Genomic DNA, 288,358 nt, shown 5'->3' on the forward strand with positions numbered 1-288,358 from the left:
CAAAACGGCGGATCTGTGTGGATGAAACGCCAATAGGATAACAAATTTATGCGTATACAGTGATACGCGTCTCTGTGTGGACAGCCCCTCAGTCTCTTGTATGTTCAAAACAGCAGGACTATTTATGTGTGTGCGTGTGTGTGTGTGAATTCCAAGGGAGGCCCTCTGCTTCTCTCTGCTTCTCTTCCCTCTAACCTGCTCTAGTTTACTCGAGGAACAAAGTAGGGGGGAATAAAAAAAAATCAACGAATTATTTATAAGTAACTTAATCAATTTATATTTCCTTTTTCTTCAATTTTTTTTTTTTTTTCAAGTTGGTCTCAGATCAGTCTCCTCCTTAAACACTGAACAGCTTCATTGTCAAAATTGAAATGCACGCGATTCTAGCTCCTTTTTATTGATACCCTTCCTCTAAGGGTTCAATCCCCAGCGTATTTAAACGTTTTAGGGTTTCTTTGTATCTTATATACTGCACTGCACTAACTCGGAGCACAGACCCGCCACTTTAAACCGCAATAAATCACCGCTTGTCACACTATCTTCGTTTCCTTCTGAAACGATTCTTCGGTGTGTTGGAAATATTTTAGAGATTACCCTGCCATAGTTTTTACAGTCTCGCTATATTCCAACCACCTCCCAGGCATGACAGCTGATTGCTAAATCGCCTTACAGCTATCCCAATATATTGACTAAATGGTCTTCTTTTTAAAAAAGATCCACTTTTTTAAAAGTCTTTTCAAACATAGAAAAGACTACCCCAGCTTCATTCAATATTTTTTTTAGAGGTTTACTGATCAGAGCAACTCAAATAAGCCACATCAAATTTATATTATTTAAATTATTTTCCTATTACTGACATATATATATATATGTCACAAGGTGACGATCTTTTTGGGCGGAACCAAAAGTCGGGAAACTTTGGTTCCGCCCGGATGTTTCCGTCCAGACCGGGAAGAGGAAACACCGGACATCCGGTAGCATCGCGAGGGCTGTAATCAGCGAAATCAAGCGCAGCTGTGCTTGTTTAAGAGGAACGCCGGTTGATTGGAGGATGACAGCACACAGAGGAGTATATAAGAGCAGTGTAAATCACAGTTTGTGTGCTTAGTGTGTGAGTTGAGGTGCGGAGCTGTGCTCGTCCGTTACACCTCAGAAGCTGGTTGTACTTTCTCTCTCTCTCTCGTGTAGTTCGCAGTGGATGTCGGAGTAAGAGGAAACCCTGTGGGTAGAAGGAAACATCGGTATATGTGACACATTCAGAGAAACCAAGGAAGAAGGAAACGAAACAGTTTTTCAAAACAGTCACCAAGCGGACCGCTGTGAGTATTAGCCCTGGATTTAAACGAAGTGTAACCACTAACCTGTGTATTATTGAACACCTCCAGGAAGAGGAGGGCGGCCCTACCCCTGATCTAGCGTGGTAGGTGAGCCGCAGTAATAGTTGCACTCAGCAGCCATAGCAGCAGAGCTAAATACTCCGGCCGTATTGTCATCGCCCCCATCCAACCTCAGCGAAGTGGAAGACGTCGGGCGTCTCGTGTGTACACCTGTAGTATGGTGGGTGAGTCCATGTAAATTGAAAACCTTTTCACGTTGAAGTGGTGCTGTGTATTTGCTGTGGGTTGCTGTGCAAGTGCTGTGTGTCTTGTCAGACGTACCCCGCATCATCCCTTCTACTGAGGAAGAGACGGAGAGGCTGACGGTTGTGAGTAACATTAACTATTGTACGCTGTGTGTGATTCAAGTGAAAAGTGACGGTGTGGGCCTTGGAAGTTGCCCCGTCTGTGTGTCGACAGTTTCAGAGTGTGGCAGTGAAGACTTGGAAGCTGGCAGCGCGTGTGTGTGAGTACAACCACGAGCCTGTATATTGCTACCTTACCTGTGTGTTCTATCTTGTGGCAGAGTGAGAGGCGAAGGAGTTCCGCTGCCCCGTGGTCTCTACAAAGGGGCGCCCCTGTCCGGTATTCGATCGCCCTACGGGCATTGAGGATAGGGCAGCGCTCGGCCCGGTGAGACGGTGTGACGGTTCGCCCCCCTGCTGATCAGCGCATTCGCCGAGAGGGTTTTTGCCCCCGGCGCCTCCTGGAGAAACCATCGCCGTTGCCTTTCTGTGCCGGCCAGCTGTCGTAAGCCGCTCCCGTGTATCGTCGACCAAAACACTGTACAGCGAGCAGAGGAAAAGCTGCACTTACTCAGTTGTAAACAGCAGAGAGGTGAGAAGTATCCAAGTTACACTAACCGTGTTGTTGTGTTCAAGCTACCTGTGAAGAAAGAGAGAACGAGGGTGAACGTCAGGAGAACGAACTGCGGACTGTCATACATACCCAGAGCTGTAAACAGCAGAGAGGTGAGAAGTATCCAAGTTGCACTAACCGTGTTGTTGTGTCTAAGCTGCCTGTGAAGAAAGAGAGAACGAGAGTGAATGTCAGGAGAGTGAACTGCGGACGGTCATACATGCCCAGAGCTGTAGACAGCAGAGAGGTGAGAAGTATCCAAGTTGCACTAACCGTGTTGATGTGTCCAAGCTACCTGTGAAGAAAGAGAGAACGAGAGTGAACGTCAGGAGAACGAACTGCGGACAATCATACATACCCAGAGCTGTAATCAGCAGGGTGAGGACGATCTAGGTCCAGAATAAACGTGTCTTTGTGTTCCCAGTTGCTGCCTGTAGGAAGAGGAAGAAAGGAGAGTGAGCAGTGAGACACCCGACTAGCGTGACACAGGTACCACGGGTGAAGAGAGAGTTAAACCCCAAGTCACACTATTTTGTCTTTTGCCTCCAGGAGAGACGAGGAGGGCGCCCCGGATCGCGGAGTTGGCAGGAGCCTGTGCCTCCCGTCCCCTCCCCCTTATATCTTTGGTCACCAGCCCCTGGAACCCCCGTTGCCCTCTTTCCCTTCTTGCCACCTTCCTGTGCCGTGGTCTGCCTGGAAGGCAGAGAGGAAGTTTAGTTTTAATTGCCCTTCCCCATTCCCCAAGTTATTTTTAAATATTTAAATAAAGTTTGTTTTAATACTTACCTGCTCTCGTGTTGTGTGGTCATTGGGTTGGCTTTGGGGACCTCCTCGAGGTGGACGTTGAGAAGGGGCGTGGCTTTAGGTTTAGCAGCCAGCCCCTAGCCGTGACAGATTTTGGCGTAGTCGGCAGGATTCCACCTCGAGTTGAGTAACCAGGGTCGCCCAATGACCGACAACGCGGGGCCTGCAGCCCCACCCCGTGCCACGTCCATCATCATGGGTAGCCCATGGATGCAGAAGTATGGAGGAGCGGAGTCGGAGGTCCGACTGACAGAATGGAAGGCCCAATTAGAGTACTTGGCCGACCTACAGGGCCTTAGCGCCGCCCAGCGGCTCCAGTTTGTACTAAACTCCCTAGAAGGAGAAGCCCGGCGAGAGGTGCAAGCCGCCCCCAAGGCAGTTAGAGCCACCGCCCAAACCGTATTCCAGTTTCTCACCGAACAATATGGTGACCATACCCCCGTAGCTGTCCTCCGCTCCCAGTTTTTTAACTTTAAGCAAGGCCCCCGACAAACCATTAGAGCATTTGCCCTGAGGCTGCGGGAGCAGTTCACCCGATTACAGGCCCGGCGCGACCATGGGCTGGGAGACGGGGAGAACCTGTTACGTGACCAGTTCCTCCTGGGGATGAAGGAGGGCCCCGTGAGACAGAGCCTGAGGGTCCAGTTCCGGAGGGACCCCGGGCTCACCTTCGAAGACCTTAGGAAAGAGGCATTGGCCCTGGAAGGTGATGAGGTCGAAGTCAGCGAGGCTCCAGTATGCGCAGCGGTAAGCGAATTGGCACCCACACCACCTGAGCGGGCGGACTGGAAGCAGGCCCTGAAGGCAGAATTGCTGAAAGACGTCCAGGAACAGATATCGGAGTTGTCTAAGGCTCTCCTGGGAGAGTTGCGCCAAGGAAGGGCGCGGGAGGAACCGAGGCCGGCCCCCCGAGAACGAACCTACTCGGAGCGAGGCCGAGAGCCACCCGGACGTCCAGACCGCTTTAACCGGCCCCGCTTTGAATGGGATGACCAAGGGCGGCCTATTTGCAATCGCTGTGGTAAACCAGGACATATCAGTCGCCAGTGTGGGCCTCGTAGGGCATCGGAAGGGGGTTTTTAGATCGGCCGGCCACAGTGGGTCGTGTGGCCGGGAACCCTCGGGAAGACCCCAGGAGAAATAATCCCAGGCACCAGATGATTGGGCATAGCCCAATAGCGGAGGTAAAAGTGTGTGGCAAGACAGTACAATGCCTGGTAGATACGGGCTCTCAGGTAACGTTGTTTGCAGAAAGCCTTTCACAAGAAATATTTGGGAAGAAAGGAACACAAGGGGCAGAGGCCCCCTGGCTGACGTTGCGGGGCGCAAATGGCCTGGAGATCCCTTACGTCGGTTACCGACTAACGGACTTGGAAGTCCATGGGGTGTTAGTCCCCCAAAAAGGTGTGATCATTGTTGAAGACAGGTGTTTGGGTGCCCATCGAGCCCTACTGGGCATGAATGTCCTCTCTGAATGTTGGGAAGAGTTATTTCAGGCTAGGCCTGGCCCCAGGATCTCACCTGCTGAGAGGCCCAAATGGGAGCGTGTAGTCGCCGACTGTCGTCGAGTCCAGATGGCCCAGGTCCGTAGAGACCGAGAAGAGGTAGGAAGAGTGATGTGTCGTTTTGCCTTGTCTATTCCCCCTAGAAGTGAGGCCATTGTGTGGGCAAGAGTGCCCCCTCGAGAAGTCGACCCTGAGGAGTGGGTATTGGTCGAGCCTCATGCAGACTGCCCTCAAGTAGAGGTGGCACGGGGCCTAGTGGCGGTCCGCCGGGGGAGGGTCCCCGTGAACGTACGAAATGAACACCCCTACGCAGTCCACTTACATCGACACCAACGACTGGCCCGACTCACGGCGGTCGCACCCCACCAGGTGAGAGAAGAGAGGGATGTCAGTTTCCGTCAGGTGTGCCCCTCTGTGATCGAGGTGGCCCTGACACAGATGGATGCCCCTACAAACGACAGGAAGCGTGAGGTGCCGAAACATCTGGCGGGCGAGTCACTACAAGGAGAAAATCTGGAACAGGGGCAGACACAGAAACTCCAGGCGCTCCTTCGGAAATGGCAACATGTGTTTGCAAGTCATGAGGAAGATTATGGGTGCACCAGAGTGGTGGAACATCACATCCCGACTGGGGACGCAGGACCGAGCAGAGAGAGATATCGGCCAATTCCACCTACCCTATACACAGAGGTACGCACACTCTTGCAAGGCCTACTGGAGCGGGGCATCGTCCGGGAGAGCAGTAGCCCGTGGGCGGCCCCCATCGTGCTTGTACAGAAGAAATCAGGGGCCTGGAGGTTCTGTGTGGATTATCGTAAGCTCAATCTGGTAACTAAGAAAGATGCTTTTCCCCTACCGCGGATTGAAGACTCCCTTGCCAGTCTCACGCGGTCCGCATGGTACTCCACTCTAGATTTGGCCAGTGGGTATTGGCAGGTGCCGGTGGCACAGGCAGATCGCGAGAAGACCGCCTTTACGACCCCGTTTGGATTATTTGAGTGGGAACGGATGCCCTTCGGGCTTTGTAACGCTCCGGCCACGTTCCAGCGTCTGATGCAGCGCTGCCTTGGAGGTCATTTGATGGAGTCAGTCTTAGTATATTTGGATGATGTGATTGTGTATTCCCCAGATTTTGATTCCCACCTTCGGCACCTTGAAGAGGTTTTCCAGGCCATGGAGAAATATGGGCTGAAGCTGCAACCTGATAAATGCCATCTGTTGAGGCGAGAAGTCCATTTCCTGGGTCATGTGGTCAGCGCCGCGGGGGTGTCCGTAGATCCCGGAAAAGTCGCCGCAGTAAGAGACTGGAATGCACCCAAAACCGTGAGGCAAGTACGATCATTTCTGGGATTCGTGGGCTATTATAGACGATTCATAAAAGACTTTTCGAAGATTGCTAAACCTCTCAACCAGTTGCTGGTTGGTACAGGGCGAAACCGGGGACGTGGGTCACCCTCCATCAACTGGGACGACCCTTGTGAGGCTGCGTTTCGGAAGCTAAAACAGGAACTGTTACAGGCACCCATTTTGGCATACGCAGACTTCACTAAACCATTTGTTTTGTACACAGACGCAAGCAACCTGGGGCTGGGGGCCGTATTGGCCCAGCGACAAGAAGGAACGGAGCGGGTGATCGCTTATGCAAGCCGAAGCCTCCACCCAACAGAGAGGAACGATGCGAATTACAGCTCGTTTAAACTGGAGTTGCTGGCCCTGAAGTGGGCCCTAAGCGAGAAGTTTAAAGACTACCTCTGGGGCGCAAAGGTAACAGTAATCACGGATAACAATCCTCTGGTACATTTGCAGACGGCGAAGTTGGGGGCCGTGGAACAGCGGTGGGTAGCCCAGCTGGCCAACTTTGATTATCACTTGCAGTATCGACCTGGGCGAGAGCACACAAACGCCGATGTCCTTTCAAGACTGCCGGAGGTGGACGACCCCGGGTGCCGGGGGGGCCAAGAAGAGGATAGCCCAAGCGAGGGCTATATGATAGGGGCCGTGGACGCCCCAGGAGGTCAACAGGAGGCCGCGCCTGGGAACTGGGGGTGGGACCCCCGCCGGTGGATAGAGAGGCAGGCCCAGGATCAGGATGTGCGTCAGGTAAAGACGTGGGCGGAGCAGGGCCGACGGCCAACGTCGCCAGAACGACTAGCCCAGACAGAGACGGGGAGAAGGCTACTGGGGCAGTGGGACAAGCTGGAGCTGCAAGAAGGAGTGCTTTGTAGAAAGGTTAGTGACCCGAAGCTGGGCGAGGAGGTGCGCCAGATCGTGGTGCCCGCTGATCAGACGACAGTGTTAGTCTCAGCCTATCATGATCAGCTGGGGCACCAGGGACAAGAAAGGACCATATCGCTGCTACGCAGATTTTTCTACTGGCCAGGGCTGGAAGCCACAGTACGCAGTTTGATCCAGGCTTGTCCCAGGTGTATGTTGTTTAAATCCCGGCGAGAGGCTCGAGCGCCGATGGTGCCCATCCATGCCAAAGCCCCCCTCCACATTATGGCAATGGACTTCCTGACACTGGGCCGGCCACAAGACCGCTACCAAAACATCTTGGTGATTACTGACCTATTCACCAAATACGCATGGGCAGTCCCCACCCTCGATCAGACAGCTAACACCACCGCGACTGTTCTATGGAGGAACGTCTTCCAGACATTCGGATGCCCGGAGTTCTTGCACTCAGATCAAGGGGCCAACTTTGAATCGAAGGTGATCCGAGAGTTGTGCCAGCTGTACGGGTGTACCAAGACCCACACAACGTCGTACCATCCCCAAGGAAATGGCAGCTGCGAGAGGTTCAATCAGACCCTGTTGGGGCTACTGGGGACCTTGGATCAACGGCAGCAGAGCGACTGGGTGAGTGCTTTACCGAACCTACTACAAGCATATAATAACAGTGTACATAGTACGACGGGGTATGCCCCTACTTACCTGATGTTCGGCAGACACGTGCGGATGCCCACGGACCTGGTCGTAGGAGTGGCAGCCGGCCAGGAGGAAGTGAGTGTGACCGAGTGGGTGGGACGCCATCACCAGCGGCTACACTTCGCCTACGAGCAGGTATCGAGGAAGATACAGACAACAGGGGAGAGGAACAAGCGGTTGTATGACCGGACGGCCCGGGACGCCCCCCTGTTACCAGGAGAGAGGGTCTTGGCGAGGGACAATAGGCGGCAAGGCAAAGGAAAGCTAAGTGACCGCTGGGAGACCATCCCGTATGTGATTTGTAGGCAGCAGAGACCGGGACAGCCGGTGTACACCATCCGGCCGGAAGGAAAGCCCGGCCCTGAGCGTGTGGTACACCGGAACATGATTCGCCCCTGCCCCAACTATCCTGAGGCAGCAGAGGAAAGGGTTGTGGAGCCGGTGCCGGCGGCCCCCTGGATGGGAGGATGGGCTGTGGTACCAGGCCGACCCGTGTTGGGGTTGCCCCCGGCTGCCCCGAGAGAGCAAGAGTTGGCACCCGAGCCAGCTGAACCCCCGGCCGCCCAAAGGCAGCGAGAGTTGGCACCCGAGCCAGCTGAACCCCCGAGACAACCAGAGCTAGCACACGAGCCAGCTGAACCTGATTCACCCGTGAGACGCTCCCAACGGGAGAACCGAGGCCGCCCCCCTGCCCGTTACGGTGAGTGGACGACTCCGAGGCATTCCAGGGACTAGAATGCATTGGCGGGGGAGGATGTCACAAGGTGACGATCTTTTTGGGCGGAACCAAAAGTCGGGAAACTTTGGTTCCGCCCGGATGTTTCCGTCCAGACCGGGAAGAGGAAACACCGGACATCCGGTAGCATCGCGAGGGCTGTAATCAGCGAAATCAAGCGCAGCTGTGCTTGTTTAAGAGGAACGCCGGTTGATTGGAGGATGACAGCACACAGAGGAGTATATAAGAGCAGTGTAAATCACAGTTTGTGTGCTTAGTGTGTGAGTTGAGGTGCGGAGCTGTGCTCGTTCGTTACACATCAGAAGCTGGTTGTACTTTCTCTCTCTCTCTCGTGTAGTTCGCAGTGGATGTCGGAGTAAGAGGAAACCCTGTGGGTAGAAGGAAACATCGGTATATGTGACACATTCAGAGAAACCAAGGAAGAAGGAAACGAAACAGTTTTGCAAAACATTCACCAAGCGGACCGCTGTGAGTATTAGCCCTGGATTTAAATGAAGTGTAACCACTAACCTGTGTATTATTAAACACCTCCAGGAAGAGGAGGGCGGCCCTACCCCTGATCTAGCGTGGTAGGTGAGCCGCAGTAATAGTTGCACTCAGCAGCCATAGCAGCAGAGCTAAATACTCCGGCCGTATTGTCATCGCCCCCATCCAACCTCAGCGAAGTGGAAGACGTCGGGCGTCTCGTGTGTACACCTGTAGTATGGTGGGTGAGTCCATGTAAATTGAAAACCTTTTCACGTTGAAGTGGTGCTGTGTATTTGCTGTGGGTTGCTGTGCAAGTGCTGTGTGTCTTGTCAGACGTACCCCGCATCATCCCTTCTACTGAGGAAGAGACGGAGAGGCTGACGGTTGTGAGTAACATTAACTATTGTACGCTGTGTGTGATTCAAGTGAAAAGTGACGGTGTGGGCCTTGGAAGTCGCCCCCGTCTGTGTGTCGACGGTTTCAGAGTGTGGCGGTGAAGACTTGGAAGCTGGCAGCGCGTGTGTGTGAGTACAACCACGAGCCTGTATATTGCTACCTTACCTGTGTGTTCTATCTTGTGGCAGAGTGAGAGGCGAAGGAGTTCCGCTGCCCCGTGGTCTCTACAAAGGGGCGCCCCTGTCCGGTATTCGATCGCCCTACGGGCATTGAGGATAGGGCAGCGCTCGGCCCGGTGAGACGGTGTGACGGTTCGCCCCCCTGCTGATCAGCGCATTCGCCGAGAGGGTTTTTGCCCCCGGCGCCTCCTGGAGAAACCATCGCCGTTGCCTTTCTGTGCCGGCCAGCTGTCGTAAGCCGCTCCCGTGTATCGTCGACCAAAACACTGTACAGCGAGCAGAGGAAAAGCTGCACTTACTCAGAGTTGTAAACAGCAGAGAGGTGAGAAGTATCCAAGTTACACTAACCGTGTTGTTGTGTTCAAGCTACCTGTGAAGAAAGAGAGAACGAGAGTGAACGTCAGGAGAACGAACTGCGGACAGTCATACATACCCAGAGCTGTAAACAGCAGAGAGGTGAGAAGTATCCAAGTTGCACTAACCGTGTTGTTTTGTCCAAGCTACCTGTGAAGAAAGAGAGAACGAGAGTGAACGTCAGGAGAACGAACTGCGGACAGTCATACATACCCAGAGCTGTAAACAGCAGAGAGGTGAGAAGTATCCAAGTTGCACTAACCGTGTTGATGTGTCCAAGCTACCTGTGAAGAAAGAGAGAACGAGAGTGAACGTCAGGAGAACGAACTGCGGACAATCATACATACCCAGAGCTGTAATCAGCAGGGTGAGGACGATCTAGGTCCAGAATAAACGTGTCTTTGTGTTCCCAGTTGCTGCCTGTAGGAAGAGGAAGAAAGGAGAGTGAGCAGTGAGACATCCGACTAGCGTGACACAGGTACCACGGGTGAAGAGAGAGTTAAACCCCAAGTCACACTATTTTGTCTTTTGCCTCCAGGAGAGAAGAGGAGGGCGCCACGGATAGCGGAGTTGGCAGGAGCCTGTGCCTCCCGTCCCCTCCCCCTTATATCTTTGGTCACCAGCCCCTGGAACCCCCGTTGCCCTTTTTCCCTTCTTGCCACCTTCCTGTGCCGTGGTCTGCCTGGAAGGCAGAGAGGAAGTTTAGTTTTAATTGCCCCTTCCCCATTCCCCAAGTTATTTTTAAATATTTAAATAAAGTTTGTTTTAATACTTATCTGCTCTCGTGTTGTGTGGTCATTGGGTTGGCTTTGGGGACCTCCTCGAGGTGGACGTTGAGAAGGGGCGTGGCTTTAGGTTTAGCAGCCAGCTCCTAGCAGTGACATATATATATTCATTGGCAACACAACTGATGTTTAAATGACACAGTTCTTTTAAGCAGTTTCAGTCAAAGTCCAATCATCAGGCAGACTTATAATTATTTTGAAATAAAATAAAGTCTTACCTGAAATGATTGAGACAAATGCCTGAAGATGCAATCCTTGTTCGTGACGCCAAATTGTAGACTTGGAATTAAACCTTTCCTCGTTATTATTTGATTCACGGGTCCGGACAACAATTGTCTTGCCAAGAAAAATCTTTATTATATATATGTCAGGAGAGAAACCAGTGAAGATGTTCTATTTATGACAGCCTATGCATTTCTTTTCCTTTCACCCCGTCATCCCTCAGTTTCTCTGGGGTGGTACAGTAAGGTTTCAGCTATTATACATCACAGAAAGATTTCCTTGTAAGGTAGAAAAACATGTTGCTTAAGCATCTCAAATATAGAACATATATGTCATGCTAACACATGGCACAGTCCACTCCTATATTAAGAAACTACCCTTAGTGTATACTTCTGTGGTACTTTGCAAACTGTACACATCTGACATGTCATTATCAATGGAGCGTGTTACCCTCTTTCAATCCCCTGACATGTGATCCATGCTATCTATATTCTCGTGCATTCAAACACATGCATTTAACACTCCATAAGATAAAACAAATGATTATGAATATAAAGAATAATAATACAGATACATAATATATAATAATGAAATCATATTAAAAGAATACATTTTAATAAAAGAATAAATTTTAAGTCTTCAATGATAAAGCATAATGCTATTGTGAATTCACAAACGCTAATTCAATTAAATTAATATGCAGTGTCGCTTTCAGTTAGAATTACAACTTTTTTCTGTTATTAAGCAGCTCTCCAATGTGGAGCTATAGCTAATGATAAAATCGTTTTAGTGTATATTTAACATAAAAGTAGTTAGTAACTATAAATATGAAAAGCCAGTCTTTTTGAAACAAAGCATTACCCAATTCTCTCAACTTAAGCACTTTATTAATATTATACTGTTTATCTGTAAAGATTTACTTGACCAGTGGTGGCTGGTGCTAAAAAAATTTGGGGGGGGGGGGTGCAAACACACTCAAAATCAAACTTTTACTGTAGTAATGCAGTACTCTTAATAGCCATTTATCAGGTGATGAGTATCATTAGCATTTAATGCTGAAAATGTTACAGTTGAAATCAAACGCACGAAATAAATGTACTATGAATCTGTAATTAACTAATATCAAAGTAATCATTCACACGCACGCACACACACACGTACACACACAGAGAGGTTGCGATAGACATTTTCTCTGTTATTTTTTGATAAACAGCGTTGTAAAGAGTCCTTCACAGTCATTTATTATCCGTCATTTCATGTTTTAATTATTTTCATTTTCATTCACATGTCCATTTCTAATCATAAACTTACAAGACGAGCATACAAGTCAAATGTGTTTATTCATTTGTTTAGAGAACAGATAAACGGAGACCGTGCATCACTTTACCATCACACGAAGCAGATGAATTAATGTTTTTTTTTCTCACAGTGACAGCGGAGGCAATAAAACACGGAGCTTTATGCTGAACAGGCAAGCACGTCCTGATTTTGCCAAGTGGCTGATGTCCTCAGACCAACTTTTTTAATGTTGTTCCTGGAACAACAACTGCCGCTGCCAATCAACGCTTAAGGTGTCATCAAATTGAGCCGCGCTCAAAAACTGGGGAGGTGCTTAACGCGAAATTATTCAACAGGCAAATATGAACAAATCAAATAACAAAATACTACTGCGATTAAAATATCAATAAACATCTGAATTGAACTAAACTCATCTGAAACCATCTTATGTAATAAACATATGAAGGCAAATTAATGCAGACTCTTGTCATTAGATTTTGTATCTTTACCTTAGACATGCGTCTTGTTGCAGCGCTCCTGTAGTGTTTAACTTCAGCAGCCATGCGCAGACCAATCAGTGTATGACATCAAAATATCGCGAGAATGTTTAGAAACCAGGGCGTCATTTGAGCAGCACACTGCCTACAACTGGACATACATAGGAATTACATTCTCAAGTTGAGTTGTATGGGCAATATGCCAAAATGGCGCTCATATTTTTCTTTATCCTGCTTAAATTTTCTCTGTCAAAGACTTTTCGTTTAACGCGACCGAATACACACAAAAAGAGACACTAAAGTTGCCTAATCACAGGCTCGTACGTTTCTTTTTGCTTTTATAGCAATAGCACAAGCACATTTTCCCCTCACAACAGACTAAGTAACTGTTACATACAGTCCATCAGCTCACGGTTTGTGAAGTTTCCTTAAAAACAGTGGTTTTCTCGTGAGTGCTCTACAACAACAAAACTAAATATAGCTGCAAGCAGCAATTGCGGGGTCAAGCACCTTCAGCGCAATGAAGACCCAAAGCACAGCAAAAACCACACGACGCAGCAAATGCGCAAAGCGCAGAAAGCGCGCAATACAGAGCCCGAACCCGAAGCAAAGCAAATGCAGAGCAGAACCACTGCAGTGCGGAGCAACTACAGAAAAGATGGCAAAAATATAAGACATGTGGAAAACCAGACAGGTCGAGAAGAACGTGTTAAAGGGAACACAAAAGGAAATCTCAATAAGTGAAAGTAAGAGCTGGGATTCAAACCCATGACCTCAGGTTCCCAAAGCATCGCACTAACTGCATGCGCCACTGAGTAAACGATTAAACCACTGAGTTGGTGTGTCCAAGCTATAGAATACAGCTTTACAGCTATAAACATTGATATCCAGCAATTACCAAAAGTGTAGAAATGACAACAGAGAGCACAAATAACTGAAATACAATGTATAGTATGAGAATCACAAAACAAAATACCACTGCACATGGGATTCGAACCCATGACCTCAGAATCTCATGGCATGTGATTAACCAGATGCGCAACTCAGTTAACACAGCTCAAGGCGCAGCAAAAAAACAGCTTAGGTGCTTCAAGGATTGACATATGCCAATCAACACAGATGCAGAACTGACAGTGCAGAGCAGAACTATCAGAAATACAATGTATATGAGAATCAAAAAGCTCAAATGAGATTGAAGACAAGAACATCATTCTGTATAGTAATGCTATACAATGTAATATACAGTCACATTAATTTACTATGACAAATAGACAATGTCACAGGCACGGTCAACTTTGGAGTGGTATTTCTAAGAAATTGAACAGAATATCAAAAATCTGTTCGGTCATTTCTGTGCGGATTGCTCCAAACATTATACGAGCAGTACCTGGCGTAAAATAAACATTTGTAAAAGGAGTAGCGAAAAAATCATCTACCATATGCTTTACAATAACACATGAACAGAATGTTGGAAAATGACAAACAAGGCATCGTTGCAATCGGCATAAACCAGTGAATACAATTTCACAAAGAAATTAATATCAGACAAAGTATTCAGAAGTTATAAGCAGTTCCATAAGAACTGTTATAGTTTATAACCCCTAGGTGGCGCTGTACTCTGACTTCCCACGTACCTTCAGGACATCATATCGAAGCTCCTTACTAATTTTTGCGTGGATATGTCCAATAGTTCAAAAAATATAACAAATTATGTGAAATTTCAAAATGGCGGACAGGCGGTTTGGTCAAACCCGGCATAATACACATCGACAGATGCGGCATGAGGTAAGCAATCCATAGACGTCAAGATCACAATTTTCTGACAAACAGTTCAGAAGTTATGGGCAAAAATAGCCTATTTTCATATCTCATGATCTCATGGTGGTGCTGTCACCAAATTTGGCATGAACCCCAAGTTCATGGTCCACATGAATTGTACAAAATTTCATTTCAATTGATCAAAGAATGACTGAGCTACAGCTTCAGAACCATTTTTGCATCAACCTTGTTAAGTTTGCGCATTTACTTTTTTTGAACGAAGATAAATATCAAAATTCTGTTCGGTCATTTCTGTGCGGCTAACTCCAAAGATCATCTGTGCCAAAATTCATAACAATTGAACCAAGTTTGAAGAAGGAGTAGCGAATAAACGGAATACTGTACATTTCGAAATGGCCGCTACTGTAATGGGTGGAGTTTTACTGTAAGGCATTAAAAACAACAAGCATGAGGAGAGCAATCACGTGTACTAAGTAGAATTTTTATAGATCAAGCGGATCAGCAGTCATAACCATTTGAACATTGAATTTTTGCACTGCTGGTGGCGCTATAGAGTTAGTGCTAGAGACCCCATTTTTGGTCACTTGACGTTTCAGGACCACCTCTACAACTGTGCCAAATTTGATCATTTTCCTATGTACAGTTCATAGGGCTGCCATAGACTCCCATTGGGGAAATATAATAATAATAGTAATACTGACAAAAACAATAGGTGTCTCAGCACCTTCGGTGCTTGACCCCTAACAACAAAGTTGACCAAGCCACGTAATATACCGAATTATATGAGCTCTCGCTCTCATTATGTCCACGCAACACAAGCTCAAACGTGCCACAAAAGTTCATGTTGTGCACGTCTATCACGCATTCAGACTTTAAAACAGCAAACAGCTAGGAAAAAATAAAACTCAAGAAGACTTCAAGATATCCAGCTAGCCAACTCCGTTTGCCATGAGAAGTGGTGGAGAACACAGACTGCCATCATTTGACTCCATTGGTCGATCTGGTCCAAGCTTCTTAATCCTTTATTTATTCATCAATTAAATACCTTGTATAGGGTGATTTTGTAAGGATAAAAGCATATTTTCCTTCATCTCAAGATATTTCACTTGCTTTCACTGATCTGTACTGTAGCTATCAGTTAACACGGCAATCTCCAACGTGGTTATGAGACTCTTCGAACGATCCAATCACAGGAGGTAAAAACCATTAAAAGCAATATTGATTCGCTTTCAACATAACTGGGAGTGTTTGGGGCGCACAGTCCTGCGCCCCAGGGCGGATCCGAAACCAGCCACTTAGAGCTCAGCCTCAGGTCGCATGTTTTTACCATTTTTCCTGACCTACATAGACACTCATTAGGGGTGCGCCCCAGACACACAAACATGACACACACACACACACACACACAACGAACTCAGTTGCGATTTTTAATTGTTTTAAATAAATTATAACATGACTAACAGTGAAATAGTACAACTAAATGAATTTATTTTGTATTAATTTGCACTATATATTTAACTTTTTGATAACATGTTAAAGTAGCTTTCCTCTCTGGCCAGCTTTAAGGGGGCGGCACCCCCTAGTGACCAGCCGCCACTGTACTTGACATGATATCTTGTAGTGAATCGAAGTCATCGGACAAGAGGACCAAATCCTCAGAAGGATGCCGAAATTCACATACAAAAGGGCAAGGACAAAGACAACATAACAAAAAATTTTATTAATCCCATCAAAGGTAAGTTTTTCTTTGTGTGTGTGTTGCCCATAAATCTCTCTTACTTCGTTGACTTCTATTATACTAGATACACAATGGTCCACCAGAAATACTGTCTGTGACTTGTACAGCAGAGATGGGCACTCGAGTTAGTGACTCGGACTTGAGTCGCATTTTTATGGACTTGACTCGAACTGAAATGACTTCAGACTTGACTCGACTCTGCATAAAAGACTCGTGAATATTTTACAGTTAGGTCCATAAATATTGGGACAGGGTTGTACCATGTGAGGGAGTTTCCCCCTCCCCTCCCATAGAGTTGGTTTGGTCCATAGCACGTCCAAGAAAACCTTTCTCCGGTAGGCTGGGCCGGCCCTACCGTAACAATACGCGTCTGAGAGGAGGAGGGCGTAAAAAACAGGTTGAAGAAAAAATCCATTGGAGGAAGATGCTGCCAAATGTGCCAAACTTACAGATTTATTTTCAAGAGGACAACAACAGGTAACTTAAAGAGAAATAAGCCTAGTAATGATTAGCATTAGCAACGTAATTATTCGGCTAATACCGTTGTCAAACTATTTACAAGCCAAAAAATATTAGCCTTTTGTGTATACATGGCGATTCATAGACTTTGCAAATATTATGCAAGCAGCTTCTGAGCAGCAGATAAGCCAGTTTGCCGCTGAAAATGAGGAGGCCATGAGAAAACAATATGAATTAAAGTTATTTAACCCTCAGGTTGTGTTCAGAACCATTTAACACCTTTTGTGTTCCCAGTCAAAAATGACCAGCCGAAAAAAAAAGCTTATAAATCACTATATATTTACCCAATATTGGATTCAATATTTGTGTCAAATTGTTTTTTGTTTTTTTTAATTAGGACTGGGTTTTATATTTCTATTTGCATCTGATTAATCATCCCTCATAGCATTAGCAATGCTAATAATTTATCAACCTTTTCTTGTGGAATAGACTCCAAAAAGGGCTGGATTATTTTTGACCCATAATGGGTAAATATTGGACAGAACACGCTGCTGGGTTAAAATTGACCCAATGCTGGGTTGTTTTAACCCAACTGTTGGGTTATTATTAATCCACGGTTGCATAACAACAATCCAACATTGGGTTATTTTTAACCCAGCATGTGTTCTGTCCAATATTTACCCATTATGGGTAAAAAATAACCCAGCCTTTTTTAGAGTGTAGAGGAATATTTTTGTTAACTTCTCATCTTAAGTGAAATATTATTTAACTTTTACCCTATTTGTTTAACCATGATATTAATAGAAACTATAGTAAGAGCTGGACTGTTGCTTTATTTATCCAATTTGAAAAAAGTGCTAATTTGGAATAACACTATGGAAAAAGTGGGCCGGTCTTGGGCCTGAAACTCCCGGGCTGAAAAGTGGCCCCACTCCGGCCCTGCCTGATCGGATTTAAATCGCTCATGGTATGCGCATGTTGTTTGTAGACGCCCGCTTCATCGTCATCCAACATGTATCCCAGACATTAGGTTTGTACAGCGCTGCAAAACCGACAGGCAGGTGACATCAAAGTACCACGAGAGTGATTATAGAAATCGTAAGGAAGTATTTTTGCAGAATCGCTCTTGCGCTACTTTGATGTCATCTGCGTTTTCTGTGTTTTTCATAATACACGTGCTTGTTGAGGATGCGCAGATTGACTACATTCGGTACGTGAAGTCATCAGTCGAGACACAAAATGTTGTAAAACATTATAACTGTAGAATTCTGTTTGTGTCATTGTGTTAATCAAACTACAGAAGAAAATCACTTTATTAGCTTTAAAAAGATTAATTATATTTTGTTTATAGATTGAAATAATTGTTATTATTCATTTGATTCTATTTCAGTACCTAAATGCTACTGTTAGACCTTACTTTATTTATAATTTGGTTCTTTTCTATTTAATATGCTTGTAATTTCTTGATTTTTTTCTTATTTTTTTCCAAAATTTTTAATTCCTTCTTTTTGTCCTTGGCCAATCAAATGCTTGCTTTACATAGTTTAAATTGTTTAACACTTTCTCTTGATTTTTATTTGATTTAGGTCGGGGTGTGTTTGCAAAAACACTTATCTTGAAGGGTTCCTTTATTCTCCAATATAAAGGAACTTTATTGGAAAAGCGGAAATTTGAAAAAAAAATAAATGATTATACATACTTTTTTTAAGCACAGAGGACGTGACTACTGGTGAGTAGCCTGTATTTTACTTGAGGCAGATTACATTAATTACTAATGATGTATTGATATAATGATGTACTTTAGTAAACTTTTGTTAAATTTTTTTCCATATACCATTGATGCCTCCTTTAATGACGGCTCACTTGGAAGGCTCGTAAATGACAGTGAACAGCCAAATGGCAAAATGAAAAAAATTGAACTAGAAGGAAAGCCTCATCTTTGTTTATTTTCTATAAAAGACATAAATCCAGGTGAAGAGATAACTTATGATTATGGAGGACATGACTTGCCGTGGCGTTCTTGCTGTCGGCAGGAACTGTGCAAGGTAGAATATTTCCAGATGTTATTGAAGTAATTATAATAATAGCATCCAGTTGTATCTATAACATTTTTTTTTCTTTTTCCAGCTTTTCCATGAGACTGTAGCTGCAGGAAGTAAAGTCTCATCTCCTAAAGAGGTTTGTTAATTATTTTGTAAAAATTTTTCACACGTGTTATAATTTGATCTGAAGTGAAATTTTCTTATTGCTACTAAATGTGATTCAGCAGTTAACTTGTTAAAACTAGGGCTGTCAAAATGAATGCGTTAATAAGCGTAAACGCAAATTCATTTTAACACCACAAATTTTATTAACGCGCGATTTTCGCAACACGTAATTTAGGGATGGGCGATATGGCCTAAAATCCATATTGCGTTATACATTGCAGCCTCTTGCGGTAGCGATATGTATTGGGATATAACAATTTCAATAGACTCATTTCAGAACAGGTTATATAGACCCTTAGAAAAGCCAAACTGCTAAAAAAGTAAGTAAAAGTAAACCGTTATGGCCAGATTAGTCTTGTTACCTCTCTAAGCTGGAACTTTGGCTGACACACTCTACAGCAGGGGTGTCCAGCCTTTTTTATGTGGTGATCTACTTTTAAAATGATAAAGCTGACAAGATCTATCTGCTAAAAAACACAGTTAATTATTTTTATAACACTAAACACTTTAAAGGCTTGTGAGGACTATACTGCATATATATATATATATATATATATATATATATATATATTTGCATGTTTCACAATTACTAGACCATAATGCCAATTTCGCGCGTGGAGTAGCAGTTAACTTATGTGCGATCTACCAGCATTGCCGTATTGGACACCCCTTTCTTTACAGCAGGGGTTCTCAAAGTTTACATTCAAAGGTCCAAATCTGAATTCTCATCATTTACATAGGTCCAAAAAAACTTTATCTAAATAATTTGTTTATATAACAAATCAACACAAATAGTTTGGGAAAAACATAAGTGTATTTTGCATTTAAACTAAAAATTATTTTTTAAACATAAACAAGAAATATGTCAAAAGTAACCATGTGCAAAATACAGAGCAACCTAATTAGAGAAATGGCACAGTTTGTTCTCTATCAGATGCATAAACCATGGCAAAAAAGTATGGTTGGTAGGCAGAGACACAGACCTAAATTAGGGGTGCACCTATAAATTGGCTGATAATGCTTACTATGCTTCTCAATGAATTACGGTGAAATGCCGCTACATCCAAAAGCCAGGGGGCGCTCTCCGGCATAAACTTAATATGCGCTGCAGACGAAGAACCAAACACACGCAGCTCCAGGAAATGTCTTAAGGACATATTTTTATTGCTGTTCTTCAAACCATTTCAGGTATTTTCATGATAATAAAGAATATGTATAGTGATTATGTTTGACGAGTGTTGCTTTTTAAAATGCATGTTTTAAACGACTCAAACCAACAGTGATTTCAGATTGATATGGACCTACTGATAAGCCGTAGTACATGAAGTAGCTGTGCATAACATCTGGGTGTGATGGCTACAGCGTCACACAGGACATTTTTAAATAACTCGTTTTATGTTCGGACCAGGAATACTCTTAAATCTAAAAAGAAAAAAAGAAACGAATGGTTTACAAGTTTAATATGCATTTGTAAAGAAGCAAATGCACACATTTAGCAATCACATAGAAATTAATGCACTTGTAATATGAAGTGGACGCGGGTCCGGACCCGGACCGGAGTGCGGACTTTGAGAACCCCTGCTCTAAAGAGTATATTTTCCTGCTGCTTGTTTGACGCTTAAATCCGAATAATAGATGTTGCATCAGTCTTTTTCACAAGCTCCTCTGTTTCGCTGACGCTTTCCATGTTTATTCAGCTGCAGCTAGTGGCTCTAAAGTTCGCGGGTAGATTGCGTTATCAACTATCGTATGCCAATTTTGTATCGTTTATATTGCATATCGTTTATATTGCCCATCCCTAACGTAATTTCTGTTTGACCCACAGCTGGATTAATTGAGACGCGGCAAGTGACCCGCGTTGTCTAGATGAGTCGGAGGTTTTCATAAAAATAAGAACATTAAGCTCTCGTCTAATCCAATGCTTTAAATGGTCATTAAATATCTTAAATTATCTTTTTTTATGTTTTCTGAGAGGTGTACCGTCCCAAATCCATAATCTAAAGCAAAGATGCGCCGTCTTTCACTTTTTGTTTTTGTTTTTAAAGCATTCAGAAATTATAGAAAATGGACTGCAAGACTTGCTTGATGTTAAAATAATTATTAAGAGAGATAAAGTTCGGGACCTAACTGATGTTAAAAGAGTTATTAAGAGTGACAAGACTCAAATGTCTGACGCAGACGTCTGAAGCGTATGCACACAAACACGCGAGTGCGTGACCCCGATATATAGACATCTAACACAAAATTACAGTTTTAAAAATATCTGTTTTGACAAGAATTCACGCAGGTAGCACCTATAATCTGTTATATCTGAAGTGAATGTTTGGATTACTGCTGAGGAAAAGTATCTGTTGTGTAACATTATATTAAACTCTTGCATTGGCCTACAGTATCTTAAAGCGGTCTGTCTCAATGTGAAAATTAAACAGTAAAAGAAAAACATATATTTAACATAATTTGATATTTATTTTGCTCTGCGTAAACAGGTATAGTTCTGTCATGCTTTGTCAGATTCCAACAAATCATGCATTGTTTTGAAGTTTTTTTTATAGAGAATGTTAAAATATAAATAACAAATTTTTGAAAATTTGCTCATCCCAACACAATTTGCCAGCACAGGTCACAAATGATGCAGCAGCAAACAGAAATGGAGAAAGAACATGGTCTTCTAAAGGGAAAATCATATATAAAACTATGGCTGATGGTTCTGTTGAAAATGTAAACAGGCGGTTGTAAACATACATTTGCATATAACATATATATTTGACCAAAACATGCTGATTAGAGCATTAAAAACTCGAACATTTACATTTAGGTAAATTTAGAACAGATAAAAATGTGTGATTCATTTGCGATTAATCGCAAGTTAACTCATGAAATCATGCGATTAATCTAGATGAAATATTTTAATCTATTGACAGCCCTAGTTAAAGTGCCCATATTATGACTGCTTTTCCACAAGTTAAATGGGTGTATGAGTTTCATAAAACATGTTTCAAAAGTTGTTTGCTCGAAATAACTTGTAGGAAAAGATTGTTACCCATCTCTAGTAGCCTTTCAGATTGTGCCGTTTTGAGGTGGTCATTACATATTTATGAGCTGCTGCTCCTTTGGCCAAGCCCCACTACTAACGTCATGTGCGCGTGCTCAGTGATATCGTGAGCAGTACATACCATACTTTTCTATTATTTTCATATATTATTATTAACGGTTTATGTTGCCAACAGACAAATCAAGCAAAAAGTATCACTAATAAGTACATTCCAGGAGAAGAAACTCATGACACATAATGATTCCAGAGTAAATTGTGATGTAACGTTAGCAGTTTCAACAATACACTCATTTTCCCTGGACCAATATTCCCGTTATAAAACATTTTCAAACGCATTATTTTCGCAAATTACAGAAATTAAGACCCGGCGGGGGATGTATACTACTTGTGGGCCGTGTGCTAATTGCTAGAAGCTAGCGGGAGGTCCGGACCGTAAAGTTATAAGAGACTCGGGGGTACGTTAGCCTCGTCAGAAAAGCTGTGTCGGTAAGGCCCGGTCTCAGTTAGTTTGGCAAAACACTTTTACTTTGGCAAAGCACTATTACTTAGTTCATGTAGAATTGTAAAAAAAAAAGTTAATTTTTTTTTACTTTCGCAACCACACTGCAAACTATCTAGCCTGCAAAAAATATCTATATAGCCTAAGTTACTGTCTACAAACAATAATATTAACATATACATTTAAATGGTATAATTTACAGGATTAGCATCAGTGTATGATCTCTGTTTTGAGATACAGATGCTCTAGCATCATAAATGGAGTATTTTGTGACAGAAGATGACAACATGCAAAATATAACGTGACTTCTTACCTTTTGTGTTGATATAATGATCGCGAATGGAATCCAGTCTGTTTCAGATGTGTAAATGATCCATAAAGTAAGTCCAATAAAATATATCCTATGACTTTTTTTGTCCAAAAATGTGTATAATCCGTGAAATATAGTCTGTTGTTTACATCAGATTTCGCATGAATGTCTTATCGCCTACAATCTGAGGACTATTTGCGTCGTAACACACTGTATATGAGATCACATTTTAGGTTTAAATAAACACGCGTAAAAACGTTGTTTTTAAAAGTAGGCGGGAGTATAATCCATAATATCCAAATAACGCTGTTATTTCTGTGAGACATGATAACAGTACAGAGGATATCAGCGAAGGTACTGCTCTGTGCTCTCTAGCTACCTGGTGGGTGAAGACCTGCGAGTGGGGTGGTGGGCGGAAAAATTCAAACGGAATGTGACGAAACGGCTAGTTACGTCATTTCGGAGCTGAGTTTAAACTCGTGCAATCTGAGACTCAAGGCAGAGGACATTCAGAAACCTGTATCTCACTCAAAACAGCATGGATGGATTTTTTTTCCAAGTTTGTATGCGTGTGGAAGCATCAGAGACACAAAATAACACCCCAAAACCCAGAAAAAGCGAGTTTTTCATAATATGGGCACTTTAAAACACTTGTGTGTTAACAGTATACTGAAAGGCTTGTGTCCTCATAAACCATGAGTAAACACACAAAAGCGTTGTAAAGTTAAAGTCTACTGCTGAGTCACGTACAATAGTCACATGAGTCCTCATAAACCATGAGTAAACACACACAAGTGTTGTAAAGTTAAAGTCTACTGCTGAGTCACGTACAATAGTCACACGAGTCCTCATAAACCACGAGTAAACTCACACAAGTGTTGTAAAGTTATAGTCTACTGCTGAGTCACGTACAATAGTCACATGGGTCCTCATAAACCATGAGTAAACACACACAAGTGTTGTAAAGTTAAAGTCATTATAGCTCATTTCTCTTTTTTTCTTTTTCCAGCTTGTCCATGAGCCTGTAGCTGCAGGAAGTGACGACACATCTTCTAAAGAGGTTTGTTAATTATTTTGTCAAATTTTTTCACACATGTTAAAATTTGATCTGAAGTGAAATTTTCTTATTGCTACTAAATGTGATTCAGCAGTTAACTTGTTAAAACACTGGTGTGTTAACAGTATACTGAAAGGCTTGTGTCCTCATAAACCATGAGTAAACCTGCACAAATGTTGTAAAGTTACAGTCTACTGCTGAGTCAAGTACAATAGTCACATGAGTCCTCATAAACCATGAGTAAACTCACACAAGTGTTGTAAAGTTACAGTCTACTGCTGAGTCACGTACAATAGTCACATGAGTCCTCATAAACCATGAGTAAACTCACACAAGTGTTGTAAAGTTACAGTCTACTGCTGAGTCACGTACAATAGTCACATGTGTCCTCATATACCATGAGTAAACACACACAAGTGTTGTAAAGTTAAAGTCTACTGCTGAGTCGCGTACAATAGTCACATGTGTCCTCATAAACCATGAGTAAACTCACACAAGTGTTGTAAAGTTATAGTCTACTGCTGAGTCACGTACAATAGTCACATGTGTCCTCATAAACCATGAGTAAACTCACACAAGTGTTGTAAAGTTATAGTCTACTGCTGAGTCACGTACAATAGTCACATGTGTCCTCATAAACCATGAGTAAACTCACACAAGTGTTGTAAAGTTAAAGTCTACTGCTGAGTCACGTACAATAGTCGGGTAATTCTCACGAAAACTTGGTTTTAAAAATGTCATGCATGAAAATTTAAAAATTGCTTACATTTACTTTTTTTCCCACCAGACATTGAAAAACAAAGTCTGGAGTAAATGGGAACATTCATTTAAAAACTTTTACTTATCATTTAACACTTTTTGTAACATAATTTTAAAAATTAGTCCTAAAAAAATCTCATTTCCGCAACAGTCAGAAAACATCAACACTGACATATTTTCAAAATGACATGACAAACCTGAAAGAACATAATTTGGGGATTCTGCACATGCATTTAAAATCAAAGTATTATGCTTCTATTAATTAAATTAACATTTAATAAGCATCTGTTGCGGTAATGATAATCAAAATGTCGTGTAAGCATTCTGACAAGACAATATTTCAAATTAACTGTAAAAAAATGATCTAACCTGGTAGCCATCTTGAAGTAACTGGTCCATGTGCTTGGTCACTCAAAATCAAACTTTATTAAAATTCTGTATGTGTGCTTAACTCATTCACCGCCATTGACAAGTTATTTCGTCATTTATGAGTTCATATTTAAAGCTCACGTAACACACGCTGTTTCTGCATTTCTGATATTAATCTGGAGTACCTATGGAGTAGTATGACATCCTTTATATCTCTGAAGAGTCTTTAGTTTAATCAGATTTATAAAAGAAAGATTAGCTTTACCGAATCTTTCCGATAACGTCCGAAAAAATGCAGAAGGAGGAGTTATAACACGGGAGGAGCGAGTACGAGTCATACAACACTATACAACACTGTTTTAACTTATGATTCACTACATGTTCGTGTCATTTATATAATATACACGCGCCTATTTCCAACATAAGACAGAAGTCTTACTTACCACGTGTAACTCGTCATGACCCGGTTCTGAAAATCCACCGCATCAAACACACACGCAAAACTCCGCTGCTAATCCGGATAATAAACTATATCCATTGTTTCCATAAGGCTGGATGTCTTCTCCTTACATCCAAAAACACACTTCTTGTTGTGCCATTGTTGACTTTTGAAATTAAACAAGGCTGAGTGGCGTGATAAGCTGTTAGCAAGCTCTAGCGTCTCCCGCTGACTGACGGCTGGGCGGGGTTTTCGGGGGAAGTTTTCCGGCGGAAGCCCATATAAAGAAGTGATACGTATCGAAAACCCCTGAAACGTCAATTAGAACCGTAATCGAAAAAAATTAGCCGAAACTTGTACAAACCCTGGCGAAGTGCATTCGGCACAGAAATACTCTGAAACACGCCCAACTGCATTTTTGACACTTTGCCTACGTTTAGCATGAGGAAACAACTCTATAACTGTGTTAATAAGTCAGAATGCTTGAAATACCATTAACACTAGAACTACCAAGGCAGTCATTTTGACCGTTTTAAAGATTTGCAAAGTAATAACTTTGTTGAAATAAAACCCATATAATTACAGTTCCATGACTTTTCTTAAATTAATGTAAATTTTATTTTAACATTGTTATTTTATTAAAATTACAAAACACAAACGAGTTCTGAGTATTTCTACCTCTAATGGCCATAGCGGTCAATTTGACCGCACATATTACAGGCGTTTTATCTCCTCAGCGCTTTTTCCCGCCGTTAAAGATGTGCGTAGCTGTTGCCTAGCAACCTTTCTCTGGCAGTTTTGTATGCTTTTGCTAAGCTAAAACTTAGCTTTACCGTCAAAATGGCAACAAGAAAGAAAATGACTGTCACTGAGGTTTTATCCTTGCTTGAGAACATTGATGATGCAGAGTCTGATGGAGGAGCAGAGAGCGATGTCTCTTGGTCTCTTGACAGTTCGGTCAAAATGTTTATTATCTGTCCTAATATAACAGAACTATTTATTCATTCTAGATTTCATTAGAGGCTGCATAAAATTGTTTCCGATTCGTGTGTCAATTATTTCCGATAATGCTAAAGCATTGTAAACTCCAAAAGTCAAAATGTATTGAATAAAGACAGATGTAATCATTTCCAAAATTCACAATATGTTTTTATCTAACGAAATATTCTGCTTTATTTTATATTTGTTGACATTTAGACTTTCAAAAACAACATTTTAACTGCGGTGAAAAACTTTGATCTCCAGCTTGCCGGATGCAAATTGCGGAAAGCAAATTGTGGCATGCACTTTTGTGGGAGGTCTAGTTGCTCTTACACAATAATATCACGAATATATTATATTATGTATGCTTAAATTACCCCACATTTTTCATAAAACATGACCATAGAAGCTTTGAAGTAAATATAACATGACAAAAATGACATGCACTGCTGTCTGGTATGAACAGTCAAAATGACCGCTATTGGCAGTTCTAGTAGTTATAGAATTCCGGTAGTGCTAGTGTTAAACCCCCCCTTTAACTAATAAATGTGCCTTTCTGGACGAATTTCAAAGTGAAAGTGTAATACCGCTTTTATCCACTAGGTGGCGCCAAAACGAATTTATCAAAAACAGAAGTTAAAAAGAGTTAATGATTTTTTTTAACTGCGTTTATGTTTGATAGTCATTCTGAGTCTGATCTCTAACATAAATTTCTTTACAAAAACGCAATTTTTTAAGCTTTTTGCTCAAAATATTGTATTTTTGAAGAGAAATATCCATATTTCAGTGGTAAATTAAGTAGAAAAAGTAAATATATAATGAAACGTTTTTTCCCCATTTTGTGTGTTTGTTTGTTTGTTTATTGTTTGTTTGAAAGCAGAGGGTCTGTTTTTTAATTTGATATAATTTGTATGTTTATATATTTATAGAAAATAATTTTTCCTGCAAGGAATTTTGTGAATATTTTGTTAAAATCACAAAAATGCAGGTGGGCAACTTTTCTCAAAAAGGCTGGCGGTGAATGAGTTAAACTGTTCTCAAAAAGTGTTGCGGAGGATGAGAACATCAGGCATGGACACATCATTTTCCTAATTTTTCTTCTTTATTATTATACATGAATATTCAGTAAATATTTTTTCTGTCATCTTAAGTAGTCTAGCAAAACATCCATTTATTTTTTTTCTTAATATTTTTGTGTTAATTTGATTAAATTACAACATAAAGCATGTTCAAACACAGCCGGACACATTGCGGTAATGAGAATTTCAGCAGAAAATGAGATAAAATTTACAATTATAAATTCTTATGTTGAAATCACACATTGTGCAAGGTAGAACACAGTATTGTGTTAATTCTGATGCTTTTTAATGTTACTATATTACACATTTTAAAGCTAAAATCATTAGTGCTGTGGTGTTTCAATGGTTTCGTGAGAATCACCCAGTCACATGTGTCCTCATATACCATGAGTGAACACACACAAGTGTTGTAAAGTTGCAGTCTACTGCTGAGTCACGTATATGGAAGAAATATTATGACAAAAGTTTTAGAATTAAAATAGCCTGTTGAATTGTACTACCTGAAAAAAATGCATTGTATTTTTAGGTTTTGCATTTTTAAGGGCTGAAATTCAACATGCGTGTATATTTTCTGTATTAAAAATTCAATAGTCCACATTCAGCTTTAAGATTTCACTTTAAAATATTCGGTCTGTTTAAAAATACAACGTAAAATATTCAGCAGGCAATTTTCAGTCCATTTAAATTCGCGTCCAAAAATTCAAGTCCAAAAATTCATTCGTACAGATTTCAACATTTAACATCGGGGAACTGCAGGAAAAGCAGTAGAGTACCGAGTATAATCTCATCTGCTGTTAATCGATCTGACCAGCAGGTGGTGCACATGTTCGCCAAGACTTTGTACATGTAAGATGATTTATACACTGCAGCAGTGATGAATGTTGGCTTTTATGTTCAGTTTTAGTAAAACAACTGTAATGCACTCATACAGAGAGTGTATTGTTTGGTTATGTTATTGAAAGGATACTAAACGGTTTTTAAATGCCATATAAATTAAATAGGGCCTTCCCAGCTAACAGGGAACGTTCCCAGAACATTCACTAACGTTCTTCAAAAGTTGTGTAAATGTTAGTTCAAAACGTTTTTATAAGAATGTTTTTGGAACGTCCTTTGAATGTTGTTAACGTTCTTGTAACTTTGATAAAAAACGTTCTTAGACGAACGTTCTTAGAACGTCTTTAGGACGTTATTTGTAATTGATGAATGTTTATATAATGTTGATAGAAAACGTTCTTAGAACCACGTTCTTTGAACGTCTTTAGGACGTTAATTGTAATTGATGAACGTTTATATAATGTTGATAGAAAACGTCCTTAGAACAACTTTCTTGGAACATCTTTAGGACGTTATTTGTACATTATAAATGTTCTTATAATGTTAATATAAAACGTTCTTAGCACAACGTTCATGGAACGTCTTTAGGACGTTATTTGAAATTGATGAATGTTAATATAATGTTGATAGAAAACGTTCTTAGAACCACGTTCTTGGAACGTCTTTAGGACGTTAACTGTAATTGATGAACGTTTATATAATGTTGATAGAAAACGTTCTTAGAACCATGTTCATGGAACGTCTTTAGGACGTTATTTGTACTTGATAAATGTTCTTATAACGTTAATAAAAAACGTTCTTAGCACAACATTCATGGAACGTCTTTAGGACGTTATTTGTAATTGATGAATGTTTATATAATGTTGCTAGAAAATATTCTTAGAAAAAAATTCCTTAAAAGGTCCTTATATAATGTTATTATTTCTGAATGTTTTCATAATGTTAGCATAAAACATTTATGGAACAACCTTGTGTTTTACTTAAATGATGAACATTCTCATACTGTATATTCATAACATTTACATAGCAAAAATCTTGCTTGGGACCTGACAAAAAAGTATAAGAGAAAATATTGAGATGGTGTGCATAAAAAAAATCTTCACCCTTATGCTGCCTTCACGTGCTATGGGAAAGATGATATTTTCCATTTGTGAACTGGTATTTACTAGCGTGTTGTGTTCAAGTGCATTTTCCATTTGTGAACTAGAATTTACCAGTTTGCTGCGTTCAAGTGCTTTTTCCATTTGTAAACTGGTATTTACCATTGCTTTTGTTGTCAATCAACCATTCACGACGTTGCTGCTGCTCTCCGCCATTTTAAAAAGGTCAAAGGTAATCTCATCTCGGCAACTCGGGCATCAAAATATTTTACGAGTTGCCCAGTGGAAAATACCACATGAGGGTGTTCATGTGCATTTTCCAAGTGGAATTTTGGTATTTACCATAATTACGATAGCACGTGAAGGCAGCATTATGGTTTTATGTCCTGTTCTTTTGCATCAGAGAAGGGTGTTCCTAACATTAGGAAAGAGTGGATAAAATGTATTTTTAATTAAGTTCTAGACCACATCAGGAACTTGGTTCTTTGTTAAATTAATTTTTCAGTTGATTAATTTACAAACTAGGCATAATTTCACACTACTGATTCTTGAAACTTTGGCAAAAACATGTCCCACTAAGAAAAGTGCTAATTCTGTTGGAAATTAATAACATTTTGTAACGGGTGCTTTAAAGAAAGCGGAGAAAAGGAGAATCCATGTGCAAAAGGTGTTTATTGTGTAAAATCCCAATAAGGGCCAGCAAACATATCCAAAGGTAAATCCACAATCGTAATCCAGAGACAGGCCAAATATATCAGGGCAGGCGGCAAACAGGCATTAAATCCAAAATACAGGCAGAAGTCAAAAACACAGGCAGATCCAGGTAATAGATAAACAGATAACAGATTCAGGTACAGAAACAGGCAGATGAACAGACTAGGTATTGGCGATGTAATAATCAGCCGGGAACAGGTGTACAGGAAGTGACTTAAATACAAAACAGACAGAAAGTGTGAACTGTGACATGGCATGATGTATTTCAAAATAAAAGTCAGAACAGAGCAGGATAACAAAAGACAAGTACAAATAACAAAAATACACAGAATACAAGCAAACACAGAACAAAACCTTACATAACCCCCCCTCTAAAGGGCGACTCCCAGAGCCCAACATACAAATTACAAAGTCCAATAGAGGACCTGGGTCATGGGGCGGGCTTGGACCTGGGTCATGGGGCGGGCTTGGACCTGGGTCATGGGGCGGGCTTGGACCTGGGTCATGGGGCGGGCTTGGACCTGGGTCATGGGGCGGGCTTGGACCTGGGTCATGGGGCGGGCTTGGACCTGGGTCATGGGGCGGGCTTGGACCTGGGTCATGGGGCGGGCTTGGACCTGGGTCATGGGGCGGGCTTGGAGCAGGATCATGGGGCAGACATGGAGCAGGATCAAGGGGCAGACATGGAGCTTGATCATTGGGCAGGAATAGACCTGGAACACAAGGAGAGGAAGGGTCAGAGTACACTTCGGCCTCCGCCTCGGGCGGATCAGATGAGTCGGGCGGATCAGATGAGTCGGGCGGATCAGATGAGTCGGGCGGATCAGGTGAATCAGATGAGTCGGGCGAATCAGATGAGTCGAGCGAATCAGATGAGTCGAGCGAATCAGATGAGTCGGGCGAATCAGATGAGTCGGACGGATCAGATGGTTCCGATGGTTCAGATGCAGGGCCTTGAGGAACCTCGGGAACAACAGAGCAGAAGGCAGACCAAACGCACCACAGGGCTATGGCAAATTCAGGCAGTAGCAAGTCAGTGGGACATACCTCTGTGGTCGTTGGTTCAGGCATGGCGGCCATCTTGACGTCAGGTGCTGGGTGAACAATAGACCTCATGAGTGCAGGTGTGCTTGTGATGGCTATCTGAAGTACAGGTGCAGGAATGGTGGTGGTTTTCTCAAAAACAGGTACAGGTGCAGAGACAGGCAGGATGGCGGCCATTTTGGGAACAGTCAGGATGGCGGCCATTTTGTGAACAGGCATGGTGGTGGCCATTTTGTGAACAGGCATAGACAGAGCAGGCATAACTGGTACAGGTGTGGGCATAACAGGCAGGACATGGCGTGGCGTGTTGGGAATAGCCTCTGGTTTGCTATCCGCAACACCCACCGTGAAGGGAGAGCCACACAACAACAGAGCAAAGTCAATATAACTCTCCAGGGACCAGTCAGACATATCATGGGGCATACACAAGCGCAACCATTCATCCAAGGCGTTGTAAAAAATGGGTTTTAAAGTGTCCTCGTCAAAATGTACCTGATTACTCAAGTCCAAAAAATCACTCACATATTCCTCAATGGGCCGGTGGTTCTGACGGAGTGCAAGCAGGGAAAAAACAGGCTTCATGGTGCTGGTGGGAGAATACTGACCTTTGCTGGATTCCGGGTATAGGCTGATTATTCTGTAACGGGTGCTTTAAAGAAAGCGGAGAAAAGGAGAATCCATGTGCAAAAGGTGTTTATTGTGTAAAATCCCAATAAGGGCCAGCAAACAAATCCAAAGGTAAATCCACAATCGTAATCCAAAGACAGGCAAAATATATCAGGGCAGGCGGCAAACAGGCATTAAATCCAAAATACAGCCAGAAGTCAAAAACACAGGCAGATCCAGGTAACAGATAAACAGATAACAGATTCAGGTACAGAAACAGGCAGATGAACAGACTAGGTATTGGCGATGTAATAATCAGCCGGGAACAGGTGTACAGGAAGTGACTTAAATACAAAACAGACAGAAAGTGTGAACTGTGACATGGCATGATGTATTTCAAAATAAAAGTCAGAACAGAGCAGGATAACAAAATACAAGTTCAAATAACAAAAATACACAGAATACAGGCAGAGAATCAATGTTATAATCAGGGGGTCTTTTGCACATATGTAGGTTCTTTTATAGGTTTATTTTGATTTTTTATTAATTTAATGATTATATGCAGGACAATTGCCTACAAAATCAGCTGTCCTTGGTAAAGAGATAATCATTTCAACTTGATTAAAAAAGCCAAAAGTAATAATTGAATTGAATAATATATTTACACATGAAAGAGTACATTGTAATATGTATTAAAAACTACAAACAGTGAGTTTTGAACAATATTTACTATTATACATATTCGTCACTACCGTCAGATATTTATAAAAAGAAATAAAATCAGACAACTACAGGGTCAACTGCATTCCTGAGGACCCCATTTTCAAACTTTCAGCTCTACTACATGCTTCAAGATCACTCAAGCTCCTGTATGTTTGCTATTTTCTCTTAAATTTGTTATTTTTTGGACACTGCTACTGCACCAGTGTTGGGGAAAGTTACTTTATAAAGTAATGCATTACAATATTAAGTTACTCCCCAAAAAAAGTAACTAATTGTGTTAGTTACTTTTCATGGAAAGTAAAGCTTACTTTCCTTTTGCGTTACTTTTTCTTACTTGGCTGAAGCTTGATCTCTTTCAGGCCTTGCAGGTGTTTTTATGATCGCACAAATGTCAAGCTCTGGCCTGCCATCTCCGTTTCTGACTTGAACTGTTCCACCTCAGGCACACAGAGAGCATAATTCTACGTTAATACCCAGACAGCACACGTACGTCTGGCCGATGTCGGCCAAAAAACGGAACGTCGGACGGCTTTCATATACATCTAAAAACTGTCGGCCAGGCATAGGCGAAAGAACTCCAGTCCAGTGAAATACGTCATCAAACCCTTACGTCGGCTTTGGGTCGGCGGCGCACTGCCAGAGGCCGATGCCGCGCTTATCTTTCTGCACGCGGATGCCAGAGGAGATTTGCTGTTTTCAGGTAACTTTTGCATGAGGTAAATTTTGATAAAGTTATTTTTGTTAATTCTGTGACACTTTAAATTTACTAGTAACGGAAGGCACTCGGTGTACTACAGCACGGGTGAAGTCTGTGGCTCATTAGCAACTAACTTTATTAGCGAACGGTCGTGTTTACTTTTTATAAGATGACTGTTAACGCATGAATGTGCTTATGAACACGAATTGAGTTGCAATTTGTTTTGACGGTATTTAAACTGATTTTAACCAAAGTTAGATGTTTTCAGTGTGTAATGTTACTGTAAATATGTGGAGTAATTGACAGAAAAGCAACAATGTTCTATTAATAATAGTATTATCCTGTCATAGTTACTATTTGCTATTAGGCGGCTGGCTGTGGCGTTGTCGTTTATTTTAACGTATATAGTAGTTATTTTTTTCTACATATAACTGTTATTGTCCAGCGGGAAATATGTGCAATGTGTAGTGCTAGTGCTCCCCGTGGTTTGGATTAAACGGAAATCTTTTCCAGGACGAAGTAGGTCAGGGGTGGCGAAACTAACGTTACATCCGGCCCACCGGTCACTTTTATCCGGGCCGCGAAAGAGTTTATAAGTTCATTAAATATTTCGTTTAATGTTAATTTGGTCCCGACTAATTACATTTTATGCAATTAAAGTCCAATAGATGTCGCTAGTCTTCAGAGTTTACGACACGAATGACTGAAAAATGAGCGCACCAGTGCAGCAACAGAATGTTATGTGTATAACACAGAATAGACAGCAAAATACTTAATAACCAGCATCACACAAAAAAGCAGTAAGTTATGTGTGATTTACCAAAAAGTATTGATGTTTTTAAAGACCACAACTTGCTCTCCTTTGTTTTTAACTTCCTTTTTGTTGGTGATTTAATGTTGTGTAATAATTTTCTAGCAATTCATGTAAAATGATTTGCCATTAAGAAAATGAAGCATGATTAAACAATTTATAAGCATAGCTTTCTTAAAAGCAGGGTAATAATTAATTTCCTATAATACAATACTAGTAAATCTGTCCATTTGGTGTAAACAAAGCTAAATTTATACAGAAAAAGTATAATGAAAATAAAGGCTTTCAAGTTCTAGGAAATTTGTCATTAACATAATATGTGGCCCTCACCTGTGTTTTGAAACGTTATGAGTTAAAAGGTTTGCTCACCACTGAACTAGGTGTATATCGATCTATAATACCAATAATTCCCTTGAATTGTAAAATAGAAGCTGTCACATGAATGACATGCAGATAAATAAGCTTGTTTGGTGTGGCTTTTCAGAATACCTTTGTGGTCCTCTTGGATTTGTTATGAGCCCCTTTGAACCTTTTAATACCACAAACACAGCTTTAAAGTAGACTATTTGTTAATTCAGGTTACTTCTGTTTTAATGTGCTGAATGTGTGTTTGTCTCTCTGTTTTGAACAGGCTCTCGACACTTCATTTCAGTAAAAATCTTGAACTCACATTAAGGTATGTCACACATGATTAACAGTTGTTCATAAACCGTGGTATAGCCAAAAAGAATCAGTTTTGGGTGTGACTAAGATTCAGTGTGCTGGTGACTTCTTTTTTTGAAGCGCACGATGCGAAGTTCATCACAACATGTATGTAGCTTGTCATGTGTGTGGTTCGTCGTTTCAAAATATGTGTTCTGCGCTTTGAGAGATCGTGTGTGCTTCAAGTGTCATGCCAAAATAAGTGCCTGCTGCCTTGAACTTGAAAAGAGACGCCCGCGTTTGCCAGATACTCGCATAAACTCATGCGTAATCAGAGTTTACTGTTAAAGGAATAGTCCATTTTCTTAAAAGAAAAATCCTGATAAATTACTCACCACCATGTCATCCAAAATGTTGATGTCTTTCTTTGTTCAGTCGAGAAGAAATTTTTTGAGGAAAACATTGCAGGATTTTTCTCATTTTAATGGACTTTTATAGAGCTCAACACTTAATACTTAACTCAACACTTAACAGTTTTTTTCAACAGAGTTTCAAAGGACTATAAACGATCCCAAATGAGGCATAAGGGTCTTATCTAGCAAAACATCATTTTTGACAAGAAAAATAAAAAATATACACTTTTAAACCGCAACTTCTCGTCTATAGCCGGTCCTGTGATACGCCAGCGTGACCTCACACAATATGTAATGACATCAAGAGGTCACAGAGGACGAACGCGAAACTACGCCTCAGTGTTTACAAGTGTGGAGAAGGAGGACCGTTCCGAAGTTGTTGTATGTTGAATGATACTAATTAATGTCATTGTGTCAGTTTATTGTTTACAATGGTCTGCAAAGGTGCGTTTTATGTAACACGTGACCTCTCTACGTCACTACGCATTAACGTTAGGTCGCGCTGGCGTATCACAGGACCGGATATAGACGAGAAGTTGTGGTTTAAAAGTGCATATTTTCTTGTCAAAAATGACAATCGTTTTGCTAGATAAGACCCTTATGCCTCGTATGGGATCGTTTAGAGCAGTGGTTCTCAAACTTTTTCAGTGTGTGGCCCCCTCTGTGTACGGCACATTCCTTTATGGCCCCCAAAGAAAATTTATGACAAGAAACTGTTCTAAAACTCAACTTTTAATTAAACAAAACATATTAAATGATACGTAGTGCTGTTGGTTACTAGTCTTCTTATTAATTTTTTTTTTACATTTAATTGCACAGAATTCATGATAAATTAATTTATTTTATAAAATGTCATAAGACTGGGGCTCCCCTGGCACCATCTCACGGCCCCCCTGGGTGCCCCGGCCCCCAGTTTGAGAACCACTGGTTTATAGTCCTTTGAAACTGCGTTGAAAAAACTGTTAAGTGTTGAGTTAAGTATTAAGTGTTGGGCTCTATTAAAGTCCATTAAAATGAGAAAAATCCTGCAATGTTTTCCTCAAAAAACATAATTTCCTCTCGACTGAACAAAGAAAGACATCAACATTTTGGATCACATGGAGGTGAGTAAATTATCTGGATTTTTCTTTTAAGAAAATTGACTATTCTTTTAAGGGAGTGTCCTGCGTGTATTTAGGGAATGTGAGCGTCTCTTTAATCATAAACAGTTTTGACACGTGTGCAGCAGGCATTTATTTTGACAAAACACGTGATGCACCCAGAATCTCTCCACACGCAGGACACATATTTTGAAAAAGGGAACCACACACATGACAATCCGAACAGTTATTTTGAATAAGTGCATCCTCGTAAGAGTAGTCACGAGCTGCCACTGCTAAGATTTTAGGTGATTGCAACAAAGCAAAAAGCAGGTGTGGTTCTAGGATTTCATTCTTAGGAAGCTGTAGCCCTCAGTGAGGATGTGATGAAAGCATTGTGATGGCTTTTTGTAAATCAGGACCAGTATTATTATATTTAGGGATGCACCGATACCACTTTTTCCATCTCCGATCCGATTCCGATACCCGAATTCTGAGTATCGGCCGATTCCGATACCTGCCGATCCGATACTGCTGTATTTTTCTTGAACAATTTAAATCACACACACACACACACACACACACACACACACACACACACACACACACACACACACACACACACACACTATATAAATGTGTATAGTGCTTTCTGCTAAATCTAGCATAATATAATTATATTATATATAATTATAATTTTAAAGTAAAAACCAATCATTTAAAATGATTTACAAGTTACAAGAACTTTAGTCATTATTAACCATGGCAGTGTTTAGGAGAAAATAAAATAGGCACGTTTGATCAAATAAGTATGCTAAATATATTTTCCTTAATTGCGCAAAAAGTCACAGTAAAAAAGCTTTAGTGTGCAGATGGTTATTTTGGGAATTATGCACTTAACCGGACCTTTTATGCACATTTAAGGTGCAGAATTGATGCGCTTAACTCATATTGAGTGCGCAATACTGTGCTTCCTGGGTGCAGCATTGGTGCTCTAGATTAGAAGCATCCTCACATGGGAATCCTCGCTCCGCAATGGAAAGTTACGTTCATAACTATTAAAACACAAAGAGATTAGATGCATCGTGTGCTCAGCACATACTGAATTGCATCCATCCAACAGCTTACTGAGACTTTATAAAATAAGATCTTTAAAATAGCCTAAAGTTATTGACTGTACGTGTGTTGAATGACGCGTTTCATCCGTCCGCTTCACCTGTGAATTAACTCAGCACATAGTGAATTGCATCCATCCAACAGCTTACTGAGACTTTATAAAATCAGATATTTAATAAAGCCTAACGTAACAGTTATCTTGTGTGTGTGCATGTGTTGAATGATGCGTTTTCATCCGTCCGCTTCTCACCAGTGGATTAACTAAGTTTGCAAGTAAGTTAACTTACAGTGTTTCTGTGAACATTAATATCTTTAAATGTGCGTTTGTTCCTTCACATGAAGCTATTGAGTGTAAGATGACTTTGATTATAGTGCATAAAAACGTTTATGGTGCCTTTATAATACTTTGTCCTTTTAATCGCTTGTCAGAAACACCACAGGTAACACACAGTATCGGAGTTGGATCAGTCCTGTTATTCTAATATCCGATCCAGCAAAAAAGGCCGGATCGGCCCGAATACCAATCCAGAATATCGGATCGGTGCATCCCTAATTATATTAATAGAATTTATATACATATGAGTTGGGCGATAAACTGGTACTTATGATAAACTGCCTCGTATTGTTTTCAGCAAACCAAAACATTTTAATATCACCAAGGTATTTGTTTCAGAGATCTGTTTAGCCAGACCGATCAATAAATACAGATGATGATCCCGTCTATATATTACTCTCCTATAGACCTTTTGCGACTAGCCATCACAGTTATGTCACTGCAAGCTGTGCACGCAATGTGATGGCAGAAAAACAGTGGAAACTAATTATACACAAGTGAAACAAGCAGGATTACTTACTAGAAAATGTCTTCTTGTGCTGTTGAGTGTCAGAGTAGGAATGCCTTAAAAAAGATGGCCTTAATTTTTATAAAATACCTTCGTCGAAGACACCATTTGAAAGATAATCATAGCCGTTTATGGTTGCAAGCCCTCAAACGGACAGACTGGAATGATGAAATCATCTGTGGCCGGTTGCATAAATGTACGTGAAGTTAAGTCTTAAAGTTTCTTAAGAACAAGTTTTTTGTTTTTTTTTTGTTTTGTTTTTAGTTTGTTTTAGTGTGTCTCTGTAAGCATGGCGAATGCACCCTCCTACTGGACCTTGAAGCGAAAATCCAGAAAAAGAGTTAACCAACAATTGGATTCAATTCAGTCTGGTGTTGGATATAGGGAGGACAATTTACCAGTTGAAAATGAAGAACATCATAATGACCATGTGGAATGCGAGTTATCGTTCTCTGATGAGTTAGATTCTTCAGAGTCTGATAATAGTAGTTCTGCTGAAGAAGAGGAGGTTCATCTGAAAAGTAGATTGGCAACCTGGGCATTGGAGGAAAACATAACACACAGTGCATTGAACAGTTTATTGAACATTCTAAGGTATCATCATTCATCATTGCCAGCTGATGCAAGAACACTGCTTGGGACTTCACGGTCAGAGTCAGTTGTTGTCCAGGAAAAGGCTGGTGGGAAATACTATTACTTTGGAATCCTGAAGTCAATGAAGACCACCTTGGAGGCAAATAAGTGCTGCTTGGCAAATGGCATTTGCATAGAACTTCAAGCAAATGTAGATGGGTTGCCAGTTTTTAAAAGTTCGCAGACCCAGTTCTGGCCCATTCTTGGAGTTATCAAGAACCTCCCTCAGCATCAGCCATTTGTGATCGGGCTTTTCTGTGGTACCAGCAAGCCATCACTCAATGAGTACCTGGAAGATTTTGTGGCTGAAGTTGTTGCACTGGAGAAAGGAATTACATTTCAAGGACTTTCCATGAGGGTGAAACTGTGCTCAATGGTCTGTGATGCTCCAGCCAGAGCTTTTTTGAAGAATGTTAAAGGACACACAGGCTACTCGGGGTGTGAAAAATGTGTGCAGGAGGGGGAATATGTGAACAATCGGGTGATATTTCCTCAAACTAATGCCTGCCTTCGCACTGACAAAGACTTTAGAGAAATGGCAGATGAAGGGCATCATCTCGGATCTTCACCTCTAGTTGCCACATCTTTGAACATGGTCAGTGGGTTTCCTTTAGACTACATGCATCTTGTCTGCCTGGGTGTCATGAGGCGACTCTTGTACCTGTGGCTCAAGGGTCCACTGGCTAGCAGGCTCTCAGGTGTACAGGTGAAAATCTTATCTGAAAAGCTGTTGAAGATCAGAAAATGTGTACCAGTAGAGTTTGCACGAAGGCCAAGATCTTTGAAAGAGGTAGACAGATGGAAAGCCTCTGAATTCCGCCAGTTCCTGCTCTACACTGGTCCTGTTCTCCTTAAAGACTTCCTGCATACTTCAGTGTACCAGCACTTCTTACTTTTGTTTGTTGGGGTGTTTATACTGTCAAACAAGGCACTGCTTGAGGAATACACAGAGTATGCAAATAACGTGCTTGTGTTGTTCGTTCAGCACTTTGGAAAGCTGTATGGTGACATGTACCTTTCCTACAATGTGCACAATCTTGTACACCTTGCCCAAGATGTCAAAGTACATGGTAATCTGGATTCTTTCAGTGCTTTCAAATTTGAAAATTTCATGCAACAACTGAAAAGGCTTGTCAGAAAACCAGAATCTCCTTGCTGCCAGGTTGTTAAGAGGCTTGGGGAGAGAGAGTCTGTACAAATGCAGAGAGTTGAACGTTTAGGTGTCAGGAGAGAACACGCATCTGGACCTGTACCACCACTGTTTCACTGTGCACAACAGTACACCCAGTATAACACAGAGCTCTACACCCTTAAACTTGACCAAGCCAACAGCCATGTCTGCATTCAGGGTAAGGTAGCAAAGATCCGGAATATAATTGTGGAGAAAGAAGAGGTATACCTTGTCTACTCTACATTTGGCCATCAAGAGTGCTTTTTTGAGTACCCCACATCTTCCTCTACATTTGGCATATATTTAGTTGATGGCCTCTTGGATATGACACAGCACTGCAGTATTGGACTGGTGGAAGGGAAGGTTTTCCTTATACCTCATGGAAGACGATTTGTTGCTGTACCTCTAATACATATCAACTGACAATTTAAACTCCATCCAACCAGAACTGTTTCATCTCCTGATCTCTCAGACTGTTGTTTGATCTTTCGACCATTGTATAAAGTTGTGTATGTTGTATGTATTATGTCTGTCTTTCTGTCTCTGTGTTTGTCAGTTACCCTGTCTTTCCATCCATATGTTTTTGTGTCTGTCTATTTATATAGCTGTCTCCCCTTTTGTCCACCCCCTGTGTTGCAGCCTCTCCTGTCACCAAAGCTTTTTACTCTAATCTGCCTGCGTCTCCTTCCCTGCACAGTAAATAAAAAAATAAAAAAATTCACTATTGTGTCATGCAGGGTTTAAAGTTAACATTTTATCTCACTAACAACTTTCACATTTTCAGTAAGTTAGGCCTGCAGTCAAACTATAGCCAAGTTAAAATAACTGTGTAAGCATAAATAACAGTTAAGACTCAAATGGTAATTAACTAACTCCCTTTGCATTAAAACGCAAAACTGAAAACGATTTTTTTATGCCATTGGAGGCTACAATGCTATACAGTACGTAACCATATTCACACTTGTATACACAGTTTTCTTGTGGTAAAGATGGTGGGCAGACCATTGGTGTAATGTGTGGACTAGGGCAGGTAAAGGTAGCAGATCCATGTGCAGTTTGGTTTAATAAAACAAAAGAAGCAGAATTACGGTGGGCAAAAGCATACAAACATCCATGAGCATTCAACATTACATACATTCAACAACTGACAAAATATAACTGAAACATGGGCTACATAGCTACATATACAAATATGTGGACAAACAAGCTAACAAGACCCTTGCTTGTATTCTTACTTGAGTGATATTAGGTTATTAACCTCTATTTTTTCTGCATTTGATGGATGGGCAGCTGCCAACTTTAAACTCTGGTGTTGTGATATGAATTGATTGTGAGAGATTTTCTGATAAAATACATTATGCATCATACAACCAGGTAGTATGTATTATTTTACCCAACTAAACAGTAATTCAAGTACACTTTGTTTTGTTAATTTTCTGATATTAGGTAAATATGTACCTAATAGTACATTTTGAGGAGGACAACAAAACTGGCCCGGTGGCAAAGGAGTGGTTTTCTGATGGCCTTGCCTGGTGGCCCCCATTCAGGGACAAGTTCCACATTCTACGTAGTGTACAAAAAAGGGTTGTTCCTTGCCCGTTAAAGGGCTGGAAACAATTTGCTGCACGTGTGCTCTACGAATCAGGTAGTTTTAAAAGTAGAAAAATGCAGTTGAGTACTACACCATCTGGTGTTGCTTTGTTATTTACATGTTTTGATATTGTTACCTGCTATCTCTACTTATATGTGGTTTATGTTATACTTGAATAGTTAAAATGCTAAATGTTATTTACAGATTCAATTGACAAAATACAAGAAAAATGGGAAAGGTCGTGTGTGACATCAGACCTAAACACAGACAAAGAACAAGAACCTACAATTGCACGCCAACGAAGAAAGTAAGTACTTTTTATATATAACAAATCCTCATTGTATTATTGAGTTTTGACTGTGTAACAAAATCTATGGAACTATGTTGTGCCTTTATGTTTAAGGGAAATATTGTCATATATACACATTTGCTTGTATTGCATAACATTCTTTAAAAAACTAAAAATCTGTTGTTTAATTTAGACCAAAACGTCTCAGATCACCATCTCCCTCATCAACATCACCACTTCCATCAGAGGAAGATGACCATCTGACAACACAATCTTGTCCACCCAAAACACCAAAAAGGGTTCATCGTTTCCCTCCAAAGAATCTACCAGCCCCTCCTCTTATACCTGTGGTCAAAGGACCAATGAGCACAGATACCGTCAGAGCTGGTAAGCTTATTAATGTGTCAACATAAGTCACATCTAAGACTCAACATTGCTAGACATTTAAAGGAACAGTATGTAGGATTGTGGCTAAAACTGGTATTGCAATAACAAAACTTGTGACTAAAACTGGTACTGCAATCACACAACTGCTGGCCAATACACAAAATCACAACATAAACATCAGTTGAGGGCTGCAACTCCACTTTTTAAATGACAATATCCTGGCCAGACCACTGTTGTCAGTGATATAAGTATATGAAATGAAAATTATTTCTAAATGTCTAGTGACATATCAGGGCCATTTTATGATTAATTTATATAAATTTCTTACATACTGTTCCTTTAAATTGATACAATATATAAATGTTCTGTTATCTTACAAATATCTTAACAAATGTACTGATCTACACAGATATACACAGAAAATGTTTTATTAAACATTTTTATAAGCTATTATTACCCTACTATTATGGAACAGCAGCATTGTTAGTTAATTAAATATATATTTGCTTGCTGTTCATAAAATTTTGTTTAAACACTAGCACGCTTCGATGTCTGGAAACAAAACATCAGCATTTCTGTAAGAAAATAACATTAGCCTACAGCTTTTTAAAATACCCTACTTTTAAGTAGTCTAATGGCGTTTTTACACCTTATCTTTTTTAACACCTTTCTCTTAAATCGAATCGTGGATAGCTATCTGATCAATCTGTCATTTACACTTTAAGATTCTAGTGACCAGATGTAAAAAGGACATTAAAGGTTCTTACCAAATATATGCAAGCTCCATTTAAACATTCACTCAAACTAATACAAATTGGCCAACAATTCTTGCTTTGCTACTGGAATTTTTCAGCTGCTCTGTTCCACACATTAAAAGAATACACACAAAGTTGGATTTTATAGTAAACTCCCTTTCAATTGGTCCTGCGAACTGTGATGCAGGTCAGCCAGTAATTTCAGAGTAATGTGTGCATGCGTGTCTCTGTCTCTTGCTTGAGGTTTGGTGTTAAGGCTGCTCGATAATGGGAAAAATCATAATCCTGATTAAGTAGTATGATTACAATTCAATGCATTTGTTTAGTGTTGTTGCAGGCTGCATATGTCAAGCAGTGGTGCCTTCTGAAGTGCTTTTTTAACACATCGTTCTAGCTAAACGCGATTCATAGTTTAAACACGGGGAATGGTTTTGGTACAACTCACTTGAAATGCATATAACTTTACAAACATAAACAGGATTACTACCTGGTGATCTGACTTTGGATAGATGCGACTCGAGCACAGCTCTCTGCATGTGCGAGAGACATAGAGGCGCCAAGATGCACCTTTATATTTTACATTAAAATATTTTATATTTAAACAAATCAAATCAAACACACCTGAGCAAACATGGTCTTCATGATTACTAGAAAATCACAGGTGGGTAATTTGATTAGGGTTGGAGCTAAACTCTGTAGTGCTCCAGCCCTCCAGGGTAAGACTGGAGGAACCCTGCTCTAAGTCTTGTAAGTAAGGCCTGCAAGATGAATAAAAATGACCATTGCCTCACGCTTCCACATGAGTCACAGGACAGGTCGCAGCAAAAAAACATTTATGGGCTGTTTAAAGCCTCCTTAATGTCTTTTTACTCGCATTCAGGTGTTTTCATTGCACAAATCGTGATATGGTGTTGTGCTCTTCAGTTTCTGCTGTCTCTTGCTAAGTATAACATTCTAACACCGCTTTGTTTCACCGCAATTCTGGGTTTACCCTGCAAAAGCTTTTGAACAGGGTTTCATAATCCTGGGTTAATTACAATTACAGCCTCTAAATTAAAAGTGTGAAATACTCCTTAATTCCTTAAAGATAAGTTTAGAACAAACACATACCCCGGGGTACGGACAAACTGCAAAGCTAATTAGAGGGTTTTGCATCTGACCTCTTCATTTCATCTGAAAAATTCTCAAAATACCTATAGGGTCAGATATGCTTGCTTTGTCTTTGTGTAATCTTTTCATTTCATAACAGCGATTTCACAGGCTCGGCCAGTGTCCTCCAACAGTGACCATGACCCACTTCCATTCTGGCAACCCAGTAACATGGGCTCTTCTCAATGTAAGTGAGATAAATCAGTGAAGATTTGGTGTATCTGAAAAAATTACAGAAGGTGTCAGATGACAGACATAATAGTCTAAATTTTTGGTTATCTTTTCATTTCATAACAGTGATTTCACAGGCTCGACCAGTGTCCTCCAACAGTGACCATGACCCACTTCCATTCTGGCAACCCAGTAACATGGACTCTTCTCAATGTAAGTGAGATGAATCATTGAAGTTTTGGTGTATCTGAAAAATTACAGAAGGCGTCAGATGATAGACATAATAGTCTAAATTTTTGGTTATCTTTTCATTTCATAACAGGGATTTCACAGGCTCGACCAGTGTCCTCTAACAGTGACCATGGCCCACATCCAATCTGGCAACCCAGTAATATGGACTCTTCTCAATGTAAGTGATATGACAAAGTGAAGATTTGGTGTATCTGAAAAATGTACATAAGGCTTCCGGTGACAAACATGATAGTCTACATTTTTGGTAATCTTTTCATTCCATAACAGTGATTTCACAGGCTCGAACTGTATCCTCCAACACCAACCATGGGCCTGTTTCAGTCTGGCAACCCAATAACATGGACTCTTCTCAACGTAAGAGAGATGACCTAGTAAAGATATGTTGTATTTAAAAAAGGTACAGAGGGCTTCTGGTTGCAAACACATGATAGTCTAATGTTTTGGTTATTTTAATTTCATAACAGCGATATCACAGGCCCGACCAGTATCCTCTAACAGTATCCATAGCCCTGTTACAGCCTGGCAACCTAGCTGTATAGACTCTTCTCAATGTAAGAGAACAGATATTGAATATAAATGTGTAAAAAACACAGAATTAGGTATTTCTGATTATATTTGTTGTATGTGTGACTATCATTAATAAATTATTTCTTATTTAAAGGCATGACATCAAATTTGAGTCTAGAATTGTCCAGCTCAGAGACAGAATGTCATCAAAGACCAACTTACACTGAATGTAAGCATCTATCAGAAATTTCTTGTGCAGAGTTCATAGATTATGTTGGGTTCATTTAAAAATAATAACATAAAGTAATGATTTTTAAAATTCCAAGTAACAACAGTTAGAAGGAGGCCAGGCGAGGTGGAGGCACGGCATCCAACTCCATTGTCCGATGCAGGGCTGGACTTTTCTGAGCGTAAGCAAGATTAATTATCCTATTATATTGTTTTATTTTTAACCAATGCTGTATGATAAAGTTTTTGATGGTGGCCAAAATAGTCCAAACTGTTCTGGGGGGGAAATAAACGCCTTTTGATTCTACTGATGTGATTTTGTAAGAGAAATATCCATATTTAACACTTTACAAACTAAAATAATTAGCTTTCGTTAGAGGCCAATATGCATTATGCATACCATATGTTGCGTAAGATCTATTGACAATATACTCTTGTGATAACCGTGCATTATGAGTTGTTTTAGTTACAGATAGAGATAACTCAGTATCTTCTTGTCTTATATTGTCTTTAAAATCCTTGTTTTAGTTGTGACTGGTATTGTTGTTTTACTTCCTGCTCTGTGGCCCTCCGCATTCATCACTATAAATGGTGTGTAAGCTACTAGAGGTTGACAGATATGTGTTTTTCAGGGCCGATGTCGATATCGAGTATTGCAGGTCGAGTAGACCGATAACCAATATTTCAAACCAATATGTCTGGTGTAAAATGAAAATTAATGTCAAAGACACAGGCTCTGACAAAAACTGTCAGTGCTTTGAATTTTTTTATTTTGACTTAAGAAATGTTAATTATAACACTCATATTAATAATAACAAAAAAGCAGGAAACACCTATAAACTATAAGGAATAATTGACGACAGGGCATTGAATTATAAGAAAATAATGCACGCCCAAGGTGGTAAAGTGTTCCTGCAGGTTTGCATTATTTTTGAATAATTCATAGGACTGGAGTGAATTATTGCTCTTATACCACGTTTATAACAAACATTGAGCTTGTGTCTATTTTTAAGACATTTGACAAGTTAGGTGTGTGGTTTACAGAAGAAATAATCAATACCCATGGAACATTTCTTAACCAATCAGAATAAAGTGTTCAACAGCCCTGTGGTATATAATCATTTATTATAATACATAAATATTTAATTGCTTTATAGCTTTGTTGTGTATGTTGTTGAAAAGACCACAAATGTTTTCATGAAGCTATAACATTAATACCATATAGGGGCATGTAGTTGGTTCACTATAGCCTATTCTTTAAGTATATATGTCAATGTAGTAGAATAAAAAGCCTTATATAGTCAATTTCACAGCAACTACAACAGTGATGAATTTCTGAGGTAATTTTATGTTATAGACCTCAGCAATGACCTTCTCCACAGAGTCATCTGTTATTTCAAATCTGCATTCACTTGAAGTTCAAATAGATTTGATTGGCTGTCAATGGTTTATCTTTCATCAGTTGGAAAAAATGCTCAAAGTGATCTCAAAGATATTGTTCATTGTATCTTCATTGTTATAGTTGTTGTGTGAACTCCGCCATTCTCTTTAAAATAAAACGATCTTTAAATCTATATTTTTTATAGTTATCATTATAATGTGAACACCCTTTAGCGTAAAAGTTTCACAACATCTAGATCTACTGCATGCAAAAGACTTAACTACACAGCTTGTAATGATTTGCCAATGGTAAGCGTATCTTAATAGACCCCTTCAAGGTTTGTAAATATTGAATGACTATCGGGTGCACGCGCAGCATGGGGTCAAACTGTTCATACCATTTAGGCTTTCTCGTTTAATCTAACAGGGCTGAAAAATGATGACTTACCTGAAATGAAGTGAGCACTACAACACACAAGCCTCTTTGATCTTTGCATTGTCCCAGTCTGCACGTTTAATTGCCTGCAGCCACAGATGTTGTATTTTTTGTTTTTGAGATTCTGCAGGAATCTCGAAAAACCTAACGGCAGACCTGGTGCGATTTTCAAAGCCCACAACGCAAGTAGGCATTTTTGACGATACCGAATAATACGCAACTCAATCTGCTGTAATGACTTTTCTGACCCCGACATGCGTAGTGGGAACCGCCTGTGACGAACCGTGAAGGGGTCTATATATTAATAAGAAAATTAGCTACCTTTACATACTGCACTGAATGTTAACTACATGTGACACATTTGAAACATCCTTCTTATCCTAGAATCAAGACACCGCCTTCCTAATACCCACCAACTCATCCCAACTAATTGCACTGGTATGTTTGGTCACATCTTCTCCTTGATGTTGATAACCTCCTCTTTTAAAGATAAGTGTAAAAAATAAATTTTACTGTATTTCTAACAGCGGTTGAAAGGCTTGTCCTGGAGCAACTTGGGGAACTTCACCTCAAGGTGGACCATTTAACTGCAACTGTACAGTCACTCTGTCAAAACAGGGCTCAAAATCAACAACCCCAAAGCAGTGACTATGACCACTTACTTCCCATTTCCACTTTGGAAGAGCTGAACCGCTTTGATGAGAAACTTCGGCAAGATATTGATTTTAAGAAACATGTGGTATGTCTTCTAATACATCAAACATGAAAATCTAAAACATCAAAATGGGGAGTTGATTAGTTGAGTCAATTGTTTGTGTAGGCCTGCACAAATCTAAGCAGGAGGGTTGAACTTAGGTGTTCCAAACGAAATAGACATGTGACAGAAAATAGCATTTTGATTGTCTGTAGTAACATTTGCTTTAATTCTGTTTTTCATTACAGATTGCAAAGCTGTCCATAACTGGGGGGAACTCTGTTAAAAAAACAGTGTGGCGAGTGTGCAGGAAAGTATTTTCTCCAGAACTTGCCACCCAGTTAAATTGGTGCGGGAGAGGACAGAAGACTGGCATCAAGTCGCGACCAGTGCATGAAATTCTACAGTGTAAGTTTAACTAGCTCAGCAGTAAGTAAGGATGTACTTGTTTGTCATTTTTTCATTTTAATTATTGCATTGGTCTGAAAAACAAAAAACCTTTATGAAACATAAATGTTTTATACAACGTGCATCTATCTGCACAAAATGCAAGACTCAAACTACCGGTAAGTTATGCACTGGACAGAAAGTTTAACTCCTGTGGTGGATGCACACTATAACCATAACAGCGCACCTAAAACACATCCAGTCAAAGTACAAAGATTCATTACATTAGTAAGCAGCTTTAAGTCTTTTGCTATCATTTTAGCGATTAGCTGTGTCTTCTCTCACTTGTGTTCAGTCAAGATGTTATGTTCGTATGGCTCTCTGGAATCTCTTGACATTTGATGTTTAAATATGAGATGATAACCCATTTAACTTGTGATGGCACTACATTTTGCACCTGACTGACTGTATTTCACATTACCTTATTTTCTACATTAATGAGCAAAACCTCATCAAGACTCTTTTTTTACTGTCAGTCTAGGCTTAGGGTTACAAGTTTAAGGGAGAGTGATGTGTGATATTTTTGAATGGAAGGTAAACGGTTAGAATGTATTGTGTATATTATATCAGGTGTAATGTTAGTATTTAGTGACTTGCACCACCACATATTATTATTTTAGCTGATATGTGGATTAGTGTTGGTACAATTGGTACTTCCCTGTACTGATAGTGTTTGTTTTTTCCTTCATAATTTCTCTTGTAGTGTCGGTTTCTAAGAATGGTGCCCTGCCACACATCACAGAGGCAGAGATTGAAACGGCAATCCAAAACTGGCTCAGGCTTAGCCAAGATAGACTTGGAGGGCGGAGGAGGCAAAGACCGGAGCGTTAAAGGTGAGCCAATCAATGAAACTACATCTCAACAGCTGTAGCAAAAGATACAAATGTTTTTTTTTTCACAAAGTCTGATGCTTCAGTGTTTTTATCTTTTTGTCAGATGCTGCTTTGTTATATATAAGGGATAATCAATGGCTTGTCATTCATTTAAGGATTTTAAATGCAAGATGTGAGTTGCGAAGTGCATTTAAAATTGTTTAATGCATGGCAGACTGTTGAATATCCTTCTTATTCCATGGCCATTTGACAACTTATAGACAATTTAAAACTAGTGTTGTTCATTGCAGATCAATATTTTAAGAATGAGTAAAAATGACAGTAATTTTTGATCAGTTACGTCACAATAAATTTGCCTACTTTAAATCCGAGACAGGCAGACATAAGGTAGGGTGATAATATTACATTTATTTAAATGAAATATTTATTTAAAATATTTAGAAAGAGAAAGGATCTCTAATAGCTGAAGTTTGCTTCAAGTGTACTTAAAAATAGACATGAAGAAGTGCTTTAAAATTATATTTATTGAAATGCATTTAAGGCAATTAAAATCAAACTGAAAATCTTCAGCAGTTTAAACTTGACTTTTTAGTCAGGAGGAAGAAGTCCTAGGAGGGAAAACACCTTAAGAGAGCCAAACATAGCTGATTCTATGGGATATACTTTATAATAGACACAATTTTATAAAAACATTTTAAATAATATATACTTCACTTCCGATTTGGACTCACAGACTGATTCATGAGCTAGGGAACTTATTGAGACACACAGAAAGTGTTTAAAAACAACTTTTGAGCCTATGGATGTGTGACCATCCGCTCTGGTGGCAGCTTTCTCCAGTCACAGTTATGTGATGTGAACGTATGGCTCAAGTGTTTAAAGGCGGAGTCCACGATGTTTGAAAAACGCTTTGGAAAAGGAGACGGGCCGACTACCAAAACACACTTATAGCCAATCAGCAGTAAGGAGTGTGTCTACTAACCGACATCTTTGCCGGGTTGCGTATGTGTGGGGCGGGTCTATCAACAGAAGGTCCAGATTCTACTGGGGTAGGGGCGTGTTTGTTTAGGTGATTTCAAATATCAACATTGGCTTTCAAACATCATGGACTCCGCCCTTAAAGAAGCCTCCTTTGCTTATTCTAAAATGACCAATAGGTGATTGAATGATGCAAACGGTGAAGTGGTTAATGTGATGATAGTAGTAGAATATTCCATGACTGGGAAAGGCTCTTAGCCAATCAGATTTGAGAACTGGTGTATAACAATATGCATATCTATTTATCTACGTTTTCTTTAGATGCACCCTGATGTTTACGTTTCATTGTTAAATATGGCCTACTGTACAAACATAAAAATGCTATAAAATGAATAAAGTGCATTTTAATGAACAAGGGAATTTTTTGTATTTAGACTTAAATTTCCCTTTTATTTAACTAGATCATTCAGGGCCCAGTAGATGTCTGAAAACGTTTTTGCTTAATATTGGATTTGTGCCTCCACAAGAACAATAGGAAGAAAGGAGCTATATATTTTTACAAACATGTGGCATTTTTAGGTGAAATCATTACTGCTTTCATCGTCTTTTGTTTCAGAGGTGACATGATATCAGCGGTTACTCTTGAATTTGCCTAGATAAGCCAGTAGCCTCGCTAGTCAATAGTCTGGACACACCTACTCATTTATGGGTCTTTCTTTTCCTGACTATTTCTACGTTGAAATTCAAAACAGCACATCCATGTAGTAAACAAAACTGTAAACAAAGCTAAATTTAGCCAGTTAATAGGGTGATGACTGAAATTCAGTCTTAATTTTAAGAACCACCTTAACATAGACACTTAGAATGATTTGCCAACAGAGTTCCTATACATGTTGACAATTTGGCTACTTTTTGTTTAATAATGTTAATTGATAAGCATTCCAGCTGACTATTTCATGTATACTATATAAGTTAAAATAACTTAAGATTAACGATAGTATATTGAAATTACTTGTAAATCTGAGTTGATTAAACAAAGGGGCAAAGGATTTTTATACAGCGTAGGTTCTTCAATGTTTATTGGTTTAATATAAAATCAACCACTGGCATGATTTTAAATGTGTGATGTTCACATGTCTCTCACTGGCTTTCATATATTCTATTAAATTTAGAAGGCAATACTTAAAAAGACTAAATATTTGCGACATTTGAGACATTGCATTATTAAGCTCTTAATTCGAGTTTAATAATGACCAAAGGTTGTGTCTAATATAATGTGTACATAGTAAGCAATGAATTGCACTGATCTAAAGTAAGTGTACAATAAAATGTAGTTTATAAACTTAAATTTTGTATATAGAAACGAATAAGATATTAATATAAACAAATACTACTAATATTATAAACTGCAAAAATCATTGCACAATTTCTAAGTAAATGGGAAAGATAATGATATACTTGGGTACAGAGACCGTCTAAGTGACTAAAATGTCATGTATAGAGGATCCTGTAGATGATAATGTTGAATTAATTTGTAGAAAGTTATATTTATGTTATGAGAAGATTTTGAGACACCGAGTGGTTTTTTGCCACAAAATAAAACGTAAAATTATACAAAATAAAAATAAAACGAGAACCATTTTTTATGGCAGAAGAGCACTAGTTTGCAGCACCTACACCTCTGGTGCAGTAACATCATCACATGTTACTGCGCCAGAGGTCAAATGCTGCAAACTAAGTGTTCTTCCGCCATACAATATGTTCTAATTTTTAGCCACTTAAAAAGTTGCAACATTTTATTTTGTGCCACCATACTTACTCATGTAACTACTCATGTAACAGTCTTTAAATAGGGAAAATATGGAAGTGTTTGGTAGCTTCTAAATTCATCCCTGTTTGGAGCCATAGGAATGAATGGGGCTAGGCTAAATGCTAATACATTCACATTATGCTGTATAGACCTTTTGCGTGTTTGCAATTAAACAGAGATGACGTTTTTTGTGGGCGGAGCCCAACTGGTGGCAGAAAACTAATGCTTCTCAATAGCTGTGTGAAGTGTTTTAGCGTTAAACTGTGATTTTTAAGGATCCGGTGTTCAGTAGAAGTCTGTTTCCCCTATATTTCTCTTAAGTGTAATGTTTCTTATAACGTTTTCCCCAAGTTAACGTTTATTTTTTAAATAAATTAAAAGTTTAAATGGCTTGGCTACTAATTGTGTGCATGTATGTAATGTATATGTATTGGTCTTTATTGGTAAATCAATTATTTTTACAGTATGAATCGCGGAAGTACTTGTAAGACCAATACTATCATGTATTCTGTATAATATCCTTTATTAAATATTTCATCATTTCCTGTTTTCAATTTCTTCCTTATATTTTTAGCCTACGTGTTTGATCTAAAACTATTATGTTTACATACAAATTAATTTGTATAGGCCTGTTTATATATTATTAACACTTTACATCGTGTGTGTGTGTGTGTGTGTGTGTGTGTGTGTGTGTGTGTGTGTGTGTGTGTGTGCTATGTTTATATATTTATTAGTAAACATCATAATTTAGAACAAACAGGAAGAAGACATAGGCTAAGATATAAGGTAAATAGAAAAGAAAAAAATACGAAAACTTATAAATGGTAATATTATTGATATTATGAACTAATTCAAATCTTTAATCTTTCTAAATAAATTATAAACGTAAAGTGATGAAAACGCTATAAGAAACACATAGACGGATCAGACTTCGACAGAACACCGAATATCTTCTCTAATTATTTTCTATTCAAATTATTAAAACATTTCCAAATGATTTCATCACTCCAGTCTGTCCGGTTGAGGGCTTTTATTGCAACCATAAACACCTACGTTTATCTTCAAATGGTGTCTTCGACGCCGATATACTATAAAAATGAAGGTCATCTATTTTGGCACTCTTATTCTGACACTCAACAGCACAACAAAACATTTTCTAGTGAGTTATATTGTTCATTTCACTCGTGTCTCATTCATTTCCACTGTTTTTCTGCCACCACATGCGCGCGTGACGTAACTGTGACGTCGACTCGCAAAAGGTCTATAAAGATGAAGTGCATGCATTTAAAAAAAGACAGTGATGTATTATTTCACCTAAGTTAAGGTAATAACATAGTAAAATATAGAAAAACTGTTTAGTTTTCCTTTAAGCTGTAGCTTATAGCGCTAATCCGTACCCCACAGTTTGGCAAGGGCCGGGTCAGCTTACTTTTGGGAGCTTTTCCACTGAGTTCAGTTCATACCCAATACGTTTTTAGTACCACCTCGGTCCACCTTGCAATGGTGGATCGGTTACTTTTCTTCACCTATCCTAATGTTTTAATGTACTGTAAATGTCACCAAATCAGTGCTGCCCTGACGGCCTGGTAGAGTAATAATTATTTGAATAAGAAATCATTTGTATTGCGTATAGTGTCGAACGCGGCCATCCGCGTGTAGCCGCGGGGAGTATACTCGAAAAGCTGCACGCGGAAAAAAGGTATACCCCGGCCTTTATCCCTTTTGACTTAACTAGGTGCCATCACTGTAATAAAAGCTTGTGTACATGGCAGTCTAAATATCTAAATATCTGTTAAAAAAAAAAAAAAAAACATTGCAATACACACAGTGTTCAATTAGACAAATCTTTTTTTTATTTAAAGAATAAAACATTCACATAATTATAAATTTTTCAAAGGTACATCAGCCGCAAACTATTAGACAGGCTTAAGTGTAAGGGTTTGGTGTTGTCGTATTTATGTCTTTTATTTTAAAGTTCTTTTTCATGTTCAGGTCTTTTATTTTGATATATTCATTGCCATGTTTCTCTCTAGTTTCACTATTCACTGATGTGTCATGTTCTGATTGGTTCCTTTTCTGTATATATTCCCATTGTCTTTATTAAACTTTGTTAAACTGTCTATGTGTTTGGTAGGTTTTTGTTGTTCATGCCATGCAATTATGATTTTGAAATAATCGGGTATATTAGAACAAGTGTAATAAAACTTATGACAAGACATAGACAAAAGTACTACAACAAAATGAATGTGTTTTCTTTACTTTCCTTTTTCAAAAACTTATGTGGAATAGACCTGTGTAGGTGGGTTCTGCACTAAAAAAGGTTTGAGCACCCCTTATTACACTATGGCAAATATATTATCTTTATTTACTCCACGACCCAGGTGGATACCTACTCTGTAAAGGCACAACACGTGAAACATATTTTACAACAGCTACTATGCAGAGATAAAGAAATAAAGAGAAGCCGCCAGATGAATTTCAGGGCTGCTCCATTGAAATTGACTCTGCAAAGGCTGCTAAATTTGCCCCAGTGGCACGTGATTTTTACTTGATTTATTTATTTGTAACTAAAATACTAGTCGTTAGACTAAATGTTTCACGGATGAAATGCACATACACTAAATAGTGAGACTATTCGCTGTATAACAGCTAACAAAGAAAAGTTCTAAGAATGTTCCCAAGAATGTTCTGCCAAGTAAAAAGTGTCCAGTTTTCTTGACATTCTAAGAACGTCTGGGTTGTCTGAACGTAGAGGAATATCACATTTTACCATTTTCAAACGTAATGACAATGTCATGTTTTAATGTTTAAAACAACTGTTTTTTTATATTGACTTGTTTGTTTGTTATGTAAATGATAGAGAAACATTGCATTTTATTATTTTAAAACTGTTATAAAACATTATTTCTGAATGTTCGATAAAAATACTGCTGTAAAAAACAAAATTCACTTATTAGGTTTAGATGTTAATGATTTGTTTTATTTAAAGTCAACATTATTGTGATTAGTGTTTGTTTTAGTTCTCAAGGGACTCTTGACCCTTGACTTTTTGTTTGTTAGTTTTTTCATGGTTGTATTACTTTGTGTTTATAAAGCACATTTTTCACAGTAATGTAAAGTTGGTGAATTTCTGTAGTGGTTGGTACATAGTAGTAAAGATCATATTCTAATTAATTGATTTACCAATCAAGTTTCTGTTCTGTCAACAATGTATATGAGATCCAGCACTTTCAGTTTGTCATTGAGGAGTTTTAGAAGCTTTGGACAAAAATAGTGAGAGTGCTGGATCTCATATACATTATTGACAGAAAAATAATCTGGGCCCGGTTCCCCAATAACGTTCACTCTTAGCGTGCTAAGAAGACTCAAAAAGATATATCTTATCAAAGTTGTTTATGTTCCGAAGTGTGTTCCCCAAAGTGTCTCTTAGGAAGCTTCTTAACACGCTGCCTCTAAGTTCAACGTAACAGTGGCGCTGTCCCAAGTGAAGGTGCTGAATTATTTGCGATCGATCGCTCAGGGATCGATTTTCCACTTCACGCGAAAGTGCATTAAGGCGTTAAGAAAGACAACACGCTCTATACAAATGGAACATTACTCAAATTATTCCAGTAACATTTATTTTAAGTTATCCGTAAAATATAGACTATTAATTAAATTATCAAATTGTCAGTAATACGGGTAGATGAACCTCGCTAATCATCCACCCTCCTTATCCCGTTGTGCCACTTGTGCCGCTTCTTGACATTGGTTTAACGACTTAAAAAATTATATAATACACTTTTACACTAATGGTAAGGTACTTAACAATCAGAATTACTTGGCAAGCAGCTGTAGTACTTCTGTTTAATGCGGTATTGCTTGCCATTAATGTTTTCAATAAAAAACAACCTATCTACAATAAACAGAGAGAGTTAGATAGAGAATATGGTCTGAGAAGATCTAGCAGCTCCATAATGAGTTGTCTTGGGAGGCGATTTTTTTTATTTAGCCACGTCAGGCAAATTGTCAAAAGGTTTTAAGTGTTACCGAATAAAAAAAAATTGGCATGGACTAAACGGTTACGGGGTTACCGGTGTTGTGTGGAAGTCTGTTCCCCCTATGTTTCCCTTTAGTGTTTTTAGCGTTTTATCACATTATACATTTATTCTTTAATATACATTGAACGTTTTAATGGCTACTGAGATGTGTGTGTGTGTGTGCATTTATATAATGTATCTTGATTGTTCTTGATTGTAAATTATTTTTACAGTATTACAGTATGAATCATATTATATGTACAATTTATTATGTATGGAAACATAACATTTTTAAAACAAACAGTAGAGAAAAAAATTGAAAAAAGACAGGTTAAAAGATATAAAACTGTCAAATAAGAAATATTGAATAAATTGTATAATAGAATACATGACATTATTGCTTTTAGTATAACAAATTCAAATCTTTAATATTTCTAAATAAATTATAAATGTAAACGCTATAAACATAGAGGAAACAGACTTCGATGGGGAACAAACTTCAACACCGGCGCCATCTTTGATTCATTCTGATACCAAATAAAGTCCATTGCAAACATATTTTATTATAAGTCTTAAAATGTCCATAACATAAAATCATTGTCAGCATAACATAGTTTGACTTGTACTGCGCTGCGCTGATTTCTAAAGACTGTGGCGATAGCGTTTTGCGCTCAAACAACGCTAAGAGAGAGCTTACGAATGGTACAGACCAACCTTACGAAAGTGTGACTTACAGAAGATATACTTAGCGTACGAACGTTTTGGGAATCGTGCCATAGAGTTAAGAGAGAGGTTAAGGAATAGGTTAAGAACTACTTAGCGATAAGAACGTTTTGGGGAACCGGCCCTGGTAAGTAACTACTATAACAAATGTGCTTTATACACAAAAAGTAATGCAACAAGGGAAAAACTAACACACAAAAAGTCAAGAGTCTAATCACTAATCACAATAATATTGCTTTCAAATGAATCAAAACATCAACATCTAAACCTTATAAGTACTTTTGTTTTCTACAGCAATATTTTTACAGAACATTCAGAAAAAGGGTTTTAAAAAAGTTTTAAAATAATAAAATCCAATGTTTCTCTCTCATTTACATGACAAGCAAACAAATCAATATAAAAAAACAGTTGTTGTTTTAAACATTGTCAACATTAAAACATGACATGTTTCCATCCACATGTTTTTATCCGAATTAAGTGATATCGAATGAAAAATGCGTTATGGAAACAGTAAAATTCGATTGAATTTCATGAATATCGACTCAAAAGAAAGACGTTCGATCTCATCGGATTTTATCTTGATCGATATATGGCTTATCCGATAAACGCTGATGGAAACGTTATTTGCCGAATAAATAATGATTTGCGATTAAGGTTTAGGTCCTTTTATGGTTGCAACCCACACACAAAACAAGAAGAAAAAGTTTTAGGTCATTTCCGCTCTGGTGGCACACATTGCGTGTGTCAACAAAGTCAGATGTAAGTGGACAAACGACGAGACGAGATTCATTTTAAATTTAATTTAGCAGAGAAAATAACGAGCTGAAGATCTTTGCCCGAACCCGACAGGTTCGGGCGGATTCGGGCTTCATTTCTAACATTTTACACGGGCTCGTGCTCCGCCTTTGCACGGTAAATGAGCTGTCAAGTTCAATGCTGACCACGCTGAAGCCATTTAATAATTTCCTCAACAAAAATGGCTAATCTTGGTGAGTAAAGGTTTTTTAATTTATAACTAAATATTACTTAGTATTAAATACATAATTTAGACAGAGGATATAGACTAATGTTGGCATTAATGTAAAGAAAGTGCCGAAGCAAATACCACAGAACCTTTATCCTAATTTCGTTATTCCCAAATAACCATCTTATTCAGAATGTATTATCTTAATTTAATTCGTTAAGAAATAATTGTTTTTATTGGCATGTTGGCCTATAATGTATTGCATATGCCTATTTAGAGCGAGATGTTACGATGTTACAGATGACTTATTTTTTTTTCTTTGTTTCAACTTCCAAGTGACGTGTAGCCCAGTTAGTCATTAATAAATGTTAAAACCTGTGTATATTACTCATTCTTGATAAAAGCTGTTTGCGTGCGCAAATTTAAATAATGTATGGCTGTAAACGGGTTCGTTCTTTTAAAAAGCTGTCAATCTAAATATACTTTCGGGTTCGATTACAGCTCTATTTTAGATAGCAAAAATCTAAGAAATGCCATAATTTATCAGGAACTCGCGAAGGAAATGTCCAACAATGGTTATGACAAGACGTCCTCCGGAGTAAATGAGGCGCTCAAACTATACGTGTTTCAAAAAAGAGAGTTATCTCGCAACGGTGCCGGAGGGAAAATAAAAGCAAATTCGACCTTGATGAGATGGATCCTCGGCCAAAGAACCCTCGTAGCTTTATTTGCTTATTAACAACTCTAAAGATATTTTTTCGTTCTCATTTACGTTAAGAATTGATCCGGACTATAATTTCACGTTAATGCCTCCGTTGTCGTTGGGCATTTACATGCATCTGCATCATCATAGCAATTTGATGTTAACGTAATTTTCTTATTATTATAGCTTGATATGTCGCTATCAGCTCAGCTGGCACATAAGCACTTAAAACTTGTGAAATGCCGCAAATTTGTCTGGCAAAACTTTGTTCGCAAATGTTTGCCTGAATAGTGTGCGATTCAGTGCGAAAATGAATGGAAACACCTTCAAATGTCTCAAATCAATTCGATATACCAATTTGATCGCAAACCAGCATGTGACGTCATCACGCACAGGCACAGGTTTTTATTCGCTTTAAAGCCGTTGGATGGAAACACACTTTCACCAGCTTTATTCGCATAAGTTTTTTAACCGAACTTCAGATAATTCGATTGACAAGTGGATGGAAACTTAGCTGATTACGTTTGAAAATAGTAAAATGTAACATTGCTCTAACGTTCAGAGAACCAAGAAACATTCTTAGGACGTCAAGAAAACTGGGCTGAGTTCAGCCTGCACAAAACGTTGCACAACGTTTATTAAACATTATACCACGGGTCTGTTGAATGCTGCATTCTGATTGGCTGAGAAATGTTCTATGGGTGTTGATTATTTTTCTGTAAACCGCACACCTAACTTTTCAAATGTCTTAAAAATAGGCACCAGATCAATGTTTGTGGTAACGGTGGTATAAGCGGAATAATTGACTCCGGTCCTTTGAATTATTTGAAAATAATGCACACCTGCGGTGTAACGGATTACCACCTTGGTGTGCATTATTTTCTTATAATTCAATGGCCCGTCGTCAATTATTCATTACGAAACGTATCTCAAACCCTGTTGCACACCGATGCACAGCGTTTCCAGAAAACATGTCGTTCAACCCGGAAACCGTAGCAAAAACGTTGCGCACCTTTTTGAACTTGAACATGTCCCTGGACACTATTTGGGCCCTATTTTAACGATCTAAGCGCAACGTCTAAATGGGCGTGTCCGAATGCACTTTTGCTAATTTAACGACGGGAAAAATGGTTTGTGCGCCGAGTGCACGGTCGAAAAGGGTTTGTCCGATTTTTTTAATGCTTAATGGGAGTATTTTGGGCGTAACGTGCAATAAACCAATGAGACTCTCGGCTCTCAAATCCTTTAACAGCCAGTTTGCGCTGGCGCTATGTCTAATCCCTATTTAGATTATGGACTTTGTAAACTGAAAAACTAAGCGGAGGAAGAAGATCCCCAGTTTAAGATTAATGTTAAATAATTGTGTTGTTTTTCCACTTGTATTGAAATTGTTATTTTTTCATTAAAACCTTAAAAACCCGTCTTCTTTTAGTCATGGAAGTAAAAAAGCAGGCTTTTAATTGCTTTAAATGTATGGCTATCCAATATAATCAAAAAATAATTTACAAGTATGTAAGAAAAAGTTTGTACTCTAAAAATACTTTATTTGTAACAAACAGGAGATAACGAATTTACAAACGGCTCTCCGCAAGTCTCAGCACTTGCAGCATCAGTTTTTTTAAGCATTAAACGTTTCAGCACTTTGGACAGCGGTTATTTTAGCAAAGAGTTTTTTTAAGCATTTCTTAAAAATGTTTCTCATCTCATCATATCCACAGGTACAGAGTCATCATATACAATAAATCCGTGAGGTAGCGTTTAAAAAAACATTTAAAAACAGATGCATTTGTTTAAAGCAAATCATTTATTTACTTACCAGTCTACAGGTGAAATAGCTCTTTGTGCCTTCTGACGTCTCATAATTAGTCCTCATTTATGTCCAAGAGACTCAATAATAATATTTTACATTCAATCCTTTAATCTTTCATATTTAAAAGCATTTTTGTGCGGCTGCACATTCATGTAGGCTACTTTGTGATAAGCAAACCCGCGTTGTCCTCCCATTTATAGGCGCATATTACTAATGCGCTCTTTAAATAACATAAAACATATTGCGCCATTGACTTTAGACTTTAGACCAGGTTTTTGTTGGTCAATGGCGTAGTCTATTTTAGTTGCCTCAAAATAGCAACGCGCCAACAATGCGCCCGAACACACCTCGTTTTTAGACCGGAACGCCCATGGGCGCAAAAGGGGGCGCAAATGCTTTTTCTATTTAAACAACGCGGCGCTTAACGTGAAAATTAGGGTGGAAACTAGCGAAAGACACTTGCGTCGCGCATTGCGCTGAATTGCGCCGGGTGTAAGATAGAGCCCATTGTCTTTAAATTGTTTCTTAAGCCTGTCTAGTTCGCATGACTAATTCATTGTTTTAATAATTTGTGCCGTGTAAAATAACCTTTCCCATTTACTAAGAACTCACCCCATTGTGCAATGCATTTGCAGTTTATATTATTAGTTAATATTATTAGTAGCATTTGTTTATATTAATATCTTACTCGTTTCTATGCACAAAATTATTATTGTACACCTACTTTACCTGCACTGATTCTATGCATACTGTACACATTATCCCATATGGCAAAAAATACATTTCTGAAATGCCAAAAATATATTTTAAATATATTTTATGAAGTATATTTTTGAAGTTGAAAATATATTTAGTTTTACCTTTTTAAAACTGTTATGTTTACAGGTTCGTAACACGAGGTATTTCTTCAAATACGACGTGAATATATTTCCTTAGATTGAAATATATGAAGGGCTAAATATACTTTGTAATGCTTTAAAATGTATTTACTTTTAAAATATATTTCTAAATATACAAAAAAACTGGCCAAAAATTGTGGTGAAAAATATATTTTTGTAAACATATTACAAAAAAAATATTTTAGCAACATTCTTTGGTCATTTTTTATATTTTGAAATATATTTAAAAATATATTTTTGCCGTGGGATAATAAGCAAAATTACCTCACAATCAGATAATAATTAAGGTAAGAGCTCAATAATACAATTCCTCTGCAAAACTTTGGTCTTTTGAAGTATTGCCTTCTAAATTTACTAGAAAAGATGAAAGACACACATGTCAACATTATCACGGGCTGAAAAACTTACACGTGGTTGAAATGTTTTTATTTTTATTTCTTTATTTTTTATATTAAACCAATGAACAAAGAAGAACCTAATAAATAAAAATACATTTAAAACATTACATTATCATCATTGCACAGGAGTAAAGTTTAGGTGTAATTTGACGATTGTCTAACCTTGCATCAACTTAGCCTTACGATGTTTTTGGGAAACGCAGCCCTTGTCGTTGTAACTTCACGGGAGAATTTATGTGAGAGAACTGTAAGTGGAGAAAGAAGACACGTTAGATTTTTTTTATTTAAAAAGTGCGTTGTTTTATATGTATTGAAATTGTTATTTTTCGTAATAAAATATTTGGTTCTTTTCGAAATTGTTTTTTTTTTCAAGTCATGGAAGTAAAATCAGCACGGTTTTAAATGCTGAAAAAAGTACGGATAGCCTACATGACCAGTGTAATCTCAAAATTATTTTACAAGAATAATTTACAAAATAATGCGAAGTCATTATATACAAAAAATCCATGGGGTAGCATTTAAAAAATCAAGATAAATTCAATGTTTGCACTTGTTAAAGGCAAACAATAGCTTAATGTCTACAGGTTAAACAGCACTTCTGCCAGTTGATCTCAGTTTCACTCAGTTTCATGTCCTGTAATCTGTCCTCATGTATGTCCAAGAGACACAATTATACTCTAAACATGAAAAATTAAAGGATTAAAATGTTAGAAATGTTTATGTGCTACTGCCCGTCCCTGTGTGCGTCGTCGTCCGGTTTATGCAGATATTACTTGGTCTTACAAGGATATATGTTCACACGATGTTCTTTTATGTTGGATGCTCTTATGTAGAAAACAGTAAATCACAAAAAATGGCTATAATTATGTTTTTACAGACCGAGTCACATTTATATAGGCTTTACAGCATCTTGTCCTCTGCAAAATAAACGGACCCGGTGGGTAGGCAAATTGTGACGACTTATGGATGACAGGGGAGAGTAGTGATGCAGGCGTTAAAAAAACTGAAGCCCCTGATCTGGTTAAAGCAAACTGAAACTACTGAAAACTATTTTTTTCCTAACTGCATTTTCTCCATGTTTTTACTCTGTTACAGGCTGCCAGAAAGAATCTGTCTCTGCCATCTCTACTGTGGGGCTACATTGTCGCAGTTCCTTTGTCGCCCTTCTTCTCCTGGAGTGTGTTGTTAATAAAGTATTTAAAGTGTTTGAACTTGAGTTGTGTCTGTTCTTTATATCGGAGACAGGGGGCGGGTTTACTGTTCACAGAAAAATAGCACGATCTCTCTGTGTGCGTGTGTGTTTATGGGTCTCATTTATAATGCGTGCATACACAAACATTTGATTGTAGAGTGAAATAACGTTCGGCCTAAATAAATAAAGGCCATAAATAACTGCATGCAGACCAGCTGGTATTTACATTATTGCATCGCTCAAACATCGGCCGAAGAGCTTTTGCGATCAGTTGCCGACGTCTCGGCGACATATTCCCAATTAGCAAACGCTCTCTGAGCGACATCTTGCCGATGGAACTTTGAATATCGTGCCGACATCGGCCAGACGTACGTGTGCTGTCTGGGTATGTTCAGTTTAATTCAGTACATTATTTTATTTTTAAATTTAATTAATTAAACTGAAAAGTAACTCGCATTACTTTTTTAAAAAAGTATCTCAAATATTCATGTGTACATTTATAAAGTAATTCGTTACTTTACTCGTTACTTCAGAAAAGTAATATTATTATGTAATTCGTGATACTTGTAATGCATTACCCCCAACACTAGTGACAACCATAACATGTCAACACCGTCATCTTTGTAAAAAAATATTAGATTAGATTTTGAAATAAATGTATAATTTTTAAGAAGAGGTCTGAAGTAGCTAGCAACAGAGGGGAAACAACATGGCTTATGTGAACAACTCATCTATTTCATGTGAAAGAGTAGGTTTTTGTCACCACCGTCAGATGTCACCACCGTCAGGTTTTCTGTCTTTTCTGTCAGGTTTTATGTATTTTAGGAAGTTATGATTTGATATTTGTGCATCACAGATTGTTATTTTTTTGACCAAATATTTACATAAAGTTTAAGCAAGAAGCCATTGACTTGAGTGGTATACGTTTTGGAATAATGAGGCCAATGTCACCACCGTCAGACGTAGTTTTATTTGTTTTAAATGAATATGCTTACAATGTTTCTTCAGTGCTGTTGAGTTATTAAAGTAATAGTCTCTAATATGTTTATTAAAAAAAAAAAAATCATTACTTTTTCTAATTAGGCTTAAAATAAATGTTGTATGAGTAATAACTGGAAAAATGCCTATTTTATGAAAAAAAAATACGAACAGGGGAGGTTGCACCAGTAAATTGCTGAACAGCCAAGACCTTGGTCTATAATTATGTACCTTCAGATTTTGTAATTTAACTAACTTTTTTTTTCTTCACAATTTAAACCTGTTTTATCCAAATTCCCAAGAATCACTGACTAGATTTTCCAAAAGATTGAAACTATAAGACATGCTGTGTACTGTTACAACCCAGGCTCTAGGGAAGCAACACAAAGGACACAAAACTAGAATAGCCTAACAAAATAACATTGTAATTCAATAAAAGTTAAAATCAGAGAATGCTAAACATAATTGCTGCTCCAGTGCTGGTTGCCAGAGAGAGAGTGTGGAAAGCTGACCAGGGTTTAAATTGGCTTCTCTCAGGTGATGCCAATCAGCCAGTTGATTGTCAATGAGCCACCACTTAACTGAAACAAATCACAAATTAGAACAGAAACCAAAATACAAACCCAAGACATAACACCCCCACCCATAAAGTGTTGCTATTGGGCAACCAAAAGCAACATTGTTTACAGGACATTAATCATCAAAATATATCAAAACAAAATAAACAACTTACGACCTTGAAAGTGCATCTGCCAACACATTATCCTTTCCACGAATGTGACAGATCTTGAGATCATACCCCTGTAAAAATAAACTCCATCGCATCAAACGTTGATTTGTATTTCTCATGTTATGGAGAAAAACCAGAGGATTATGATCAGTGTACACAATAAGTGGAACACTGGATGACACATACACATCAAAATGATTTAGTGACAAAATCAGGGCCAAAGCCTCTTTCTCAATGGTAGAGTAGTGTTTTTGATGGACATCAAATTTCCTAGAAAAATAGCAGACTGGATGCTCAATACCCTCTAAATCATCCTGAAGCCATAACGTTATAATGGCAGAAGTGGTCTGGAGTCACAAAAGCAGAAATTTCACGAGCCCTCTGGCTAAGAGGAACCTGCCAATAACCTTTCAGAAGGTCCAACTTGGTGACAAAAGTTGCAGAACCAACTCGGTCAATGCAATCATCTAAACGTGGAAGAGGATAGGAGTCTGGCTTAGTGATGGCATTTACCTTGCGAAAATCTGTACAAAAACGATGTGTCCCATCAGGTTTCTCAACCAACAAACATGGAGAACTCCATGCACTAGAAGAGGGTTCAGCTATGCCATACTGTAACATATACTTTACCTCCTTACACAAAAGCTGACGCTTAACAGGATTCACCCTATATGGATGTTGCTTAATAGGGATTGCTTGGCCCACATCAATGTCATGCTCTAAGACATTTGTACAAGAGGGAACATCAGAGAACAGGGACAAATGTTGCTGAACTAACTGAATAATATCAGAACGCTCAGAGGGATTAAGATAGGACAAATAAGAGTCCACATCAGCCAGAATTTTTGAATTTAGCAACCTACTTTGAACAGTCTCAGAAACAGCAGCAACTTCTGACTCTGTAGATGGAGCATGCAACATTGCAAGTCTTGACATTTGTAAACCCTGTTTGACTACGGTCAACATAAGGCTTCAATAGATTAACATGGCACAATCTGGTTTTTCGTTTACGATCAGGTGTCTGAACCAAATAGTTAAACTCTCCCACTTTACGATCAATAACATATGGTCCACTGTATTTGGCCTCCAACGCAGAACCAACTATTGGTAAAAGTACAAGGACTTGGTCTCCTGAGCTAAACACATGTTCTTTAGCCTTTCGATCATACCACAACTTCATCTTCGTTTGAGCTGTCTTCAAGTTTTCCTTTGCCAGTTCACATGCTTTACTAAGTCTGGAATTAAAATTAGACACATAATCCAAGAGGTTCATTGGAGCAGAATGCTCAACAGCTAACCATCTCTCCTTTAACAGCTTCAAGGGCCCTCTCACTGTATGGCCAAACACATGTTCAGCTGGGCTGAAACCAAGGGACTCTTGGGCCACTTCTCTAACAGCAAAGAGGAGTAATGGAATACCCTCATCCCAGTCCCTTTCAAATTCCTTGCAATAAGTCTTCAACATTGTCTTTAAAGTTTGATGGAACCTCTCAAGTGCTCCTTGAGACTCTGGATGGTATGCAGAAGAGATGTTATGCTGAATTGACAATTGCTTTAACACCTGAGAAAAGAGGCGGGACACAAAATTAGACCCCTGATCAGACTGGACTACTTTAGGAAGTCCAAACAGTGTAAAAAACTTAATAAGGGCTTTGGAAATGGCAGGTGCTGTAATCCTACGCAAAGGTACAGCTTCAGGAAATCGAGTTGCTGCACACATAATTGTAAGCAGGAATTGATTACCAGACTTAGTACGTGGAAGAGGTCCAACACAGTCGATCAAAACGTGTTCAAATGGTTCTCCAATGGCTGGAATTGGATACAATGGAGCAGTCGGTATCAGCTGGTTAGGTTTTCCGACAACCTGACAAACATGACATGACCTGCAATGCTGAGCCACATCGGTTTTCACTCCAGGCCAGAAAAAATGCCTTAACACCCGATCCAAAGTTTTCTTAACACCCAAGTGACCAGAAAGACAGTGATCATGAGCAAGATACAAGATGTCAGATCGATAAACTGCTGGAACAACAACTTGAAATACACTACTCCAGTCATCCTGACTTGACATTTTTGGATCTGTCCACTTTCTCATCAGAACACCATCACTAACAAAATAGCCAGAAGCTACATCCAACTGTGCTTCTTCCAACACAACATCCTCAAATAAAGATGCTAAAGTAGGATCCTGTTTCTGCTCATGAATTAATTTCTCACGAGATGGAAACAACTCTCCAAATCCTGTCAAACTCATTTCATCTTTGGCTATAAAAGTATCATAAAGTGAAACTTCAGATTGATTATTGGAAGGTTTACACTTATGCCTTTTAGCAGACATGGCACGAGTAGTTACACAAACGAGAAATGTTTCTGGATATACCAATTCAAGCTGATCTGGTCCATCTGATTTATAAGGAGTAACCGTAACTTCAGGAGCAGGTAGCACTTTACCCCCAGCTAAATCATTCCCCAAAATAAAAGACACTCCATCTATAGGGATTTGGGAACAAAGTGCCACCACAACATCCCCGGTAATCAAATCTGATTGAAGATGAATATTGTGTAAAGGCATTGATAAATAATCAGCACCAAAGCCTTTAACTAGTACCTCAGAACCAAGGGCTGATCTTTCTGCAAATGGCAAGATATCCTGCAAAATTACAGACTGAAAAGCTCCTGTGTCTCTCCAAATCTTTATAGGTTGTTTAAATTCAGGGTCTGAAGACAAACAAACACCCCCATCCATTAAGAATACTGAAGAACCAGCCAAATGGTCTTTCCTTGGTTGAGTTTCAACAATTGATGGTACTAGAGACACAGAATCAATATTATTCACAGGACTTACACAGGCTACAGTCTTGGAGGACTTCTGTTTTTTACTTAAAACAGGACAATCTGCAATAAGATGGCCGAACTTCTTACAGTAAAAACAAGCTCTCTGAATTTAAGTTATCATTAGTGCCTTTCTTCACAGATGGTAACACAGGAAACACAGATTTTACAAATCTGGATTTGTGCTGACCTTTGCTCTGAAACTCAGCTTGTCTATCACCAAAGTTTACCTTATGGGTTAAAACAAACTCATCTGCTAAAATTGCAGCTTGCTCTAGAGTTTTTGGCTTCTGCTCATTTAAATAAACAGACACAACCTCAGGCAAACAATTCTTAAACTCAAGCAAAATGAGTTGCCTCAGTTCTTCTTGACTTGTGACACCCTGAGAAGTACACCACCTATCAAACAGATTTTCCTTCTGCTTTGCAAATTCAACATAAGTGTGCTGAGCCATTTTGGTACAACTACGAAAACGTTGGCGGTAAGCCTCAGGAACCAACTCGTATGCCTTTAATATAGCTGCTTTAACCTCATCATAATCAGCACTTTTTTCAAGACTTAAGGCAGAGTAAGCTTCCTGAGCTCTACCAACCAAAACACTCTGCAGAAGTAAGGTCCACACTGCTTTTGGCCACTTTGAAGTGATTGCCACTCGCTCAAAATGAGAAAAGTATCTCTCAACATCCTTCTCAGAAAAAGGAGGCACTAACCAAATATGATATCCTACATCAAATGAAGAAACATCAGATCTAGGAGTTGATGTTCCTGAAGCCATCTTCCAATCCATCTCCCTAAGAAACCTCTCGTGTTCATAGTTCATCTGCTTCTCTTTAATTTGTCTCTCTTTCCTTATCCTCCAGCTGTCTCTCCTGTAAGGCTATCTCTCTTAGCCATAATTCAAATGCAGCCTCAGACAAAGGAGTCATCACAGGTTTTGGAGAAACCTTCTGAACCTTTAAAACTCCCTTATCACTGAGGACATTCCTAATGATTTCCTTCACACTATCCTTCAGTTGCTTCTCTTTACTAGTGATTGTAATATCATAATGAGAGGCTAACTGCAAAAGCTGATCCTTTGTAAAAAGCTCAAGTAACTCCTCTGAAGGCTCTTTTACAAAATCTTCTAAAGAAGCCATTTTCACCAATTAAAGCTACTTCACTGACAAAATACAGGCCTAAATTTAATTTCTGTTTCATTATTTCTTATACTAGAGTGTATAATTTCATACAACCACACGCAGCAAAAATGCTCTTACAAAACTCAATACCCAAAAGTAGAAAAAATACCAATACAAAAGATTACTATACAAAGACAAACACTATAGTTTGTTAAAGTACTTGTCAGTAATCACTTTCTCAATTTAACACATTAGGCATTATTCTACACTAAGTTCCAATAAATGAACCCTACACAAAAGCTGCTAACACTCTAAAGTTAGGATCTCATACCCACAAGCACACAGACATGCCACTAATTTTAACTCACCCAACTTAAGATATTCCCCTTACCCATAAAGATGAGAATGGTTGCCAAAATCAATATAATACAAAAAAAAACATGAGAAATCCATGGATACCTGCCTAACGTTTTCTAATTCCTATCTATCTTCTGAGGTGTACCGGGCTCGAGGCGACTTTAAAAGCAAAACCTCAACAACTGTAAAACAGTTGCGAAATGCTTACCCCCGACAGGGAAACAAGTCCCCACCCAGGATAACCTCAAAAATAAAAAAGGAAAAATAACAAATGAGTGAACCGATGGAAGGATAAATCAACCCAGCTGGAACACTCCCTATCTAACCAGGGAAACTCATGCAAAAAATTAACAACCATACTCACCAGAATAAGGTCAAACAAATGGGAATCAAAAATCCAGCACTGAAGTATCAATGAGAACATTCTACTAAACAAAATTGGACGAGCCCCCATTATGTTACAACCCAGGCTCTAGGGAAGCAACACAAAGGACACAAAACTAGAATAGCCAAACAAAATAACATTTATTGAATTACAAACAAGTTAAAATCAGAGAATGCTAAACATCATTGCTGCTCCAGTGCTGGTTGCCAGAGAGAGAGTGTGGAAAGCTGACCAGGGTTTAAATTGGCTTCTCTCAGGTGATGCCAATCAGCCAGTTGATTGTCAATGAGCCACCACTTAACTGAAACAAATCACAAATTAGAACAAAAACCAAAATACAAACCCAAGACATAACAGTTACTATATGGGATCCAACAGTATACACAAGCAGTATACAAAGTACAGCTCTGAGAAAGTCAGCTGATCATCAAACACACATTTCTGGTTGTTTTTTAAGGAGTTATGGTTGATGTGCTTAATTGAATGGTAAAATTGTGATGAAATGATGGGTTTGATGGAACCAACTGGTTCTTTCTTAGCCATGTTGAGTTATACAAATAATAATGTGTATAAACTGTGTTCATTTGATTACCTTTTGCGATGGTTATGCCCCCAAATCCACCACCAGACATCACAAGAACATCATAAGAAATGGTAAGTGAGGTTTATTTTCTTATGTTAGTTTTATTTATTACTACGGTTTACAATGTTTATATTTGTCAGCAAAATGTATCACTGTTTATTTTAGTAAAAGAGCAAAATGGAGATAATACCTACGGTTCTCTTTAAACAATAAGCCAATATTTTATTCATATTGTTTTAAACAATTTCATTTTTTATGTTTCCAATATAAAAAGTGAAATTACACAGTGAAACAAAAAATCCCATAATATCTGCATGGTTACAGCTCTGACTTCCAATTCACTGTCAGCAGCAACAACATAAACAAAGGACTTTTGTGGACTAAATGCAACTTCCTGTAGACCTACGCATTAAACAGAGTCCTTTTACAGTTTTAGAGTTTATTATATATTATATGCCTGTGCGTCTGGCAGTGACTGAAACAAAAACAGCAATTGCAGCTTTATCTAACACGTGAATGGATAGGCCAACTTCACAAAATGACAACTGCAAAAAAATATAAAATATTATAAACTGTTAAAAATTATAAATATCACTTTATGCATAAAATACCTAATAAAACTTACCATTTAAAAATAAAACAAATATTAATAATCCACTTCAAGATAAGCTCCGCCCAATGAAACCGAAAATCTCAGAAACAAATTGGTCGCCATTTTGTGAGGATTCGCGCTAGTTCACGGTGGTTTACTCGGTAGGTACAGTTGGTTTTGGAAACCTTTGATTACTTTGAATTATTCTCTCTAAAGGTGTGACATATTGTAGATGAAAATCGTCTGCAAAATGCCATACATTAAGAATGGTAGCCTATTCTAAGTTCTCATACAATGTTAACTCATTCACCGCCAGCCTTTTTGAGAAAAGTTGCCCACCTGCATTTTTGTGATTTTAACAAAATTTTCACAAAATTCCTTGCAGGAAAAATTATTTTCTGTAAATATATAAACATACAAATTATATCAAATTAAAGAACACACCCTCTGCTTTCAAACAAGCAATAAACAAACAAACAAACAAAATGGGGAAAAAACGTTTCATTATATATTTACTTTTTCTACTTAATTTAACCACTGAAATATGGATATTTCTCTTCAAAAATACAACATTTTGAGAAAAAAGCTTAAAAAATTGCGTTTTTGTAAAGAAATTTATGTTAGAGATCAGACTCAGAATCAAACATAAAGAGAGTTAAAATAAAACGTTATATTTTTTAAACTTCCGTTTTTGATAAATTGGTGGATAAAAGCGGTATCACACTTTCACTTTGAAATTCGTCCAGAAAGGCATAATTATTAGTTAAATATGAACTCATAAATGACAAGATAACTCGTAAATGGCGGTGAATTAGTTAATTTATCAGGCCTCGTCTTCCCGCCATTGCATGAGGCCTTATGTTAGTCAGAGATAGCCGTGTGACGTTAGATTTTTATTATGTGAATAATATTAAGAACTTGGGTAACTATGATATCATGAAACGATAACATTACCTTATCATCTTTAGAGATTTTGCTATTTTGTTTATGGTATGTAAAATACGAGTATGTTAATCTACTTTTTAATATCATGCATGAAAAAGAAAATACAATCAGGATAATGTTGCCAAGAGAAGTGTTATACAGCACAATAAGCCATTATTTAATACGGAATTCGTTCGGGTTCGTTCATCGTTGACAACCCCGTGTAAAATTTGTGTGTGGTGGGTCAGTATATATCAAACTGTATAGGGGGTAACTTTAGTCGGTGATCGCCGCCTGAATCTTTGTTTTTCTCTCACCACCCGCATAAAAATACCGACAGGTACGTGCACACAATGAATTCGAGCACCTTTTTCTTACTCGTCAGAAAGGGTCGTTTTTACGTGAGGGTTTGTGTGACTGCATACGGCGCTGCGCAGAACAATCGCATGTGACGTAGAAACACCGCGAGAGCCATTCGAAAACTCTAGCTGACGCTCGAATCAGTCTCGTGGTACTTTGATGTCATGTGTCGATCGGTCTGCGCTCCTCAGTGAAGTTAAAAACACAACTAGGTCATTCAGAAGCTGGCATTTGCAGATAAGGACAGTGTCGGCTTGCGATATGAAGTCAGCGTTTATACTCTTATTTTACTTGACTTAACGCCACGAGTGTCATCTGAGTGCACGTACGCCTCGATGGGCTCACCATTCTTTGAAACTACTGAGGTGATTGTAAGTAATCGTGTCTACACCAATACATTCAGCTGAGAAGTGTTAGCTTGTTTGAACAATCACTTACGAAAATCTACCATACATGTGTTATTTTTATATGATCCAAAAACAGAAATTTCATAAGTGAATTGTGACAAAACAAAGTATGAACCTAAAAACAATAAGTTACTATTTAAAAGGGATGTGACGATTACCAGTTTAATGGTATACCGTAATAAAATTGTGACCCGTGCTGTCAAAATCAGTTGGACTGAGCAAATAAAAAGTTATTTAGATTTTGACATTCTCTATTAAAAAACAAACTTCAAAACGAAGTAAAAAAACATGTATGATTTGTTGGACTCTGACAAAAACTGACAGAGCTATTGTGTTTGAAGTTGACAGAGTCAGCAAAGTTTTGAGAAAAATCGAGTTAAAGAAAGCAAGGTCATGCACATGTTTCTGGTGCCTATGCAAAACGACAGCATGAGAAAAAAAATTAAGTGAGCACACAGTAGTTAAACTACACTGTAAAAAGTCATTCTGCAGGCTTGTAGATTTTATGAAATTGAATATGTACACTTTATTTAATAAAATTAATTTCATGTAGTTTGTTATTATTTTTGTGTTAAAATTCTTTAAAAATGACTGGAATAAAAACAACTTATTGTTTTTGTGAAGGATTTAGCTATTCTTATTGTGTATCTGCGCATGTACCGAATACTGAATAAATCCAACGTAATATTAATCAGCTGTTTTAAATCAAAAACCATTCCGGGTTGTATTGCAGGTCGTGAGCGCTGAGCAGACGGATTTAGGAAATATTTCTGTTATTGTGCCAACATTCAAAGTTTTGAAAGCATTTCAGTCGAGAATGTATGTTTTTTAAACAAGAATCTGCAGTAGGTTCATAAAGATATCGCCTATTTAAACATTTCCTTCGAGTTTTGTGGCGATGGGAGCTCCAGATAATCAGCCGGCGCTCCGCGCGTAAATATACCGGTCAACGTCGCCTCACCTCGGCCAGTCTCTGAAAGTCTCCGCTGGCTGTGACGTCAATGTAGTGTTTAAACTGTGGATAAAATTCATTTCGGGTAAATTTAACGGGCAATCTTTAGTCTTATAAGTCTATAAGCAGGGTTTCTTTGTATAATTTGTTTGTAATTTGTAAATATTAATTACAATAAGGATTAATATGAACTGGGTTTGGACGTAACTTCAGCTTTAGGACCCAGGAGGTCGCATATCTAGGATGCATTCGTCGATTCGCATGCTGCGATTGGTGGTCCAGATGCAACTCATTTTGAGTGACAGAAAAACTGACCAATCATACTGTTCCTCTGAATGGGTGGGTTCTCTTATCACTAACTCTCATAGATATGTATCGTGTATGTATCTATTATGACAAATTCTGCTCGCTCGCTCGCTTGGTTTGTGTTATAAAAATAAATGTGACTTTACTGCGGTCTTTTTCGGTTTATTTAGTTTTGTGTTAACTATATTCACAAAGTATTCGAATAAATTGGTAATGTAAAACTATTCTTCGCTGTAAATTAATTGTGTGCTCAATTGCGACGCCCTGTGTTGAATTTTCCCGCGAGTACAGTATCATTACTGAGGGGAAATATAACATTATTCATTTAATTCCACAAAAGGTGAGTAAGATATTAAATGTATAAGTTGTCTTTTTAAAATGTTTAAGCTTTCTACATAATGTAAATTGAACATTTTATTATTATTATTATTATTAATTTCGCGACCTATTATCTAAATTGTGTGTTCATGAAGGCCTGTAACGTACTGCAGCTTCCTGCAGGCAACGTGAAACATTGCTGAGGGAGAACTTTATTCACAACAAAAGGTGAGGAATATTATTAAATGAATATATTGTACATATTATATTGTGTTTATAGTGTATGTGTGTGTGTATATATACACATGTGAGTAACTTGGCTAACAAATAAATATGTGACTGTCGTGTGACAGAAAAAAATGTAGGGAAAAGATTTGACCTAATTATAAATATAGATTATATATCTTTTCAAACATTTTTTGATATTATTTGTAATTCCAATGAGAATTTTTTTTTATCAGTTTTCAATATTATTGCACATTTCAAACATACCTAATAAGCCACAAACTCAGATGAACTCCATTGCACATATCTTCCAGTTTTCTTTAAAACATTTTAATATACAAGTTTAATGTGTGGATTATTTCAATATTAAAGCTGTATACATTTATAAAGGTTTTAAGACATATTTGCTGTTTAATGTTGCAGGATAAAGATGAAGATGCGGGACTTGAGCAGCTTGTGATGGCTGTAATTGTAAAGAATGGATCTTCTAGGAGTGGAAGCCCAAGGGATGCTGGAATTGTTATTGAGGCCTTAAAGGTGTTCACAGGGCATGCTTTATCCTTGGATCTATGCATTGAATCTCCAGTATCCCAGGCATCTTTTCAGGTGTTTCAGAAACTTTTCTTGGAGCTGGATTCTTCAAAGTTTATGAACTGATTACAGTACAGTAAGTCTAAACTGCTGTCTGATTTTCTGGGTGTGAATCAATGTAACAGAACACAAACATGGAACCTTTCGTCGGGAAATGTGGACGGTTTTCTTTAAAGACTGTAAAATACTTTTTGAAGTTTACACTGTTACAAATACATCATTAAAATGAGATGCTTTCCTGTTCTTTTGACTGCAATAAAATAAGAATTGATTCATCTTTGTCTGTCATTCTGAAATCAGATATAATACTCATTACTAATAAAAATATTAATGGATGATGTTAAATTAAAATAGTATAATTGAATAGAATTTATTGTATAGTGCTAGGTCTTTGTCCTGTATACCCAATATTTTGTTTAAATTTAAATTAATTTTTAATTGCAAATTGCAGATTACCTTTTTGAATGGGTTACTATTAAGGAGTTTATGTAGTGATTCTAACACAATTTTTATTTGTGGAATTTAATTAATGATATTGCTTGTAATCTGTTGCCACACTTTTATTGAGTAGATATGGCATAATATTTTTTATTGTATAGTGCTAGATCTTTGTCTAGTATACACAATATTTTTGTTTAAATTTTAATAAAAATTTTAATTGCAAATTGCAGTTTGGCTTTTTGAATATGTAGATATTAAGGAGTTTATAGAGTAAATCTAAATCAATTTTGATTTGTTGAATGTAATTAATGATATTGCTTGTAATCTGTTGCCACAATTTTATTGAGTAGATGGGGCATATTATTTTTTACAGTGTAGCCATTATCACAACAATACTCGATGCCAAGCACACACCTGGGCTTTTAAACATCATGTGAGACGAGGCTGGCTGTCAACAAAGAGCTGCACGAAATGGCAGAAAATACAAATGGTTCGCCTATTAAAAGCAAAGACCCTCTCTAGGGAAGCCTGTAAGCACTACACAGGGAAGGATTTTTTTAAGGAACAGATTAAAATGTTATCTTAAATTCTGGTAAGAAACTGTATAATGTAAAGTGTAACTGTCTGTCGTCACACTCTGAACAGATGTCATAAACCCTATTCACACAGACCTTTGGTGCCAGAAAATGAAGAGTTTCGTTGCAAAACGAGATAACTCTGTTTTTTTATTTTTCAGAAATCTCGTTTTTTTATGGTTGTGCATTCCAATTAAAGGGACACAAGGCAGCATTTTTATGTTAATAAATAATCTTCGTTAGTCGGTATATGGTTAAATGACTCATTACAGGACGAATGACGACTCTCTCGCCCGCCCCTACCGCCTGTAGGAAGAATACCCCACTTGCAAGTTTGCTGTATCCGACCTGGCGTCCTTCAGTCTCGCAAAGTCTCACAGAGGGAGGCGAGCGAAACACGGCTAGCGATTGTTGCAAATGGCAGAGCCGGGGAAGAAGCAGCAAAAAGCTTTGACGGAAGATTCCAAGAAAAGAAAAAGAGCTTCAGACCATATATATATATATATATATATATATATATATATATATATATATTATGGCATGCCGTTCAGGAAATTATTATATTTATAATATAAAGTTCCCAGACAGCACGTTCAGTCTTACCGACGTCGGCAATTGGAGGGCACCAGCGGCAAAGTGTCGGTTGGGGTTTTTCCCCTGCACACAGAATAAAAGTAGGTGGGTAAACGATCGGCGCGATGAGTCTGCAGCCGGAGATCGGCAGAGGAACCGCGAGCAACCTTTATGCCGACTGCGCCTCTTTTTTTCTTCACTAGATCTACGCAGTTGTTGGTCCACATCAAGCCGGCAGTGTAAGCGCGAAGGTATGTTGATTAAATATGATTGTGGAAATGTTTTCGATAAACGGATGGCAGAAATTGGCGTCGGAGGCAACGTTACATGTTTTTAGACTTGGTTTGTTGTTATAACTGTTGACTTGGGGTGCGTTTCCCAAAACCACAGTTGCTAACCTGTTGTGTTAGCAACTAGTTGGTTGGCAATGGAAAATAAGCAACATGGTTTTGGGAAACGCACCCCTGGTTAGTTATTATTAATATGTTCGCGTATTAAATATTTTTCAGTGAGTTGTTTTAGACAGTATTTTTGACGTGAGGGGATCGTTCGGTAAACAGTTAGGTAAACGGTAATAAATTGACGGACTGTCTTTTGTCTACACAAAAATGACATCTGTCATTTTATAATATGGACCCCTTACACTCTAAATGCATTTTTAATGATTTTGTTTAAGTGACATGCTTAAAATTAAAGGCAGCTCTTGTTGTGCGTTTTTATGGTAACGTTAAAAGTAGACCTGTCAATCAAAGAGCTAGTTTAGTACAAGTGCGCAGCCACTGTAGACAGTCAGACAAAGTGGTTATTAAGTAATAAAGTGATAGGAAGTAAGTGTTTTGGGACACACACGTATTCATAAAATAGAGCCTTTATTTAACCTTTGTAATTTAGGCAAAATAAAATGTCTTTTCTGTTTTTTTCACTCAGGTAAATACGATGAAGGCATGGCTTGGTGGCCTCCAGAACCTTTTACAGCCCACGTGATCAAATAGCTTGCGCGCGCATTTCGGCCACGGAAGTGTTGTTGTTCCCCAGTGGTTTTCTAACCTGTTAGCAACTCAGAAAGTTTATTAAAACGGTTTCCCAGCATCAAAATGTCTGGTTGTTGCGTTTGGTTGCACTAATATAATATACTAATATACGTATATATGTATCTGGCCACTTTATATTTGGCCATCTGCTAATGTCTTCTATCCACTCCACTATAGTACACGGATCTGGTAGATGTGTTGAAAAAGTTGATAAGTCAACTTTTTAAAATAACTTTGTCTGTGTTACTTCACTGCTGATTCTTACCATACTTCCGTTGCCAAACTGCGTGCACCTACGTTGCCACATCATCATTGTGTACAAAGAGTAAAAGGGTCTATAAAGACTCATACAAAATACTCCAAAGTTTTTTCAAGAGGACATCACCCAACCCATCTAAAGGATGAAAACAATACTCTTGTTGAATACTACATGAGACAAGTGAGAGTGGGGGGCTATGTTGTTCTGATGTTACTCATTGTACTTTCTATGTTCGATGTGATCAATATGAAAACTAATCTTTGTAAAAACTTTTCATTTACAGACCATCCTGACTTAGATCACCATCACCACCATCATCCCCTGCATCGTGCCCTTCATCAGACACCCAAAATGCACCACAAACATCACAGGCGAAAAAGAAGAAAACGCACAACAAACCTTCCAAAAAACCCTCCTCCCCCTTCCCTCCTACCTATGGCTGGAAACAACATAACAGTTGGCAAGTTTAATTAACTATTTTGACCTTAAAGGCTTATTTTTTTATCTTATTCACTGTATCCCCATAGTTAGATAAGTGCATACATACTCCTTTCATCTCTGTGCGTGCCGTAACTCTGTCTGATGCACCCACCGCTAGCTTAGCTTTGCACAATGACTTGAAGTAAATGGCTCCAGCTAGCATGCTGCTCCCAATAAGTGACAAAATAATGCCAACTTTTTCCTATTTATATGTTGTGATTTGTATAGTCACAACATGTACAAATAACAAGGTCATGTGAGACACAGCCATCTATTAATCATATACATACAGGGAACTATATTCTCAGAAGGCAAAGCCCGGCTACTTGGGTGCAGTGATTTGCTAGCAGCACCTGAGAAACCCCCGGTGAGGAGCAGAGAGTTCGGTCAGAGTTGTGCAGTTACTCCCCCCAAGTAGCAAGTGCTTCACCTTCTGAGAATATAGTTCCCAGTATGTATACTGTTAAAAGATGGCTGTGTCATGACCTTGTTGTTTGTACACGGTGTGACTAAACAAATCACAACACAGAAATAGGAAAATGTTGCTGTTATTTTGTCACTTATTGGGAGCAGCATGCTAGCTGGAGCCATTTACTTCAAGTCTTTATGCTCAGATAGGCTAGCGGTGGGTACGTCAGACAGAGTTACGGCACGCACAGAGATGAAGGGGTATGTATGCACTTATCTACCTCTGGGGGTTACTGTGAATGAGCTAAAATCCCAAAAAGTCAGCGTGTTCCTTTAAGTTTCCATATGTCCATTAGAAAATTAAAGGGATAGTTCACCCAAAAATGAAAAATAATGTCATTAAGGACTCACCCTCATGTCGTTCCAAACTTGTAAGACTTCCGATGTTTTATGTTTAGTCCGAGAGCTTTCTGACCCTACATTGAAAATCTATGCACGGTATACTGTCCATGTCCAGAAAGATAATAAAAAACATAATCAAAGTTGCCATTTGACATCAATGGGTCAGTTAGAATGTTTGAAGCATCCAAAATACATCTTGGTCCAAAAATGACAAATTTATTCAGCATTCTCTTCCATGTCTATTGTGTAGCGCATGTGTCTGACTAAAGTCTTGTGACGCAGATGGCGTGTTATCCTCAGATATGTTTGTGAATTTTTTTCACATTTACAGCATTCGTCTCCCTCAGACTGTAAACAAAGCTCGGGCGCACAAAAAAATGCGGGGACGCACCTAATAACACATCAGCCACGTTGTACGTCAGCTGCGTCACTGCAGTCATGTGACTTTAGTCTTGTGCGCGTTCAAAACAGAACCGGAAGAGAAGACAATGCTGAATGATGTCGTAATTTTGTTATTTTTGGACCAAAATGTATTTTCGATGCTTCAACACATTTTAACTGACCCACTGATGTCAAATGGCTACTTTGATGATGTTTTTTTATTACCTCTCTGTTCCTGGACAGTATACTGTGCATAGATTTTCAATGGAGGGTCAGAAAGCTCTCGGACTAAATCTAAAATATCTTAAACTGTGTTTCGAAGATGAACGGAGGTCTTCCCCTCATGTCGTTCCAAACTCGTGAGTCATTAATTACATTATTTTCATTTTTGGGTGAACTCTCCCTTTAATTACATGCTCATACTTTAATTATGCCTGATAAGAATTTGTAATATTTGTGTTTAAACATTTTTCGAATTTTAATCCTTGTTTTTAAATGGCCATGACAGTGACAAAAAGGAAGCAGCCTTCTCTAGCCCACCCAAGTTTCCATCAAAGGAGCAAGCCTAGTAAGACATTTTATGTGTATAATGCTGCACTTCTCATACAGCGAATATCAGATGTAGATATCTAATGTGCAAATCTTATGGTTGATGTGCCTTTTTGATCATCTTTCTGTTGTAACCTTTTTTAATCTTCTTGAAGTGTCAGTAAGAAGAAAGCTGGCTAACCCTCCTTGTTTAACTCCTCCAGCCCATCCCACATCATTGTAGAGTGAAGTGATGTGTAGCCTATATTGTTAAATGCATCAGTTCACTAAATTCAAGCAGACACAATGTACTCCATAGGTCCACAGCACATACCATAGTTTGATGTTCCAGAGATATGATTTTTGAGTTTATATTAGTAGTGTGATCAGTAAACCAAGGTTTTCTGTCTTTCCAAGAGACTGCAGTTAATATTCAGAAAGAGGCGCAGAGAACTGAAGGCTTTCCTGACTGTAAGCCATTTAAAACGCAGACAATGAAAACACTGACACGTGTGTGTGTGTGTGTAGAAATGTGTGGCAATTACTCAGCCCACTGACATTAGTTTATCTAATTGTGATAAACTTGACTTACTGTTCACTCCAATAATTTCGTTTTTCTGTATTTTTTAGTGACACCGAATAATAACAGAGGCCTGTGTGCTTTGCAGCAGCCTCCACGTCACCCTCTTCCAGGGCTCCGTCAGAGGACTAACGATAGTAAGATATTTTACATCTAATGTATGAATCTGCACTTTTTACTCAGAACATCATACTGAGGTAGTAAAACAATACATTTCAGAATAATTCAATAGCAAATGAATTAGGGCCAGATTTTAAAATCAAGCTGGATCTGGGCCATTTGTGTTTTTTCCATTTAAGTGATTACATCAGTGAATGAGGACCTTCTTCGTACTGAATGTAAGTTTCCGTTAAATATGTGATGCATAGACCCTTTTACAGCCCACGTGATCAAATAGTTTGTGCGCGCATTTCGGCAACGGAAGTGTTGTTGTTCGCCAGTTGTTCTAACGTGTTAGCAACTCAGAAAGTTTATTAAAACGGTTTCCCAGCATCAAAATGTCTGGTTGTTGCGTTTGGTTGTACTAATATAATATACTAATATACGTATATATAAAGAGTTTGGTCCCAAATAAACGCCATTTTTGAAAAAAAATGAGTTGCTGCCAGAATCAGTATTATATCAGGTCAATATTAAAAAGTAAATTCTTAATTTTAAGCAAAATCCAATATACGCCGTGTTATTCTGTCATCTTTTCTCCCTTTTTTCCCAAAATGCAATAAACGCCACTCCTCCTTTTTTTACAGAATGCCATAAATCCGCTCCACAGTTTGCAGCGCACCATTGCAATGTAAACAAACAATGGCGGCGCGCTGAGTACACGGAATCCTAGTTTTCCTCATCTACTTTGTACTTCGTGATCAACAAACAAACAAAAACAAAATAATACTTTAATAGCATTGATAAACCTGTGATGGTTTTCTGTGACGGGAAAGAAACGTAAGCCATCAACATCTAATAATTTACGCAAGATTACGGGTGCTTGTTTGCCCGTGCCGACAGCATCAAGTCTCTGTCATGCTAACACATTGACCCCAGCGGATCTTATGAAAAACTTTCCATAATTTTACTCAAAGTCAACGAAAATCGAGCAGGACCAAAACATTTTACAGCTGATCGCTGTGAAACACGTTAAGCGACGACGTCAAGTATAACCGCATCAATGACAGTGTTCTTAATATGACAAAGTAAGTGTTTTGATTAATCTGTTTTTATAATAAATCTTTGAAAATCAAGTTATGGATTTGATTTTTTTTATGTTTTTATAACCTAAAGATGCTATGTGAAAGTTTGTAACAGAAAATAGTGGTTTTCATCTTGTCACTTTCTTGGTATAGAAAACACGTTTTAACAAAATTTGTCAAAATGGATTTATTGGGTTTTGGAACCAAACTCTTCATATGTATCTGGACACTTTATATTTGGCCATCTGCTAACGTCTTCTATCCACTCCACTAAAGTACACGGATCTGGTAGCTGTGTTGAAAAAGTTGATAAGTCAACTTTTTAAAATAACTTTCTCTGTCTGTGTTACTTCACTGCTGATTCTTGCCATACGTCCATTGCCAAACTGCTCGTGCATACGTTGCCACGTCACCATTGTGTACAAACAGTAAAAGGGTCTATTGGGTCTTTAAACTTGTGGCTGTAAGCGCACTTAAAAAGTTTGAGAGCAAAAAGCCTACATACTGTTTAGCAGTTTCACAATCTAATTTTATCATTTCATAGTGACAACCGTTAATTGGCAGCAGGAAGATGAATATGAAGGGCTGGGCTCTCCTGAACATAAGCTGTTTAGCATGCAGATCAAGAACACACTGAGACAGGCACACACACACACACAAAATACACAGCGCACACACAGCACAGTCCTACATAAAATGGGGAATGACAAAAATGACAGAAAAAGTTTTAGAACCACTGCTGTGGGGTCACTTATTTAGCTCTGTTAGTTGGACCTGGGTGATGCTGTTCTTTGTGTAACGGGCCTTTTTCTGTATTTCCTAGTGCCACAAGATGATTGACAGCAAGACACACCCAGTGATGAAGGGATGTGCTCTCCTTAAATCACAGCCTATTCATCAGGTACTCCTGAGTAAGTCCTACAATGTGTTGACACAACATGATTTTATTTTTTGCAAAATGCTCTGACTTTTCTGAATTGTCTTTTTAGAAACCATCCACGAAGATATATAGACTTTTGTGCTGTCTTATTTTTTTCTGTTGCTTATTACATTATTACATTTTTTTAGGTGCTGTGTTAAGAAATCCTGCCTACAAAGTTCCACTGAGGCTGATGTAAAGATGACTGTGAGAAACTGGCTGCGGCTGTCTGAGCAGAGACAGGAATGGGGGCGGCAAAGGCGGGACAAGCAAGCATCTTAAGTGAAATAATTGATTGGACTGATTCTGGAGTAGGACTTATTCTGGAGGGAATTTCTTATTTTTGTTGCAGTTTGCTATGGGACGGTTTCAAGGACAGGGATTAGACTAGTTCTAGACTAAAAGAAATGTTAAGAGCTGTCCAAACTGAAAACAACTTGCACTGACATATCATAAAATACATCAGTGTCTTTTGTGATGCTTCAAAATGCACACAAGTAATGTTTTTATTAAGACATGTTATTAAAACTAGTTATATTTCAGAATTAAACTAAGGCCTAGTCCCGGTTTAAGATAATCCCTGTCCGGGAAACCACCCCAAAGTGTAATTTGTGGAGTGTTAAAATAAATGAAACTGCCTTTGCAAAAACAAAGTAAAAAAAAATGTCCAGATGCCCTTCTGTTTTGTTATTTCTCCTGGAAAACTCACTGATCCATTTTTTTCTGTTAGACTGACATTTACCAGGTTGTCATATTGTGTATGAAATACACCCTACACATAACAATCACTTACTTTCAATTTAAACTTTTTTTGTCATAAAACCTGGCAACTCAAAAGGAAGCGGCTGCAGACTGCGCAGCAACGGACGGAGTCTTGCATGCAAGTGGGCCAGTTGCCTACTTCTCAACTAGCTCTTGTCAAATTGTTAGGGAAGAAATTTTATGATTAACACAACATAAACTGTTATTGAGGGTTGATTGTTGTTGATACACAATATGAAATGAGTTAGCCTGCAGGGGTCTCCAACATTGTGAGCAAGGGCTACAACAATATGTATAAAACAATCTGGAGGGCTACTTTTTTATTTATTCTACTCAAAACTTTTTTGTTTTACTTACTGATTTTATTTTATTTTACTTTTTGATATGTTTTAGTATTGTTTAATATGTTAACATACGTAAACCAAGCCAAGTTAATATAAAACATATGTATGTAATAAATAAATATTACAATTGAGACTAATAGAATGTGCTGTCACCATGGAGACCCCTGGCCTAAACAAATCAATTATATAACTGTGGGATCCTGACGCCTCGCTCCCTTTAACACTGGAACAGCTGCTTTATAAGCATGCCTTGACGTTTACAGCGATGCAGCCGAAAATCAGCTGTGTTCAATGGTAGAGCGAAGCGGATCGCGCCGCATATAGGTCATAATAATTAGGGCGGGTTTACGTTGGCTCACGGTCGGCGATCATTCTAATGCCACCATCTTCCCGATGTCTTGCCTATTAGCTACCGATCTCCATAAGACATCTCACCGAGGCACTTTATGTCGGGCAAGTACATGCGCCCCAACGTCGGTAAGAGCTAAATTGCTGTCTGGGTTTGAATATATGGAATGAAAAAGTCTGAATATATGGAATGAATCTCTGAATATATGGAATGAATCTTGAATATATGGAATGAAAGTCTGAATATATGGAATGAATCTTGAATATATGGAATGAAAGTCTGAATATATGGAATGAATCTCTGAATATATGGAATGAATCTCTGAATATATGGAATTAATCTTGAATATATGGAATAATCTTGAACATATGGAATGAATCTTGAATATATGGAATGAAAAGGTCTGAATATATAGATTAAAAACTCTGAATATATGGAATAAATCTTGAATATATGGAATGAAAGTCTGAATATATGGAATGAAAGTCAGAATATATGGAATGAAAGTCTGAATATATAGATTCAAAACTCTGAATATATGGAATGAATCTCTGAATATATGGAATGAATCTTGAATATATGGAATGAATCTTGAATATATGGAATAAAAAAGTCTGAATATATAGATTAAAAACTCTGAATATATGGAATGAATCTTGAATATATGGAATGAAAGTCTGAATATATAAAATGAAAGTCTGAATATATGGAATGAAAGTCTGAATATATAGATTCAAAACTCCGAATATATGGAATGAATCTCTGAATATGTAAAATGAAAGTCTGAATATATGGAATGAAAGTCTAAATATATAGATTCAAAACTCTGAATATATGGAATGAATCTCTGAATATATGGAATGAAAGTCTGAATATATGGAATGAAAGTTTGAATATATGGAATGAATCTCTGAATATAGAGAATGAAAGTTGAAAAAACAAAACCAGGATAATCAAATTTAGTGGATTTCCTCTGCGTAGCTCAGTAGCATCTTTATTAACACATCTTTGTAATTTCACAGCATACAATAAATACTCTTCCTTCAATCAAATGTCACACATAAATCACCATTATTCATCAAAACACAGTTCCGCACTTCCCTGTACAGTATGCAGGGATGGGCAGTATTTTTGATGCATGTATTTCAAATACAAAATAGTATTTTCAGTGATGATTAAAATCCTTTGTATTTTGTATCAAACTATTTTAGTGTTTTGTATTTTTTAAATACTGTAAAATACTTTGTAAGAAGTCTACACAATGACATCATAGAATGCGACCTCTGATTGGTGCCTACTGAGAAGTCCCACAAACACACAATCACAAACTTGACTGTTAGAGCTTACATTTTTTAGAATACCTGTTGTATTATTTTTATATTTAAGTAAATGTTATTCCTACACTATGTGTCCTGTATACTTATATGGCTTTCAATAGATTTGGTGGTTGGAGTTTGGTTAATACTCCTTGACAAGTTCTGTTGCTACTTTATATTTCTGGCTACATTTAAAATCTTGTAAAATACCACCTACCGGCCCAACGACGGATAGGTGAAGGGATCTCGTGTTCTTTCCTTCCTTAGTGCTTCTATAAGAATAATTCCATTTATTAGGTTTCAATTGATTTATTTGACCTCTGGGGTTAAAATATAATCTGACTCAAATGTATAAATTATCAATATTGTTCTGATGCTGATCATAACTTATATTAATCATTTTATTCTCTTAATTATTTAAATTTATATAAAAAAATAAGATGTACTCCTGAAGGTGTTCAGTTCCATACAGCTGGGCGTAGAGGCATTCTCCTTCTAACTTAAATTAAAATTAGAGGTTTCTCCAAAACACATTGAAAATAAGAGGATCCATCTATATTTTAGGTTGAGGCAATTCTCCATCCAACCTGTAAAGTGAGGCAATTATACACATTATATTTTCAATAGAGGTAATTCTCCTAATCTAGGCCACCTTCGGTATATTTATCTTAACACATAAAATACAATAAAAGACTTGACACATTTTTTTAATAAACAAAAATTAACAATTTATTTTGCCAGGCAGGTCCCACGTAAATCAATTATTTGGTTATTCAAATTTAACAATTAAGAAGATCAACACAGAAAATAAACAGTCACAAAGTAAAATCATACCTGGCAGTTAAAGACACCAACCCAGTATCACGACCAGACGTGAAATACTCACGTTGGTCCACGTTGGAAAACGTGTAGATGTCACAGTTTAACACCCTCAGACGTGAAACTTACACGTTTGAGAGACGTGAATCTTACACGTTTGCGTCCAGTGGCGAAATACCCGGATGTTGACCTATTAAACTCTGCCATAACCTATTTTGATTTTCATTAAACCGAGTAAAATGGCATTCTGTTGCATTGACGATCACTGAGCAATTTTCTATTTAATTATTTAAAATGTAAGTAACATATTTAAACGGTGAAAAGCATTAATTTGCCTTGTTCCACGCAAAAAAAAACCCGTCTAAATGTCATATTATTATTAAAGTAATGAGTAAAACGTCTATTTTTCTTGCTTTCCCCAGCTAGGTGAAAGGTAAACGATGTATTATATCGACGTTTACCATGTTAACCAAACTTTTAAATACTCCACCTAGTTCCGTTGCTTAGCAACTCCAGTAACTTCAGTGCCATAGGTTTAAGAACCTGCTTATACAGATTAGGAGACATTATGTGTTCGCTGCATTTGTAATGTTTTAATTCCGTAAATAATTTTTTTGCTGTGTATGGTAGAAAACATCAATAATCACATACTCTTTCCAAACGTGAGAACTACACGAAAGGGGGACCTCGCGTGGCGTCACCGTAATTTGCTAAAGTTTAATTTAAATAATAAAAATAAAATAATAATAATTAATAAAAAAAACGCCGAATAACTATTAACATGATTAATACTCTCAAACGTGAAACTTGCATGTTTTTCCAGCTGTGGAAATTTTGGAAAAAAATACCGTTATTACCCATTAATGATGACGTCATTCCCGCTTGCAACCACGACTTCCTCCTCTTCGGACTTCATCAAGCAGGTAAGACGCGTTGACAACAATATGTATAACAATGTAATTATACAAGCGCTATATATTAAATAACATATTTAATATGTGTATGGTGTTCTTTGGTCACTGTATATAGTTATATAATATTCAAAGCTATAAACTTTCAATGTTGACCTTACTGTATGTAACCTTAGGTATTTGGGTTATTAAGGATTTACCAAGAATAAATGGCCTATTCTATGAGAATATGGAAATTGGTGAATACAGGCCTAATAAATGAATATTGATGCTCAATGCAGGCCTTATTAGGCTCTCATACAGACATATTAACTTTAGTTATTTGTTAATTGCTAATAATTATTCCCTAATCTTAAATGTTACCATCATTTCATCAATCAGTTCAACTTAAATATTTTATCAGTTAATAATTTTAATCATTTCAATTGATATGATCAGAGCTCTTGTTTAAAATGGACCAGTTCGGTACATCAAAAAAGGTTTTATGATTGGCTATGTATACCCAGATAGCACAGGTACGTCTGCAAGATGTCTGGTAAAGATCTGGAGATCTGGAATGCATCTGTTGTGTAAAAACATCTTATAAAGGTCTTAGAAAGAGCTGCTTTACATACATTCTAAATCAGAAACGTCTTGCAGACGTCTTCAATATGTCTATATGACATCTTTGGAAACGTCTCAGAGGCGTATTGCAGATGAGCAAACAATCTTAATAATACGTCTTGCAGATGTAAACGCAGACATCAAATAGACGTCTTCGATATGTATGTGTGCTATCAGGGTAGTGTCTGTCGTATTGCTAATTGGGCTAACTTTAGCTGTCCCTTATACATAGGCTATAAACTCATCATCAAATATGATTATTTAAGTTATAGGTTATTGGTTGTATTTTTGTGGCAGCAAATGTGACTGTCGTTTAAAGTACGAAGAACGGAGTAAGCATTCTAATGTGTAGGCTATTTTAGACCCCCCCTCAAAAAAAAATGCCAGAGACACCGTGCCCTGATGTTAGTGACTAGCCAGCCAAAGACCAGAAAAATTAACGTTTATATCATTTCATCGTATCATTATTGTGAAACCCATTTTTTATGTCTCTTTCCAAACAGATATGCCAGGACCTGGTTCAACTTTAAAGAAATGTGTGTCTTGTTCTATGCCACTCAATGTGGCTTGCAAGACGTGCAAGTACTGCAAAGCAGCGCAGCCCCACAATCTGCGTTTGAAAAAAAAAATTGAGCGATTTGATTTGAAATCAGAGACATGGGCCCAGGCCCAGAAAAAAAACAACACATCATCCCACCTGAGGGATGACGCTTCTTTGTTGGTATGTTACAGACTATTATTATTTTGGGCTTGCATACATAAGTAATTAAACACCTGGTTTTTTTGTTTTGTTTTAGGTTTACACTTATTGACTCATCTTCTGAATGAAAAATCACTGTAAAGCTTCTAATTACTGATCCCAAAATTCTAAAGACAGTTAGCAGCGAAATAGTTCTTACGAATATGTATGCACGCAGCATATGTCATTATGTTAGTATACGAAGAACTTGCTTTAACTGACTCTGAAATTTACCAGAGCATAAATGTTCAGAAATAATGTAGATTTTGCTTTACTCTTGTTGGAAGCTGGAAAGGTTTCAGGCCCTCGGCTCCAGGGGTGTGTTATTTATATCCCGCCCTGGGACCAAATCGTGGACCTGTGAGGTTCTGATGCCCAGATGTAAGATCACTGAGGCAGCATCTGCCTGCCTAAAGAGGATGGAGGCTTTGTTTGAATTTGTTGTTCAAGGTATTGTTGTATGTTAAAGTAAAATATGACATCATTAGATAAATAATAAGTTTAGTTTTTTATAGCAGGTATGCCATAATAAAATCAATTAAACCCTTTAATTACATGGTGTTATTGTATTTGCTTTTTCTTTATTTGTTTGACTTATGTTAATACTAGGTTGGAGTCAGTCAGAGAAAGTGACAGCCTCAGCAGCAGAGATCCCACAGCCTCCTGTGGACAACTCACTGGCTACATCAAGTAAGTGTTGCATAGTTACATAATGTACTGATATTCCACCCTAGATGCTGTTTATAATTTCACATTTTGTATTACTGGTTGCTTTTAGGTTATTATGGAGCCCCTACTCTTGCCACTCCTACCCTTACAAGTGCTAATCTTGCCATTCCTACTCCTCCAGCCCCCACTCTTCCCATTCCTACCCCTCCAGCCCCCACTCTTCCCATTCATTCACCTCAAGCCCCTACTATTCTCATTCTTACCCCTCCAGCCCCTACTCTTCCCATTCCTACCCCTCCAGTCCCTAATCTTCCCATTTCTACCCCTCCAGCCCATAATCGTCCCATTTCTACCCCTCCAGCCCATACTCTTCCCATTCCTACCCCCCCAGGCCACACTTTTCCCATTTCTACCCCTCCAGCCCATACTCTTCCCATTCCTACCCCTCCAGTCCCTAATCTTCCCATTTCTACCCCTCCAGCCCACACTCTTCCCATTCCTACCCCTCCAGCCCCTACTCTTCCCATTCCTACCCCCCCAGGCCACACTCTTCCCATTTCTACCCCTCCAGCCCCTACTCTTGACATTCCTACCCCTCCAGCCCCTACTCTTGATATTCCTACCCCTCCAGCTCCTACTCCTGCCATCCCTGCTCCTGGAGGAAACAAGAGGAAGAAGAAGAATGGTGGGTGTATATGTTTTTAAAAACATGTATCTAATTTATTTTTGAGACAAAGAATCTAGTGATTGTTTTGCATTAGAAAATTTATGAACATTTCACCAAAAACAAATTGTGTATTTCAGATTGCTCTCACAGCAGCCAGGAAGTATACAAGGGAGATATTTTAAAGGAACGAGTTAAAGAGGTTGGTCAGCCATTACCTGATATGGATAAAAAAACTAGGCAGTAGAACATTAAAGAATGGATGTTATTGCAGGGTTAGAACTGAACTTATTAACCTGTAAGACTTATCTACATGCACATAATGATATGACATGATATAACATATGATTTTCAACTATTATTTCACACATGTTTTACATTTGTGGTTCAACATTTCATTGCAGTTATAACCAGCAGTGAAATGTAAAACAGGTCCGCTCCATGGACAGTGCCATTATTATCATAATACAAACACAAGAAGAAATTCCGAATACATATATATATATATATATATATATATATATATATATATATATATATATATATATATAAACTAATTGCACAGAAGTATTAGACTAATACATTTTAGGTGAATAGAAATGTACAGAGATACTTACAGAAATATTTGGGTGAACAGTAATTTACAAGACATATGTGCAATGTAGAACAGGTTATTGTATATACTGTATGTAGACAGATATCATATACTGTTTGTAGACAACTTAACACAAAATGCAGTCTTTTATTTATAAAAGTGTATTGATAGTTATTGCACGTGTAAGCCTACTTAACTACTGTATTTTAAGTTTAGATCTACAGATAACGTTACTTACAGTTATTAGGTTTTTTAACACGTTTGCTTCATTATTAGGGGGTTTTGTGTGTAGATTGAGGGGGGACTATTTTAAACTATCAAACTAACTTAATATTATCCTTTTTCATTAGGGGAGGAAGGAATACCTTCTGAAATGGCACCCTTGCAGTTTATGGTATGTATAGAAATGTTCTTTACTCTTTAACTCCTTTTTATTTTCAATGTTGTTTGTTTGTCTGTAAGCAGGATTACGCAAAAACTACCAGCATGAGTTTCATGAAAGGTGTATCATGGGTCAAGGAAGTATCCATGACATTTTAGAGCAGATCCAAATCAATGGGCAAAGTTGCACATTTATTAACATTGTGCCACACAGCATTTTGCCTAATCTTTGCTTTTATGGCCCTAATTTGTTGGTAGTTTCAGTAGTTAAATACACATATTCAAATAAGAATGCGTTTGAACTACTAGGAGAATGTTGAAGATCTCAGTCAAAAAGTAGTTTATTCAATCAAAGCAGTAGAAAAGTACATAAAGCACTCAGGGTTCATCGGAGTTGGAGTGAACCCTGGGCAAAGTCAGTCTTAACACTTTGTACAGTTTAAAATCTGTTTCCCCACCCCTAATGCTAATGCCTTTGAGATGTAAACCGAGAATACCAATGTAAATGGCCACTCTCTCTTTTTGTTCTAAATTCCTTACAGATAGTTCACCCAAAAATGAAAATAATGTCATTAATGAATCATGTCGTTTCAAACTCGTAAGACCTCCGTTCATCTTTGGAAACACAGTTTAAGATGTTGTCTTAATTTTTGTTATTTTTGGACCAAAATGTATTTTCAATGCTTCAACACATTCTAACTGAACCACTGATAACTACTTTGGCTGGGTTTACACTTTGCATTAACATGCGATCTTGGTGCGATCAGGACATGGCGCATTTACATTTGTGCAAATCAAAGTGGCTTCTGTATCCAGATGTGTGATCAGATCCCGTGCGGGGAGACGTGCTGAATGAATAGCTGTCAATCAAAATGGCTACAGCTGTCTTTAGCCACATGATTTGGGGTTTTCGCGCTAACCGCAATCCCTTACAGTGCTACTGAGAAGCCAACCGCAGAGAATAACTAGCAAACCCAAAAATCGTGATATTCACATTTTAAGCGTTATATTTTTTAGCTTTAAAAGTCAAGTTCAAGTAAAGTTACACTGGCTGAAACATTCATCCGCGGTGCGGACACTGCAGATAAGATAATTATTTGTAGCGTCTGCACCGCGGATGAATGTTTCAGCCAGTGTAACTTTACTTGAACTTGACTTTCACCCGCATGCTTTTTATAAACAACAAAATCTGTGTGAAACATTAGGATGACTGACTCCACTGTTTTATTCTGCCTTAATAACGTGCTTTTGGCTCTGCCTGAACTTATATTTCTATTTTACCAATAAACTGTTGTTAGTTATGTTTCCTGGTAATTTTAATATGATTTAATTAAAAGAGCTAACAATTTCCTAAATTTCCTGTTTATAGTGCATAAGAAGTAATGTAATTTACAAACACGTATAAGTAACTTTGCATAAAACCAACACTGAATAAATGTATTTGGTTAATGTTATTATGGTTTGTATGTGTTTTAAAGTAACTTAAAATGTGTTAAATGAGACAGAAACAGCCGATTGACCAGAAAGAAGCGCAACATTCACGTTGATATGTCGCCATGGAAACTCAAACATTATAACGGTCCTGATTTCTGCCATTAAATATTAAATCTCTCCATGAATAGTTGTAACATATTAAACATATGCCTGAATAACTTAAATACAGTCAGCAGTGTTAAAATGCTTTTGTATATTGATTTATTAAGATACTTTTAAGCGTAGCTAGCATTGCTCCACAAATATGAATGTATGCGTCTCTCACCTGCGCTCCATGACCTAACGTCCTTTATTTTTGACAGCTGTCAGTGAGAGGAGATGAAAGTGGGCGGGGCTTTGTGTGCCGTTGACCTGTGAATCTAGATACGATGGCTGGATTGCGTTTACATTACACTGAGATCTGATCACAATGCGTCCTCGACGACCTCTGCATCAGGACACACAGATCGGATAACATTCCGATCACAGACGCGTTTACACTTGTTTTTACAATGTGTATGTGGACAACATCCGGATACAGATCGCATGTTAATGCCAAGTGTAAACGCAGCCTTTGGTAATGTTCTTAATACCTTTCTGGACTTGGGCAGTTTACCGTTACTAGATTTTCAATGAAGTGTAAGCAAGCTCTCAAACTAAATATAAACATCTTAAACTGTGTTTCCAAAGATAAACGGAGGTATTACGAGTTTCAACGACATGATTCATTAATGACATTATTTTCAGTTTTGGGTGAACTATCCCTTTAATTAAATGGTCAAATTGATGTGATTAGGCTATGGGGCTTACACAAGTTATAGGATGAAATGTGAACATATGTCGTCTTATTTTCATAGACCCTCTTTGACCTGTGTTGGTTCTTAAAGTCATACTTTTGCTCCCATACTATAATTAAGATAATGTACCTTTAGCTTATATTATCATTGTATTGCTTGGACTGAGATAACCTCTACAATAATCAAGCCTTTTAGGTGGATGAGCTTGTTTTAACATCTAAGTTGGAGTGAAATCTGTTTACTCTGTAATTCTTGCCGTATGTACTCATTAGCCAACGTATATAAAAAATCTGGGCTACACCATCCCAAAATAGTTCTCCAATATAACTTGATTATAATATTCTATTTCAGTTAATTTCTTTCTGCAGGGTTTGTAAAATTCCACTGTACTTTGTAGAAAAGCTTTTCAAAGTATATAATACGTATCCATGTGATTTACATAACATAAGCCATTTTTTAACCGTGTAAATGATAATGAATTAAATGTGTTTTGTAAGTTATTGAACTCTTAAAATAAAGACTTGTTACACATAACATACATATGTTCTCTGTTTTCATTTCAGTGGAAAAAAATGGAGAAGCACCTGGGTGGAGGAGGATTCCTTCCTTGCAGTGTAGTGTGTGTGTGTGTGTGTGTGTGTGTGTGTGTGTGTGTGTGTGTGTGTGTGTGTGTGTGTGTGTGTGTGTGTGTGTGTGTGTGTTTAATAAACAGTTGTTACAATGCCAAATATCTTCATTGGACTTATTCTTTTATGCACTTTCACATACAATGCATTCTGACAACATCTGTGACGGAGGATTCATCACACATTAAATCTGATTAAAAAAGTTTTTGGGTACCAGTACTGTTGTCAAATATAAGTCCTTATTGCAACAGGTTGCCCTCTTTTGTACGTCCTGTTTATTTTTAGTCATCTTCATCATAATAATATAATTCCCTCAGGCTCTGAAGCTGCACCAGCAAATACAGTAAACAGTTGTTTGGAGCAATGACTTGGATGAACCTGGACTTGCAGTGAAAGCATGCAGAAACCATGAAAACATCCATACTTCTCTTTATGATTTTTACATGTGTGTTGTACTGATTAATTTAATTTTACTATCACCTGCTGTGTCAACTTGCATATGGCTGACATAATTTAAAACTATCTTGCAGGTACAGTGGTTGTTAAGCTAAGGAAAATAAACATTGTGTGACCTCAATAAAATGGGCCAAATGGGGTCATGTTAGTAATTGCTTCACATATCAACCTATGAAACATATGTTATACAGGACATAAAGACACAGTTGTTTGTCAAATTTGAGACCTCTATCAGGTTGTGTATTGCCAGGAGGCGGAGCCAAAGAGTGGGAAAATTACATTGCTAGGGGGCTGCTACGGAGTCTGAGAGTGTGCAAGATGTAACTTTACATCTTTCCCTTACTTATCATCATAGTGGGACATTATATAGCAAATTTCATCATTCTATGAGGTCTTCTTGTTAAAAATGTCAACCCTAGGTCTAATGCTTAATATCAAGCCTATAAACTGCATGGGTCAAACAGGCCTTGGCAGAGGTCATGTCAGTAATTCTTCACATATCAACATATGAAACATATGTTATACAGGACATAAAGACACAGTTGTTTGTCAAATTTGAGACCTCTATCAGGTTGTGTATTGCCAGGAGGCGGAGCCAAAGAGTGGGAAAATTACATTGCTAGGGGGCTGCTACGGAGTCTGAGAGTGTGCAAGATGTAACTTTACATCTTTCCCTTACTTATCATCATAGTGGGACATTATATAGCAAATTTCATCATTCTATGAGGTCTTCTTGTTAAAAATGTCAACCCTAGGTCTAATGCTTAATATCAAGCCTATAAACTGCATGGGTCAAACAGGCCTTGGCAGAGGTCATGTCAGTAATTCTTCACATATCAACATATGAAACATATGTTATACAGGACATAAAGACACAGTTGTTTGTCAAATTTGAGACCTCTATCAGGTTGTGTATTGCCAGGAGGCGGAGCCAAAGAGTGGGAAAATTACATTGCTAGGGGGCTGCTACGGAGTCTGAGAGTGTGCAAGATGTAACTTTACATCTTTCCCTTACTTATCATCATAGTGGGACATTATATAGCAAATTTTATCATTCTATGAGGTCTTCTTGTTAAAAATGTCAACCCTAGGTCTAATGCTTAATATCAAGCCTATAAACTGCATGGGTCAAACAGGCCTTGGCAGAGGTCATGTCAGTAATTCTTCACATATCAACATATGAAACATATGTTATACAGGACATAAAGACACAGTTGTTTGTCAAATTTGAGACCTCTATCAGGTTGTGTATTGCCAGGAGGCGGAGCCAAAGAGTGGGAAAATTACATTGCTAGGGGGCTGCTACGGAGTCTGAGAGTGTGCAAGATGTAACTTCACATCTTTCCCTTACTTAACATCATAGTGGGACATTATATAGCAAATTTCTTCATTCTATGAGGTCTTCTTGTTAGAAATGTCAACCCTAGGTCTAATGCTTAATATCGAGCCTATGAACTGCATTGGTCAAATAGGCCTCATATCAGCAATGGAAACATATGTGATGTAGGGCATAAAGACACATTTAATTGTTGAATTTAAAAGTTCCTTGTTATCTTAAACGGCATATTTTAAAGATGGCAAAAGCAGTCCGTATTATCTGGTGTGACCAATACAAAGGCCTGCTTGAACCATATGCATTTTATGGGTATTAAACCTAGGTTTACCATTTCTAACTTCTAACAGAACAATGAGATTTTACACTAAACAATTACATATGATACAAAACAAGGGAGCAAGGTAAAATCACACCTCACTCATTCATAGACCCTTTTACACAAATCACATTTTTTTTAGATTCATGGCTCTGCCTTCTGTGAACACAGAACCAGCTAGGGGTCTCAAATGTAAAAAAACTAAATTTGTAAGCAAGCACCTGTATCAATAAATGTCCCATGCCAACATTTTATGTAACTTGTACACCCCACTCCCCAGGCTATGCTGTCTCAAACCTCTATTTTTTTTTCTCAGATGAATCATTAAAAGTTCTGAATAGTAATTGTGAAGAAACAATGCAAAGTCAGTGTAAAACTGGGTGGGTCTGTGGCAGATAATTAATTGCACATAGATATTTTTATTTTTGTAGCATGTGTAACTTATATGTTGCATTAATAAGAGGCTCAAAATACTACAAACACCTTCACCTAACACGTCTGCAGTTGGATGAGCTTCAAACAAAACAGCATTATATATTAGACTAATGTAGTTGCTATAATATCAATAAAGTAGTCTTGGTGGTAGTCATTCAACAACTCACTGTCGGACTTTGGCTCTGTGAGAATGTGGTGCAGCAGGAACAATTAAGCCCAGCATACAGAGCAAATAAAGCATAACAGCATAAAGATCACTGTATATCAGCTTTTATTGATACAGTCAGTCCCAAGTACATCAGTTTGACCAGTTACAGGGCTGGTGCGTGGGGAAACGAAAATAAATTTGCAGGTTTACTCATCACAATAAAGGCAATGGAATTTCTGTCAATTAGGGAGGCTATTTATTGAAAAGGGGAATGTCCAAAACCACCCCCTCCAGAAAAACAAAAAATAAAGCAAATCCAAAAACACATATCAATTTACAAATTAGACATCTTCCAAATCACTGTCATCTGAGCTCTCATAGTCAAGTCCTTCACTCTCATCCGGTATCTCCTTGGACCAGTCTTCAGGGAATAGAGGTCCTAAAACTAAGCTGTATCTTGAGGAAACGACTTGAATCTTCTCCTCCACATCAGCAAGCCTTTCCTGTAGAAGACACTGTAGCCCACAATGCCCCTCGTCAGTTAAACTGCCTAGGAGAAAATATAAAATGAAAAATGCACACATTAATAAAAAAATTATTCTTACCCGTTTAGACCCTTAACTTGACCCAGTTATTATAGCAGCCATACATTTCCATCTCTGAACAGCATTAAAACATTTAATTCAAACAACTTTATATATCCCAGTAGGGCAATTCAGTTTTAGCCTACAGTACTAGTCATATCAACAAGACAACACTTACTCAAGCATTCAGAAACAATGTCAATGACATCATATTGCATTTGGGCACCAAAACAACAAATACACAGGCCACAATACATGGACTAAGCAGCAAACAAAGTTCAAGTAAAAAAATAAATAAAAATAATACTAAGCAATAAATAATTAATAAAAACGGAACCTCAGTTTTATCCCCATGTTCTTACCACGATTTCCTTCAGACATGTCTGCAATCTGCTTCCTAATGCCTTCAGCCAGCCCTCTGAGGTGGGTGCAGTGCTGTCTCATCTCTCTAAGAATTAGGATCTTCTCTTCTTGCAGCCGCATCTTTGACATGTATGCATCGAAGATCTTCTTCTTAGTTAGGATGCTTGTGGATTCTAAATCATACAAATGAGTCAGTCAACAGGATTGACCTATAAGCTGCAATATAGTTGTATAGCATACATGCCCATTAAGCTGTGTCAACATCTGTTTGCTCAATGTAATCCCCCTCCCTCACCGAAGTTGCTCCTTACCAGTGCTGTGAACCTCCCATGGCCATATAAGACTGTCCTCCCCACTGGCATGGCCCACCATAGAGAGTCGGCTTTCCACCATCTGCTCGTTTATGCCCTCCTCCTCTGGGACCTGCGCATTGTACTGTTTGATCGCTTCAAATAGTTTTTTTTTCTCTTCCCCCAATTTCCGTCGCCGCATTTGTCGAATCTTGTTGCTGTCTATAATTTCAAAACACATGACAGAAACACCAAATCTAGGCAAGAGATTCACAAAGCATGTACAAACAATAGACAAGTGAAAAAGATACCTGTCTGATTATAAAGGCTTGCTTTTTTTTGATAGACACCCGGACATATCTGCTCTATCGACCGCTGAAGGACATGTTGGTCATCCTGTCTGGCATCTATAGAATCTTGGGAGGAGACAAAAGTATGAATAAATAACCACTCTGAAATGTGATTATAGTAATACGTCCTCAACAATGTCGAGCACATTGTAACTGTAAATAGCCTATTATTTATAACATCAATACTGTACCATCAGTGGCCCACTGTCTGACGTCATGAACCCACTGCTGCACCATGTTTCCAGGACACCCAAGTTCACGGCTCAAGTTCTCCAGCCTCTGGGACTCAGCCTCAGCCTTTCGGACAGTCTTTAATAAAAATGCAAACAAACAATTGCCTTTTGTCCTCTAAGACCAGATTAATTCGGTGTAATATGGTCAATACCTTGACATATCTGTTGGACAATGCAAGATGAAGGCCATCATGCTTGCGTCTATTCCACCCAATTGCATGTATAGTCAGCATGTCATTGCGAGCTTTTTGAAAACATATTCAAATGTTACTGGGCAGCCTATTCAAATTTATTTAAAATAAAGGTGTATTTCTGTATTTTTATATAAAGAATGAAAGACTACTGAAAGAATAACTTAAAGAACCAAAATATTTGTATTAATGTTATAAAAAAGGATAACATACCAGATTTGGTCATGTACTTAGTTGTGAGAGCACAACGAGAGAGGAAACTGTTCACCATTTCCACCTCTTCCCCTGCAGTTGCGCCAGCACCCTCCTGATTCCTACCACTCCAGACAATCTAACAATTGTGTGAAAAATTTATTGGTTAGGGATGCACCAATATCAGTTTTGTAAGGATATAAATTGTGCATTGCCATTATCAATAATTTAATTAAATAGCAACAGTAAATGGCATAATAAAAAGAATACCTCACACTTAGTTGAATGGGCCTTGGCGTGCATGACTGACAGAAACGGCCTCATTTGAAGAAGAGGGCTCAGTTCAGGCATAGAGACTGACATCTTCTGAAGATAGGGCCAGTACTTACATGAGATGTCAGTACAGTAGAAATTAATGTTTGTGGCTGCCTGAAGCTCCTTCTGCAGGAATAGGGGATATGCAAAGATCTCCCCCCTGTACATGTTGAGACCCTTTAATATCACCCCATGCCTGCAAACAGCTACCTCAAGACCCTCTTCATCAAGTTTGCTAGCTCTTCTGGCAGTCTCCCTGGCAGCAGACCACTGACTAGCTCCACAAGTGCCTTTCCCTGGAGTCTGCATGAAAAAAAAAATTAGATGGCAAAAATACTGCATTTACACAGCAGGGCTACAAACTCGGAATCATTACTTACACTTTTCATTTTAATCCTGATTTCTTCAACGAAAGAGGATACGTCTACATCTTTGGCAATGAAGATGCCCTCAAAGTATGGTTCCTCTGACCTTAATGAAAGCAGAAAAAATGCATATTCAGTGGCAGACACTATTTGTTTTAGAAGGTGTGAAACAACTTAAACCAGGTTCACAACTTCAAAATACAAAATTATCACCACATGGTTCTTCGTACTGGATTTTAAAGTGCGGCAAATTCATACTGATACCTGGTATCAAATGTGTCATGTTGTTTTAGTATGGTGAATGTATGACAAGTCTATAAAATGGTGCCGAGTAATGGCCAATGACAGCAAAAGAGGAAACCAGGGAAGCAGCAGAAACAAGTACAACCTATCATGAATAATTATCTGATGAGAAATAGAAGCTTCTGTGTTGTGATAACATGAGCTACTATGATGTAGTGCCCCTGTCACAGAGTAATGTTGTGCAGCGTAAGCCATACAGCAAAGCCGTATAGTGTGGCATCCTGCCTTGCATTACCCTTTAGAGTGTTGAAATCTGTTTTCTGTTGCCATCTGCAGAAACCGCTAGCATGTTGGGTGTACATGCTGGGCAGGTGAAGTGCTCCACATTTGCCATTTTCTCACATAAAAACTGGCAGAAAGTGTATTCCACAAAGCTCCTCTGAAAAGCATCTCCATGTATTTTACCCCTCTGTAAATGTGCAAATATTTAGGAGAAAAGTCAAATGAAATAGCCAATGGTCTCTAATTAAGGAAATCTTCATACACACGGAACATACCCTTCCAAACTGCTCTGTCCTCTGCTCTAACAGCCGCAAAAAGCCTTGTCTTGACAAACCCGGAGCAACGGTTTTCATCTCCTCAAATGTGCTGAATACATCTGCCGAAAACAATGTGTCAGCATTCACAGATGCTGGCCAATACCCACTTCTTATGAGGTCACTTCTGTCAGGTGTCCATTGTGATAGACACACTCTGCACACCAAATTGGGCAAGTACAAGTCATAACGACCTAAAAGGAATCAAACGTATGAATATCTTGTGACAGATAACTGCAAAACCAAAAAAATAAAGCCAACCTACCATTTATGCAAACCAAAATAGTTGCTCTTCCAGCAGATTCTGTGAGGTGCATTGGGTCACAGGTGCACAGTCGGTCTGGTCTCACTGTAGGCAACAGCCGTACTAAAAAGAAATTATAAAATTTTGAAAAGAGCATAAAAAGACTGTCTGATTGAGAAATGTAAGCACTACATAGAAGTTCTCATATTTGATTGCTTTTATTTGGATCTGAAAGACAGTTACAAAGAAGGCAAGATCCAAATACTCTGGGAACACACACACACACACACACACACACACACACACAGAGAGAGAGAGCAGTACCTTGATTTTTTAATGTATATCTGCCATTTTCTTTCACACAGCACATCGTTGGTGGAATGGGCCTGTAAAATCCATCGATGCAGGACTCCCTGTTATGTAGTACCATTTTTTTGTGGCAAATTATATCACACTCCGTACACAGCCACTCTTCTGGCATGCAGTCTCTGCAACGAACAACTGCAGGAGATGAGCACTGACTGCATTTATTTTCCTTGACCACCCTGGAGAACAACAAGCAGTCCAGATGGTAGGGCCTTGCTTTCTGCCACTCATCTTGGGCTGCAGACTGTCGCAAGCTCCATGATGATGATGTTGAAGAAGGACCATCTGAAGCTTCAACAGGTGTTGCCAGAATCTCCTGCAGTTTCTGCATCTCACTGTCTGAAAGAGGGACATGAAAATAGCTCCTTAGTGGTTCTTAAAAGATCCCATTGTGGTTCGGGAAAGATTAAACTACTTGACTACAATATAGTGAAGAAACCAACAATCATATTACACCGTTCATTTGATTAAAAAATGCCAATATGGAGCCATCCTACCAAGTAAGTGTTGAGAAACGTTTTGCTCTGTCACCATGGGTACCTCCTCAGCTGGTTCACAAGGATTCAGGACTGAAAGACATTGGGATAAAGTCTCCTTTAAATAATTTTGCAGTTTGGTGCAAGTAAGTAAATCAGACATGGTACTCTAGCAGAAAGAAAAATAACTACTGTAATGTTACTGCATCACTCTTTAATGCAATGTAGGGTTGTAACGGTATACCAGTATGGCGGTATACCTTTATATTAACTTATACGATTATCATACCGTAAACATTTGCTTATACACGGTTTTGGAAAAAAATTAAGCAGATCTCACCTGCGCTACTACGCACATGCAACTTCATTCGGCGTGACTGCTAGACTCCACTCGTTTATGTACAGCAGAGAAAATGTCAGAGACTACAAATTCTAACCCCTATCCCCCACCAGAAAAAAAATCAACAGTATGAGAATACTTTAGGTATACGAAAAACAAATGCGGGGTTGTCCTTGAAGATGGATATCCAGTTTGCAAGAAATGTGGACGAAGGGTGGCTGCAAAAAGAGGCACTAAAGCCGATTTGAGTGATTCATAGACCCCTTCAAGGTTTGTAAACATTGAATGAAGATCGGGTGCGCGCGCAGCATGGGGTCAAACTGTTCATACCATTTAGGCTTTATAATTTAATCTAACAGGGCTGAAAAATGAAGACTTAACCTCAAATGAAGTGAGCACTACAAACACAAGCATCTTTGATATTTGCATTGTCCCAGTCTTGCAGATGTTGTATTTTTTTGTTTTTGAGATTCTGCATAAATCGCGAAAACTTAACGGAAGACTTGGTGCGATTTTCACAGCCCATGACGTAAGTAGGCATTTTTGACGATACCGAATAATACGCAACTCAATCTGCTGTAATGACTTTTCTGACCCTGACTTGCGCAGTGGGAACCGCCTGTGACGTGAACCGTGAAGGGGTCTATATTACAGATCAATTTAAGTTGATTATACTTATAAGAAAAACTATACATTTCACTTACTATATGACGATGTGAACAAATGAATATATCAAGAGCAGCTCTGAGAGAATTTAATGAATTTTAAATAAAAGAATAAAATTAAAAGAATCAAAGTTTACTTTTTGGAAAAGTGTATTTTTCCCCCAAAAAAGTTTAATATAATAAACCATATGTTCAACCCAAACCCCCTATCTGTTTTTTATTAATTTAAGGGTCATTGTAGCTAATGATGATAATAATAATAATAATAATAATAATAAAAATAATAATAATAATAATAATAATGTGTTTAATACCGGCAAACCGCGAAACCGTGATCGTTTCTGAGACAATTATCATACTGTGAAAAATCATACCGTTACAACCCTAATGCAAATGTTCAGACAAAGTTTGATTGGAAACATTACTAGCAAGGCATAGGCACCCTGGCATGTGTGGGGATTGTAACAATCAAAAGCAGTGAATTTTATGGGCTATATTACAGGTGATTTAACCAGAGAAGACATAGACCAACCTAGCCTGGCCCCACACACCCATTTAGAATATACAATAGGACAGGGGTTTTCGAACCTGTCCTGGAGGACCACTGGTGCTGCACATTTTGCATGTTTTCCTTGTGTGACACACCTCATTCAGTTACCTTACACACCCAGTTCAGGTTTAAACCAGGTGTGTCTAATGAGGGAGACATGCAAATTGTGCAGTTCTAGTGGTCCTCCAGGACAGGTTTGAAAACCCCTGCAATAGGATACAGACTAAGACCAACCTGTAGCTGAAGAACGCATACGCATATCTCCGCTTCTGCTCTTTCTTTTCAGCAGTGGACGCCCTTCACAGTCTCTCTCAATCCACTGAAATTTACTCTCACGGTTAGGGGGTGTACTTTTCTCTTCTTGCTTTTTCTTGCACGAGAGAAAATCAACATTACATGTAAACACAACAGCAGTGGGTTTTCTCCCATTTTTACTCACTGTATGAATCCCATTCATTTGCAAAATGAGCATGTTGTATAACTTGGTACTCACTTTCATTTGATCCAAAAGCAGGTCTGCATGGAACATAGCATCCTCTGCTGCACCAGTGTCCTGCTCAGCCATCTTAATTGTACAACTAAATTGCTGACGTTAAAAGTCTATTGGAAAATTAAGTGAGTTTAGACATTTAGTGAGTGAACAAATAACACCACAAAATATTAAATAAGTTATTTAATATATTAATACTGCAAATGACAATAGCTCTTATATAATTACATTGTTGTACATTTTGTTGTCAACGCGTCTTACCTGCTTGATGAATTCCGAAGAGGATAAAGTGAGTCGTCTTCTTCGGTCTTTATTTGGCGATTCGCATCGATTTGGCGCAGTACTGCCACCTACTGTGAGGAGGAAGTCGTGGTCATAAGCAGGTCATTAACAGGCATTTTCCCAGAATTTCAACAGCTGAAAAAAAGAGTATTAATCCTGTGAAGAGTTATTTAGCGTTTTTCACTTCTTCAAATTAAAGTTTAGCAAATTACGGTGACGTCACGTGACGTCTTATATTCGGGTATTTTTTTCTTTCGGTAGTGTAGTTTTCACGTTTGGAAAGGGTATGCACTATTAATATACCCTACACAGCAAAATAAATATTTTGCTTTAAATATTTAAAATAAAATTAATATAATACGTAAAATAAATAATTTGCTAGTTATGGTTAACATGGTTTAAGGTCGATATAATGCATTGTTTACCTGGGGAAAGCAAGAAAAATAGACGTTTTCCTCATTACTTTAACAATAATGTGACATTTAGACGTGTTTTTTTTTTGGCGTGGAACAAGACAAATTAATGCTTTTTACCGTGTAAATAATAATATTTTTTACATTTCAAATTATTAAATCAAGATTGCTAAGTGATCGTCAATACAACAGAATGCCATGTTGGTTTAATGAAAATTTAAATATTATGGATCTTACAGCGATTCCGTGTGGAATAGGTCAACATCCGGGTATTTCGCCACTGGAACGCGTTAACGCAAACGTGTAAGAGTCACGTCTCTCAAACGTGTAAGATTCACGTCTGAAGGTGTAAAACTGTGACATCTACACGTTTTCCAACGTGGACCAACGTGAGTATTTCACGTCTGGTCGTGATACTGGGTTGAAGACACACAAAGTGGTCTAGGAAGATTCTTGCTAAAGAATGCTTCCATAATGTTTGAATACACACACAAAAAGTGTGGGGAAGATCCATGCTAAAGAATGCTTCCCAGAGTCTCTTGCAAAGCCACCTTATATACACAGGTGAGACAAGAATTTTTTTAAGTCCCAAATCAGGATTTGGTTGGTCAGGTTCTCGTGAACCTAAAAGGCACCAAATGGGATCGTTAACCATCAGTTATCTATATCTCTTCAGGAGGTGACACCCAGGAGAGTTTATGTCTTAAGTTCTAAACTTTGATATACTTTCTCTTAGAATTATAGAAATTAGACATTTTTCAACCATCGCACCATCACCTTTAAAATAAAACCACACATGAAGATGAAACCTTAGTAACATCACAACAGATATACCCAATGTAATATGTTTTTAGTATTTACAGAACAAAACCTTAAGGGAGAAGAGAGGGAGAGAAATACAGATCAGTTCCTGGGTAGCCGTGACCCCAGAGACAACAGGTCTCTCAGAAATAGATACAGAATGTGGTTTTATTGTTTTATGGTCCAGCTCCAAAAATAAATTCTTGTCCACCTGACCGAGCTACAATCTAAACATATTGATCATGTAATAATTGTTGAAATTATAAAATGTTTGTTTTCAACTGCTAAATGGGTGTCAAACGATTTGATAAATAATTCATTTCTGAGTATTGTACCCCTAGTTGAAGTAGCTGTTTAGTAGGATCATGGTATTTTAGTGTGCCTGACACACAATATATTATTGTATTTATGATAACAACCACATGACTAATTAGTTAGAAACTAGTTGCTATGAATACAGGTGCCATCAGTTGTCTTCTTATGAATGCCTTGTTTGTCAGTGTTGCTATTGCAAAGTAGTCCCTTGTGTACCGGTTGCATTTCAGATTTTTGCATTACTCAATCATCAATGCATTAGTCAATTTAATGGTGAGGCAATAGATCAATTGTCCAACTGATGGAAGGTTTGCAAAGATGCTTCCTTGTAAAAGTATTGTTTGTATTTTCAAAATACAGAAATACAGTAGTTTATTTTGTTGTGGCTGCTGTATTTTGTAGTTTATTTTGATACAATTAAAACTAAGGTATTTGGTATTTTATTTTAAAATACATTTTGATATTTGCTCAACCCTGCCTGTTTGCTTCCAATAAACAATAAAATGTTCCAAATACTGTATCTTCTTAATGTTGCAAAATACACATTAAAATTCCCTAAATTAACCAGAGGGCTATTTCATAAAACTCGCTTGGAAAAGCGAGGATTAAAGTTACAAACTCGACTTGAATTAACCTAACAAATGAGGCGAGGCTAAAGCGGTTTCAAAAAAGGCAAATGAAGCTTACGCAATCCAACTACTGTGATCCAGATTTCCCTAGTCAAGATAATTGCGCGTGCACGCTATTCTTGAGCAGCCCTAGAGGTCGAGCGTGGATCAAATCGATCAAAGTTAAAGAGAAAGCGGTCGTTTTTGATAAAAATGTATGAAAATGTACTTCTGACTGAAAATTATAATACTGCTGCAATAAACAAACCCATAAAATAGTTGGAAAGTCCTTATGGATTAAATTCTTGCATGCAGAAACCAAATTTAAATACAGGGTGCAACACTGTTAGAAATGATGGCCTAGTGGTTAGTGCTCTCAGCAGCGCATGCGGGGATCCGGGTTCGATCCCCGTCAATGCTTATGTGGCCATGCTTTGCTAATTTTTATATACTGTACTTTTTAAAAATAACACAAGTCTTAACTTTTAAAAGACAATTTGTAGTTTACTAAGTAACCTATATAATACATATTTAGCAGATAAATGATTTTAATACATTTTAAAATATAAATATACTGTTCATAAGAAGTGTAGTTGATTTAAGCATAATCATATGCTAGAAGAAGTGTCTAATCTCATAATGTTAGCTGCCAAAGATGTTGACTGGCAATGAGGAGAGCACTGTCATCTATCAGCAGCACAGCTTTACCCCTGCAGATGAACTTTGCTTGAAAGAAAAAAAGGGTCACTGAGAGCATGGTGGGTGAACAGCATATGCATTTCTGAATTTACAGTAGTACAAGAAATGATTGTGTAAAATCATATATGTTACACATATTCTTGACCAATCATTATTACTTGACATGTTACTCAAAACATTTTTGATGGCAAATTATGTGTGTGTTATAGAGTCACAAGTCATCATGTTAAACCCTGGGAGTATGAGAGATTTTAAACCACTGGTTTAATATCACACTGTTAAAAAAAGTAGCTGTAGTTATGCAGCTGTTTGTCAGTAACTTATGTAGATGTAAAGGTTTATTATTTACTGGCAACAGTTTGTTCAAAGTTAAATCAACATTAAACATTAACAAGTCTATGATTTTACAGCATAAAACTATAATAACAGCCTCATGCGAGGCATTTTGTGAACCAGAAATCCTCATGAACCTTTTTCTGTTGTTTCCTTCATATTTTGGTTCCCAGAATGCTTTGCGTGGGGCTGTTGTTTGGTGGTTTTATTCTGTGGATAAAAAGACTTGTTAATGTTTAATGTTCATTTAACTTTGAACAAACTGTTGCCAGTAAATGACATACATATAAATCTACAGTAAGTTACTGGCAAACAGCTGACAGTAATACTGTAAGTTCTACATAATTTTTTAACAGTGTAGTGTTAGGTGTTGATAGATAAACAGAGTTTTATGAATGGTTACAGGGTGAGGATCAGTTGAAGAAAAGCCTGAGGTATAAGCACATTATACTGTAAGTCTACAGTACAAGCCTTGTGAGCTGAAAAATTATTGTATGCAGGACACTAACAATCTTCTCTGTGATAAAAAAAAAAGAATTTCAACTCATTACAACAAAATGCCAAGTGCATACCATCACATAATTATATTGTATTCCTTCAGCCATGCAGACACCATATATTTTTTTTTAATTTCAAGAAAAATGTAACAACTAGAGAAAGATACAAATACTGTAGATCTTTAAAATAATGTGCATTTTTATGCACACCAAGCATAAAAAAATTAAATGACTGTACTTGACTTTTGTGTGTTGTATATTTAAATTAAATTTCCTCTTTGTGTGACAGACAATCTGAATTAAAAAAAAAAAATATATATATATATATATATATATATATATATATATATATATATATATACATACATATATATATATATATATATATATATATATATATATATATATATATATATATATATATATATATATATATATATATATATATATATATATATATAATCAATACGTTGCAATTATATGAATTTAGATACATCTTAAATTTGTTAATAAACTATTATCCTTATATTGGGGTAGTTAAGATTATCATTTATATTCAACATTTGATAGGCCTATAATATACCATATTATGAAACACATGTCTATATTTTATTAATTATTATTGTAACAAAATGTATCAAATTTAATATATAAGTTTATTTTCTTTCATTGTTAGATTAATAGTGGTTAATAAAGTCAAATAAAATGTCAAAGAGTCAGCTGTAATATCATTGCATTTACATTTCAGTGTTAGTGGAAGTCTAGTTAAGCAACAACTGAGGCTTAGCCTGACAGTTAGCCTGCTCCGGACCAGGCTAGTTTGCAAGCATAAGTTTCCATAGTAACCGGGGTTGAACTAGTTCAAGTTTGTTTTATGAAACGAAATCCACCGGCAATAAGCCAGACTTAACAAAATAAGCCTGGCTTATTCTGTAATCTAGTTTTATGAAACAGCCCTCAGATGTCTGAATATATTGAATGAATCTCTGAATATATTGAATGAATGAGATATGACGTCATTAAAACGCCCTCTTGCGTTTGTCAGGTGTAATTGATTATTCGGTACAGGTGCTTATTCTGACAGAAACATGTTAACGATGAGTGAGTCTGCACGAAATCTGGTGGCAGCAATTTTAAGTAATGACGAGCTAATTAACACCCTGGCGAATGCTTGTACAGGCCAAAATACTGGTAACCGTATTTAATACCGTTTTACCGATGAAGAAGTTAATTCACTGTTTCATCGCGGAAGACCGAGTGCAGTAAACATCACAGGCCAGGCAGTTCCTGCTTATCAGACAAACATTAACACAGAAAGAAACATGCCTTCTACCTCACAAGGATCACACACAGCAGCACCTATTTACAATCTTCGCCCGTTCACTTGAAAGGGCCCTAGACAGAAGAGGTAAGAATAATGCATTTAATTTGCTAATCCCATATTTATCAGGTTATGTGTTTGATAGGGGCATCATTTCATAAGTAGTCAATTTGAATCTTTTAAATTTAGGTTTAAATATTTAGAGCAGTAAAGAAGTTACACAATTTAATAACACTGTGGTAGGATAACTGTTTACATGAAACGTACTGTTAACACAGTATATATTAATCAGAAAATGTAATTTTATACAGTGCATGGATATACATTTAATATAAATGAATATAATTTTTTTTTTAAGGTTTCAGACACAAAGCAGTTTACGTTGTGTGGCTCAGTCTTTCACCAAAGAGGTAATTCTCCTGCCAGACCATACATCGACACATGTGCCAAGGCGTGCCAAGAAAGCTTGGCTTTTTGAGCACGGACATATAAAATCTGCCTTGGAGTTTGAGTGTGACTGGGATGCCGACAAAGTTATGCAGGCAATAACAACAGCCTTCCAGCCAATTGTGGAGGGATGCAGGTAAACATTTGCTCAGTTTAGACACACATTTTGATACCCATTTTAACTTTTGCAATACTGAGATGGCTGTGTGTAATTTGGTAGGGTATTATTGAGTGTGTGAATCATTTTTTACAGTTATTTTTGCTAGTTTGGACAACTGCAACTAACTGAGGCTGAACGGACCAACGAAAATATTTAATATAGAATCACTTATTTAATAAAAATTTGTACAGACAAACTAAACAAAAACTAATACCGTTCCATGTACTTTTGGATAATCTTTTACAGTAGTAATGTGTAAAGTGTGCTTTCTTTTCCTCAGGTTACAAATCTTGCTGCCATGCCACAACAAACTAGTGGAGCCATCCCTGACCTCCAAACAGGCTTTAGGTGGAGACCTTGTGAAAAAACTGTTTCATCAGAAATCCATTTATGTCAGGCCTGACAAGGTCATTTTAACTGAGGAAAAAGAATCTGTAAGTAATTCTTATGATGTCAAGAAATGTGTGTACTAGTGTGTACAAAACGTACATTGTTACACTTTTGCTGTTACTAGATTAAAGTTATTATTACTGCCATAAATGTACTTATTTGCCTCAATTGTTCTTCATGTTCTGATGGAGATAGTAGCCATACAAACAGCAATGATATCATAGAAATAGCAGACCACGATATGTGTGGTAAGTACTGTAATGTCCATGGATCTACAAGTAAACTTTTTTCTTGAAATAGAATTTTGTAATTTTAAACAATTTCTACATTAATATATCTACCACACATAACTCATTGTTATAACTCATGTACTCTTACATGATGTAGTTGCCAGAGGTGGAAAGTAACGAATTACATTTACTCACGTTACTGTAATTGAGTAGTTTTTTTGTGTATTTTTACTTTTTTGAGTAGTTTTTAAAATCTGTACTTTTACTTTTACTTAAGTATGTTTTATTTAAAGTATTGTACTTCGCTACATTTTAAATCATATCCGTTACTGAATAAAAAATATTTTAAAAAGCAAAGTGATAAAGACGCGAAACGGATGTAAATGGGCGGGGCCCAGGGAACGCGCAAAAAGAACCATGGAGACGGACGAGACAGGCGCGCGCTAATGCAGACCCAGATAGCACTGGTACGTCTGCAAGATGTCTGGTAAAGATCTGGAGATCTGGAATACATCTGGTGTGTAAAAACGTCTTATAAAGGTCTAAGAGCTGCTTTACATACATTCTAAATCAAAAACGTCTTGCAGATGTCTTCAATATGTCTATATGACATCTTTTAGGAAAGGTCTCAGAGACGTATTGCAGATGAGCAAACAATCTAAATAATACGTCTTGCAGATGTAAACGCAGACATCAAATAGACGTCTTCGAGATGTTTGTGTGCTATCAGGGGACCCGCCTCAGTTCAAATCTTATGAAAGAAACCCCTGGTCATATTTAAGCGACCACTTCCACTGACGCCAAGCAAGTGTTTTATTTCTATGAAAGGTAGGATTCATGCTCTTAGGTACGAAATTGCACGACGGGTTTTTAATACCATGCGCATTATCTTCCGAGGTCTAGCAGCTTCTCGTCAAGTCAAACAGAACTTCAAAACGTCCTCGAGAATGCGCAGGTCATTAGACATTGCAGAGAGAGAGAGCGAGAGAGAGAGAGCGCACGAGAGAGAGAGAGAGAAGAATAAATGTCATCAGGTACCCAGGTCAGGGAAGTAAGAAGATAATAAACGTGTCAAATGTATATAGACATGGCACTCATATGCTCATTTAAACTAGATATATAGATTAATAAAATAATGTATGTTACCAGCAATACATCAATTATAACCTTACTATAGTGATTTTATTTACAAGCTGCTGACCACCTTCAAAAGTGCATAACTCGCATGTAAAAATCATTAAACAATTCCATAAATGTTTCTTATTTTAAAAAAGCTTTTTATTTCATTAACTTTTTGTTATTGCACTTTAATTGTAAAGATATTCCTACAATTAAAAACAACTAGTTTGAGATTTATATTCCCTTGTCGTTTTTGAACTATACTACAATCCTCCACCTCTCCCCGCTGTAAAAAAAAGTAACTTTTACTCTGAGTAAAGTTAAAATGACTTACTTTTTACTTTTACTTGAGTAGATTTTTAGACAAGTAACTTTACTTTTACTTAAGTAAAATATTATTAAAGTAACTTTACTTTTACTTGAGTACAATATTTTAGTACTTTTTCCACCTCTGGTAGTTGCTTACACTGTCATATAAGTTCAATCTAGCTTAATTTTAAATGTTAACACATGTTTTCCATGTTCTTCCAGTCCCTGGTAGTGTGCCTGACAAAGTTGTGGAGGCCCCATCCCTTTCCACTAATACCACTTCCATCTCCGTTGGAGATGAAGTTGTGTGGTGTATAGCCACCCAAGAAATTTGCACTGTTGCACCTAACATCTCCGATAATAACCTCACCATGTCTACTAGTACTGCTGTCATTACAATTGATGAGACTCCTACCTTTTCCAGTGGAACTTCTGCCATCTGCAGTGGCAACACCCACAGCTTGTCGATTGGTCCAACTACCAGTGCAAATAGACAAACAAGTTGCATCTCTGCTAATCACTCCACTGGGATGTCCCATGAACCCACCCAACCCAGTACATCCAGCACATCCTACAGGTACATGTTTTGGACATTCTTGTCTCTTTTCATACATTATTTTTATCTTTCTGGGCTTTATAACATTGGGCCTTATTTATAGTACAGTTTTGTATTAGAATAGTGTTACTTGACACTTAGACAATTATGTCTGTATTTTCATAAAACAATTTGAAGAGTTATTATTCCACAAGTCAATTATTTGTCATGTGGTAATTCAACAGTCTGTATGAACATTCTACATTTATACCTTAAAAATGTCCATTTATAAAATATACATTTATATTTTTTAGCACATACCTTGATCTTTTTGAGGAAGAGTACATCTCTGATGACCCTGATCTCCAGGAAGCCATCTCAAGGTCCTTAGAGTCTAGCACAAGTGAGAGGTCAGTACATTCAATATGTAATTTTATTACTTTGTTGTCTAGCCTAGTATCAAGTTGAATAAACAAGCCTAAATTGTTCAGAAACATATATTTATGGATAAACAATGTTTTTCTTTGTATGATAACCCATATTTTCTGTCTTACTTTTTTAACCCTCAAGAGTTCCTTTAAAAAACTTCCTTAAGTGTTCCTAAGGCCACAAAATGACACCTTCCCAAAACTGCTCTAAAAATATACGTCAATATTTTCTTTCATTTTAAACGATGCTATCTTTTAGAACTACTTCTTCCTGAAACATACATATCAAATATTAATATAATTTGTGAAAATTTTAACCCTTTATATGCCTGTTTGTTAACATTAGCCCATGTTTTTTTTAACAGAAAAAAAAAAAACTAAATATTTTCCAAAAAACACATTTGAACCACCATGTGATTATTATTATTATTATACCCCGAGATGGGTCAAAGATTGGTAGCAACATTGATTTTCATGCATTGTTATTTTTTGAACAGGGTCAGATTTTATAAAAAACTTCCTTAAGTGTTTCTAAGGCCACAAAATGACACCTTCCCAAAAACTGCTCTAAAAATATCATACGTCAATATTTTTTTCATTTTAAACGATGCAGTCTTTTAGAACTACTTCTGCCTGAAACATACATATCAAATATTAATATAATTTGTGGAAATTTTAACCCATTATATGCCTGTTTGTTTACATTAGCCCATGTTTTTTTAACATAAAAAAACAAAAAAACTAAATATTTTCCAAAAAACACATTTGAACCACCATGTGATTATTGTTATTATTATACCCCGAGATGGGTCAAAGATTGGTAGCAACATTGATTTTCATGCATTGTTATTTTTTGAACAGGGTCCGATTTGATAAAAAACTTCCTTTAGTGTTCCTAAGGCCACAAAATGACACCTTCCCAAAAACTGCTCTAAAAATATCATACGTCAATATTTTTTTTTCATTTTAAACGATGCAGTCTTTTAGAACTACTTCTGCCTGAAACATACATATCAAATATTAATATAATTTGTGGAAATTTTAACCCTTTATATGCCTGTTTGTTTACATTAGTCCATGTTTTTTTAACAGAAAAAACAAAAATCTAAACATTTTCCCACAAAAAAACATTTGAACTACCATTTGATTATAATTATTATTATACCCTGGGATGGGTCAAAGATTGGTAGCAGCATTGATTTTGATGCATTGTTATTTTTTGAACAGGGTCAGATTTTATACAAAACTCACACTTGTGATCCTAAGGCCAAAATGACACCTTCCCAAAACCTGCTCTAAAAATATCATACATCAATATTTTTTTCCACTTTAAACTATTAAATCTTTTAACACTACTTCTTCCTGAAAAATACATGTCAAATATTAATTAAATTTGTGGAAATTTTAACCCTTTAAATGCCAATATGTTAACATTAATCGAACCACAGTGTTCAGCTGATGTCGTGAAAACTTTTGTGGGACATTGTAGCCCAAATAGTGACCTGTCCTGATTTCTCACTCCAGAGACTGAGAGCTAATTATTTTTTTATCTGTAAACACGGGTCAGAATGAGCAGCCCCACATTAGCCTGCAGTTTCTCTGTCTCAAGATCTCTCCAGTCTGTGACTGTCTCCCACGTAGGTTTGTCATGGCCCCAATATGCTGCAGGATTTCATGCATCAGCATCAATGAAAAGCTTGAAGTCAGGGCACTGATTTGGGCAGTGGCATAGTGTGTGAGCCCTGGGATCAAATCTCTGGCTGCTGGGAAGTAGCGGAGCGTCTCCATGTTTGTGGGAGACCAGAAGATTTTTCAATTTTTGACGTCCATCCTGCCGCCACTTCATCCATCTTCTCTCCGCTCTCACCTTGTGACAAGTCTTCTGAAGATCTCTCTAATGAATTAGACTCCAGCTGGTCTACTTCTACCTCTGAGGCCTCCGTGTCGACCTCAGAATCCTCGGAGGAAGATGAGGAGCCAACCTCGCTCTTGAAGTGCATGATTATTTCAGGAGCCTTATGTGTGCTGTAATGCCTTGCCATTTTCACTACTTCTGCTATACTGTTCATACTTATAGCAGTGTATTTGCATAAACAACATGAGCGAGAAACAAAATGAAGATTGATTTTGTTTCGGTTCTGGCCTCTCATCGTTTTTATGACTGAATTAGTTTATAACGCAGAATGTGCCTTTCAAAGAGAGAAGAATTTGGATATGTTGAATATGCCCCCCTGCCCCACTCATCACCGACCCCACCCCGACATCACCCCACCCCCTTACCACTCAGACGCACTTTTTTTACACACACACCAATTTTCAACATTAAAGGTTTATCTTTTCAGCAGCTATGCGGTCCGCAGAAAACAGCAAAAAGTGTGACATTTTGATGAATGCATGAAATGGTAAAAAGGAGCGCCACCTGGTGGACAAGTATAAAAATTAAAACTTCAAGGCCAGTAGTTTAAAATGATATATTGACATAAAGGTATGTATTTGTTTATGTTAAGATAAATGGGGGGTCAAAAATTGTAGTTATAATGGTTTTCAATGGGGCATTTTTTGTCCGAAGGAACACATTAGTCGGTTTTTGCGTAGCTTAGCCATTTTAAGCTAATTTAAAAAACTGAAACCAATATTCCAAAATGTATCAAAAATGATTAACCTTTGGCAAGTTTGGGCAATATTCAATCATCACAGTCAAGATCGTTTAAAAATCAAAATCAAAATGGCACAAAATGTCCCTAGGAACTCTTAAGGGTTAATTGATGTTGTAAAATGTCTTTGAGTGAAGATCATTTATGCTTTATATTTTATATGAATGCGTGTGAATTTTGTGGTTTGTCACTGTCTTTTTGAAAGGGTGTATTACAGTTTTTTTTCGAAATGCTAAATGACACTGAGCACAACTGGAGCTACATGTGCACTTCCAAAAGTCACCTGAACACAACTCTTAACACATGACTCAAAACAGCTCAGTGCAGCCAAACACTAAACACAACCCTCACTGAGATAACACACACTGTCACTCACAACACACTGAAAGGAAAAACACTAACATTAAACACCAATCCAGAAAATACTAACTTTTTATCTTTACAGTTTTAACAATTTCAGTGACGTGATACAAAGTAATGGTTTCTTCAAAGAATGATTTATTTATTGATTTATCAAATGATTTATTCATTTTTTTTAGAACATCATAATTCTTTAAGGTAAATGAAAATTAGCAGTTTGCTTCAGTAATTTACGGAATTACAGTAATGAGAAAGAAAAGGTAGAAACTAAAAGTACACGAAAGGTAATATTTTATATATATGAAAAATATATATATGAAATTGGAATTTATATTTATATGAAATTGCAATCAGCAGTGTTTGAAAGGCACAAGGCTGAAATGAATTCTGTTTTGAATGTGTGGTTCACAGTTTTGACAGCAGTGTGTTAGCATTTGAACAAAGTGCTGTAAATCCACAGTGTTGTGCAGGTTGTGGTTAAAGTCATGGGATAAGTGTGTAGAGTTTTGAAAACTCTGTTCAAGCAATGAAAAACAAACTACAGTTTGGTCCACATGAACTGCTGCTGTGCAGACTGTAGTTAGAGTTTTGCACATGTGACTCCAGTTGTGCCCACTGGTGTTTAGCAATCGAAAAAAACTAAGTATTAAATATTTCAAACAGGGGGATTACAATCTTGTCGATGTTTTTTTTAGTTAAATGGCTGATAACTGTTAGTTGTTGACTCTTAACTACCTTCTTATTTACTATTGTTTCAGTGATTTAAAGATAACTTTTGAAAAAATAATGGAGACCATTGCTTCTAGAGTAAATAATGATAGCATTGTACGCTTCAACATCATAAGAAGAAATGTATGGGATGGAGCAATGGGCAGATCCAATTTTTCACCTGAGAAGAAGGTAGATGTTAAGTTTACTGATGACTACGGAATATCTGAAGGAGCAGTGGACAATGGAGGGCCTACTCGGGAGTTTTTCCGACTCTGTCTTCATGAAATCAAGGACAAAATTGCCATCTTTGAGGGACCACCTAATTCTAAACTGCTTACATGCAACTCCAAAGGTACTTATAAACATACATATCAGTAAATCAGTAAATATGTTGATTTTTTTTGTGTATGTTCTGTCTGAATCAAACCCATGACCTCTCATGTGCTGCTTTTGCATTGCTGTAAATGATTCAGAACCACACAAGATAGTTTGATTTTTACATTTTATAATTAAAATACTTTATCAACTGTCATTGCATTAGCAGTGCAAAGGTTAAGGATTTGATTGCTAAATAGGCTTTCTCAAATAACATTTAAATGTATTTCACTGGCAGTTTATGGTAACTAACACCGATCTCACATGCACAGATATGTGACATGGTGACACAAACATTATTTTTTTTAAAATGTGATGTATTAATTTCATTTGAAAACAGCAATGAAAGACAATACCTACTTCTATGCTGGCCAAATCATGGCAATGTCAATTGCTCATGGGGGACAGTCTCCATGTTTCCTGTCTGAACTTTTATATGAGTGTCTTCAAAAGGGCCCAGACAATGTGAAGGTCAAAATTGAACATATTACTGATGAAGAAACAAAGTCACAGCTCAAGTCGGTAGGCATATTTTGTATTGTATTTAGATGGTAATTATTAATTTTGCATACATTGAATTTAAGCGGAAAAGCTAACCGCTATATACTTTTTTTCTATAAATGTTATTGTAATATTTTTAGATCTTACAGGCTGAGAATGAATTACAACTACACAATGCACTAACACAGGCAGGCAACTTGATCAGTCTTGCTGGTCACAATGTTCGCGTAACACTGGAAAACAAACAAGAGATTGCTTTGGACCTGGCTCACTGGTATGTCCTCCAACGAACTCGTGCACCCTTTGAAAGGTATGTTTATATCAGGGTGTCCGCGGATCCTTAAAAAGTCTTAAAACGTCTCAAATTCCATAGTATGAAAATAAGGCCTTAATAAGCATTAAAATGTCTTAAATCCGCATATCAAAGGTCTTAAAATGTTGTCCAACCAACAACGCCAAGAAGATTATAACTGTTTTATATAGGTTCGTCTCATGTGTCAGGGAAAACTGGAATCTACTAAAGCACAAATTTGCGGGGAGTTCGCTGAAGTGCGTGGACCGGGTATAAGCAAATGGAGAAAAGTGTGAGTTTTAGCTATGGGGAAGTACACATTTAGTGAAAACTGGTTACTTTACCCTGATTTTGATCCGTTTTACAGACCAGTTAGCGTACGGGGTCCGTTGTTTATTTAAGTTTTAAAACTCGGAACAATGGGATTCAAAGCCTTAGTGTCACACATGCAATATAAGAAACATAAAGCCGCTGCAGAAACCTGTCGAAAACACCCGGCATCTTTCTGTTCTGTTCTGTTGTGACACCATTAGTAGCCCTAAAGAGCACCACGACATGCAAATCTTCATGAGCAGTTTTAAGCACCGCGGCATCTGCTCTATCAGACATCCGATAAACGTTTGGCTCCTTTATCTCTTTTAATGGCGGTTGGCATCTAGCTTATAGGTGCATTAGCGCCCCCTCTGCTCCGGAGGGTGAATCTACTACACTTTTTCCCTTACTCCTGGTCTCATCAATTTAATTACTGTATTTCTATTTATTTAAAATATTTCACTGCCATTGTTTTGTCTCAAGATGCACACCAGTAATGTATTTTGTAAGTTATATTTAATAAAAAATCCTCCTTACATGTCCTAATATAAATAAGACCTAGTCCTGGATTAATCTAAATTCTATCTGGGTAACCACACATAATATTTTAACATTGTTGTTACATAAAACCATGTGTTTATTTTATGCACATTATGCATTATTTGAACCAATTATTATTGTCTCATTATTATTGTCATCGTAAATGCTTTGGCCCATTTAGCTCTATTTTTATTACCAAAAAAATCAGATTACTTGATCATCATCCTTACCAAAATAACTGTTAGTGAAACCCCTAGATTGGTTAAAACATTTTAAAATTATGTGATTTTTAGTTAATTATAATGTTATTTTTCTTCATATTTTTTTATCATTGGGGATTTCCTAAAACTTCTTATGACATTTAAGGTGAAAACTTGTAATATCAGCAAAGATAAAAAAATCTTGTCTGATCTTATTCTCGTGAACCCAGTCTCGTTTCATCTTGCGGAACAAGTCTCTTTTCACACCCCTAGAAAATACATCTTGTTTTTTGTCATGAAATATATATGGTTCTAAAAAACACATGGATGCATTCACACTGGACTATAAAATTGGACTTCATTGTGGTTATATGGGTCTTAAATTTAATTCATTATGGTCTTAAAAAGGTCTTAAAAAGTCTTAAATTAGACTTGGTGAAACCTGCAGAAACCCTGTTATATGTGAATAAAGTTTCTTCATATCATGACAGAAGATAAAAGCATAGTTTTGTTATTGAAAATACATTCTTAAAAACGGTGCTTAATAGCTAATACTAAAAATACTCATAATACTAAAAATGGTTCACTGGCTAATAATCATAGGGAACCATTTTAAGTGCCTTTATAGCACCTGTGTAGAACCGAAGTGTGCTTTGTGGAACCATAAGTGGTGCTACAGTATATCACCACTTCTGTTTTTTCATAGGTGTTATATAGCACTAAAAATTGTTTCCCTATGATTGAGCTCTTAGTGCTAGTTATCTTTTTTGTAGAGTAGAATCTTTAAGTAATTAAAAAGAAAAACTAATACAAAAAGCTGTCTTTAGTATCTCAGCTTGCTAGCATTTCAAAAGTATATGAAATTATAATTATTGACAAGTATACATTTATTTTATTAAAATAATTTTAAAACCGTAAACAGTTTTCTTATTAACTTAACTACAGATTGTAATTTGTTTCCTGTAGGTTCAGAGATGGCTTAATGTCTCTGGGTGTCCTAGATGCTCTTCGGAGATACCCTCTACAGTTGAAGTGTCTTTTTGTTAAGGGTGAAAAGGCCTTAACAGCAATTGATGTGGAGAGAATCTCTTCCATGTTAAATATTCCGAAAGAGGGAGTAATGCATTTCACGAAGAGAGCAGGACCCTGGCATTCTGGCAAGACTATCTTCAGGATGCTGAATGTAAGCTTGGCATTCATTTCAAACAGTGTTTCAATAGTATACATTTTCTAAATTGTTTGATGCATGACATTGGTAAAAATGATACAATGTGTTATATTTATGATTAAATATTTTAATGAAAGTTAGTGTTCATGTTCCATAAATACAGTACATTAAAATTACACCTAATGTTAAGATGTATTCACTTTGGACACAGATTAATTTAAAACTAGTATTTATTATGATCTTTACAAACTCCTGCTCCTGCTACCAGTCTGTTATTTTGCCAAGTGCCTCACTGTGTGTAATCACCGAGCTGCTGTTAGCATTGTCTATGGTCTTATGAGCAACCGTTTGAAGTGTAACTACTGAAGGAAAATGAGAACATTTCCCACATCAGTATATCCTTTCATTATTAATAATTGCATTGCTTCTAATATTATAAAGCAGTTATGAGTATTAATATTTAGCAGTTTATCACATAGTATTGAAATTAGTTATGTTTATGATATGTCTTATTTGTTGTGCATGATCAAAGCTTATATATATGAATCCATTGCATTTGACTCTAAAAGGTCATGTCTGCAGATTTTGGAGGCTTGCAGTCTTGTGTGGTATGTATGTATGTGTGTTTTTTAACTTTTGCTTTGCAGAGACACCTGGGGAGAAAAACAGGATGTCGGGGCGACAGAGTGAACTAAAGGTCAATGTTGTTTATAGCAGCATGAACTTCTAAGACAGAAGTAAAACTTTCCATCGAACGGGTCTGGTGAACTTTTAAGAAAGAAGTAAAACTTTCCATCGAACAGGCCCCCACCCAACTACACATATATATTTTTGGGGTCAGAGGGAAAGGCAGATCAGATCAACCGCTCCTCGGGGGACCTGTTTCTGCATTGGTGTTGTGTAAGGACAGGGACAGTTTTGACCCAGAGCTCTGTAATACTTCATTTGAGATACTTATTAAAAATAATTTGATTTGAGTTACGTGTCTGATCTCCTCATTCAAAGAACATGCAGGACATTTAAAGTCCAACAATTGGTGACCCCGTCGACGTGATGAGGAGAATCAGACATCATTGATTTTTCTTCTCGACATTCCACTTGCGCAAAATAGGAAAGGTAAGCAGATACCTGTTATATCAAAATTCTGCTTTATTTAAATGTCGTGAAGAATAATTAATGTTATAATGATTATTGTCATTTTTATCTAAATTGCATATCTCAAATGAACTATTAAATGTGTCAATAAAATAAAAAGGGAATTAACAGTAATAAAATTAAAATAAAACAAAATAAAATAAAAATAGTAAAAGAAAAGAAAATATAAAAAGGGGGCTCGACGTTGGCAACGCTAGCCCCGACGGGGGCTTAAATTTCTGGGTTTCCACTCCCGAAGACGTAGCTCATCTTCAAAAGGGCAGGGTGCAGACCCGGAGCGTGGTCAAGGACCACGGGCGGATTAGCCGCGGATGATACAGAGCGGTTGGACCGCGGTAAATAGAGATTGAAGTGGGTTTCATACCCGAGAAAATGGTCAGGGACCACGGGCAACGCAGCGGTCGGACCGCATAAGAGAAACTGAAAGTAATAAGAAAACCACGAAGTAGTTGAAAATACGAAGAGAATATCGATATATGAAAAAGTTGTGCTAAAGAATAGGAATTTGAAACGTACTGAAGACTATACACCATGGGTCCTTATTTTTAAATGTGCTGTTTGTTTGCTACCGGTATATTATCAGCTTTATTGTGAGTATATTTTAATTAAAAAAATTTCTTTAAAGTAATATTTTTTTATTTTTGCTGCCAGTAAATTGCAATTCAGTGTTATCTTTTTACGAAATATTTTTGCTATTATTCAGTTCCACGATTAGTACATTTTTATTCAATTTTCTATTTTTCCTATTAACAAAGTTTTTACTTAATCTTATATCTTAGGTTTTAATTACATTTTTTATTTTTCTTATTCAATTTTATTATCAGTAATTTTTTACTTAATTGTATATCTTAAATTTTAATTCATTTTTCTATTTCTACGAAGACATTTTATTTTGAGTGAGATGTATGATCAGTAAATTTCAATTCAGTTTTTATGTGTTCAATTAGTAATCGTTTACTGTAAGTGAATTTGGAATAAAATTTCTAGTTTTAAAAGCCGTCGGATTCTGTCTTTAGAAAATTTATTGTGGTTGCAATTTACTGTCAGCAAATTTTAACTCAATTTGTAGAAAAGCATATTTTATATCCTGTGTATATTATATTTTACTATTGTGTGTATTTGGGGGATTGTGTTTAGTATAACTTTCATTTGCACGGTACAAGTTTAGACGGATCCAGTTGTATTTTTGTTTTATTAATGTGAATGTGTGATTCTCCGGAGTTGTCTAGTGTTATTTCATGTTTAAAGGAGTAGACGTTTCTGCAGTATATTTTATGTTTATTGTATTTTAGTGTGGATGTCCATTTTCTTATTTCATTCCGGGGTGTGACTCGGGAAGAAAGAGTGGTTTATTTGTAGTTGATTTTAAAGTAAATTGAAATTGAGAATTGATTTCTGTGAGTTTATTACCAGAAGAGATTGTTTCATATTTAACAGATTCTAAAATAAGGAAGAGGAAACTGTGAACTTCTCAGCTCGTAGCGTAATTTAGTTTCACTTTAGAAGTTGTGCTCTTATCCTGTTGTTTGTCCGCTACGGGGCTGTAGTTTTACTTTCATTTTGGAAAAATAAAATTGAAGTAGTTATATATTATAGAGTATCTGTGGTAAAAAGGACAAGAGACATAAAGTGTTGAAGTGTAAAAGATTAAAACGGTTACTTATATCTAATAGTTTTGATTGCAGTAATGGGACAGGGTTTAATAAAAAACAACCGACTCTGTTTGAAACTCAGCCATGGTTATCATAAAAGTATACAGTGCCTGTGAATTGATTGAGACGCGTATTGTATAAATTGTTTTGACTTCTAATAAGAATATTGTAACTTTTAGGAAAAACGTTAGAATATTAGTGAGATCAGTAAAGAGATTAGAGAAGTGCTCATTGTTTTATGGAAATTGGTATTTCAACGAGTGATAAGAATGAAATGTTATTGATTGAATTGAATTTTTTTTAATTTAACAAGTGTTAAATATCATTACATTTTTGGGGCTTTGACAGATTTTAAATTTCAAATTTGACCAGTATTATATAATGAATTTAGTTTGAATTTCGACAAGAATTACATATTACTGGATTGAATTAGCTTTACGTTTTGACAACGCCTTGAATCCTCTTTAACCGTCATCGACTGATGTGTTGAATATTATTATATTTTAATTTCAAAAAGAAGTTAACATTACTGAATTTTATTGTCTGGCAAGTATTAAATATTATTAAAGTGAACTTTAATTTGGATAAAGAGGTGATTATTATTCATTTGACTAAGAAAACACAGAAAATAATTTTGTGAGAGTCTTTTGTGTATTTACAGAAGGACTGGCATCGAATAACATTGAAAGGAAGAATAAACGAGATATTCAGGGTAAGAAAAATTGTAGTGGAAGATAAAATGAAGACTCTTAAAGAACAATGGGAGGCAGCAGTAGAACAGTTAGTGAGCGGTTTACCAGAAAAAGCAAGGCTCAAGAAAATTAAGAAATTGCAGGAAATGTATGAAGAGTGGAAACAACTTATAGGTTACGAGGATAGAACAAAAATAAGTTTGAAAGAACATGTAATAGCACAAGAAAGTGACGCACACAGGAAGTTTCAGAGAGAGGACAAAAAGGAAGTGGGGCTTCTCGCTAGAAAGAAGCATGAAAAGGAAGTGAAGAGACTACGTGAGGAGTTTCACTTGTGGCATAGTATGGCAGTAAGTTGTGTGGCTTTGGTACAGCTGGAGAAAGAGACAGAAAAGAAAGTGGAACTAAAAAAGAGTGACGTTAAAGAGAAGGAAACAAACAAAATTCAAGAAGGGAGGGAGATAGCATCCATTTATCCAGTACTGCCACCCACTGCTCCACATCCATATGCCCCACCCCACACACAGTTACCGGTACTTGAAGTACAAAAGGGTGTGTTGGACATGGAGCAGAGGGAGGGAAATCGCTGGAAAATAAAATCAGGTAAATTAGATTTAATAACAGAAAATGAGATGGAGGAGAGAGAGATAGCAAGAGAAACAGCTGAATCAATGAGAACACATAAAGAGCAAGCTGCACAGGCAGAACAGAGGATGGCAGCTCTGGAAAAGGAAATAAGGCAACAATGGAACAGCGTAGCACAGGAAAGGGCATTTCAGCCCAGAGCACAAAGCACCCCAGGAGAAACATTGAGCAGCAGATTTATAACAGTGGATGAGACTGGGAGTCAGATAGAGGTTGAAAATCAGGGAACATATCCAATGGAAATCAGAGGAGAAATGAGGATGGGTAAGAAGATGAGAGAGGAGAGCAAATATAACTCTAGTATAAAGACACCAAAGAAAGAGCAGGAAAGAGAAGAACAGGAATATAGGGAACTAGGTCTCATTCGAGGGATACCAAATATGTGCCCACTAGTGGACACAAATGGAAACTTAGAATATAAACCATGGTCATTCACAGACATGGGAGCTATCCTTACAAAGTTACCTCATATCACGAGTGGAGGGGGTAAATGGATAGGGAAGGTAATAACTTTGACGCAGGGCCATACGTTGGCGATAGGAGACCTGAGGGCATTATTGGGACAGGTACTGACTGTAGGACAGATCACGGAAATTGAGCAAGAGGCAGGAACGGTTGGGATATATGATGACCACCCATATTGTCAAGTGGCATCAGTTTGGGGAAAGGCCCTGCGAAAGCTGTACCCAGCGCCAGCAGGCACTCTTTATAATATCAAATTTTCTCCAAAAGGGGAAGAAACAGCAGCAGCATACCTGAGTCGATGCAAAGGAGAATGGGAAGAGCACACTGGGGCTCATCCACATGCAGACAAAATATACGAACAAATGTTCAGAGCTGCTGTATTGGAAGGAACTCCTAAATCTGTACAAGATGAAATAAAAGCCAACCCCGATTTACCAGGTGCTGTATGTGAGGTTTGGGAACGACATTTCCTTCATCACATGTCAAGGGCGAACGAAAAAGAAAAAGTAGGGGAAGTAGAGGAATTGAAAAAACAGTTGCTAAAATTACAGTTGCATGAGGCCAGATCTAAAATAAATGAAGAAAAAGGGAAAAAGAAGGATAAACAAATGGTAGTTCAGGAAATGAAAACCCCTCCAAGATTTAACAAAGAACAGGAAGCTGACCAATCAAACTACTCGGTTTTACTTGCTGTGCATCAATTTTGCATCACTCCAGTGGTTTAATACTATTTTTACACTGATAGGTGTTAAATAATGATGATGGTATCTTGCCAGTTAATTTTGTTATTTGCTTTTAATATTTTATAGTTGAAAACAATGTCTCTCTGGAGGATGTTCTTGTTTTCTGCACTGGATGTGACAGCATTCCAGCACTGGGTTTCTCTCCAAAGCCAAGCCTTGAGTTTATTACCAATTCCCGATTTCCAGTGGCAAATACTTGTGAAAATATACTTCGCATACCAGTTCATGCAGTTTACACTACTGTTACATTCCCCAGCTCTGGTCTTCGTGCCTACATATATGTGACCAGTCACGGAAAGTAGGGACACAAGTCGGATCTGGGGCATTTTGAGTTATTCATAGATTCTGAAAGTGCAGATTCTAAGCTTTCCAACGATGTGTAACACGTGGAAATCTGATAAGATTTGGAGAAGTTGTGGCCATTTGAATGTAACACATTCAAGAAAGAGAATGCTGAGAAATTTGAGAAAGAAAAAAAGTTAACACTTTCCCTTTTCCCTGGCTGGAGAGACAATAGGGCTCATTTACATCTCATTTAGCTAAGCCATACCCCCTGTAAAGCCGTTTTGAGATACAGAGGTTCTACCATCATATGTAGTATTTTATTACAGAAGTCCGAATGACAAAATGCAAAAATAAACAGGACTTTGAACGTTACCTTTGCGGGGATCACAAGTCGAATCCAGTCTGTTTCAGATGTGTGAATCATCCAATGATTTTTGTCCACAAATGCGTATAATCCGTGAAATATAGATATATAGTCTATTTCGCATGAACTTCTGGTAATACAATATAATATACAATCTGAGGACTATTTACATCGTAACATGTAAGGGTATATCAGATTACACTCCGGTATTAAACACATGAACCCGCCTTCAAAGTTTCGTATTTAAAATAATAGATAATCCAAAAACAGCACCGTCGAAAACGTGAAGTCCTTAAGAGATGTTACCAATCGCTTGCTCGTTCCTCCATCAGCCAATGACTTAATGGAAAATATTGATAGACAAAACATGTAGCCAATTATATAAAGAATACAACGATCTCTGTGTAACTTCTGTGTGTTTGGACAAATAGCAGTCGGCCGCATCACTGACTTTATGGGGCGCCGCAGTCGGATGACGTCAGAGTACCGCGGGACTTTGACGTCATCCGACTGCGGCGCCCCATAAAGTCAGTGAGGCGGCTGACGTATATGCGGTTGACTGTTATTTGTTCCGCCCCAGCTTCTTTTATATTTCTTTTGTTTTGTGCGCCCGAGCTTCATTTACAGTCTGGGGAGACGCACGCTATAAGTTTGAAAAAAAATTAATAAAACTCAGCAAACATGTCTAAGGGACAGAGCAGCCACGTCACTACAGTCACGTGACTTCACGCTCGAGCCGGAAGAGAAGAAAATGCTGAATAAAGTCGTAATTCTTGCTATTTTTGGACCAAACTGTATTTTCGATGCATCAACACAATTTTACTGACCCACTGATGTCACATGGACTACTTTGATAATGTTTTTATTACCTTTCTGGACATGGACACCATACATAGATTTTCAATGGAGGAGACAGAAAGCTCTCGGACTAAATCTAATGTTAAAACATCTTAAACTGTGTTCCGAAGATGAACGGAGGTCTTCCGAGTTTAGAACGACATAACGGTAAGTCATTAATGACATTATTTTCAGTTTTGGGCGAACTATCCTTATTCAGTAGTCACGCTGTTCCCTTTGGGGGGCGGAGGCGAAAACACAAGCTTATACAGTATGTAAATATACACACAGACAATGACGCCCCCCCGCTGCACGCTAGAATCTCCGGAAAACAAGCCTATTTTAACCGCAAAATGTACGCTTTTAAATATACATAAACTGCTATCTCAAATATGAAGAGGCTTCTTCGTGATCTCAACTAACAGATTCTGCAATAAAACGAAAATCACAAATTTTGAAAAAAAAACTTTGTTTCTCATTTTCTCGAAACTTGTGCTGCCGACTTGTGTCCCTGGTTTCCGTGACGGGTCACATATGTGAGTGCAGTGTCTCTTTAATTACAGATGAGCCGCACCTGAGCGAAGCCTAATGGGTTGATTATAAAAGAGTCTCGGACTGCTTCTAGTCACGCACACAGAGATTGAGAGCTGAGCACAGCCGTGCCTTCTGGAGTTACAACACTGCGGCCACCCAGCAGTAGACAACGTTCCGCCTTTGTGACTACGAGCTTTATTTGACAACCTGCCCATTATTTTGAACTTATTTCTGTTAAATAAATACCCCTATATTTTTGATACGAGCTGCTCTGTGTGCGTCTCTCCTTTATGTTAAGGGTGGTGTCCGACTACCCGTAACATAGTGGAGGCTCGTCCGAGATTAATAGTTTGGTTAAGTCGGCCTTTTAGTGTTAATTGCGGAACTTTTGAATGCTACGACATTTTGGTGAGTATTCTGGTGGGCAATTATGATTGTCTGTTTTGTTTAGAATCGAAGTTTATTTTATTTTGGTGGATATCTCAGGAGGGGGCACGTATGGGGTCTCGAGCTGAGTAAGCCACTGAAGATTGCGTAGGCATTTAGAATTTTGTTTTGGTTTTCATGTATAGTTAGTTAGAGTAGTTGGACAACATTTTGCCTATCAAAATACCTTTTGTTAAGTCGTATAAGCTTGTGATATATTGTGGCATATCGTCTATTTAGTGAGAGCTGGTACTTCAATAGTACTAGATTAAATTCGTGGGTGGAAGTAACAATTCGTGGTCGTTTGTAGCCTAGTGTGCTCTTTGTTTGACCACTTTAGATATTCGCTACTTTGTAGCTTCGTCGCAGTTAAGTTTTTTTTTTTCTGGTAATTGTTTTCTTGTATTCGATTTTGCGCATTTAAGTGTCTTTTTCCGTTAAAATGGCAACAGAGGAAGCACTCGTTAAAGAACCCTCTGTGGAGTCATTTTTGAAATTTTCCAAAGAGCAGTTGCTGAATTTGGCTGCACTTTATAACATTGAGCTCACTTCTGCTGAAAAGCACACCAAAGATACAATCAAGGCTGTGTTATAAACCGTTTTGATTGGTAAGGGCATTCTGCCTGCAGAGATGCAGTCTCTCGTGTCTACAGAAGCGTTACAGCTACAGATTCGGCTGAGAGAGTTAAGTATTAAAGAAAAGGAAATCGAGTTTGATTGTGAGCGCATGCAAGCACAGAACCGTGAGCGTGAACTGGCGTTGAGAAAATTAGAACTCGAAGCCCAGAGGGAGGGTATTCCTCCTTCTAATCTGAATTCATTTCATGTCAGTCGTCACATCCAACTTGTGCCACCTTTTGTGGAAAAAGATGTGGAAAAATATTTTCCACACTTTGAGCGTGTTGCCACCAATTTAAGTTGGCCGAAAACTGCGTGGGCATTTCTCCTGCAATGCGTTTTAGTGGGAAGGGCGCAGGAGGTTTACTCTTCACTAACAGTGGCGCAGAGCGGTGACTATGATGTTGTGAAAGCGTCAATTCTGAGGTGCTATCAGCTGATTCCTGAAGCATATCGACGGAAGTTTAGGAACTTAAAAAAAGCGGAACGTCAAACTTTTGTTGAATTTGGACGAGATAAAGCGGCCCTGTTTGACCGCTGGTGCTCATCACAGCAGGCTGATAGTCAGGAGAAATTGCGTGAATTAATTCTTTTAGAAGAATTTAGAAACTGTTTGCCAAACGCTGTGGCAACCTATGTAGCTGAACAGAAGGCTGAATCTATTTCTGAAGCTGCTATACTTGCTGATGAATATGTTTTAACGCATAACATCTCCAGAGAACGTTTCCGCTTAAGAGTTAATCCATCCACTAGCACCGATGTAGACACGAAAAAGAATGCCACCGTAAAACAAGAGGACAGACACTGTTTTTATTGTAAAAAGCCTGGGCATGTTGTAGCAGAATGCTTAATATTAAAGAAAAAACAGTCCACAAAACCAATGGGTCTCGTTAGTTCTTCCATGAAATTGCCGCCTGTATTTCGTGCAGAGTTAGAATCAGAGAAAACCAAGTCCGTGTACGAGCCCTTTTTGACGAATGGGACCGTATCTGTGCCTGGTGAAGAGGCTGTTGCTGTGCGCATCTTGCGTGATACTGGCGCTGCGCAGTCTTTTCTTCTCCGTGGCTTGTTGCCGCTGTCTGAAAAGACTGCAACTGGCAGTAGTGTTCTTGTTCGAGGAATAGAGATGGGTTTTCTCGATGTTCCCTTACATCACGTGCATCTTGATTCAGATTTGGTGTGTGGTGATGTGGTTGTTGGCATTCAAGACTCTTTACCAATTCCCGGTGTCACGTTTCTCCTTGGCAATGATTTAGCCGGGGGAAAAGTGTGGAGCCGTGGCGATGTCCCACCCGAGGTTGTGTCTATACCGCTCGTTCAAGAGTGTCCTGATGAGTGCGCACAAAAATTCCCAGAGGTATTTCCCACAAGTGTCGTCACTAGGTCGCAGGCTCAGAGGTTGAGGGATGCAGCACCTATCAATGACGTCGACCTGAGTGACAGTTTTGTCGCTCACCCTGCAAAGTGTGAAAGGCTCTTCGAACCCGCTTTCACTCAGTGCCGCGGTAGCCCAGTGCCTGTAGTGAACGATGAAAAAAGGGAGGAAAAAATGTTAGATGTCTCGTTGTCATTAGAAAAACTTATTTATGCTCAGCAGAAAGACCCCACTCTTGCTTCATGTTTTAAAGCAGTTCAGTCTGTTTCAGGTCGTGCCAGCGAGAGTCCGAACTATTTCATCAAAGACTGCTTGCTCATGCGGAGGTGGAGACCCCAGAAAAGTGATGTGTGGAATGAGATTGAACAAATTGTTGTGCCGTCTGAAAACAGACACGCTATCTTGAGTGTGGCGCATGATGGTGTTTCTGATCATTTAGGTGTGACTAAAACATTCAACCGCGTTCTTCGTCATTTTTTTTGGCCTGGGCTAAAGCGTGATGTAAGGCAGTATTGTAAAACGTGCCATGTCTGCCAGATCAGCGGTAAACCAAACCAGACAGGACCGGATTTTTTCCTTATGTCCCACATGACCGATTGGGACATTAGGGAATAATATTTACTCACCGCCTAGCTGCCCTTTGTACAACCGTGTATAGCATAGTCTTAACACATCGTATGTATTGCGTTAATGATTGCGTGGTGGTAAAAGGATTAATAGACTGATAAGTATTGAGCAGGGTACAATAATCAATTTCAAAGCTTGTCATTTTCTTCTTAAGATAAAAATTTAGGATGTTCCTAAGTAAATATTTCAGAACTTCTTAAGAAATGTTCGAGAATTGCACTTAAGAACATTCTTATGAACTTCTTATAATTTATCCTAGGAAAGTTCTTATTTCTTGTCGTAAGAATGTTTTTGTGAATCCGACCACTGCTGAAATAAACTGTCAAAATAATTTTTGTCAAAGTGCACTGAGTAATCGTATTTATTCTGCATGTCAGGCACGAATATGATAATGTGGGGCAGAAAAGAAACAAGCACATCTACGAAAACCCTGAGGAGCTACGGGATTCTGACATCAAGCTGGCAATCAAACCAAAAGTGCTTCTGGAACATAGGGAACAGGTATGCAAATGCAGTATTATTGTCACTAACACCAACACAAATTGTGAATTTATTCTCTATCTAACCAAATTAATGTCAATATATGCTATCCCACCTGTCACTGAAATACTGTATCAACACTTTATTGGTACAAATGTAGACATTTATATAAAATTCTACTTGGTAATGTGTGTAAATAGTCATGTGTAATAGTCATATGAGCATATAGCACTTTTCACAATTGTTTAATTGTTCTAAAGCGGGTTTACAATAACACAAAAGAAAACACAGAAAAACGAGAGCAAGTCCCTATTGGCATCCCCCCCCAAAACAAGATCATAAAATTTTACATGCAATATTACATACAAAAAAAACACACACACAATTAATGTAAAATCACATGATTATTTAACACTCACATCTTAAATGCATTAAATTAAACAAAGCAGCTAAATAAAAAAATCTCTTTTTTTCATTGTCTATCAAAGTTGAATAAGGGATAAAGAATTCTGTGTGCTTTTTATTGAACCAATTTTTAAATTGACCTTTGACATTTGAAAATGCAAACTTTACAAGTAATCAATGATCAGGCATTAACTGATAGACCTCTTACCACTGCACAATTGGACCAGTTGTCAATCACTGTTTGATTTGAGACTCGTGCAAACGAGAAGAAGGAGGGCGCCCCGCCATAGACTCAACACTGGCACAAATCAAATAGATTTTCCATGATTACCATTTACATTTTATTTTACTATTTAAAACGGCTTCATGTGCTTTTGCAAGCGCTCAGCAGCGCCTCTCTCTCTCTCTCGCGTGCACGTCAACAGATGTTACTAACAAAGAAAACGGTTGATCGAGTATTATGACTTAACGAAAGGTTAGTGTTTTCCCACACACACACCAGTTCTCTGTGCACGAGCTCTCTCTCTCTCCCTCCCTATGGTGCGGTATGCGCGCGCACGCTTAACAGTATTCTCTGATATTTTTGAATTTGCGCTGAATTGTCTGCGCTATACGCGATCTACAATAAAACTATCACTCGCATTTAAAATTAAAAGCGCTCATAAACACAGAGAAGAGCATAAACACACATCAGATGAGAAGAGCAACCCTGCATGAGACACACAGGTAATCCGAAATCACCTCGTATCAGCTCTTCAATGTAAATTGTATCAAAAATTGTCGCATTTAAATTAGGATTTTAGCAGTATAAAGTAACAGCTGGTTGGATTAAACACGAGGTGTTATTGGGTCGTGTTTAGTCACTAGCTTAAACTCTTTCTTGTTGTCTGACAACAGAACAGATAATATGTAAAAAAAATAGCATTCAGTGGTGTTAAATACAATATAGGCTAATAAACAATGAAAGTCAGATCAGCCAAGTAGAAAAACAAAATTTTAAGTAGGCTAATATTTTCCCAAAATCCTGATATGTCAGAATGTTAACTAATACCAGCTACACGCAATGTAGATAGCCTACTTAAAGGAACAGTTCACTTAATTTAAATTAGGGCTGGAACGACGCGTCGACGTAGTCGATTACGTCGATTACGTAATTACGTCGATTTGCCGGAAATGCGTCGATGCGTCGCATTGTTTACGTTTTCAAATGAAGGCGGCTTCAGCTCCGACCGGATAATACAAGTGTTATACCAAACAGCCAGAACGTGATCAAAAGTGTGGGAATACTTTAAGCAGAGACCAAAAAAAACACATACTGTGTAAAACTGAAATGGCATACCACAGCAGCGCAACATCTGTGCATGATCATCTTAAAAGAAAACAACCTGGAGCTCTCCGACCTCACAATGACGCGACGGCAGCGTAAGTATTTGAATTTTTACAGTAAGTTTTATACAACAATAGAATCAATGCAGGCATATATGGTGCTTAATACAGCTGTGTTTACATCTTAGTTTAATACGAGCTGCGAGACGCCTGACAGACACGACATTGCATCGCGTCTGGGCAGTATGTTGAAACAGTAAATAAAGAGCGGGACATGTTTAACTTTTTATATTAAGAAGTTATGAAATAATAAGTTACTGTGTTACACTGAGATAGGCATGTGCCCGCGTGCACTGAAAGCCAGCTGGCAGCGCGGAGTTCCCATAGCGTATGTGCGCAGATATTATAAAAGCTCGTCTCGTTAGGTATTCCTGACATGCGTTTATTTAAAGTAACAGCAGCGTAAACGCCGTTTATAAAATATTAGAAGATCATACTAACTAAATTTGTATTTACCCGAGACTTAAGAAAAGTTAAATGTTAAAGTTGATGCTAAATGAGAATGCAGTACCGTTACTACTGATAGTAATAATATTAACAGTAATAATATGAATCACAATGAACTTATTTTTACTTCAGTCTGAACTAATGCTGAGTAAATGCATGTACTAATCATAAACTAATGAAGAGTCATCATTAAGTACAACATGACATGCTTTTTAGTTAATGTATTAATAAACAATGATTTCATGTGAGTCATTTTGTAGTTAATGATGACTCTTCATTAGTTTATGATTAGCACTAGGGCTGGAACAATAAAGAGCGGGACATGTTTTTATATTAATAAGGAGTTATTATTTTTATTTTACTTCTTTAATATTAATATATTTTATTTGTTTAAGGTGAATAATGCCCCTTTTGCACTGTTTATGTTAGGCTGAATTAATGTTGGACTTGTTTTTATGTGATTTGTTATATTTTCCTTGGCACTGGCACTGTTTGTGTATTTGTTTAATTGAGAAAATGCTTCAATAAAATGTTGGCATTAATAGCAGATGTTACATTTATTATTTGTAAAAAAATTTTTTAGACTATTCGATTAATCGAAAAAATAATCGATAGACTAATCGGTTGAAAAAATAGTCGAAATTTGCAGCTCTAATTTAAATGGTCATATACCTATTGTTTCAAACCTGTATGAGTTTCTTTCTTCTGCTGAACACAAAAAAGAAAAGAGTTAAGAATGTCGGTAATGAAAATCAGTTGATGGATCCCATTGACTTCATATGTAGGAACAAAATAACATGCAGTCAATGGGGTTCATCAACTTTCTGGCTACTAAGATTCTTCAAAATATTTTATTTTGTGTTCAGCCAAAGAAAAACTCATACAGGTTTGAAATAACTCTAGGATGAGTAAATTATGACAATTTCTTTAAAGTGAACTATTCTGGAACAGAACTGTTGTTTAATCCATGCAAAATACAAAAAATTAATACCATCTATATTAGAACATGTGGCATTGCACAATATTTTGGGAACCATGCTTAATATTTTCTAAACCAGTATTTATTTTCATTTGAATTTTTTGATTGGCCCCCCTGACTGGTTCTTGGTCCCCCCGTGCCCCCCCCATTTATAAAATCCTGGAATCGCCCCTGCTTCAACGCCATGAAGCTGCAGTTGTTTCAGTACGAAACATTTCGCCGCCATGCAAGATCTTTCATTGAACCGGCAGTTATTCACCATTGGAAAGTCACACAGGATGTGAATCTGCAGCAGCTGAGTCAGGAGGAAAAAGTCATCCTTGGTGGTGATATGAGAGCTGACTCACCAGGTTTTGATACTTTCTTGAATAAGTGTATTTTATACATGGGTTAGATATTGTTTGTAGTTAAAGGGAGTGACCTAAATGACATGCCAGACATAATAAGCATTAAATAGTGATTAATAATGTCCCTATTTGAACAAAAACAGGCCACTCTGCAAAGTATGGTAGTTATACAATGATGGATCTCCGGAGTAACACCATTGTGGACATTCAGTTGGTTCAGGTAATTCACCCACATTTATTTTGCAATGGGGTTATTGATTGGAATTTGACAGTCGAAGGCTGTAATGCATTTTTTCTAAATATATTGTTTTCTGTGTTAACAGAGCAACAAGGTTGGTGGTAGCTACCATATGGAGAAAGAGGGCCTGACAAGGAGTCTAGCATTACTGGAGTCACGTGACGTCAAACTTGATTGTATCATCACTGATCGTCATCCACAAATACAGAAGTTCCTCAGGGAGAGAAACATAACCCATTACTATGATGTCTGGCACATGGCAAAAGGTATATGTTCAGTGCCAATCAGGGGCGGAGTGGGACCAAAAAATCTACCGGGAAATTTCGTATACCACCGGCCCTCCGTGGTAAAAAAAATGTCTCGTAACCTATTTGTAGTAAAACTAGGGTAATACAAATCGTAATCAATTTGCCCAACAAAAAAACATTTTCATAATATTAATAAAATCATTAAATCATGGCTAATTTTCCTAAATGAGTGACTATACAAAATTATACCTGTTTGAAAGACAGAGTTGCGCACCTGTCAATCAGCTATTACATAACAGAGCGAGGCCAGAGATGAATGTGCTCATAAACGGAGTAATATGGAATAATTTGTGCATCTTTGAATAACTGTAAGAATATTTCCTTTAAATATAATTTTTGTCATAAAGTTTTGAGAGATAATAATGTTTTTTCCACGGTTATTGCTTATTTATTTTAACGTGTTTGGCGCATTACCTCAGAGTTTATTTCAGTAATATTGCTTTTTTCCGCTAATAATAATAATACAATTTACATGCCAATCCTGCTTCCTTGTCTTTTTAATTTCATTATGCTGTAATGTTAATTTATATGTGGATATTTATTGGCATATGAGACGTTCATTGCCGTTATATTATCTCGTCTAATATTCAAATCATATCCGAAATAATGTGTGCATCTAGAATAGAGATTCATTTGAAAAAAAAATTGTCAAAGTTTTGAGAAATAATAATGTTGTGAGGATATTTATATATTTCAGTTGAATACTCTCGTCTATTAATATGGAAATCTAATAGAAATCTAGTAGGAAATATAAAATGTGATACTGCAAAGTTACCCTTCTAAATTTTATTTATTATATATAGCCATATGGAGATAAACCTTTGCAAATGTGCTGATTTTATCCATTCAAGTACTGACCACCAGGCTAGAGATTTTAAACATCCTAAATCCACACTTTCTATCAAATAGTCTCCACTTGATGGATCAATCCGACCGCATATGTACTGAAATAAACAGGCATTCGGCGACGCGGCTTTTCACATCAAAGGCCGATAGACTATGCAATTTGGAGAGGGGCCGTTCAATAATCCCCCTATATTTAAAAAAGATCCCAAACATGGTTGGACCTGCCGAACAGGTTGAGCACTTTTATATAGCCTACTGTGTTGAGCAAAGAGGCCGCACAGTTTGACCAGAGGGAAGTGGCCGCACATCAGGCCGCCAGACGGGGTTGCTATATAACTTGCAATGTATCAGACCGGCCCTGCAGCCTCAAAACACTACCGGCCCACCGGGAAATGTCCCGACTCTCCCGATGGCCACTCCGCTACTGGTGCCAATATTAAGCTTACTGACGTTTATATTGCATTATAACATACAAAAACTATCATTTTTGCTACAGGCTTTTCCTTTGTTTTCTTGTTAGTGATATTGTTTTGATGAGAAGGACATCATGTTTTTTTTACAGCTTGCTTAAAGGGCGTTTTGCAGGTAAAATTTTTCAACGAATTTGTGCAATTTGCTTGTTGATAATAAACATTTAAACTGTTATCCATTGTATTTTTTGTTGTTGGGTATCACAAAACCCGAAAAAGTATGAAAAAGTACAGCAATTTGCAATGATTCTCCTTTCCCTCACAACGCACTGTATGACGTCACGCTGGGGAGAGAATTGACCAAAGCCGCCTTGAGAGCATTGAGAATGACTATAGAAAGACGAGTAAAGTACAGTTCTGATAGCGCAGATTATAGATAGATAGATAGATAGATAGATAGATAGATAGATAGATAGATAGATAGATAGATAGATAGATAGATAGATAGATAGATAGATAGATAGATAGATAGATAGATAGATAGATAGGCTAGTATAGAGAGATAGGCAGACAGCCAGATAGCATAACGTTAGCATATCTTCGTGTAGAAAGTAAACAAACAATTAACATACTCGTGCATGCTGGCTTGAGGGGGTCCATGATCCTGCCTGAAATGGGTGTAACTTTATGCGATCTTCAGCACAAACGGTTTTGGCAGCATGTCTCTAATCCTGGAAGGTGAGTGAAGCACGTCACGTCTGTTCGCGGGGACCAGCGACCCAAACGCACTCACTTTCTTACAGCCAGTAGCGGAATGGCAATCGAGAGAGTCGGGACTTTCCCGGTGGGCCGATCTGATAATAGTTATACATTTCGAGTTATATTAGCAACACCGTCTGGCGGCGTGATGTGCGGCCGGTTCCCGCAGCCTCTCTGCTCAATAGAGTATATAAAAAATGCTCAACCTCTTCGGCAGGTCCAAACATGTACAGGATTTATAAAAATACGGTGATCAATGAGCGGTTCCTCCTCAATGGCATAGCCTGTCGTGATGTAAAAAGCCGCAGAACGCCTGTTTATTACAGTATGTATGCGGTCGGATCCGAGTATGCTGCAGCTGCTGACTGCTGCTGCATAAAATGATCGTGTGATTCGTTATAATTGCATAAACAATATAACAAAGCATCCTTTTATTTCACAAAACAATATATTTGAGATATTATTTGATAGACTAGTAAGTGTGGATTAAGGATGTTTAAAAATCTCTAGCCTGGTGGTCAGGACATGAATGGATCAAATCAGCAGATTTGCAAAGTTTTATTTATCTCCACATATATCATAAATAATAATTAGCAAGGTAACTTTGCAGTATAACACATTATATATTTCCTACGATGTATATATGATTTCCAAATGATATACGTAAGTATTAAATAGCAATAAATGTCTCATCTATCTCTATGGCTCTGGCTGAGTCTTTCTCCACTTCTCCCCAACGTGACATCATCGCAGAATTGCGTTAAAAAAACTTTTAATACCAAAAACGTAAAAAAAGTGGTCTTTAAGACCATTTTTGAGACATTTTAAAAATTATACACATATCTTGGGTGATTTATGTACCCATTAATCGACAGTGGTGGTTAACCTGCAACACACACTTTAAAGCTCCGATTTGGTAAAAAGACTTGTCCTTGTTGTGAAAATGTTGACAGTATAAGTAAATGTAAAGAAATGCTTTGAAAGTGATTTTGAAATGCTACACTGGAGTAATTTGTCAGTTTATGGGAATCTTCACAACATGCAATATATTTTGTTTTCGTTGTAGGAATTTCAAAGAAACTGGAAGCACTCAGTAAACAGAAAGACTGTGAGAAAGTCAGGAAGTGGATGAAAAGCATCAACAACCACATATACTGGACAGCAGCTACCTCAACCTCCGGACCAGAGAGAATCGCAAAGTGGAACGCGATCCTGAACCATGTTCGAGATATCCATACACACCAGGATCCTCTTTACCCCATGTGCGAGCATGTGATCTGCAAGACGACTGACAAGAGTAAATGGTTGCAAGCAGGTATTTCGTCAATATAACAGGTTAAATGTAAAATCAGTAAGCCAACAAATACAAACACTGTAATTATTAAATAACTTTAAGAATTTAACCAGAGATCATTGTTTTAATATTATGTACTGTATTTTTTCTTAATATGTTGTCTTATTATCTGGTTCAATTCAAACAACACACATTTTTGAATTATAACATTTATTTCTCTTCATGAAAATACAATTAAATAATACACAAACACAGTAAAAAAGCCATTCAATTAAAAACAGAAATATCTTTGTGCTTTTTTTATGATACAGGTTACGTTGCTGACCTGATGAACCTCATTTTTGAGGAAATCTTTGTCAACCCTGCACCATACACTGCTGAGATGTTGACCATCCCTGTCCCAGAGAACCTATCGGCGCAGTATGAGAAGCCGGACAAGGAGGAGGTCATTGCCAGCTTTGTGTCAAGGTTCAAACAGGGGGCAGTTTAAACCCTACATAGTGGCCTTCCTCATCAGGAAACTCTGACCGGATGCGCAGGACCACACAAGCTGGAATAACGACCCGGATGATGCGTCCCAGGAAGCCCCAGCACCAGCTCACAAAGGAACGATAGCCCAGATACCTATAACGACTGAACAGTTGATCCTGTTATTTAGTTTGGCATAGATCTTTTTTATTTTGTTGTGTGTTATGTACATATTCCTATGCTCCTATGGATCATCTTCCATGCATGTTTTGTAAATAGAATTCATTTTCCTCTGATGTAAATAAATCTCACACAATTTGTTGACTCAAGACAACACCTTATTTTTATTTTTAGCAAAGCACAACTTACTGGTGTATTCCTCTCAATTGTAGAGGGCCATAGTCAGCTCTGTATATTTGGCCTGCATTCTGCAGAGAGTAGACATTCAAGCATACAGGCTCAAATCCAGGATGGTCAACCCATACATGCAAGGTGTTCTCCAACCTTCCGTAGTCTTCTAGTAACCTAATTATAAATGTTAAGTGTAATTTTTAAACACAATTAGTTGTCAGGCAAATATACAAAGTCATTTACAATGTTGTTGTGACAATGCTACCTGAGGTGTCTCCAAGCAGCAAATATTCTCAGCTTATGTGGGCATGGTAACACATTTTCCACAACGGCACCTATACAAAGAGGTAATGTAATAAAAAATGTAATAATGGGCATTATTTCATTATGTAATTATATATACATATATTTTGTAATTATACCATGTACTGTATATTGCAGTAATGTTACACATAACCCATGCTTATCATGGAAATGTTTTCGTGTGTGTGTGTGTGTGTGTGTGTGTGTGTGTGTGTGTGTGTGTGTATATATAATATAATGCAACAGTATTGGCAGTGGGAGAAGAGTAACAAGTGTTCATCCCGACAGGAACTCCTGACATTTAAACCCAATTGACTTTTATTTTGAAAAACTCTGAGAAATCAAACTTCATGATGTGTTACAGCACATTTTACATTCTGCAAACTCATAAATGTATTTAAGTCCAGTCAACAACAATTTTTGTTAGCAACATGGTGATGTCAAGACACACAAAATAAATTGAAGAAAATAATTTCTTCAATAATCTTTGTTGGGAAAACATTTTAAAGTATATTTGATTTTGTATTATTTTAAGTATTATGCTAGCAATGACAAATTAGATTAATTTTTTATTTCTTTAAAGGAGAAAGTTCACTATGATTATTGTTTTGTCTACAATATGGTACACACAACATTCCATTTTATATGCTACCACACTGAAATAAATTGTAGGTTACACTTAATACTTATACAACTATAAATAACTTTTCTACTATGTCAACCAACTTCCACTAATTTGCAACTAGATTTCAACTAACTGTCTAACTGTCCTTAGAGTTGTGAGGAATGTGAGGAATTGACAAGAACGAACCCAAATGCAGACAGGACTAAAAATAATAATTTATTGACAACAAACAGGGAAATCAAAACCCACGAGGGGGTAAAACAAGACAGGATCACACTACACTAAACTAACATTAAACTAAACATGAACCAACATAAACTACAAATAACAAACTAGACTAAATATATTAAATACTCACAAAAGCAAGACTCAGGAACACGACAGGGAATGAAACAATACGAACGTGCACTGGACAACAAACACAAGGACTCTTAAATAGGGAGAAAGTAAATTACATACACCTGGAAATCATTACAAGTAAGGGATCGGGGAAAAAGTGACGAGACCCGGGAAATGCGTGGTCAGAATAAACCAATACTAAAACCACACATTTCCCACATAAAACATGGTACTGCCAGGACCCCGAACACAAAGACTAGATGTAATTAGTGGTGTGTCGTTCATGAACGATTCGTTCATTTCGAACGAATCTTTAATATGACTCGGGACTACCGGGTTGTCTCAGAGAGTGATTCGTTCATTTTGTGTTGACCGCGCATGCGCATTGCGCAACATATGGGTTCTGAACCTGAAACAGAAATTATTAGTTCATCATTCTCTTGAGTCTCGAGTTCGGGACAGGTTCGAGTCTTTTGTTCTTCCTGTCAGTCCCATAGAGGCTATGCTACCAGTACCGGAAAGAGAAATGATTAGTTCACTGTTCGAGTTCGGTCGGGTCCGAGTCTTTCGTTCTTCAATAAGATGGAACTTTTATTTTTCAAATAATGTTTTTGCACATATTTTGTATTTTAATTACTAAATATAAAACAATATAGGATACATTCAGACGCAATCAATAATACGAATCTAATGTTGTATTTAATGCGATATACCAGCGATCACGTGACATAAGGACTCGGACCCGGCCGAACCCGAACTCAAGACTTGAATGAACTAATCATTTCTTTTTCCGGTACTGACAGCATAGCCTCTATGGGACTGACAGGAAGAACAAAAGACTCGGAACCGAAAGATGAACTAATCATTTATCTTTCCGGTCCTGAAAGCATAGCCTTTATGAGGCTGACAGGAAGAACGAAAGTCTCGAACCCGTCCCGAACTCCAGAGAGAATTATGATTTATGAACTAATCATTTCTCTTTCCGGCCCGATACTGTGCTGTATATATCACACGGCACAGCATGGACGAACACAAAGAGTCAGTAAGACAGTGACGAGTTGACAACTAACATCTGTAGACACGAGAGGAGGCGTACAAATGTGATAAATATGAAGTTCAGTTTCTTATAATTTGGCTTTGGCTGCATTACCCTGACTTGTACACGAGGACTGACTTAGGAGGTAAGCTAATCATTTATATCTCTTGTGCAGGTTTCAGAGCTTGTGTCAAATAATGAAATAAGGATTTTTATTTCTCATAACTTGTTAGAAATGTCATAATTGTTTGCATAAGTGGTTATTTTGGGGTAATTTGTGAAATTATAGGTAATAGGGTTGCCACCTGTCCCGGTTTTACCGGGATTGTCCTTCTTTTCACCTGTCCCGGGAAATTTTTCAACTCTCCCGGGACACTGAATGTCCCGGTTTTAATTCGAAAGGCTATGTGAATATGTCATTTACATATTTTAAATGTACTATTTTCTCTCCGCTTGAAATAGCCTAGTGTTGTGCACAGAGCGGTCGGAGTCTCTCTCTCTGTGTGTGTAGAGACTGCGCAGAGGTTGGGGACGTATGACGTAGGCTGCGTGATCTAGCGCGCGTCTGTCGTCTTGACAGCCACACAGTCTGGAATTAGAGAAGCAGTGAAAGAAGATTTTACGTCAACATCGTTTGTTATTAGCGTTAACATGGGTGGTGAGACGGAGGACGAAGATGAGAGTGTGTTCACAAAGACTGACAGGCCAGTAAAAAAGAAAATAAAACGTTCTACATACTTTAACAATGACTGGATGAAAAATGAAAATTACTCCTAAAGCCAACACCAGGCGACCCACTTTATGCTACCTGCTCCGTATGCTCAGTTAAAATTCTGGTTAAACATGAAGGAAAAACTGCTTTGGATGACCATTCTAAAACAAAGAAACATCAGAGTCATGTTCAAGTAACCAGACAATCCAAGGCAATTTCATCATTCATGATAACAAAAAACTCAGAGGACAAAATTACTGTCGCCGAATTAACAGCTACCTATCACGGTGTGCGACATGGCCATAGCTACCTGTCAACTGATTGTGGGAACAAGGTCAGTGCAAAAATTTTCAGTGACTCTGATATTGCAACTAAGATGTCTTGTGGCAGAACTAAAAGTGAGGCATTAGTTGAAAATGTGTTGGCACCATTTAGTCAGCAAAGATTAGCAGCAGAGTTGCAGAAAGCTCACTATATTGCAGTATGTTCTGATGCGTCCAATTCTGGGCACACAAAATTGTTTCCCTACACGGTCCAGTATTTCTGTGCATCTGAGGGTGTGAAATATGGATTGTTAGACTTTTATGACGACTCTAATGAATCTAGTGAAGCTGTATTTAGACAAATAGTGTCTATTACTGAGAACAATGGACTTTCAGTCAGCCAGATCAGTGCCTATGGTGCAGATAATGCATCAGTTAATTATGGTCAGCACAACTCAGTTTTTCAGAAACTCAGAGAAGCCAACCCACAAATTGTTAAGGGCAATTGAAAGTGTCACATCATAAACAACACTGTCAAAGCAGCTAATCGTGTCTTTAGTGCTGGAGGGTGTGACGTTGAGGCCTTTGTGCTGAAGGTGTATAGTGAATTCAGTTGTTCTGCTAAAAAAGCGGATTTGCTTAAGGACTTCTGTGAATTTACTAATACAAAATACAGGGAGATTCTGAGACATGTCCCCACACGCTGGCTGTCTTTGCTGCCAGCGATACAGAGGATTTTAGAGTGCTGGCCAGCTTCAAAGTCATATTTTGTGTCCCTGGGAAATGAGGACTGCCCAAGTATCATCTGGAAATTTGTGTGTGGTGCAAGTGATTCAGAAAATGAGGGCTGTACTGTAGCTGAATGCATCCTGGCATTCATGCACAATGTGATGCAAGAATTTGATTCATCTATTAGGGTGCTTGAGAGTGACAGTGCTACTGTGATTGACGTTTACTCTGTGATGAACCGATTGCGCAATCAGCTGATCGCAAGGCGCACAGACAAATTCTATGGCAGCAAAGCAAAACAAATACTAAGAAACCTTTTACCCCAGCAACAAGAAAAGTTCAGGAACCTGGTAGACAGATTTTTTGAGAAGGCAGTACTATATCTTGAGGATAAATTTGACTTCAATGACCAGGTTCTTACACACATTGGCTGTCTCAGCCTTCATGAAGGACAATCACTCCAGTGGTCAGAGATGGATGTTTTAGTGGAAAAACTAGCCCTGAATGTTGAAGAAGACAAGCTGTATGGTGATGCTGTCATTCTGAATGAGGTCTTACCCACCATTCCAACAGACCTTACCCCAGACAGAAAGTGGGCCTATTTTTTTAGCAAGGCAACTGAATCCACTGAGCTGTTGAAAGTAGTTGCTTTTGTTTTTTCCATACCAGTCAGTAATGCCTATGCAGAAAGGGTGTTCAGTCATATGGAGGATGTTTGGTCTGATAAAAGAAACAGACTATCAGTTGCAATGGTGAAGTCTGAACTTCAAGTCAGATTGAATTTCAAATTGTCATGCACTGAATTCAAGACATTCATTGAAGAACAGAAACCACTGATAGCTGCAGCAAAGGGAAACGCCAAGTATAGATGGAAGACTAGGTGAGCTAAGGCCTATTTATGTATGATTTTGTTATTTGAATGTCTGATTGAGAGATACTAAATAAGTGTCTAAATGTGGCTAAGGTATGGTAAATGCAAATCTTATGTCATCCACCTAACTTATTTATTTTTTTAGCAAAGAGGGAGGGAAAGGAAGCATAAGCACCAGTATCTAAGCAATCAGGTAAGCAAAGATAAGTTAAAGAGATAGTTCACGCAAAATTGAAAATTCTGTCATCATTTACTCATTCTCATGTTGTTACTAACCTGTATATATTTCTTTGTTCTAATGAATACAAAGGGAGATATTTTAAGAAATGTTTTAACCAAACCATTCATGGACCCCATTCACTTCCATAGTATTTTTTTCCTACTATGGAAGTCAATTGGGCTCATGATCAGTAGGAGGCGTGGTTCCGTGAGGTTTGTAATTGGAGAGAGGAGACTGGAGCATAAGTAGGTCAAGTGCAAATAACAAACACCTGTGTCTCGTTGCAGTATTTGGCATGGAGAGACCGGAGATATAAACCGCCCAAGAGAGACGGAGAGAATGACTGAGAGGACTCGTATGCCATCAGCACGTTGAGATATTGTTAAAAAAAAGTTTGTGCTGTGTTGATTGTGTTGTAGCAAGGCTACTGTGAAAGCGCTGTGCGCACGACTTTTTTGTTTTATTAATAAACATACGAGTCCCAGTCACGCAGACCCTGTCTTCTTACTTTTACTGTCTGAACCTCATCAAATGGATATTTTCACTTGATTGGTCGGGTCATCGATATGTCCAGGTTTTTTATCAGACATGGGTGGCAACCCTAATAGGTAATCATATTTTAATTGAACGAAAAGAACGAAATGACTCAAAAAAAGATTCGTTCATTTTGATGAACGAGATTTAAAGATCCGAATCAGAAAAATGATCCGAACTTCCCATCACTAGATGTAATAAAACAGATGATTTCAGACGGATCCTGACATAGAGTATTAGTAGACTGTTAGGGTTAGGGAAGAGGTTAGGGTTAGTGGAATAAGTTGACATGCACCTGCAAAGATACTTATAGTCAGTTGAATGTCTGTTGAGGGATCATCACAATTAAGTGTTAGTAGATATTAAGCAGACAGTCTACTAATACTGTAAAGATTGGTAGGATAAGTAGTTGCAAAGTTACTTATAATTTGTAAAATGTCTAAAGTGGACTATCGAAATAAAGTGTTACCAAATTGTATAGGCTGACTCGTAATGTTGCTTTGAGTATGATTGGTTAATATGACTGTCATTCAGTAAACTGGCCAATGACTGCTGTGTGAGCATTGGTTTAGTTTGAACAAACTGAGGGTGGATCCCAATTCAGGGTCTGGATCTTTTTAAGGCCGCGGACTTTTAAGGCAAGGCTCAATATTTAAAGGCAGCAGCCTCTAAATGCCACGAAGTGAACTGAAATGAGACGGTCTAGCCTACGGGGGCATCACTTGCTTTTCCCGCCAACTACGATTGTCACCGGGACACAAAAGCTGAGACCTATCAGACTTTTAAAAATAAATATGGTGGCAGATTTTTTTTATTTTAGAAAATATAACACATTGACGCAGATTAAACTATCCAACAGTATGTAAAATTCACCAACCTTAGAAATATACAAAAGCAAAACGCAACACACAACATTGCAGCAATAATATTAATTTACATCACTAAAACATCATTTATAATAGTAAAACAGACACAAGGACCTTTAATTAGCAAAATATACACTTCATATTGAATTTTGGGATAGCCAAGGCTGTGGAGGATACATCTATGGATCCTCGGTAGGGCTGTAACGATTTATCGTGCAAATGCGTGTTTTCTCAATTAATTAATTTGCATGAATTATGGTGAAATGCCGCCACATCCAAAAGCCAGGGGGCGCTCTCGTGCAGAAACCTCCTTTGTGCCACAGAAGAAGTAGGCTAGCATAGCAAACGCTATTCCAGGAAATGTCTACAGGAATATTTATATTGCTGTTCTTCAAATTGTTTCAGGTATTTTCATGATAATAAAGAATTTTTCAATGATTTTGTTTAACGAGCGTTGCTTTTTAAAATGCACGTTATAAACGACTCCGATTCATAATGATTTTAGATTGATAAGGACTTCTGACTGACCAAAACGCCATAGTACACACTAGGGGTGTCCTCGACTAAGGATTTACATATTCGAATCAGAATTGTCGAATCTTTCCATAGTCGACCGATAGTCGAATCATATCTATGTTTGTCTGCATGGGTTGGGAGGGGGCCAGACCAGGTACAAATTGGTAACTTTTATTTTCTTTCACAAGCAACACACACAAACAACTTTCTGATAAAGGGACCAAAACTGTCTTTCAAGTGATGAACGAAGACAAAACTGACGATGCATATATATATTTATTTTTTTTAAGGTAAAATATATAAGGCAACATTTGTTTATTTATTCCTCATAACATTTTAAAGCCACGATCTACAGAACATCACACAAAAATACATTTTGATAACTAAACCTAAAAAAAAAATAACAAAGGTGATTCTGCCTTGGAAACCCCGGCTACAATTAAGTGTTTTTATTTAATTTGGAGATACAGTGCGTCAAAGCAGTCATGACCAAAAAAAACCCGACAAATGAGAAATGACAAATAATTTGTGATTGTGACTGTAAATGATAAAAACAAATCTTTATTTACAATTCATTAAACGTTAATTTATAACAAGAAAAACACTGAAATGAATGATTTTATAGACACTACGCGTTATTATTTACCACAGAAATACCTGCTTGCTTGCTCTGACTTTGATCATCTCTGTATTCACTTTAGATACAGAAAGACCGGATGATATTATTTATTTCAGGAATCTCTTTGCTATCATTTAAAAGTGAACACCAACCATAATATTAAATCACAAGAAAGACATTCGTGTCAGGCAGAAATAGGTTCGGTGCAGATAGTTTCCGTTTCATCACCGAATTTAAAAAAAAAATGGCTTACCTGTTTTGTAGTGTAACTTTTGACAAGATAACCAAAATGTATGATAAATACATTTTAAAAACGTATACCCGTCGAAAAACATCCGTTTTTTAATGTTTAGTTTGATGAACTCCTAAATATAAGACGCAGATCACCTAGCCCGTTCGGCTAAATTACATGCGCAAGCATGGCCAGCACGCAATAGCGCAACATCGATACAACGAAAAGCTATCCAAAATTTACAGACTTAAATTAGATCAGAATTTATGTTTATAATAGATAAATTTTTTAAATAAAATAAGGTCAGAAGTAACAAAGTGCATAATAAATATGCAAAGTGCCTCAAGAGCACAGAAACAAAACACAAGCCAAATAGATAAATCAGATAACCCAGAGTGATTTATAAATAAAATAAAATATTAAAAGAATAGAAAAGTATAGCCATAATATAATTGCCAGCTTTGTCTTTTAAATGTAGAAACAAAAAGGCAATGGTTTACTAACGAAGAAACCTCCGTGTAGCCCGGTCACAGTAGCCTGACGTTGTCATACTCAATTCTAGTCAGAATTTGAGTCTGATACCGCTCCATTGAGCTATAATTATGAGGCGTGTCTCAAACGAAAAATGCCTCTGCACTCAATTGGATAGACCTACGACCAATCAGAGCAACGGAGTGTGTGACGTACGTTACGTCTTTTACAGCCTGACCGAACTGCTAGTTATTTCGCAACAATGACACTAACATTGTGATTATACTGAGTTAGCGAATGTACATCAACACCTATTATGTTTACAACATTTCGTTTATATCACAACATGAAGTATTTACTAAGTCATAGAGTAAGACTATCTCTTACCATTTGTACGTTAGGTGAACTTCATCCACGACAATACCCATTACGTTTGCTTGAAAATATTGGAGCCTAGCATGTCCCTCACTTATTCAGCAACCACGATTCCGGGCTTCCGAAAAGAAGCTGGCAACGACCGCTAATTATATCCATCTCGTCGTGCACGCTGAGCTGCATCGCCGTGATAACGTTAGCCATTTCAGTTGCGACCAACTTTTGCCGAATAGGAAGGACGGCAAAAACATCAACAAATGCACTGCTCGTGTTTCTCTGTTCCTCTTTTAAAATCAATGCTCTGTCGATATATCTTTAAGAACAGACTCAATGTCAGAATCCACACATCTGAACTCTACAGCAGCAGCCATTCAACACACGCGCTCTTTGGTGACGTGGTTCATTACGTTACTGTTGATTATCTGTCCATCATCGTATAAAGCCCGCCCTCACAATTTGATTGGTTCGACCAGCATTTGTCCAAGCATAGTAGGTCCTCAACGGAGAAACGCCAGACCGATCTTCCCGTTTTCACATTCTTGTGGGCGGGGCTAAGATCGGCTGGCACCCAGGCTACGGTCACAGGGGATTTTGGAATTATTAAGGCATTTTAAAAATATTTATTGAAAGCTGTTACTGCACATATTATTTGCAGCATTATCATAATATGCTGTATATTAATATATTGGGAGAAAGCTGTTATATGTGAAATCAGATAATGTGTGCCCCCATATACGGCCAAAATTAAATGATCCTCATTTCATAACACATCTGCGACGATTCGACTGTGAGATTGGTAGTCGAATCAGGCTTCTCCTATCGATGCATCGAATCTTCGACTATTCGGGGTCACCCCTAGTACACACACAAACTGTGCATGAAACACAGAATCGCGATGCAGCAATGCATAATCAGGCAGGTCTTTTTAATGGGACAAGCTATATATCGTTACAGCCCTAACTCGGTTTCAGGGGGGAAAAGGCCACAGTAAGAGGCTTTTATATGAAGGAGCCTTCGAATTGTGACAGCCTTTGATGTCATTTGCCTTCAGATACGGCCTTGGAAGGCCACAGGCCCTGAATTGGGATGCACCCAGTATGTCTGTTTAAGTGCCACACACAAGTACAGTTTTAATAGTGTTGATTGTAGCTGTTTTTTTATCTGTCTTTTTCTTGTACGAACCTAACATAAGTGTTTATGTTCTTAATTATGAAAAACAATCTTAAATATTGAGAAAATACACATGGTAGGCTAATAGATACTTTAAACAGTATTACACTGAAATCATCTTACTGGCCATATGCTGGTGAGACATGAAAACACATAAGCCCTCTGAATGGAGAGCAGTCATGCCCATTAGAGTTTTACCAGTGGCTAAACCTGCATACAGAAAATAAAATTGCACAGTTTCATCAAAGTGAATTGTGTATAAATAACGCAATAAATAACTTTGTTCACATATATGATACATATGATATAGGAAAAGGTCCATTGTTTGGAGTCATGTTTTGGTGATTCACTTAAACATCTGATAACTAGTCCACTCAAAGCTCATATTGTTTCGTACTTAAAAGTCAATACAGTCATGTTTAATGTAAATTAAACAATAATGTGTTTAAGCATGTTGAATAGAATTAAAACATAAATTCTAACTTTTAGTAAATCTTGTAAATATGTTTATTCATACTGTAGGATCCAGTAGATAACTAACAATTTAAATGAAAATAACTTTTCAATCTCTTAACATTGTCTGTTGTGGTATGGTTTCACTGACCTTTTTGGGCATGTTTTAATGTTACTTATACACTGTAAAATTAGGATTCTGAATTTAGAATCATTTTAAGAATCAATGGTTGTGTTGTGCACTGTCTAGAACTATTCATTTTGGAGTGAAAATATTGTAGAAATAAATTTGTTTTGCATTTCAGTTATTATACTTTACAGTAATATTGTGTTTAATAAGAATTGGAGGAAACTTACAGTTTACTTGCAGTGTACTTTTGATTGATAATTAATTATTTTGTTTTATTTACAGATTGTCCTGTATATCTACAAACTGAATTATATTTAGTTATTTTTAGATTGTAACAAAAGTTTAAGATGTTTTAAGATGCATTTCTTGGGAATTCATCCTTTTTCATCCAAATTAAAATGTTATTTTACAAATGTTAGCATGCATTTATTGAATGTATTTGACTGTAAAAAAAATAAATTTAGTAAATATCTGTGAAACAGTAGCATTTTCCCTCAAATCAGAAAACATATTGTATAGAGACAGAGCGCAGCGCGTCATAACCTGAAAACCACGCCCACCGGGGGGGAAACCAAAAGATTCGTCCCCATTGACTTTGTATTGCGAGAGGCTGCCTCCTTGTCATTTCTGGCTTATAACTAAAAATAGAATAATGCCCAAAAGCTGCTGCGCGACAACATGCACAGCCAACAAGCCAAAGAACCCAGAAACAAGTTTTTATAAGCTGTCGACCTCCCAAAACGAGCGTTTAAAGACAAAAGTGGATACAGGCAACTTGTCATAGTACTACTATTAGTAGAACAACAACGCCCACTTGAGGGGAACGTAATCGACGACAGGATATGCTAAAAAAAAAAAACAATTAGCTATTTTTAACCATGTCAAGCGATTATTTTACTACCCTATGTGTACCTGAGAGGAGATATATTGAAAAACTAAATATTATTGGTCTATGTCAGTGCCCATTTTCCTTACCTTCCTCTTCATGGAGAAATGACCCGACTGAATGGCCCAACGTTAATTACGGTGACATTTACAACTATTTAATCGAATCACCAGGTAATAGCTGTGTGTGTTAGCAAGCTAATTGGTCCAATTGATATTCGTCTACTTTAAATTTTACTACTTTATGAACTGTTTGATTTTTTTTATATTTATAAAATACTATAGTAACCTTACTTAAGTAACGTTACCTGAATGAATTTGTTGTGGGAATTGTATAGTTGCTGTGGTAATGCAACTATAGTAATATAAACATATTACTTTACCCAAAACTGTACTAAGTTTTCTACAACTATAGGGTATATAACACTACAATTTACTGTAGTAAAAACCAAAGTATACTACAATATTAATCAGTTTATTGTAGTTAATACTACAGTATACGGTAGCATTCATTAACAAAGTGTTATAATAATAAAACATACAGTATATTGCTATTTACTATAGTATGATTCAAAAACACTTTTGTATTTACTACAAAATTATTATAGTATTTTTTCATGTGGGATCACCAATAAAGGATCTACTAAAAGCTTGACATGAGTATTGAGTTAACTTAAGCTGACTGTTCTTACCTTCTGTTAGGAATTTATACTCATAACTTGATGAAAAACTTCCGTTCGTTGGATGCCCACAACTTTTTTATCAGTGGATGGGTGCAAGTTGTGTACCACCACAAACCAGCCAACTCAGACTGCACAGTTTTTAAGGCCGATGTAAAGCCATCCTGGAGGGTCACAGACCCATCACATCACTCATGGGTTGCTGTGAGGAGTGATGGAACAGTTGTGGCAGCCCATTGTGACTGTATGGCTGGGTAAGATAAAAGCAGATTCCAGCAAAGTAGAAGTTTACACTTTATTTTAGGTTGTCTTAAGACCTGTACCATTTTATTGTCTTTATTTTCCTATTAGGCTTGGGGAGACATGTTCTCATGTGGGGGCTGTACTTTTTAAGGTAGAGGCATCTGTCCGTCTTGGTTACAACAAAGTGACATGCACTGATCTTGCATGTCAGTGGAATAAGGTGTGCACTAAAAAAGTAGAGCCAGGCTTAATTAAAGACATTGAGTTCTACAGTGACACAGCCAAGGCAAAACCACCTTCCAAGAAGTACAAATATAAAGGACCTGTACCTCCAGCTACAGAAGCCCAGCAAATACAACTACTGGAGATGTTATCCTCCACAGGAACCAGTGTAGTGGCCCTTAAAACACACAGAACATTTACAAGATCAGCAAAGCCGTGGTTCCTCAATTTAGATGGTATATCAGAGGATGATGTATTGAGCATCGATAGAGCAACTATAAATCAGGCGAGCAGTGCCTTATGGCACAGACATAGAGTTGGAAGGGTCACAGGATCAATTGCACACAGAGTTCTCCATACCTCTCCCACCACTCCTGCTCCATCACTCATTAGTACCAAATGTCAACCTAAGAACAGAGCCATTAAGACCCCGGGTATCCTCTGGGGGAAGAAGCATGAGAGTGATGCCCTTGAAACATACAAGATAGCAGTAGGGATTGGCCAACCAAATCAAGGAACCTCGACCCAGATTTATCTGCACGACCAAGTGGGAACATCGCATGTCAACTTGCAGGTGAAGAGGGCTGGCTTCAGAGTATCACTGGACAAACCATTCATTGGCGCATCTTGTGATGGCTATGTAATGTGTGACTGTTGTGGGCCAGGAGTTGTCAAGGCCAAGTGTCCCTACAACTGGGGCCAAGACATGGGCGGCAGTCTAGATCAGTGGCTCCACGACCCCAGAGGACACCTGCAGAGCGCAACTGGTTTGAAAAACAATCACCCCTACTTTACCCAGGTATAAAATATATTACACAAATTAACTACTCAAATATGTTTGTTTTTTTCTCCAAAATATTTATCCGAATGTTGAAAGCTAAAAAAAGTTGGGAAAGGGCAAGTTCCCTAAACAGTATGGATTGATACAGTACGTGCCATTATTTTGCAGGTGCAGATGGAGATGTTTGTGACAAAGAGTTCCTACTGTGACTTCATTACATGAACTCCACAGCTGTGTGTCATCTGGTACATGGTATACTTTAATCCGTTTTTACACATATTATTATGTACAATTAATCTATAATTTCAATACATTGCTTTTTTATATTATATATTTTTATATTTTTTATCTGTGATTAGGGACTGGAGCACAATCCTGGTAGTTGTAGTAGTTCCAGTATTGCAGGTACTACTGAGGCAGGGAGGAGTTGCTCAAATGACAAGAGTGCAGTCAAAGGGAAGAGAAAGGGGAGCGGGAACAGGGGCCTATACCATGAAGCTGGTTTAGTTGGTTAGCCAGCTTTGTTTAGGATTAGTTTGTGCAAATCCTGGGTTTTGGGTACCATGAAAATAGCTTTTACCAACAAGGCCTGCACATTGGCTTGGTTTTGTCAACCTGAAACTAATCCTGTAACCCTGAGTTTGTTTAACCATTTTCATGGTACGGGCCCCAGGAAGTGATGGCAATGAAGGCATCATGACAGGGACCAGCAGAGCAGAGGAGGAGCAGAATGATGATACCTCTTAATAGGACAGTTAGACCTGCAAAGCGAGACAGTTCATGCTAAAGTTCATGATATAAGATAATAGTAGCAGGTTTTAGGATTGTCTAGTACTCATCTGTTTAGCCATAACTATCAAAATATTATCCAAATTAGCCATCTGCATTGTCCTAAACTCTATACATTTATTTTTTAACTTACCACACTGTTGGACATGTTGACTAAAGCTGCACACACGTGAACAATCTTGTCAATTGTTGCTGCTTCTTTGTTCTGCCTTTCATCCATTAGGCTCTTCACCAGCCGCATCGGAATCGGACCATCCAGAATGTGGAACCGTCCTTTGAGGACCCCAATCACTCTTTCTATTTTTTTTAGAAAGCACATATATCATTAGTGTTTTTTGTATGTTATCGTTCTCATAATTCTAATAAACTATTTCACATTTATACCATGGGTCTGTTGAATGCTGTATTCTGATTGGCTGAGAAATGTTCCGTGGGTATGCATTAATTTCTGATAACCGCACACCTAACTTGTCAAATGTCTTTAAAATAGGCACCAGAGCAATGTTTGTGGTAAGCGTGGTATAAGAGGAATAATTGACTCCGGTCCTTTGAATTATTTGAAAATAATGCACACCCGCATTGCACCTTGGGTGTGCATTTTTTCTTATAATTCAATGGCCTGTCATCAATTATTACTTACATAAAATATTGACAATGTGAGTAATACACAACCTGTCCGAAGTTCTTACCTATGTGAATTCTGATGTTCGATTTCACACGTGACTCCTCAACATCTTTCCCAGGCAGCTGTTTCCGGCCTCGAGTGAATGCTGGCATGACCAAATGGGCACCAAGAACTGCAAAATCTTCCACAAGCGTAAAACCTCTGTCAGCCAGTATCTGTAAGAGAATACAAACAATTAATAGATTTAAAAAGCTCAGGGATATTATCAAGTAATGTCTCTAGCAACATCTTCACAAATTAGGGCCAATCCCATTTCTCTGTCTTACCCCTTACCCCTACCCCTTAGTTCCCTTTCAGTCGGTCACTACGACGTCACGTCGTGACAGACGAATTGGGAACTCGCTTAGAGAGACCAATCTGCTTCGTATACTACTAAAACGCCAATGAACTTGGCATTGAGATATTTGCATAATGCTGGCGCCGCCCCGCCAGGTGCGTATATAAGGTGCACGTGCAAATAGGGAAATCAGCTTTTTCGCTTCGAAAGCCGGCTTTATCTGACTGAGAAGCTACTATCTGCTCTTCTGGGAACGGTTGCTGAAGTTGATTGACAAGCAGTACTAACACAGCGGACGCTCGCAGTATTCCACTGCTCTGCATATTTTTTGTTTTGAGTTTAGTGTGTGCGTTGCCTTTCCCTGTGCGCATCATCAGCTGAGCACCTAAAGAGTGATTTCCCTAAAAGAGTGATACGTGAGAGCTCTGTGTCTTTTTAAAGACAGCCACTCTCTCGTATATTCGGAGATCGGCGTCCTTTTCAGGATTGCTTTTCGTCCGTGCGATCTTGGATGTGAGAGGTATAAGGGTTCCAGTTACGGTCACGAGCGCTGTCTTCATGCTTGGGCATCAAGCACTCTGGGGCTGCGCTCGTGGAGAGTTTTTGTTCTCTCTGTGAGAGCATAACCCTCTTGGATTGCGGAGACGACTGACGTTTCTACGGGAATGCTGTCCGCGTCTTTGCAGTGCTGACACTGCCATGGTGCGACTGTCAAGCGCTCGCATGACGCTCTTCGCATCACTACGCTGAGGAGGACGGGGTGTCCTCCACCTACCGGCCTTTCATCCTCAGCCGGTTGAGGTTCCGGTGGAGACGGCAGAGTCGTGTTCTACGATGTCTGCCGAATCCATTGGACCTCCTTCTGGTCCCGTTCACTTCTGCAGCATCAGAGGGGTGTCCAATTTTCCTCCGAAGTGGAGTCGTTCCAGAGATGGCGGCCGTGCCCGCTCGAGCGGCGGTAACGGTAGAGTTGGAGAGGTTAACCCCTCTCCGCCCGAACCGTACCGCCCACGTGATTGGTATTTCGGAGCTGCTCGGGCCTCTCGGTCCTCTGCTCCTGTGCCTTTCTTCCCGACGGCACGAAGAGCTGACGTGGTTTGCGGCCATCCGGCCGTTCAGCTTCAGCTTTCACCCCTCACCTCCCTCACCAATGGAGCTGCTAAGGGCAGGGACCCTTCAGTGGAGCGGGGGGTTGCGATGCAGCTGCGTTCCTGGAGGGACCACCCAACCCTTCCCTCCCGTGTTTGTAGATAGTCGTCCGGTTACGGGCGCTGTCCGTCAGGCATGCGGAGAGGCGGCTTCAGCCCTGCACGCAATAACGTTGCTACGGGTTCACCAAGGATTTACGAGGGAGGCCGCGACCTTCAGTCGTGCGATGTTCACGACAGTGGTTCAAGATCGCCACTTTGGCTGTGTCTGGCTGACGGACGCAGGCGAGAACAACTTCTTGAATGCTCCTGTCTCACAGACCGGCCTCTTCGGCGAGGCCGTGGAGTCGTACAGCTCCGCTGGGCAGACTGAGGCGATCTCTGTGGTCATGCCCCAGCGAAGAAGAGCTGCCCTTGGTAAAAACCACCACGCCGGTTCCTCAGTCTGCCTCTCGCCATCGGCGTCCTGCGGCGACCACCTCCGTTCCCCTCTTCGGACCCCATCTCGGCAGCGCGGGGGAACTGGTCGTCAGCAGCTCGGAGTTTAAGTGGCCAATAAGCGGGCGACCTGGATTGGCAGAGGATCACTCTTCAGGAGACGGTGATTCGCTCCTTCACCCGATAGAGGGTCGGGTGGAAAATTCTTGGTTTGCATATGTTCCACCGGCTGTTTAGCCGGTGCCCACTAACCACACACAGAGTGCATTCCTCTTCCCTCTTCAGGTCTCCAGAGGATCGAGAGAGCCGTGAGCGGGCACACACCAGCTCACCCTACCTCTCCTCTATCGCCAGCGGGTGTTCTGAGGAGTCCGAGCCCTCCACTCAGGAGACCGGACCACCAGCAAACCCGTCGGAGTCTGCGTCCTCAGCTGAGGAGACCGGACGACCGTTTCCCTCAGTGGGCTCAGGTCAGTGTCACACACACACATACTGTAGATGCTTATGCTGTCACGGCAGACGCACCGGCAGTCCCGCCTGTCCCGCCTCGCTGCCCCGCCGCGGGTACACCGGTAGTGTCGTTAATTCTCCTCGTACGGTGCCTGGGTGCTTGGCTTCAGTTCCCAGCCCGTTTCGTTGGGTTTTACGCACGATCCGCCTCGGTTACGAAATACAATTACCGGCACAACCCCAAAATTCTCGGGCTTTCGTTTCACTATAGTGAAAGTATCCGATGCACATGTACTGCGTGCATAAGTCGATGTCCTGCTGGCGAAGGATTATCGAGCCGGTCCCTCTTACCGAGATGATGATATGATGATAGGGTTTTCCAGCCTTTATCTCATAGTACCCAAAATACGCGGTGGGTTACGATCGATTTGATTTACGCCCGGCTCTACGAAGGTGGTCTTTTTTTGGATGATAACGCCGAGGCTCGTATTTCAATATTTAGATCGGTTGCAGCTTTAGACCTGTAAGACGTGTACTTTTGTGTCCATCTCTCCTCGCCTTAGACCGTTTTTTTCGCTCTGCGTCATGGGGTGGGCATATTAATATTAAGTACACCATTCGAGCTGTCTCTCTCTCTCCGTGTCTCCATGAAAGTGCTAGTCACGGCATTAAAATATCAGAGAGAGAGCGTTGTTCGCATTCTGCTTTATTTACGTTGACTTATAATAGCCCGTTCTTGGCAGACGTGCGCGAACACAAAGAGTTAATGCTTCGGCATCTCGCTCGTTTAAGTCATCAGGTCGACTGGGAAAGAGCAACTTTGCCCCGTGCAGAGGATCCTTTTTCTCAGTATGGAATTAGACTCGATCAACTAATTGGCGTGTTTTACAAGAGCGCGCAACTAGTCAGTTCTGACTTGCCTCGGTTTAATTCGAGGGAAGTACGCGGTCCCTCTGATACAATTTCAGAAGCTACTGGACATATGACAGCATGCTGCAGCCGTGACACTGCTCGAGCTGCGTCATATGAGACCGCTTCAGCGTTGGCTTTACGATCGAGTCTCGAGGAGAGCGTGGCGCACCGGCATACATTGTGTAAACACTACACCTGCGTGTCATTTAAATTTCCCCGTAGTAGACCCAGCATTTCTGATAGCAAGATATGCCTCTGAGGGGTCTCCTGGCATTCTGTAGCATGCGATGCCCTAAGCACGGGATGTTCAGCCACGTATGACGGGCCTGCAGTCTGGGGTGTGCATAGCACCCCAACTGCCGCGAGCGGTGCGCTGTATATCTGGGACTTGTACGCTCCGCTATGGAGATGCGAGGGAAGGATGTATTTGTCGACACCGATAACTTTGCGACTGTTGCGTTATTTACCGTTAAGGCGGTTTTGCGCTCTCGTCACCTGTCGCATCTCGCTCGTCATCTCCTCCTTTGGAGTCAGAAGCATCTGAGGTCCCTTCGTGCCATTTACATCCCGGGATCGCTCAATACAGCGGTACGCGCTTCCGAGCTGCGCCCCCGGCGAATGGCGACTCCACCCCCAGACGGTCCAGCTAATTTGGAAGAAGTTCGGTTGTGCGTAGATAGATCTGTTTGCGTCGCCGGACGATACCCACTGTCGCCTATTTTATTCACTAACCGAGGGCAGCCTCGGCGTGGATGCGTTGGCACACAGCGGACCGCGGGGGGTGCGTAAATACGCATTCCTTCCAGTAAGCTTTATTGCGCAGACACTGTGCAAAGTCAGGCAGGACGAGGAGAGCCTTTTATTAATCGTCCGTACTGGACGACCAAGAATTGGTTTTCATAGTTAATGCTCCTCGCGACAGCCCTCCCTGGCGGATTCCCCTGAGGAAGGACTGACTTTCTTAGGAAGGGGCACATTTGGCACTCGCGCCCCGACCTGTGGATATCCATGTACGGTCGTTGAGCGCGCGCAAGGTTTAGGTGATTTATCGCAAGCGGTATCTAACACCATCGACGCGGTTCGAGCACCGTCCACAGGACGGGCTTACGCGCTTAATGAAACCTTTTTGTCACCCGGCGCTCTTCGCAACGCGAGGACCCAGAGAATGCCCTTTAACATTATGCTTTTATATCTTTAACATGGGTTAGATGGTAGGCTGTCCCTCCGCCATTAAAATTGATATCGCCGCTATTTCTGCTCATCACTCACTTATCTACGGCAGATCAGTTGGCCAGCATGATTTAATTATTACATTTAAAGAGGCGCTCGCAGGCTAAACCCCTCGCGCCCACCCTCTTTTTCCTGAGACCTGTCCATGGTGCTGAAGCCTTCAGGTCTCCGATTTAGCCTTTGCAGTTTGCGAGTCTGAAGTTTTTATCAATGAAAACTCTGACCCTGCTAGCATTGGCCTCCATGAAGAGAGTAGGAGATTTACATGCATTCTCTGTTGACGATTCGTGCCTTTAGTTTGGTCCTGCTGTCTCACTGAAGACCCAGACCAGGCTACGTGCCCAAAGTTCCCACCACTCCCTTCAGAGATAAGGTGGTGAGCTTGCAAGCATTGCCTTTGGAGCAGGCAAACCCAACCGAGGCTTTGTTGTGCCCCGTACGCGCACTGCGATTCTACGTGGTCCGCACGCAAAGCCTCAGGACCTCAGACCACCTCTTTGTTTGTTATGGTGGCCAGCAGAAAGGGAAAGCTGTCACTAAGCAGAGGATGTCTCATTGTATAGTTGATACTATCGCCCTGGTTTATAATTTGCAGGGCATTCCTTGCCCTTTAATTTGAGAGCGCACTCCACTCGGAGTGTTGCCTCATCTTGGGCATTAGCTCGTGGTTCCTCACTAACAGACATCTGTAGAGCTGCTGGTTGGGCGACACCTAATACGTTCATTAGATTTTACAATGTTCGTATCGAGCCTGTATCCTCTCGTGTTCTTTTCCTCACCAGGGAGGGCACGGAGAGCAGACTCGCAAGTCGGCTTGCAGCCTCCGACTGAGGCTCCAAATTGAGTTTTCAGTATGGAAGGCTAACAGAGCAAAAATGCGTAATGGTTTGATTTGCTCTCTCCACTGCCTTGACAGCCTTTGTTGCGGAGCATTGGCTGTCAGCCTTTCACTAGCTGTATTCTTACGAACCTACGTGTTTGGCTTGGGCCCCACATTGCGTCCCAACGGGTTCCTTTGTGAGTATTATTCCGTGGGGTTAATCCTACTAGCCCACGTTTCCCTTAGCAGAGCACTGCTTTGCTTAACACAGCCACGGCTGTCATTAGACCTCAACTACGGTTGACTTTCGCCCACCAATAGCCCTTAACGGGGCGGTGGCTTCCGCAGCGTCCCTATACCGCTCAGATAGGGCGCTTCCCAGTCGCTGGCACTACTGTGGGTTAAAGGAACATCTAGTGCCCGGCCTTCTGCCTTAAACCTAATTCTCCTTATCCTTAAGTGGAACCGGAGGGCTTTACGCAGACACTGGAAGAGGTCAGCCCTCAGTGGCGTTTTGGTAGGGATTCCCAATTCGTCGGTCACGACGTGACGTCGTAGTGACCGACTGAAAGGGAACGTCTCGGTTACGGATGTAACCCTCGTTCCCTGAAGGAGGGAACGGAGACGTCACGTCCCGTCGCCACAGGTGCTGCCACCTGCTGTTTAGGCCGGTCACCTTCCGGCTTTCTCAGCGAACAGAAGCTGATTTCCCTATTTGCACGTGCGCCTAATATACGCACCTGGCGGGGCGGCGCCAGCATTATGCAAATATCTCAATGCCAAGTTCATTGGCGTTTTAGTAGTATACGAAGCAGATTGGTCTCTCTAAGCGAGTTCCCAATTCGTCGGTCACGACGTGACGTCTCCGTTCCCTCCTTCAGGGAACGAGGGTTACATCCGTAACCGAGACGTTTTGCACGTTCACGTGAGAGTAAGGGCTATCCCAATTCTCGTTTTGATCAAGGGGTAGGGCTAAGGGCAAGTGGTAGATACCCCTTAAAACCAAGAATTTCCGCGAGCTTACTTGAAACTAAGGGGTACCCAGAATACACTGCGCAACCGGCAAAAATGGCGTCCAGAGCGTCCCATAAATGTAAGTATTTTCGGCTTAATAATTAATTTAAAAATTACTAACGTCTTGTTTTGTGCTCTACACAGTCCTGTTCATATATATTTGAATTATGTTCTTAATTTAAATGTTTTAAAATTTCGCTAGTTTGCTACGCTAACGTTACGTTGCTGATTTGCACAACATTCCCGTATTTGCTGATTTGCACTACATTCCCGTATTTCTCTAACTAGCCATGAATGGACTGCATGCTTGTCTACAGTTTTAACTAAATTCCATTGACGTTAGCAGCGCATTTCGTTTGATATCAGTGCATAACACTACTTGCTTTGGAGACATCGGTACGTGCTTTACGTATACCGTCCTGTATCACACAGGGACGCCAGAAGAAACTCGGCGGCTGATTCACTTTCGCTTACACTTGCACTCGGCATCTTGGAAGTTTGTGATCAACATTTGCCGCGTCTGGTGATGTTGCAGCCAGCAAACGACGATGTATGATGACGTAACCGTAACCAAGCGGTGTCTCATTTCATAGGGGTATGTTTTCACCCCTAGCTCTTAACACTTGGTTTTGAGGGACAAGGGCTAGGGGTAAGACGAAGTGGTAGGGGAAGGGGTAAGACAGAGAAATGGGACTGGCCCTTAGTACATACCTGGTCTCCTGGCTTGTGGTAGCTGGAAGATAAAAAGCCAGACTGCCTCACAATATGGACATCAGATGCCCGACCCCCCCAGCCTTTTGAAAGGAAGGTGATGCATCCAGATGGATGACAGGCGATGAAATATTTAGCTGTTGTCCACTTCTTATAATTTGAGTAGGTCTTGGCACTGAATCAAAAAAATCACAACTTGTGTAACAGACATACATTTTTGCATAAATTTCTGATCGTGGTGTAGTGATAGATTGAAAAGTCAGTCTACTAACTGTGCTTTCAGTTTCTTTGGACGCTCAATTCTTATTTCAAAACAATCGATGATGCTTGTCAGGCGGGGAAACTGTAATCTCATTTCTGATGGTATTGAATCTTGTATGCACTCTCTATCAGGCCAGCGTATTAGGAATGTCATTTTGGCATACATGACATCTACCCACTTTGTGAACACACGTAAAACTGTTGTTCTATTTAGCCCAAACATTTGAGCCAGTACAGGTGTTGTTGGATTTTGGCGCAGCTTTAGCAGTGTGAGAAACAACTGGTCTTCTGAGGTCAATTTGCAGAACAGACTGAATGAAATGTACTGAGCAAGAAATGTATGAATTACACCAAAAATTTCCCATGAAACACCAGTCATTAATTTGCACTTCTCATTGTCCTCTTTCAAACTGCTTGCTTTATACCTCTGTTGTGCCTCATCCCTCTCTCTCCTGGCAGTATCCCTTTCCTCTCTTAAAAGTTGGATCTCTTGAAAAAGTTGTTCTGTTGTAGGCTGGTCAATTAATTCTGAGGTAGGTTCATGAGGGATTTCTGAGGTGGGTTGAGGAGGGTTTTCTGAGGTGGGTTCAGGAGGGTTTTCTGTGGTGGGTCCAGGAGGGTTTTCTGTGGTGGGTTCAAGTGGACTCTCGGTTATGGGCAGAGCTGCGGTGGTGGCGGCAACCTGATGACGTTTTGTTAGGTTTTGCAGCCTCAGTAGTGAAGTGGCTTGTTTTGCCCTTTTGTGGGGTAGTAACGTTGGAATATAGTCTGGGTGAGACTCATCATCATTTTTGGAGCCTGAAACAACATAAATCATCAACTATTAGTAAAAATAGCTAAACAAATTAGTCGATTTGCTGTTTTACATTGACAAAGATTCGTGCCATTCTACTGTGGTAAATAAAGCTTGTTTATTACCCCTCTGCTTTGCTCACACACAGAGAAAAGGAAATTTAACTGATGATGTATCCTGTGTAAAATATTTTTGCAAGATTCTTTTGTATAGACGGAAAAATTAAAGTATTAAACTGACATTTGTATGATTACCACCTTAACCCACTTTAAGGGCAAAAGTGAAATACTTTAATATTTACAACTATTTGATTTATATTTTTAAATAAGACAACGGTGGGATAAGCGGTTTGAAAGGTGTTAGCTATAGCTACTGTAGCTAAGGCAATCGCAAATATAAAGTTACTACATAGTTTTCTGCTTTATCTACGTTCTAACAAGTTGCGTAATGTTAAAATGCTACCACTTAGCTTGCAGAAATATAACATATAAAACTAACATTTGGATATTTGACTTACCAGTGACGAAATGTTTACTGCAGACGTAGGTATGCTTAGTGTCGGGATCCCACAATTTACCCATTCTTCTCGCTGATGCTTCACGCCGTATTGCCTGTATCCACTTTTGTCTCCTTAAAGGTTGGGTTTTACGGCTCGGTAGCTTATAAAAACTTAAATCTGGGTTTTTCAGCTTGTTAGCTGTACACATTGTCACACAGCAGCTTTTAGGCATTTTTCTGTAATTTTTTATAAGCCCGAAATGACTAGGAGGCGGCTTCTCGCAATACAATGTCAATAGACCTTTCTCACAACTTCCGTATTTATTACCGGAAATACGTAATCGTCGCGGAAATCTACTTCCTCCGCAGTCAAGGCAATGTAAAAAGCCGTATCTGTTCCATTAATTGCCTGTTGATGGTGAAGTTAGACAGAAGTGGATTCAGGCTATCCGGCGAGATTAAGGACCTAACTTCACCATAGGAAAGGGGGGCACTTATGTATGCAGCAGACACTTCACTAAAGACGACTACATTTTAGGGCTCACTGGTCGCCGCTTGCAACCAAATGACTCTACCCATTTTTCTTGGAATGAGTTCACCCCGACACAGAAACATACGATCACAGACATTACCAGACAAAAATGTTAACTGATAATGATAGCATCCGGCTAACGTTATTGTTGCTACACACAAGACGTTCACTTGGACAACCATAGGCAGTAATTGAATTGGTACCATAATGCTTCATTCAAAGCAGACAATAATGTTTTACCAAAGTAGTCTATATTATCTACTATACATACATTATGTGTAAGTGGACACGCTAATAACGTGTTGTTTTAGTTAACCGTTCAGTGACATTTAAACTCGCTCTCTACTTACCTTGATATTTATGGACAAATTCTTCATGGAAAAAGATTTCCTCTATTAGTCATGTCACATCAGCAAATGTAATATTTGGTAAATCCGTTAACGAAGTTGTGTAGACTCTTTGATCCATTTTAAACTTGCCCAGGTTTATGTTTTTCTAATGTGTTGACGCTTGACAGGAACTCCGCTTTCACGACGATTACGTATTTCCGGTTACTGTGAGAAAGGTCTATGGAGACGGTTGGTTTGTTTTCCCCCCGGTGGGCGTGGTTTTCAAATTTGCATATCGGCGCTCTGTCTCTATTGTTTTGTAATTTAGCATATTTAAATTAGATTATTAACGTTGTGACATGATCACACAAGATACATGTTTTACCACTCATTATATTGTGACTTATGTATATTTCAGTTTAAATTAGTTTTACATGTTTTCTTAACCATTTTATCCTTTTGCTATTTTATGTATGTCTTTTATTTTGCCTCGTCTGCCTGTCATGTTAGGGGTCACATGACATGGAACTTTGTATAAAAGAAAGGAGCAGGAGCACATGGTTAGCTGACGCTATAGCTAAAACAAGCGGTTGCTGGTGTGTGGAGTTTGTGTATTTGGGCTTACCTTTCCAGTTCTGTTTTATGGACTTTGGATATCACTTTCTTGGATTTTATATACACCGTGGAAACTTTGCGTGGACTTTTAACACGCTTGGACTTTTATATTGTTTTAGATTTGTTTTTTGTATTTCCTTCATTTAACAGTCTTGAGTTTTTAAATAATTGTAACTCAACCTTTAAGGCTGACCATTACAACTTTATTTTAACATTGATGAATGTTTACAGAAAATAACTAACCAATCAAATGCTGTAGGGAAAACCACAATGAACTACATATTAAAAATATATAATCTCTGCTTAGTTACTTGTCAATGACTGCCAGTAAATTACTGTGGAAAAAAATCACAGTAGTACCTGGCAGCCATTGACAATAGTAACTTACTGTAGAAAAGAAATCACAGTAGTTAACTGGCAGCCATTAACAAGTTACTTACAGTATGGAAAAATCACAGTAGTTAACTGGCAGCCATTGACAAGTAACTTACAGTATGGAAAAATCACAGTAGATAACTAGCAGCCATTGACAAGTAACTTACTGTACGGAAAAATCACAGTAGTTAACTGGCAGCCATTGACAAGTAACTTACAGTATGGAAAAATCACAGTAGTTAACTGGCAGCAATTGACAAGTAACTTACTATAGAAAAAAAAACACAGTAGTTAACTGGCAGCAATTGACAAGTAACTTACTATAGAAAAAAACACAGTAGATAACTGGCAGCAATTGACAAGTAACTTACTGTGCTTTTTCTAAAGTAAGTTACTTGTCAATTGCTGCCAGTTAATTACTGTGAATTTCACAATATGTTTTTTACAGTGAGGTATTAAAAAGGTCTTAAAATGTCTTAGATTTTACTTGTTCATATCTGTAGAGACCCTTTACTAAACCCATCTTTTTTCAGCAAATGTCTATTATGGAGAGTTAACATGATTATCTGCTGTTAACAGGGTATATATTGCTACTGGCCAAGAACATTTTTTACTGCCAAAGCAAAAAGAAGAGACACTCCGGATACTAAGTTCTGGGCAAAACATGTTGCAGTGGTTCTGGTGTATGCAGGTATTTAGGATGTATTTAAGTTTTATATTTATTACCTGTTATGGAAAAGGATACGTTAACTTTCAAATAAAAAATTCCTGAATGTTATCACCCCTATGTCATGAAGGTTGTTCATGATTTTTTAAAGGAACACGCCCACATTTTGAGAATTTAGCTTATTCACCGTATCCCCCAGAGTTAGATAAGTCCATACATACCCCTCTCATCTCCGTGCGCGCCGCAACACCGTCCGACGCAGCCCCCGCCAGCCCAGCCCAGCACAAAGACCGGAAGTGAATGGCTCCAGCTAGTATACTGCTCCCAACAAGCGACAAAATAATGTGAACATTTTCCTATTTACGTATATGTTGTGATTTTTATAGTCACACCGTGTACAAATAACAAGGTCATACAGCCATCTTTTAACTGTATACATACAGGGAACTATATTCTCAGAAGACGAAGGACTGCTACTGAGCGGAGTGATTTGCTCGCAACACACGAGAAGCCCCCTGGTGAGGAGCAGAGAGTTCGGTCAGAGTTGTGCAAATCACTCTGCCCAAGAATCAGTGCTTCGCCTTCTGAGAATATAGTTCCAAGTGTAAGACAATTTCCTGAATAAAGATAGCACCTCCCCAAAGGACACTGCATGGGTGCAAAGTGAGTGCCCGGGAAATCAACTCTCTGCGATTCACAGTGGACTTCCCACTGAGACACATTTGGGTTTCAAAGACACACCTTTAGGGTGTCATACATTTGTATTCTTATTCTCTCAAAGCAAACTGTATATGAAATGCTACATGCACAAAGAATCTAAAATCTGTATCTTATTTGTTTTACATTGAAATATCTCATTGCAAGTGGTTACATGGGTCTCACTTATATAAAAACAGAATTCAATGCTAAAGTATAAGTAAAACTTCCTCTAATGTTGATAGACACCTCCTATCCTAAACATAAACCAATCATCCACTGTATGCAAACTAAGAACAGCCCTGAGTTTTACAACAACCAATCAGTACCAAATTCCTATATGCTTTGTTCTCTGGTTATTTAAGGAGATGTGTAGAAGATTCAGACGGGATTTTCTATGTCTAGAAATGCACCCCCATGATGCTGTCCTGGCATAGCATCATGTATTTTTATTTTATGTTGAGGAATCTGTAACCAGACCTTCAACTCATTACCAGGTATGCAATGGTTTTTCGTTTGATTTTCGCATTTGAATTGGAATGTAAATTGGCTTCTGAATTATGTTTTTCCTACCTGGTAAATAATTTGTTACATTTGTATTAATTCTATCTTCTCTGTATCATGAACTATTGTAAGTTACTATTAGTAGTTACCTTTATCACCATAAATCTACGACCGGGGTATAAATTCATGCTAATTGTCTATACCAATGAACTAAGATGTACAGCCAATACTTTATTATATGTGGGCTATCAGATGATAAGTCAGAACCTCTTATCAGTATCTCTACTATAATTATAGTTTCTGAGTATAAGTTGTATATAGTTTGCTGGGGTTGCGCAAGTATTTTATAATAATAATGAAGGGCACGCTAGCATGGGGCAGTTTCTTCAACCATTTCCTCTGGTTACACGGATAGACTAATTATTTAACCCTAACTAAGTTGTGTTTAATTGTGATGATTATTCGAGGGCTATATAAGTCAGACCTCTGTTGTGGTTGAGTTTATGTTTCAGAACCCGCACAACGGCCTGTGTGGGCTGATATGATATTGGTAATTGAATGAATGAGTTCAATGTTAACATGAGTAAATGGAATGATCAAATGTTTATCCAAATTCTATATTTATATCAATTTGATTCATATTACAATACGTTTTATATCTTTGGAGTCAGATTTAAAGTTGCGTAACATTAAAACGTCATTGATAAGCGCCGGAAAAGACAGAACGCGCGACGACCCTTCTGCCATGTTGTTTGGTTTCCGCCATTGGGCCAACGGATGGATATATTTGATTTTTTCTCTTACACCAGTATGTATACGGTTAAAAGATGGCTGCGTCTCATATGACCTTGTTATTTGTACACGGTGTTTCTATACAAATCCCAACACATAAATAGGAAAATGTTCACGTTATTTTGTCACTTATTGGGAGCAGTATGCTAGCTGGAGCCATTCACTTCCAGTCTTTGTGCTAAGCTAGCGGGGGCTGCGTCAGACCGAGTTACAGCACGCACAGAGATAAGAGAGGTATGTATGGACTTAACTAACTCTGGGGGACACGGTGAATAAGCTAAATTCCCAAAATGTGGGTGTGTTCCTTTAAAGGAAAACATTCAAGGATTTTTCTCCAAATAGTGGACTTCAGTGGTGCTCAACAGATTTAAGGTTAGAAATGCCATTTCAGTGCAGCTTTAAAGGGCAATGCATGATTCCAACTAAGGAAAAAAGGGTCTTATCTAGTGAGTTGATTTTATTAAAATGTATATACCCATTAACCTCAAATGCTTTTTTCACTTTAAAATTTGGTTGAAGATTTCGATCTACCCTAACAGAGTTATATAGTATATATATATATATATATATATATATATATATATATATATATATATATATATATATATATATTCCTCAGCTGGGATCCTGTAGAGCCCTTTGAAGCTACACTGAAACAGCATTTTTAAACTTTAATCCTGGACCGTTTTCCTCCAAAAACTTTATTTCTTTGCAAAATGAAAGACATTTGATGAGTAAATTATCAGGGAATTTTTATTCTGGAAGTGAACTTATCCTTTAAAGGATTTCTTCATCCAATTGAAATGTGAATATATTATTAAATTGTGTCACCTATGTAGTAGAACTGTGAAGTTATATTAGAAATTGGTGCCTTCTAGGCCGAGAAAAGTCAGAAAATTTGGTTTTTGGCTCATGTGGATGAAAAACACCAAGTCCCAGAATGCATTGCTTCGCTGCTCTACGAGGCCACTCCCTAGTCACACCTACCGGTTCGAGATGGCATGAGGGTGGGAGATTCAACTAGGCTAAATATAACTTTTACAGACACATCTGCAACGATTTAGTTGGATATATTATTATAAATACTACCTTTTCCACATTGAAATGATGATACGTTGCGTTGTAACGGGATGTTCAACCAAAACCGGGAAAGGACAAGCAGTAAGTTTTCATCATTTGCCGCGGTGTATTTAAAGAAATCCAAGCAGTGGGTCTTGAAGAAAAGCTTCATACCACACACCACACAGTTTGTAGACAAACTCATCCAGAAGGCCATTGACAAGACTCAATCCAAACATTGTGTTTAAAGTGCCAACATACTCACTTGCCCTGCCACAGCCTGCGCTGCCACCCAACATTGCACCAGTGCCTAAACCATCAAAGGAGGCTGCCACGACTTCTTTCAAAAGTCGCTTCTGAGACTGACACTTTCTAATAATAATAATAATCACCTCTTCCCTGAGTCCTATTGCTGTGTCTAATCAGATTCTGCCGCCACTCTTTATATTTATATTATTATATCGTCGCTGCCCGATGAAACTCACGTATGTCCAAAACGGTTACTTTTCAGGAAGTGAAAAAAACACCGTATATCAAAAGCAGTTGAATGTAGCGTTGTCATACTTGGTACGGCATATTTACATGTAACCATATTCTTGCCAGTGTAATGATATAATCCACATTTGACCAAAATTGAGTTTAAATGGACATGTGTGCATATTTTACAGTAACTGTGATCGATACGCGTTCTTCCGATCATTAATTAGAATGGCCAAGTCGCGTTTCATATTGACAGATGAATACGCTTAGTTTATTAAATAGCCTACGTCTTAGTTAAATACGCTTACTTTATTTACTATTAATTATAAGTGTATTAAATGTCTCTTGCAAGCTATGAAGGGACAATGAATCAATACACTGACAAAGTCCCTGCAACACCAGCTCAACCGAACAATGCCAAAGCAACACAACGTAGAAAACAGCAGCGCGTTTAATTAATGATTACAATGAATTTCATTACATATGTACAAGAAAACACACCATCAGCATACAACGCAACATATGTGACCCTGGACCACAAAACCAGTCTTAAGCATCGCTTGATTTTTCAGAACATTTTAACCAAATGCTTTCACAAAGTGGTGGGGAAATCCCCAGCGTATAACACCAATGCTAGACAGATACTTTGTTTGCACAGTCCTACCGTAATTAAGTAACTCATAGATGTTAGTCTGGCGTCCGGAGGAAACGTTTACCTCAAAGGAAATTCATTGTCATGTTTATTCGGCTATATCCAGTGCTGAGCTTCGATGAAACTTTAGGAGACCGGCGAGATGCTTCACAGGCGGAAGATATGCGGCGTGATTGACAGCTTTGACACCAAACTGGTACGTGAAAATCAGATGACATGATTTCACAAGTTTTCATTGGCTATTTAGGTATGTGACGCATACTGTATATGGAAATGAACCTGGACATTCAATCTGTCGAAAAATCTCAAAATCGGCAAAATGAACATACGTGAGTTTCATCGGACAGCGACGATATACTGTGTGTATATACACACAATGTTTTTGTATATATTTTTTGCTTTGTTTTTATTTTGTGCAGGACATTTTTAGATGTAAATTATGTCATTGTTTATTTTAATGTGTTCTTTTCATTGGTGACACAATATTTTTCCTTTGTGAATAATAAAAAATAACTTTCTTCATCTAACCCTGTCTTTTGTACACCAAATTTATACATTATAGACTTGTAGAGGCGCAATGATTACTCTTACTGTGATTTAGCTGTAATTACTTACTTTACAAAGTCATTTGGGCTTAAACTTTAAAAAAAAGCAAGAATGCTTTCCTCAAATTGCAGTCACTCTAATGTAGCAGCAATAGGGACTATAACACGAACCACAATCAATGTGAGTTTTAACTTTTTATTATAAAACATAAACAATTCACACTTATAGCTCATCCAGAGCTTCATCCGTTTATTTATAGCCGCTATAATGTCCGTGAGGAGCTGGATATCTACGTCTGATGTCCTGGACAACGAACACAGGCAGGTAAAACAAGTCGATGTCCTTTCCCCAGTGGCAGCCTCTTGTTCCTCAATCATCCGCAACTGTTCCTCGTTGTATTGCGGCTCGTACAGGTACCACGACCATCAGATTCGAGCAACAGCGAGGCGCACAGCGAGAGCACGTAAAACCACCAGACTGGCCCCACCTCGGCTACAGGAGCCGCGGTGGCAGTCTCTTGTTCCTCGATCATCCGTTCTGCTCCTCGTTGTATTGCCGCTCGTACAGGTAACCACGACCATCAGATTCGAGCAACAGGTCATCCTGAGCAACAAAATCCCCTTCTGCCATCCGTTTTCAAAACTACACTCTGCCGTCGTGGTTTGTTTACTCTGCTTTCTCCACAAAGCAAGATCCAGGCTAGCTTAGCTTAGCGAAGATTAAAGATGGCTGACTCTCGTTTTGATTCGGGCTTTTCCGAATGGACTCGCAGTCCTATGGGCGGGGAGAAAACATGCGGAAGTTGCTCCTAATACTGGCTGTAGTCTTTGCCTCTGGCCAAAATCTCCTCCGATGACGCAAAAATCGTCATTTTGCGTCATCGGAGGACTTTATTGCACAACCAGAATACAGATATCTCTCCTCTCACGGGGACATGAGGTTAGGAAAACACGGTCATTCAGAAATACTGCCAGGTTTCTACTGATACAAAGCTGAATGCTAAATTGGTGAAGTATTCCTTTAATGCAGAATTGATGGCTTCTGTTTAAATTCTTCTACTGTAAACTGTGTGCCCGTACTGTAAGTTAAGTTATAACCTTATTTATGCGTAAAAACCCTACATTGAAAAAACCTACGTAATAATTAACTAAACAATGTAAAATACATTTAAGAACGAGGATAACACATTTTATAGAAACTAAAGACAAATAAAAGATCTGCTCTACATTAGCTCATAGCTACATCACGAGGTCAGTCAAACTAACAGCTTAAATCAACAGTAAACATTAAAGTTCATAATATTTTAGTCATATCGAATTACTAACAACAAAATGAACATTACTGTGAACTTATTTTAATGAAGTAACCAGGATTTAATGAAAACTTACCTCAGAATTTATCACAGAAACAAAAACTGTCGTCTGAGGACATCGGTTAAAAAACTGTCGTCTGAGGTAAACATCGGTTAAATTCAGTTTTTTGAACTCACGAAGACGGAGGCGCGTGCCCGCAAATAATAGGTGTGTTCGACTTCATGCGGCGCTGACAGGATGATGACGTCAATGTACCGCGAGAGCTATTCGAAATTAGACCTCTACGTGTAATTTCTCGACTCAGTCTCGCGATACGTTGACGTCATCAACGTATGATGTGGGTTCTCGCAGCGCTTCATGAAGTCGAACATGCCTAATAACACATAACAAAAGACAACATGTTAAAAAACATTATTACACGGCTCTCTGGAATACTTGATTCTGATTGGTCATTTGAGACATTTGCAGGTTCGTTCTTTTCAAATAATAACCGCTCCAAAGTAATGCATAGCCGGTACTACTTTTACGAGTAAAATGGCTCCCCGCCAATAAAGATTACTGTTTGGCGCCATCTTGTGACAAACACTGGACAACCACAATTAAGAATAGAAAATTTTGACATTCAATTTAACATGTACGGAAAAAACAAAACATTTAAACAGTGGATAGAAGAACGAACAACGACAAGACACAGAGAGCTTACTGAGACTGAACTTGACAATATAGAGCATGACAGCTACGAAGCCAACACACAAAAAAAATACAGAATGGGCATTAAAACTTCTCAAAGACTGGCTAAAAGAGAAAAAAATGGAGACAGACAAGTATGAAGCAGAGGATCTTAATAAGGTATTACGATCCTTTTATGCATCTGTGCAAAGTTTCGCGGAAGGATAAAAATGTTAATTTAAAACAAATATGGCAATAAAATGTTTCAAATTCATATTCATGTCCAGCTTTTTTCTTATGTGGCAAGTAGCCGTGTAATAAGCGGGATAATGTAGAGGCAGCCGGTAGTTATCGGGTAAATAAGCCCCTTCAGTGTGATACAAGACCCTCCGCTTCGCGTCGGGTCCTGATCACACTGTCAGGGCTTATTTACCGATAACTACCGGCTGCCTCTACATTATCCCTTACATAAAGATGGTAAAGAAAGTGCTTCTCATAGCGAATCACTGCGTTCAGACGGACTGAAAATTAGAACTTGTTTAACATTAAATATTTATTGTATTAAAATAAACAGAAATGTTGTGCTTTAAAGCATAGCTTTTAAGATCCTTATCCGGGGGTATGTTCAATTATTTCTACATAAACATGCATGCACATTTTGTTGTTAATTGTTGTAGCAATTAACATCAAAAGGAAATTATCTGTTAAGATAATAACAACCAATGATAATTATTTTAATAATTTAATAATAATTATACTTATTTTAATAATTTAAATATTTAAAAAAATATTATTACTATGATAAATGAATCAGAAATCAGAATCAGAAAGAGCTTTATTGACAAGAATGCTTGCACATACAAGGAATTTGTTTTAGTGACATAAGCTTCCAGTACACAAAGACACCAACACACAGACAAAAATTGTAGGCAAATAAATAGGTGTGTACACAATTGTGCTATAAATGACAATTGAATAGGATTAAATAAGATGCAGGGATGTACTAGAATGGAGGGGTTTACAAATAAATATAAGGATATTGCACTTTTTTTGGGGAACATTTAACTGTTCATGAGGTAGATTGCCTGGGGGAAGAAACTGTTTTTGTGCCTTACTGTTCAGGAATTCGCGGATCTGAAGCGTCAGCCAGATGGCAAAAGTAGAAGAAGAACAACCTACCTACACAACCCCTGCTGTGCTCCTAAGTCTCGTCTCAAAATGCTTTCTAAGAGAAGACTTTCAGCTTCCGGCTATCAACAGCAAAACTTTATGCCAGAGTCCTGCAACGCTCGCTCCAACTAGGCTATGAGAAGAATCAGCAAACTGTTCGCGCACTGTTGTAGTGATCCGCGTGTAATGGTAATTAGAGCGTGCACACAAAAGCTTTTACCCCAGCGGCCGTTTTTCAAATAAGCTGGCGGTCAGCGTTTTTCCGCGCTCGGTGCTGAGCGTTGAGAGTTGAAAGAGATTCAAGTTTGGGTGAAATGCTCCACTCGTCAATGTCAGTTCTCACACGGCCGTCCAATCACAGTGGAGAAGGGGCGGGACAAGTATCACAACAACCAACGGACTCACAGCTTAAGTATCACAGCTAAAAAGCGCTTGGCTGAAAAAACAGCCGTGTTTAAAAGTTTGGTGTGCACATCCTTGGACATACAAATTTTGCACATATTTTCATTTGCACTATTACCCGCCCGCGCGGAGTTAATTATCCGCCCGTGGCCCCGCCTGTAAATTTTAGGAATGTCACAATCCACCCGTTTAAGACACTTTTATGCGGGTACACCCGTTGCAGGACTCTGCCACAGCATACCCACAGTGGGCCCACACGGGCATGTTTGCTGGGATATGGTTTGAGCTACTAGTACAAAATATAAACATAGAGGTGACAGAGCCTTTTCTCGAGCAGGTCCTAATCTGTTGAATGCCCTAACTCAATTTATTCAATCTGCCAAGTCTTTACCTATTTTTAAGAGGAATGTTAAAAAAACATCTTTACAGTTTTTTCTGATTGCTTAAGCACATTTTTTGTAACTATTGGCTATTTTTGCAAAACTCTACACACAAATAAGAACCCCTTTCACCCAATTATCAAAACATTGTAGTTCTCTTGCAAAAGCGAACACAGCTAGATTAACTCTTCACACCTTCACACATATTTGACCTGAGAACATTAAGAAGTAATTTTTTTACATGGATTTTTAGTATACACTCTTAGAAATGATGTGTTAATTTTATACACATCATTGTGCGGTAAGCTTTTAACACATTATGTGTAATTTTAAGACATTATGTGTCATTTTGTGTTGATTTTGTGTTCAAGTATAAAACATGTTGTGTTAAAAGTAACACAAAATGTGTTGTTTCAATAATAACACAGAGATGGGTGGATTCCAGGATGACCCAGTTTGTTGTCCCAGAATCAACACTAATGTGTTGTTTGACTGTCTGTGTTCCGGTACCTATTTGCGCGGATCCCCCAACTCACGTATAAAAACAACAAAACATAATATACTATATAGCCTATATTAAAATTAAAATATAAAAAATATATTATGCACATTTTTAAGTTGCACATCGTTTATAGTTTTCTTAAAGGAATAGTCTACTCATTTTCAATATTAAAATATGTTATTACCTTAACTAAGAATTGTTGATACATCCCTCTATCATCTGTGTGCGTGCACGTAAGCGCTGGAGCGCGCTGCGACGCTTCGATAGCATTTAGCTTAGCCCCATTCATTCAATGGTACCATTTAGAGATAAAGTTAGAAGTGACCAAACACATCAACGTTTTTCCTATTTAAGACGAGTAGTTATACGAGCAAGTTTGGTGGTACAAAATTAAACGTAGCGCTTTTCTAAGCGGATTTAAAATAGGAACTATATTTTATGGCGTAATAGCACTTTTAGGAGTACTTCGACTCGCCTGAAAAGTCCGCTCCCCTTCTCACTCTCATAATGGGAGAGGGAAGGTGTTACTGCGCCGAGTCGAAGTACTCCCAAAAGTGCTATTACGCCATCAAATATAGTTCCTCTTTTAAATCCGCTTAGAAAAGCGCTACGTTTTATTTTGTACCACCAAACTTGCTCGTATAACTACTCGTCTTAAATAGGAAAAACGTTGATGTGTTTGGTCACTTCTAACTTTATCTCTAAATGGTACCATTGAATGAATGGGGCTAAGCTAAGTGCTATCGAAGCGTTGCAGCGCGCTCCAGCGCTTACGTGCACGCACACAGATGATAGAGGAATGTATCAACAATTCTTAGTTAAGGTAATAACATATTTTAATATTGAAAATGAGTAGACTATTCCTTTAAGGGGGATTCAGATGTGAAAAGCGCTGCATAATGTACGCGCTTTTAGTCTTACCATTGAAACTTAACTAAATTAAAAAATAAGAGGTGATATATAGCTTTAGCCTACATAAATGCTTGTTTCTTTAATGTTGCAAGATCCTCTTCAGGTTTTCTTGCTGTTATGTTTATAATAGTTCATTGTTCAGAGTTCATATTGATGATCTTATAGTCCATTTAAAAATGTTCTTACAAACTGACTCTATTCGTCAGAAAAACACCATTTAACTTTTTTCCTTTACCTGCCGTCGCTATTCTCTGTGCTTGTCCTCCGTCAAAGTAGCCTATTAAAATTAATATGAAGTTGATTTTTGAAAGTCTTAAGCACACCGCAAATCAAACGTGCTCCTATATGCTCTAAATGCGCGTGTAAATGTAATTTCTGGGCACTGCCAAGCTGATTTTTAAGTGACATAGGCTACTCACTGCATGTTTTGGCATTCGGTAGCATATGCATCAATGAGATGCACGGTGTTGCTTTTAATGTTCTTTTTAATTTATATTCACAAAACCTAACAACAAAACATTGTTTATAATTAGTAGACAAATTATTTGAAACGAAATTCATTTTAAAGTAGCAAACAAAACTTAAATTAAACTCGCAATAAGCTAATTAAATTGAAACAAAACAACATTACAACAATATTTAAACCCAACAATACTCAAACATTAACATATAACAGACATTAGGATACATGTTAAAATAATCTGTAGTTTGTTGGTAGATGTTTATTGGGCAAAACATCTGTTGCAAACCTCCATTTACCAGAATAAATAATTTTTACTTTGAAACTGATGCGTTGTCCCGTTAAAATCAGCTGTTCGTTTAGGTTCCGTCTACTTTTATTTAAACTGCAGCACAACTCCAGAGTTCTCGAACTACAACAGGGCCTGCAGCATTTACGAATGACTCCGTTAATAAGTGCGATTAAAATGCGTTAAAATGTTTAACGCGTTATTTTTTGTGTAATTAATTAATCTTAATTAACGCGTTAAAGTCCCGGCCCTAAAAAAAATATATATTTTTGAAATAGATGACTTACACTGAATATTGAAGAAAAAGCATGCAATAAGAGTCCATATTATATATAAACTCCTTCTACACTCTTTAAAATTCATCCTGAATTGAAATTTTAAGAAGCTTCTTGAAAAAATGACACAGTTTTGCAGTTTCTAGGCAAAGGGTGACTTGCACTTCAGATGATGAAATCTAACAGAGTTTTTATTTATTTTGGATGCTTTTAGTCACCAACAAAATTCTCACAGACAGTTGTGCTATGCAGTAGTTTGGATGGTTTATTAATATTCTGTAAAATGGAAAAAATGGGGGAAAAAATAATGTCCTCAGTATTTGAAAAATCCTGGCTACGGCCTTCACTCTGGCCTGTTTGGCCCCCTTTTTGCTGCCTGTAGTTTTATTTTATTAGATATAAAGTGTCAAACTTCCATGGCACATGGTTATTATTGTCTGTTACCTGCTTAAAGACCGGACAACACACATAAAATCACCCCTACTCTCTACAACAACTTTGATGGCTAGAATTATCTCTGACCTGCATTTTGCTCGTTAGGCACTGAAGTTGAACAGTTCTATATTTGCAAACACACAGAGTTACTCAACTGTTGTATGTATGATTTCAAGGTCTTTTTGAGGATGTTGCATTCACAAAGAAAATTAATTTTTTCTGAACTATGTTTATCAATATATAACACTTCTATAATGTTGGTACCATAATCTTTTAGCTTCGTAATTATAAGAAAGGGTTGGTTGTTCCTATTTACAAAACTAAACATTCTCCAAATACTGTATGGTACATTTGTCTGAACAGATGTAAGATGTTTGAGGTAAAGTTCATTCTCAACAGAAAAGTAACTTCCACTCATTTACAAATAAAAGAACAACGTGAGAGAATAACAGTGTTTTTTTCAAAACCTCAATCTCAACAGAAAAGTAATTTCCACTCATTTACAAATATAAGAACAACTTGAGAGAATAAAAGTGGAATTTTCTGATGAAAAAAATTATTAGGGTTTCGAGCACGAAGTGCTGAAAACCTATTGTATTTGTCTGTTTTATTATTATTAGGGTTTCGAGCACGAAGTGCTGAAAACCTATTGTATTTGTCTGTTTTATTATTATTATTTTTCCGCCTTAAAACGCATCGCCCAGCCCAAACCGTAAGTCGTAGAAACTTGCCACTTGGTCAACTGGTTGTATATTAGCAGGCTACTCAGATACAGTGAATCAGCCAAATCAGCCCATAGGTGGCGCTATAGCAATGCCCGACGCGTTGGGCATCATAACTCCTAAACCGGACATCAGACACTCAAGTGTTTGGTATCATTGTAATCCCTGGCTCAAAACTTAAAAAATGTATATCTCCGATTTCATTTCCGGTATGCAAATTTTTTCGCTAATTTGCATAATATGCATTTCAAGCCAAAATGAACTAGTCCTAGGTTTTTCGCCCGATCGGAATCGTTCCAATGCAGGAGAAATCTGTGGAGTGAGTAGGTAAATAATTATCGAACAGAATTTGAAATTCCGCTTCAGGGTCACTAGGGGGCGCCAAAACTTAATACAGGAAGTAGCCTATCGTCACTGAAATGGCTATAACTCGTGAACGGTTTGAGATATCTTAACGAGGTTTGGTACACATATGTAACAGCTCACTCCGGGATCACAGTAAAAAAGATGCGGATTTTGGCCACTAGGTGGCGCTGTAACAGGCTTGAGATCGGCGATGGCTATTACTACACAACCATTAGCCCGATACACCTAATATTTTGTATGGTATGTCTTTGTGCAATGTACCATGAGGGTCTATAAGGACATTGGCGTATCTTTAAAAACATGGCCGTCGTCGGCTAATGAAAGTTGAGGACTGATTTGACAGGGTTAACAAAGGTCGATCGGAACGAAACGTACTGTGCTTCTTCGTGTACTGCTCCTGAAGGCCTGTAAGAATTTTGGTGTCATTTGGCCACTAGGGGGCGTAATACCGTATTTCGGTGCCTGTATCACATGACGTTTGACGTACACAAACAAACATGACATCATATGATAGATTGGCTCATGACGAAAAACTTTGCCTCTGGAAGCGTTGCTGTCAATCAAATGGTTTGTGAGTTATTGGCGATAACGTTCAAACCTACTTTTGCGAACTAGTCCCTGGTTTTTCGCCCGATCTGAACCTAACCAAGGCATATTGATTCTGTGGAGTGTGACTATAAATAATTATCAAAAAAAATGGAAATTTACATTCAATCACGCAAGGAGTGGCCAAAAACCGAACTGGGCGGAGCTTAAAACATTTAAACGACCATAACTCGAGAGTCGTTTGAGATATCATCACGGGGCTAGAATCATATTTGTAGGCCATCGGTCTAAGGCCGTGATATAAAAAGCTAGCCGATCAGTCACTAGATGGCGCTATAACGGGGAAAATGGCACTAAATATTGTGATTATGCAATGGTTACAACTTTCACGCCTATTATTTTATCTGTGGTCAAGAGATTTTCATGGGAGTTGTTTTTTTTTATCATCCTGAATTGTTTCCAAGTCCTACGATACCAAACATACCAGGTTTTGCCTTACGGTTAGTTCTGCACTGCAAAAACTGTGCTTACAAAACATGTGTGAATAACTCCGCGAGGGTTATTCCGATCGACTCGAAAACACCATAGGAAGAAATTTACTTTACCTTCTGAAAAAAAACCTCTATTGGCGTTATGTTAAAATTTCCATCAGAAATGGCCGAAAATTGCAAAAAACGAAAAATTACATTCATTTTTTGTGTTTTCTACACATAAATGGTTATAACTCCGCTATGAAATGACATTTTTTTACCAGATTTGTTATGCTGATGTCTGAGCAGAGTCTGAGGCAATACAAAAAAAATTGTTTGCCTACACCACTAGTTGGCCTCATAATTTAACAAAACCTTTGACATTGAGTAAGCCAAATGGTCATACAATTGTTTCTTCACTAAACTAAAGTGAATAGCCGTGATACTAGCTACATGTAACACAGTCAAGACCCGAGGTTGCATGCACGAGTTTGACATAGCGCCACCTAGTGGTTATTTGTTATTTTCACTTAAAAATACTGCAACCTTACATCTAAAATCATGAGTCATCATAGATTGTGCCTTTCATGGCTTTGAGTATAATCATTGGTGGATTGCAGTTCACTCCCTAGCAACCAATGAGAATACCCTAGCAACCATTTAGCAAGAGCTGTATCTCTGTATCAGAACATCTTAGAGACATGGGGTTCGGCTATTTTGACTCATTAAAGGAGCATTTCACCTGTGGAAACATTAATTTTTATTAAAAGTGGATCATATTTGTAGTCAAAATGTAACATAAATTTAGAATTTGGTGCCTATTTGACTGAGAAAATGGGTGTTAGTCTCTACAAAGATATAGGACTTTCTTCTTTCAATGATGCAAAATTATGATTTTTACATCATTGAAAGAAGGAAGTGCAACACTGAAATCCATATTTCTCTCGTCTCAGGGGAAACAGGAATGATGCACGACCATTCAAAAACATGACTGGTGTTCTAACTATACAAAGCTTAATGCAAATGGGTGAAGTGTCCCTTTAACACTTTTTTAACATTTTGTGACCCGAGTTTTGCCACTGCAAGCACCACAAACATTTCCTTCAGTGTTCTGTTTGTCAATGTTCCGTGAGAAGAGAGGGAGACATTTCACTGAATGATAGCACCTTTTTTTGCTGACAACTATGAACACGTGTGTCTGGTAGCTTACTTTTCATCATTTATTTTGTACAATGGAGCAAATCTACTCAGGCATGCCCTTAAAGGTCATAAGGTCCCAAATCGCTTGAACCCAAGCGAATGACTTCACATTAAGACATGACATGTTTGTCCTATAGGTGCACGTGTGTTTAAGCATACATAGTCTGTATGAACTGTTTCTGACCATCTCTTTCGTTTTTGTGGATGCTGGATCAGCCTGGTTGACGACGTCTGACATCTTTAATGTGCTGTCCACTGTAGGTCTTTGCGGTCTCCTGCGCTGCTGTTTGTGTCGTATATGCACGCCCGCAGCCTGTTTGAACCATTGATGACCATACTACGACTCAATGGCCTTTTAGTTAGCCATTTCTGAATTGTATGTTTTCGTATAAATCTGAATAACTAATTCTCGTTAACAAATTATCCTCATAATGTCACATTAAGGACATTACGTGTTTGTCTCATATGTGCACATGTGTGTAAGCATAAATAGTCTGTATTATCCGTTTTTGACCATCTCTTTCGTTTTTCTGGAGCGAGGTGGTCTATCATTCATTGTGTCTGTATTCGGGTGCAACTCCTCAGCCTGGTAATCGACGTCTGACGTTTTTGACGTGCTTTAATGCTCGAAACCCGGCAATTGCTGCTTGCAGCTATATTTATTATTATTTTTCCGCCATAAAACGCGTCGCCCAGCACAAACCGTAAGTCGTAGAAAATTGCCACTTGGTCAACTGGTTGTATATTAGCAGGCTACTCAGATACAGTGAATCAGCCAAATCGGCCCATAGGTGGCGCTATAGCAATGCCCGACGCGTTGGGGCTCATAACTCTTAAACCGGACATCAGACACTCAAGTGTTTGGTATCATTGTAATCCCTGGCTCGAAACTTAAAAAATGTATATCTCCGATTTCATTTCCGGTATGCAAATTTTTCGCTAATTTGCATAATATGCATTTCAAGCCAAAATGAACTAGTCCTAGGTTTTTCGCCCGATCGGAATCGTTCCAATGCAGGAGAAATCTGTGGAGTGAGTAGGTAAATAATTATCGAACAGAATTTGAAATTCCGCTTCAGGGTCACTAGGGGGCACCAAAACTCCATACAGGAAGTAGCCTATCGTCACTGAAATGGCTATAACTCGTGAACGGTTTGAGATATCTTAACGAGGTTTGGTACACATATGTAGCAGCTCAGTCCGGAGTCACAGTAAAAAAGATGCGGATTTTGGGCACTAGGTGGCGCTATAACAGGCTTTAGCTCGGGAATGGCTATTACTACACAACCGTTAGCCCGATACACTTAATATTTGGTATGGTGTGTCTTTGTGCAATGTACCATGAGGGTCTGGAAGGACATTGGCGTATCTCCAAAAACATGGCCGTCATCGGCCAATGAAGGTTGAGGACTGATTTGACAGGGTTAACAAAGGTCGATCGGAACGAAACGCACTGTGCTTCTTTGTGTACTGCTCCTGAAAGTCTGTAAGAATTATGGTGTCATTTGGCCACTAGGGGGCGTAATACCATATTTCGGTGCCTGTATCATGTGACGTTTGGCATACACACACAAACATGACATCATATGATAGATCTGCCCATGGTGAACAACTTTGCCTCTTGAAGCATTGCTGTCAATCAAACGGTTCGTTAGTTATTGGCGATAACCTTCAAAACCTACTTTTGCGAACTAGTCCTAGGTTTTTCGCCCGATCGGAACCTAACCAAGGCTGATTGATTCTGTGGAGTGTGACTATAAATAATTATCAAAAAAAAGTTGACATTTTCATTCATACACGAAAGGAGTGGCCAAAAACATAAATGGGCGGAGCTTAAAACATTTAAACGGCCATAAATCGAGAGGGGTTTGAGATATCATCACGGGGCTTGAATCGTATGTTAAGGTCATCAGTCTGAGGTCGTGATATAAAAAGCTTGCCGATCGGACGATAGGTGGCGCTATAACGGGAAAGATGGCATTAAATACTGTGATTATCCAACGGTTACACTTTATAAGCCTATAACTTTATCTGTGATCAACGCATTTCCGTGGGAGTTGCTTTTATATGATCCTGAATGGTTTTCGAATCCTACGATACCAAGCATGCCAGGTTTCGAATTACGGTTCGACCAGAACTACGTTTTACCACATAAAAAACAATCCCTAATAGCTTCGTAACCGTAACTCCTATCGATTCGAAAAAACCATAGAAAGAACAATGCAATAGCTTCTGAACAAAAAACTCTATTGGCGTTATATTAAAATTTCCATCAGAAATGGCCGAAATTTGTGAAAAACCAAAATAGTCCTATAGGTGCACGTGTGTTTAAGCATACATAGTCTGTATGAACCGTTTCTGATCATCTCTTTCGTTTTTGTGGATGCTGGATTAGCCTTGTCGACGACGTGTGACATCTTTGACGTGCCTTAATGCTCGAAACCCGGCAAATGCTGCTTGCAGCTTTAATTAGGGTTTCGAGCACGAAGTGCTGAAAACCTATTGTATTTGTCTGTTTTATTATTATTATTATTTTTCCGCCTTAAAACGCGTCGCCCAGCCCAAACCGTAAGTCGTAGAAACTTGCCACTTGGTCAACTGGTTGTATATTAGCAGGCTACTCAGATACAGTGAATCAGCCAAATCGGCCCATAGGTGGCGCTATAGCAATGCCCGACGCGTTGGGCCTCATAACTCCTAAACCGGAAATCAGACACTCAAGTGTTTGGTATCATTGTAATCCCTGGCTCCAAACTTAAAAAATGTATATCTCCGATTTCATTTCCGTCATTAAAAATTTTCCGCTATTTTCGATTTTGTCGAAAAAAATAAAAACGAACTAGTCCTAGGTTTTTCGCTCGATCGGAATCGTTCCAGTGCTAAAATGTTCCTTGGAGTTTGAATATCAATAATTATTAAAAAAAAGTTGAACTTTCGACTCACGGTCGACATGCCACGCCCAAACGTCTGAAGTGTGCGCAGCCAATTGGACTTTTTTGGCTATAACTGGGGACAGAAATGAAGTATCAACATGACACTTGTTATTTGTGATGAGAGTCATGGCCTGAGGTTGCGTGCCTCGTTTCGTCACCGCGCCACCTAGTGGTCAGACGAATCATTTAAATGCTTATAACTTAGGCTAAGTTTGACATATTTTCATGGGACTTTTTTACTAAGAGTTTTGAATTGTTGCCGAGTCCAACGATACCAAACATGGCAGGTTTCTCCTTACGGTTAGCCCTGCGCAGCAAAATAGCGCTTAAAAAACATGTGCGAATAACTCCGCGAGGGTTATTCTGATCGACTCGAAACAACCATAGGAAGAAATTAACTTTACCTTCTGAACAAAAAGTTCTATTGGTGTTATGTTAAAATTTCCATCAGAAATGGCCGAAAATTGCAAAAAACGAAAAATTACATTCATTTTTTGTGTTTATTAGATATAAATGCTTATAACTCTGCAAGGAAATGACATTTTTTCACCAAATTTGATACGCTGATGTCTGAGCAGAGTCTGAGGCAATACAAAAAAAAATGGTATGCCTGCACCACTAGTTGGCCTCATAATTGAACAAAACCTTTGACATTGAGTAAGCCCAATGGTCGTACAACTGTTGACTGGTGACAACTGTACTAAACTAAAGTGAATAGCCGTGATTCTAGCTACAAGTAACACAGTCATGACCTGAGGTTGCATGCACGAGTCTGTCATAGCGCCACCTAGTGGTTATTTGTTTTTTTCACTTAAAAATACTGCAAAATTACATCTAAAATCATGAGTAATCATGGATTATGTCTTTCATGGCTTTGAGTATAATCATTGGTGGATTGCAATTCACTCCCTAGCAACCGATGAGAATACCCTAGCAACCATTTACAAGATCTGTATCTCTGTATCAGAACATCGTAGAGACATGGGGTTTGGCTCTTTTGACTCATTAACACTATTTTAACATTTTGTGACCCAAGTTTTGCCACTGCAAGCACCGCAAACATTTCCTTCAGTGTTCTGTTTGTCAATGTTCCGTGAGAAGAGAGGGAGACATTTCACTGAATGATAACACCTTTTTTGCTGACAACTTAGAACACGTGTGTCTGGTAGCTGCGAATGACTTCACATTAAAGACGTGACATGTTTGTCCTATAGGTGCACGTGTGTTTAAGCATACATAGTCTGTATGAACCGTTTCTGACCACCTCTTTTGTTTTGGTGGATGCTGGATCAGCCTGGTCGGCGATGTCTGACGTCTTTGACGTGCTTTAATGCTCGAAACCCGGTAAATGCTGCTTGCAGCTTTAATTATATTTAATTTTGACCAGGCTATATAAAATAAATAATTATAATTAAATAATTGGTTAGCGTATAGTTAGCAATAGTTAACATAGCTTACACTCTAAAATATTTGTATATCCTTTACCTTACCCACTAAATATATAGCATTGTATATTCAGGAACTAAATGAGCTGTGTTTACTATTAGACTATTAGATAGTGATGGATATTTTCGTTCATTTAAAGCGACACCATGTAATTTTTCAACCTTCATAATACATTTTCAAGACCCTTGTGATAGTACATCGACTTTAAATAGGTTGAATGACATGTCTACCATAGCCTGACGGGGTCTGTCACTTTTACTCGAATTTTAAAACTTAGGGTTTTGGGTAGTAACCAGAGCACAAAAAAAACTACAAAATTCGACTGCTTTACGGCATACATCACTTCCTCCACACAATTTGTTTTTAACGTGAATTTAGCTGGAGGCTACTTAACGAGTGTAGAGAACAACTTCTATTATATGACTCTGTGGCACCATGTTAGTGTCGTGGTCCTATGACACGGGTGACCCGGGTTCGATTCCCCTTTAAGGCAATTTTTTATATAAACTCACGATCTTGATTCATACATAAATGCGATGTTCTTTATAAATGATGGCGATTATCTTGCATATAGTTCCCTATATTCAGATGCTGTGTTCACGTATTTACCTTTCTTTTATTGTGTCTATGGTATTTACATTACAATCCAGGATGCTATTGCAGGCAAACTTGCTCAAACTCACACAGTGTAAAACCAATTCCTTCACCAATCAGATCCGAGCATTTCTCTCTTCTCTCTTCCTCATTTGCTGCGTTCCGCTGTCACTCGCGTGACGTATTACAAAGCGGCAGACCTAAACACAGTTTACTTGGATTTGGAGCGACAATTTTCATACAAAAGAGAGGAAAAACGAGTGCCATTGCGGAAAATTCTGGTGGCGAGGGAGAGAGAGACGATACAACATTATTTGTTTCGAAAAAGGCAAGGAAATACTTCTGGTCGTTTCTCAATTGGAATGCTGCAGCCTCCGGAGGTCAAATATGCAGGCTGCATACGTCATCAAGCCTGGTTTATTAAGGTAAACTGAGCATTACATTCGCAAGTCATAAGCATACTGCAACAATTTACGATTAACTAAGTATAATAGTCAACTTTATAATTGTTAATATTCTGAAATAAGACACTCTTGATGACGCATGCAGCTTAAAAATACGACATCCGGAGGCTGCAACCTTCAGATTGAGAAATGGCTTCTGCCACGACGAGTTCCTCATCAGAAAGTTGTAACATGACTGCGTTTCTCCCTGTTGTCTCAAAATGTTGATCGTTTAGTGTTTTAATTTAGTTTTAAGGTTGGCCAGTTCCTTTCATTTGCGACAGTGCTGCGGCACTTGTGGCCTCTAGGGGTGCTAAAACCAAAAAGTTCCACGGTGTGCCTTTAAGTGACTCGTTCATTTTCAGTTCGTTCACCAAAATGATTTGTTCAGATTCGTTCACTGATTCGTTCAGTGACCATTTCTTAATTTTACATAAATACGCCAATAGGTGGCGAAGATGTGTGTCCTTATGTGTTATAAGACAATGAAAGATGTTTTACAAAACTCATGTGTTTTTATTAAAAAGCTCAAATTGTGAAATACTAAACGTAATTTTATCAAGCTACAGAATATATTAAGACACACATACATTTACAGTACATCTAAGTTAATTTGGATTTGTTGCAAATAAAGACTTGCGTGCTGTGAGTGATTGACATGCCTCCTATGGTTCAGTCAGTCATCAGATCCTCGTTCATATAACTTCGGTCATGTCGTTCATGAATTCGTTCAGACGCAGATGAATGACTTAAGTTCAGTGGATTCTAGACCTGTTTGAGTCGCGACTCACTCGGATCTTTAACCCGGATCTTTAAATTAACTCATGAGTCGCGAGTCTCTAGTGTCATTTACCCGGATCAGTTGAGTCCTACTACAATTCAATGTAAAACCATAAACAACGCCACCACACACACAAACCTCTTTCAACATTATTGATGAGACTTCGCTCGCACTACAGATCCACTCGTAACCGGATGATCTGCGCGAGAACTGACCCGAGATTCTCACTCAGAGCCGGTAACATTGCAAACTCGAGAGACCCGCGGATCTGCGCGAGCCGCGAATTGACCCGAGATTCTCACTCAGAGCCGGAAACGTTGCAAACTCGAGAGACCCGCGGATCCGCGAATTAACCCGAGATTCTCACTCAGAGCCGGAAATGTTGCAAACTCGAGAGACCTGCGGATTCGCGCGAGCCGCGAACTGACCCGAGATTCTCACTCAGAGCCGGAAACATTGCAAACTCAAGAGATCTGCTCTGACTCGAGAATCTTTCAACTCGTAACCGCTGATCCGTAACCGGCTGATCAGCGCGAACCGTCTCTCCGCCTCTGGGGGCTGCATAAGCAGGACACAGTTTTTTCTATATTATTATGCTATTATTAGGCCTATTTTTTAAATGGTCAACCATACACACACCAAACCTAAAACCTATAAGCATGTTATCTCAGAAGTGAAAGGCTTTTGTTGTGGATTTGCTTTTGAGGAGACTTCAGTTGCTCTATAGATCCACTAACCGGCTCCGGCTGATCCACGTGATCTGTAGAGCGAGTCCCATGGTCTGCGAGTCTGCAATGTTTCCGGCTCTGAGAATCTCGAGTCGCGTTGATCAGCCGGTTACAAGTGGGTCTGTACTGAGTTTCCTTGGCGATTTAGCAATACTGACTCAAGTGATTCAAGTGACTCACACAACCCGGATCACTTTAGTGAGTGACTCACAATAACCCGGATCCTTAAAAGGAGTCGGGTTTGCCAGGCCTAGTGGATTCGTTCAGCAGCTCAAACCAATAATATATTCTTACTACAGCCCAAACTCAGAGACTGGCTCAAGCTAACAGAACAACAGCAGCCACACATTTAATACATTTCATTTGTTTTTACTACAGTAACCAGAGTGACCAAGATAGTTGTATTAAAACTATATTAAACAGAAATACCACATTTTACTACAGTAATTACCTTGATAATCCTTTGTATTAAGGTAAATAGTCCGCCTAAACATGGTCACTATAACTTTATTAAATAAAACCACATGATTCTTTCACAAGATTGTTTACATTGCACTCGCTTCTGTACGATCCCTCTCATTTATTATGTTGTAACTTGTACCAGTCATTCAGTTTGTTTAAGAACGCGATCTCTCTCTCGTTCGTTCAAACTCAAAACAGCGGCTCAGTCAGTGAAGGGCGTATTCATTCAGGACGTTGAGCCAATCATATGCTCGGTCACAGCTCATACTCGATTGCCATTGGCCTGTACTTTTGTCACTCTTTGAAGGCAGAAAGAAGGTCGCGCTTTATTTGTCCGTGCTCCTCAAGAGGGGAGGGAAATTTCAGTGAACGAGAAATATGAGTCAATAGATGGTGTGAACGGGAACGATTCGTTCACCTAAAAGATTCGTTCAAAAAGAACGATTCGTTCACGACCGTAACATCACTACTATTAGATACCAATTTACCTTTCAACATGTTTGCCACGTAAGTTTGACAACTGAAGAGAGTCTAATGTCAGTCACATGACTATCATACAATCAGGGGTGCATATGTGCAAATGAAATATATTTCATTTGTTTTTACTACAGTAACCAGAGTGACCAAGATAGTTGTATTAAAACTATATTAAATAGAAATACCACATTTTACTACAGTAATTACCTTGATAATCCTTTGTATTAAGGTAAATAGTCCGCCTAAACATGGTCACTATAACTTTATTAAATAAAACCACATGATTCTTTCACAAGATTGTTTACATTGCACTCGCTTCTGTACGATCCCTCTCATTTATTGTGTTGTAACTTGTACCAGTCATTCAGTTTGTTTAAGAACGCGATCTCTCTCTCGTTCGTTCAAACTCAAAACAGCGGCTCAGTCAGTGAAGGGCGTATTCATTCAGGACGTTGAGCCAATCATATGCTCGGTCCCAGCTCATACTCGATTGCCATTGGCCTGTACTTTTGTCACTCTTTGAAGGCAGAAAGAAGGTTGCGCTTTATTTGTCCGTGCTCCTCAAGAGGGGAGGGAAATTTCAGTGAACGAGAAATATGAGTCAATGGATGGTGTGAACGGGAACGATTCGTTCACCTAAAAGATTCGTTCAAAAAGAACGATTCGTTCACGACCGTAACATCACTACTATTAGATACCAATTTACCTTTCAACATGTTTGCCACGTAAGTTTGACAACTGAAGAGAGTCTAATGTCAGTCACATGACTATCATACAATCAGGGGTGCAAACTTGTCACCTTTCGGCGAAATTCGCCGTTTTTGATCCAAAATAGGTCATTCTTGTGATTCGTCTAGATCCGATTAGTTTTTGAAAATGAGGGGTGAGGGGGGCTGCCGCTGCGACAGGGTAGCAGTAAGTGAAAGTATGAAAATCATGTCCAGGCAGCTATTGTGGTAATGATGTCAGTTTGTCGGGTTATGTTTTACAATTTATAGTCACCTCATTTGCTGCCGAAGTTTAAGTAGTCTGCAGATTGAGTGCACTTTCTCATTTGAGATTACGCGCCCACGTCACGTTGCTGTGCGCGTGGTCATAAAAGCTTAACATTTGTACACCGCAGTTTTAAATTAAGTGATTTTAAGCCGTTGAAACAAAAACAACAGTGCTATATGGGCTATATACCTGTTTCTGTTTGAGAGGAGCATGGAAGCTGCGTATCCGCTTCTCATTAAGCTTGTAAGTATTTTTGCTGCTGTATTAGCCTTTAATACACAAATGCGTCAAAATTCCCGGTTTTTGCAAGTGTCCTCATAAACACGACAATTCAGGGCTTAAGAGAAAGTAAACAGCTAAAAGAGAAAACACATGTGTATATAAGATCCGGAGTCGGACTTCGGTCTTAAAGGGGAAGTTACCAATTTTGCTCCTGTGTCAGTCACTCGTGTTAATCAAACAGTATTGAGAGAAAATCTCTCACTGCTCTTAACTATATCACTTTTCTACCTTTAATAAAATTTGTACGTCGAATTGTACACGAGTTTGATTCGAGTTGCTCGTTCAGGGTTCATATTCTGTATTAGAGGTATGACTGTGGAACAGAAAAAACCCTAAATTATTTGTTTATGTGTACTACTAAATAATAATAAAAATGCAAATTTCTGTAACACTTTACAAAAAGGTTGTATTTGTTCACATTAGTAAATGCATTATGAACGAAAAATGAACATTATATTGTATATAATGCACTTCGAGTCGATCTCACCAGAAACTCAACACATTTCAACTGTATCTGTTCCACGAACAAGCAAATACAGAGCACCGCTTGCCACATCACGTACAAATTTGATTAACATAAAATTAGAAAACAATACATTACCAGATGAACCTCAAATGTTAAAATTCGGCCTTATTAACATTAGATCGCTTACCAATAAAGAACCTATTGTTAATGAAATAATTAATGACCAAAACTTAGATGCACTCTGTTTAACAGAAACCTGGCTTAAAGCAGACGACTACATTAGTTTAAACGAATCCACCCCACAAGACTATTATTATAAACACGAACATCGATTAAAGGGGAGAGGGGGCGGTGTAGCTACAATATAAAACAACATTTTTAAAGTTAACCAAAAATCTGAACTAAAATTTAATTCATTTGAACTAATGTTATTAAATATGGAAATAACTGATCGTAACAACAAACAGCTTTCTTTTGTCTTAGCTACAATCTATAGACCTCCGGGCCACCATGCAGATTTCCTTAAAGAAATAGCAAATTTCCTGTCTGAGCTTGTAGTCACTGTAGATAAAGCTCTTATCGTTGGTGATTTTAATATTCATGTGGATAACTCAAAAGATGCATTAGGACGTGCGTTTATGGATGTTCTAAATTCTCTCGGTATTAAACAAAACTTGTCAGGGCCCACGCATACTCGTAAGCACACATTAGACTTAATTCTGTCACTCGGACTCAATATTAATGACATCGAAATATCACCTCAGAGTGATGCAGTTTCTGACCATTACCTTGTGTCATACACTGTACTTCTAGATAGGATCACTCAATCCACAACATCCTACCGACTAGCCAGAACAATAATTTCCACCACTAAAGATAGCTTTATTAGCACTATTCCAGACCTGTCCCAAATGAAACATGTAGCAGATAACTGTGACGATCTAGATACTGTAATAGAAAACCTGAACAATGTCTGTTCTAACACACTGGATGCCGTTGGTCCCATTCGAAAAAAGAAAATCAAAGAAAAACCGCCAGCTCCATGGTATGACCATCACACCGCTGCTCTTAAAAAGGCAGCTAGAAAAATGGAAAGAAATTATAGAAGCACAAAGTTAGAGGTATGGCGTGCAGCATGGACAGATAGTGTTAAACACTACAGACAGGCTATAAAAACGGCCAGATCAACCTATCTCAGTACGCTTATTAAAGAAAATCATAACAACCCTCGCTTCCTCTTTAGCACAGTCGCAAAACTGACAAGAAACAAAGAACAAACAGAAACCAATAGTAAACTTCAACACAATAGTAACGATTTCATGAACTTCTTTTCTAACAAAATTACGGCTATTAGGGAAAACATCGTAACTACCCAAGCAGCCATCACTCTACCCATTAGTTCACTAAACACTAGATTACCATATGAACATCTTGATTCATTTAAACCTACTACAATAGATGAGCTCTCTAAACTAGTCACATCATCCAAATCATCGTCCTGTATATTAGACCCCGTTCCCACAAAACTACTTAAAGAGGTATTCCCTGTAGTGTCAACCCCGGTACTACAAATCTTTAACTCATCGCTAGAAATAGGATACGTTCCAACAGCTTTCAAGCTAGCAGTTATTAAACCGCTGATTAAAAAACCACAGCTTGATCAGGGAGAGCTTAATAACTTTAGACAAATCTCAAATCTCCCTTTTCTTTCGAAAATATTAGAAAAGGTAGTGGCAAGCCAGTTACGCACATTCTTGACAAATAATAGTACGTATGAAAAGTTCCAATCAGGATTCAGGCCCCACCATAGCACAGAGACAGCGCTGCTTAGAGTTACAAATGACCTCCTATTAACATCCGATCGTGGTGAAATCTCAATCCTTATATTACTAGACCTTCGCGCAGCCTTTGACACAATAGATCACACAATCTTACTCAATAGACTAGAAAACTATGTTGGTATCAGTGGTCAGGCGTTAGCCTGGTTTAGGTCGTATCTAACCAATCGCTATCACTTTGTTTATGTAAATGAGGAAGAGTCATATCACTCCCTGGTTAAATACGGTGTACCGCAGGGATCAGTTTTAGGTCCTATCCTGTTCTCGTTATATATGTTACCCCTAGGAGACATTATCAGGAAACATAACATAAGTTTTCACTGCTATGCGGATGATACCCAGCTTTACATCTCCTCACATCCCAGCGAAACCCACACGTTTTCTAAGCTAGCAGACTGCATTAGCGATGTTAGTGACTGGATGGCACATAACTTTCTTAAGCTCAACTCCAATAAGACAGAGATGCTTATTATTGAACCGAATTGCTACAAACATAATATGTCAGATTACAAGTTGCACATAGATGGCTGCACTGTGGTGACATCTTCCTCGGTTAGAAACTTAGGTGTGATGTTCGACAGCAACTTATCCTTCGATAGTCATATCGGCAACGTCTGCCGCACAGCATTCTTCCATCTTAGAAATATCTCAAAAATTCGCCACATGCTGTCTACATCTGACGCAGAGAAGCTTATCCATGCTTTTATGACCTCTAGAATAGACTATTGTAACTCGCTACTTGGGGGATGCCATGCAAATCAGGTAAACAAGCTGCAGCTAGTTCAAAACGCTTCTGCAAGACTGCTTACTCGATCTAAGAGGTATGACCACATAAGTCCAATTCTGGCATCTTTACACTGGCTACCAGTTAATTATCGCATACAATTTAAAATATCACTTATCACCTACAAAGCCTTAAATGGCCGAGCACCCTCATATCTTAGAGAATTACTATCAGAATACAATCCATCACGTGCACTGCGTTCGCAAAATTCTGGTCTCTTAGTTATCCCTAAAATATCAAAAGTGTCTAAAGGTGGAAGATCCTTTTCCTACTTAGCCCCTAAGCTCTGGAATGATTTGCCAACCGTTGTCCGAGAATCAGACACAATAGATACCTTTAAATCTAGACTTAAAACTTTTCTCTTTAACAAGGCATTCACATAATTGTTTTATTAATGGTACTCATCTCACAATAGATAGCTTGAACAACCTAATAAATAAATAAACTTAATCCTCATTTTCGTCAACACTTCAAAGCATGGTAAATGCTATTAATATTCTTAAGAAAAAATGTTTAATCTCTCCTTACTCGTTTACATATGTGCAGCAAACCATGAGCCGGGCATAAACTTTTAAAAACAAATGTCACGTATAAAATAGAAAAGGCTACATACAAGGAAAAGAAACGCTACTCTGTGCACATACAAACCACAATACAAGACCAAAACTTCAAAACTACACCAATAAATCCCCGAATCGGGCCATTAATTGCCGCAGAGGAGTGATTGAAAGTTATGTATGGCATTATGTTATCACTTGCTCGGCCCTTCTCTTGAGGTTTCTGAGTCGAGTAGGGGAGTACTGTGAAGCCCAGACAGACATTACGGAGATGGCTGGCGCAGTCACGTCCCCGTCTCCCCTTTACTCCCTTGCTCGTCCGGATTTCAATAAAGCACGATGGGTATAGATTTGTGGTGTTAAGCCCACTAGTCGGGGGCGGGACTTCAGTCCTTAAAAGGGTGTCACTGCACCCATTTCCAAAACATTCGCCGTCCCGTGCATTTTTCTCGTTCTCCCTAAACCAAACTGTGCAGAGTCTTTCACTAGGATGACGTTGTATCTTCAATACGTATATGTACATGTGTGTGTGTATGTATGTGTATGTATGTGTGTGTGTGTATGTATATATATATATATATATGTATGTATGTGTATGGGTGTGTATGTGTATGTATATACATATGTATATATGTATTTATAGATATGTGTAGATATACATGGATATATATGGATATATGTTTGTGTATATGTACATGTGTATACATATGAATGGCCCCTACGCTAATTGGGTTTTGTTTTTCTTTCTTTATGTCTCGTCCTTCTCTCTGAGGACAATGAGACAAACAGACCCAGTTCCGGTAAATGTGAAAGTCGGCACACCTCTGACCCACCGGCAGACCTTCAACGTGATGCCCAGCTGATGCATGACCAACGACCACCGGCAGAACCCGCTTAACCTCCGCCTAATCTCCTTAATCGTTTCAATGTATATATAAATATGTCTCCCAAGGGTTTTTCCCTCCTATTACTTCCCCGGCTGAGCCTGGGGGTTTTTTTTCTATAGGGGGTTTTTCAACCCGGGGAGGCAGCCCTCTTGGGCTTAACTTAGCACCCTCTTCTTTACGTTACATTAGCAATACGCACGCTTATAATGTTGATTCATAGCCGCATCAAATTTAGCTGCTTGTGCTATCGTGTATTATGTTGTGCTATCTGTCGTTTTTCTGTGCTTTCCACTTCTTCTATTAATGTAAAGCTGCTTTGAAACAATCACCAATTGTGAAAAGCGCTATATAAATAAAATTGAATTGAATTGAATATAAGCATTTATTAATTCTTGTTTATGCCATTACAGTAATTGGTCTTAGTAATTGATGTTGCATTACTTAATGCTAACAGTTTCAAATTTGATTTAAATAAAAATGCTAAAATCTAATTCAAATGCTAAAATAAATAAGATTTACAATAAATAAATTACAAATTATAATATGTATGTATGTATGTCATGTATCAGGGGTGTGATTCTTCCGGATAAATCCGGAATTCCGGCTTTTCCGACCTGAAAATGAGGCTTTCGTGAATCATGCAAATCCAATTTTTTGTGTGTGCGTGTGGGTGGGGGGTTTGCAAGGCACCGTTATAAATAACCGCATATCACTACGCATTAGTCTATTTATTTGTCACGATGGAACTTCATTCAAAGCAGAGCTCACCAAAGAGCTTGCAGTCAGATCTCCGGCGTGTGTTGTTGGCTGCGAATTAAAAAACAACATGCGTTTGCCAACAAATAGTATGAGAGAAACACATCTTTCACTCTCAACCAAGCTAACAAACTAGCCAATCAGAAGTAGAATGGGGAGGGGTTTTGAGGTGCAGCTGAGGTCCAGCTACAGATGCCACGCGGCCGCAGTGGAGTCGTAACAAGTTAATGTTGTCAGCAGGATGAAGAGTAAGTTTATGAAGCCTAGGTAAGACAACCTAATTGATAAAGGACCTAAATCAGTGGCGCTGGGCATGGATAGAAGGAATAGGCAGAGACAAACAGCATTTTAGTAGTAAGAAAATTAAGAGAACCCGCCAGGAGTTTGCTGTTTGACAAAACTGTCCGTTTCAAATCAGGCTATGCCAGTAATGTAAATATCAGATTTCTCGTCGAGGTGAAATGCTGTCTCGCAATATCAATATAAAATTGTGTCAAAACGTTTGCTTGCATTATATTATTCTGTAATCACTTACGTTAACGCACGCATCAGATCCAACGTCATCTTGACGAACACACGCATTTGCTCCTCTTAATGGTTTGTGAATCTGGCAATAATGCTTGCGATTACAAAATAATATAATGACAAACACACACATTCATGGATCTGGTTTGCCTGGTGTGTGTGTGTGTGCGTGTGTGTAAAACGCGTAGCTCGACTGTGCCAAAAGAACTATGCAAAAGACAAATGCACTTGACTGCCCTTCCAGAAAGTCATAACATTTGAATTAAGTAACAAATGTTGTAATCAATAATTAATCTGTATTAAATGCCCCCACTAATTATTCTATAAACATTAAACATGTTTTGACCAAAAGCGAATCCCATTTATCAAATTGTGTATGTGGCTTTTGTGCCTTATTATTACCATATCGTCGCTGTCCGATGAAACTCACGTATGTTCATTTTGCCGATTTTGAGATTTTTCGACAGATTGAATGTCCAGGTTCATTTCCATATACAGTATGCGTCACATACCTAAATAGCCAATGAAAACTTGTGTCATCTGATTTTCACGTACCCGTTTGGTGTCAAAGCTGTCAATCACGCCGCATATCTTCCGCCTGTGAAGCATCTCGCCGGTCTCGTAAAGTTTCATCGAACCTCAGCACTGGATATAGCCGAATAAACATGACAATGACTTTCCTTCATCGAGGTAAACGTTTCCCCCGGACGCCAGACTAACATCTATGAGTTACTTAAAGGAGCGGTGAATCAAAAACTCAATTTTAACTTGATAATTTGTTATATAAGAGGTCATCATACTTAAATGAACATCCTGCAAGTTTCAGAACTGAAAACGTCCGTGCTACTGAAATATAACCGTCTTTGGCACCAAGCCAGCTAAAAACTCCAGTCTAAAATTCGGAAATCTATGACGTCAAAGTAGAATTGAAACACCTCCCCATAACCAAAAGGACAAGTCTACTTTTGTAGCCCCGCCCACAGCTTCGCGTGACACGTGTGTCTCAGTAAGTAAACATGTCTTTAAAGATTGACAAATTTAACCAAAATGACTTTTTAAATACATTTTTTCTGAGAGACTTTTATTTTGACGCGGTGATCTGTTATGATACCATGGAAACGCTTTTTCGGTTTTGAAAGAACCGCGTGGGAACAACCATGGGAACAACACAGAAGCTAAATACTTCAATTCGGAGGCTTGGAACCTAACATTAGCAATATGCTTGTATAAAGTTTGCTTTTGAAGAAGTTCCAGCTCGTGTGGGGAGCGTTTGTTAACGTTGTGGACATGGATTCATTTGTAAAGAAGTCGATGCTGGATTTGCAGAGAGACTCAGTCAGAAGCACCACTTATATTGGATCTGACAACAATGACACAGCAGTATAATTCACAGTAAGACATTTTACTTTATTTAAGTTACTGCGTTTCACTATTGCTTTGTTAAAAGAGATTGCTTGATGTGTCCTGTTGTAACATCCGTGTCTAAATACGTTTGTTGACTGTTTTAATTTACTAAAAACATTAAACGATTAATAAAGGTACAACACTTAACAATACGACTGTAATTTAAAGGTAGAAATATACAAAGTTAGTTATAAGGAAGGATTTATCAACCGCAGTTTAGATTCTGATGCCCGTTTACTGTGTTGTATACGGTAACTTAGGCAAGTTGCGTTTGAAAGGTCAAACACTCAACAAAGCTTATTTTTTATCATATAACTGTGGTATTTAACATTACGTGAATGTAAAAGCAACCTCACAAGCACAATAGAAATATACAAAGTTATTGATAAGGATTTATTAGCCGCAGTTTAGATTCGGATGCACGCTTACTGTGTTTTATACGGTAATTTAGTCACGTCGAGTTTTGTTTCTACTTTAATATACGTATTGTCATTTATGTGTATCATGTTTAGCACCCAGAATCTTTTGTGTCTCAAACATATTTGTGTTCGGCTGCTATTTTTATCACATTAATGTTTTTAAAACATTTCCCTACATGTAATGACGGGGAATGAAGCTGTCCAATCATAGCAGTGGGTGTTTACGTTCAGGTCTTCAATGCGGCCCGCCCCTTCAAACGAACCATTTCTCAAGACAGCCATTAATCCATGTTACAAAATAGCGTATTACTTATTGCTTTTGATGTTTTTGAATGTAAAAACAACGCGGAATGCATAAGTAGACATCAATCAACGTCATAAAGCAATAAAATCGACCAATTCACGGCCCCATTAATTCCGGTAGGACTGTGCAAACAAAGTATCTGTCTAGCATTGGTGTCATTTACGCTGGGGAAGTCCCCACCACTTTTTGAAAGCATTTGGTTAAAATGTTCTGAAAAATCAAGGAATGCTTAAGACTGGTTTTGTGGTCTAGTGTCACATATGTTGTGTTGTATGCTTATGGTGTGTTTTCTTGTACATATGTAATGAAATTCATTGTAATCATTTATTAAACGCGCTGCTGTTTTCTACGGTATGGTGCTTTGGCACTGTTCGGTTGAGCTGGTGTTGCAGGGACTGTTACAAGTGTGATGTGTGCATTCGACATTGTTGAGGGTTTATACATTTATGCTGAGTATTTTCTTGTTGTTGACTGGCCTACGCTATGCCCATTTTTGATGCGCGTTATTCAATATTTTTCCCGTCCTGCAGTAATGTTTTTATAAGATCTTTTGTCCCCACCACTTTTCAACACAAACTGACGCCCCTGTTGTGTAGCATTACCATGTCAATGTATTGATTCATTGTCCCTTAATGGTTTGCAAGAGACATTTAATACACTTATAATTAATATTAAATAAAGTAAGCGTATTTAACTAAGACGTAGGCTATTTAATAAACTGAGCGTATTCATCTGTCAATACGAAACGCGACTTTGGCCATTCTAATTAATGATCGGAAGAACGCGTATCGATCAAAGTTACTGTAAAATATGCACGCATGTCCATTTAAACTCAATTTTGGTCAAATGTGGATTATATCATGACACTGGCAAGAATATCCCAACAAACATGAGACGTCCAAAGGACGTTCAGATTATGTCCATATCAGGTCGGTCGGTCCAGAACCTAATCTGCACCTAATCTGCACGACTGAGTCGTGCAGATCCAGTACAGTATTTGGCCGTCTGACTACGACGTCTTTTGGACGTTGATATGCAGTTCAATATTTGAGGGTCCGTTCTTGGACGTCATTTAAACGTTCAAAACAGGTTCAGAAAAAATATATAAAAACTTATGCAATAAAAACGACATATGAGTTCTGATTCAAAACAATGTAACATTACGTTGTTGTTTTTTTTGTGAAAAAAATGTTATATTTTTATGAATGAATGTTCACAACGCGTGCCAAAATCTACTGCATTTCTTTTGTGTAATTTGCAAATTAAACCAAATTCAAGTGTGATTTACAAAAATAATCAACATTGCAATTTTAAGTTTAACCACAAGGGTGTGTAAAAGCTTAGGTGGCGAGGTGGCGCGTGATCTTTTTTTGCACGTGATCAACAGACGTAATTAAGCGAGCCCCAGCCGTAAACGTACTCAACGGATTCAACCTGCTGTGAACAGGTAAGTTATGTTTATCCATTCCAAACAGTGTGTGTTTATTTTGTTTTGTGTACTTATTTTATTGTCAAAAATATTTTTGTTAGAAAACGTCGCGGACATTCCATAGGCTATTTTCAGACTTGGTTAGTTGTTATTAACGAACTGATGCCTTGGTTAGGTGTTATTAACTGACTGTTAATATGTTCGCGTATTAAATATTTTTCAGTGAGTTATTTTAGACCGTCTTGGGGAACTCGTTTATCTCTTTCAGTCCGAGGGGAACTCGTTCCTTAATAACAGCCATGTGAAAGTAAATACACGGTCGTAAAATTGACTTTTTCTTCCCACACAAAAAATGACATCCGTCCTTTTATATTATTAACCATTTGAATGCATTTTTAATGATTTTGTCTAAGTGACATGCTTAAAAGTGGGCTTCTATGGTAAAAGTTTACCTGTCAATCAAAGAGCTCAGTTCAATACAAGCGCACAGGCACTGTAGACAGTCAGACAAAGAAGTTAATTAAGTAAGGAAACTAACATGATGATAACTTGATAATGACCCCCTTTGCCTAGCAATCTATTCATAAAATTAAGAGCCTTTATTAACCTTTGGAATTTAAACAAAATAGAATAATTGTCTTTTCTGTCATGTTCTTAACATACTGTTTAGTCAATAAAGATCAATGAAAACTGAATGCATATTAATTTACAAAGGCATTTGCAATATATTTGACTTCTTTTTCTCCTTTCTGTTTTTGTAAACAGGACCTACATACACCCCAAAGGCTCTTTTTAGAGCCATTTTACCAAGCATCTTTCTACAGTAAGTATTTGTTTTGATTAACCTCAAAGAAAACAAAATACATTTTAATATATGCTGACGTTTGTAATATCTTGCTCTTTTTCAATTATGTTTCAGTAGTGCCGGTTTTCCTTCTGTAGTGCCAGTTTTCCTGAGGTAATTTAAGATCTTTTTAATTAACCATTTTGTTCAATTTCATGTAAAGGTCCCGTTTTCCGGATCCCATATTCCAAACTTTAGTTAGCATGTAATGTTGCTGTTAGAGCATAAATAATACCTGCAAATGATAAAGGTATATTTTCTCTAATACAATTCACCTTTCAAAGCCTTCAGTGACCTGCCGGTTTGTACTACAGCCCCCTACTTCCCGGTTGAATGATGTCAATATTAGAGGTGTTTTTTCCTAACCTGCATCCACAGGAATATATCAGTCGCCAGCTAAGCTCAAATGCAGTGTTGCCAGAGTTGATGGTTTCTTCCCCAAAAACTGTCCAAAACCCGCCCAAATGCACAAAAAATGCCCAAAACATTTCATCAATATTTTGATTCAATTTGATCAGCATTTAGTTCTTTAAAGCTCCACTGTGTAGGATCTACTCCCATCAAGCGGTGAAAGTCTATATGACAACCAACTGAATTTTACTTTCTAGCCCCCCCCATTCGGAACGCGTTTTAACTCGTACGGTGGCCCGGCCGTGTCATGCCAAGGTTAACATGGCTTCCAGTAGTTACAAAGCAAAAGCAATGAAAAAAAAATGAACAATTTGCAATGTCTTTTGCGTGTGATCCGTCAAAGCACACAGATTTATGTTGAACATGGAAAAAGTCTGATTGTCATGATATGTCCGCTTAAAATCACATACAAAAAGCAACCATAAACGTAGCTTAGACACTTCTTTTTTCATCGACGCGAGGAAAATATCACACGGGCTGTTAAACTTGGTATTAAGATGTGTTTTCATTGATCAGATCACAAGTGGACGAGAGAGACACATTACGTTTACACTTGGTGTTTAAATCCGTCTCTTTTTGTCCATTTTCGACAGCTTCTCTTCAGAGTCCCTCTCCTGTCATTTAATCATGAGCTAGAGTAATGACGGGTTTAAATGGACACAAACTAATATGTCAGAGTCCAATGCTTATGTTTAAGTAAACATTACATGTCTGTGTATATGTAAGAGCTTTCTCTGATATTGGTGAAATAAGATCGCTCAACTTTCACACGCTTGTAAAATGAAACGAAAGACGCGCAGATCAGACGCTTTTATCAATGAAAGGCTAAAAATAGCGCTGTACACCGTGTGTTTGTGTTAGAGGTCAGAAAAGATGAAAAACATTTATCTCAGTACCTCAGATTACATAAATGTGCGGAGAGACGGCGTGTGGCTGTTCCAAGACATTAAACCACATGCATGTTTACACTAACAAGTGTTACGCATACCCATGCTATAGTTAGTCAAGGAACTATAAAACTTCAAGTTTACAACATAAACTGTATAGATGTAAACGAACATGCTGAATTACCTGTGGTGAAGTAACCTAGCAACTTCATTGTCCAATGAGCCCCATCTTGGAAAACTAACTCCAATATTGACTTTGGTCTTGATGTTTTTCCTGTCGCGTTGTCGTTTAAAATCCCTGTTTCGCTTCCTTGGCGACTTGTTTTAATGTCCTCGAGAATAGTTCTTCAACAGGCTTTCAAATCCAAGCATTAGATCGCAGGTTTATCACGGCGTGCGGCCGAAGGATTCAGTCTAACGCAGGTCGCATATCCGGGCTGCATACGTCATCAAGCCTGGTTTATTTAAATTAACTGAGCATTACATTCGCAAGTCATAAGCATATTACATCAATTTACAATTAACTAAGAATAAATGTCAGCTTTATAATTGTTAATATTCTGAAATAAGACTGTCTTGATGACGTATACCGCCTACACATGCACCCTCCGTAGGCTTCAGCTCGCGGCCAGCTTGAGTGTACTCTGAAAGCGCGAAAGGTGGAGCTTGAATTTCAGGAATGTCCCTCGTCAGCGAATGTATTTCAAAGATGGAGGCACAACATGGATTCAGCCAGAGAGCGCTACGGCGGTATGTATTTTAAATAGCAGATTCTACACTTACGAGAATACTTTGATTAGTGGGGTGGAAGGAATTACACATGAATGAGCACATACTTTTGGAAGAAAACATGGGTTTTTGCTAAGAATTAACTAAAAAAAGTACACACTGGAGCTTTAACTACCACAGTTAATACACTATACTATATATAGTTAGCAATTAAACACCAGCAGCTACAGAATCACAATAGTAAAATGACAACATAACTTGTTTACATATACAGCTATGCCCCTCACCACATGCAAAATGCACATTTACAGTGTATATTTAAATTGTTTTGGGATAATACAAATATCTAATTCGTTATTAATAAATTCAACAATGTTTGATTTTATCTATTTATATTATTAATAATAATATACCTGTATTTTACTCCTTATAAACAGGTGTGTGATTGAGAGCTAGAGATCGTATAGGCTAACTTTTAACGTTAAATGCACAACAATAATTGGCTGTATGTTATCATGCAAGGATGCTGAAAAGCACTATGAACATCTGAACCTTATAGAACTATGTAGCCTACGAATCATTTTGATTTGTTGATTCTTTGTTATTTATGGGGCGGTTTCCCGAACAGGGATTAGACAGAGCTGTCCAAACTGAAAACAACTTGCAGTGACATCTTAAAACACATCAGTGCTCTTTGTTTTGGTCCAAATTCACACAAGTAGGGGTGGTTTCCCGAACGGGTATTATTTTATGCCGGGATGAGGCCTTAGTATAATTAGGAATTATAACTAGTTTTCAACAAACATGCCTTACTAAAAACATTACTGGTGTCCATTTTGAGGCTAAACAAAGGACACTAATGTATTTTAAGATATATCAGTGCAAGTTGTTTTCAGTTTGGACAGCTCTTACATTTATTTTAGTCTAGGACTAATCTAATCCCTGTCCGGGAAACTGTCCTTAATGTTTTTAGTAAGTAATGTTTGTTGAAACTAGTTATATTTCCTAATTAAACTAAGGCCTAGTCTTAGCTTAAGCTAATCCCTGTCTGGGAAACCACCCCATAATGTCCCCTGTTTAAGACTGCATATCTATACACACGCATGTAATAACTTGCACGTATTTGCTTGTCTTGATTATTGGCATCCTAAGATATTTTATAACTGCCTGGCACATTCTTGGAGTTTGACTTTAATAATAACATAATTCTCAACATTTGGTAATGACACTGTACTGTAATATTGTGTGTCAACAATTGCAAATAACATATTAATGTTCTTTCTTTAATTTATTAGATTTTACCTCGTCCTCCACTGCCTCCAGTAATTCCTGGTTTTAAGGTTAGTCTTTTTTTTTAGTTTTCAGTGCCATTCGTCTCAACCCTGACTTCCTAAATAGTCTAAATTTGAATACAAAAATCTGGGCTTGATTTGGTTTTTCTGAAGTTGTTTAAAAGATTTACTTTTTTTGATCCTCTGGGTCTAAACGACCCTACAATGTGAATAAGACAAGTTACAATTTTTTAATAGTTTAATTTGTCGAAAAAAGAAATGCATTCCAATATTAATGTGAAAATAATGTACATGTTCAAATCCCCGGTTCTAGAGAACAAACGTACATACTTTCTTAAGCACACACAAACACACAAGTGTGATTGTAACGTAGTTTTTTTTTTACAGATGTTATATACATCAGGGTTCCCCAAATCTTACCTTGGAGGGCCGGAGCACTGCAGAGTTTAGCTCCAACGCTGATCAAACACACCTGAGCAAGCTAATCAAGGTCTTCATGATCACTAGAAAATCACAGGTGGGTAAGTTTGATTAGGGTTGGACATAAACTCTGTAGTGTTCCTTACCTCAGTTATTATTAAAGAGCCACACAGATCCAAAATCGAAACTGACCTGTATTGCAGTGTGTCATGTAGCTGTCCATCAATGTAAACAATGTGCAAAGTAGTTGAACCAAAAAGTGCACGATTAATAAAGTTATTGGCTTCTGAAGTAGGGAGTCAACTCTGACTCACTGAAACGAGTCGTCAGGCAGGATAATCAGTCCATATAACATTTTCCACGTCACACGAGATACTAATCTCCGCCTACAGCCTTGCCTGCGGGAGAAACGAAAACTATGACCTGCCCACAGCTGGTTAGTGTGTAAACATCATGCTGTGTTTTCAGTTTGTGCTGTTTTCACTACCAAAGGAGACATTTTCAAGGAGGGTATACTAAATGGTTGGCTGTGGAGAATCTGTGGTTAAAATTAGGGGTCGACCGATTATCAATCTGGCCGATTATAGACGTCGATATTAAGCATTTTGCCGACTATTGACATCGGACATTTTAAAAGCCTATTTGCCGATAATGTAATTTGATTTTGAAATGCACTATTTCGGCTCTGACGCAGCCATGGATTTAGTGAGAGCCGTCAGAACACGGAACAGGGCACTCTATTCAGTTGCCTACAGCAATGCCCGCCTACCGCCCATCTGATTTGTTGGGAGTCATGAGTGCGACTAATCAGCGCAGGAGGCTGAAGACACCGCAGAAAGCGCTTGCTAACTCGAGCTGCTTTGCAATGATTTCGCTCTGTGAGTTGACACTGCAATACAATAGTTTAGCACGCATTTCAGGCAGTTGACCGAGCTGGCATTTGCACGTCATTGTAAGTCATGTCATTTTAAAAATACAAGCCACTTTAAAGCATAAAGAACTTGACCACTTTTGTCTTCACTCAGTGTGCTCTTATGCACGCGCACACAGCCGCCTGCTTGCAACAAGTAACAGATCAAGTTATTTTTTGCGACTTATTTATTACACAGAAATGTTCATATACACACGGGTATGCTTAAATGCCTGTCTTGAGGACATATATACTTAAGGAATAGGCTGTTGAACCAACTAATTGTGCCTATGATATGGTATTAATGTTATAGTTTTATGAAAACATTTGTAGTCTTTTTAAAAACATACAGAATGAAGCTATGAAGGCAATTACATTAATTACACCTATTACATAATGCAAATTGTTTAGTTAATCATTATATCCATATGATTAGGGATGCTCCGATCAGGATTTTTTTAGCCGATACAAATTACCAATCTGTTATCTTCGCGATCGGCCGATACCAATTCCAATTTTTAGCTGATATGCAAGCTATTTGATGACTGTAACTGTTACATTTTTTCTAGATAAAGTAATACCACAGATGTTGCCTTTGTTATATTACTTACAGTAATTGGGTATATTATTGTTTTAATAAAGAATCAAATAAATTAGTACTCTTCTCCAAAGAGATATTTAATATCTCTTTAAAAACTTTGTCTCCTAAGAGTACTGAAAATAAAACACTTCACAGTCTTTACTGTACGTATTAAATATACACACATTCGTATGAAGTATAACAGTTCCTTAGTCAAGAGCAGAGAGTGATTGTATTGAGAGATGAATTATGATACTGTAGCATTAAGACGTGAGAGAGATCGCTCTGTTCACGTGCACTGATTGATGACAGGCTGCTGTGTGTGCGTGCGGCGGCTAAATGCAGACAAGAGCAGCTGTGAGGAAAATGATTATTACAGGTATTACAGTAAAATACACTAAAAATAAACAAGAAATAGATGTGCTGCCAGTACTGTAAAAATACAGGGAAATTGTTAACAGATGATAAATCATGAGGTGAAAATTTACACCTAGAGGACAGTTGGTACAGTGCTGCAAAAGCTATGAAGTAAGGGTGTACAAAGGATTTAAACCTTGCTGTTTTCTTATAACATGTATGTGTACTTGGTGTATGACTACAGGCTGCTTTTGCATATTTATATTTTTTGTCTTTCCATTTTTACAGGTGGAGTAATGGAGTAAAGATGCAACGGAGCAGCTGATAAGAAAACATGCTTAAGACCATCTTAAACGTGCACCATCAAGAAAGGGAGGGGTACATAATAAACATTTTTTTTAACTTTCCTTTTTGAATAGATGCACTTTTAATTTTTTTAAAAGTATATATATTGTTTATTTATGTTGTTTTTAAATGTTATAATTGTATTGTTTTTATTTGTTGTATTTACCTTTTATGGATTTGTGCACAAACAAACACACACACACACACACACACACAACCACATTTATACAAAATAAGTTTTTAATAAGTCTTTATTTAGCTAAATGATGTCTAAAATGAGTCTGCAGTTGACGTTATAAGACGTTGAAAATATGTCCACAATGACCACATTTCAACTAAATTTGGACCTTAAAAAGACGTCCTATGGACGTCATTATTGGACATCCAAAAGACGTCAGAAAAAGACGTCGGAAAACCTTTCATTCTGCACCCTGATGGGGACGTCTTTTCAACGTCTTTATTGGACGTCCAAAAGACGTCAGAAAACCTTTCATTCTGCACCCTGATGGGGACGTCTTTTCAACGTCCGACAAAGACGTTGAAAAGACGTCTTTTGGACATACTTTTGCTCAGTGGGATGGTTACATGTAAATATGCCGTACCAAGTATGACAACGCTACATTCAACTGCTTTTGATATACGGTGTTTTTTTCACTTTCTGAAAAGTTACCGTTTTGGACATACGTGAGTTTCATCAGGTAGCGACGATATGCAACCAAAGATTTTACTAAAAGGGCATACATTTGTTTAGAAGAACATAAAAATCCTCATAGATCTAGTCACTTATTTTTACTCTCAAAATGCACCACATTGATGTATTTACTTTTAAATGCACAAAATGATTTTGTTCAGTCTGATGCAGTGGCAAGGCTACATAATGGTCATGGTGGCACTTGCCCACGCATTGACGATTGGCCACTCAGATCGATCAACTTTGAGCCCAAATTATGTTTCAACTGTATTTCATTTTATATATGTGTGTGTGTGTGTGTGTGTGTGTGTGTGTGTGTGTGTGTGTGTGTGTGTGTGTGTGTGTGTACCTGGTAATTATCACGTTGTGGGGACCAATTGTCCCCACAAAGATAGGAATACCAGTGTTTTTGTGACCTTTTGGGGACATTTTGATGTCCCCATGAGGAAACAAGCTTATAAATCAAACGAAATGATGTATCTTGAAAATCTGAAGTAGCAGAAAGGTTTCTGTGATGGTTGGGGTTAGGGAATGGGGCGGGTAAGGGGAATAGAATATACAGTTTTTACGGTATAAAATGCATGGAAACCAGAATGTGTGTGTGTGTGCATATGTATGTCGCCACGTCATGGTAGGTGTGCCGTATATTTTCCTGCTTTTTTGTCCTTTGCCAATCACACAACTATGATGTATGTATGTCATACATACATGTATGTTCATATATATATATATATGTATGTTCATATATATATATATATATATATATATATGTATGTTCATATATATATATATATGTATGTTCATATATATATATATATATATATATATATATATATATATATATATATATATATATATATATATATATGAACGCTTGTGTCTTCGTCACCTTTTTCACCCCTGATGAGTTTGCACCCCTGTACAATATATTTGTAATTATGTCATAAACATAGGCAAGGTTTTTTCCAGATGTTTTTTTAAATATTTTTTTCTGTTATTTTGTGTCCATTCCCAAGATGCTGAATGACCTAGCTGCACAAATAACACTCACAGACACACACACACACACAATTATCCCCCCCCCACACACATCCTGGGAATTAGCCACATTGTTTATAAACCACAGTATTTTATGCAAGTAAACCTTTGTATTTACCATATCCACGTACATATTACAGTTAATGAAACATCACTTTATAATAAATCAGTAGTTTTCTTTTTCAGTTGCTAACAAGCATTGTGAAATACACGGTCTGCACTATCAACATCAAAAGTTGGCCAAACAGTTAATCTCACCTCCAAAACTCACTTGGACCAACATAACACTGAAACAATTCTCATTCAGGAAACACACATTTCATTCATAAGACACTGACTTAAAAAACACTAACCACAGGAAGCATAATTGATTAACTTTTCTTTTGTAAAGTTTGAATGATTTTCCACATACATCAGTTATCTATATAGAATACGGCAACACATTTTCACCTTATTGAAAGCATTTGTAAGATGAATGATTTAGAAATTAATCAAAATCTCTATGTTTTACTGTAATATGAATATAGTACTTAACAATTACAGTTTTTTACAGACGCTAGGACACATTTCTCAATACTTAGGTCACTTTTGCAAAACTCCTCACACAGTGAGCATAACAGAAGTCCATGTGGGCTAAACTGAGGATCAATTATCATTGCTTTGGCACAAAATGCATTCAATGACTACATCTCTCAAATTTTATTAATTCTTTTCTCACTCAAACAACTGCCAAAAACTCTTTGTACGTACAGGCCAATTTGCAAATGCTTACATTGTCACGGTTAAATCCGTGTCATGTTTTGTTTCTGTTCTGATCGTTGTCACCTGGACATTCATTGATTAATCACCTGATTCATTCCACCTGTTTGTCATTAGTCTGTGTATTTATACCTGTGTTTGTGCAATACTGACTGCCGGTTCATTGTCATTGCTTACCATGTCTGTTTCCCGTGTTACTTGTTTTGGATGTTACTATGTTTTTGCTACCCTGTTACTCCTCGTGTTTTTGTTTCCCCATTTTATTATTAAATGTTATTTATATTTTGAACTCTGCGTTTGCGTCCTGTCTCACCTACCCAGTCATGACATACATACTCTTTTCAAAACTGTTAAACTTATGTTCAAAACAATAACTTGCTACATTTCTACAGTAATATTTTAATGAAATATATTTTAAATGTTAAAATTAAATGCTATAAAACTATTGGACAATTAGACCAGCCACAGTTGTCCACAGCCGAGTAGATTAGCATTACTATTGTATCTGTATCAGTAGATGGTGTGTATACAAATTCTTGTATTTTGGAATTACGCAGTACAAAAAAATAAAAATAAATAAATGACAAAATATTGACGAATTCTGCATCATGTCTGATTCATTCCAGTAACCTATATACTGCAGTGAATTATAAACAGAGATGCGTCCTTGTTTTACACAAAATAAAACACTGTATAATGCAACATGTTGTTAGTGTTTTTTAGTCATTGCTTTGTGGGTGATAAAGTGTGTTTGTTGGCTTCCAACCTTTTCTAGTGTTTTGGAAGAATGAGTTGATTTGAGACCTGAATACAGTTAAATACGATTGCTATGACAGATTTTTAAATACTTTTAACTAGGGATGCACCGAATCCAGATTTTTTAGGTTCGGCCGAATCCCGAATCCACCGTTTAAGATTCGGCCGAAACCGAATACCGAATCCTACTTGCATCCTTATTCCATTAACACAGTAAAGCACATAGGTGAAGTAAACAACGTCCACAGCAGTGTATTTTTCATTTTATTTAATTTTAACTGCACATTATGCCAGGATGACAAGTTGGAAAAACTATTTTGACAATTACCATAAGCCTATGCATAATGAAAGCGATGCGTTGCGACACGCTCGTTTTTCCAATAAGCAAGCAGCTCCGCGCTGAAAACCATATTCAACTTTGAGTGAGAAGCTCCGAACCCGAACCCCGTCAAAAAGCCCAGTATTCGGCCGAATCCGAATCCTGGATTCGGTGCATCCCTACTTTTAACAAGTTTTCAAAACTCTTAACACAGTTAGCACTACATCCACCTGTGTAAGCTATACTATTAACACATTTCTTGTTGGTTTAACACAAAAGGCATATAATTAACACAAATTTAAAATGCTTGAACTTCTTTTACAAACAAGCTCAAACAAGACCAAAACAATAGATTTTTAAAGTCAAATTTACAAATGCTTTCACACAGCATGTCAAAACAGATAACATCATGTGCTAAACCAGACTTATAGTCAAAGTAAACAGCTGTTTATATGATGAATTGAAACATAAATATATCCCCTGTATTTTATTCCATTGGGATTGAAAAACAACTTATTGTACCAATGCAAATATATAAATCACAGCTGATTCCCACCTAGGAAACACACTCAGGTTCTTTCAATTGCATGACTATATAGTATACAATAGAGTAAAGGAAGGCCTCTTTAGGTCGATCTTGTGTGGAAAAGGAACAATATGAGCAACACAAAAAATAAGATATATGTCTACAGAAGTCAACGGAAGACCACCAGGACAGTTTTCCTCCAGTCCCACCTGGATGCAATAGATGGTGCATTCCCAGACATCACAACTGAACACTGTCAGGGCTGGAAAAGACATGGCAAAAGGTTATTCACAAGACGCCTTGCCAGAGAAAAATCAGGTGTAATGTGAATGAGAACATGTGGCCAAATAGAAACGCAATAGATTAGATGATGAGATTTTCTTTTTTGCTTTTTTTGTTTTTTTTCTGTTTGTATTTGTTTATTTTTACTTTTTTACTGTAAATGGAAGTAATATTGAATATGTTTGTTATCTTGCAGTAATGGCCTGTTGTAAATACTGTAAGTTCTTTACTGCAGCAATTATGTCTTCTTTTTTTATAAAACGTACTCTAAGATGGATGATTCATTTTTGTCTTGAATTGCTGCAGCAAAACAATAATAATAGCTACATGCATTTACTAAACCCAACTAAACAAAAATATAAAAAAGTTTTCAAAAAAAACTCTAATCTATAATCTATAGTCTATAATATATTACAGTCTACAAGGACAGCCTTACACATAAACTTATGCAGTTTTTGTTTTTCCACCTTATGTTTGTGTTTTTCATGACATTGTGTTATGATTGACTAAATGTTTTTGTTGGAAGAGAACATGTGTTGGTGATCTGGTATAACTAGTTGATTCTGAAACATGTTTACAGTGTTTTTGTAAACAGTGTGAGAGTTTAGTTTACAATGTGTTATTTTGAGGATAAAATTAACTGTTTTGCCAGTTGTGTGTTTTAGGTGTGTTGGTGTGTTAAGAGTTTAGAAAATTTGTTAAAAGAATTGAAAAAAGTGTCATAGCAATCGTAAAAAACTGTAAAGTGTTTTGGTAGTTGCATTTTGAATGTGAAATGAACTGGTTTGCCAACCTGAAAGTTGGTTAGGAGAACTGTGTGAAGAGTTTTGCAAAAGTGACCTAAGTATGGAGAATTGTGTCATAACGTCTGTAAAAACTGTACAGCCAAAATGTGAAAAAAAGGGGAAAAAAATGTCATCTCTGTCATGCATCTTGGAAAGACCTTCTCTTAACCACTCTTCTTTGATTCATATTTGCAGACAAATTCCGTTCCAAACTATCAAATTTTACTAAATCATGGTAATGAGACGAAGGCAGTACACCTGGGGGGAATTTCAGCTAAAACTGCAAATAGCTTGATTATTTATTTTTATTTTCAGCTATAAAATTGAGAATATTTTAAAATAATTACAGTGGAGTATAAATGCTTGGAATTTGCCATCATTCTATTTTGAATGTGTTTTAACCATTTTGAATGCAGTGTGTTAGCATTAGAAAAATTAGCAAAATTAGTATTTTGCATGTTGTGAAGTACGAATGGGAAAGAGTTCCTTAAAGTGTGGTCACTGAATGTATTTTTTCTGAAAGCAATGAAAATGGTTCACAGTTTGGTCTGCAGTTTCGCTGACTGCCTGAAGAGTTTTTAAAATGTGGTTTCAGTTTTGCTTGTTAGCAACTGAAAATAAAAACTGCAATAAGACAGAAGAATGAAGAAAATAAATACATGCAGCCCGTCCCTGTGTATTAACCTAGCTGAATAAATTGTATAATATTTATATAAACTTTGGGTAGAGCCAATAAATAAAGACCGAAAAGGTGTTTATGGTCATGATTTTAAGCAATTTGGAAGAGCTAAGTACTGTGCCATGGAAGCGTGACACTTTATATGCAGTAAAAAAACCTAACATGAAATGATATCAGTATGTTATTATATTAAAAATGTAATAACTGCACCCAATATTTTTTCCCCAACCAAGCCGATAACGTAATAACCAGCCAATAATGTAATAACGTTTTGCCAAGTTATTACATTATTTGTTCATAAATGTTATTGGTCGTTATCAGTGATTGTACTAACGGCGTTATAAATAAACGGCGTTACTAACGGCGTTATTTTTTTCAGTAACGAGTAATCAAATAAATTACTGTTTCTCCCGTTATAACGCCGTTACCGTTATTGACAATAAATGCTGCGCGTTACTATAATTAATCTCACTAAAGCGATTTTCACCAGAGTAAGTTCTCTCATGCAGACAGGCAATGTTTGTCTCTAGTGTGTGTGTGTGTTGGGGGCTGAGAGACACATAACTGATGCTGATTGGTGTGAGTGTGTGTTAGAGGGGGTGGGACAACCACATAAGCGGTGATGATTGGCTTAATTTCCATCACTAGCCAACCAGAGGCAGGCAGAGATCATATGCAAACACATGCACAGTCCGAGAAGTTCAGTGCAGTGTTGCCAACTTGGTGACTTTGTTACTAAGTTTAGCAACTTTCTAAACCCCTTTAGCGACTTTATTTACTAAAAGCGACTAGGACAAATCGAGCGATCTTTTCTGGCGTGAGACTGACGCGAGAGCATGTATCGCTCTCTCTTCTCAACGAGCAGCGGCTGATGCTGCTACCAACTCACAGGCAGCCCGGACCTCGCGCTGCAGTCCGCGAGTCCCACACCCGCAATGACAGAGCGATGATGACAAGTACAACAAACTCAAAGGTAGCAGTCGCAAACACAAAGTATAATAAGCACTACTATTCCATCGTTGAGGTGAAACGCAAGAATGTTTATGTAATGTGCAACTTATGCAGAATAAGAAAGAGCCTCTTCACGTCTGTAATTCTGATCTAATAAAGCACCCCACATCGTCACATGCTGCCACTCCTTGCGAAAATTAACCAGGGGTTTTTGTGGTAAAAGTGCAGTAACCATGGTTTTTTGGCGTATTGATTGCTATCAGTAAAACCATGGTTTTACTACAGTAACCATAGTGAATTATGGTTTGTTGTCAAAACCATGGTTATTTTGTGGTAACCATGGTTTTACTGCAGTAACCATGTTTTTTGGTTTTAACTGTAGCAAAACCATGGTTAATTTTCGTAAGGGACAAAATTAGTGGTTTCTCTTTAGTGTCTAATTCATTCAACAAATGTTTTATTGGGGGCATCCAAGTTATTTGAAATATTTGAACTTTTTTAAAGTAACGCAATAGTTACTTTGCCAGGTAATTAGTTACTTTTATAATGATGTAACGCAGTTACTAACTCAGTTACTATTTTTTAGAAGTAACTAGTAACTATAACTAATTACTTTTTTAAAGTAACGTTGCCAGTTACTAACTCAGTTACTATTTTTTAGAAGTAACTAGTAACTATAACTAATTACTTTTTTAAAGTAACGTTGCCAACACTGGTCGTTATTACGTCATTGGACGTTATTACATTATCTGCTTCTACAAGTCCTCTACTTCCCGGTTAAATGACGTCAATAAAAGAGTTTATGACTAAACTCCGCCCACAGGAATACGTCAGTCGCCAGCTTAAACAGCTCTGCTAAGATAAGCTGCTGTTGAATCACAACACTAAACAAACTACACAATCAGAACTCATTACGTATTTCTGAAGGAGGGACTTCATAGAACAAGGAGACGTGAGCCCGTTTTTAGGACAGTGAAAACAGCAGTATACAGATAAGTAAATTGTGTGAAAAATACAGCATTTTTTTTACACGTAAAACATGAACACTTGTTATATTGCGCACTGTCAACACAATCAAAGCTTCAAAAACACAGGAAGAACGGGACCTTTAAAAGACTTGTTAAAATGCATTCATATCCAAGTTATCTACAGAAATCAGTGGTAAACTCTTCCAGGTCGCATATAATTAGGGATGGGTACCGTTCACATTTTTACGGGTTCCGGTACATTTAATTAGATGCCGGTACCCAACGGTACCTTTTTCGGTACTTTACTCTGACTTAAGTGACTTTTAGTGGACAAACTGGACATAATAACCCAAACCTCTCATTTCAAATTTTTTTATTTATTTTGAAATGTTTAATAATGCACACAATCTTAACAAAAAAAAATAAATCCCTACAACATCCAGGGCATAGTGTAATCTCACTTTTATGTGTGTCTAACATATAAATAAAATAAATAAATAAACAAAATGTGTAAGTAAAACAAATGATCAATGAACATAAAGGTCATAAAAGCAACATAAAAGTAAACTTTAATAAAGAAAATAATACTAGCAGTTCTTTTTCAGAAAAATTAGCATTTCGACTTTCTCGGCTAAAAGTCGTGCCCGCTCCACGCTCACTGTGTCCCCTGCTGTAGAAAACACTCTCTCTGAGGGTGTGGAAGAGGCCTGGACACAGAGATACTTTTTTGCCAAGCTGGCCAGCATTGGCATTTGGTCCCGCTTCTGCCACCACTACAGGATAGGATCCACTGAACTTAGGACTGCTGGGAAGCTCTGGTACACCTGTACTTCTTTCTTGACCATTTCAGTGAGTGAGGAGTCACTGACAGTCATCTTAACTGTTTCCAGTAGGGCCTGGTCCTCGTCCTCAAAGAGCTGCCCCAGAGCGGTCTTTAACTCATTCACCGCCAGCCTTTTTGAGAAAAGTTGCCCACCTGCATTTTTGTGATTTTAACAAAATTTTCACCAAATTCCTTGCAGGAAAAATTATTTTCTATAAATAAATAAACATACAAATTATATCAAATTAAAGAACACACCCTCTGCTTTCAAACAAGCAATAAACAAACAAACAAACAAAATGGGGAAAAAACGTTTCATTATATATTTACTTTTTCTACTTAATTTAACTACTGAAATATGGATATTTCTCTTCAAAAATACAACATTTTGAGCAAAAAGCTTTAAAAATTGCGTTTTTGTAAAGAAATTTATGTTAGAGATCAGACTCAGAATGACTATCAAACATAAAGAGAGTTAAAATAAAACGTTATATTTTTTAACTTCCGTTTTTGATAAATTCGTTTTGGATAAAAGCGGTATTACACTTTCACTTTGAAATTCGTCAAGAAAGGCATACTTATTAATTAAATATGAACTCATAAATGACGAGATAACTCGTCAATGGCGGTGAATGAGTTAAACAGAAAAAGGCTTTATGAAAATTCACCATGATCAATACATAAAGCATGTGTTAGTATTAATTTCCATATCTTACATGTGCTCTTGATACTTCTGGGATCCTCTTCTTTGAACTGATGCTCTTCTTCTTCCTGCTGCTGCAGCAGTTCTTTTTCCTCCTGGATCACATCTCCACCCTTTATTATAGAATTCACAATAGTAAATTAAAACAGTATGAATACAATAGAAAACATGTAATTATTATATGATCATGATGAACAGACCATGATTCTGCTTGCAAGTAAGACAGCATCTTCTTCAATACGGGTCCAAACAGCCTCATCCTGAATCTTGGCTTTAAATCGAACATCCAGGGCTGCAGCCACTAGGGATGCACCGAATCCAGATTTTTTAGGTTCGGCCGAATCCACCGTTTAAGATTCGGCCGAAACCGAATACCGAATCCTACTCGCATCCTTATTCCATTAACACAGTAAAACACATTAATGAAGTAAACAACGTCCACAGCAGTGTATTTTTAATTTTATTTAATTTTAACTGTACATTATGCCAGGATGACAAGTTGGAAAAACTATTTTGACAATTACGATAAGCCTATGCATAATGAAAGCGATGCGTTGCGACACGCTCGTTTTTCCAATAAGTAAGCAGCTCCGCGCTGAAAACTATATTTAACTTTGAGTGAGAAGCTCTGCTCGTCAATCTCAGTTTTCACACGGCCATCCAATTACAGTGGAGGAGGGGCGGGACATAACCACAGCAACCAACCGGCTCACAGCTGAAGCATCACAGCTACCAAGCGCTCGGCTGAAAAACAGCTGGCATTTGGCGTCCTCAAGGGGTTTTCAGCCGTGTTTAAAAGTTTTGGTGTGTCCAGCTCACCAAAAGAAAAAAATCATCTCCACGTCAGCACCCAATGTGTGTAATCAACGGCCGGGTGACGTCGACCAGCGTAGCGCAAGCCAAGGGTTTGGTTCGGTGGAAAAAAAATCTAGGATTCGTCCGAACCCCGTCAAAAAGCCCAGTATTCGGCCGAATCCGAATCCTGGATTCGGTGCATCCCTAGTAGCCACCTCAAGAAACCGCTGAAGGTCATAATATCTTTCATCCTAACAACCAGATTAAACATTCTAAAATTTTGATAATGCATTTTTATTTTGAATAGTTTAAAGCACAAACACAAGTTAATTAACTACTAAATGATTATAAATGAGCTACATACCACGTAGCGTGGGGCGAGATCTGTCCAGATCTTCTCCTTGATATCTCTCTTAAAAGCTGAATCATTTTCTTCCACGTGAAGTCCTCACACTTCCTCATGTCATCATCTGACACTCTCTCAAGTCTGAGAAGAAAACCAGTAGTATTATGTACCAGCAGGCATGGATGATTTGTTATTATTTTTAAATAAATAATCTATACCTGTCTCTGTCCATAGTCCTCTTCAGCCGTGGGTCCATTGAAGCTGCCTGAATGGCAGGGTATTGTTCGAGGAAGCGCTCTATCATTAGGAAGAGGCTGTTCCATCTTGTTCTGACATCTAAGATGAGTGCATGCTCAGGAAGGCCTTTTAAAGCATTACCAAAAACATGCACTCATTGACTCTTTGACGAGGTAATGAAGCCTTCTGTGCCAGTGTGAAGGGTGTTACCTCTGCTGCTCTTACTGTGACAGAAAGGCAGGTTGAAAGTGGGACTGGAGCATCTGTCAATGAAGGCAAGACTAGTGACTTTACAACAACAATAATTACATTTCAAATATGTTTTATGCAAGTAAAACAATATTTAAAGCAACAATTGTATTGTTCTGCTCATTTACATTACCCTTAACTATATAGGTTTATAAGGAGCAGGCTTTTATTTTAGGCATGTTTACCTTATTAACTGATTGTAAGAAACTTATTTATAAAAATTATAATTTATCAATTCTAAAGGGTTTTGACATTATTTAATCCAGGCTGCCGAAAACGAGTGATCATAAAAGAAAGATTAATTAATTACCTGTAGACGCTGAAGCTGTGGTCGATGTCGATGCCACACTTAATGTTTCGCTGACGTCGTCGTCGTCCGGGGGTTCAAAGTTGGCACCGGCTGCGGGTGTGTTAGCCGCTGTAGCTACTTTTGCTAATTTGGGGGTTCGGCTATCAAATACATTGCACTCCTGTGCTCTTAAATACATGTTGTGTTTGACTAAGTGCTTCCTCAAGTTGGACGTATTGCCACTGCCTGCCTTGCACTTACTGTTGCAAATATTGTAGGTAGCATTGTCTGCATCCGACTTTGTGAGGTGTAACCACACATTAGAACGCTTTCTGTTAGCCATTGTGTGTGTTGTTTGAGCAAGTTCGGGGTGTCACTTCTCACACAGTCGGTCGGTCTCTCTTGCGCGCGCGGCTGCGCACGCTTTCGCTGCGTACTCTCTCTCATGCGGCACGCTGACGTGTTCTCTCAGGTACCGAAATTGAGTACCGATTGATTTTATGTGAATCGATACTCGGTAGCACCGATGCAATTCGGTCGGTGCCTATAAAAGTACCGAGATCGGTACCCATCCCTACATATAATTGATAAAACTGAGGTATTAGAAGCACCGCTTCCCTGTAGTTTTGCAACAATTGAGGCGCACATACTTTTTAGAAGAAGCTGGCCTAGTTTCACAACAAACGGCTTCTGGAAGAGATTCTTCGTCTGTTGGTCCAGTATAAACTGCATTTGACGGAGTTAAACGATTAGCATGAGAAAGGTTTGCAAAAACTAAACATGAATATTGTCCAGATGTTTCCTAAAACCAACTGCATCTGACGGAGTTAAACGATTAGCATGAGAAAGGTTTGCAAAAACTGAACATGAATATTGTCCAGATGTTTCCTAAAACCAGAGTACGTAGAAAATGTTGAGCACAAACAAGTCTACACATAGAGATGGGATACAATCTATGTTGAAATCTCAAATGTGAAATCAGTAAATGAGCATCTGTATGTAATCCGGGGCAGGCGGATTAAAGTGTAAAAAAAACACACTTTTTAATTTTGAATATCGTCACTGTCTGGCGGAATCCTCGTATCTCCAAAACCATTCTTTTTCAGGAAATTTAAAAAAGCCGTATTTTTTGAGTTATTAAACATTGTATCGTTAAAGTTTTTATTGCTATCATATATTGTTGTGTACCAACATTAACCCAAAATTTTCCCAAAGTCATGTTTTATCGGAGAAACGAGCTTTATGACTTGGGAGCAGGGAGATACGAGATTATGCTGTCATTGATAAGAATGGTATGGACACAGACGTCGCTGCTGCCAGCAGTGTTCAACAAATACTGTGGTCACGTTGAGCCTTTTGACAAGAGACGAGGCTTCAATAGTTAACCAAAGCTGACTGTAGTTGCATACATCATACTAAACTCTATTTTAAAGGTTTAAGATCTAAAAGTGATGCAATACAAAACACGATGAGTGCACTATGCTGTCTAATAAGTGGAAATTAATCTAATCTGCTTGCAAACTTACCTTCATGGCTCACAGGCTTCCTTCTGCACAGAAGCATTACAGATATCGAGTTTTAATGAATGTACTCAAAACTAACTATTTTCACTTGTTAGAGTCTAACAAACAGAATTGTTATATTAATTAAACAGCCCTTTTTTTCTCCCATTAATAAAAACTTTGCTACTTGTGTTTTACATGCCCAAAATAATTTAATGGTGGTATCCAAAACATTCAATTTAATTCAAGTGCATTGAAGTTTTAAAATGTATCTAATATAATAAGCCTAGTAATACGTAAATATTTAAAATACATCAATAACTGATATCATAGGTTAACACAGATAAAATTGTAAGGGATCTCAGGTTTCGGAAGGAAAACAAAACTGCAATCGTTTCCGGGTTTCAGACAAAATATGTCTGAGAGCGTTGCTAGAGTACGAATATATTGTATTGCAATATGGAGCATTTAAGTGTTAACACTAAATCAAAACTAAACAACAGATTTGTAAATGAAAAGGTTTAATTACAGTACTGACTTAAAGTTACAGCTGAAATGGTTACACTATGAATGCATGAAATGGTAAAAAATACAAACAATTAACTGTTTACAATGTATGTGAGATTTTATCTAATTGACTCATTCACCGCCATTGACGAGTTATCTCATCATTTATGAGTTCATATTTAACTAATAAATGTGCCTTTCTGGACGAATTTCAAAGTGAAAGTGTAATACCGCTTTTATCCACCAGATGGCGCCAAAACGAATTTATCAAAAACGTCACCCTGCCGTTGATTACACATATCGGGTGCTGACGTGGAGATGAGCTTTTTCTTTTGGTGAGCTGGACACACCAAAACTTTTAAACACGGCTGAAAACGCCTTGAGGACGCCAAATGCCAGCTGTTTTTCAGCCGAGCGCTTGGTAGCTGTAATGCTTCAGCTGTGAGCCGGTTGGTTGCTGTGGTAATGTCTCGCCCCTCCTCCACTGTAATTGGATGGCCGAGTGAAAACTGAGATTGACGAGCAGAGCTTCTCACTCAAAGTTAAATATAGTTTTCAGCGCGGAGCTGCTTGATTATTGGAAAAACGAGCGTGTCGCAACGCATCGCTTTCATTATGCATAGGCTTATGGTAATTGTCAAAATAGTTTTTCCAACTTGTTATCCTGGCATAATGTACAGTTAAAATTAAATAAAATGAAAAATACACTGCTGTGGACGTTGTTTACTTCATTAATGTGTTTTACTGTGTTAAAGCAACACTAAAGAACTCTGGCTCTTTGCTCCCCCTACAGGTTGGAAGCGTAATTGTTCATTACCACTGTCGTAAATACTGCAGCATAGCTGGCTCTGATTGGACTGTAGGTCTGCCGTAAAAGCAAGTTTTTGTAGTTTTCACTCGAACTACAGGACCGCTACCCAACGGTTGGAAACTTCTTTAGTGCGGTTTTGGCCGATAGAGGGCTGCAAAGCGAATGTCAAAGTGCCATTCACCCTGTTTCAAGTGGATGAACCACTGAAACTTTTTTGGAAACGTTATTTTAAGGTAAAAAAACCTCTTTGGTGTTGCTTTAATGGAATAAGGATGCGAGTAGGATTCGGTATTCGGTTTCGGCCGAATCTTAAACGGTGGATTCGGCCGAACCTAAAAAATCTGGATTCGGTGCATCCCTAGTGGCTACAGCCCTGGATGTTCGATTTAAAGCCAAGATTCAGGATGAGGCTGTTTGGACCCGTATTGAAGAAGATGCTGTCTTACTTGCAAGCAGAATCAAGGTCTGTTCATCATGATCATATAATAATTACATGTTTTCTATTGTATTAATACTGTTTTAATTTACTATTGTGAATTCTATAATAAAGGGTGGAGATGTAATCCAGGAGGAAACGAATTTATCAAAAACGGAAGTTAAAAAGAGCTAATGATTTATTTTAACTGCGTTTATGTTTGATAGTCATTCTGAGTCTGATCTCTAACATAAATTTCTTTACAAAAACGCAATTTTTTAAGCTTTTTGCTCAAAATGTTGTATTTTTTGAAGAGAAATATCCATATTTCAGTGGTAAATTAAGTAGAAGAAGTAAATATATAATGAAACGTTTTTTCCCCATTTTGTTTGTTTGTTTGTTTGTTTATTGTTTGTTTGAAAGCAGAGGGTGTGTTCTTTAGTTTGATATAATTTTTATGTTTATATATTTATAGAAAATAATTTTTCCTGCAAGGAATTTGGTGAAAATTTTGTTAAAATCACAAAAATACAGGTGGGCAACTTTTCTCAAAAAGGCTGGCGGTGAATGATTTAAGTTAGAGAACAGAGAAAGAGATTCACACTTGAGAACTGGAACCCCAGAGCTCAGGTGAAAAAGAAAAGGAAAGGGGAAAAGGCAAAAGCCAAAATGCAAAAGCCCAGAGCTCATAAAAACCTTGACCATGTGACTAAACCTAACTTGATACATTCAAATTGACCAATCAGAAGATCACCTTTAACCCCCACTATACCTGACCAAATCCAACATAATACATTCAAACTGACCAATCAGAAGACCACCTTTAACCCCCACTGTATTGAATAAACAGCTGTGACAATAGTCTTTGATCACTATCAGCACAGGGGGTTGTGACAAGTTGTGACCAAGTAATAAATTCCTATATTTTTAATCTTACAAAATCATAGTTAAGTCTTTCTTTATTAAGCACATTACTAAGTGTATTTGTGTTTGTGAGTTTGTGACTGTTGTTATCTGAGGTGGAGTTTCAGAGTTGGTGACTCGATGTGGACAGAATGGTTGATTTTCAAGTTCATCGTTCCATTGTTGTTATACCTGACAGACTTCCTTTAAGGACACAGACATGGCTGCTACAAAAAATTAAATTAATAAATGTCAAATTATCGTTTCCCTACGTTGTAAGGCATGTTTACATAAAATAACGAGTCAAAAAAAGTTAGCTTGCATAATGATTCATGACTGCAATGGCAGAACTAGCGGGGTCAAGATTTTTTTTCTTTAAGCCCCACGAAAATTGGGGTCCCCTGTCGGAAACCATGTCTGTTGGGAGGCCATGTAAGCGAAAGACGTGGTCTACGATGGTCAACGTTGTCTCCTTGGCTGAAGGTAATTTGGGCAAAGGAATAAAGTGAGCCGCCTTCGAGAATCGGTCCACCATGGTTAAAACTACCGTGTTGCCCTGGGTGGGCGGTAACAAAATCTAGAGCGGTATGGGACCAGGGGCCGGATTCACAAAACATTCTTAAGAAGAAAAATCTTCTTAACTGCAATTTTTATCTTAAATTCAAGCTTAAGAAAAAAGTTGAGAATATTTTGTATTCTAAAAAAAGCTTCTTAAGAAAGTTCGCATTTTTTTCCTTAAGTATGTTCTTATGAAAAAACTTAAGAAGAATTCCAATTCTCGAAAAATAAACTGTCTTAAATAACATCTTAAAGTTAGGATAACCTTACAGTAGTCTTAAATCTCAAAATGTAAGATGTTTTATGAGTTAATGTGATTGTTTTAAATGTGACATGTTGTATTTTGTAGTCTGAAATTGCAAGTTAATCAGTTTATTTCACATAGATTAGTTTAAAGAGGAATTCCACACTCATATAATGAAGTTTAATGGTTTACTCAGTTATATGTCATGAAACACAAATAAGTATTAGTGATAATATTAGCAAATATTTACTCCGTAATAGCCTACATTCATTGTGAAATTACTTAACAGCTAAAAGTCGCTCTAAGCGGGAGGCGAACCGATAATCGCTCTGTCATGTGAGTTGAGGGCTCCGAAACCGTGGGCACGCTTCACCCTCCGCGTCCGTCTCTTGACGCGTGAGCGCGGGTCGCGGGACACGAAGCCGTGAGCACGGAGAGTGAAGCACGCACACCCAGAGCGCTCGACCCGCATGACGGACCGATTGAAACATTATGGAATTATATTTACGCACCGCCTTAATACAAGCTGACCTCTGTTACAACAGCGAATAACATCCTGTAGTAGTCTTGATGCATCACTCGTTTGTATCGCGTTAATGATCGGAAGGTAGTCAACAGATTAATGAATAAGTGTATTGTTACCTGTTACGAATTATCATAATGTCTCTACTCAAAGAGAACAAGAAACATTCATAACAAGTAAACAGGGATCCAAACAAGACTCCTGGAGTCCCCACTCTCACCCCCAAGGCTTCAAATCACAAGATACTTTAAAGTATATAAAGAAAGTTTATTAAACATAAAATAGTAAGGAGCATATACATTTCAGGAGGGGGAAAGCCAAAACAAATAACAAAACAAAACTAACTAGATTAAGAATTCTAACCTAGAATTCAAATAATAAACAAAATATACAAAATCTTACCTCCCTACTTATCACAAACAGGAGAAAACTAATAACAAATAAAAGAGGCACCCACCTCCCTACTATACTCCAAATGATTAGAATTTAGGATAACATAAAGGTTCAACATAACAAATCAACTTAGAAAAGTAATACATAACAACAGTTCCCAACAGCAGAGCTGCCAGTCAAGGAAGCCATGAGAGCGGGGAGCTCTAGATCCATGCTTCAGGAGACTTAAATAGACACTAGCAGCAATCACTCCCGTCTCCAATCAGGTCACTCGTTATCAGCTCCACCTGCGAGTCATGATAGTTAAAGCGTAACAAGAGAGAAAAACACAGCAAAGGAAACCTAGACAAACACAACCAACATGTAAATGCATTCCCACGTAACACCTCCCCACAAAAAAAAAATGCTAACAGGAAGTTTGCATTACCTACACTGCACCACCGCATTTATATCCTACACTTCAGCACCATAAACGCGGGACAGCGCATCCGCAACAGTATTCTGTGAGCCTTTTTTATGTCGGATATCCAAGTCAAACTCTTGAACTATCAATGCCCAGCGCATTAGGCGTTGATTTGAATTTGACATCCGGGCCAAGAACACAAGTGGGTTGTGGTCCGTGTAAACAACAACTGGAAATGAACTTCCACCCAGATACACCTCGAAATGTTGCAACGCTAATAACAACGCAAGAGCCTCTTTTTCGATGGTACTATATCTGCGTTGACATAACGTGAATTTTTTCGAGAAGTAACATACTGGGTGATCAACATCAAACTCACTCTCTTGAAGTAAAACTGCACCAGCACCAGTAGCAGAAGCATCCACTTCCAGCTTAAAAGGGCGCGTAAACTCTGGCGCTGCCAAAACAGGAGCGTTACACAGTAAATCTTTAGCTGCACGAAAAGCTTCCTCACAAGCAGGAGACCACACAAATACTCGAGCTGTGCTGAGGAGATCGGTTAAGGGTGATACAATACTGGCAAAGTTACGACAGAAGCCTCTGTAATAACCTGCCATCCCCAAAAATCGACGCAGTTCTCTTTTATTCACTGGTACTGGAAACTTCATAACAGACGCAATCTTTGCGTCAACCGGGCATACCTGTCCCTGACCAACTCTTTTCCCCAAGTAAACCACTGTTGCCTTGGCAAATTCACATTTAGCTAGGTTCAAAGTCAGAGACGCATCACACAAACGTGAAAACACTTCACGCAGGGAACTTAAATGTTCTTCCCAGCTAGAAGAATATATTACAATATCGTCTAGATAAGCCTCACATTTCTGTACTCCACTTAGTACGATACGCATCAAACGTTGGAAAGTAGATGGAGCATTTCGCATTCCGAACGCCATAACCGAGTACTGCATAAAATCATCAGGGGTCACGAATGCTGAAATCTCTGAGGCCCTGGAAGTAAGAGGAACTTGCCAGTACCCCTTAAGAAGATCTAATTTCTAACAAATTTTGCAGGACCAACCCGATCTATGCAATCTTCCATTCGTGGAAGTGGGAACGAGTCAGGTTTAGTTACTGCATTGACTTTGCGATAGTCAGTGCAGAACCGAACCGATGAATCAGCCTTGGGAACCAACAAACAAGGCGAACTCCACGCACTCAAACTGGGTCTCGCAAAGTTATTCTCACGTAAATACTCGACCTCTGCTTTCATTAGCTCACGCTTCCTCGGATTAAGCCGGAAAGGGTTCTGTCTTATTGGCTGCGCATTTCCGACATCAATATCATGCTGAAGTACTGTAGTCTGTGATGGAATGTCACCAAATAGTGAACGATGATTTTCCATTAACTCAACGATATCATTCTTTTGATTCGGAGCTAAATAACTTAAGTGACATTCCAGTTTATTCAGTATTACAGAGTTTGACAGATGACCACAAGGTACAGAAAAATCCTGTTCCATCTCATCTACAGTTAACTCAACAACTACACTTGGCTTAACAATGGCAGACTCATCTTGCACATAAGACTTTAACATGTTAACATGAACCATTCGCGACTTCCTCCGACGATCAGGCGTGCAAATCAGATAATTCGTGTCATTCAACTTTTTCGTCACCCTATAAGGCCCTGAAAATCTTGGTTGCAGAGCAGACCCTGGCACTGCCATTAATAGCAAAACAGATTCACCAGGATGAAAAGAACGAGCGACAGTTTTACGGTCATAATACTCCTTCATCTCGTTTTGCGACTCAGACAAATTCTTCTTCGCAAGGGCACAAGTCCTACGAAGACGTTCACGAATAGAATGGACATACTCTGATACGAGAACAAGCGGGGTGTCATTACTAACAAGTTGCTCACGTAGTAATTTTAAAGGACCCCGAACCGTGTGTCCAAAAATGAGCTCCGCAGGACTAAACCCCAACGATTCTTGAACGGTTTCCCTTATCGCAAACAAAAGCAAAGGGAGATCATCAGCCCAGTCGTTACCGGCTTCCACACAGTGCGCCCTCATCATTGATTTAAGCGTCTGGTGGAATCTCTCTAGAGCTCCCTGGGATTGCGGATGATATGCGCTCGACACTACGTGATTAACGGAAATTCCTTTCAACACTTGTTCAAACACTTTAGATTTAAAATTTGTTCCCTGATCAGTCTGAATCACACGAGGTAACCCAAATGTTGAACAAAATTTAATCAACTCCTTCACAATGGTTTTTGCTTTGATGTTACGCAATGGTATTGCCTCAGGAAAACGAGTCGCAGCACACATTAACGTTAAAATATACTGGTGACCTGCTTTCGATTTCGGTAGGGGACCAACACAGTCAAGAATGAGTCGCCCGAATGGTTCTCCCATCACCGGAATAGGCTGCAAAGGAGCCGGGCAAATTGTTTGGTTTGGTTTACCAGAAATTTGGCACACGTGACATGAACGACAATATCTTGACACAGCAGATCTTAAACCAGGCCAATAAAAATACTTAGCCACTCGCATAAAGGTTTTAGTACTGCCTAAATGACCAGACAGTGGGTGGTCATGAGCAAGTTTAAGCACAGCCTTCCGGTAACCAGAAGGTAATACAATCTGATAATCTGGACTTACTCCAGCCTCCTTTGCATTACGAGACAACCACTCACGCATTAAGACACCTCTGTCCCAGAAATACTGTACCCCATCAGCATTACCTCCTTTCACTTTACCCTCTACGGCCTCAACACAGCGCATTAGAGAAGGGTCAGACTTTTGAGTTTTCCCAAGTTGCTCTCTCCCCATCGTCAGAGAAGGTTCTTGATCAGAAATGTCACTATCACTGATGCCCACACTAGGATGTACAGATAACCTTAACTCTGAGGGAGAATCTGGAGAAACAAGAAAAGTGTCAGACAGATCAATCACATCCTCATTTTTGCGTGCCTGTGCACGAGTGACAGCACATGCTGAAAATGTTGAAGGAAATTGACTGGCAAGCTCGGCATCACAAACCGGAGTTTTCGCTACAATTGGGTGAGGAAAAACTTTAGCACCCGCCAGGTCATTTCCCAAGATTAGACTTACTCCCTCTACAGGCAACCTTGAGCGTAACCCCACTTTAACAGGACCTGTAACTAAATCGGAAGTCAAAAACACAGAGTGAAGAGGAACTTTAACACAGTTCAATTCAATTCCACGAACCAACACATCAGTTCCAGTGTATGTCACATCCGAGAAGGGTAATGCACCTTCCAATATAAACGATTGAGCGGACCCAGTATCCCTCAAAATTGAAATTGACTTCATAACACCTCCAAGAGAAAGTGACACACTACCTGTAAATACAAAGGGAGTAAATGCAGAACTGTCTGAATTCTCTTTAACACCAGACATTTGCTCAAGAACAATATTAGCTACCCCTTTAGGTTTAACGGCAGCATTCTTTTTCTTCCAAGCATTACAATCAACAATAAGATGATTTGGATCCAAGCAATAAAAGCAAACTCTTTTAGTCTCACCACCTTTGCTTGGGTCCTTACCCTGCACTGCAGAGCGCATCATTGGTTTCGTTGAGCGAGTGTACGTCAAAGGTTTCTCCACACTTGAAAACATTGGAGTATTATTATTTGGGCTAGAAGCAGAAGAAAACACAGTCTTGTGTGTCAGAATATATTCATCCGCCAACACTGCAGCGGCTGAGAGGGAATTAACCTTTTGCTCATTTAGGTAAATCACTAAATTGTCTGAAAAACAGTTTTTAAAATCCTCCAACAGAATCAGTTCTTGAAGTTGCTCAAACATAGACGTTTTAGAAGCAGCACACCACTTTTCTAACAGAGCCCTCTTATCACGTGCAAACTGCACAAAAGTTTGTTTAGCTGATTTAGTATAGTTGCGAAACTTCTGTCTATACGCTTCAGGTACAAGTTCGTAAACTCGCAAAACAGCAGCTTTCACCAAATCATAATTTAGAGACTCCTCGATAGGCAAAGCAGAACATACTTCTTGAGCTTTACCTACTAAACTGCATTGTAGCATTAACCCCCACATATCTTTTGGCCAGTTAAGCTTAACAGCAATGCGCTCAAATGCAATGAAATAAGCATCAGCTTCTGACTCCCGAAAAGGAGGCACAAGCTTAATGTATTTACTTGGATCAAACAAACTAACAGCAACAGGCTGTGTAGGTAAAGGTATGTCAGATGAAACAGCAGTAAACGCACGCTCCCTTTCCTTTTCCATGTGGACCATCTCTAATTCACGTAGCTGTAACGTACGATTCTCATGTTCTTGACGTTTTATTTGTAACTCCACTTCTTTTAATCTTAACAAGAGCAAAGTATCTGATTGAGATGTCAAATCAGTTTTAGCAGTCTCTAAAACATCACTCTTTTCAGTTTCGCTATCCATATCAGCAGAAAAAAAACTCGCTCCACCAGTTTAGCATAAACTTCAGCTTTAACTACCTGTTTAGATGAAGAGCTTAATACAGAAACATCCAAAATTTCAGCAATCTGTATTAAATCTTTCTTTCTAAATACCTCAAACTGCTGTATAGTAGGTTTTTCTATGAATGATTTAACATCCAACTCCATAATTACTGATCATTACTGCTTTATATTTTAAATCAGCAAGACAAAAATCAGAATACATTTCACTCACCAAGATGACAGTACATGGATTATTAGACACTTGTTCGTTCCTCATACAATTAGACAAGCGGCCACTTCCACTTGTTAAATAAAAAACAGAGAGAGAAAAGACAAAACAATTCATTATTTATATCAACATAAAAAAAACAAGCGGACGAGCCCCCATTATGTTACGAATTATCATAATGTCTCTACTCAAAGAGAACAAGAAACATTCATAACAAGTAAACAGGGATCCAAACAAGACCCCTGGAGTCCCCACTCTCACCCCCAAAGGCTTCAAATCACAAGATACTTTAAAGTATATAAAGAAAGTTTATTAAACATAAAATAGTAAGGAGCATATACATTTCAGGAGGGGGAAAGCCAAAACAAATAACAAAACAAAACTAACTAGATTAAGAATTCTAACCTAGAATTCAAATAATAAACAAAATATACAAAATCTTACCTCCCTACTTATCACAAACAGGAGAAAACTAATAACAAATAAAAGAGGCACCCACCTCCCTACTATACTCCAAATGATTAGAATTTAGGATAAACATCAAGGTTCAACATAACAAATCAACTTAGAAAAGTAATACATAACAACAGTTCCCAACAGCAGAGCTGCCAGTCAAGGAAGCCATGAGAGCGGGGAGCTCTAGATCCATGCTTCAGGAGACTTAAATAGACACTAGCAGCAATCACTCCCGTCTCCAATCAGGTCACTCGTTATCAGCTCCACCTGCGAGTCATGATAGTTAGAGTGTAACAAGAGAGAAAAACACAGCAAAGGAAACCTAGACAAACACAACCAACATGTAAATGCATTCCCACGTAACATTACCTCATTAGCAAGGTACCTTAATTCATTTAAAAGCTTGTCATTTAATTCTTAAGACACAAATTTAAGATATTCTTAAGAAAAAAATTTAGAACTTCTTAAGAAATGTTTGAGAATTGCACTTAGGAACTTTCTTACGCACTTCTTATAATTTATCTTAAGAACTTTCTTATTTTTTGTCTTAAGAATGTTTTCGTGAATCCGGCCCCAGGGTCTCAAAGGGACAGGCAGCGGTTAAAATGATCGATTGGAAGTCTTTCCAGTGGCACATACCGACCAAGCCAAAATAAAACCGTGAATGTCGTGAGCCATAAGTGGCCACCAGAATCATTGCTTGACCAAAAATATGGTTCGACTTACTCTGGGATGACAAGCTATATTGGAACAATGACCCCACTGAATAACACTGGACCTTAATCCCTCCTGCACAAATAAGCAGTTCGGTGGACAACCGGGCAGAGGCGTTACCCCTTCTAGGGGCATCTTGACCCTTGACTCGACCTCCCATACGAGTGTGGAGATTAATAGATTCTCCGGTAAAATGCACTCGGGAGTAGACGGGCGTTCAGAACGATCCAAATATGTGACAAAAATCGAGTTTGATGTTTTTGGAACCTGGACGATACAAGACAATAAAATCAAAACAACCGAAAAAGAAGTGCCCACCGAGCCTGCCTGGAGTTCAATCTTTTAGCAGTTCTAATATATTCCAAGTTCTTGTGATCAGTCCAGACGATAAAAGGTACCCCTGACCCTTTTAACCAGTGGTGCCATTCTTCCAATGCTAATTAGACCGCCAACAGCTCTCTATTACCAATATCATAATTGCGTTCCGCGGGGGATAATTGATGAGACACAAACGCGCAGGGATGCATCTTGTCATCTGAGAGAGAGCGCTGGGATAACACTGTACCTACCCCCACATCTGACGCGTAGACCTCCATCACAAACTGATGTGAAGCATCAGGGGCGATAAGAATGGGGCTGAAACAAAGCAACCTTTCAGTTTGGCAAACGCAGTCTCGGCTGCGTCTGACCACCTGAATGTGGTTCAGGGGGAGGTCAAGGTGGTCAGAGGTGCGGCTAGTTGGCTGAAATTGTGAATAAAACGGCAGTAAAAATTGGCGAACCCCAGAAACCTCTGCAGGGCCTTACGGGAATCTGGTTTTGGCCAATCTACCACAGCCTTAACCCTTTCAGGATCCATACGCACTCCCTCAGTCGAAATGATGTGCCACAGAAATGGTACAGACTCTGCATGAAACGCGCATTTCTCTGCCTTGACTAAAAGCCCATTCTCTAGCAACCTCTGAAGCACTCGTTTTACGTGCTGCACATGTTCCTGGAGAGATGAAGAAAAAATCAATATGTCATCCAGGTAGACATATATGAACTGGTCAACCATATCTCGCAGCACATCATTGACGAGTGCCTGGAAAACTGCTGGCGAGTTGAATAGCCCAAAGGGCATCACCAAATATTTAAAATGGCCTCTAGGGGTGTTAAAAGCAGTTTTCCATTCATCCCCCTCCCTGATGCAGACCAAATGATAAGCATTATGTAAATCCAGTTTTGTGAAAACTGACGCTCCCTGCAACCACTCGAAAGCTTAAGACATCAACGGCAAAGGATAAGTATTCTTTACCGTGATGTTGTTTAACCCCCGGTAATCAATACAAGGTCACAGAGTACCGTCCTTTTCCCCACAAAAAAAACCCGGCCCCCGCTGGAGAAGAGGAATGTCGGATGAACCCTTTTGCTAGAGAACCAGAAAAATACTTCTCCATAGCCTACCTTTCAGGAACCGAAAGCGAATATAACTTGCCTTTAGGCGTAGACTTACCTGACATTAACTCTATTGCACAGTCATAGGGACAATTCAGAGGGAGAGAAGCAGCGGGAGACTTACTGGACACTTCCTTCAGGCCATGGTACTCCGTGGGCACTTTAGATAAATCCACTGCTTCCTCCTGAAACACAGAGGGACAGATGAACAAGCAGAGACAAGACAAGACTCATGACACTTAACACTCCAAGCACACACAGAATTAAGCTGCCAGTCCACTTTGGGGTTGTGTAACATCAACCAGGGATGTCCAAGAAATGTTAGCTTAGCGTAGCGTAGCGCAAGTTCTACCAGGAAACTCGAATGTTACGTCATTCATTTCACAAGGCGCAATCAATCCCCCCTGATACTGAGAGTATATAAGCCTCGTACTTACCTGTCTTTGCGTTCGCAGATACTGATGCCAGCATTTACAACCCCATCACCAGGTCGGTTCCGTCCATACTCAAGGGGGATTAGATTCTGGGCTGTCTTCATCTTCAGACAGGAACCGCAAGAATCTGTGACCCCCGGATTTGAACTATGGTCGGGGCCTACGCCAAAGAACTATACTGTGTTACATTCTAACCTTGGTTGCTAACTACTGTTAAATAAACTCATATCAAGTCTTAACCTATCTTCGAATCTTTCTGGTAGAACAACAGGTTCCAGGGGTGAGTCCAGAATGTAAAAGGAGATAATTTCAGTGTGGTTGCCAGATGTGATGAGTTTAATGTTCTCTGTGGTGAAAGCAATGGTGGGAAGGTCTTGACCATTAACTCTTTCACCGCCCGCATTTTTTAAAAAAGTTGCCAGCCAGCGCCAGCGTTTTTCATGATTTTCACCAAAGTTTAATGCCTTCCAGAAAATGTTCTTCTTCAGATATATAAACATACAATATACCAAATGAAAGAACAGACCCTCTGCTTTCAAACAAAAAAAAAAACGTTTCATCCTACCTTGAGTAGTTCTTTTGTAATCAGCTTTTGAATATGGGTAGGTTTATGCAAAAACACCACATTTTGAGCAAAAAGCAGAGATAATTCCATGTTTGTGACAGACTTTTCATAGCGATCCCATTCAAAGCGATCTTTAAAACAGACACGGACATGCAGCAGCTTGCCACAGGGCAATACTTCGGAAAGACAGAAAATCTCGTCATTGGCGGGGAAGCGGGGAAAGAGTTAAGAGTATGAACAGAAATCTTGTGTGTTAGGGGTTTGAGTGGGATCTTATTACTGACTACAAATGAATGGTCCATGAAATTACCTTCTCCCCCAGAATCCAGCAGTGCCTGACAGTCGTGATGGTGTGCTGACCACCTCAGTCTCACTGGGAGTAGGGTAGATGTAGATGAGGACGTCTCGGCTGAAATCCTGCCCGATAGTAGCCTCAAACTTACTACCGGGCTTGGCCTTTTACTGGACAGTTGTATGTAATGACCTGCTCTGTCACAATACAGGCAAAGGCCATGAGATCTTTGCCGCTCCTTCTTCTCCCGGGAAAGTCGAGCTTGACCCACCTGCATGGGCTCGTGATCGTAGCTGGGGCTGACCCCGTCTCCGCCGCTGGAATGATGAACCTCCACCCCACTGGAAACTTGCTTGGGAAAGACTTGTCAATCTACTCGTGATAACTGTGCGTCGACTCTCAAAGCCAGCTCGATGAGACTGTTTAGTGACGTGGGTAGGTCCATGGCGTAGATCTCTCGATGAACGCGGTCAGCCAACCCATGCAGGAACATGTCCCAGTGCGCCTCATCATTCCACTGACACTCGGCTGCCGGCGTTCTGAACTCGATGGAATAGTCCGACACGGATCTCTCTCCCTCCTTAACCTTCGCCAACAGGCGGGCTGCCTCTCTCAAGGCGACGGCTTGGTCGAACACTCTTCTCATCTCTGCAGCGAGTGTCTTGAGTGAGGCGCAGCATGGATCTTGATTCTCACACACCGCCGTTCCCCAAAGCGCCACCTTCCCCGTCAAAAGGGTTAAAACAAATGCCACTTTTGTTTGTGCACTTTTGAAGGTTCTAGGTTGCAAAGAGAAATGCATAGAACAGCGGGTTAGAAAAGCTCTGCAATAATTCGGCTCACCCGAATCGGGAGGTGGGGCTCAGAGTGAGAGGGGTTCTCAATTTGGTCTTGACTCCTCCCAATAGCTAGAAGATATGGTTGATGACTTTGTACTTTCCCTAGATGCTTATCAATGCTGCAGCATGAATACAAGGGAAACAGTCTTACTCAAAATTTGCCAGGTAATAAAAGAGACCCAAATTGAATACCAAACACCTTGTAATGATAATATTGTATTGGTAGAACTATGTGTCATGTTTGTGTGGCAGGTAAAGATAGAAGGGGTTAAGAGTTAAAATCAATACATAGTAGAGCTGCACGATTAATCGTATTTTTATCATGATAACGATATGCGTGCCCCACGATTAATTAATGACAATCGTCGCGATTAATGTGCAAAGACCAAGCACAAAGCAGACCGTCTGGAATCAAGGAATGTGTTTGTTATGGGCAGAGTCAGAGTGAACGGAGTGTTTCTTTGTAAGTGCAGTCTGTGTTATGGTAGAAATACATTAGCATCACAAGATTTACAGTCATTTTTGAACAAACATAATGGCAGAGCAACAAGAAGAAAGTGCAGAAATGTGTATGTTTAATTCCCAAAAAGGGTCATATAGGCCTACTCCATTGTTTGGATATTTCGGATTTGAGGAAAGTGATGTTGATCAGGTAAATTACGAGTCTTGTGCAAACTGTGCTCCTGTTCCGTTCAAACGTGAAATATCAAGAGTTTCAAAAGCTGAAGACACAAGCCGCAACCATAAAAAAATCCCGACATCCATGACACAAACAACAATAACGGACAGCGTATCATGTAAGTTAGCCAAGGATATGTGTCCAATAAGCAACGTGAGCAGCAAGGAGTTTAAAAAAATTATTGCCACATAAAAGGCATATCATAGGCATTTTTATTTCAGTTTAATTCTAATTTGATATAAATATATATCAGAGCTCTGCATTTCAGCCTTTTTACGCCCCTCGGGTCGGGTTTCGGACCAATTTTAAGATCACAGGCCTCTGGATTTTTTAGGCTTCTTCACCTTTTTATATTTTAATTTAATTAAAAGAAACATTGAGACATTGATAAATTGTAAAAGAAAGACATTTAACCTAATCGCACGAGTCCACTACGCACATTCACAATGCACCTGTTGCAACAGTGTTTAGCGTCTCCGCCAGCACTGGACATTCAGCGCATCGGGGAATATGGAGAACTAAATTAAAACCTTAAATACTGTGCATAATCTATAAAAGACTGATGCATAGCAAATGTGTAAGGTAAGGCAACCTGCATGTTTATTTCGTTTCATGTTTATTTTGTTTTGCTTTGATTCATTCTTTTCCATTATTTTTCTGCACCTCGTTGCGACTGCGAGCAACAGAGCAGCCTCCCTCCGCTTTTTGTTGACATAAAAATTTAAACTAAAATTGTTATATGCTGAAAATATATATTTTATATAGATGTTATTGTAGGCAAGTGAAGTGTTGATTTGAGAGGCTCATTTGATCAAACAAGTCGTCAACATGACGTTAGCTGTCGGACACCGCTTGGTCATTATCAAAAACCTTAATTTAACAAACAAAAAAGGCTCTAAAATAAATAAAAGATAATATATAAGATTTTATAATTTATAAGTTAAAACTGAACTGCTTTAATTGCTGCAATAGTAGTACAGCTGTAAGGAATTTGTGTAAGGAGTTATTTTTGTTATTTCTGCGGATTTCTTTTGCAAAATCTATGCGGAATTTTGCGGAATTATTTTAAATGTTTTAAAAAGCTCTAAGAGAATGTGAGCTGTGGATATTACAAAACAATAAAATATTTTATAATATAGGCCTAAAAAAAGTATATAATATTTTATACATGGCTGTAAAGTGTAATAAAAACACTGAAGTAAATAAAAGTTCTTCACTAAAAGAATGATCGTATTTTTAATCATGATCAAAAGTTTGAGCAAAACAATCGTGATCATCATTTTTCCTGTAATCGTGCAGCCCTAATACATAGTAATCTATTAACTGGCCAGGGCCAATAGAGGGGGTTTGACAACCTATATAACTGATGTGGGTGCATGACCTAGGTGAGCGTCACTTCCCGGGATCCCGCTTCGCTTCTGGTTTATGTATTGAGGGCTGTTGTGACTTTGGTATGTGAAACAACTTTTAGATTACTTACGTAACCATGGTTCCCTGAAAAAATGGTAACAAGCATTGCGTCAGTTTGTTGACGCTATGGGGAAAACTTCTGTTTACTCTGTGATTGAAGCCTATTGGTTAACATCTGTAAAAATTACAGACAATGGTGTTCAAACCCGCAAAAAGGCAGGGCTTACGCACTATATGTCTTATTCGACTGAAGCGTGAAGCCGAATAAAGCTCGCTGCGACAATGTTATAGCACGGCCAGCTACGCAATGCGTGTTCCCCTTATTTTTAAGGGAACTATGGTTACGTAAGTAACCTAAACATTCCCTTTCAATACGGTTCACTTCGGATTGCGTCAGTTTGGGGGAACATCATCCCATCACGCCATGCATATACAAAGGTTTAAAGTGCCCTACTGGAGAGACACCGAATGGGGCTCGATTACCAGTCTATACATGGCTTCCTTGTGAAGCCTGAGTAAAAGCACCATATAAACATAATGACATGCATACAGGTCAGGCATTAATATGGGTCAGGAGTGAAAAGGATAAGAAGGGTGCTCGAGGGGCGATGTTGCCTCTGATGGGGTAAGGAGGTGGGAGGACTCCCTCAGAATAAATATTATGGCCTCATTAGGGGACATGCTGTAAATTAACTTGTTTATTCTTCAGGCATGTTATTGGCCAAGGACAAAAAAGAAGGAAGGAACTCAAAATCCCTCCACGTGCGCGGAAACAAAATGCGCAAGATAACATGCACAAAAAATACATTATGGCCATTATTTCAATTATTTAATTCTGACGAACAGTTTAGATTTTAAATTTAATATGTAAACATTTGACTAGTAACTGAAATCATGTTTAATTAAATGGGTTGATAAATGTGGAAAGCTGTAACAAGTAGCATTCCCATACTATTTTACATCTGCAACAGGGCTGGACCGGTTTGTATTTTTTTTTACCACGGTCGGTAATTAACAAATTCCGGCGGTTTTGCGGTTTATTGGCAAGACAACGAGTTAAATAACATGCATGATTTATTTATCTTCAATACAAAACACGTGCAAAATACTTAAGGAACATGTAAAGTGAATATTATTTCCTTCCACATTTCTTTAATTTCAACATTCAACAACTTGAACTATTAATATTATCAGTTAAAAAAATGTTAACGCATTGTGCGTGTCCACACGTGCCGACAGACATTTCGCCACTTTTCTATCCTTAATGTGAATAGCCTGTAAATGACGCAAATTATTGCTGCCCTGACGGTCTGGTAAAATAACCATTTGTATGAGAAATCACTTGTACTGCATATGTGTCCGTGCTTGAGTATAGCTGGGAAGCTGCATGGAGACGCGTGTGTGTGTGTGCAAGATGACGCGGTCCGTCTGTCTCGCGTGCACCCGGGCAGTCCGTGTCTGTCTCGCGCGCACCCGGGAAGTCCGCGTCTGTCTCGCGCGCACCCGGGCAGTCTGCCTATGTCTCGCGTGCTAGGACAGACCGCTTCTTTCCTCGACCCTTACCATAAACATCTGTCTTCCACAAACAGAGAAAGAAGACGCAAAAGCAAAACTTTTTTAAATGTGTCCTGCTTTAGAAATTGCCACTGTTGTAGGCTAGATGAAAAAGAGACAATCTAACCTCTTTGGATGTTAATCCTCGGACTGATCGCGTGCTCTTTATGTTGCGTGAAAATTTGATAATGTATAAAACCTGATTCTGTTGTTGATCTATTGCGCTGTTTGCACGTTCAAATTAGATAAAATGTTTGTATTACTTTAAACGAGTGACAGACAACGTCACCTGTATTTCTACTCAATGACAATTTAATATTAAAATCATATCATTTAATATTCAGTTAACAAGTTGCGGTTGTTAACAAGCTGCGTGTATAACATCCCCACATATACACACAAGTGCAGGCCAATGTTTCAAGTTTTTTTTTTGCGGTTATGACGGTGAGGAGCTTAGACCCGCGGCATGGATCATGTGACCGCGGTATGGCAGTAATCCGGTTACCGCCCCAGGCCTAATCTGCAATAATTTTATTTTTGCCATAATCTGACCATCAGTCGCAAGGCCATACAATTTTAAGTTGGCCTTGGAATAGAGTGGACCTGAAGGCCTACATGTAATTTAAAATGACTTAATTTTACAATATAGTAATGGTTAAATGAATTACATTATGGTTTTGAGTCATGGGTTGAATAATTTTCAAATGAGCAAAAGTGATGTGGGAAAATAAAATAAGAAGTTTTGAAATTACAAGCATATAAAATAGAACAGAACAAAGTTACAAATAAAGTCAGATCTAACAGTATTAATTAGATAGAGAAACAGTATTCAATTAATATAACACTGTTTTCATTTTATAAATTAAATGTAATTGATCTTTTTAAAACTATAAAAGTAATTTTCCATTTGTCTTCTGTAGTTTGATTAACTTAATGACTCAAACATAAGCTTTTCTTATAAGAGGAACTGTCCCTTTAACACCGGAGAAGCGCTGATCTATACACTGACACATGATCAACTGCTCACTTATAATAAATGTCCTGTCGATTTCTGAAACACGCGTTTCCGTGTGTGTGCTTTTGAGTTTGTGTCATGAGTGTGTGCGTGTTTGTGCACAGAAAACGGCTTACTTTAGCATCTGTCGTTGCTCATATAGTCTAAAATCGCTTAAATGTTAATGTAAACGGTAAACTTTCTTATATTTTTATGTAGGCTATTTTGTAAACTAACTTGAAGTGCTGTGCATTTAACAAAATAAATGTTTACATAATGATTTTTCTTTATTTGGGATTTTAAAAACAAGTAGAAAATATGTTGAATGCATAACGTCATTTTTCCCAAAAGAAATCAACAGAATTGCAACATAAGATAAGCAAACCAATTAGGGAGATTGTACATTTATTTTAAATGATGTGAACAACGTTGATTCAGCATGATTTTAGCATACATGCCTGACAGGCGCGGTGGGCGCGTGCAGCAGGTGATGCAAATTATGGGTCCTCCGAGGGTTAGACCATTCCATTTCAGTTCTCTTTGCGGACTTCTGAGGCTGCCACCTTGAAAGGCCGTATGCTCACTTTTTAACACTATGGGGTCGACTGTGTGCGCCGCAAACTCTTTATTTTTCAATCACTCCGCAAAGAGATATAGAATACCTTGCTGATTTTGGACATACAGATATGATTTATACATCATTTAAAACCTTAAAGTGTCTAGTTTATTGTGTCCACTCCCATTAAAAACAGAATGTTGTGCTTTTCGCAAAATTAAAACATCTCTCTCCCTCAGTGAAGTCCTTTCAGAAACTGAAATGTGATGAGATGTGAACGAGCAGAGACATCCATATGCATAACTCGTGCCTCCTGCAATCAATGGATACACAATATATCAGTCCCTCTAGAAAAACGCGATTGTGCGATCGCACGATTTATTGCATAATCAGCCAATGTCCGCATATTTACGCGGGGCCGCATTTTTTCCAAATACAATGCACTTTCGCCGCATTAATTACAGATTTCCGCGCACAAAAAATATCCGCGCATTTTCGTAGCAAAAAGTCAAATATATATTAGCAGAAAGTTGAAAAATGTTGCATTTACTTCAGACAAGCGCAGCCGTGTCCTCTGTTACCATGGGAACGTTATGAAGTGACGTGATTATGTGACTTGAACATCATTGCAGCTTCTGCAAGTTTCCGCAGTTTTTGCAAGTTCCACAATTTTCGCAAATTCCCGCATATTCCATTGCATAAATTGCATAAATATCCCGCATATTCCATCGCATTTTTTAAGGAAACACGCCGCAAAATCGAGGATCTCCATTCCTTGTTATGCTGAGTTGTTTCATCCTAGTGTACCAAACATGACATAAAATCCTTATTTATTTGAGTATGTCTGTCACTATCTCCAGATGCGAGTGTTTTCTTTGTCCTTCTGTCAAACAGGACACACGACGGGCATGCACATACACAAACACACGATTCAGGAAATTTGACGTGCTTTTTGGTAGGCTATTCTTTGAAAAATACGCAATTGCAAATAGTAAAGTTGGGGTACTCGAGTCCGGACTCGAGTCCAAGTTCGAGTCCAATTTTTAATGAACTTGGACTTGTCAAGCACTCGGGTGAATTTGTACTCAGACTTGACACGGACTTGGATATTTTGAACTCGGAAAATATCCCGAGTATAGTCAAGTCCACGTCATGTGTAACAATAAACAGCATAAACTTGAGATGAGAAATTAATGTCTCCCTGTCCCCCCCCCCCCCTGTTATTTTACACACACTGGCAGGCAGCAGCCAGTCGCATTATACGTGCAGACAAACACACACATCACACACATCAATGCGTGGCTAACACTATGTCCTCAAAGTCAGCAATAATTTGTTTTGCTTACGAAAATCATAGAGAATTTATTTGCAAGACACCTGCTAAAAAGAAAATACCTCTATATCCCTTTCTTTTCTTTGAAATCATTTTTGATAGGAAACTAGTTGACATAAAATAAAAATGTTCAATGGCAATGACAAGATGCAATAGAGGTATTTTTATTACATTTTTATATTGCCATTGGTTTAATGGGTTGAAAGTAGGGGTGGAACGGTACACAGAAGTCCCGGTTCGGTTCTTACCTCGGTTCGGGCGCCACGGTTCGATTCACTTTCGGTACAATGGAGGGAAAAGCAAAACAAAAATGAAGAAGGGACTTTTTTTAGTACTTGAGATAATCTTAAAAACATAGGTGTCCTTATCAGTGTTATTTTGAGATGTCATGAATATGAACTGAAATGAATTTAACATACTATCTTGTATTTCAAAATGTATACCACTTTAAGTAATCTTGTACTCATCTTTCATACAAATATGGGTTCAAATGTATTACAAGTGTTACCTAAATACATTTTAAAATTACATTTTGGCCTTATTTCATATCAATGTAATAAAGAACAAAAAAATAGGCTTGTAGGATGAATTAATAGGTGTGTACGACTACACGAGGCGCTGCAAGAAACGACAAGTGGATGACGTCAGAGTAACGCGAGAGCGATTTGAAATCAGCCTCCTCTGCAAGATTTCTCGCGGTACTCTGACGCTGATGGCGCTGCGTAAAGTTGAGCACAGCACACTTTAAAAAAGCAGCTGAACTCGACAGAACTGCGCCTCGTCCATTAATTGTATATTAGCAGGACAATTTATCTCCTACTTCTCAGCGTGAGAAATACAAAGTCGTGTGAACTGACTGAAATGCGTGTGTGTCAAGGTGAATGCGTGAGACTTGAGAGCCCTGATTAGATGTATTTCCACTCACATCCCTAACAACTGCTGAACAACGCCGAAGCAAAGTCCTCGTCTTTTCCACCACTCTCTCGCCTGTACTATTGTAACTGACTGGAAAACTGGAGTTTTGCGAAACTTGCGATCTTAAAGAGGCTGGCGGAGCGTCTAACTCTTATGCAGTGTTTCTCAAACTTTTTCTGCCATTCCCCACTTTGGAGGTATGGAAGGGTTCCCCACCTGTCCTAATCACCCCAACAAAATCATAATCAGCTTTTTAAGTTACCGTGTGACATTTTCTTACAGTGTGAATTATTTAAGTTTTAAGCTAGGTTTATGTTTAAATGTGCCGTTTTGAGTGTATGGTCAATAAATATTTGAATTAATAGATTTTTTCCCATTTGTCACACCCCACTTGTAATGTTCCTATTCCCCACCAGTGGGGCCCGCCCCACACTTTGAGAAACACTGCTCTTATGGAACACCACTTGCCATCCTCGCTATCGCTGCTCACTAACTGACTGGACCGGCGGACCCTACAAAAAACTGCAGAGTGCCAGAATGTAGACGGGCTCTGAAAGAGCGCATACATAGGCGGAGCTTGGCTGCATCGGCGCCAATCAGAGCTTCAGAGCTAAAGCGGAGCAACAGATTAGCTGTCCATAAAGAACCCGCGGATCTAACAGTAGTTCCGCATTACATTAATTATTTTGCACACAAGTTTTTTTTTTTTTTCATACCGTGTATTCTCCGTTTAAATTCACACACCGAACCGTGACCCCCGTACCGATTCGGTTAGAAACGAATACATGTACCGTTCCACCCCTAGTTGAAAGGTTGAAGTATTAATAGAAAGTAACAATTTACAATACAAATTTTGGATCTTTTTTTTCAATTTAATTACTTTCTGGACTCAGGCGGACTCGACTTGGACTCGACCTTTAAGAACTCAGACTTGAGTCCAACTCGGACCCTTTTGGACTCGGTCTTGACTCATACTCGACAAAGGTGGACTCGGACTCAACTCTAGCAAATAGTGCATCTCAACCCCTATTAACTTGCATCTAAGCGTATATCTCTGCACAGCAAGTTTATTAAACACAGGATCACTTGCATGTGCACACATTCCCTTGTACTGCTTTCATGATCAACACGTGAGGGAGCAATGGCGGCGGTGGCTGTAAACAAGCATTGATAAGTTGATCACGCTTGTCCGTTGTTGTCAGAGGTGTGATTTGCAAAGGACCAAAAAGCAGGAAAATATACGGCACACCGACCATGACGTGGTGACATACATACCTACACACACACACACACACACACACACAAATATATATATATATATATATATATAATTAAAAACAGTTTTAATACAATTTGGCTCAAAATTGATCGATCTGCGTGGCCAATCGTCAATCTGCGTGGGAAAATGCCACCCTGACCATTATGTAGCTTTGCCACTGCATCAGACTGAACAAAATAAGTCACTTTGTGCATTTAAAAGTTAAATACATCAATGTGGTAGAGTTGTGACGTTCGCGAACGAACATGAACGATGAGAGCCGAGTCACGGCTGGAGGGAGCCGTTCTTTCTGTTGTTCTTTTTTCCATGAGTGTTTCACACAGATGCACACACATTATCTCTTCCGCAAGACAGAACAGTTATAGGGGGAGGGGCTCACCCAGTGCAGGGGTGCTACTGCCTAACAGCATGAATCATTGCAGCCCACTTTGTTATTGTTCATTTAAGACTTGAAGGGGCTGATGTCATATTTGCAAAGTTTACAGTAGTAATAGTGGACTGTACGTAGACATTTCCATTTTATTTATTCTAATTTGTGGAAGTGTTTGTAGTAAAAGCTGTTTTGCACAGAAATTCATTGCAGCCGGCTTTGTTTTTGATGTTTATTAGTGAGTAGGTATTGTATGTGTCACAGGTCAGAGCGGACCACCATTATCGTGAGTCTCGCCCCTCCCTCAGTTTCCACCTCGAGGAGGTCCCAAAAACATCCCAATGATCAGACAGAAAAGAGCAAGTAAGTTAAAACCAGTTTTATTAATTTAAAAAGGGTAAGGGGGAAAGGAAAGGGGTTCCTAAAAATGAGCTCTCTGGGACTGGAGGGCTCTTGGTCCGAGTCGCTGCTGACTCTCACGGGACCTGCAGGTAAGTACTCCGACTTCCTTTCTTCTTGCTCCACACGTGAATTACAGATGAATATTCTCGGCTTTCTCCCCCTTGTGCCTCCCAGGTGAACTGCAGGTGAAACTTCCAACTCCTCTCTTCCTGGACGCAAAGGACGGACACAAGTAAGCACACTGGTAAGTGAGTTGGTAAGTACCTTAGACTGGCGGCCCTGGCGTGTAAAGGGCACACTGACTTGAAGCTTGGACGTCCACATTAACACGTCTCTCCAACACACCAATCACTTCCGCCTCACCCACAGCGTTGCTGGAATAAACTTCTCTCTTCCTGTTGTCCTGATGCTCTATTTATACTCCTCCTCCTCTCAGTAATGTCCAATCGTCAATCGCCACGTTCGCTTTGCTCACCTGTTTGTAATAATCCCAGATTTGTTTGCCCGGAGTTGCCGGAACAGGCTGTGTGTTTCAGGGACAATGGTCCGGGTGGAACTATTTCCGCCATTTTTAGGTTCCGCTGCATAAAGTCGCTCTGTGACATATGAATAACATAAGTCAACGCAGTTTTACACATACACACACTTTGTACTAAAGGTAAATCCAAAATAGTGATGTCACTGTCTAAGCAGAGGGATGTTTTGCAACCTATGGAATATAGTTCACACATGAAAAATGAGGTAATAACCAATATTTCAGAATAATTCAAACTCAGATATTGGTGTGTGATATCTGAGTTTTAATTATTTTACTACAAATCTCACCTCATCATTCCTCCCAGTGATTTTTCCAGGAGAAACTGAGATGCCCCCAAGCTGGCTTCTTAAAACTGACTAAATTTAAAAAGAGCCAAAAGAACGGCTCTTTGAAAGGAACAGATATGTGACTAGATCTATGAGGAATTAGGGGTTTTCACACTGCGCTTAACCCTGGGTTATCTTCATTCTAAACCCTGCTTTTAACCCTGGGTTAAGGAGCGTTTCACACCTGTAATTTGAAAGCGGTGTTAGCACCGCTTTTTACCCAGGGTTATGAAACCCTGCTCTGGAGCAGGGTTAGCACCGCATTTGTGGTGTTAACCCCGCATTGTGGTGTCAAACGCATGCAGTGTGAAACGAAGCAGGGTTAGAATGTTATGACCCTAATTAAACACAGCTGAAGTAGCTAATCAAGGCTTGATAATTACAGACAGGTGTGTTGAAACTGGGTTGGAGACTCCTGACCCAGGGTTTAGGAATGCACAGTGTGAAACGTCAAATTATGAATACCCAGGGTTATCTCTTAACCCCTGGTTAAGTTTGAACAGTGTGAAACATGAAAAAAATAACCCAGGATTCCGTTAACCCTGGGTTTAGAATAACCCAGGGTTAACAATTTCAGGTGTGAAAAGCCCTATTGTATGTTCTTGTAAACAAATGTGTTTCCTTTTAGTAAAATCTTTGGTTGCATAATATGTATGGTAATAATAATAAGGCACACAAGCCACATACACAACTTGATAAATGAGATTTGCCATTGGTCAAAACATGTTTAATGTTTATAGAATAATTAGTTGGGGCATTTAATACAGATAAATTATTGATTACAACATTTGAACGCTGAATTTAAAGTGGATAGCCTACTGTAACATTAAAGTTACTTAATTCAAATGTTGTGACTTTCTGGAAAGGCAATCAAATGCATTTGTCTTTTGCATAGTTCTTTTGGCAAAGCATCTAACAGTCAAGAGCTACCCGTTTTACAAACCAGATCCACGAATGTGTGTGCTTGTCATTATATTATTCTGTAATCACAAGCATTCCTGCCAGATTCACAAACCATTAAAAGGAGCAAATGTATGCGTGTGTTCGTAAGGATGACATTGGATCTGATTCGCGTATATGCGTGCGTCAACGTAAGTGATTACAGAATAATATAATGCAAGCAAACGTTTTGGCACAATTGCAACTTTATATTGATATTGCGAGACAGCATTTCACCTCGACGAAAAATCTGATATTTACATCACTGGAATAGCCTGATTTGAAGTGGACAGTTTTGTCAAAGCAGCAAACACCTGGTTCTCTTCATTTCTTACTGCTAAAATGCTGCCCGTCTCTGCCTATTCCTTCTATTCCAGGTGGCATGTCCGGGAAGGGCCAAGAGTCCCTGTTTTTGTGGATCTTAGGGAGTATGTAGAATCTCCTATCCCTGGCCTTGTGGGATGGCTTGTGGGGGTTTTCTGCCTCAGAAGGGGGCCGATGGGCGTCCACTGTGCCCCTGGGAAACTAACAATCTGTACCTCTTCTGCCTCTAATGGTTAGGGCAGCCAGCCCACATTGGAATCACCAATGATGATGAGTTCCCTCCTGGGTTCAAGAGCACACTCCCCTGTTGGTCTGCGGATGGTAATAGACAGACTCCCCTGCCTCTTCCTCTTTGTCTGCTTCCTGATAATATCTTCTGCACTTTCTTGGGTACCCCCGACCTCCTCCTCTCCTTCAGGATCTACTCCCTGCAGCAAAGAACCTTCTGTTAGGGTCTGCCCACCTCGTTCTCCAGGCTCACCCACTACCAGGCTTAACACTCTCCGTTGTGCAACATCACTCCCTGCCGGGTCGTCTCCAGACCTTCATGCTCTGCTCTCCTCTGCTCTACTCCCCCATGCGGAAGTATCTTCCTTTCCACTTCCTGCAGGACTTGTGGATTAAGGCCCCTGATATTCCTATTAGCCCATTCTGACACTACCTCCATGGCCCGCCTCTTCTGGTCATCCACCAGCCCAAATGCTTCAAATTCTTGCAGCGTCTCAGCTTGAACCTTCGAGTAGTGCTCTTTAAGATTCCTACTTCTGAGACCAACCAACCTTCCGCATTGTTTTCGAGAGGGTTTGTGTAATTATATTAGGGGCTGTAGGCCAGATTACTTCTCCCAACCACCCCGCTATCTTCTGGAGCTGCACCGGGCCTGGCCCTATCCTAGCCCTTCCAATTTCTGGAGATGGTGGGAAGCCTTGATGTGCTTATACAAAATCCAAATTGCCTTACCCGCCTGAATCCATATTCCCTACAACATAGAAAATATGTCTTACTATAAACAACCTTTCAAAACACCTATTTCTAACATAAGATAGGGTCACAAAGAAGAGAGGAGCGACGGGACTTCGCCAGTCCTCTTCCGGGCCTGACTAGGCCTCATCTTCGCTCCCCCACCCGATCCTAAACCCAGAAACCTAAGCCCGGACCAGGAAGGGCAGATGATCCCATCTAATCTTTTTCTACCACACCCAATATCCCCCATGCAACCATACTTACCCCCAGGGGACCAATTTTGAACTCTAACCATAGTTGGATTGTTCAGAAAAAGGTAAAGCACAGCCTCCCCGCTTCCTTTTCATCATTCATACAATGGGCTTATCTCAATCCTTCCATTTCCGAAGGCAACTGCCAAGGTTAGGTTATTTGTCGTACAAACTTAACTGTACGCTATGCTCCACCCCCATATACTGCCTGTTTGATAGGTGGATGCACAGAAGGCACGGGCCGGCGCATGTTAGTGAAGGAAACCAGAGTGCAAGACTTGAACGCCACTGGTCCCTATACCCCCCGAGCTCTGGCTACAAGTTGTATTCCCCTTGACACATCATCAATAGTGAACCACAGGATCATCTGATATTTCGGCCTTTGAATCAGTGGATGCCCTCCCCTGAGGTGGCCTGCACCAGGTGATCAGTCTGGGCATGTCTTCCGACCCCTCTTTGCCAGGCTATTTACTGAGGTTTGGAAATTAAAGTTCCTCATAGCAAGCTATGGTAACATAATTACTAACCCTGGAGCCAACATGTGGCACAACGCTAACCACCTCAGATTTAATGAATACAGGGGGTTGGAACTCAAGCTCCTTATTTTAAGGTCAGAGGTTACTAACCTTCAGAGTAATGGGTGATAACCAACTATCCATCAACTTACTTTAGCTTGAAAACTGAAAATACTTATTAGATTTCGATAACCAATGATTATCAAGAAAATGCAGCTTAAACCAAGATCACTCTAAACAATGGTTCCTGACATTGGGGTTAGGGCCCTCGTGTATCCTGACCTTAGGGTTAGAGGAAGGTGCAGGTTAAGGCCTAAAATAACTTAAGAATTCCTGACATTGGGGTTAGGGCCCTAAGGGTTCCTGACATTGGAGTTAGAGAATGATGCTGATTAGGGCTTAAATATTTTAAGAATTCCTAGCATTAGGGAGAGCTGAAGACTCCTGACAAAACTATAGCTCAGAATTCCAAAACACCTCCCAGTTCACAAGTACATTCCCGTACCTACTAATGTAATCCTTGTAATAGAGGTGTGAATCTTCACTGGTTCCTCGATTTGATTCGATTCCGATTATTAAGTTAACGATTCGATCCAATTCGATGTTACGATGCATCATGATGCATCACGAGGCATTGCATCCTTTTTTTTATTACTGAACATTATGTACTAAAGTATACTACTTAATAGGAAACAAGACAAACTTGGTCTGTAAACAGCAGACAACAGCAGCATTTAAAGCATTAGGAAAAACTAAAAGTGCATAAAACTGTCAATTAAAGCATTATCAACACTTGCATCCTTTAGCAGCTCGGGGTGAAAACGGTTAATGTGGTTTCTTAAATTAGTTGTATTGCCTTCATATTTTATTTGTGCATTGCAGGCTTTACACACAGCGTGTGTCTTGTCCAGTTCGTGCTTACCAGCATGTTCATAGAAGCCGAAATGAGCCCAGACATTGGCTTTCTAAGATACCTGGTGCATTTTTTATCACTCGTGTCTCACAACCCTCCGCCATTTTTTCTACCGCCACATACCTGTACGCGACGAATGACGTCAGCAGGCTATAATCGATTATGGGTTATTACGGCATCGATGCAGAATCGTCCACCCCCGCATCACGATGCATCGCACAATCGATTAATTATGACACCCCTACCTTGTAACCCATTCCTCCCATGTGTGCAAAAATGTACTGTTGTGTGGCTGAGGCTAATCCCCTAAGAAGACTTGGGATCCAATTAAAGCCTGCCAACCCCAGGCTACCAACCTGCGTGCTGTCCTAGTGGACCCAGGAAGGCTGGATACCTACTTAACCCCCTACCCAAGTAACCATTCGTTAACAACCCAAGGTATCCCTGGCTACCTGAGAAAGGCCTGTGTTCACCAGGTATCTTAACTGGCGGGTGCCTTTCGGGTGCCTTACTCCCCCAACACGCTTGATGAACACGAGGATTTATGCACTGCACGAGACAGAGTGAGAGAACAACCTGTATTCACTATCATACTCAATAAGCATAAATATGTTGTTTAATGTTTCTCTGAAGTTTCAAATGAATACGAGGAGTTACAAGATAGAGTGTGAGAGACTGACAGAAATGCGAAATGTGTTCAATCATACACAATAAACTGTTTCTCTAAAGTTTAAGCATTAAACATGTTGTTTTATTACAGATCATTTAAAATGTGCTCATGTAGTTTGGTCAAAAAGAAAACTCCTGAGTGTTTGTGGATGTGTATTTCATTGTAACTAGGGATGCACTGAAATGAAAATTCTTGGCCGAAACCGAAAAAAGGAAACCAAGACAAAAAAAACAGAAACACAGAAAGAAATTATTATGCCAATTATTAGTACAATTGCATTTATGGCTATCACTATGTACTAAATTTACTAGGGGTGTGTGACAGATAAAAAAAAACTCAGTTCGGATCACATTACAGTTTTTGAGGCACAGATCAGATTATTTTTCGGATCAGCAAAAAGCAGGTGGGAAAAATATAATAAACAATAGAGAAATTGCAAACATTTACAAAAAAACAAAGTTGTACATTAATAATGTATGAAATTAGCATTAGGTACAGAAATCTAATTAAATGAATCATAACACAATAAATTAAATATATTATTATTTTTAGAGCTATTTGTCTCTTTGTCATGGGTTGTTTGATTAAAATTAACACTCTGGGTTCGGCTGCGGCGCGGGCGCAGCAAACTCTTTATTTTTCAATCACTCCGCAAAGAGACTTAGATAACTATGCTGATTTTGGACATACAAATATGATTTATACATCATTTAAAAAGGGTAAGTGTCTAGTTTTTGTCTGTCCACTCCCAATAAAAACAGAATGTTGTGCTTTTCGCAAAATTAAGAAAATAAACATGATGCGCGTTCTGTTCGCTCTCCCTCAGAGAAGTCATTTCAGAAACGCGTCAGAAAAAAACTGTAACTTCACGAATACATGTCATAGAAACAAAAGATAAATGTCTACATAATGCTTGGAATGTCAGCTTTGAAATGATGTAAGTGAGATCGAAAACATATATTGTCATTCAGTGTAAACTGTATGAGAAGTAGGAGAGGGGCCGTCTCTCTAATGTTACCTTATTATCTGTAATGAGAAGAGATTGCCACAACCCCGCGCCATTGAAGTGAATGAGCAGAGACATCCATATGCATAACTTGTGCCTCCTGCAGTCAATGGATACGCAATCCACAACCCAGTCTCTCCATTCCTTGTTGTTTCATCCGATTGCACCAAAACATGACATCTAAATCCTTATTTGCTTGCGTATGTGTGTCAGTATCTCCAGACGAGAGTGTTTCTTTGTTCTTCCGTCAAACATTTCACGTGAGGGGAAACGCACATACACAAACACACAAGTCAGGAAACTCGACGCGCTTTTTGGTATTCTTATAAAATAAGTGATTGCAAACAGTACAATCCTTATTTACTTGCGTATGTGTGTCACTATCTCCAGACGCGAGTGTTTTCTTTGTCTTCTGTCAAACAGTTCACATGATGGGAAACGCACATACACAAACACACGAGTCAGGAAATCAACGCGGATTTTGGTATTCTTATAAAATACGCGACTGCAAACAGTACAATCTTTATTTAGTTGCGTCTAAGCGTATATCTGCACACAGCACGTTTATTAAACACAGGATCACTCGCATGTGCTCACATTTACTGCTTTCATGATCAACACGTGAGGTAATGGCGGCGGCTGTAAACAAACATTGATAAGTTTATCATGCTTGTCCCTTGTTGTGTTTCTACTATAATGATTACAAAAACACAAATAAGAGTCCAAACAATGATAGGCAGTTGTTCTTTTGAGCTTTTTACTGCACAAAAGTAAACCTCTCACTGGCCAACCAAACACAAACCATGTGTTCACTTTACGATGGCCAAACAGTTACCTTTACCATGATTAGGCTACTAAGGTTTTTAAAAGGTAACTTATACTTGTGAAATTAATATAATATTAATAGAAATATATATATATATATATATATATATATATATATATATATATATATATATAATGTGTGTGTATTTACATTATATTGAAAAGTAAACCTTATCATGGTTTTACTACAGAGAAAGTTACATTCCTGTTGAACATCACCACAAGGCTCATTATGTGGCTCATTATGCAACCCTTTTGTCTCTCAGCTGTCAATCACTGATTATTCAGGAGCTTTCCCGCCTCCACGCATACAGCCTTTCCCAAGCAAAAGTGTCTTAGAAATTGTAAATCAATATCTTGCTTTATGTGAATGAGTAGGCCGAATGATTTTCACATCATTTTGAAGAAAAAACTCTAGACTACTAGATCCTGTTTTGAAAAGTTTTGGGAAAACATGTTTAGAATTAGTTTTGTGGACTTATATCAGTGACTTAAAATGTTTGCTTTTTCAAAAACCACGCATAAACATTTTTCTCTCAAAAATACGAACATGTACATACATGTTGATTATATGATATTGTAGCCCAGTTTGTGATGAACCCAGTGTTATGAGACTTTTGCCATTAATATGTTTTTAAGCAACTAAAAAAAGCACAAATGTCAGTGCATGTCAAAACTTCCCCAGGGCCCTAAAAACCCATTAGATCCCAGAGGGTTAATGACACAGACTTAAGTTGGTTAATCTGACTGTAATCTTAAGACATAAACAAATGTTTTTATTAGAAAAAGAATACTGTGGAGATAATTTTGTTTATATGTGCCCTGTCTTTGATCAACGGCAATGATTTCGTCCAGGAATCAAAAATTTAAAAATGAATTATATCTACCGCATTCATTGGATCTTGCTCATCTAACTTCCACTCCGTTAAATCCATGTTAGTAATGAACTTGCTAGCAGCGGGATAACATCACCAGAAACAACTTCTCATTTATTTTTGATTGCCTGGTAGGGTAGGATGCATTGTGTGAACGAATTCATTAGGGGCTGCAAAAAAACGACAAGTGGATGACATCAGAGTAACGCGAGAGCGATTTGAAATCAGCCTCCTTCGCAAGATTTCTTGCGGTACACTGATGTCATCTGCGTGTCGGTTTTGTGGCACTACGTAAAGTTGAAAGCACACTTAAAAACTCGGAAGGAAGCAATTCGACAGAACTGCCATGCGCCTCGTCCATTTATTGAATATAGCAGGACAATTTATTTCTTACTTCTCAGCGTGAGAAATACAAGGTGTGGCGTTTGAACTGACTGAAATGCGTGTGTCTCACGGTCAATGCTTGAGACTTGAGAGCCTGTGTATATAAATAGGGTTACTGACTAAAAAATAGTGACTAAACACGACCCAATAACACGACCCTCGTGTTTAATCCAACCACGTTACTTACTGCTTAAATCCTGATTTATAGCTAAACGATTCTGACAATATCACCATATATTTACATTTAAGAGCTGATATAACATTACGAGGTGATTTTGGCTACATTACCTGTGTGTCTCATGCAGTGCAGAGCTTTACCGTTGCTCTTCTCGTCTTGTTGTGTTATAAGCGCTTTTAAAAGTAAAAGTATTATTGTAGATCGCGTTTATATAAAATATGAGAGAATAAACACTGCCAACTGTTAATTCCTTCCCCCACGTGCCATGTGTGAGGTGCTACACGACGCAGGAGGAGAGAGAGAAAGCACGCGCACATGCTGAGCGCTCGAAACAATGAATAAAGCCATTTTAATACTAAAATATTACAATTATAATACTACAAATACATATAGAAAATGTATGAAATATAACAATGTATGGGAAACACTGGATGATGAGTCTGACATGAAATTTAAGACCTTCTTTGTGGAAATTCCAGATTTTAAGACATTTTAAGACCTTAAAAATCGAAAATTTTATTTAAGACGTTTTAAGACTTTTTAAGGACCCGCGGGGACCCTGGTGGTGTTTTTGCAAAAACCTACCCATATTCAAAAGCTGATTACAAAAAAACTACTACAGGTAGGATGAAACGTTTTTTTTGTTTGAAAGCAGAGGGTCTGTTCTTTCATTTGGTATATTGTATGTTTATATATTTGAAGAAGAACATTTTCTGGAAGGCATTGAACTTTTGTGAAAATCAGGAAAAACGCTGGCGCTGGCTGGCAACTTTTTTTAAAAACGCTGGCGGGGAAAGAGTTAATGAAGAGACATGATGTACAACTCAGCTAGAAACTAACGTTAACATTTTCTAATGTTAGGCTGACGTTACATTACAGATTTTAAAGATAACGTTCTAATACATTGTTGACTTAGCTTAGAGCAGCACTTTCACCTCGGGGATCATCTGAGCTAGCCTTTCTTCTTCTTGAGTACTGTGTTTAAATGCTGCTACCATATTGCTACCATTGTCCGTTATTACAGTCACAATTTTGTCATTTGAAATGCCCCATTCCTGCATGCACTTATCCACACAGGCCTTAATGGACTGGGCAGTGTGTGGATGGGCAACTTGTTCTAGAGCGAGCAGGATGTGTTCTGGATTGTTTTGATCAACACAAAAAAAGCAACAACTTATGCCATGGAATGATGCAGACAGTCCCTTTTTAGTCCATAGGTCAATTCCAATTGACTCTTTACGAGAACCACACAGTAATTTCTTAAACTTTGTCATTTCTTCCTCATAGTGTTTTTTCAACCAGATTGCTTATCTTTGTTTTCTTTGGCACTGTCAGCTTCCTATCAAATGTTTCTATCATAAGAATAAAGTCCTTATCTTCTACTGTAGTGAGTGGTAACCCTGAACGTCCAATCCATTTTGTTATAGCCTCCACTTTTACTTTCTGTTCTCTGGCATTGCTTTTGTACTTTGTTGTTTTAAATACCACAATATTGCTAGATTAGTATGTATAATGATAGGATGTGAACAGTCACGTTTCACATGACTAATCTAGAAATATTTGTGATATTGTCAACAGGTAGAACATTATGAAATATACTAAACATTAGTATTAATCAAATATATGTAGCATAATTTTACATATTTGTATGGTGCTCTCATCTAACTTGAAGGAGGGGCTATTTTACAGTTCTTTTCAGTTCGTTATATTTAAGGCTACAACATATCCGCACTGCAGTCTTCCAATTTTGTTTAGCTCAATTTTGTTTAGCTCAATAAGAAAATGTCCATACTCATTTGTAAATGTCTTTTCAAATTGGTTGTGTGAAGAGACCCCCAAGGTTTGAGTAAACTAATCAGACAATAGTGGGCAGGAGCCGTAATACTCCGTTTTTTTATGATTGGCTTGACATTTTTGGGGGGCAGAAGGAAAACCCAGCCCTGGATGACGATAATGTCAATAAATTTTGTCATAGTTTTAGTCTCCATCAGTGACTTCTTTTTTAGTTTTTGTTTAGTTTTTTCGTCCGTAAAAATATATTCGTGATGAAAATTATGAAAATATTTAGTCAACGAAATTAACACTGAAATTAATGGTTCAGGATTTTGACCGACGAATTGGGAACTCACTTAGAGAGACCAATCTGCTTCTTTAACTACTAAAACGCCAATGAACTTGGCATTGAGGTATTTGCATAATGTCGGCGCTGCCCCGCCAGGTGCGTATATAAGCCACACGTGCAAATAGGGAAATTAGCTTCATTTTGCTGAGAAAGCCAGGAAACAGTGACCGGCCGTAAACAGCATGGAGCAGCACCTGTGGGGACGTGACGTCTCCGTTCCCTTCCTTCAGGGAACGAGGGTTACATACGTAACCGAGACGCTCCCTTTCAGTCGGTCACTACAACGTCACGTTGTGACCGACGAATTGGGAATCCCTACCAAAACGCCACTGGAGCTGACCTCTTCCAGTGTCTGCATTAAGCCCTCCGGTTCCACTTAAGGAGATGGAGAAAAGGATTTTAGGCAGAATGCTGGACACTACATGTTCCTTTAACCCCACATTAGTGCCAGCGAATGGGAAGCGCCCTATCTGAGCGGAATAGGAACACTGCGGAAGCCACCGCCCCGTTAGGGGTTAATGGTGGAGGAAAGTCAACCGTGGTTGAAGTAATAGACAGCCGTGGCTGTGTTCGCAGAGCGGGCTCTGCTGGAGGGAAACGTGGGCTAGCAGGATTAACCCCACGAAAAAATACTCACAAAGGAACCCCGCATAGGGGACGCAATGTGGATGCCCGAGCCAAGCACGTAGGTTCGCGAGGATGCAGCTAGTGAGAGGCTGACGCCGATCCTCCACAACATCAGCTGCCAAGGCAGCGGAGGAAGGTCAAATCAAACCATTACGCATTCTTGAACTGAAGGCCTTCCATACTGACACTTATTGTGAAGCGTCAGTCGGAGGCTGCAAGCCGACACGCGAGCCGGTGCTCATTGATCTCCCAGTTGAGGAGAGAACACGAGAGGAGACCGGTTCGACACAAACACTAAAATCTAATGAACGTATTAGGTGTCGCCCAACCAGCAGCTCTACAGATGTCTGTCAGCGAGGAACCACGAGCAAGTGCCCAAGATGAGTCAACACTTCTAGTGGAGTGAGCTCTCAAATTAAATGGACACGGGGTGCCCTGCAGATTAGAAGCAAAGGCGATGGTGTCTACAATCCAATGAGACATCCTCTGCTTAGCGACAGCTTTCCCTCTCTGCTGACCACCGTAACAGACAAAGAGCTGGTCTGAGGTCCTGAGGCTTTGTGTGCAATCCAGGAGACCTGGAGAGGGAAGAGGAATGCACTCTTAGTGTGGTTATGGAACAGCAAAATGAAACCAAAGACTTTCCACCCGGCCCTCTTCGAGGGAGGGAGCCGTGCCTTCACCGTCTCCTGAAGAGTGATCCTCTCCAACTCCGGGTCTCCCGTCTTGGGGCCGCTTGAACCTCCATTTGCCACAGTTAGCGGGTGGGGCGAGCTGCTGACGACCGGTTCCCCTGTGCTGCCGAGATGAGATCCGAGAGAAGGAACGCAGGTGGCCGCCACAGGACGCCCTCTGCGAGAGGCAGACTGATGAGCTGGCGTTGATGGACCAGGGCAGCTGTCTTCCACCAAGGCACAACCTTGAAGATGGCCTCAGTTGCGCCGTGGAGGATTGCTGGGCAAATGACTCCACTGAGTCGCCGAAGAGGCCGGTCTGTGAGACTGGAGCATCCAGGAACTTATTCTTGTCTCCGTCCGTCGTGTCAGCCAGACACAGCCAGAGGTACATCGCACTACCGAAAGTCGTGGCCTCCCTCGTGCAGATCTCTCAAGGCCTTCGCTTGGACCTGCAGCAGAGCCATAGCATCAGCGAGGGAGGTGAGAGGTGAAGGTTGAATGGCTGTAAACGGGCTGAGAATGGTGACATCCATGTTCGAGTCAGCTCTTCGTGCCCTCGGGAAAGAAAGGTACAGGAGGTGAGAGGCGAGAGGCCCGAGCAGCTCTGAGGTACCAATCATGCAGACGGGCTGGTTCGGGAGGAGGGGGGTTAATCCACTGCAACCCTACCGCTTCTGCCGCTCGAGCGGGCATGGCTGCCATCTCCGGGTTGAACTCTGCCTCGGAGGGAAAGGGCCCCCCTCTGATGCTGCTGAAGTGGCAGGACCAGAAAGAGGTCCAATGAATTTGGCAGAAATCGTAGAACGACTCTGCAGTCTCCATCGGGACCTCAACCGGCTGAGGACAAGGAGGCTGGGAGGTGGAGGACATCCTGAAAAGGACACTGATCTCCGAAAATATACGAGAGAGTGGCTGTCTTTAAAAAGACATAGAGCTCTCACGTATCACTCTTTCAGGGAAATCACTCTTTAGGTGCTCAGCTAATGATGCGCACAGGGAGTGGCAACGTACACACTGAACTCAAAATAATAAAGAAGAGCAGTGGAACTGTGCCGTCCGCTGTGGTACTGCTTGTCAAACCAACTTCAGGATCCGTTCCCAGCAGAGAGTAGCTTCTCAGAAGTAGATACTGCCGGCTTTTGAAGCGAAAAAGCTTATTTCCCTATTTGAAGTCGTAGTGACCGACTGAAAGGGAACATCTCTTACAGCAAACCGAATGTCTGCTTAATAATGTTTCTTGTACTGCAGTGGGTCTGATTGTAGCGCTTCTCTGCCAGTGACCTCGGGTTCTGTACTGGTGTCATGATCCAGGAATGTAACGTACAGTCACCTTCACCATAAGACAGAGTGAGGCTCTTAATGAAAAATGCTAGATATACTGTACAGTAAGAAAAGGAACAGCAAAAACATGTTGGACTTACCTAAAAGCCAGCCATCACCGTATTGGCCATCCCTCATTGCTGTGTTTTTTGTGTTGTTCTGTAATTTCTGAAATTTTGTTATTTCTTATGTACATGTTTAATCAAATAATTATTATAAATTAGAGCTATAAATGTTGCAAGTAACATTTATGAAGAAACATTTAAGGTTTAGCAGCCCAATAATGCAGTGTCTCTTTAAGAGAGGAGTGTGCATGTGACCAGTGATGGTACTAACGGCGTTATAAATAAACGGCGTTACTAACGGCGTTATTTTTTTCAGTAACAAGTAATCAAATAAATTACTGTTTCTCCCGTTATAACGCCGTTACCGTTATTCACAATAAATGCTGCGCGTTACTATAATTAATCTCACTAAAGCGCTTTTCACCAGAGTAGGTTCTCTCATGCAGGCAGGCAATGTTTGTCTCCAGTGTGTGTGTGTGTGTTGGGGGCTGAGAGACACATAACTAATGCTGATTGGTGTGTGTGTGTGTGTGTTAGAGGGGGTGGGACAACCACATAAGCGGTGATGATTGGCTTAATATCCATCGCTGGCCAACCAGAGGCAGGCAGAGATCATACGCAAACACCTGCACAGTCCGAGAAGTTCAGTGCAGTGTTGCCAACTTGGTAGTCTCGCGTAGCCAGACCTTCAATACTGAAGGTCTGGTGTTTTTCGCTGCTTTTTCTGGACAAAGCCCGCCCACGAGCTGTTTGACCGACATGTCAAACAACCAATCACAGTTTGTTTCATCTAGCGTCACGTTTCGGACTCCCCACAATAACGAGCCGGCTGGCAACAAGTCAGTTATTGAAATAACCAGCCGCAACCAAATAGTATCTAAATAAACAACATTACTCACCATAGGACAACGTTGAGCACTTCATCAACAGCCACACCAATGAGACGATCCTGTTAAACGTCTGTTTGAAGCATATCTCTCCACTTTTTAACACATACAAGCAATTCAGGAGAACCAAACTTTTAAACTCCACTAACTGCCTTAAAGAAAACTCTTGGACGTCTTTTAGAGAGTCGATGCCGTGAACTTTGCATATTTTTGAGAATCCAATGTTTAGCTGATCATGATAACTGCTCATTATTATCCACGTGAACACGACTGATTCTCTTCCTCAATGGAACGTCAGAGCTTTGTTTTCCAGGGACTGAAACTAATCGCGACACTCGGGTCTCCTGGAAATCCGTTTTTTCCAACCAATCAAAGATGACTTTAACATTTTCACAGGGTTTCCAGAAAAGTGTACGAAAAACATCAGACGTTCAGCCAACAGTTTGTGGGCGTGACGTCTGAGGCTGAGACTACCAACTTGGTGACTTTGTTACTAGGTTTAGCAACTTTCTAAACCCCTTTAGCGTCTTTATTTACTAAAAGCGACTAGGACAAATCGAGCGATCTTTTCTGGCGTGGTTGGAGACTGACGCGAGAGCATGTATCGCAAGTATCACAAGTACAACAAACTCAAAGGTAGCAGTCGCAAACACAAAGTATAATAAGCACTACTTTCCATCGTTGAGGTGAAACGCAAGAATGTTTATGTAATGTGCAACTTATGCAGAGTAAGAAAGAGCCTCTTCACGTATGTAATTCTGATCTAATAAAGCACCCCACATCGTCACATGCTGCCACCCCTTGCGAAAATTAACCAGGGGTTTTTGTGGTACAAGTGCAGTAACCCAGGGTTTTTTGACGTATTGATTGCTATCAGTAAAACCATGGTTTTACTACAGTAACCATGGTGGATTATGGTTTGTTGTCAAAACCATGGTTATTTTGTGGTAACCATGGTTTTACTGCAGTAACCATGTTTTTTGGTTTTAACTGTAGCAAAACCATGGTTAATTTTCGTAAGGGGCAAAATTTGTGGTTTCTCTTTAGTGTCTAATTCATTCAACAAATGTTATATTGGGGGCATCCAAGTTATTTGAAATATTTGAACTTTTTTTAAGTAACGCAATAGTTACTTTGCCTGGTAATTAGTTACTTTTATAATGATGTAACACAGTTACTAACTCAGTTACTATTTTTGAGAAGTAACTAATAACTATAACTAATTACTTTTTGAAAGTAACGTTGCCAACACTGCATGTGACCGGTGTCTAATACATTAAAAAGGAAGCGCAAGATTCATTTAGTTTGTAACGACGTTCAACCCGGTGTGCAGCCACTTCGTAAGCTCTTCATTTCAAATGTTTTCTTGTCTGCCTTTATGTTATATGCTTCATGTTATCTTCTGTCACCATGCTATGTTGTTGTACTGTGTTTACATTCATTGCACGTTAAAGATAACGCTATGCTTCGGTAGATCTGAGCTGTTAATTGATAAAGATAACGCTATAAAGTTATAAGTTAACTAGGTAGCGACTTGTATACAACATTTAGACTTATAAAATTGAGGTGCCATACCTTACATTCGTGTTTCCTTTCTTTGGCTTTATAAATTTTTAATTTTGTATGAATCACGGACCGGCATTTAATGTAACACAGTACTTCCTGGTTTCTGGGAGCTGTAGTTTTCCTGCTTCTAAAAAGACTATAAGCTTTTTGCATAGACTTTGGTAGGGCTTGAACATGGTGTATAATGTTTAAATATGAAGCTTATACATGAAATTTATGATGATATTATTATTATTATTATTATTATGTATTTGTATGCTACTAATATTATTATGTTGGCTTGAGAAAGCCAACATACTGTTGTTGCACTTAAACTTATTATTCTTATTCTTCCGAGCGAAATTTCTAACTCTAACTCCTCCTAGAGCTTTTAAGCTACAGCCACCAACTTTGCACAGACCTTGAGTCTGATCTGACTTGAGTTGCTATATCTTTTCTAAGGGATCGGACTTACAGTTCTCCTAAACCGTCCAACCAAACATCCCAAAAAAGTCCCATAGACTTACATTCATAGAATGTTTAGGCTGAGTGTTTATTTTCAAATTCTAACTGTCAACTCTCATACATACAAAAACATTACATCATCTCTCAACCTCTCTCAGTCTATCTCTGTCTCACAAAACTCAATCAATAGCACAGACACACACAACTACACACACAACCACACAGACACACAACCACACACAACTACACGCAGTCACACAACTACACACAGACACACAATTACACACACAAACACAAAATTATATATAACATACTGTCACAAAAACACAGACATGCACACACACACACGCACGCACACACACACACACAATATTACACACACAAACATACTCACACAAACATAAATGTCCCAACTGCCCCATCTGTCCAACTGCCCCATCTGCCCCAAATGCCTCATCTGCCCCATTCTGTCCCAACTACCCCAACTGCCCTATTCTGACCCAAATGCCCCAACTGCCTAATTCTACCCCGACTGCCCCAAATGCCCCTTCTGCCCCAACTGCCCTAAATGCCCCATCTGCCCTAAATGGCCCATTCTGCCCCGTCTGCCCTAACTGCCCTAAATGCCCCATTTTGCCCCAAATGCCCCGTCTGCCCCATTCTGCACCAAACACCCAATTCTGCCCTAAATGCCCCAACTGCCCTAAATGCCCAATTCTGCCCCGTCTGACCTAACTGCCCAATTCTGCCCCAAATGCCCCATTCTGCCCTAAATGCCCCATTCTGCCCCAAATGCCCATTTCTGCCCCAAATGCCTCATCTGCCCCAACTGCCCAATTCTGCCCCCAATGCCTCATCTGCCCCAAATGCCTCATCTGCCCTAAATGCCCCAACTGCCCTAAATGCCCCAACTGCCCTAAATGCCCCATCTGCCCTAAATGCCCCAACTACCCAATTCTGCCTCAAATGCCCCAACTACCCTAAATGCCCCATCTGCCCTAAATGCCCGATCTGCCCAATTCTGCCGCGTCTGCCCAATTTTGCCCCCAATGCCTCATCTGCCCCAACTGCCCCAAATGCCTCATCTGCCCTAAATGCCCCAACTGCCCTAAATGCCCCAACTGCCCTAAATGCCCCATCTGCCCTAAATGCCCCAACTACCCAATTCTGCCTCAAATGCCCCAACTACCCTAAATGCCCCATCTGCCCTAAATGCCCGATCTGCCCCATTCTGCCGCGTCTGCCCAATTCTGCCCCAACTAACTCAATTGCAGCTCCATCTATTACTCTCAGACTAGGCTTTCTCAAGCCAACATAAAGTTTGTTCACAAACTTTAACCTCATCTAGTTAGGGTTTCGAGCACGAAGTGCTGAAAACCTATTGTATTTGTCTGTTTTATTATTATTATTTTTCCACAGTAAAACGCGTTGCCCAGCCCAAACCGTAAGTCGTAGAAACTTGCCACTTGGTCAACTGGTTGTATATTAGCAGGCTACTCAGATACAGTGAATCAGCCAAATCGGCCCATAGGTGGCGCTATAGCAATGCCCGACGCGTTGGGGCTCATAACTCCTAAACCGGACATCATATACTCAAGTGTTTGGTATCATTGTAATCCCTGGCTCCAAACTTAAAAAATGTATATCTTCGATTTCATTTCTGTCATAAAAAATGTTCCGCTACTTTCGATTTTGTCGGAAAAAATAAAAACAAACTAGTCCTAGGTTTTTGCTCGATCGGAATCGTTCCAGTGCTAAAATGTTCCTTGGAGTTGGAATATCAATAATTATTAAAAAAAGTTGAACTTTCGACTCACGGTTGATATGCCACGCCCAAACGTCTGATGTGTGCACAGCCAGTTGGACTTTTTTGCCTATAACTGGGGACAGAAATGAATTATCAACACGACACTTGTTATTTGTGATGAGAGTCATGGCCTGAGGTTGCATGCCTCGTTTCATCACAGCGCCACCTAGTGGTCAGACAAATCATTTAAATGCTTATAACTTAGGCTGAGTTTGACGTATTTTCATGCGACTTTTTTTCTTAGAGTTTTGAATTGTTGCTGAGTCCAACGATACCAAACATGGCAGGTTTCGCCTTACGAATAGTCCTGCGCAGCAAAATAGCACTTAAAAAACACGCGCGAATAACTCCGCGAGGGTTATTCCGATCGACTTGAAAAGACCATAGGAAGAAATTTACTTTACCTTCTGAACAAAAAACTCTATTGGCGTTATGTTAAAATTTCCATCAGAAATGGCCGAAAATTGCAAAAAACGAAAAATTATCTCCAAATTTTATGTTTTTTACACATAAATGGTTATAACTCCGCAACGAAATGACATTTTTTTACCAGATTTGATACGCTGATGTCTGAGCAGAGTCTGAGGCAATACAAAAAAAATTGTTTGCCTACACCACTAGTTGGCCTCATAATTGAACAAAACCTTTGACATTGAGTAAGCCCAACGGTCATACAATTGTTTCTTCACTAAACTAAAGTGAATAGCCGTGATACTAGCTATATGTAACACAGTCATGACCCGAGGTTGCATGCACGAGTTTGTCATAGCGCCACCTAGTGGTTATTTTGTTATTTTCACTTAATAATACTGCAACCTTACATCTAAAATCATGAGTCATCATAGATTGTGCCTTTCATGGCTTTGAGTATAATCATTGGTGGATTGCAGTTCACTCCCTAGCAACCAATGAGAATACCCTAGCAACCATTTAGCAAGAGCTGTATCTCTGTATCAGAACATCTTAGAGACATGGGGTTCGGCTATTTTGACTCATTAACACTATTTTAACATTTTGTTACCCGAGTTTTGCCACTGCAAGCACCACAAACATTTCCTTCAGTGTTCTGTTTGTCAATGTTCCGTGAGAAGAGAGGGAGACATTTCACTGAATGATAGCACCTTTTTTGCTGACAACTATGAACACGTGTGTCTGGTAGCTTACTTTTCATCATTTACTTTGTACAATGCAGCAAATCTACACAGGCATGCCCTTGAAGCTCTTAAGGTCCCAAATCGCTTGAACCCAAGCGAATGACTTCACATTAAGCACGTGACATGTTTGTCCTATAGGTGCACGTGTGTTTAAGCATACATAGTCTGTATGAACTGTTTCTGACCATCTCTTTCGTTTTTGTGGATGCTGGATCAGCTTGGTCGACGACGTCTGACATCTTTGATGTGCTGTCCACTGTAGGTCTTTGCGGTCTGCTGCGCTGCTGTTTGTGTCGTATATGCACTTCCGCAGTCTGTTTGAACCATTGATGACCATACCACGACTCAATGGCCTTTTAGTTAAACTAAACACAGCCATTTCTGAATTGTATGTTTCCGTATAAATCTGAATAACTAATTCTCGTTAACAAATTATCCTTATAACTTCACATTAAGGACATTATAGGTGCACATGTGTGTAAGCATAACTAGTCTGTATGATCCGTTTTTGACCATCTCTTTCGTTTTTCTGGAGCGAGGTGGTCTATCATTCATTGTGTCTGTATTCGGGTGCAACTCCTCCGCCTGGTTAGCGACGTCTGACGTTTTTGACGTGCTTTAATGCTCGAAACCCGGCAATTGCTGCTTGCAGCTATATTTATTAGTATATTTGTATTTGATTCATATTTATATACTAATAATGTTCTTGTATATTTGTATTTATATATTTGAATACTATTGATAATGTTATATATTTTTATGTAATTTGTATTTATATATTTGTATATTAATAGTATTATTGTGTATTTATATTAAATTCGTATTTTTGATGAATGTTATTTATTGTTATTGCCTGCAAAGAACTGGGGAGCTGTACTTGTCACAGGCGAGAAGCGGACAGCCCCTGTCAGGGGTCACGCTCCTCCTTCCGTTTCCACCCCGAGGAGGTCCCAAAACACCCCAATGACCAGACAAACAAAGGAAATAAAATTCAACAAGTTTTATTAAAGTTTTAAAAACAATTAGGGGGATTTAAATACTTAACTCATTCACCGCCATTGACGAGTTATCTCGTCATTTATGAGTTCATATTTAACTAATAAATATGCCTTTTTGGACGAATTTCAAAGTGAAAGTGTAATCCACCAGATGGCCCCAAATCGAATTTATCAAAAACGGAAGTTAAAAAGAGTTAATGATTTTTTTTTAACTGCCTTTATGTTTGATAGTCATTCTGAGTCTGATCTCTAACATAAATTCCTTTACAAAAACGCAATTTTTTAAGCTTTTTGCTCAAAATGTTGTATTTTTGAAGAGAAATATCCATATTTCAGTGGTTAAATTAAGTAGAAAAGGTAAATATATTATGAAACGTTTTTTCCCCATTTTGTTTGTTTGTTTGTTTATTGTTTGTTTGAAAGCAGAGGGTGTGTTCTTTAATTTGATATAATTTGTATGTTTATATATTTATAGAAAATGATTTTTCCTGCAAGGAATTTTGTGAAAATTTTGTTAAAATCACAAAAATGCAGGTGGGCAACTTTTCTCAAAAAGGCTGGCGGTGAATGAGTTATTAAGAATCTCAAGTCCTTTTCCCTTAAGCTCCCACAGGGGAGGGACATCCAGGCTGGGCTACAGGTAAGTATACAGGGAGGTACACTGGGCTCTTGGCTTTGGGCGTACACGTGAGTATACAGGTAGGTACACTGTAGGGGTGTGACGGTTATTATATAACCGTGAGACCGACGGTTATAGTTGAACACCGTCATTAGAACTCTATAACCGACAAAACCATGTTATTAAAATATAAAAAAATATATAAAGAATGTTTAAAAACTAATTAAAAACAATTGTCAACAGTCTGTGTTACACGCCCCACCATGTTATCACGTCACGCAAGCGGAGCAGACACTGACAACGCGCTGACATACAGGAGAGACCAGGGCACTTTTTGGTTACTTTTGAGATTAAACATATTAAACAAAGTCTCACCTTTCAAATCATCTCTTCCTTCTATTTAGGGCCAATCCCATTTCTCTGTCTTACCCCTTCCCCTTACCCCTACCCCTTAGTTTTGCACGTTCACGTGAGAGTAAGGGCTATCGCAATTCTCGTTTTGATCAAGGGGTAGGGCTAAGGGCAAGTGGTAGATAACCCTTAAAACCAAGAATTTCCGCAAGCTTACTTGAAACCAAGGGGTACCCAGAATACACTGCACAACCGGCAAAAATGGCGGCCAGAGCGTCCAGAGAGTCCCATAAATGTAAGTATTTTCGGCTTAATAATTAATTTAAAAATTACTAACGTCTTGTTTTGTGCTCTACACAGTCCTGTTCATATATATTTGAATTATGTTCTTAATTTAAATGTTTTAAAATTTCGCTAGTTTGCTACGCTAACGTTACGTTGCTGATTTGCACAACATTCCCGTATTTGCTGATTTGCACAACATTCCCGTATTTCTCTAACTAGCCATGAATGGACTGCATGCTTGTCTACAGTTTTAACTAAATTCCATTAACGTTAGCAACGTTTGATATCAGTGCATAACACTACTTGCTTTGGAGACATCGGTACGTGCTTTACGTATACCGTCCTGTATCACACAGGGACGCCAGAAGAAACTCGGCGGCTGATTCACTTTCGCTTACACTTGCACTCGGCATCTTGGAAGTTTGTGATCAACATTTGTCGCGTCTGGTGATGTTGCAGCCAGCAAACGACGATGTATGATGACGTAACCGTAACTAAGCGGTGTCTCATTTCATAGGGGTATATTTTCACCCCTAGCGCTTAACACTTGGTTTTGAGGGACAAGGGCTAGGGGTAAGACGAAGTGGTAGGGGAAGGGGTAAGACAGAGAAATGGGATTGGCCACTCGGCATCTTGGAAGTTTGTGATCAACATTTGTCGCGTCTGGTGATGTTGCAGCCAGCAAACGACGATGTATGATGACGTAACCGTAACTAAGCGGTGTCTCATTTCATAGGGGTATGTTTTCACCCCTAGCGCTTAACACTTGGTTTTGAGGGACAAGGGCTAGGGGTAAGACGAAGTGGTAGGGGAAGGAGTAAGGCAGAGAAATGGGATTGGCCCTTAATTTATAGAATCAAATAAACATGAACGACCATAATATGTTTTAACCGCGGAAAGGCTCCGCCCCGCTTTTCAAGTTCAAATCCTCCCATGTTATTATAACTCTCCTGAAAGCACATTCACTGCTAGTTGTCTTGCTGTTAATTGTAAATAAACGTAGAGCAAGTAGCTAATCAGTGTCTAGCTTATTCAAATGCTGGTTTCACATCGCAAGCATGAGCACTGAGCAGCGCGTATGCGGAGAGCGTTTGCCGCGCGTGGCCATTGTGCTTTTACACCGGCTGCGTTTACAGCGCATATGGCGCAGTTTAATAACAGTATAACAATCTCAAGTTCACATTACTTTATTTTACATGCATTTATGAGCAAAACCTCTTCAATACGCTTTTTAATCCACAACGTTTTCGTGCTGTTTTGGTCCGTGTAATGACAGATATAGACACAATAATATAGACATTAAAAGCCCATGGCACAAATCTGTTTCTCTGAAGATTATTAAGATAATGATAGATATAGGATTCATTTATGCTGGGCAGAGAGTGACAGCGCAGTCTTCTGGCAACAGTGTGTTTTTTAAATATTTCATTGCTTTTTGTTACATTTCTCAAAGTCATTACTGTTTAAAACACACTTGGCATCACATTCATGATTTTATGGTAAAATGACACTTTCGCGTCAATCCACGAGCATTTAAACCAGCAACCCCCCCCCAGACGGTTATGTGACGAACCATCACATTTGACTCACGTCATAACTGTCATCACCAATTCTGAAACCGGCACAGCCCTAGTACACTGGGCTCTTAGCTTTGGGCGTACAGGTAGGCATACAGGGGGGGTACACGGGGGTCTTGGCTTTTCGAGGCTTGGGTGGCTGGAGAGGACGTATATGCACACTAGGGATGAGCGAGTACAGCATTATCTGTATCTGTAAACCATATGAATTATCTGTATCTGTACTCGGAGTGGGTGTGGCCTAACCCGGAAGTAGGCGGGGTTTGTCTTGAAATGGGCGGGGCTTTAACCGGTATGTTATTTTAAGCATGCAATTAATATATGGATTGATCAGAAATTGTTATATTTCTGTATCACTGATCATAAGAGGGAGAGAGAGAGTGTTTGTTTGTGTGTGTAGCTTAATTTGTAATATTATTTATTATTTATACCACTACTACCTCTATATTTTATGAAATACAGCAAAAAGTGTCACACACTTAGTGCGTGAAGTAAAAAAAAAACTGGTTAGAGCCAGCTGATGGTTAAAACAAAAAAAACTCAGATGACTGGCAGAGAGAGGAAGAGAGAGTGTGTGTAGCTTAATTAATTTGTAATATTTATAACACTAACTTAAACTTACTACCTTTATTTTTTTATGAAATACAGCAAAAAAGTGTCAGAGAGAAAAAACTGACGAGAGAGAGAGAGAGAGAGAGTAGCTTAAATTAATTTGTAATATTTATATTATAGCTTAATACCTTTATTTTTGTATGAAATACAGCAAAAACGTGCTGGTTAGAGACAGCTGAAGGTTTAAAAAAGAAAAAAATTCTCCGACAGGCAGAGACGCGATGCGAGTAGCATTCACGTCTGAAAGAACCCACGTTTACCAGAACTCTGATGGTTAGTACGTATTAACGTTACAACCCGAAGTAAAAAGCTGAAGAAACCCTAAACGTTAATGGAAAAGAACCGTGAACCCAAATGACTGAGGGAGAGAGACAGAAAGCTGTTCTAAGTGTGAATGTGCAGAGCGGGACACGGTTAGAGAAAGCTCCGAGCTGAAGGTTTAAAAAAAGAAAAAAATTTCCGCCAGGCAGAGACGCGATGCGCGTCGCATTCACGTCTGAACGAACCCACGTTTACCAGAACTCTGCTGGTTATTACGTATTTGAACGTTGCAACCCGAAGTAAAAAGCTAAAGAAACCCTAAACTTTAATGGAAAAGAACCGCGAACCCGAGTGACTGAGGGAGAGAGACAGAGAGCTTTTCTGTGTGTGAATGAGAAGAGCGGACTCGGAGCTGCGGGACACAGCAACACAATTCATCTGTATTTGTGTAGGGGAGGGGCGCCGCTGTTACTACTAGTTTATCACAGAACGCTGACACAATCAGCTACCCAATGATGATTTTCATTTAATCCGAGCACAGATATTGACTCGTATTACTCATATAATACTCGTACTCAGCAGAAGTGCTTTATCCGTACCGGATACTTGTTCAGCCGAGTATCCGGCTCATCTCTAATGCACACTGCGACTGCTAGCCTTCCTCACTAGGACAGACCTCTCAGGAACTTGGACGTGGACTTCCAACACGTAGGGGAATAATCCCACGACGACACAGCCCTTGGCTCACACCTGCAGACGGGCAGCAGACAAACATACAGAATCCCTTTAATGATATACTATTTCAGTGAACATGTAGAAAGAGACACAACACCTCTTGGCTTTGAACAGAAGGGCGAATGGAGGTACAGTCGGGTGTATATAGATACATAATAGTCGTCCACAGACACCAGTTCACTTCCTCCAATGCAGGGCTTCCTCTCCGGCCTAGAGAGTGATCGCTGACAACATTGACACAGCATCACACTACAATTCTTCAGATGTACACACGTCAAAAAGACTCACCCACTGCACTCCACACACTCACGGTGAATTAGGGTCAGAGCACCACGTTGGGCTGGGAAATAGTCCTGCATAATTGAAAGGGGTTGGTGCAGAGGATAAACAGATAAAGATGTCAAGGCCACAACTTTTCAACACACTCCTTCCACTTCTTAGCTGGTTCCGGCTTACCCACCAATCCTTTCCATGGGTGGGGCCGCTTACACACTGATCACACTCACAGGAAGCACACTGGGATACAACTTTAGCAAGGGTAGCACTGGCAAGACGACAATTCAACGTACTCACAGTTTTGTTGACACTTAATCCTTCCCTCTTTCGTCCAGAGGTCTGGTGTATACAAGGTCGATAGTACAACACTTCTTCGTTCCTTTCTCCTCTCAATGTGTTTCCGGTGACTTCTCAATGTACACAATCTCTTCGAGGTAAATAGTACATGTCAACACAACTGCTTCAAAAGGGCCATTTTAATACTTAGCTCCGTTTGTCTTCAGCCCAATTCTCTATTTTACATCGCCCATTCTGCAATATCCGCAATAATACGTCTCTCCAAGCACCCCAATCACTTCTCACCCACAGCGTTCGCCGGAATAAACTTAAGAATAAGTTTGATTTATAATGCCTCCTAAGTGTTAAGACTAGGTCTCAGCTCCTAAATTATTTAAGAGAGCTGGAGAGGTCTCTTAACCTAGTTAAGAGTAACAAGAGGGCAGCGGAGAGGTGCAGATCATGCACTTTACAACAAAGAATGTGTTAGAATTACTTTAATTCAAATGTATTTCTATAGCACTTTTGAAAAATACATGTTAGTAGTATATAGACAGTAGAAAGGAATTAATATAACATGAAATATAAAGAGTATAGGGTTTTTTATACAATGTATAATATATTACACAATATAATACAGTATAAGATGTATATTAGTGAAACAAGTGCTTGCACAGTACCAAGATTTTTTATGGGATTATTAAGACAGCAATGGTATATACTTAAATGTATATAAATTTGAATAATATACACTGTAAAAAGTTAAAGTTTGATCAAATTATTGATAATGCCTAAAGATGTAATGTTTAAAGAACTTATACTTCTCAGTCTAAGTGAAATAATTAAAGTTAAAAATGTTTAAATATTAGGTATTACCAATTGAAGTAAGTTTTTATGTAGAGCCGCTTTTACAATTTACAGTTTATGATAGGTAAATAAAGTACCATAAAATGTAAATAAAATCTACAATAAAAAATGTGAAGTATCTACAAGATTGCAGTGACACTATAACTGTAAAGTGATATTAATAGAGTATACAACCCTGACTCAAACCATAATGTTAGCAATGTTAGCATTGACCAAGCCAAAGGTGAAAGTGACAAAGATGGCATAAATTACAATTGTGTTTAAGTGAAGAAATCCAACTTAACTTGATCATCTTGTTCGGGCTTGACCATCAAAGTATTTTTCATCTAAGTGTTTGCAAACTTTTGTCTTTTTTATAAACATTACATTTGTCTTTTTATAAATGTAATGTAACATTACATTTGTATATTTCATTAACATGTTGAAACTTAATCAAAATGGTGCAAAATCGTGTAAAATAAATGCATGTAATTATTTGTAATATTGTTAAACATTTTGTGAAGCTAATTTAAATATTTAAATACTAATATAATTTGAATGTCTTCATGATTCTTAAATGTATGGTGTCACATGCTTCTGTGACTGTATAACATTGCCGCCTTTCTATTGGGTGATTCAGAGGTTAAGGGCGGCCATTTTAGGTTGAAATCATTGTAGTCCTCAGTTTGCGGCACTTAAGTCAGACTATTCTTAAGAGCATTTCTGAGATGTTTTATACATACGGGCCCTGATATTCATAACGCTTTATTTGGGTTGCCCGTAGCAGACATCCCAACTTGCAAAAAGTCATTTCAGGGAGGTAAACCGAAGCCCCCTACCACCCCGTTAGTTAATAAAAATACAGCTGTTCATGGTTTGTTCGTGTTAGTTCACAGTGCATTAACTAATGTTAACAAGATTTGAATAATGTATTAGTAAATGTTTAAATTAACATTAACAAAGATAAAAAATGCTTTATAAATGCAGTTCATTATTATATGTTAACTAATGTAGTAAACTAATGTTAGCTAATGAACCTTATTTACCTTATATATTACCCAATTATTTGTTAATTATTTTACAATATGTAGATTACTTTTACTATTTATATAAGCTGCTTATAATATTTATATAAACTGTTTTATTTATATTCTATTGCAACTTTAAACAGGTCTAAGGAGTTTGTTGTTTTCATGTAGCCTTGGCAACTAGTAGCCAGCCTGAAAAATATGCACATGATATTAAACTTGTTTATGTAATGAGAGCCAGCATGGCTCACTCTGCTGTCCTGCAGAGTTTTCTCCCATACATCACCCTAAGGACTTCATTACCCATCATCCCATGCACTAGTCTGATCAGCACCACACCTGTTTCCTGTTTTTATAATTACCTGGACTATATAGCTCACTCAGAACTCATTCACTTTGCGAAGTATTGTTAGCCTGTCTGCATACCGAGCGCTTATCCTGTTATCCTGTTATCCTGTTCTGTGCCTTTCTGTTTTTGACCCGTGCCTGTTTATTGTTTATGATTGTATGCTGCCTGCCTTGACCTTTGCCTGGATATATTGACTACTGTTTTTGGATTGCCTATGCTGTGTATGTTTGCCCGGTGGTTGACTTTAGCCTGTTTGTGGATTACTCTTCAATAAACCTGCAATTGGATCTAACCCGTTTCACAGTTCATGACAGAATACTTCGCCACACAAGATCCAGCGGTTTACTTCATCCACTCCAGTTGACTTCTCTACACCAACCATGGAACAATCAGCCAAACTCAACTCTACAGGTATTTGCCATAACCCATTTCAGAATTACACACCCAATATGGACCCAGGAAGTTTGTTGCTAGAACTACGCCAAGGAAACGGTCTGATAGAGGAATATGTGGAGGAATTCCTTAATCTAAGCTATTAAGTGAACTTTGGCGATTTAGCTCTGAAAGACATTTTCCGTTTTGGCTTGAATGACAATTTACGGTACCTCATGCCCAACAGTCGGGAAATTGGGTCTTTTCAAGACTTTATTGACTTTGCATTGTTGTTGAGTGGGTCCTCCTTCACTGTGGGTGAAGTGGAGGTGGACGCCACTCCTAAACATTTTTTGGGAGGGGGCAGTAGGCATCAGGCTCCGTGGGCTGGGCAGTCAGACCACCCACAGACGCCTGTATGCACTACGTTTACTCTGTCCAATCCTGTTCTTGCCATGTCTGTTTTGCAGAAGCCAGCAGAAGCCATGCCTGTTTCCGTTCCTAAAAGGGCCTCCACCATGCCTGTCCCTGTTCCTAAAATCGATGCCACCATGCCTGTATCTATGTCCAGGATGGCAATCAGAAGAACACCCTTCTCTAAGAGGGCCGCAAGGCCTGCACCAGTTCCCAAAATGGCCGCCCCCGTGATTGCACCTGTTTTCAAGATGGCTACTGCCATACCTGCACCTGTTATCAAGAGGGCCATTGCCATACCTGCACCTGTTATCAAGATGGCCGCCATGCCTGCACCCGTTCTCAAGATGGCTCCCATACCCGAACCAATTCACTAAATGACTGCCACACCCACTCCTCTTCATCAACCTGCCTTACAGAACTCTCCAGTGCTGCCGGCTAAGTCCCCACGTCTAATCGCCAGCCTGTTGGATACACCATTAGCATCTGTACGGGTGGCTGGGGTTCCCCGTCCTGTGGTCTCCAGCTCTATGGTGCTCGTTAAGTCTGAGGTATGTTCCCTGCATTCTGCACTTCCCATATTTGGCATGGCTCTGTGGTGTGTGTGGTCTGCGTACTGCTCTTCTGTCTCCTATGGTGCTTTCCAGAAATCTGAGCCGAGTGGGTCCTCTGAGTCCTCTAAGTCCCCCGAGTCTTCTGATTCCCCTGAGCCGAGTGAGTCTTCTGTGGCTTCTGAGCCGAGTGAATCTCCTGAGCCGAGTGAATCTCCTGAGCCCATTAAGCCCACTGTGCCGACTGAGTCATCTGAGCCCACTGAGTCATCTGAGCCACATTGGTCAGCTAGTGTGGCCATCGCGATGCCCCAGAGACTCGTTATTGTCACTAAGACTATTGCCAGTTCTGAACTCTCTACCTGTCCCAAGATGGCTGACCCTGAGCTCCCTGAACTCTCTGCCTGGTCCAAGATGTCTGATTTTGAACTCTCTGCCCTATCTAACCTGGCCCAGAGGGCCTCTCTCTGCTCTCTCCCTCTTACTAGGTTCCTGTTGCTGCCGGCTCCGCCGTGGCTTCCAGCTCTGTCGTCTTCGTCCTGCTCTGCCAGCTCCGCCCTGGCGTCCTGCCCTGCCGGCTTTGCCCTGGCTTCCTAGTCCTCTGCCATTACATGGACCTGGTCCACCATACCACCTCCTGTTCCGCCTCCGTTCCACCACCCTCTGCTTCTACCTAGGGAGTGTCTGGAATCCACTCCTTGGGGTGGGGCTCTGTAATGAGAGCCAGCATGGCTCCCTCTGCTGGCCTGCAGAGGCTTCTCCCATACATCACCACACCTGTTTCCCGTTTTTATAATTACCTGGACTATATAGCTCACTCAGAACTCATTCACTTTGCGAAGTATTGTTAGCCTGTCTGCATACCGAGCACTTATCCTGTTATCCTGTTCTGTGCCTTTCTGTTTTTGACCCGTGCCTGTTTATTGTTTATGATTGTATGCTGCCTGCCTTGACCTTTGCCTGGATATATTGACTACTGTTTTTGGATTGCCTATGCTGTGTATGTTTGCCCGGTGGTTGACTTTAGCCTGTTTGTGGATTACTCTTCAATAAACCTGCATTTGGATCTAACCCGTTTCACAGTTCATGACAGTTTAACTCAGTGGGCCCTATTTTAACAATCTGAAACGCAAGTCCGAAGCGCAAAGCGCAAGTGACTTTGTGGGCGGATCTTGGGCGCTGTTACTATTTTCCCGGCGGGAGAAATAAGTCTTGCGCTGGGCGCAAATCAATAAGGGGTTGGTCTGAAGTAGGTTTATTATTCATAGGTGTGGTTTGGGCGTAACGTCAAATAAACCAATCAGAACGCTATCCAACATTCCCTTTAAACGCAAGGGCGCAAGTTCCATGGCGGGTTGCTATTATTATGACGGATTTGACAGGCGCACGCCAGGAGCGGTTCACAGCTGAGGAGACCGACGTTCTTGTAAGAGCAGTCAAAGACAGAGAAGTTGTTTGTATGGGGATGGGAGAAACCCGCCCAAATCAGCGTCGGTTAAACAGGCGTGAGAGGAAATAGCCGCAATTGTCTCATCAGCTGCGCCAAGCACTACAATGATGTCAGGAGACGGGGGGATCCCAAGCTTGCCAGCATAAATCGGGCACGCCGGGCACACAGGAGGACATCGCTGCATCCACCCTCACTGCTGAAAGGGTTTGGGGGCTTTGAAATCGGACACAAGAAACGCAAGCAAGGTCCAACCCCAAAGTACACTTACAAATCAAGTTCACATACATGAAGGTTTATGAAAACATTTTAATTATTATTTAGATAAAATAAACGTAGTACAGCCACACAACAAACTTATGAAAATATTTTAATCGTTATTTGCATGATAATTATTTAACGCTGGCACACAAAATAAATAAAAACTATCACCACAAAGCTAACCGCAATGATTTCCCTTATCTCATGTATTAATATTTTTTATTGTAACAATTTATGATTTAATGATTTCCCTTATCTTATATTTTTTATTGTAATTATTTATGATTTGCAAAAATATCTGTGTAGATTAGATAAGCAATGCGCGTTGTGCACGATACATTATGGTCAAGCATGCGCCCTTAAAATAGCATAATGAACCACGCGCAACGCGCCACTGACTTTAGACTAGTTTTTTTTGGTTAGTAGCGCAATTGTTTTTTGAAACTGCAAAATAGCATAAGAGATGGTTTGCGCCGGAGCACGCCTCCTTTTTTGCGCTGAACCGCCCAGGGAGCGCAAGTTCATTCCCTAGTTTGCCGACGTGCGTCTGTGGAGGGAAAAACCCGCTGTGCGCCAGTGCAAAATACGAAATGATACATGCGTCACTGACAAAGTCAATTGCGCTGGGTGCAAGATAGGGCCCAATGTCAGTTCGGGAGAAGAGATAAAAGCCCGCCCACACTGCCAATTGATTGGTTGATTTACCGGAGCAGGCCAATCAGGATGCTCTCTGTCTTACATGCGCTTAATGAGGCACACTAGCACACACACGCAAGGTCTCCCCCTCCCTCTCTGCCGTGCGCGTCTACTCTTTCTTGCTCGCTTTAGATTCCGGGAGATTTTAACTAATTTGCGGGCATCAGGGAGCTGCTATCAAAATGCGGGAGACTCCCGGAACTTCCGGGAGACTTGGGATGTCTGCCGTAGTCAGCCGGAACCGGTCTGGTGTTGCATTAAAAACCATTCGGGCGGAACTATTTTTCACCATTTTAAGTTCCGCTATAATAAGTCACTCCGTGACATACTGTTTGTAGTATGCATTTGAGAATGTTGCATTTCTTATTATTTCATGTTTATTACCTTGTTACATTTTAAGGAAAAATAAAGAACAAATGTGGAATACAGAGTAAGATCCTTTTTTACACTGGGTTGCCCTTTCCGTGGGGAGAACACGAACAGTAATAAACCAAAGGCCCGAGCACGTAAAGCTTAGTCTAAAACCGCCATATCAGCTTTGACCATTTAAGGAGCACCAAGGGAAGAGGAATAGGCCGAATAGACCCCTCTGTGTAACAGTGCCTTGGTCAGTGCAGGAAAAGGAAGATGGATTGAGCAGAATTAGTGGTCCTAAAAGGAATGCGCTCAACAGCACAACGCTCTTTCAGCAAGAGAGCTAAAAAGCTGTCCCTCACTGTAAACCTTCTAGAAAGAAAGGCGCTTATCGACAAATCAGAGCACTTGGAGTGGACTTTGGAAAGGTGCACGACATTGGACTTGAATATGTTGATGCTCTAGAAGTGGACAGTGAGGAAGAAAAATCAGGAAATGAGGTGGTTCATGTAGAGGAGAAAACGGCGAAGTGCCGTGCCACATATACAGAAACGCTCCAGCTCGCTAAGGAGACATGATGGGCCAAATTTGCCTATGTTGATTTTAAACTGTACGTCGAAGGTGCAGAGGAAAAATGTGCTGAAGTGGAAAACACTGATGTGAAGGAGTTGCCAGAAGAAGACTTTCAATGTCTAAGAGAGGGCCTGGGGAGAGAATTAAAATGCTTGAGCAGAAGGTGTCTGAATGGGAAAGTCTTGTCTCTGAAGCCAAGATAACAGTGTACAGGCAGCAGCTATACAAGCTAGTCAAGAGACTGCATGACTGGGTGCGAAGCTGGGAAAAGTTGAAGCAGACAGAAGAGGTCGTCGGGGGAGAAGAGGTTGAAGAAGTAGGTGCTGACAAAGAGAATAGTGGGTCTGGAGAGGGGCTCACTGGAGTTGGCACACAGCCCCAAATCCCAAGTGAGACACCTATACCCAGTACTGGAGCATCTGCGCCTCCATATTCACCACCACAAAGAATCCCTGACCTGCATCCCGGGGCGTACGGCTTCAGACCACAGATCAGTCTTGAAAGAACACGTCTGCCTACGTTCTCAGGAGACATGACCGACTATTATCGGTGGAAGGCTGAGTGGGAAGAGCTGGAACAGCTGGGAAACCCACAGACGACAGCTGGTGTTCCATCTCTTGGCAAGCCTCAGTGACATAGTGAAGAAAGACTTGGTTCTGTCCAGCTGTGCATCTGCAGATTAAATGTTCAGGCGCCTCAACAACCGCTTCGGGAACAAGGCGAAAATTATCCTGAAGATATCAGAGGAGGTTCAGTGCCTACCCCTTGTGAAGGGAGACAGCCCTAGGAAAGCAATTGAGCTGATACAAGCAGTGGAGCAGGCCCTTAGTAACCTTGTGATCTTGGGAGAAGAGGTTATAAAGAACCGTTGGGTAGCACAGTCCCTTGAAAGCAAGCTACCAAGCTCTCTGAAGGAGAAATGGATTGCACACAAGACTGAGCCTGTGAATAGTTTTGCTCCATATAACCACTTTGACTGCTTATTGCACTTCCTGAAGAAGCAGGAGGCGATCCTGGAGGAGCTGGATCAGCTGGAGACAAGCTATAGAGATGGAAGCTCCTCTGGGAAAGGCCCAACAGACAAGCTAGAAAGAGGAGTCAAGAAAGCGTTCTCCAAAGTAACCTCAGGCCAAAGAGAATCTCAGTCGAAGCCACGCTTGGGCTTGTGCACTGCTTGTGCTGATGAGACACACATTGGCAGGCTGTTTGCCTGCAAAGCCTTTAGGGAGATGGATCTTCAGAGGAGAAAGGCCCATCTGAAAATCCATGGGATATGCAATCTGTGCCTGTGTTACCATGTAAAGGATGGTCATTGCAACCCTAAGTTCCTCTGCAGAAAAATGGACTGTCGCAAAGAAGAGCCTCACCACTATCTGCTGTGCCCCAAGTCCATCGCTCAACACACTGGCAGCAAGGTGCAAGGTACAACAAAAGGGTAGAGAGAAAAGACCTCGGGCTGACCAGCAAGCAGGAAGAGCTCCTGGCGAAAGTCACTCCAGATCTAAGAGCAGAATTCAGGAAGGCATTTTCCAACAAATCCTCAAACACGATCTGTACTGCTGGAGGTGGACTGAAAGAGTACCCAGTTATAATGATGTTACTGGAAGTGACAACCAACTCAGGCCAGCTGATAGGCACCCTTATTGACCTTGCCTCTGACACCAATTACATAACAAACAATGCTGCCCAGCGCCTTGGGCTGATTGGTGAGAGCATTAAGTTAATTGTCCACAGAATAGGAGGGATGAGAAAAACAGTTACAACTAAGAGGTCCTTCGTGAGGACCACCAAGGGGACAGTAACGGAAAACACAAACTACTCTGCTACAGCCTTGAGAGTATTGCGGAGATAAGTCAAACTGTTACTCCACAACAACTACAAAAGATCTTTCCTGACATCGCTGCAGAAGAGCTGGTTCGCCCTGAGAACATCAATCTTCTGATCAGCCACAGGGAAGGTCGTTTAGTTCCACAGCTGTTCAAGTTGGAGGGAGATCTAGTCCTCTGGGATGGCCCATTAGGTAAAACCATTGGCGGTACTCACCCTGATCTCTTCGAGGTGGTCGACTTAACGCTGCACCAGTCTGAAACTCATTTTGCAAGATCTATGAGAACATCCTCAAGGGTGTATAAGGAGGTCCTTGTGGATACCAAAAACCTGAGTGAGGTCACAACAAGAATGGAAGAAGTGACCAGCAGCACCACTGCCACAAATAAGGAGGTGCTTGAGTGGTTCAATTGGGATAGCATTGGAGCAGCATGTGACCCGAGATGTGGGAGCTGCAAGTGCCCTCTGGGAGGCAAAGAGATGACCCTTGGAGAAGAAAGGGAGTTAGAAAAGATAAAGGATTGCCTCTCTTATGTGTTAATGGACAAACACAGTGATGCCCCACACTGGGATGCAGCCTACCCATGGAAAGTAAACCCAGCAATTCTATCAGATAACCGCCGAGCAGTGGAGGCAACTTTTAAGAACACTGGGGCTCGACTGCTAAAGGAACCTGTGTGGAAAATGGCATACGGAGAGCAGATCCGTGAGATGGTATCAAGAGTAGCAGCCATCAAGCTCACGAAGGAAGAGGTAGAGGGCTGGAACGGCCCAATCTGGTACATCAGTCATCTGGTTGCCCCAAATCCGCATTCTAGCTCAATACCAGTGAGGATAGTCTGGATTAGTAGCCAGGAGTTTAAAGGGTTAAGCCTTAACAATCTCTTGCATTAAGGCCCTGATGTCCTTAACCCAATCCGAGGTGTTCTGCTGAGATTCAGGAGCAGATTGTATGCTGCTCTTGGTGATGTTAAGAAAATGTATAATTCATTGTGGTTGAAGGATGAGGAGGTCCACCTCCATCGATTCCTTTGGAGGGATAACCCTGAAGATGAAATCAGTGTGTTTACCATCGTCAGGGTCAACATCGGTGACAAGCCTGCCAGATGCATCGCTCAGGTTGCCATGAGAGAGACGGCAAACCTACCCCAGTTCACATCCATGGTTGAAGAACGCCGGATCCTTACAGAGGATTGCTATGTAGACGACATCTTGACGTCGCATGATGATCTCCAAACTCTAATTAGGATGACCGCAGGAGTAAAAGAGATCCTAAAATCAGGTCGTTTCTCCCTCAAGCCCTGGGTCCTGACAGGCCAAAGTGGGAGGAGTGAAAAACCCACTGACCCCAGCAGTCAACCGGTCAACTGAGCCCAAGACCTTAATACTCCCCAACCAGATGTGAGACAAGGAGAATAAGGCATTGGGATTGGGATATGAACCCGAATCTGACAAACTCCACGTGCTGACGTCAGTTAACTTTTCGAAGAGGCGAGGGAAGATTGGTCTGGATCTACAAGAGGATGAGATCAAAGGCAGCACCCCCAACCATCTCACTCAACGAATACTGCTGAGTCAGATCGCAGGGTTTTATGAACCAATCGGCCTGGCCTCACCTGCCAAGCAACGAGGAGTGATGCTCATAAGAGAGTCCTTTCAGGAAGCAGGAAGAGACCATCTTACCAAGGACACCTGGGACAATCCTCTTTCACCACGTCTTTGAGTGGAGGCAATAAAACTCTTTTAGCAATATGTGAGGCTTGGCCAACTTCGATTCGACAGGAGTCTCACACCCCATGGAGCCATAGGCCGCCCAATGGGGATTACATTTTCCGATGGTAGTGGAGCTTCTTACGGAGCCGTTCTTTACCTAAGGTGGGAGACAGAAGATGGAGTCATAGTGAAGCTGGTTGAATCAAAGGCCAAGCTCACCCTTTTAGACCAGAAAGGTGATGTCATTAAAGCAGAGCTGTGCAGGGCTGTGTTTGCATCCCGCCTGAAGACATACTTCAAGAAGCACTGCTACATCAAGGTTGATCGGTGGATCCATTTTGTTGATAGTCAGATAATCCTGGGAGCTATTCAGAAGGATAGCTATGGCTATCAAACATTTTTTGCAAACTGGATTGCCAAAAGGCTGGATCAGTAGATAGCTGGATGTGGGTCGAAGGAAAGCAGAACATCGCCAATCTCATCACAAGGGGAGCATCCTCTGAGGAGCTTGCTGAAGAGTCAGTCTGGCAGAAAGGCCCAGCATATTTAAAGTTGCCTGAATCAGATTGGCCTGTGAAAACTGCCAGAGAGATTAACCCCTCTATTGCTGAAGAGATCGGGGGACTTCAGAGGAAGGCGTTCTCAGCACTGGTTACAACAGGAGCCCAGCCCAGGAGATGTTTAGGCCCAACCAGTGTTGCACTTGTGTGCCTTGTGGACCCTCAAAGGTTTAGTTCACTGGTACGGTTATGTGGAACCATTGCCTGGATGAGACGAGCAGTAGAAATTTGGCTGGGCAACAGCCAGGCCCCAGATCGGTCAAAGTGGGAGGCAAGACCATACCCGTCTGTGGAAGAAAGAGCAACTGCCTTTAAAGATCTAGCTCTTGCAGCTCAAGATGGTGTTGAGTTCCACGACACAACCTTGGATCGTCTGGTTGGTCAGAAGGAGGAAAAGACAGGACTCTTGCTTTGCGGAGGGAGAATTCAATGCTGGGAAGAGGATAAAGTGGCTGTACCGCTAATTCCATGCCAGTCATGGCTCGCAACCCTACTGACTAGGGAGGCAAATGAAGAAAATCATGAAGGTGTCGCCTCTCCCCTCTTAAGGACAAGAAGGAAAGCTTGGATCATATAGGAATGAAGAACAGTTAAAAAGGTGCTGAACAACTGTGTCACCTGCAAAAAACAAAGCCAAGATGTGCCAGCAAGTAGTGAGTGATCTCCCTCAAGAGTGTACCAAAAGAGCAAGTCCATTCGAGTTTACAACCCTTGACCTTTTTGGCCCGTTTGAGGTGAAAGATGCTGTTAAAAGACGGACAAACAAGAAGGTCTGGGGTATTGTTTTCTGTTGTATGGCCTCGAGAGCCATCCATGCGGACCTCACTGATGACCAGTCAGCAGAAAGCTTCCTCCAAGCATATTCCCGCTTTGTTGCTCTGAGGGGGCATCCAAGGAAACTATGGTCTGACAGAGGCATCAACAAACCTGGCTCTGTGTGAACTGCATAAACATCTGGCTTGCTTGCAGTAGGGCTGTCAAAATGGCTGAACAAGTACATTCGAAATTCGTCCTTGAAAAATAATAAAATTCGAATTATATTCGAATTATAAAGAGCTACTTTATCTTGGAGAAAATACTCCTAAAAGCCCACAAGAGGGCGCAGCACAAAGCCCCAATAATATAAACAAATCATGCACAGCATATTTTTGGTTAAAACGAATGTTATAAACACTAATAAATTAAAGATAATTTCTTAAATTCATATGGAAAGGAACAAAAGTGCACATAGATATCTGGAAGTGCAAAATGCCTCAACAGCCAGCGTGTGTAGGCTATTAACACAAACATAGTCAAGAAACTATCCATGTATACATTTACAAATTATTTTATGTACCGTACATTAATTAAATTAAAAAAAAAAAATTACAGAGCCTCAGTTAATACAGAACACAACAGTGTCTTAATGAAATCAAAATTAACCAGTATATTTGTGCACCTGTAAATGTACAAAACGAATGCCATACATAGACAATGCATATTAATATAGGGCATTTTATATAATATACAAGTAGATAAATGTACGTGTTTCTAAAAAAGTATGAAAACGAATGAATCTTTATTTAAGCCAAAATAAGTGGGAAAGATCATTAGTCATTTAAATTTTGTCAAGCTTAAACGCGATTCACAACAACTTATATTATATTTTGTGTGTTCCTTGGTTGAAAATATGTAGAAATATAAGCGAGTAATAAAGTACAGAACAGAAATGTTTAACTTACGTGCAGAGCGAAGCCGTTAATAAAGCAGACTCTCCGTAATTAATAGAAACGTACTGAAACAGTCGAGTTGGCAGATGATCATCATGTTTATATTTCACGCAGAAAATGTTGATGAAAAACTTGCATATCAAATGTCCAGGTGAAAGTCAAGTTTCCAGTCAGTTATAAAAATAAAGCCACCGCGGCGCTACATTGCAACTCTCTCATATGCGTTGTGGACTCTGTAGATGCACATATGGTTTTAATGTTGCTAAACAAGCAGCTGGCACTTTCGTGTTGATCAGTTATTTTAAACTTTAAAACTGCATTTAGAACCAGACGACACTAATTCTGTCATCTCAGCTAGTTTCACTTTGCGGTTGAATTCCAGTTGATGCTCCAAAAACCAAAGAAGCATCACACAGTCCTTTTAATACGTATTCTGTCCGACTCGTAATCCCCACTGTCTTTTCTTGCTATTTTTCAAATGAATAACGCTGGCTTGCTCCGCATAGTTGGCTGAGCCGCTAACGCTCTGTATAACAATCCGCGTCAGTTAAGTCATCATAACGTTGCGTGAGCTTCCTGACACAGGTAAAATTCGAATGCAAAGTTTTACGTTCGAATATGCATATTTTTTTTACATTCGACGAATATTCGAAATTCGAATAAAAATTTGACAGCCCTAGCTTGCAGTCTCTGTCCATAGAAAATGTCGCTGATAAGAATGGGACTGAGTGGAAGTGGGATTTTCACCCTGCAGATGCACCCCACAGGAATGGAGCTGCAGAAGCTGCTGTGAAGCTTTTGAAGAGGGTGTTCATGAGCCTCAGAGGAATTACAGGGTCCTTCACATGGGGGAGCTCCAAACTCTGTTCTATCAGGCAGCCAACTTGACAAACAAACCCCCCCATCGATCCCAGAGCTCAAGAACAGGAGGATTCAGTCGAGTACTTAACACCTAATTCTCTCATATTGGGTCGAGTATCGCTTGAAGGAGACACCAGTGGGCTTGACTTAGAGACCATCCCTGGCGTCGTCTTAGGGCTATTCAAATCGAAGTGGACCGTTTCTGGACAAAGTGGAGGGAACTAGCTTGCCCAAATCTGTTCATTCGACATAAGTGGCACCGGACAGAGAGGAGTTATCAGAAGAGACGTGCGAAGACTGGTGATCCTTCTCCCGGTGGAGGACAAACCTCATCCACTCCAGCCGCCATGATACTCGCCTCTTCCTGAACCCCTTTCATTTTTGCGCACTTCCCTATCCTTTGGCCCAAACCCCTCTCATATAGCTGTTAACTGATAAAGATAACGCTATAAAGTTATAAGTTAACTAGGTCGTGACTTATATACAACATTATAAAATTGATGTGCCATACCTTTCATTCGTGTTTACTTTCTTTGGCTTTATAAAGGTTTAATTTTGTATGAATAGCGGACCGGCATTTAACGTAACACAGTACTTCCTGGTTTGCCGCAGGGCATTCTGGGAGCTGTAGTTTCCTGCTTCTAAAAAGACTTGTTACATTTTTGAGGAAAAAATAAAGAACAAATGTGGAATACAGAGTAATATCCTTTTGTACACTGGGTTGCCCTTTCCGTGGGGAGAACACGGAACACTCATTCTCTGGAAAAATAGCAATTCCAAAAAAATGAATGCATCGTAAACAGAGCCGGGGTATTTAGCCACAACATTGGTAATTAGGGTTGTGGAGTTGCACACTACCTAGACGTTAATGGAGTATGTGTGCTTCCTGTTGTGGAACACATACTCTGTTTTAGATGGGAGGATCAGCTGAACATGTTTTCCATCGATTGATCATAGCACATTTAGAAAACCCGACAATGCCTGAAAACCATTTTTTATTGTATCAAGAGTTTCTGCCCGATTTGGTAATGTTATATGCTGATATACTATTTTCATCAGTGACTTTATTACCACAGACAATGCAGGTGAAAATGCTGACTGTGAAATTCCAGCTAACGAAGCCACAGTACACTGAAAAGAATCGGAGAACAAAAACTGAAGTGTTGCAAGAAGTTTAAAACTTTGAAACACCTGTTATTGCATGACTCCTAGTTGAGGGCTCCAGATCATCTTTATTTCTTCCAGCAAACTTAAAATAACATGGCTTGGCAAACGATATTTTTAGATTTGTTGTTCTGGCATTCCCAAAAAAATTGATACAATCCTCTGCTTTCTACCATGACTCTCTGATCTCTGCAATGTCTCCTCCTAGCACCAACAATTGCAGCCATTTCTAATGCAAAGTTTTTAAGACATGCTTTTTTCAGCATTAAATATTTGCGCAAATACCTGTGATTTATTTACACACTTAAACATTAGTAAATCACGTTGTGTGAATTATTTATGTAATCTCCTCCCATAAATTTTGGTCCTGAAAGGAAAACTCCTAAAAATGCATATGCAATAAGGTCAGTCGCGAAAATCATTAGATAACACCTTTTCGCACAAATTATCCACTGCGCGTCTTTAGTAAATCCCGACAGTTGTTATTTAAAGCCAAAATTATGGTTTGCTGCCGCAAGCTGTTAGTAAATTTGGCCTTAAGGGACCTAATCTATGTTTCTCAGCCAAATGTAGTGTGCATCTACCCAGATAGCAGACGGACTCGGCCCGAATGTGGCCTCATGATGGCACTGCTGGCGTGCTGCCGGCAACAGCATGCAACATGTCAGCCAAGTATGGGCCAGGTGTGGCAATGATGGCACTGGATCCATGATGGCAGATACAGATGTGGCCTTTAAAAACGCGCGTTTTCTCCCGCGGCATTCGCCAATTCGTCTCGCAGAGTCCCGCAGCATTCTGCAAGTGCTTTCGGGGGGGCTACTTTTCCCTTTCCTTTAATGTGTTTCGCTTCAAAGAATATCCACCAGGTGGCGCATAAAAACATTGTCATTGCCGTTGTTTCCAGAAGTTAATAAGGGCATTGCTGAATATTTTACATTGAAAACAGCAAAGTGATATGTCAACCCCTTCTTGCCAGCATAACAGCGCATACAAATATTAAGATGACTGTACGTGCAATGCGCATTTATAGTAAGTGCAACAGATAATTTAGTGTGAGCCTAATAAACGCGACTCTATTTACAATGAATATCTTAATTATTTGTGTTGTCGAATTTTGACACCGTTTCATTGTTTGTTCATAATATTTATAATTGTCAGTTTTACAAAAAGTATCAATATTTTAAAGAGATTAATGTGGCATAAAAAGACATGTTTTAAAGTTTAAAATGTTGTAAAAATATAGTAGTATTCTTATATTTTAAGAATAACAATATGATACATTTATACTGCGCTAAAATGCTTTACATATGGAAAGAGGAATTCTTCTCAGAACAGATATTTTTATGTTATTATTAAGACGTAGGCTACATCTAATAAAATAGCGAACAGAGAAACTGTGCCTTTTGCGGACGAAAAACACCTCCGAAATATTGAGTTTATGAATATTTACACTTACAATATGTACTTTGTGAAATGTGTGTGTAAAATAATCAATTTTATAACATGTGGCTGTAGAGACAAACACGCTGCGTCGCCTTTCAGATATCTTACACGTTCGCATTCAACACTTTTCAAAACGTATTTATATTAAATCTAATGAATAATTATAAATTATGACATGAGAAAATTAGAAGTGTGCAAAAGAGCACAGTTCAGATATTGTTAATTAAAGCGGTTTTATACACCTTTCTGCCTTGTTTAAATTAACAAGCATTTTATTTGCCACTGTCAACACGTTTTGTGATTGATTTAATGATTTATTACAGAAACTTCTATGAAGCAAAGCTATTGTACTAAGCATCTCTATATATATAAATATATATATATGTTATAAATGTTGTAAAAAATATATTAGTATTCTTATATATTAAGAATAAAAATATGATACATTTATATTGCGCTAAAATGCGTTACATATGGAAAGAGGAATTATTCTCAACCACCACCAATAAAGTTTAAACATTATTTTTTAGAAAAACGCCTCGGAAGTGTTGAGTTTATGAATATTTACACTTACAATATATACTTTGTGAAATGTGTGTTTAAAATAATAAATAACATGTGTATGTAAAGACAAACACGCCGCGTTGCATGATTTTATAAATACCGAGGTCCATAAGTATTTTCTAGGGCATGCACCCCAGGAAAAAAAAACTTCTTATTTCCCTGCTCTACATATATGAATTTTAATAAATCAGAAAACCAAAGAATCAAATACCTATAGATTTCAAACCATATTAGTATGCAGAAAACTTTTGTTGGTCATTAGGAATACATTGTAATAATTATTTTACCATCCTGGGCACACTGCTGCACACTTTCTCTTCTTTTGTTATTTAATTAACTTTAATGACTTCAACGGGTAGGCCTTAGGACTAAATGCAATAAAATGTTCAAGCCAAAATATGAACATTTAAACTCCGTGCACGCGCACTACGGGTGGATGAAGCGTTGTACCGCGCACGTGATGCATCGTTTTCAAGTTCAAGCTTAGCAGCAGTCCAGTACAACACAGTGAATCTAATCAATATACAGTAAAAAAAACAAATCTTCAAGAATTAAAGGTTGGCGTTGAATTTTGTTAATAAACACGCTGAATAACGGAAAGTGAATTACTGGAGGGAGTGAAAGCAGCGCATTAAATCTGGACACCCATATGTGCTCAGCTGCAGTAATGTTTCTTGTCCTGTCACCTTGACAGTCACTGCGGTTTCACATTTCTCGTCATTAAACTGCTGTATATAATAGTCAGTGTTTGATTACTTAGGCTACATCTTTCTTGCACTACCACTAACTGCGCATCTGACCTCTGTGTTGCACCTCTGTCTGACTGGTTTGATTTTATTGGTCATCTCGGTTTCATTTGGACTTTATCTTATAACTTAATAGACACAGTGATGACATGGCACCGTATGCGTGCGCATTTGGGCAACGGAGCTATGGCAAGAATCAGCAGCAACTGACCCATTTCACAAAAAAATCACACGGCCGCGCCGCTCCATTAGCATGCTACAATTGCTACTTTAGCGGGTTGAAATGCATATACATATTAGGCTATATATTTGGTGTGTTTGACTTTCTGCCGAACTGCGCGATCCAATCGGCATATGAAATTACTATAGCGGCGCGAAATGCCCTCCCCCCGCACAGTCCTGCAATGAGAACCAGAAAAACCGGTTTCTAACCATTTTATTTACATGTGAATAGTGAGAGCACCCCCTCAGGAGCTGTAGGAGGGTTTTTTTATAAGCATAAGCCAGGACTAAGCCTTAGTTTAAATAGAATATAAAATTAGTTTTAACAAACATGCCTTACTAAAAACATTATTTGTCTGCATTTTGAGGCAAAACAAAGGGCATGGCCGTCCGGACCTCGGTAATTTTCTGACGCTTGTCTTATTTGACTCAATGCTCAGCGCTCGTTTGACGATGTTGTGGCGCCACACAGACCGATCGGACGGCATGTGACGTCTTAGCACCGCGAGACAGCAGGCCTACAGTATGCTTTTGAATAGATCTCGCGGTAGTGTGATGTCACAGGCCAACGGGTTTGCGCTGCGCCCCATTAGGTAAAATAAAGTGAAAATTATTCCTAGATGACCAATAAAATCATACCAGGCAGACAGCAAAGGAGTACGGATACATCAGTTAGTGGAAGTACCAGAAAGATAGGTTAAATTGGGCCGGAGCACAGCTCCGCCTCCTCGGGTCCACAACACACCTTGCCGGAGCTCCGGTCCGTCTCCTTCAGCAACAGGGTTTGGTAAAATATAAAGTGTGCAGTATACAAAAAAATGCAAACATATTATTTCTAAAAGTAGCAATATTTTAAAGAGATAAATGTGGTATAAAGAAAGACATGAGAAAAGTAGAGGTATGCAAAAGAGGACAGTTCAGATATTGTTAATTCAAGCGGTTTTATACACCTTTCAGCTTTGTTTGAATTGACAAGAATTTTATTCGGCACTGTCAAAACATTTTATGATTGATTTACTGATTTATTACAGAAACTTGTTGTCAGAAGCAAAGCTATTGTACTAAGCATCTTTATATGTATGTTTTAAAGTTAAAAGTGTTGTAAAAATATATGAGTATACTCTTATAAAGAATAACAATATGATACACTTATATTGCGCTAAAATTATTTTGCCATATAAATTATTCTCAACCACCACCAATAAAGTTTTAATATTAATCTTTAGGAAAAAAACGGCGTTTAAACCCGTGGAGCGAACAAGAAAACATATGTTTATATGCTCATTCGGCATATCATATGATATTTTTTATTTAGTTTTACAGTTTTAAAAGTGGCAAAAAAAAGTTCTTAAAATCTAATGAATACTGGTCTCTGTAAATATAACTGCAGATGACAGCAGATTAGAAGTTCACCTACTAAGAAATAGGAGAAGCGATGATTTGTGATTGATTGGGGCTAATAGAATGACTGCCACACTCAAAATACACCAAACCAAATGAGCACTTTATAGTAAACTAAAGCAACACACAATGTGCAAGTCATGACCATGGCCGGGTTTCCCAAAAGCATCGTAAGGCTAAGTAGATCGTAAAAACGATCGTACGAATCATCTTAGAATTACGGGCTGTTTCCCAAAAGCTTCGTAACTTAAGTTGCACTTGAAAATCATCGTAGATCTACGAGTGCTCTGGAGTAATCGTTCATTCATAAGTGCTTTTTGGGAAACCGGGCCCAGACCTTGACGCTTTTTGTGATCGTCTTTAAATGGTGGGGCGCTGACTGGTCGGCGTTTGACATCAGAGTACCGCGAGAGCAAAGGTAAAGTCGGACCATTTTGTAACATTTCGACTTGCTCTCGCGGTACTTTGATGTCTTCGGTGCCAAACTGTCTGTGCAGCGCTACAAAGAAACGCCCTTTGACTCTTTAAGGCAGAGTACCAGCAACATGAGAAGTGGTGACACGCAAAAGGAAGTGAAGGTACGCAGTACGCTAAAATATAAAGTGTCTGTACTGCGAGCACTGGTTTAGTTATTTACATCGTGTGTTGCTCTTTCACCATTGTGCACCCGCGCACTCGCTCTGTAGTTTGTAGCTCGCGCTCCGGCTTCTGTAAACAATAGCCGTTTCTTAATACAAAGTACAGGATTAAAGAGTTATGAGTTTTTTTTTACAAAAAAAATCCTATCCTATCAAAGTAAAATGTATACATACCAGGTTGTTATGTCAAAGTAGATTTATTCAGGTCTAAAAATACCATAAATATTGGTGATAGGCGAATGATTTAGCTAAAGATTAGCCTGAATTACTAAGCTAGGCAGTTTTCCCAAAATGGTGGCTGTGGGGCAAAGTGAACCAGATGGGGTAAACTGAACCAGCGGTTCAACCCCACCTTGAGGCACTGAAACCACTGAATATGTTTCATTAAAAAATATATCTGTGTAGTTTCGCACAACTGATTTGTTCATTTTTAAACATTTTAGAAAACATATCATGCCAAGACATTACAATATTACTACATTTTTATTTTATGCATTTGGCGTTTTGGTCCATACTGAAAAACAAACTTACCACTAAGAAACGTCCATTGACAATCTCCAAACAATAACTTGTTCCTCAAAATCTGTATTTTTATCTGATACAGACTCAAACATGAGTGGATGACATCAGAGTACCGCGAGAGCGATTGAAACCAACCTCCTCCGCCTTATTTCTCGCGGTACTCTGATGTCATCTGCTTGTCTGCTCTTGCGGCGCTGCGTAAAGTTGACCACACCTAAAAACCGTGCTGCTAAACTCGACAGGAATTCTCTGTGTATACCAGCACCTCCTTTATTAATTGTATAGCAGGAAAACTTCTATTTTACTTCTCAGCGTAAAAAAAAGCTTGGTTTGGCGTGTGAACTGACATATGTCAAATTAAGTTACCCGATATCCACTTAATTTTAGTTATAAAAATTCATTTAAAATAACTTACAGCGTAGTAGGCCTAGATTTGCGTTTAAACAAAGGAACTGCAAGGTTGGGAATTAAAACGCCACACGCTGGTCAAAACTTGAAAAACCGGTTTTCTTTTGATTCGCTCGCTGAGAGGCGATTAGAATTGGGGGTTGGCAAAGAATTGGCAGACCTGGGGGTGGGTGGTTTTTAATTTCTTGACTTTCTGTGTCACTGGTAGCTGCTACTAGACGCATTTTGGAATGAACTTCCTTCATGTCGTTTTATTTATACACTGTAAAAAATATTTTCTGAATTTGTAAGTAAAGTTAGCATTAAATATTTTTTAAAATTTTAAATGAATTTTTGATTTTATTATAATTATAACTTAAATAACTGTAAATATTTATTAAAAATAATATTACACATTTTTTATCAAAAAGACAAATAACTTGATTCTCATTAATAATAGGCATGGAAAACAAACTTCTAATTTTCAAACCCTCATACAGCTTGTGCCTATGTGCGTTGAACTTGAGAGCGCTTTAAGCGTTTATTGTGTCTTTCAGCACATTACATATATGACCCATTCTGTCTAAATGAGTGGGATGTTTTCAAATACTCTATTAATTAAACATCTAATACGTTTTCTGAGAGTGAAATGATTAATACTAAGATGCATGTCATGTCTGACATCTTGGTTTCGGTTTAAAAACATGCAGGAATTTGAAAATAAAATGCAGGACTTGCTTGATGTTTAAAAAGTTTTTAAGAGAGATAAAGTTCGGGACTGATTTATGTTAAAAAGTTATTAAGATCAACAAGACTCGCGCTGACTGACAGATCCGAAACGCAACGCACAGACACGCAAGTACCTGCACTGACAGAATAGTAAAAAAAACATCTGTTTTGGCAAGAATTTACGAAAGCATATTAAGCATTACAAAAAACTTGTTAAGCTCATTATTAAATATGTCCATAGCCTACAGCGTTTGCGCGAACAGAACGAACTGTTTAAAAAAAAACTTTCTCATTAATCTTCATCTAAATTAATAAATAATCAGATATTCGTTTATAATTTCAAATAACAGTATGCTCTATTATTTAAAAGTCAGTTTTGACTTAGTTCAAAACAAGCAAAATTATTTTAAACAAGGTAATTAGAAAGATGTAATTCAAATGTTTCAGCTGTTATTTACTAACTTTTTTATGTTAATTGCAATTCATGTCATAATAATCTTCAGTATACATTTTGCTTTGAAAATGTTACATTTTCATATTTTTATCTATTTACTTGTTTATTTTATATTCACCTAGATTGACAATGAAGCTGGCTTTAACTTGAAGTAATTAAAAGATCATCTGTGACCGAAGTCACGGAGACACGGCGTTATTAACGAATATTTTATTATCAGAGTGCAGCATTTTATCAAGGTTTTCTGGTCTTGTGTAATTAAATAAAACAAAAAAACTAAAATGGTAATTTTTTACAGTTGGATTAAAAGAAGCTTGATATTAGGAGCGTTTTAAAAACTAATTCCAAAACATCTCGAGTTTCTAAATAAGGGACGCGCAGAAAATGTCATTCATTCATGTAATTTTATAGATTACACTCATTCACTGAACACACATATTATACGTGCTTTAAGGGCTTTATAATTTAGCTGTAAACACTTGATTATGTCTGGGCGAATATTTTTTCTGCTATTCGGATGAATTCGTTATTCGTTTTAAAGCCATTATCCGTGCCCTTCCGAATAACGCATTCGGCTTCGGGCACATCCCTAATATAAATATATATATATATATATTTGACGAATGCTTATCAGTACATTACTTTTTTGTTTCTTCAACTTTAAAGATTAATATTCTCATTAGAGATGGGCAATTTTTTGCAATAGCACATTATATTCAAAATTTTGAGCTCATAAAAAAAGATTTTTCGCTTATTTAAATAAATTGTTTATGTTTTTATGCACGTTTAGTTTTGGTGCAATTTCCCAAAAGCTTATAATTAGGAAATACACACAACACGCTTACCTTATATTTTCTTATATTTCTACTTATATTCCTACTGTTCGGTAATGCAGAAAAGCGCAACACAACCATGTTAAGCTATTAAAACGTTCAGATGCAAAAATTAACTAAATGTAAAATTAGATAAACTAGTTAATGATATTGCGTAAATGCGCTCGGTCTCTTCAAAGGTCTTCGCGAGTTATTTTGTTATAAGACTCAGTTATCATACATCACGTCTCTTGTACTGTAAGTACACGGAAAAAAATAAGACAAATGATGCGCGTTTGGGTCGGATTTTTATGAAGATATGTGACAGGCAAAGACAACTTCGCCAACGAAATGTTTGCCAAAAAAGCGTGCATTTGTATGACATCAAAGTCTATCGCCTAAACACAGAAATTCCGTGTCATGTTACTTCAATATCATACAGTATACACTCAGCATGAAGTCAAGCACACAAATTGTCGTCAGTATGGCCTACATGAAACACGACTGCCATCTACAGGTTTTTGTATTTCCTGCGTCCCCCACCGAACCCCCCTTCTGCGGGATCTCGCAGAATTTCGGAAGTGCTCGCGGCATTCTGGTCTCAGAGACGCGCATTTTTAAAGGCCACATCTGTAACATTTGGGCCAGTTGTGGGTGGGAGGTATGTGGCCCAGATCCGTGTAGTGATTGTGGCCTAGATTAGTCTAGTGATTGTAAGCCACATT

General features: G+C 39.0%; 10 protein-coding genes and 5 long non-coding RNA genes across 21 annotated transcripts; 11 read left to right on the forward strand and 4 right to left on the reverse strand.

The window, feature by feature from the left end:
- Positions 1-9,166: 9,166 nt before the first annotated feature.
- On the forward strand, positions 9,167-10,379 carry LOC141353018 (uncharacterized). The gene is made up of 2 exons (XR_012360064.1): positions 9,167-9,840; positions 10,018-10,379. It is a non-coding gene; the product is annotated as an uncharacterized lncRNA (long non-coding RNA).
- A 7,425-nt stretch (positions 10,380-17,804) lies between these two features.
- Positions 17,805-142,873, forward strand: LOC129445969 (histone-lysine N-methyltransferase SETMAR-like). Of its 2 annotated transcripts, XM_073859684.1 has the most exons (6): positions 17,805-18,091; positions 18,197-18,407; positions 18,490-18,540; positions 23,440-23,490; positions 142,326-142,373; positions 142,688-142,873. In XM_073859684.1, the coding sequence occupies exons 1-6, from the start codon at positions 18,048-18,050 to the stop codon at positions 142,745-142,747; spliced, it is 465 nt and encodes a 154-aa protein (XP_073715785.1). In that variant the 5' UTR covers positions 17,805-18,047; the 3' UTR covers positions 142,748-142,873. The 2 variants fall into 2 exon arrangements, with proteins under 2 accessions (XP_073715785.1, XP_073715786.1); XM_073859685.1 differs by lacking the exon at positions 18,490-18,540 and having other exon boundaries at positions 17,811-18,091.
- Positions 32,611-62,299, forward strand: LOC129425400 (uncharacterized). 4 transcript variants are annotated; one of them, XM_073859601.1, is made up of 17 exons: positions 32,611-32,835; positions 34,275-34,319; positions 40,986-41,184; positions 41,335-41,437; positions 41,613-41,806; positions 43,811-43,897; positions 44,008-44,094; positions 44,204-44,290; positions 44,401-44,487; positions 44,598-44,684; positions 44,795-44,869; positions 44,967-45,050; positions 47,069-47,122; positions 47,212-47,423; positions 47,627-47,786; positions 48,529-48,658; positions 62,058-62,299. In XM_073859601.1, the coding sequence occupies exons 3-16, from the start codon at positions 40,992-40,994 to the stop codon at positions 48,654-48,656; spliced, it is 1,638 nt and encodes a 545-aa protein (XP_073715702.1). In that variant the 5' UTR covers positions 32,611-32,835; positions 34,275-34,319; positions 40,986-40,991; the 3' UTR covers positions 48,657-48,658; positions 62,058-62,299. The 4 variants fall into 4 exon arrangements, with proteins under 4 accessions (XP_073715702.1, XP_073715704.1, XP_073715705.1 ...); XM_073859603.1 differs by having other exon boundaries at positions 41,628-41,806; XM_073859604.1 differs by lacking the exon at positions 44,598-44,684.
- Positions 71,551-74,478, forward strand: LOC129440335 (uncharacterized). Of its 2 annotated transcripts, XR_012360223.1 has the most exons (3): positions 71,583-73,019; positions 73,153-73,225; positions 73,646-74,478. It is a non-coding gene; the product is annotated as an uncharacterized lncRNA (long non-coding RNA). The 2 variants fall into 2 exon arrangements; XR_012360222.1 differs by having other exon boundaries at positions 71,551-73,225.
- LOC141353054 (uncharacterized) lies at positions 79,258-82,429 on the forward strand. Its single transcript, XR_012360099.1, has 4 exons — positions 79,258-79,362; positions 79,522-79,608; positions 81,479-81,566; positions 81,724-82,429. It is a non-coding gene; the product is annotated as an uncharacterized lncRNA (long non-coding RNA).
- On the forward strand, positions 85,203-92,677 carry LOC129444492 (uncharacterized). The gene is made up of 8 exons (XM_073859756.1): positions 85,203-86,087; positions 87,182-87,399; positions 87,705-87,867; positions 88,027-88,107; positions 88,196-88,771; positions 88,891-88,952; positions 89,696-89,739; positions 92,560-92,677. Exons 1-8 carry the CDS (start codon positions 85,946-85,948, stop codon positions 92,612-92,614), a joined length of 1,341 nt encoding a protein of 446 aa, XP_073715857.1. The 5' UTR covers positions 85,203-85,945; the 3' UTR covers positions 92,615-92,677.
- LOC129444491 (uncharacterized) lies at positions 95,428-98,899 on the reverse strand. The gene is made up of 10 exons (XM_073859666.1): positions 98,735-98,899; positions 98,212-98,302; positions 97,787-98,134; positions 97,538-97,655; positions 97,286-97,377; positions 97,092-97,209; positions 96,862-96,966; positions 96,572-96,772; positions 96,260-96,433; positions 95,428-95,863 (listed from the first exon to the last, which is right to left on the reverse strand). Exons 1-10 carry the CDS (start codon positions 98,767-98,769, stop codon positions 95,655-95,657), a joined length of 1,491 nt encoding a protein of 496 aa, XP_073715767.1. The 5' UTR covers positions 98,770-98,899; the 3' UTR covers positions 95,428-95,654.
- LOC129447919 (uncharacterized) lies at positions 108,611-112,785 on the forward strand. The gene is made up of 4 exons (XM_073859691.1): positions 108,611-108,680; positions 110,313-110,667; positions 110,940-111,035; positions 112,695-112,785. Exons 1-4 carry the CDS (start codon positions 108,674-108,676, stop codon positions 112,783-112,785), a joined length of 549 nt encoding a protein of 182 aa, XP_073715792.1. The 5' UTR covers positions 108,611-108,673.
- Positions 114,868-123,803, forward strand: LOC129445279 (G2/M phase-specific E3 ubiquitin-protein ligase-like). Its single transcript, XM_073859692.1, has 5 exons — positions 114,868-115,130; positions 115,494-115,675; positions 115,795-115,964; positions 117,965-118,181; positions 123,585-123,803. Exons 1-5 carry the CDS (start codon positions 114,935-114,937, stop codon positions 123,801-123,803), a joined length of 984 nt encoding a protein of 327 aa, XP_073715793.1. The 5' UTR covers positions 114,868-114,934.
- LOC129425408 (uncharacterized) lies at positions 118,526-123,500 on the forward strand. The gene is made up of 2 exons (XM_073859693.1): positions 118,526-118,924; positions 118,970-123,500. The coding sequence occupies exon 2, from the start codon at positions 121,713-121,715 to the stop codon at positions 123,498-123,500; it is 1,788 nt and encodes a 595-aa protein (XP_073715794.1). The 5' UTR covers positions 118,526-118,924; positions 118,970-121,712.
- On the reverse strand, positions 136,718-137,686 carry LOC141353352 (uncharacterized). The gene is made up of 3 exons (XR_012360420.1): positions 137,568-137,686; positions 137,321-137,476; positions 136,718-137,116 (listed from the first exon to the last, which is right to left on the reverse strand). It is a non-coding gene; the product is annotated as an uncharacterized lncRNA (long non-coding RNA).
- Positions 142,874-143,596: 723 nt separating the features above from the next.
- Positions 143,597-150,823, forward strand: LOC129447500 (uncharacterized). Its single transcript, XM_073859668.1, has 5 exons — positions 143,597-144,205; positions 148,049-148,825; positions 149,354-149,585; positions 149,683-150,595; positions 150,746-150,823. Exons 2-5 carry the CDS (start codon positions 148,645-148,647, stop codon positions 150,797-150,799), a joined length of 1,380 nt encoding a protein of 459 aa, XP_073715769.1. The 5' UTR covers positions 143,597-144,205; positions 148,049-148,644; the 3' UTR covers positions 150,800-150,823.
- Positions 150,824-151,247: 424 nt separating this feature from the next.
- LOC129446310 (uncharacterized) lies at positions 151,248-160,897 on the reverse strand. Its single transcript, XM_073859667.1, has 6 exons — positions 160,623-160,897; positions 159,324-160,110; positions 159,052-159,226; positions 152,056-152,206; positions 151,500-151,663; positions 151,248-151,338 (listed from the first exon to the last, which is right to left on the reverse strand). Exons 1-6 carry the CDS (start codon positions 160,834-160,836, stop codon positions 151,333-151,335), a joined length of 1,497 nt encoding a protein of 498 aa, XP_073715768.1. The 5' UTR covers positions 160,837-160,897; the 3' UTR covers positions 151,248-151,332.
- A 35,130-nt stretch (positions 160,898-196,027) lies between these two features.
- On the forward strand, positions 196,028-203,730 carry LOC129452913 (uncharacterized). Of its 2 annotated transcripts, none has more exons than XR_012360211.1 (6): positions 196,028-196,490; positions 197,238-197,295; positions 197,395-197,430; positions 200,639-200,683; positions 201,023-201,152; positions 203,191-203,730. It is a non-coding gene; the product is annotated as an uncharacterized lncRNA (long non-coding RNA). The 2 variants fall into 2 exon arrangements; XR_012360210.1 differs by having other exon boundaries at positions 196,029-196,490; positions 197,392-197,430; positions 203,191-203,729.
- An 18,020-nt stretch (positions 203,731-221,750) lies between these two features.
- On the reverse strand, positions 221,751-226,213 carry LOC141353189 (uncharacterized). Its single transcript, XM_073859670.1, has 2 exons — positions 225,895-226,213; positions 221,751-225,468 (listed from the first exon to the last, which is right to left on the reverse strand). Exon 2 carries the CDS (start codon positions 225,144-225,146, stop codon positions 221,751-221,753), a length of 3,396 nt encoding a protein of 1,131 aa, XP_073715771.1. The 5' UTR covers positions 225,147-225,468; positions 225,895-226,213.
- Positions 226,214-288,358: the final 62,145 nt, after the last annotated feature.

This window comes from Misgurnus anguillicaudatus, chromosome 21, assembly GCF_027580225.2.
Source record: "Misgurnus anguillicaudatus chromosome 21, ASM2758022v2, whole genome shotgun sequence".
Lineage (NCBI taxonomy): Eukaryota > Metazoa > Chordata > Actinopteri > Cypriniformes > Cobitidae > Misgurnus > Misgurnus anguillicaudatus.

What these genes read in the sequence shown, in the direction of transcription:
- LOC129445279 (XM_073859692.1), top strand. Translation starts at nt 114,935, where the DNA reads ATGGGCAGATCCAATTTTTCACCTGAGAAGAAGGTAGATGTTAAGTTT. An exon ending in CAAAGTCACAGCTCAAGTCG is followed by an intron (nt 115,676 to 115,794) that starts GTAGGCATATTT and finishes TAATATTTTTAG; the next exon opens with ATCTTACAGGCTGAGAATGA. An exon ending in CTATCTTCAGGATGCTGAAT is followed by an intron (nt 118,182 to 123,584) that starts GTAAGCTTGGCA and finishes AATATTTTATAG; the next exon opens with TTGAAAACAATGTCTCTCTG.
- LOC129447919 (XM_073859691.1), top strand. An exon ending in ACATCCAGCACATCCTACAG is followed by an intron (nt 110,668 to 110,939) that starts GTACATGTTTTG and finishes TATATTTTTTAG; the next exon opens with CACATACCTTGATCTTTTTG. An exon ending in GAGTCTAGCACAAGTGAGAG is followed by an intron (nt 111,036 to 112,694) that starts GTCAGTACATTC and finishes TCTCCCACGTAG; the next exon opens with GTTTGTCATGGCCCCAATAT.
- LOC129425400 (XM_073859601.1), top strand. Translation starts at nt 40,992, where the DNA reads ATGTACCTAATAGTACATTTTGAGGAGGACAACAAAACTGGCCCGGTG. An exon ending in ACGTGTGCTCTACGAATCAG is followed by an intron (nt 41,185 to 41,334) that starts GTAGTTTTAAAA and finishes TGTTATTTACAG; the next exon opens with ATTCAATTGACAAAATACAA. An exon ending in ATTGCACGCCAACGAAGAAA is followed by an intron (nt 41,438 to 41,612) that starts GTAAGTACTTTT and finishes TGTTTAATTTAG; the next exon opens with ACCAAAACGTCTCAGATCAC.
- LOC129447500 (XM_073859668.1), top strand. Translation starts at nt 148,645, where the DNA reads ATGTCAAGCGATTATTTTACTACCCTATGTGTACCTGAGAGGAGATAT. An exon ending in CTATTTAATCGAATCACCAG is followed by an intron (nt 148,826 to 149,353) that starts GTAATAGCTGTG and finishes ACCTTCTGTTAG; the next exon opens with GAATTTATACTCATAACTTG. An exon ending in CATTGTGACTGTATGGCTGG is followed by an intron (nt 149,586 to 149,682) that starts GTAAGATAAAAG and finishes TTTTCCTATTAG; the next exon opens with GCTTGGGGAGACATGTTCTC.
- LOC129444491 (XM_073859666.1), bottom strand. Translation starts at nt 98,769, where the DNA reads ATGGCAACAGAAAACAGATTTCAACACTCTAAAGG. An exon ending in TAAGTACATGACCAAATCTG is followed by an intron (nt 97,378 to 97,537) that starts GTATGTTATCCT and finishes GTTTTCAAAAAG; the next exon opens with CTCGCAATGACATGCTGACT. An exon ending in CAGACAGTGGGCCACTGATG is followed by an intron (nt 96,967 to 97,091) that starts GTACAGTATTGA and finishes TCTCCTCCCAAG; the next exon opens with ATTCTATAGATGCCAGACAG.
- LOC129425408 (XM_073859693.1), top strand. Translation starts at nt 121,713, where the DNA reads ATGAAGACTCTTAAAGAACAATGGGAGGCAGCAGTAGAACAGTTAGTG.
- LOC129445969 (XM_073859684.1), top strand. Translation starts at nt 18,048, where the DNA reads ATGATTATACATACTTTTTTTAAGCACAGAGGACGTGACTACTG. An exon ending in CACAGAGGACGTGACTACTG is followed by an intron (nt 18,092 to 18,196) that starts GTGAGTAGCCTG and finishes TTTTCCATATAC; the next exon opens with CATTGATGCCTCCTTTAATG. An exon ending in ACCAGTATCTAAGCAATCAG is followed by an intron (nt 142,374 to 142,687) that starts GTAAGCAAAGAT and finishes GTCTCGTTGCAG; the next exon opens with TATTTGGCATGGAGAGACCG.
- LOC141353189 (XM_073859670.1), bottom strand. Translation starts at nt 225,146, where the DNA reads ATGGATAGCGAAACTGAAAAGAGTGATGTTTTAGAGACTGCTAAAACT.
- LOC129444492 (XM_073859756.1), top strand. Translation starts at nt 85,946, where the DNA reads ATGATTAATACTCTCAAACGTGAAACTTGCATGTTTTTCCAGCTGTGG. An exon ending in GGGATGACGCTTCTTTGTTG is followed by an intron (nt 87,400 to 87,704) that starts GTATGTTACAGA and finishes TCTTGTTGGAAG; the next exon opens with CTGGAAAGGTTTCAGGCCCT. An exon ending in TAAAGGAACGAGTTAAAGAG is followed by an intron (nt 88,953 to 89,695) that starts GTTGGTCAGCCA and finishes CTTTTTCATTAG; the next exon opens with GGGAGGAAGGAATACCTTCT.
- LOC129446310 (XM_073859667.1), bottom strand. Translation starts at nt 160,836, where the DNA reads ATGCCTAAAAGCTGCTGTGTGACAATGTGTACAGCTAACAAGCTGAAA. An exon ending in CAGTAAACATTTCGTCACTG is followed by an intron (nt 160,111 to 160,622) that starts GTAAGTCAAATA and finishes ATGTTGTTTCAG; the next exon opens with GCTCCAAAAATGATGATGAG. An exon ending in GAACATCAGAATTCACATAG is followed by an intron (nt 151,664 to 152,055) that starts GTAAGAACTTCG and finishes TAAAAAAAATAG; the next exon opens with AAAGAGTGATTGGGGTCCTC.